A 274,445-nucleotide genomic window follows, 5' to 3' on the forward strand; every position below is an offset into this window, starting at 1 on the left:
TGAATTAATTTTATAATGTAATGATTTTATAATGTATTATTTTATTGTTGTTAGCCGCCCTGAGCCCGGCTTCGGCTGGGAAGGGCGGGATATAAATAAAATTTATTATTATTATTATGGGGCCTGACCCCAACCCGCAATATCCGCGCGAGGTTACCCTGCAAGGCTGTTGCAGGCGGCTCTCTTCCGCGCAGAGGACTCTCCGCTCTGCTGCAGCGATGGCCGGCGCAGTAAAATGAACGTATTTCTCGCAAAATAAAAACCTGCACGTGCCTGCGGCGTTTTGTGCGTGTGTTTCTTTTGCGGGGAGGGGGGGGGCGCTTGCCCTTCGCGGTCCGGGCTGCCCCTGTTTTCTACGTGCTGCTCTCACTTGAGGGAGGAAGATTCAAACATGGTTTCTCAATTGGATCCAGGGAGTGGCCCATCCCGGCAGCAAAATGGTCCCCTCTGTATATTTCATATCTCCGGGGGAGCGCGGCCCCGACGGAGTCCCTTCGAGAGCGGGCCGTGACGTCCCGCAGCTGCCTTCCGGGTCGGCTTCGGGCCCAGGAGCGCTGCAGGGCGGGCGGTGTGGCGGGGCCGTCGGAAGGCCGGCTAGGAGGAGGGTCGGAGGGGGAAAGGGCTTGTCCCAGAGCGCGACGCGGCAGGAAGCCCCACGGAGCGCAGCAGCGGAGCTTTCCTAGCCGCGTCTCAGGTCGCACGATAAATACAACCTCGATGTGTCCCTTTCGGGAGCGGAAGTGACCGGCCTCAAAGCTCATAAGAATGCAGGGAGCCTCGCCTTGTACTCGCTTTATATATAAATTAGGGCTGTCCCACTAGAAAAGGCCGGACACGCGAGTGCAAATGCGGAATAAGAGAGACCCAAGAACACGTGCAGAGCACCCCTTCTGCGGTAGGAAGGCACTAGGGGCTCCTGCCTTGCCTCCGGGAAACTGCAGGCTAGGAGACGCTTCTCCCGTCGCTCCTTCGGCTCCTGACGCCTTCCCAGCGTCTTCTGGGAGGGGATTCATTCACTCACTCCCCAAGTCCCACCCCCGGCTGTCACCAACTCTACTGAAATCATGGTCTCCACTGTAGCCTTCTAAGAGGACAACCAGGGAAGCCCACCCACTCCCTATCAGCCTCTCTCAACTTGTGGGTACCCAGATGTTGAACTACAACTCCCATCACCCCTAGCTAGCAAGGCCAGAGCTCAGGGGTGATGGGAGTTGTAGTCCAACATCATCTGGAGACCTACAGGTTGAGAACCGCTGCAAGCACTGCTGTGTCGTCCTTAGAGATTTCCCCCTGGTTACTGGAGTCCAGCTGCTCAGTAAGCACAACAGCTGTCACAGCTTCCCTACCTGCTTCCCTCCTCCAGTTAAAGAGAAGTCATTCACACTGGCTGACACCCCCCCTAAAAGATACCGGGGTGGGGGAGAGACAAAACAACCCCTTCCTTCCTTCCTTCCTTCCTTCCTTCCTTCCTTCCTTCCTTCCCTCCTTCCCTCCCACCCAAGAAAAAGCCAGACTGCAGGCCAATGCTCTGTCTATGATTTTATTAGATTTGTTTCCAATATGCCTGTATTGGAAGATTGGGAGACAAAAAAAGGCACAAACTCACATTAAAGAAACAATAAGATCATCTAATCAAGTCTACAAAGTGTTTGCCATAAAAAGGAGTTGCACTAGGAACCAACCAAAACAGATCAGGGAGTCCCTGCAGAGGCCAGCAGAGGATGAGCCCAGAAAGGCAAGAGCATGCTGGTGGGGTGGGGGGCTTCTCTCCCCCCACTGGGCTCCAAAGATGGAAGCCCAGGCAGGTGTTGGGAGAAAGCAGCTCAGCTCAGCAACCATACCCACCCTCCTCCAAGCCAACAGGTTGGGGTGGGGTCTGGGTGATGAAGCCAAATGCAACATGTTACGCGGTGCCTCCGCAGCACCCTCTCTGCTCCCATTGCTGGGCTCCCCCCTCCTCCCAAGAAGGAACAAAGAGGTCAGTCGTCACGGGGGGGGGGGGCAGGGGAGGCAGAGAGAAGGCTCAGAAGATGTGCCTCAGCTACAGTTCGGCAGGAGGCGAACTCTAAAAAAACGCAACACGCAAAGAGCAGAACAAAGGACACACAGTGGAAGTTTGCTGCATTTTTCTCGCTCTTACTGCTAAGCAGGAAAGCTTTGTGTTTTAATGAGAGCTTTCACCTTCATACCACAATCTTCCCTTGATTTTCTCCCCCACCCTTCAAAATGTCACCATCTGTTTCCATAGAGATGTGGTGTCACCAGCTACAAAGCCTCTCAGCTAAAAAACAAATCTTTAAGCAGCAGGAGTGATAAGAACAGCCATAGAAACAGTTAACACATTCAAGTATAAGAATCCTCTTACACTTCATTACCAAAAGAAAAAAAGGAAAAAAATGTTCAGTGTTTTAATTCCCAATTCTCAGTATTTTACAGTACAGGAAGATTAACCAGGGGGCCTCCTTGCCCTGGAGGGGAGGGAGGAGGGAGCACCCGACACATTCCTGGTCCCACAGACTTTGCCCCAACCCCTGGGCTTCTCTTTCTCAGGCAGGCAAGGCAGGCCCAGTGCTGAGCCATGCCTCCCGCTCCGCCTGGGGACCTTGCTAAAAGCCCCTTTCCCCCAAAGCCCCTCAAGTCACCTGTCAAGAGAGCGCGACCAGAACGGATCAAGCTTGCTTATTGCACTTGGACATTGATAAGGCAAAAAATGGACAAAACAAGAGGACAAGAGGGATAAACTGCCTCCTCTCAAGGCAAAGCTGCCCGTCATCACCCTGCTTGTCTCCCACCCTCTCTGTCTGGCAAGGGCCACTGCTTCAGGCGCAGAGCTTGCTCTGGAGGGAGAAAGGGAGGAGACCCGGCTACAGAGGTGCCACACCAAGGCATGGCCTCAGCTCTGCTTCCACCAGCTCCTGAGTGAAGCCGGCAGTGTTTGTTCAACCCGCTCTTTCTCCTGTGATTGTCTTAAGCAGCTGCCAGCCCACAGGCAAGTGGGCTTCAGAAGCCCCTCCTCAGCAGCAAAGAGCTCAGCCAGCTTTTGGCCATGACCCCTGCAGCTCCTGGCAACCGAGAGAGACAGATCACCCCCTCTGCAGTGCCACTGCTCCGTGCTACGGGCCTTATTGCTCAGGAGCATCACAAACGCCCAACACAAGCAGCGCCTGAGCAGGAAACAACCAAAGAACGGGATTCTGCTTGTGCAATTTGTTTGGTGGTCGGGTTAAGAGACCATTCCGCTCGTCTACTGTAGTAAAGGGGAAGGTGGAGGAGACCCAGGACTGTTTTCTTAGCAGGCCAACTAAGTCACCTGCTCCCACCACCCCAAAAGCGGCAATGTGGACCTTGAGGACCACACTGGAAGGGGCTCAGCAGGCAGAACCTGGGCAAGGAGCAGAGGCTGGCGCAGGTGCACTGCTAGTAGCAATCTTCCCTGCTCCTTGTTGCCAGGAGCCCTGCCCATCACCGTGATATTCAGGGAGCAAAAAGGTTGGCCTGACACCCTCTAATACTGAGTTCCCATCTCCACAAATGGACAAAGAAAGGTGAAGAAACCAAGGCAGCAGTTTATCCCAGTGTTTCAAAGGAAAAATATAGATATATACATACATATGAAATCTAAATCACCACATCACAAGACTATTTCAGCTAAAACGGTCACTTGGAAATCAAAGAGCCACGTGGGAATCGGGCTGAACACTCTTCTGGGGAAGGCGCCTGTGTCACAGGTGCAGCCATCCCCCAGGAAGCGCCTCCAGCCCAGGTGCCAAGGCCAGAGCGCTCAGGACCAGAGGACTGTCTATTTGCTCACGATAGTAAGGGCCACTAGAGTTAGCTAGGGGAGGTTGGAAGTCGCCTGCTGACTGGATAGAGGAGGGCTTGATCCAGAGATGGTCCGTTGGTCAAGAGGGTGGAGTTCCTGGGCCTTCCTGCTGGCTGTTTTGCAAACTTAAGGAAAGAAAGAGAGAAACTGGGTTACTTCAGTGGCTTGAAAGCGATCTTCCAAGTGGGGAAACTCTGCTGGGTAGCTGGATTTATTAAACACTCCTGAGTATATGGCAGTCATTTTTGAAGGAGGGGGAGTGCCTTTTCTGTCAGGGATGACACTGCACGGTTTCAACAGTGAGGGTACAGTCAACTGTGCAACCCTGGAGAGCCAGCAGCAGACTTATTCCATGTCCTGCTCAGACACCCCACACACACACCAAAAGCCTCCTGCAGCCGAGCCCACAAAGAACATTTGCACCAGGAATTTATTGCACTTGGCACAGATGTTTCTCTTGATATTTATGCTTGGAGCCAATGCAGGATCCTTAAGAAGGGACAACACAGCTCATGTCAGAAGCACCCTGTCCCCATATTTGTGGCACTGCCTCTTTTCTAACCTTTGAAGGCAGCCCCAAAGATGTGGACATACCGTGCAAAGAGAGGAATCCACGCTAGTCATCTGCAGCCGACGTTCCTTTCAAGGGGTCCTTCTGTCTCATCTGCAGCAGGAGAAAAGGAGATTTTTTTGGTCTTTTGCAAAGTTAGGCCAAGTGGGCAGATCTCCTGAAGTGAGAGTCCTCAGCAGAGCCTCGTGTCACGCACAAAGCATCCAACAGAGAAAAGGAGCAAGAACTCCAGGCACTCTGGGGGACATGAGGCCCAGCAGACTGTCCCTTCCCACTTGCCTCATCCAGCTGCCTCTTCGTCTCGTCCTCCATCCTGCGAATGTCCTCCATGGTCAGGTCAACCCATTTATCAAGCCAGCAGAACAGCTGCCGGTGGAAATTTGTGAAAAGCCGCCTCTCTTGCTACAAGAGAAGGAAGAAGAGCTCAGAGCTCCAGCGCAAGAGCCGTCCACAGCCAGCGTGCAGCAGGGCATGCTGAGCCTTGCAGCTGAGTCATGCCTCCCCACTCCCCTCAAGGGAGCAGCACCACATTGCTCCCTGCCAGAAGTCAGTTCCAATATTCTTGGCCTCATTCAGCGACGGACTGGTCTGAGCTCTGGCAGGCAAGCGCAAGAATGCAAGCGCTCCGATACACAAAGCAGAAGGAAGATGGGCTCTACAGTGCCTGTTCATCTTGCTGGGCGCAAAAGGCCATCTCAGCCCTTGGCTTGTAGCTATTCTGAGGCAGGCACAGGTTTTGCTGGCTGTAAAGGAAAGCTGTGTGCACTTGCCAAAGGAGTCAAGATTGCCTCACGACAAGGAGGGCAACGTGGCAGGGCTTCATTTGCCTGCCTGCAGTTGATGCGTGGCAGCTCCACTTCCAAGAGAATAATGTGGCCCACCTGGGAAAGCCACAGCACACCAACACCCAAGCGATGGAAGGGACGTTCCCCCACCCAGCCCTTTTGTGAAGGCTGAGGGCTGCACCGTCTCACCCGCCTTCCCCAATTACGTCCTGTTGGCCTTTTGGGATGACCTTTCACTCACCTTCTGTATAAAGTTTTCGACTTTGTTCTGCAGCCCCCACCACTTGAACTTGACCGTTACTAGCTTGTAAGCACACATGTATGGACAGTCAGTTTGCTTGCCCAGTTCCTTCTGCAGACGTAAGAGAGGAATCCTCAGAATGGAGCCCTTGGCCCCAAACCAGCCCTCCCCTCTTCCTCCTCTCCGCTCATTCAGCGTTTATACTTCCGGCAACCCAACCCACAATAGCAGGTCCAGTATGTCTAGATTATCGGCTGTGAGCCAGGAAGCCCCCCATTTAAGTCTCAAGGAAGACAGTCCTGAGCCACCTTCCATCAGCTATGAAGCAGCCTGAACACCTGGCAGCTACACAGCCCCTATTCTCCAAGGACCACTGCCATTTGGCACAGCACCCAGAATGACGCCAGTGCCCATACGTACCCTCCAGTTGGGCCCCAAAGGGCCACGCCCTGTTTTGGTGGATTTAAACTTTGATGGGTCTTCTTCCGGCTTGTAATCCTGAAGCAGATACAACAGGGAGCAGGTTACAGCAAAGGAAGGTAACACCTACCTCCCAAGAAGGGTGCAAAGCAGTCTCCTTTGCTTCCTGGAAAGCAAGGAGCTCAGGGGAGTTCCATTCCCCTCCTTCCGCTGTAGTATCGAGGGCCACAGCAGCTGCTCAGGGGCAAGATATCCCAGGCTGCCTTGTAGCTCCCTGCACTGGGGACCAGGAGGAAGAAGCCCCAACCCAAGCTGGGCATTTCCACCTTGGCCTGAGCTCCTAATCCCAAAGGCCCCCCAGGGAATGGAAGACGGACAGCACCCCCCTTTTCTCTCCACTCAATGCATGGCACAGCCGCCCTGCCAATTACAATCCTGAGCAAGGGAACAGAGCGATTTATGCTGGGATTTATGGTCCCTTCTCAGCGCTCGCAAATAAAAAGAAAAGAAAAAAGGAACCTCTTACTCTCCTAGAAGCCTACACAAAATGCCCACAGAAATTAGAAGTCTTAAGTGGTTTTTGTGGCTAAGCCAATTCTTTCATTTGTAAGCTATGCCGCTGCAGAGCTCTGAGGGAAAACTCAAGGTCACAGTCAGCCAGACAACTCTGAAGTGGCTATTTGTGGCTATGCCCAGGGCCCAGTTCGGCCGACTGGAAACAGCCCCCGACAGAGGCAGCTGCTTTTCTCCAGCCAAGCAAAGCGCGCCCCCCCCAAAGCCCCCCCCCGCCTGCAGCCCAAGAGGAGCCCTTCTCCTGAACACCCACCCCAGGCCAGCTCTCGCACTCGGCTGCCGTACCCTTGAAAGCACTTGGCTCCGGTCTGCAATGTCGATATAGACGGCTTCTACGTTCTTCCATTCATTCGGGTCCAGTTTGTGAACCTGCAGGCAGCAGAAAGGAGAAGCGTTTGCGTGATGTCTCAGTGCCCCCCTTCCAAGTTTCAGTGCTCTTCTTTAAATGGATTTCTTCCCCCCACCTTCAGCCATTGGAGCTTTCAGGGCAGCCAATGCAGAACAAGAACATAACAGCAAAGATCTTTAAACACACAGAAACTCATCGCCATGAAAACAGCTTTTATGAAAGAGCAGAATATTTATAGTAAGCTATATTCAACTAAGTTCTACTCAGAGTAAACCCACTGAAATTAATGGACCCAAGTTCACTATGCCCATTTGCTTTGGTGCTCCAAGTACGACTAATGTTGGATACTGCTCATTAGTTTTATACATTCTTACTGTTACATACCCCCATTGCACATCACTTCAGAATTAATAGTTTTCTAAGTAAGACAAATCAAATCAACACAGCAGCAGCAAGAAAAGACATGAGAGAAGCTGAGGGTTGGGCTCATGAAGAGCCAGGTCCTCCGGGGCCCAAAAAGCAACCTCTCCTCTGCCCCAGGTGGAAAGAGCTCCTGTCCAAAAGCAAGCTAGAAAGTGAAGAATCCCCCCATTGCCCGCAAGAGCAGCCTGAGGGGACACTTCACCCCACAGCCTGTGTGGTCCAGGGAGAGGCATTTTAAGATGGACACACACACTCCTGGGGGACCCCTGGCACACGCACTGGAGGCGCATCGTCTTGTGGCGCTCCTGAGCAGTGCATGGGGAGGCTTCACTTGGGAACAAGCCCTTCCGGCTTAGAATTGCTCCAAACCAGCAACATGCCGAACCTTCTTTGCCCCTGGCCACCTCCAGAAGGCAAGCTCTGCAGAGCCATCTCTTTGCCACCCGCTTCCGGGACGCAGAGCCAGCCACAGGGGCCGTCCCTGCCAAGGGCACTTACGTTCTCCTGCATGCCAAGGTCCGGTTTGTGCCAGGTCTCAATTTTGATCAAGAAGTCGTCTTTCATGTACTCATTCTGCCAAAGAGAGAAGATTCCGTTACCAGCTGTGAATTAGGAAAAGCAAGCGGGAGCATACACCTTTCCCAGACTCAACCCTTGGGGCAGCGGATCTGTCTGCTTGCTCTCCTTTCCCCATTGGCTTCTGAAGTTGGGTCAGGCAACTTTCTCTCACAGGCTGGGATCACATCACAGCCATGGAATTCCAGGCCCTTAGAAACATTTTGAGAAAACTTGCTCTTACATTATTTGGCAAATATCTCAGAACTCTGTGCCTGCTAACATTTAACCTGCACTGTTTTATCTATCACAAGATGAGAATGGAGTAGTTTTAAAGATGTTGCAATGCTCTTCCAGCTAAGAGACAAACAGTCCCTGTTGGGGGCAAAGTGTAGTTGACTAGAACCCTCAAAGAATGCCTGGAGCTGCCAGTCAGAGCCTTGGTCCTCTGCCCCAGGACAAAGGCTGGCAGAGGCTCTCCAGGGTTTTGGCTAGCAGGGCAGAGCCGGAGGAAGCCAGCCCACCCCCAACTTCTTTGCCCTGCCTGGAATCCATCGCCAGGGCAGCCACTTCCTAGAGGGGCTGATCAAGGGCCTGCCAGGACCGGCCGAGACACCGAGTCTATAAACCAAAGCACTCTGGGCACAGGATTCAGTGGCCAGGATGGGGGTCCAATGGCCTCTGCTGAGCAGCGAAGGAAGGGGCAAAGGCCACAGGACAGGGAGGGCCGGTTGGTACAAGTGGCCTGGGAGGATCTCAGCCGGCCCAGGATGAGAACAGGGCTGGGGGCAGGAGGCTGTGGAGGGGCATCAACTGTTGAATTCAAAGAAGCAAAGTTCACCCCTGAAGAGAGAAGGGTCTTCTGCCAGCTGGGACCTTCTGTGTGCAAAGCAGGGGCTCCACGTCACGAGGGTGCCGTCCCTCTGCAAACCCCACCTGGCTGTGGGGCATCCCAGTAGCCTCCCCAATCACTTACACAGCTCCGCTCTGAAAGAGGGAGGAAGCCATACTTACCGTAATAACTGCTCCAGAAATCGGCACATGGAAAGAGAAAGACAGCTTTCATGAGAGAGAGAAAAGTTTGGAGATGCAGCAGGAACTGTGCCACCCCCCCCATCCCCATGCATGTAGCCCCATGGTGCCTGGGCGGGGGGCAAATGGACTGCCAGAAGGAAGTGCTCTTGCTGCCCCAAACCCTCCCCCCAGCCCTGGATATGCTCCTGGGTCATTCTGCTCCTGCCTGCCTCTGAATCAACAGCACTGCCTGGGGCTCCTGCTCCAGCCCCCACTTTTCAGAGGGGGCACCAGCTCTATTGCTGTTTACAGGGGTGGAGGTGTCACATCTCAGAGCATGAGGGGCCTTGTGGGTTCACCTAGGAAGCTCCCATATAACAAGGTGGACCTCAGCCCTTCATGGTCTGCACTGACAGAGGCCCCGGCTTATGGAGGCACTCCTCAACTCAACCCTTACAATAACCAAACATGCTTCACAAAGCCATCCCTGGGGTGGGGATACTCAGCTCCCTCCTCCTCCTTTCCTCTGCTGGTTGGCTGCGGCTGCTGGACATTGGGAGTCCAGCAACATCTGGAGGACCACAGCCCCCCCCCCACTGTTGCAGGATGGGGAGGAAGAAGTGTTCTCCACAGGCAGAGGGATGTGGGAGACTTTGCTGCCCTGGGAACTGGCTCAATCCATCCCAGAGTTTCTGTGCCTAGAAAACAGGCGTAGTTGTTGAGGCCGGAAGAGGCTTCCTCTCGAGGGAGACAGCGCACCACCCCGGGGGAAATGTCCCAGCCGCCTGGTGAACCAGGCTAGAGGCTCTGCTGCCATTTGCTTCCAGCTGGATGAGAAGATGGAATAAGTTTGGTCAGGTGACTGCTGCCTGCCAGGCCTTCTCCACTTTGTGCATAAGGACATTCTCCTTCTCTCCTCGCTCCAATCCTGCACAGGGGGAAGGAGCCGCCTCCCAGGCCAGGCCAGCTCTTCACATTCCACCGTGTGGTAACCAAAACCAGCACACCAAGCCCAGCGCCGGCTGCCAGTAATCAGATGCTTCTGATAGCAGAGCTCCATTATTCATGAGCCAGGCCTCGGTGGATCTGGTGACAGGCCAGGCATCTGCACCAGCCATTGCCACTCTTTCCATTCTGAAGAGGAGGAGCTGAGGCTCACAGGGCAAATGCCAGGGTTTCAACGCCCCGCGTCAGACGGCTGCTCAAAGCACAGAGACTTCTGAGGAATTAACGCCAGGTTGCTTGGCCCTACAAGTTTTCACAAGGGAACACCCGGGAATGTACCGTGAAGGGAAGCCGCCATGGCAGTTCCCTTGGCGCACAGTCCCAGAGCATGCTGGGTGTGTCGTTCCCAACTTAAAGCAAGGAAGAGAGAGCGGAGGTTCACAGGGCAGGGCTCCTGAATCAGAGCACCGCTGCCCAACTCTCAAGGATGGGCCTCGCACAGTTTGCTAGTTTCTTCCGGGAAATGAAGAACCGCCGTGTCCCAAGATCCCCACTAAGCCATCCCTAGCCCTGCGCAGCTGCCACAAAGTGTGGCCTGCCCTGGATGCAGCACTGCTGCAAGTCCAGGTGGAGGTGCAGCTCCCCCTCCCAGCCAGGCTGCCTCCACAGACTCTGGTCCAGGGCAGGAGCAGCAATGGATGTTTCCCCCAGGGAGGCCTGAGCAATGCAAGGACCCACGGCCAGAAGAGGCCATGGCCTGGGGCCCCCACCCAGTGTGCCTTCTCTGCCCTTGGAAAACTCAGGCGAAGGCAGCAAGGCCCCCTGTGACCTACATGAGCAGTGGCTGCAGCTCCTGCACCAACCAAGCCTTGTGGCTACACCATCCTCCCACCCAAAACGCTAACATGGCAGGCCTGGAAAACAGAAGCGCTGAGCTATGTGCTGGCCTGCCAGAGGCACAGCTTGGCCGCTGCTGGAGAGGAACAAGGGTTGCTGTTTTCCCTACATGAGAAGCTCATTAGTCCATGGTTTGGGGGAAGCACCTGAGGCCAAGGGACCCTGCAAAGCTTTCAGGGGCAAGAACATTTGTAGCCTCACCCATGCCCAGAGGAAAGCCAGTCGGGCAGCCATGAAATGCTGGACAGGAAAGGAGCACCACTTAATGCCAGGACACACTGGCCATGCCCTGGCAGGAATCTCGATGTCTCAGGCAAAGTGCTAATGTGATAAGCCAGAGACAAATTGTGATCCTCGCCAGGACAGCTGGCCTAAGCTCTTCCCCCAGGGCTGCCAAGGCAGATGTTCCTCCTGGCCACGGCACCAGGGAGCCAGCAGCTGCCCTAGGGCTCCAGCCTCGCCCTCACCTGCCAAGGCACAAAGAGGACCCTCCACAAGCTCCTCCAAACTGGCTCACTCCACTCAGCCCTGCCTGATCTCCAGGAATCTTCCTCTCGAGGGCTGATTTGGAGCAGGGAGAGTCCTGCCTGGCTGATCAACCAGGCAGGATCAGCCCAGGTATCCATCAGACAAGCCCTGTTGTGGTTTATACAAGGAAGCAGAACGGATGCTTCTCTCCAGCACCAAAGCCCTGGAACTCCGGCTGGCCTCACAAGACAGCTGCCCATCCCAGGGAGGGAAAGTGATCTCAGTTGCAGCTTAGGAAGGTCTGTGCAAAAGGTCCCCAAAGCCTGGCCCTGCCTGCACTTTTCCAAATAGATGAGGGGGGTGTCCCACCCCACAGAGTGCAAGGCTACTCACCAGTCCGGCAGTAAGGGTAGGCATTCCAGGCTTTCTCGTGGATATTCAAGGCTCCCTCTGGGGCCAGCATCTTCACAAAGGGAGGGACTTTGCTGCAGGAAACGAGCAACAGAAGACAGCTGTCTTTGAACGGCATCTTGCACACACAGCCCAGCTCCAAAGACAGACAAGCCCAGGATGCTTTTGGGCCTCTGATCTTCTGACTGACTACTGCAACAGCCAGCGAACATGTGTCAAATGCCACAAACACAATGCCCTGCACCCAAAGGCTGAAACAGCACCCAGAAGGCCACACAAAGCTGAGAAGAGCCACTGGCACTGCAGAAAAAGGCAACTGACTTGAAACCACCCCCAAGCCAGCAGTCCTCAGGCCCAGGACCTCAGACTGACCCCCCCCCCTCCATTGCTCACCTGCTGCTCCACACAGTTGCAGGTAAAGCCCAAGGGCTCGCTGCACAGCAAGCTGCTTTGTAAAGGGGTCAAGAGGGAGCTCCTCTCTGTGGACTCCCCACGTCCTCCCCCCACCCAGCTGCGACTCCTCCTCCTCTCTGTCTCCCCAGTCTGCTCATCACCAGGCCAGAAAGGGTCGATGAGGAACCTCAGCTCACAAGTGCCTGGCTGTGGCCGTCTCCAACAGGAGGGTCACTCGAACAGGTCACAGCACCTGGGATCAAAGCAATACCCCCACCCAAAAAGGAGCTGCAGCAAGGAGTGCCACAAGAACAGCTGCCCAGAAGCTGAAGCAGGAAGGGGAGCCACTGCTTTTCTTGTGCACAAGCAGCAACAAGCCCGACATGCAGAAAAGCAGAACTACTAGGGCTGGACAAACACCCAGAAGAGCTTCCTTACTGCAAGGGGGAGGGATGAATCTGTGTGTCACTTGAGGGGCCAAGATCCAACCCCCCCCCACACCCAACAAGCACTTCCTCCAGCCACCCCTTAAGCTCACTTGGAAGGCTGCTCAGAACTCTGGCCAGAGGGCTCCTTCCTCTGACAGGGTCGGCCTTCCTAAGACAGAGCCTGGGGTCAACTATCCTCCTCTCCCCAAAGGCAAAGAGACTGCAAAGCAGTGGAGTTCACCCCTTCCCCAGGAAGACCAAGCAAGGCCTCAGCTGACCAACACCCACCCTGCCTACAGCATCTCTGCCACATACCTCTGCAAGTGGTAGATCTTGTGTGTGTACTGCCCACGTTCCCCGTCGCGCTCATAGGGCTCGTTCACCAGGACCTCCACCCCTTCACCACCGCCAGTTTCGTTCTTGCTGGCTTCTGCCACGGAGTACAGCTGCCCCACTTGGTACTGAAGGAGGAGGGACATCGCAGCATCACTGTAGATTCAGCAAGCAGGTAGGCAGGGACACAAGCAGCAGCCCTGGACTGGGGCAGAACACTGGTCCAGCCAGCTCAGCATCACCTACCCCACTGGGTCTCAACTGGTGGGGCAGGAATGATTGAAGGTGGCTTGCAACAGGAGCATGAGACCATGCAAAGATACGGCAAATGATCGCAGGCGCTGGAGAGATCATGCGTAGGGCAGTGCTCTTTAGCCGTGCGCCCCCAGATGCTGCTGGACTACAACTCCCATCATCCCTGACCACTGGCTGTGCTATAGGCATAGACCCAGCCCTACAGGCAACCCAAAACAGGACAGAGGAAGGTCTGAGCAGCCCTGTATTGGAAGGCTTTTAATGCTTGGTGTTTTATGTTTTTAGATATGCTGTAAACTGCCCAGAGTGGCTGGGGAAATCCAGCCAGATGGGTGGGGGTATAAATAATAACATTATTATTATTATTATTATTATTATTATTATTATTATTATTATTAAGCGTGTGTCAGGCAGCTTCCTATGTTCTTGGCTGCTTTACGCTGTGCAGATCATTAGCCTCTTTTTTACCTGGCAATGCTGCCAGGGACTGAGCCTGGGTCGGGTGCTGGGCGCCCAAGCTGTTTTTCTGCCTATGTGCTGCATTTGCTGCCAGGACTTTGCAGAGCCTGTGAGGGAGCCCTGGGTCATTCCACCGGCCGGAAGCAGGGCCTGCTCTGCAGAGTCCTTGGAGCAGGGGTTGACCCAGCCCTCCAAAGTGCCCAGCGCCCCCCATTTCACCCTAGAAAGGATTAGGCCGCTAAGAGGAAGCAGCACTAGGTGCTTAGGGGGATTTGAGCCTGGCTCTACCCAGTCCTAGTCCAACACTAAACCTCCAGGCTCTGCAGGCGTTTTAGGCCATCTGCCCCATAATTGTGAGCACAGTTGTGAAGCCCCTCCAGTGCAGGCCTGGCATTCACATACACACACCCAGAGAGAGCAGAGAGAGCAAATACTGGGGCAGACCAAGTGGCTTTGTCCCAGGGGGTGGGTGGGGTCTCCCAGACGGGGTCCCCTGGGGACAGAGAGCAGCGTGTCCCCAGCGCTGACGCACTCTCCGGTCACTCTCCCTCTCCTGCATCCTCTCGCTCCACAAGTTAGAGTTCAGGCACTAAGAGGATCAGGCTGCTGGACTGCCATCTTCACCCCTTAATCTTCCCTGTTATTTCTGATCCCCTAATCCCATTGGAACAAGGAAGCAGGCCCAGATAAATTGCTGTGTTAAATAAGAGCAGGCCCCGGGGGAATCCGCCAGAGAAAGTGTCCAAGAGGGCAAGAGGCCCCGTGCCCAGGAAGGAGGGTGGTGGGGTGGCTGGAAGGAGCCGCTCAGCTCAGGTGCTCAGTCCAGCAGGAACAGCTCAGCGCTCTGGGAGGCCTGGCGGTCAGTGGCCCTGTGCTCTGCTGGGGCTAAAACTTCAGACTCAGTGCCATGCTCAGGGAGACAAGATCCTGTACTGAAAGCACCCCTCTTCCTTTCCACCCCTCAGCCAGGCTCCTTGGGGGCCGTTCATCCTCCTGGAAGCAGCTTTGCATTCAGCTGGGAAAGGCAGATCCTCCAGCTCACAAGCAGGAAGGGGGGTGGTTTGGGGGGGGGCACACAGAGAGTGGGTACAAATGATGGCACCATGTTAGAAGTAACAGCTGAGAACACACCCACACATCCTGCCCAAAAACACCAAGCAACTGATATTCGGGGGAGGGGTTAGATCCAATCCTAAATCGCCTCTGGATATTAAAGATGGCCCACCTTGTTTATATTCTACAAAGGTCCCCCTCCCCCATTGGGGCTCTTGCAGATGCCCCTGCAGAATACAGAGAACGGACACCTACAAGCCCCACACGGAACCTTGGCCATTGGACTGTAGGACTGTGATGCATTGGATTTTTAATCTGCCTAAGCTGCCTCATTGGGAGGAAGGTTCCTGCTTTCCTCCCCTTTGCCGCCATTGCTTTCCGGGGGGGGGGGAATGCTGAGGGGTTCTGTAGGCTCAAGAGAGAGCACAGCTGGCACCCAGCCCGCTCAGAACAAATCTTGCTCTGCAGCTCCCCCTCTTGGCGTCCCTTTACACAGCTCCGGAGAACCCGCTGCTCCCCATCCCAGTAGCCTCAGGGCTTTGGCTCCTCCTCTCAGCTCACGCCTGCACCTCCTTCCTAGGTCCTCTGGCTTTCTGGTCTCTTTAATGGAAATGGCACCTGCCTGCATTGGTTGAGTTGTGCTTTGGGACCAGCCGGACCTTGCCAAAGCCACAAGCCAGGGATGGGAGTCTCCAAGAGAGCTTGACCCAGGGGGCTCCCTGTCAGGCCCTGTCCAGGGAGACAGGAAGCCAGGCTGCTCAAGGGGTGCAGCCTCAGAAGCGGCAAGAGGCCAAGCTGCACTTGCAAGGTGTCAGGAGCCTCCTCCTCTCTTCAAGGCACTCTGTAACCCGAACTCTGGGAAACATGAACCCAACTCTGCTTTGCCCCAATTCTGACAAGGCAGCACCGGACGGGACTCAGGACCCCAGCAGGTGCAGAGCCTGAGGCAGCCAAGGCAGCCCTTGCTCAGGAGGAGCCACCCGGGCGCCAGAGCAGGCTAGCGGGCAGCCGTGGGGATTTCAAGCAGGCATATTTACTTCGCACATATTGTCTCAGTTACCTCTGCAGCAACCGTACAGGGTTGGCCAGCATTACTCTCCAAATATTCCACATGGGGAACCCAAGCAGAGAGCGAGTCAGTGCCCCAGGAGTGTCATGCCAGAAGACCAGGATGAGCCCCGTCCAATCCAGGCTGGAGGAAGGGCAGCACCCAAAGACCTGGCCAGGAGCAAGGAGCACTTCCAGCAAGGCTCCCCAGCTGGGTCTCCTTCTGTGGGAGAAGCTGATACAGAAGACGCACGTGTGTGCTTCAGGCCACTTGGGCTGACCTACATTCTCCTAGCTCTGCCTCCATTGTCCTTTGTTACTGCCATCACCAGGGTTGGGGGAGCAGAAAAATGGACCTGGAAGGAAAGTCAACCAGAGCTCTCTGCTCAAGCTGGTAGCCCCCTCCACACTTGTGCTTCAAAACAAATAGTTGGGGGAAATGATGCACGCTTTTGTGCAATGCTCACATTTGCCACAGGCACCCAGGAATGCCCCCAGTGAGGGCCTGACACTTCCCTGGAGCACAAAGCGCTGAGAGAGAGCAAGGGGAATAACAAGCTATGCATCCTAGGGATGTCTCCACCTCCACGCAAAAGCCCCTGGCAGGCAGGCAGGCTGAAGTTTATGGCACGGTGGGAGTTAGGCCCTCACACAACACTCACTAATCTTGCTGCAAATGCAGGAACATTCTTTAGTCAGCAGCTTGTTCCTAATAATTCAAATAGTCTTAAGAAGGAGGGCAGGCAGGCAACAGAGCCAGGAGCCTGGATAAATCTTATAGACTCTTCCATCCATAACTGATGCCAAGAGTGGAGCAGGGAACTGGGTTGGTGGAAAGATCTGCCACACACTTGAGACTTGTGGGTGCTCTGACCATGAGTGTTTAAACAGTGAGAAGAACATTAGAAAGCCTGCAGGCAAATTCCAGGCCCTCACACCTTAAGGAGAGCCCCAGAAACTTGTTCAATGTCACTCAACCCCTTGCAGAACTGGTGACAAGTTCCTCTCCACAGCACTAAGCACCCACCTCCTCCCCACTTGCAGCAAAGTGGCCCCTACTAAAGCAGAAATGAGCTAATCTTTAAGTAGCCACAACACACTTCTCACTGGCCACAAATGGAACCAAGACTAGATTTAAGGCAGGTATTGAAAAAGAAGCAGCAGAGAAGTTGGCACTTACCTCCTCCACAGACACGGGCAAAAGAACACGACTGCAAGAGAAGAGACAAAAGGGAGTTCACTAAAGGTCCAGTAACCAGGATCATTTGCACAGTGCCAACAACAACAACTCACAGTCCCACTGGAGGATTACAGCCCAAGGGCTTCCAGTGGAGCTAGGACACCCCCCCGCCCCCACTATTGCCTGCCACCCCCATTGCCACTGCTGTCTCTGCTGGGGAGTTCATTTCTGCAGCATCGGGCAACTCAGGCAAGGACCTCCCAGAACAGCAATGAAGTTTCCCGTTTCACAAATGTTGTGTGGAGAAAGAGAAAAAGAATATATGTGCCTGTCACTTCCATAAACAGAAAAACTAGAACAGTAAATGGACTCTGTCCAAGCCCCACCAAGGAACTTTCAAGAAAGAAGACACATGTAAACCCCAACCCCAACCCCAACCCCACAATAATGTTTCTCTCTCTCTCTCTCTCTCTCTCTCTCTCACACACACACACACACACACACACACACAGTGGCTAGTTAAACATTAACGTAAGATGCAAAGATGTTTGCTTTATCTAATGCGTTATGATGATGGCATCACAATAGCAGCTGTCACCAAAGCCTACCTCTACTAAAACAAAGAGACAAGGGTTTCTTACAACTATGCCAGTAATCTCCATACTAGGGCAACTTAAATATTTGGCAAAGCTCTTGATGTTTGGCAAGGCCAACTGATGAACTCCAGAAAAGTCAAGACAGTGTGGACTGGAACGACTCCAAACTGGGGAAGGGCTCCAGGCACAAAATGTGGCAGTCTCTCTTCCCCAGCAATGCAGTGCACACCCAGTAGCAACCCTGAGAGCTGCCAGCCCTCTTCCTCTAAGGAAGGGGAACTTGCTGTGGCCCTTCAGGGACAGCTGGATTCCAGTTCCCAGCAGGCAACTTGGCAACAGACTGGGATGGTGGGCGTTGGGAGTCCAGGAATGTATGGAATTCTGCAAAGAGACCCCTCCGTCCTAGCCGGTTGGACAGCAGAGCTCACAGTGGTCCACAAACAGGCCGAGGGCAAGACACCCTACTGAGTGAGCTCCCTCACCAAACCAGTCTTGGGCAAAGGTACCCTAGAGGGAAACATGAAAGTCAAAGGGGAGGAGAGTCACCTGGAAGGGTCTGCGTGGAAGATGAGGAACGAGTAACTTCCTGCGCTTCTGGCAAGGAGGACAGCAAATAAAGAAGTGCCTTATTTTGTTCTCTGTCATTGGGAGCTGGGCATGTTTAGCCTGGAGAAGAGGAGGTTAAGGGGTGATATGATAGCCATGTTCAAATATATAAAAGGATGTCACATAGAGGAGGGAGAAAGGTTGTTTTCTGCTGCTCCAGAGAAGCGGACACGGAGCAATGGATCCAAACTACAAGAAAGAAGATTCCACCTAAACATTAGGAAGAACTTCCTGACAGTAAGAGCTGTTCGACAGTGGAATTTGCTGCCAAGGAGTGTGGTGGAGTCTCCTACTTTGGAGGTCTTTAAGCAGAGGCTTGACAACCATATGTCAGGAGTGCTCTGATGGTGTTTCCTGCTTGGCAGGGGGTTGGACTCGATGGCCCTTGTGGTCTCTTCCAACTCTATGATTCTATGATTGGTCAGAGCCAGAAATATATTTCTAAAATGGCTGTTAAAAGCAGGAGCCTGTACCAAAATATTTAGAGCTCAGCCGTAAACTTGGTCATAACAGACCAGAAGACGTGAACAAGGAGACAAAAACGTTGTCCCAATCTTCAAAAAAAGGGGGAAAGAAGGCCTAGGAAACTACCCACCAATCAGCTTGACATCAAAACCAGGAAAAAGTCCAGAACAGATAATTAAACAGCACTTAGGGAGGATATTTTGATTACTAAGACCCAGCATGGGTTTCTCAAAAACAAGGTGAATGTTGTGGACATAGTGTATCTTGATTTCCATAATACTTTTGACAAAGCTCCCCATGATACTCTTGCAGAGAAGCTAGTAAAATGTGGATTGGACGAAGTAACTGTAAAGTGGTTTTGTTGTAGGTGATTGGCTGAATCCAAGGAGTGCTCACTAAAGGTTCCTCATCATCCTGCAATAAAGTGACAAGTGGGGTGCCACAGGGTTCTGTCCTGGGCCTGTTGTTGTTCAACATTATTTATAAACAACTTGGATGAAGAAATGGAGGGGATGCTCATCAAGTTAGCAGAAGACAACAAACTGGGAGGGGTAGCTAATGCCAGAATACAAAATCGGAATTCAAGATGACCATAACAGATTGGAGACCTGGGCCCAAACTAATAAAATGAATTTCAAAAGGAACAAATGCCAGGTTATAAACTTAGGAAGGAAGAACCAGCTGCACAAATGGAAGATGGGGGACACCTGGCTTGCCAGAAGTACATGTGAAAAGGATCTAGGGGTCTTAGTAGACCTCAAGCTGAACATGAGTCAACAGTGTGATACAGCAGGGGGGAAAGCTAATGCTGTTCTAGGCTGCAGCAACAGAAGTCTAGTGTCCAGATCAAGGGAAGTAATAGTACCGCTCTATTGTGCCTTGGTCAGACCACACCTGGAGTCCTGCACCACAATTTAAGAAGACCATTGGCAAGCTGCAACGTGTGCAGAGGATGGCAACCAAGATCATCTGGGGTCTGGAAACCAAGCCTTATGAGGAAAAGTTGAAGGAGCTGCGTATGTTTAGCCTGGAAAAGAGGAAACTGAGAAATGACCCTTCAAACATCTAAAGGGTTGTCACATGGAAGATGGAGCAAGTTTGTTTTTTCCTGCTCCAGAGGAGAGGCTCCGAACCAATGGATTCAAATTGCAAGAAATTAAACATCAGGAAGAACTTTCTGACAGTGAGAGCCATTCAACAGTAGAACAGATTCCCTTGGAAGGTATTGGTCTCTCCTTCCTTGGAGGTTTCTAAGCAGAGGTTGGATGGTCTTCTTTCAGGGATTATTCAGCTAGGATTCCTGCATTGCAAGTGGGTTGGACTAGATGACCCTTGGGATACCTTTCCAACCCTCCAATTCTATGAGCATTTGGAATAAAGCAATGCATGAGATGAGCCAGCAGAGCATGACTCCTGAGGCTAGGATGTGTGTCTGTGTTTACAAAGAGACAGACAGGAGACAATTAGTAATTTCATCATCAAGCGACCTGTCAAAATGCATATAACTTGGGAAAACCAAAACTTGTCCAGAAGAAGCAGACTCTGCATAGCCAGCTGTCATTTTCCAGACATGTCAAGGAGTCAGCAAACAGGTAAAACCACCTTAATAACGAAAATACTTTCTTTCAAAGCTCTCTCAACTAGAAACCTATAAAGGAGCACAATAGAGTCATACTTTCATAACTGAGTAGACTTTGGACCAAGCATGGCTGATTAGCCGTGGCTCACTTTCCTTGGGGCCACAGCGGAGGATTGGTCCAGGCTTAAAAGAAGCTCTGCTGCAGGGTCTGCCTGCCTCTGAGGTGAGGCAAACTTTGAGCAATATATGAAACAAGCTCTAGTCTGAAAGCTCTTTCAGGAAGTTCCATGTGCTTTCAGAGAGGGGAAGAAAAGGGAACGCTGTGCTGTGGGGCCAAGACGTGACCAGGACCCTGGAGCAGGGAGGAGAGCAGCAGGGCATCCCAGACTCTATCCCACACTGCGGATACACAGTGCTGCAGAAGGACAGAAGTTTAACTCCAGGCAGGTCAAGGAAGAAGCAGCTGCTCTTTGCTGCCGGCATCTAGCTCTCCTCCACGGAAGCCCAGTCAGCATCTGATGGCTGTGGCCATGTTGGCAAGCCGGTTGCCAGGGAGAGCAAATGGTTTGTCCCATCTTCTGGGTCCCTGCTCTGGCGTTTGGCAAATCCCTGCACCTGGAAGGCACCAGCAAAAGTCCTCCCCCCCAGCACTCACTGGCAAGGCAGGACTTCCAGCAGCAGCAGCAGCAGGAGGAGGGGGAGGAGGAAGACCCTGTTGCCAGAGGCCCAGGGAAGGGCCATACCAAGGAGGTTTTGCAGGCTGACCTCAGGCAGGGTCAAGTGACCTTAGCCAAAAAAACAACTCAAAAACAAGCACCACCATGGTGCAAAAAAGAGGCACTCATCTCAAGTTAACCTTGCGGCAAGCCCGCACCTTGCTGTGCCCTGTCCGGACGAGCCGGTCCTCCAAGGCAGCCGCTTGGCCAGAGAGGGAAGGTGGCCCACCCAGGGGCCGGGGGGGGGGAGGTCGGCCCGCTTCTCCCTCGGGGCTCCCGGCGGCGGCCTTCCGCTCTTCCAAGGTCCTCCTGCGAAAGAGGATGCCGGGCGCCGGGGAGGGGGAGGAGGAGGGCAGCGCGGCTCCGCCATCCTCATCCCCATCCCGGCATCGGGCGGAGGGTGACCTTCATCGCCCTCGTCCATCCTCCTCTTCCTCGGACCCGCATCCCTCCCACGGGGGGGGGGGGAGAGAGAGAGACCCCCTCCCCCCGCTCGGGAGGGAGCGCAGCCCCCGTCCCTCCGGACAGTGGGTGGGGGGGGGGTCTCCGCCTGCGGAACTCCCTGCCACCTCCCTCAAGCCCTTCTGAGGAGAGACCCCCCTCGCCCCCCCACATGCCCCCGGGCGGCCACTCACTATTCCTTGACGAGCACCATGGCGGGCGGGCGGGCGGCGGCGGCTCCTGGCGGTCCGTCCTGCTCCTCCTCGTCCTGCGGGGCTGCGCTCCGTCTCTCCTCGCCCGCCGTCCGCCTCTTTCTGGGCTCCGCGCGCGGCCCGGACGGAGCGCCGAAGGGAGGGGGCGGGAGCGAGAGGGGAGGGGGCGGCGCACCGAGAGGGAAGGAACGAGCGTTCCCCGGCAACAGCCGCTGCGTCACTGCGACGCGTCCCCGGCGCGATGGCGTCACGCCGCGGAGGGAAAGCGGGAGGGTGGGGCGCGCGAGCGGCGCGTGCGCAGGAGGCGCGCGGGAAGGTTGAGGCGGGTCGGGAGGCGCTCTGCGTATGCTCAGAGGCATTCCTTGCTTCCAGTGATAAGGGCGCCAGCCGCCTCTTTCGCTCGCTCGGCAACGTGCCCCCACTTCACGTCCCTGTCCTGGTGCCTCGGTTTCTATCCAGGATAATTTTAGGTTATATGTTAGTGACTAAGTTTTAATTTTTATATTTTTTAACTGTTGCTATATCTGTATTGTCCCTGTTATACCTAATTGCAAATTCAAATGTATCCCTATCATGTTTTATGACTTCCTTGATATTCTATGTGGGCTGGAACTGGTCTGTGACCGAAATAATAAAATTCATTCATTCATCCAGAATGTGGCGGACGTCCAAAGGAGCCCCGTGGGGTTCATCCTGAAACAGAGCAGCGGCTGAGAGAGGGGGCTCCCCCCCATGTTGGTGAACTGCAACCCCACACAGCCCCACGGCTTCCCCCAAAGAATCCCAAGAAGGGTAGTTCTGGGATGGGGTAAACTATAGTTCCCAGCTGAAGCTGAGGCTCCAAGACTTTGGCCACCTCGTGACAAGAGAAGACTCCCTGGAACAGACCCTGATGCTGGGAAAGATGGAGCGCGCAAGGAGAAGGGGATGGCAGAGGACGAGATGGTTGGACAGTGTTCTGGAAGCTACCAGCATGAGTCTGACCAAACTGCGGCAGTGGAAGACAGGAGGGCCTGGCGTGCTCTGGTCCAGGGGGTCACAAAGAGTCGGACATGACTAAACGACTAAACAACAACATAGTTCCCAGGTTTCTTTGGGGGAAGTCATGTGTGGATGTACCAGCATAGTCAGGGATCGGGGCGGTGGGAGTTGTAGTCCAACAACACTTGCACTCCTTCCCCACACCTGCCTATTCAATTCATCAGTTAGTTGGTGGGAATTTTTCCATATTTTGGGGGGTGGGGTGGGGGAAGCACCCTTTTGAAAAGGGTTTGGCTGGAAGGAAGGTTCAGCTGCTGAAAGGTGGTTTGGAGGGCTGAGTCTGCCCCCCCCCCTTTGCAAAGCATGACTCAGCTGCTAAGGAGGAGGAGGAGGAGATCCTGCCCCACCCTGAGCCCTGGGACAGCCCTTTCTGCATGGCAGGGCAATCTGGTGCCTCCACCCTGCACGGAGAATGAAGTGAGCCTGGGATAGCCGCCTGCTGTCATCCTCATTTCAAGGGTTGCTAGGTTTCCGGGTTTATACCGGCTGAGCTGGTTACACTGGTTGTTCCTCAGCTGCCTCTGATAGTAGAAGTTTCTCATTGTCTTTGCAGGATGTCACCCTCTCCATGGCCCAGTACAGCCCTGGGAGGGAATTCCAGCAAAAGAGGAGCCCTGCAGGATCAGGCCATGGAGCCCAGCCTCCCACTTCCTGCAGGTGCTTCTGGGAAGCCCAGAAAGGGAATAAAAGCATGGGCTCTCCCTCCCTGCTGCCCTCCAGAATCTGTCATTCAGAGGTAGACTGCCCTTGAAAGTGGAGGTTCTACACAGCCATCGGAAGGCTGCTGCTTCTTCCTCCTTGGATTTCCCCCTTCTAAAGCAAGCTGAGCTAGTGGCCATCTCCACTTCATGTGGCAATGAGTTCGGTTACATGTTGTGTGAAGGACTTCCTTTTGTCTGTTTTGAATCTCTGGCTCAGGAACCTTTTACAGTCTAAGGGCTGCACATATGTGGGGAGCGGGGGCCAGAAGCAAAATGGGCATTTGCCTTGCTACACAGTTTCTGCACATATAGGCACCCCTCCTGTCCAGTGCCATCAAGAGACATGACCAGAGTTCATGGGCAGAGTCCAGTCAGGCAAAGCACTCAAGGAGGGCCCAAAGCAGGGCAGGGAGTTGTGGACTGGGAAGAGGGTGTGTGATCCGAGGGAAGTTTAGGGGGCCAGAGAGTGAGAGAGGCTTGGAGGGCACCAGTTGACCCCTGGGACTGAGGTTCCTGCCCACGGCTCTACCTGATCAATTTCACAAGGTGACCTTGAATTTTTTTAAAAAATGATTTTCTTGCCTTACAAAAATATGTGCATTGTCTCAGGTTGTAGAGTCTTTTCTACAGATGGGTTACATTTGATGTGAGACAGTGTATACAGGATAAGGTTGGGGAAGAAGAGGGGGAGAGGGGTGAGGTGGTAAAACTTATATTATTTACTAAGTGTATGTGGGGGGGTCTTTGGGTCAGCATCACTTGAGTAGCCTCTCTTTCTATTTGTTATATTCCCTTGGTAGTAAGAGGCACTGGGGCAGTGTGTGGTTGGTTGTCTTTAGTTGGCTGCAGTGAGATTTGTTTAGGTGAGGGGGGAGGGATTGTTGGGTCAAGTTAGCCATATTAATGTGTATGCTGTTGGTGGGTTCTTGTTGAGCTGTGTATGTCATAAAGGGGAGCCATTCCAGGGTGAAGGCCTCCTCGTTTATTTGTTCCCGTGTCAGTTTCAGTTTATTGGTTAACTTTTATGGTAAGGCTTTTCCCAATACGATTTTGTACCAGTGGTCCATGTTTATACTCCTGACAGGTCCATCTGGCTATGAGGTTTCTGGCTGCTGAGAGTAAGCTCTTTATAATGTGTATGGTCATTATGGTTTAGACCACATTCTAGTCCATTGGGTGTGGTTAATTTCGTAACCTATGTTTATGTCATCAGCATTATTGTTTTTTGATTATGTCACGGGGGGTTGTGGGGTTTTGGAGCAGTATTTTGTCATCTCCTTGCTGTGTCCTTCTGCTGTTAGGAGGAGGTTTTCAAAGGTGGCTGCTGGTTTTACTTTTGGTTTAAGGCGGCGTGCAGTTGTTGGTGTGTTAGCCCAGGGCATTTGGGTGTCACCTAGTTTGTATTTTATTTCTTGTGTCAATATGGGTTTGTTATTTTTGTAGAAATTTGCTAGGTGAGGTTACCTTGAATTTTAATATTCTGAAAGAAATTTCGGGAGATCCTTCAGGGATGCCCCTTTTTGCAGCCGCCTTCTGTGCAAAGAGGAGGCATTTATTCCTACTCTTGGTTTTCTTCTCTTTCAGCCAGTGACCAATCTGTTTAGAGGAATCCACCCTCTTAACCCAGGACGGCTAAGTTTACTTTCTGTTCCTGTGAACCCTCTGAGGAACTTACGCCCACAGAACAAAAGAGGCAAAGTCCAAGGCCCCTTATCTGAGGGCTTTTCTCCGCCCTTGGACTTGGTCCCTTGAAGTCAGTGGGGCTGAGGGCTGGCAGGACCCCTTGTGGATGAGAAACCTTCCCCACCCGCCTGCCTGCCTGGGTTGCTCCCTTGCTCCTGTTGACTGGCTTCAGCGGGGTCTGCCTTGACCACGCCTGCCCCCAGAGGGAGTGTGTTTAACTAAGAGAAGGACGTCATCTTTGGGGAAAGATGCTTTGCTTGCAAAGCTGTCCAAATGTGGAGTGAGCAGCAGCTGCAGCCTGCGTTGTGCTCAGAGCCCAGGCCTTCCCTGGAGCCACGGCAGCGAATGTTTGGCTCTGGGGACCAAGCGCAGGCACCTCCCTGGAGGAAGCCAGCATCCTTCATTTGCCCCAAGAGCAAGTGGGGCTTCTTCAAGCGCAGGCACCTCCCTGAAGGAAGCCAGCATCCTTCATTTGCCCCAGGAGCAAGTGGGGCTTCTTCAAGCGCAGGCACCTCCCTGGAGGAAGCCAGCATCCTTCATTTGCCCCAGGAGCAAGTGGGGCTTCTTCAAGCGCAGGCACCTCCCTGGAGGAAGCCAGCATCCTTCATTTGCCCCAGGAGCAAGTGGGGCTTCTTCAAGCGCAGGCACCTCCCTGAAGGAAGCCAGCATCCTTCATTTGCCCCAGGAGCAAGTGGGGCTTCTTCAAGCGCAGGCACCTCCCTGAAGGAAGCCAGCATCCTTCATTTGCCCCAGGAGCAAGTGGGGCTTCTTCAAGCGCAGGCACCTCCCTGGAGGAAGCATCCTTCATTTGCCCCAAGAGCAAGTGGGGCTTCTTCAAGCGCAGGCACCTCCCTGGAGGAAGCCAGCATCCTTCATTTTCCCCAAGAGCAAGTGGGGCTTCTTCACACCGCTTCCCAATGGGACATGGTCCCTTGTCACAAATGTGCATTTATTACCTTTTTATACCGCCCCCTCCTTCCCAGGACCTCAGGGCGGGTGGCCTAGGCCTCCTGTTAGGCAGATTAGGCTGAGAAGTAGCAGCCCCCTGTCAGTTTCATGGGCGAGCAGAGGTGTGATCCTGGCTCTCCACGGTCTTAATCTGATGCTCCAGCCCTGGGAGCCAATCCGGCCCTCCAGCCTCTCTCTCTCTGGCCCTTGGGACTCTGCTCAGACCACGCACCCTCCTGAGACCAGTCTCTCAGTCCCCGCCTCGAGCGAGCTCTTGAACTGGGATCCTGACTCTGGCTTGCCTGGGTGGAGGGTGGAGAGGCAGGTTCATGGGTGTGCACACAGAACCTCTTGAGGGAAGGTACCCTGCAGTACCAAGGTGGCAAGAGTCGCCGCTGTCCTTCTGGCATCCAGCCTCTGGAAGGATCCCCAAGAGGGGATGTGGCCGGTGGGTTCCATGCCCCCGTCTTCTCTAACCAGTAGACCACTGTCTTTTAGGGGCCTTAAGGAAAGTAAGGATCCTAACTATATGAAGGGGACACAGATCAAGACCCTAGCTTGGCTGTGAGTCCCAGAAGGCCTGCTCTCTTCCTTGCAAGTCTTTTTCCACCTGGCCTGGGAGGGTGGGGCCAGGACTGACTCCAGCTACAAAATTTAGAATGCTGAACAGACTCAAAGACTGGGGTGTTGTTTAAGGGGTTTTGTTGCAGGGCATTGCTGGTGGTGATGTGGGCTTTTTATATATTTATTTTAGATCTTTATGTGCAAAGCATTCAGTTTGGTTGCTTATTTTTTTAATGTTTTATCATTTATGACTACTTTTGTTATGTTGAAGTTATGTATTTTTTCATGTTGTAAGCTGCCTTGAACTGTGGAAAGGTGGCAAACAATAAAATTATGTACGTATCAAGAAAAGATCCAGTCTCCTGTTCTCAAATGGCCAGCCAGATGTCCCAAAGGGAATTCCAAAAGCAGGACCTGAGCAACTCTCCCCAATTGCAATTCCCAGACGCACTCCCTGCCTCCAGTAGCTGAGGGAGAACAGATGGGAAGGAGGCCTGGGGGCGCTGACAGGGTCCTAGAGTCCTGCCTCCCCACCTTTGGGAAAGAGGTAGGGGGTCTCTAGGACCCTGCCAGAACCCTCACATCTTCCCAAAGCAGCGGGAGGGACCAAATATTCTCCTAGCTCAGGGTGCCTTAGTATCAAAGTTTGCCCCATGGAGGACATTTGTAAATGGCTGTTGGGACTCTCTATTCAGGAGCATGTTGCCTCCGGGGGGGGGGGCAGCCAGTCAACCCCTCCCTGCAGGCTTCCCAGAAGCAGCATCTGACTGAGCGCTGTAGGAAATGGGATGCTGGACTAGATGGGGGAAAGTTTGGCCTTCCAGATGTTGATGGACCCCTCCTCCTATTGCCTCTGGCCATTGGCCATGCTGGCTGGGCTACTGGGAGACCATCACCTCTGCCGTGTACTCACAGCATAGTCTTGCCCCCTTTCAGCTTCAGAAGTTGTTGGGGGTCCGGGACCTGCAATCTGGAGGATAGTAATACTGACTTTACCTCCCAGGGATGTCGCCAGGATGCCAGTGAGATTACGCATGAGAGCAGCATGCAGATTCCGATTCTGGGCTTCCGGTTGATGGAGCTCCTTTTAAAAGCATGTACATTTTGGTGCCGGCGGCTCTCCTGTGAAGTTTGCGCACACACCTGGCATTAAAATATTTCCCTCGCTGTGTCATTTTCTGAAACCTCCCTCGGAGGGAGTCCCTGGGCTGTGCCAGTTTCATCTGTGTGGGGTGGCTGCTCTGGCATTTGCAGAGTCAAGTTTTCCACATCTCTGGCAAGCTTGAATCAGGGCCGCTTCCTGCCTGGCTGCCCTCTTGCAACACCCCAGGCAGGCTGTTGCTAGGAGATGGGGCCTGGGAGGGAGTAAACAGCCACCCGCCCAGTTCCCTACACTCCAGCCTCCATGTGCGCAAGGGCTCTGACACCACCTGGAGGTGATCCTGCCTCTGTCCTGTGAATTAAGGACAGCAGAGACAAATGCTTCTTTAATTGCCAGGAGGATTTTCTCACGCAGCTGTCAATGGCCGGGCAATGAAAATAATGTAGTTGACGGCAGCATGGCAGCCAAAGGCTGAGGAGTCTGCTTTTCTCCCAACTGTTGGGTTGTCAAAAGGCAGCAGCAGGGAGAAGAGTCAAGGAAATGGGCATATCCCTGGCGGAGGCAAGGAGGTAGGGCCTTCTCGGTGGTGGGGCCTCTGCTCTGCCCAAAGCAGGCTGGCTGGTTGTGTTGCACTTTCAGCTCAGCCCATCTCTTCCACCAGGTTCTGCCCCTCCAGGGGGGAGTGGGGGGGTGTATTTGCTGTGGTGCTGAAATGTTCCTGTTTTAGATGTTTAATCTTTGGGTGCTTAATTCCATCCATTCTTAGCAGCCTTTTCTAAGAAGGTAAGAGAAAAGGGAGAGGGAAGCAGAACGAAGTGGCACAGTGTCAGGGTATGAGAGTGCTGTTGCCCAGGGAGGGAACTGGCCAGCCAGTCCCTTCTCCAGGATACTCCATTCTGTTCCCCCTCAAACTGAGCATCCTTAGACATCATTTAGCTGTTTTACAGGGGGTGTGTTTTATGAATATTGGCTGCTCTGGGGCCAAGAAATGGGGTGGAGGAGCATCTCTCATCCCTTGACAGCTCTTTTAGCACAGCCCAGGTGATGGAAGACCCACCAGAGCTTTCCAGTGTTATGCCCAAGGACACATGCAATGCTGTGGCTATTGAGCATGTTCAGCCTTCACTGGGCTGAGCTTTCCTGGCACAGGTGACACACTTTGTTCTTGTCCTGCAAATGTCGGGGTGCCTGCTGGCACCTTGCATGTCCAAAGGGGCTCTCTTCCCATCAGCCCTTACCTCTCTCCCCCCCCCAAAGCTCACTGCTGGCAGAGGTGGGCCCTGCCTCTGCCGCTGGGCAGGCCTGGCAGAGGGTGCCAGCCTTTGCTTGCCAGGACAAGAGAGCAGGGAGGAGCTGGCAGGTGGAAGCCCTGAGGGTGACAGGGCAGGGAGAAGTGTGGGGGCGTGTGAGGCTCGGGGCATCAGAGCTGGAGGAAGAGGCCAGTTCTGCAGCTGACACCACTTCTAGAAGGCTCCAAGGTGCGGGGGGGGGGGGCAAGGCCCTTGTAGGAGGGTCTTCTCCCCTGCCTCAGCATCCTGGCCTGGGAGGTTAAGCTTACTGCCCATTTCCTTCCCCCCTCCCCAGATGGGGAGAGAAGAGCCCCTGGAGTGACCTGGAAGGTTTCGGCAAGAAGAGGTTGGGGCAGAAGCAGCCCAAGAGAAAACTGCAGCCACTGCTTTTAAAATGATACAACCTCTCACTGCATGTTTGTGCTTGTGCGCTTACACTGGTGGTAGCCCCTTGCTCTTCAGGTTCAGAATCTCCCCCTGGTTAGCTCCGGTTTAACTTCCCCCACACCCCAGTGATGAGTCCCACTGCTGACCCCAGAAATGCCCCACCTCAATAATGGACCACAGCAGGCTCCCTCTGCTGCCGCCAGAGCTGCTCTTGGTTAAAGGTTTGCCTCTTCTCATCCCCTTCCCTGTCTGCATTTCAGAAACAAAGAGGGAGGGAGGGAGGGAGCAGGGTATCACCCCCACCCATCCTAATAAACGGGAGTGGGGGTGTTTCAATCCCAGGGAATGCAAGATGTGGACGACCCACATCCCTGTCCTGCCCCCCCTGAGCAGCCAACCCTTCCCTGCCCTAGGAGGAAGGCTGTTTTGATGAGAGATTTGTGAAATCAGCACTCAAGCCATGTCTGGGTTTTTCTTTCTTTTTTTAAGAGACGAGACAGCAGGGGAGGAGGTTGTTCAGAACACACAAAACAGGCTGTGTCATCCTTGCCATTGTCACTACGTGTGAGTAAATGGCCCTCCCTGTGGAGTGACTGTCGGCCACCAGGGGGCGCAGCGGCTCCACCAGGCTGCCAGTAGAAGAGGATCAGGGTGAGCCCAAGTACCTTCCGGGGCAAAGACATCCGCCACCCTGACCCCCCTTGGCCTGAGAGATCCCCAAATAGCTACGGATGGAGAGGGGTGGGCAAGCTTGTGGCATCCCTTTCAGGAAAGGGATAGGGGAACATTCATCAAGCTTGCCTCCCTGGAGCTCAGTCTAGCCCCCCCCCCCCCGCCAGCCTATTTATTGCTTTGCAAAGCAGGAGCTGCTCCCTCCCCAGGCAGAGAGGAGAGCAAGCTCCGCACACAGGCACCCGGCTCCCAGCAACCCTGCAAAATTCAGTGCCAGCTTCACATCAGACCAGCCCTTTAGTGGGGAGCAAGGGGGAAGGCCCCAGCTCCTCCGCCTCTAGATCCAGGCCAGCTGGATGCGCCCCCCAATCTTCCTTGCCCCCTCAGTGGCCCAGAGGCAGCCCCTTGCCCTGCAGCAAGGAGCCATGAGGCCTGTCCGGAGCAGAACGAAGAGGTCCGTGGCTGTTGCCCAGGTCAGTCTGCAGAGTCCCATTGGGCTCCCCTCCTCTCCTCACCCCTTCAGGCTGGAGGACGGACTGGAGTCTGGAGGCAGGGGGAAGAGGCTTGCTTCTGGGCTCCAGGAATGGCAGAGGGCAGAGGAGGGCGGCAAGAGAGCACCTGTGTCCTGCACTGGCGCAAGCTGCAGTTGGGGGCAGTGAAGGGGCTCTGCTTTTGCAGACCAGTCAGCGCCCCTGCAGCACCAGAGTCCTGTGAACAAGCAGCGAGGGAGCAGAAGAGGCGTGACGCTGTGTGTGGCCGTTGAGGACTCAGGTGAGGCCCATGCTGGCCCAGCCGCTGCCTGTCTCTGGAGGCTGGGCAGAGGAGGACAAGGCAGGAGCTGCCAGGGGGGCACAAGCAGCACCACCAGGGAGTGGGAGGAGAGGCTGCTGCCTTTGCCCATGGAGGCTCCCAGCCCAGTCCGGCAAAGAGAAGCCACCTCCTAGACAAAGGCCTCCTGGCTGGGTGTGCCGTTGATCTTGAGGAAGAGCTTGGCATCTTCGCTCTTCTGCTGCTTCTCGCGCTCCAGCCGCCGGCGGAAGAAGATCAGGTAGAGCGGGAGGCAGAAGCCCAGCATGCTTGCCCCCAGGAGCCCCACGTTGACCTGCAGGAGGACAGAAGAGGCCAGCAGTGTCAGCAGGAGGAGGGCAGAGGAAAGGCTGAAGCTCAGCCCAAGATGAAGAGCCTGGTGGCCAGCAGAAGCCCTGTAGCAGGCATGGGGGGTGAGGGTAGGGGGTTCCAGCTGCCCAGCACCCCCCTTTGCCTCGAGATCCTTGAGGTGCCTTTGTACAGGGAGCAGGAGGAGGGTGTGGCAATGGCAGCAAAGGAGCTGCTCCAGGGCAGCAACAGAGTGTTCGTTCTTGCAGCTAAGCCTGCCTGGAGCCTGATCTGTTTGCACAGGGGCTTCGGAGGGGCTGTGGCTCAGTGGGAGAGCCCAGGGAGTGCTGGGAAAGGAATGGCCCCAAAGCCCTGCTGCCAGCCAGTGCTGGCAGTACTGAGCCAGAGGGCCAGCTTGGTTAGACTCTATAAGGCAGTAGCCCCCATAGTCGGATTCCCCAACACTCAGTGGTGAGGATGATGAGGGATGTCACCTTGAAGCACCTGCCTCCCCCAGCTTGAACTGGAGGGGAGAGCCTTCTGCAAGCCAAGCATACTCTCCAGCGTACTCTCCCTGCCCCCAGGATGGGGGGGGGAGCAGCTGAGGGATGTGAGGCCCCCTCCCTGGGTGTTAATAAAATTAATTAATTATTATTATTATTATTTATAATTTATACCCCGCCCATCTGGCTGGATTTCCCCAGCCACTCTAGGCGGCTTCCAACAGAACACTAAAATACAATAACCTATTAAACATTAAAAGCTTCCCTAAACAGGGCTGCCTTCAGATGTCTTCTAAAAGTTTGGTAGCTGTTGTTCTCTTTGACATCTGGTGGGAGGGCGTTCCACAGGGCGGGTACCACTACCGAAAAGGCCCTCTGCCTGGTTCCCTGTAACTTGGCTTCTCGCAGCGAGGGAACCGCCAGAAGGCCCTCGGAGCTGGACCTCAGTGTCTGGGCTGAACGATGGGGGTGGAGACGCTCCTTCAGGTATACTGGACCGAGGCCGTTTACCTGTGCAACCTGGGTATGTTTACACAACAAGGCCAGGTGTTGGTTGGAGGGCAGGATCTGACCTCCTGCTCAGATCTGGGCTGGGGGGAAAAGAGCTGCAGGAGATCCCATGTGGCCAGGATTTTGCCCCCACCCCACTTGGGATTATCTGCTTGGGTATCATTCGCTGGCCAACAAGCCAAGATCTTCTCGGGGGGCAGAGCACTGCCCCTGCAGCAGCCTAGGAGCGTGGGGGCTCTGCTCTCTTGAAAACCCTTTTTTGTGGGGATGGGGTTTTTAAGGCATTGTGTGGAAGTGGCTCCTCCCCAGGCTGGCTGGTTGCCACAAGAGCTCTGCAAACTCCTGCTACAGGCCAGCAGCACCCACTGGGGTCTCCCCACAGCAGCTCCAGTTGTAAGGGAAGGAGGGAAGGGGTCTGCGCCAGCCCCAAACCCAGGAAAAAACAGAAGCTGGAAATGCCAAGCAGTTACTGAACTGTTTCTTCCCCCAGGAAGACACAGCGCCCACAGGAAGGAGTCCTCTGCTCCTGCCAGCCTCCCTCCGGCAGCACTGCTCTGCTGCGCTCCGCAACCCATGTGCCCCCATCATGATTTGGAAACAGACCAGCGGCTGCCAGCCAGCCCTCAGCTGCTCCCAGGCAGGTGTCAGGTGCTCTGCTGTCTAAACAGAAAACAACGTGGCCTCTGGGAGCCCAGCCAGAGGATCCAAGCAGCCACGTCCACTTCCCAAACAGGCCCTGGAACACTTTCCAGAGCGGGAGCTGGGCGCCCTGGGGGAGCCTGCGTGGCAGAAGCAGCAGACTATGTCCCATAGCCTTCTGCTCCAAAGGAGGAAAGGCAGCCCCTGTCAAAGGCTCTGTCGTTCCTGCACTGCCAGAGGCAGTAAATGCTGGGTGCTGGCTGGGTGAATCCCAAGAGGGGAGAGTTGCTGCTGCCCTCCGAACCCTGCCTGCTTGGGGGCTTCCTCTCTTGCGGGTACCTGGGTGCTAAGAATTACTGTGGCCACGGGTTTCCTGCTTTTACAAGAGCCCTGCCAACCAGAGGGAGACAGAGGCAGCCAGAATGGGCTTCACCCACCCACACACACCCGGCGCGGTTTTCTCCCAAACCAAAGGCAGCTTCTTGCTTCAAGTCTGTGCAGAGGAATGGCCAAGAGAGGGTCTCCTTTGCCTCCCCTCCAACTGCGTGTGCCCACTTAAAGATCAGCCCCACCAGCCCTGGCGTGTTTTCCCCACAGGAGAGGGTTAGGAGTGCCTGTGGCTGAGAAAAGCACCTGGGTGGGGGCATCAGTGCTGAGCAGAGAAACAGCTGGAGGGGGGAGAGCTATCCCAGCCCTTTGCCTGCCCAGGAAAGCCCCCCAAGGCTGCTTTTGGAATTAAAGGGTTGTCTCCAACTCAGCTCTACTCCGACTAAACTCATTAAAAAGGATAGTGCCACAGAGGCCAGGTCTATTGATTTAAATGGGTCTCCTGAGTAAGATGCAGCCGACTGACTGTCCCTTGCCGTTTCCTCTGCACAAAAGCCAAGCGCTGGGAGCTCCACTGCGCCAGCCACCCAACCACTTACTTACCCAGAGAGGGTCTCCTTCCAAGGGCCCCATCATGGCCAGGAAGAGGGGCTGTTGCAGGAGGGCAAAGAGGGCGCTGACCAGAGACTGCAGCCCTGTCAAGCTGCCAAATTGCGTGGAGGGGTACCTGCAGGAGAGGGGGGGGAAGAAAGGGGGCAGTCATGTTTCTGCACTCACAGCCTGGCCACGTGGGGCTCCACCCCGAGCCCAGCCCCACAGCCCATTACTCTCTGGAAGCAAAGGCCTTGGAGACTTTTCTAACAGCCCCTCAGAATCTGAGCAGGAGGCCCCGTCCATATCTGCCTTCCAGTCCAGCGGCCAGCCAGGTGCTTCCAGCAAGCCCTGAAGGCAGAGTGTGAAGGCATAAGTCCCCTTCCTGCTTTGTCATCTTCCTCCTCTACTGGAGGCAGTAAATGCCCCTGGGTGCCAGTCACCAGGAGCCACATGCTGCCCTCAGGCCCTGCCAGTGGGACCTTCCCTCTGGAGCATCTAGCTACAAAACAGGGCGCTGGACTGGATGAGCCCCTGTGGCCGGATTCAGCGCCGGGGCTCTGCTTATGTTCTTCACCGCTGGCATTCAGGGGCATGGAGGCTCTGAGCAGAAAGGCCCCACGTGGCAGACACAGCAAGCAGCCATAAAGCAGGATTTCCCCAAAGCCCTGCCGCTCCCTGGCAACTCACGCTCCTGGCGTTCTTCATTCCAGCCTCTCCAGCAGCAGCTTGGGCAATTCTGCCCTGTGGGGAGCACAGCTGGAGCAGCCACAGGGCAGGATGCAGGAGGGGAACTCTGCCGTTTCCCTCCTCTACCTTCAAAGTCTTCAGCAGAACATGGGCAGAGATTATTTTCCCCCTTGCCCAAGCAAAAATGAGGACTAGATGTTTGTGTTTGGAAGCAGGGAAAGCCTACAATCCTCTGGTTTCCACGCCATCAAATCCCACAAAAAGGCTAAATGCACAAGCTTAACTGATCAAATTTAGCTGTCCCAAGGGGATGCTTCTGGGTAACGTGTTCCAAGCTTCTCTCAAGTGGGTGGGAAAGGAAGCTAAAATATTTATGGCATTTGTGCCCTGAGTCCAGACCTTGGGCCAGATCACTTGCACCCCAGACCAGAGTGCCCTTGGCCAGAAACGACTGCTTTGGACCACAGCCCCCTGGATTTCAAGTCTCCACACACCCTGAGCTGGAATTTGGGGCACCTCTGAGCAAACAGAGTCCAGGTTGGGCTACAAGCCTTGGCTGCCTTCCCACCGCCTGCCTGGGCACGAAGGAGCCCTAGAGGAGTGGCCCAGCCAAGCCAGGCAGATCAGCATCATTGATTGGAAAGTGTTGAAGGCTGGAGGTTGCCAGGAGAAAACAGGAGCCTGGGAAAGCAGGCCAGAGGGCTTCTCTTCCTCCTCCTCCTCCTCCAGTTGAGCAATGTTGAAAAGCCAAGAACTGGAGCTGGACCAACAACTCCCGCATTGATCATCACGTTTGTATACTTCTTTGATTAAAAAACAAACCCAAGGACAAAAACACCCAAGTCAGGTCTAGCTGAGCTGCAGCAGCTGAAACCAGATCTGGTTATGGGTTGAGCGTTGCATGCCTGATAGGCAAGAGGACAGCATCCTTGGGCTCCCCCAGAGACCCTGGCCTAGATGGGGCTCACCAAAGGAAGGGGGTGTTGTGGTGGAGAGAAGCGCCTGGGTGGCCTAAGCAGAGGGCGGGATCCCTGGGCTGGGCCTGCGATTAGGAAACTGTTTTGCTCCCACCAGGAATGCTGCAACCAGAGCAGAGGGTGACATCAAATGGGTATCAGGTGCAGAGGATGAAAGCATGTGGGTCATGTTCAGCACCCTCCCCTTGAGCAACACCCAGAGAAGCAGGCCCACAGCCAGCAGCCACAGCTGCTCATAAGCTAATCCAAGAAGGAGGAAAAACATGACCCAGAAACGGGCTGGAAGGTAGGGCAAGGTGGCCAGGGAAAAGGAGCGTCCCCAGCCGGGAACTGGGTGCCTGTAAACAAAGTGGGCGGCAGCAAAGCCCAGGCGGACGATTGGGCAAACAGACATGGCCAGAGGCCGGCTGAGGACTAGACTTACACGGCTGCGTAGAGGCCGCCCACGGCAGAATGGATGAACCCTCTCACGATGGTGTGCAAGATGAAGGAGAGGATCTGGAAAAGGGGGAAAGACACACAATCCTGAATTCTCACCCCAAGTCACCTTCTGAATGCCCAGCACACACATACTGCCCCCTGGGCAAGTGCCAACTACTTGCCCATCCCTCTTCCCTCTGGGGAGCTTGCAGGGCTGCCCCCTCCCCTCCACGGGGACCCCCTTCCATCCACAGAAGCATGAAGAAGGATCAGCACACTCGAACCCAGAGACGTCCCACAAAGCTGACTGTCAGAAGAGAAAGGACATTTGCACACAACGTGGGGCTCCCCCCCCCCTTGGGCCTGATCCAACAGGTCCTTCTGATGGTCTTATGACCAAGCATCTTTCAACTTAGCACATGTTATCTGCCTACTGGGAGCAGGTGGGGTTGGAGGGGCCCCTTGTTCAAACAGGCTGGGAAGTGGGGATCCTGCTCACAAGCCAGCAAACAGGTGAGGCCTGGGCTGGCCCCCACAGCACCTCCCGGCCCTCTATTGTGCTGAGCCTTTGACAACTGCTCTCCCTGCCAGCTACTCACTTGTAAAGGCAGGTTGGGAATGAGGCAGGTGATCCCAAAGCCCACCAGCAGCAGATTGGTGAAAGCGAAAGCACGGGTGGCGTTCTCCACCTTCTGGATCTGCCTGTCTCGGCGCTTCTTCTTGCTGCCCCTGCAGGGAGAGGGAGAGGAATGGAGGGGGTCAGAGGGGCTTGCAGGGGCCAGTGGGAGATCCGCAAGGGGGGAGGGAGGCCCAGGTCTCCAGCCTTCGCTGCACAACAAAAGATGGTGTGAGATTCCCAACACCTTGGGAGAGAAGGTGGTACAAAAAAGGGATCGAGTAGATCAGCAAATTAGAGGAAGAGCAGCTGCTTTGCATGCAGAAGGTCCCAGGCATCTGCAAGGAGGGGAATCCCTGGAGAGCCATTGCTGCCAAGTTAGTGTAGGCAGTACTGGGGTAATTGGACTGGGGGTCTGGCTGAGTCCAAGGCTGTGCTTCTATGTCACAGTCACAGCAGTCGGGGTCTGGGCAATGCCCCTCAATCCTGCTGCCTGGTGGGGGTCCCTGCTGTGGAGTCTCAACTGCTTGGCAAAGAGAGAGGGGCCACAGGAGCCTGCCCCTCTTTTCACCCACCATGCCACAAGTCCTCAGCCTTTTCAGGCCTGTGACCCACCTGAGCGTTTGGGGCAGTCGCATCTAGGTTGTTTTACCAGATACTTGCAGGGTGTTTTGTGCTGCTGTAGACCCACCTCAGACCCTTTGGAGGGGCCCAAAGGCCAGTGTTCCACACACACACACACACACACACACACACACACACACACACGAGCCCTGGGGTCATGCCAGCAGTGGGCAGCAGCTGAGCCCCTCCTCCCGTACTGCTGGGAGCCCAGTATCTGCTGGAGGAGCTCAGACGCTCCCCACTCCTGCCCTTTCCCCCAGGAGGGCAGCTGGTTGGGTGGCAAGCTGGGCAAAGGAGGCCTAGCCACAAGCCAACCACTGGCTCCTGGCAAAAATGAAGGCGGAGGCATCTCTCCACATCGGCCTCCAGGCTCTTGATCTTTCTAGGTCAGCCGAGGGCTGGGCAGACTGTGCTTCCAGGCTTGGCCTAGTGACCTCAGACTCCTCCTGTCTGGTTAGACTCCCCTGGGGAGGAAGGAGCTGGGGGTCACCCTCCCCAGACGGAGGATCCACAGGGCAGCGAGTGCCCTCGCAGCCTGCCTTTGTGCTACTCACTGGCCGGGGGCGCTCCCCTCGTCCGCCTCCTCCGCAGCGCCATCGTCACACTCCTTGAGCTTCCAGTCCATGATGTATCCGATGACGGGGGCCGTCATCAGGCAGAGGAGCTGCAGGACTCCGAAGATGGTGGTGTAAAGGTCCACTGGGAGGGAGAGAGGAAGGGCGGCGTCAGGGCAGGGCCAGGCGAAGGCCTGCGGGGTTTGGGTGGCTGGAAAGGGGAGACTGGGGGGAGGGCAGCTGGCCAACAAGCAAAGGAGGGGCACTGTGTGTGTGATGAGATGCATCCCTTTAAAAGAGGGGACACCTGTGGCCGTCCAGGGGCTGTGCTCCTCCAGCAGCCAGCACAGACAAGGAGATGATGGGAGTTGGAGTCCAGCAGCCTCTGCAGGGCCACAGACGGGCCCTTCTCTCCCAAGTCCTGAGCCTGGGCGCCTCCTTGGTGGAGGGGTGGTGAAGAGCAAGACCCAGCCCCCTGAGGAGATGCAGCCACAGCCCCCCAGGCTGGGGGCAAAGTGTTTGAGGACACCAGAGCAGAGTCAGGAGGGAAGTGGGGGGTCTGGAAGTCCAGAGTGAAGGCCGAAAGGCTGCCCCCCCCCCCACAGCAGAGCTTGCCAAGCAGCGAAGCCCCAAGAAGAGAGGAGGGGTGGGAGGGGGTCGGCTTGGCAGCCGCTCAGCTTCAACCCCCCCCGCCCGCCCGCCCGCCCGGCCACTTGCTCGCTCGGCTGCGCTTCCCTTCCCCTGAGCCTCCCTGTTGTTTTCATGAAAGCGCCTCTTGATTTATCTGCCTCGCAGATTCCAGATTTAACAAGCCCAAACTGGATCTCGGTGCGCAAGACACAAATGGTTTCGTCCTGTTGTGCAAAAGACAAACAACCAGCTCATGGAAATCGCTCCCTTTCCTGGCTGGCTCCCTTCCAGCCGCTATAAATACGGGCCTTGAGTCAGCGGCGCTGAAGCTCACAAGCACAAACCCCCCCTTCCCCCAGTGACACCCTGTCAGCTGCTGGGCTTCTCCCTTCGCTCTGGGGAGGGCGAGGAAGGGAAGCGAGAGCCAGGAAACTCCCCCCCCCCCAGCCAGCAGCAGCACCACAAGCAGCAGCTGACCGATTTTTTCTCTCCCGCAAACCAGAAAGAGTTGTCAGGGCATTCTGAGGAACTGAACTCAGGTACCCCTGAGCCACGAGACACCCAAGGGTGTCACAGAAACAGGGCCGAAATTAGCCTGGCATTCAGCGTCTGCCAGCCTATGCTTGGAGGCACAGCCAGGCCAGCTGGACCCGGCTGGCAGCAGCAGGTGCTGGCAACACCTGAAGACCCAGCACAAAGAGGGGTCTGCAAGGAGCACCGCACAGTGTGGCTTCCTGAGCCTCCCCCCCCCCCGCCACAAAAAGCCCCCATTTCACCCTGTGAAGGAACCACCCAGTGGCAAAGTCGTCCTGGGTGACCAAGATGCCAAGCGTATGTGAGCGCCACACTCCTCAGTGGAATGGGTGCGATTCCTGACACTGAACTGAGAGTGCTGTGCCTTTGAATGATGGGGCAGCCCCCAAAGAACCCTAGGTGGGCAGAGCATGAATAATAATTATATTATTATATAAAATCTGTAGTTTGTTGGCAGTGCTGGGAATCGCAGTTTTGTGAGTAGCAAACTACAGTTCCCATGACTCTTTGGGGGAAGCCATGACTGTTAATGTGGCATAAATGTACTTTAAACGTATAGAAGGGAGGTGAAACTAGGAACTGTTGGCTTCCAATGCTTCTAAAGGCCCAAGGACCTCTTGGGAGGCCACCGACGAGTCAGGCGGCTTTTTATTCGAGAAAGGCGCTTAGAGAATATTTCAAGGCACTGTTCCGCTGGCCTGAGGATGCCCGGCGGCTGACTCTGTGCAGGCAGGGCAAGCGCTGCTCTTCCCTTGCAAGCCGCGGGGGGGGGAGGGGGCCTGCACCCACCTGTCTGCAGATCCCCGCCCACCAGGAACTCCAGGATGTTGTTCATGGCGCCCATGTAGAAGATGAGCCTCAGCTGCGTGACGCACATGGTGACCAGGCTGAGCAGCAGGATGGGGCTGAAGACGCTGTGCATGAAGGACGGGGAGGCTGCGGGGGGAGGAAGGAGGGAGGAAATAAGGAAGGGGCTCCTTGGGAGACGCCAGTTGCCCCCCGGGCCATTTGGCCAGCACAGGGTCACTGAGGCAGCTCCTGCTCATCCCAAAGAACACTCTGCATTCATCCTGCAAATGCATAGCCCCAAATCATTCACTGGGGCTGGGAGGAAACAGTCTGTGCAGACATGGCTGGCCAAAGTGTGTGGCCCACACAAGTGGAGGAAGCAATTTCCCCCTGTGCTGTGCGTTTCGTGATACTGCTTTTCATGTTGCTATAAGCTTTAAATTTGGCACAGTTTTTACTAAGATTGTGCTTGTTTTATTTCTGGACACTCTGTTGGGGACCAAGTGGGGCTTGCTGAATATCTGCACAGACAAAGGAAGTGCTCCAACATCAGTAAAGGGGCAGACAACCCTCTCCGTGTCTTTCATGGTTTGGTCAACTCCTGCCAAACCTCTGGAAGAGAGAGAGAGGAATGGCCCTGGGGCTGGGCAGGGGGCCATTTGCTCCCTGGGGGAGGAGGAGGAAGAGTAGACCATGGCCCTTCCCAGGACGTCCCCAGTCCTTCCTCCGATGGAGAGCTGAGGGGGAAGCTCACACTGGACTCTGCATCACCAGAAACACACAGCAGTAAGACAAAGTTGCATTTCCACATGGGGGGGGGGGGTTGGCAGCCCTGACAGCGCTCTCTCTCTCTCTCTCTCTCTCTCTCTCTCTCTCTCTCTCACACACACACACACACACACACACACACGTGTGGGTCCAGGAAGAGACGACCATAGGACCATCTCGCTGGTTGCCCCACCTGCGCTGTCCGGCTCGCACTTGACTTCCAGGTCCACGGTGGAGAGGCAGAGGTTCTTGCTCTCCTGCAGGGCAGCCTGCTCCTTTGGGTTCTTCATGGAGCCGCCCACACTCAGGCGTCGGCCCACCGTCGTCACCTGCTTGTAGAACTGCTTCCCGGTGATCTTGTGGTCGAATCCCAGCCAGCTGAACTTGATCTTCACCCTGTCCAGTGGGAAGAAAGAGGGCAGAGGAGGGTTGGGACGTCTGCCTGACCTGCTGCCCTACTTGCAGCATCTGGGCTGGGCTGCTGACGGGCACCCGGTTCAAGGGAGCATCTGCCCCGGACTGCCTGCAGGGAGGCGAGGCATCAGCCACTCCGGGACCACCAACTTCTCATTTGCTGAATCCCACCCCAAAAGAGTGGGGGTTTGGAAATGCCCTGCCTGCGTCCCCAGACACCCACCCACCCCTGGCTGGCATGAAGCTCTGGAGAGGCCTTGCTCATGGGTGCAACATAATACCCTCAGCATGTTTGACTTGCCATGTATCATGGAAGTAATGTGGACATGGCAAGCTCCTGTGTTGCAGGGATGGGCTAGATGGGTCCCTTGCAATGCAACAATTCTGCGATTCAATGCACTGTGGCGGACGAGGTGAAAAATTCCCAGGAAGGGCCACCACCCATCCTAAGGAAAGCCTGAGGGGGGGTCTCAGAAGGGCAGCCAAGGGTCCCCCCAACACACACCAACAGGACTTACGTGTAGTCCATGTCTTCTGGGCCTGGGAAGGGCTCAAGGGGCCAGTTGAAGAAGCAGTTGAAGAAGACAAGGCCGGCACAGCAGGCCCAGACAACCAGGATGAGGATGAAGGAGACGCCAAAGTCATAGATCACCTGGAGGGGCAAAGGGAGGAAAAGGCAGCCATCACCAGCCAGGCCCTTGGGGGGTCACCAGAGGTAGCGGCAGCAGCAGGACCCCCTCCTTCCCCCCGGGCTAGGGGGGCATCTCAGGTCGAAGGCATTTGCCATGGAAGAGTCCGGATGTCAGAGCAGAAGCACAGAAGATGCTCCATTTATTTTTCTGTCATGTAACTCTGCATCTTCTTGCAATGAATTCCGTAAGTCATCACAGTCAACCTCAAAGGGGATGAGACAAATGTATGGGGGGGGGGCTATCAAGAGGTGTTTGCCATGATGGCGAAACAGAGCAGCCCCACCAGCCAAGGGGCCCTTTCCCCAATGCCAGAGGAACGAAAGGGGAGAGTGCTGGGCCTGTTCCCCTGACCTCCTGCTTGGGGGTTTCCTGTCCCATGTCAGGCCTTAAGGCCAATCGCACAGCTCGTCCGGCCAACAAAAAGCATCTTCCCACAGCTGGCATTGGGGAGTCTGGGGATTTGGAACTGGATTCTGCAGCCGCTGCCCCAAATGTCTTATTTCCGTCCTGCTTTTTCTGTCCATCAGTTTGCAATAAGAGGCCCCTGGTATAATGCCCTCTTTCCTGCAGATTCCTCCGTGGAAAGACAAGCTGGGCATGGCTGCCTATTCTGCCAGCCACAAGTGGGTTAAAAATATGAATTCTGCTTATTCACCTCCAGTTTATTTGCGTATTTTAAGCAACCCCTTGGTTAAGGGGACCTTCACATTCTCATCGTGGGGCCAGCAGAATTCTAGGAAAGCTCATCTCACTTCACGGTGGCATTGAGGTTTTGGGAGGTCAGTAGCAGGAAGCTGGCAGAATGACTGAAATGCCAAGGCCAGTTACTGAGAATTCCCCCATTGCTCTCTCAACAGACGGCATCCCTTTTTTTGGAGTGGGGGGGGGGCAGACAGTCACTGTAGAGAAGCTGGAGGAGTTTAAATACCTCCCCCAGAGAGCCCATCCCTGCATTTCATAGAATCATAGAATCAGAGTTGGAAGAGACCACAAGGGCCATCGAGTCCAACCCCCTGCCAAGCAGGAAACACCATCAGAGCACTCCTGACATATGGATGTCAAGCCTCTGCTTAAAGACCTCCAAAGAAGGAGACGCCACCACACTCCTGGGCAGCAAATTCCACGTTCGAACAGCTCTTACTGTCAGGAAGTTCTTCCTAATGTTTAGGTGGAATCTTCTTTCTTGTAGTTTGGATCCATTGCTCTGTGTCCGCTTCTCTGGAGCAGCAGAAAATAACCTTTCTCTCTCCTCTATGTGACATCCTTATATATATTTGAACATGGCTATCATATCACCCCTTAACCTCCTCTTCTCCAGGCTAAACATGCCCAGCTCCCTTAGCCATTCCTCATAAGGCATCGTTTCCAGGCCTTTGACCATTTTGGTTGCGCTCCTCTGGACACGTTCCAGTTTGTCAGTGTCCTTCTTGAACTGTGGTGCCCAGAACTGGACACAGTACTCCAGGTGAGGTCTGACCAGAGCAGAATACAGTGGCACTATTACTTCCCTTGATCTAGATGCTATACTCCTATTGATGCAGCCCAATAGGACAAGGGACCCCCGCTCCCCACAGCGCCACTCGCCTGCATCACTGGAAAAGGACCCCATCCGCCTCCGGCAGCAACAAGCTGGAGCTCCAGCCAACCTACCTTGACTCCTGGGAAGGTCACAGCCGACGAGGCGTAAGAGCCAATCATGAGGGCGATGAAGGTGGAGCGAAGGTCGCCAAACATGTTGGGCAGCTGAGAAGGAAGGAAGGAAGGAAGGCAGGAAGAAGGGGAGGGTTAGGGCAGGTGGGCTGTGTGGGGAGGAAAGGAGCCTGTTTACTCGGGAGCAGAAACCAGGGGGGCAGGAGGGCAGTGCAGTTGCTGCCAGTCTCATCAAGAGGCTTCCTAGGGTAGCTTTGGGAGGGAGGTCTCCATATCTTGTGGTATCCAGTGCAGGAGGCAGATTTGCTTTCCCCCCTTTAAAAAGTTAAAAGCTGTCTGAGAGCCCCGTAACCCCCTGGCGTCCCCACACAGTTTGCAGGCTTTCTGGTACCATTTCAAATGCCTGTAAGCCAAGTCCAACCAGCAAGATGAAGCCTCTCACAAGCCCTTTACAGCCCCCTCAGAGCTGGAAGAGGTTGCTTGCCAGGGAACAGGAAATTCGTTCGTTTATTTAATTTGTACCCCGCATTTCACCTGGAGATCACAGGACGCTTCACAATGTGAAAATACAAAACGAGAGCATAGTGTCCCCCAAAAGCAGCCAGCCCTGCCGGGTCTGTCAGAAGCCCCACCAGTTGCAGCCAGCAAGCCTGACTGCCATCTCCCACAACTGGGCCAGGAGGTGGCTCAGCCGACAAAGGGACCCTCCCTCTTCCGAGGCAAGGGACAAGGTGGGGCTGGGGCTTTGCAAGGCTTGCTCTCTGCACACACTCTGCTGCCCTCCACAACCCACCCTGGGGCTTCCTCGGGGGCCAGGGCTGTCCCTTAACACGCAAGCTCAGTATATCCACTCAGCACCCTGGCAACATGTGGGGCAAAGACTCTTCTGCGACATCAGGCTTTCTGTTTCAAAGCCTTTTCCCTCCAGGATCCAAATGAGAAAATGCCATGGCTTGTTTGCCTGCAGAAGGCTCTGGGTTCAAAAAAGGCAGCTGCCGTCAGTCGGAGGAGAGAGCCCAGAACGAGTGGTGCAAATGCGCTGACTCAGTGCAAGGCAGTTTCCCAAATGTCACAACAACTCTTGCCCTGGGCTCACCCTCGTGGGAAGAAGATTGCAAAGGCTGGGCAAGTCTGTGTGGAGGCAGCCGAGGGCAGTGCTGACGAAGTCACCCTTCCAGGCTGCCTTGCCTGCCAACAAAACAAGACCTGGATGCGCACGTACCTCTCAGGTCTTGTCCTTCCCCAGCTCTGGCTGAATGTGCTCTGCTGGGTTAGGCTGCGTGCAAGAGGCCCAGCGAGAAGCCAGGGGGGGGGGGTATTGTCCAGCCAGCTGCCCACACTAAGCCTCTGAGGAAATGGCTGGCCGGCCTGGCACTTGACCTCTGGAAGCACACACCAGCCTTGACTCAGAAACACAGTCCATCAGAATATTACGGTAAATGGGACAATTTCCTCCATGAACTCCGGTGCCCATTTTGTGCCTCTCTCAGCCCCACTCTTGGCCACCCTGCAGCTTCTGCACACCAAAGGCACCAGGCACACTCGCTCCCTCCAGCCCTGAGAGGCTGCAGTGGGACAAGCATCCCTACAAGGGGCCAACAGGAGAAGGAAGCACCACTTTGGAAACAGAAAAACAGCTCCCGCCCTTGCCCTGTCTGGGCAAGCAATGGCCAAGAGAGAAGATATCTTAGCCCTGCATGGAAAAGATAAAGCAAGTTGTGAAAGGAGCTGGCCCGGGGGGGGGGGGAGAGAGAGAAGTGGGAGACTCAGATCTTCCCCGTTCAGCCAGCCTTCCCCGGCTTCCAGGCGTGTTGCACCATGGCTGCCATCTGCCCCCACCAGCTGAAGAGACATTTCACTGGCCGCCCATCTGAAGGGGACACAGGGAGGTGCCAGGGAAGGGGGCAGAGACTATGACGTTCTCCACCCTCCCCCAGCTCAAGAGCCCCCCCCCTCAACATGCCCAGAGAGATCTGGCTGCTTTTTCCAAAGGCTGCCCGGGCTCCTGTTGCAGCTGCCTGTTTACAGGGCTGAGGATATTCCTGCTGTGAGGATCTCTCTAGCAGGAAAGGGGGGTTGGCAGTGATGTGGGGGGGGGGAGCTTCCACCTGGCTCTGTCCCCCCCCCGCCTCTCTAGCTGCAGCGCTTTGGATGCAATGCAGCAGCCGGGTCCTTAAATAACCCCAGAGCAGAGGAGGCGAGCAGCTTGCAGATTTGTTCTGCGTTCAGAGAGGGGAGGGGAAGAGGAAGCCGGCTGCAGCCGCATCCTGGACTGCACTGCAGTGCTGTACGCCACCCGCGGGGGGGGGGGGAGGCTGAGGCCCACCCCTGCAGGAGGAGAGGTGCTGGGGGGTTCAGGGCTGCCTGGAGGGAAAGCACCCCAGGTAAAACCTTCTTGAGCCCCTCCAGCTGCCAGAAGAGGGTCTCGGGGAGACCATCCTGGGAACCGGAAAGCAGGTTGCCTCCTGGGTTTAGGGACACCCCCCCCCCAGGTCCCTTCCGCTCAGAGGAAGCCCTGGCTTGGAGGGAGCACACAGCCTGGGTCCAGGCAAAGCCCATTCAGGATTGGAAAAACTGACAACTCCCCCCCTCAAAAAATACCCCAATATCTGCTCTCGAGACTCTTTCACAGCCAGAGTCAATGGGTGCAGTGGGGGACCAGGAGATTTGGGAACACAGAACCCCCCCGGCAGCCCGTTCCTGTTCTCAACCCAGTTTGGGGCAGGGGACCGCTTGGCGGTCTGTAACCACATCTTCATTTCCAAGAGACTTTGGTGCAACAAAACCACAGGTGGGAGGGGTGAAGGGAGCCTGAGAATGTGCAAGATTCGGGAGAAGGAAGTGAAGCCTTCAAGACAAGCGGAAAAAACAGCCCTGGGCACCAGAGGCCTCCACTTCCTCAATGAGGCCTCAGTCCTGGCAGATTCATTCGCTCTTCCCATTTTGAGGTCCCTGAAAGGGCTGGAGGGGTGAAGGGGAGGCCAGGCAGGGACTCTGGGGTGGGGGGCATCAGCTGCCAGGTACAGGGAGCCCCTCCCGTCCTCCCCGCGCACTCTCTCTCTGCACTCACCGTGAGCGAAGTAAAGGTCATGCACATCCCCCCAAAGCCGTTCAGTGCCAGGGACATGAAGATCAGCACCGACAGAGCTGAGGAGGGAAGGAGGGAGGGCAGAGGTCGTCAGTGGGGCAGCAGGCCCACCAGCAAAACCCCCAATGGCCTTCTAGCTCAACCCCAGCTTTGCGAAACAGGGAGAGGGCCAGATCTGCCAGCCCCCCAGCTCCATTCCATACAGAGTGCTGAGATTCCTTTTGCAACGGGACATTCTTCCAGGGACTGAGCGTGAGACCTTCTGCCCTGCCACTGAGCTGTGGTCCTTCCCCCAAAGGGAAGATTCTAGTAGTCCTTGTGGTTCTGAATGAGAACATGAGCAGAGCTGCTTTTTACTGCAGGTCCATGTAGCTGAGCATCTGCCCAGACCAGCCGCAGTTTCTCTGGGGTCTTCCTGATGCCAGCAGCTGCAGTGACCTGGTCCTCATGCAACCGCAGAGGTGGCTGCCAGGGCTTGAACCAGGGACATCGTCTGCTGCAAAGCCCCCCACTTTGGGGAGGGCTCTCCCCATGGACCTATAGCTCCCTCCCCACAAAGTAGCTTTCAGGCAGGGGCCTCTCCTGCCCCTTTCGCTGGAGATGCCCAGGACTGGACTGGGAAGTGCTGTACCCCTGGGTAGATGTGGCCTTTCTCACATAGCTGGAGAATAAAAACCCCTCAACTCTCATGGCTGCTGCCAATGCCCAGGGAAGATGGGAGCTGTCATTTGGAAGCATCAGGAGAACTGCAGGCTGCTCACCCTTGATTCAGGCTGTGCTTTTAACCAACTTGGCTTCTCAGGTGCCCGGCCACCCAAAGACAGCCAAGGCCACAGAAGGGGGAGTCCAGGTTGGAGGCAGGACTGGGCACAAACCCCACCCGACAGCCCCTGGCCCACAACAACCTCCCCTTCCCCTAGAGACAGGGGTCCTGTCCCCTGCCCCCCACAACCACTAGGCGACTTACAGTCCGGGTTGCTGGCTCCATAGGCGATCATGACGCAGGAAACAGAAAAACAGGCGCTGCAATGGAGGAAAAGGCAACTGGTCACAGGCTGGCAGAGCTTATGAGAAAGATTGATGAGGTGGGGGGGGAATGTCTGCCTTGCCATGTCTGTCGTCTGTCTTAGCACCTGAAGCCAGCAGACATGGTTTCTCTGCCTTCGTCACTTTTTCTGATTTCCTCCCAATTAATGGAGGCTGAAACAGGAAGACAGACTGATACAGGCTTCCCTCTTTGCCCCTCGTCTCCCCCTCCCCTTTTCCTCTCCGGTCTACTTTCCAAGACATCTGTGCTGGATCAGGGCAAATGCCAGACTTGCAGAGCAGGGGGAGCCCCACAGGCCAAACGCAAGACAAAGGGGGGGGGAGGGAGTGGTGGTGGTGCCAGCTGAGTCCAGCAACACCTGGAGGACACAGGGTTGGGGGCGGCTGGCCTGTTTGCAGGTCCACCCCCAGGAGAGAAGGACGCCCTCCCACTTCTGCTGCAGAGAAGGGCCAGCTTTTTACCACTGGTTTGCTCCTGTGCTTTTAAGAGCAGTCTGGCCTGCAGGCATCAGCAGGTGGAGCTTCCCAAGCTGCGATGGTGGTTCTCCCTCCCCACACCCACCCCAGGCTCTTTGCCTTTAATCCCACCCCAAAAAAATCTGGAGTCCCAGGTGCTGGGCCAGGCAGTCCTGTTTCCAAATACCAATTGCTGGAAATTACAGGAGGGGAGAAGACTCTGGTGCACAAACGCTGTTTGTGGGCCTCTCGCAGGCAGCGGGTTGGCCCCTGAGAGAGCAAGATGCTGGGCTGGATGGGGCATGGGCCTGATCCTGCAGGCTGCTCTTTATGAGTGATCCTTAGGCACTCATAAGAATGTCAGAAGCAGCTGGAATAGGCCAAAGGGGACCTGCCTGGTCACATCCTGTCCTCACAGGGACCATCCAGGCGCCCCCAAGGGAAGCCCCATAACAGGGCTTGAGCGCAACAGAGACTCCTAGCAACTGGCACTCAGAGGCAGACAGCCTCACCCAGCGAAAGGCAGTGCACAGCCACAGTGGCCACTGGCTAGAAGACATTCCTGCCCATATTTCCCTTATCCTCTTCTAAAGCCATCCCAGTTGCTGGCTGTCACTGCCTCCTGCAGCTGGGGGCAAAGCAAAGGCTCAGGCAAGGGAAAACACACACAAACACAAATACACAAACAAACACAAACAAACACACAAATCACAAACACCCACAAATACCCACAAACACCCACCATGCGCTAAAGACCAGTTCTGCTTCGATTCAGGAAACCTCCAGCTTGGACCCAGCAGGCCTGGTCTGATGCCTGGGGGGAAACCCTGGCAAGACCCCTGCTCAGGAACCCAATAGCCCCCAGCCTCACCTTCCCAGCAGCCGCAGCTTGCGGGGGCCATACTTGTCCATGACGATGCCCAGGGGCAGGGTGATGGCGCTGAGCAGGAAGGAGCCCACGGTGAAGGCGAGGTTCAGCATCTCATCCTGCTCCTTGCAGATCAGCCAGCCGTTCATGCGCACCTCGGGCTCTGGGGCCGCCAAGGCTGCTGCCACCGTCCGGTTGCCCATCGCCAGGGAGGAGTTGGCGGGACTGGTGTGCGCCGAGCTGGTGGAGTTCTCTGGAGGGAGATGAGGGAGGTCAGCCCAGGCAGCAGCAGCCGTCGCCAAAGGGAGCTCAGCCTCTCAGGGCCCTTTGGGACTAACAGGGCGGCTGTAGCAGAAAACCTCCAGCGGCCAGGAGCAGAAAGCCACCCAGTGATCCACCTGGCTCCATATAATCTGCACGGACTGGCAGCAAAGGCTCTCCAGGCATGTATAGAGGGGCCAGAGCTCAGTGGTAGAACATCTGCTTGGCACAGGAACACAGGGAGCCAGAGGCCTTATACAAAGTCAGGCCCTTGGTCAGTCTAGCTCAGTGCTGCCTACACTGGCTGCAGCAGCTCTCCAGGGTTTCAGGCAGGGAATCCTTCCCAGCCCTACCTGGGGACTATAGTGGGGATTGAACCCAGGACTGTCTGCTGCCCCTGAGCTACAGCCCTTCCCCAAGCAAGAGACCCTTCTCTGCCTGTAGCTGTGGGGAGCTGCTGCCAGCCAGTGTGGGAAATACTGAGCAATATGGACAGACTCTGTTCAATCACCCAATCTGGGAAGTGCTGCTGCTGCAGCTGTGAGCTCAGAGAAGCACAACACCCCCCCTTGCTCAGAAGCATTTCAAACCCAACAGCTGGCTAATGCCCACCCACCCCTTTCCCCCAACGAGGGAGGCCTCTGTTGCCAATGGCTCTGTGCAAATATTAACTAAACTCGCAGACACGCTCCCTCACCTGGGCACCCGCAGAGCAGCTCAAGCATGCAGGGCCTGGGGGGGGGGGTCCTCCTGACTGAGAGGGAGAAGCAGGAAACAGGTGGAGGGGGAAGGACAGACTCTGCCAAAGGGGGGGGGGTGTTTCAGAGAAAACCACAGCAGCCACTGTCAAGGGAGGGGGCTGCCAGTTGGAGGCTGCCAGCGACCTGAGTTCCCTCGGCTGCAGCTCAGTCACGCCAGTTGCCAGTTGAGAGCAGGACTGGCTTTGCAGGAGCAGCTGCCTCACCACAAACAGGGGACTGTTTGTAGTGGAAACACAGATTCCGGCAGGGGACACTTTGCCATGCCCTTGAGAAGCCCCGGCTCAGGTGACAGGCACTCCTACCTGGCATGGACCTGAGGGCATCGAGGGCACGGAGGATGGCCAGCCCAAGGACCTGCGGGCCAAGCTGGGCTGATGGGGACAGCTCTCTGAAGCCAAGGTGGGGGGGGGGGTCTGAACAGGAACACTCCCTCGCTGCAGGCCCCACTTGTGCAGGAGCTTGGCTGCCATTCTTCATCCCACCCAATCCAGTCTGGGACCTTTGGTGGTCTTTCACTGGTGGTGCCACCTCCGTGCTCAGCCCTGGCTTGTTATCCTTCATTCGTTAGCCCCAGGCCCAACCAGGAGTCTCCCTGGGGGTGCCTACTCCTCACTCCTCTTCCCCTGCAACCCACGTATTTCATACTGACTGCATAGAAGCAGAAGGAGAGCCCTGAGCAGCAGGAGGCCCACAGCGCCCAGCCAGGTACCCCAAACAGCCGCACTCAGGGTTCCCAGCAACAGGCATTAGTCGGGTGCATTTACTGCTTCCAAGAGGGGAGGGAGTGCACAGCCATTGTGGCTTAACTGGCTCCCTGTCCACCAGAGAGGGGTTCCCTCTGCCCCACGGCTGCCCCAGCTCTCCCGGGAGTCCTGGGTGGGTGTGACTCAGGCTACACGCAAGTACAAACCACCACAGACTTCTTTTACATAATGACAACAACAGGTGGAGCAGTCAGAGCCAAGTTCCAGCGGGTGACTTCAATGAAAAATACACTGGTTGGGGGGAGGACACACCAGAGTGCCCTCCCATGAACACTCTGCATTCTGAAGGCACCAACCAGGATGTTCACTCTCCATGATCCTGCAGCTAAGAGGATCTCAGGTAGCAGGTGATGGAGAGGGCTTAGCGCTGAGACTCTGGAAGCCGGAGAAGGCAATAAACCTGAGCTGGCTGGATCAACAAACAGCCTGCCGAGAGTTCGGAGGCAGCTTCCTCCTTGCAACTCAAGCTTGTGCCGTTTTCCTCCCCACCCCACAAACAGAATGTCCCCCAGCCGCAATCCAGGCAGGCCAGGCTGCAGCCTCCAGGCAGCCGTCTGCCTCTTTGACATTCATTAACCCAGGAAACTGAAGGAGAACAGGGTGATCTCAGCTGCCTGCCCAGGGAGGGAAGGGCGGAGCGAGAGCAGAAACAGGATTTGCACAGAGCAAGACCCTTCTCTCTCTCTCCCCCCCCCCCGCCCCCCAGCCTTCAGCTCCACTCTGGAAGGAAAACGCAGGCAGAAGCAGCAGCAGCAGCAGCAGCAGCAGCCCTAGACACCCAGATAAAAGCAGATAAGGGAAGCAGAGTCAGCAGGGAGAAGATGCTGGCTCAACAGGTTACTAGGGCAACGGGTTAGTGGGGCAACCGATTAAGACTGGGGCAGAGTAGGAGGAGCGGGTGGGCCAGGTTGGGGGGGAAGGGTCCCTTCTCTCTAGGTAGAAGCTCCCCTCTGGGAGAGAGGGTGAGAAGCCAGCACCCATTCTGGAGGGTCCAGAGTCCCTCCTGCCACAGAGGAGGCTGAGGATCTCACAAGGAGCCATGTGCCTTGCAGCACAGCCCCACACCAAAGTCCCAGCCAAGGAATGGGGCTCCCTTTGGCTGTGACCCCACACCTTGACCCTTGCCCTCTGGACTCCACCCCTCCTGCCCTGTGCCTTGGCTGCCTTGACTCAGCAATCTCAGCTTCTCTTTTCTGGCAAAGGGAGCCTGTTTCCTGCCTCCGGGAGCCGAAGCAGAAGCAGCCACAGAGGGCAGGAAACCAGCCCAGAGCACAGTCATCCCTTGAGGGACCGCCCTAGGCCTCTTGCTTTCCACCAAACCTCTGCCTGGCCCTGAATGGGGCATCTCTTCAGACCCAGTGAAAGGTTGACTTGGCGTCCAAAGGGCAGTCCTGACCAAGCCAGACGGAGCAACAAAGAGGACACACACACACACACAATGCTGGGCACGCGCAAGAGCCCCAGGAGGCTGCCAGCTTGCAACAGACTTCTTCGGATGCTGCCTCCTCTTACAACTGTTGCTCCCAAGGACAGCCCTGAGATAGCAAAGGCCAGTCTGTTTGCCTGCCCACCAACTCAACTCCTGGTCCAAAAGGCAGCAGGAATGCCCCACCAGCCCAGGACTGGCCTGCCAGATTCATCATCAGAGGCCACCTGCAGGAGTTGTGGCACCACCAAGGGCAGGAGAGAGGCCAGGGCCTGAGCCCAGAAGGGCTGGGGAGGGGAGCAGGCACGGCAAGGTTGTCTTAGGCCTGACGTTCCCTAGACAGGGAGGGGCACAAGACCACTAATTCCAGAGTCCAAAACTACTGAACTCCACCACCCTAAACCGGAAATGTCTCCTCGGTCATTACTGAGCAATAAATGGCAGCACCTTTTTCCAATTGCAACACAAGGCATTTTTTCTGCAGATTAGCAGAAGTCTTCTGATAAGCTTTAAGGCCGTCAGCAAATATGTAAGCGGCCAAGGTGGGGAGGGGGAAGGAGAAGATGCTGTTTTAAATAAATCTCTCCTGGCCAGTAAGGTCTGCTCCAGCCTTAGCAGGAGGGGAGCAGCAACAGAGTCCACCTAGTCGCTCCAGTGTTGGCTTCATTCCCCCCCCCCCCCGCAGCTGTTAATCTTTGGCAATCATCTAGATCCATTTACAAGCTAATCATTAGATGTTGCAAGGGAAGCGCCCAGAGCAGAGCCTGGGAAGCTAGGAAAGGCAGTGGAGAGAGAGGAGATAGGAAATCCTGCTATCAACACTGGGGGCCACTCAGTCCTGGGGGTGGGGGTGTACGGGGGGGGGCAATTTCCTGGCAGTGACTGGCCCAGTGGGCAAGGGGGCACCACAGCCTACGAGAAGCCCAGGCCCACGGCGCCAAATCCCTCAAGGGCTTGAGAGGTGGGCTGTGGGAAACGCTGGTGAGTTGCAGCTCTCCTGGCCATTGGCCACGTTTGCTGGGGCTGATGGGAGTTGTAGTTCAGCAGCCTCTGGAGAGCCACAGGCTTTCCCCGCTTCCGATACTGTAAATCCCTTCAGGAAGGGGGGAAATATGTGACATGTGGGGATGCTCAGGGGGCACTCCTACTACTCCTCTGAACCACCCACTCCTGCCTACCTGGCATGAAAGGAAATCCTTCCCAACTTAGTTTAGAGAGAGGGTCTGCTTCTCCCACCAGTCAGCCTGTGGCTCATTCCCCTGCCACATCCAGCACAGAGCACTGCACTTGGATACGCACAGACGCGCCCCTTTCCCAGGGCCTGCAAATGCCGTGTCCAGTTGAGCTGGTTCAGAAGCAGCTCAAGCTGGCCAGGAATGGAAGTTTGTTCCCAAGGCCTGCCTGGCAAATGTAGGGAGGAAGCAAGGTCAGCTCTGGCCAGGATCCCAACCGGGTGGCACAAGTGCCTCCCCCAGCAGCACTCCCAGGAGAGCTAGGAAGCCATTTTTCCCCTTACCTGGCGGGGGGCACAAGTAGGAGTAGAAGCCCTCGGACTTGAGCATGATGAGGAGGGAGCCCCAGCCCAGGAGGACGGCAGAGAAGAAGAGGTTTTCCACCACGGCCGTGCAGGCCATCCACCAGCGCCGCCGGTGGGCCGTGGCCAGAGTGGGAGCCATGACGACGGTGAGGAGGGCGAAGGCGAGGACGGCGGGAGGCAAGCGGGGCCTTCTTCACGTGGGGTCCTCCAAACTGCAAGAAACAGAAAGCGGTAAATGCTTTGGCCCTGGGAGAGCTCCCAAGGGGTCTGGAGCCACAGGAGCAGCCCCCTCCTGGAAGAGGCAGGTCCCAATCACACCTCTAAGTGGTGAGAGGAGGAAGACCAAGGAGACACAAGACCCTCAACACACACGCCTGCCCGGCCACCATGAATAGTACTAGTAGCCGCTTACATTGAGGGGGGGGACAGAGGATGAGGGAGAAGCACCACATTACAAAACATCACGGGGGGGGGGCACAGCATTAAATTCTAGGTCAGGGAATGCAAAGTTCTGTCAAGTTTTAATTGGGCTTTGAAAATTAAGCAGAATCCAGATTCAGCAGAAGGAAGCAACTTTTTGTGGGGTGCGAAATAAATTGAGTTATCCTCCAGCCCCAGTGGCAGAGAAGGGAAGCAAGACCCTGAAAAGTCCTGATCTACCCCCACTTGACTAAGCCATTTCTATGATGATAACTCCTGGAGTGGGAGAGGACTGACTGGGGAAGTGGATTGGGGTGGGGGTGGGGCTTCCAGGTAACCTCCCCCCCCCCCTTCTCATCTCCCAGGCATATCAGACAGGTGGTTTCCTATCCTTCCTTCCACTCTGTCTCCTCTGGTGCTATTTTCTGCTTCTTTAATATTTGTTTAACTGGGTTTATTTTCAATCTGTGTTTTGTTGTGTTGTTGTGAATTCCCCACCCACCCCCTCATAATTTGGAAGCATTTTAAAGGCAGGGTATACATAGCCAAAATAAAGATAATAATAATAATTCATTCTCTCTCTTACTGGACTCACCCCTCTTGTAAAACCAGCCAGAAATGCTGCAAGAAGCAGCCCCTTGAAGCTCCCTGTGGGGCCCCTGGGAGCAGCCCCCCAGCTCAATTAAGCTCTCCATCCCCGAAGCCTTTTGGTGGAGAGGAGGGGGCACTTGGTGGCAGACACAGGTCCCCCCCCCCTGCCCAGGACTGAGGACCAAGGATCTCCATGGGGCTCCATGTCAGGCGATCTGTGGGTGGCTCAGTCCAAGGCCATGATCCGTGTAAGTGACTCCTCACCCTGTACCTGTTGCCATTTCCCCTTCTCTTGGCTCAGAGGAAGAGGCAACAGCCAAGGCAAGACAGAGGGGACAGAAAATTCCAGTGGCAAGTTATGAATTAAGAAGCCAGACTGTGGGGTCAAAGGGCGTTCGCCCGGGACGGGTGAACTTTTAGCAAAGATATGCAGCGTATTGGAAAAGTGGAAGGGAGCCAAGGAAACTTTAAAAGAACCAGGAATTGCAGGCCTGGAGAGCATTGCTGAAGCCTAGGAGGAGCAAGCCTTACCTGGCAGCTCCTGCAAAAGAGAGGCCAGGCACTGGGTGTTCTCAAAGTGTCAACAAGCACATCGATAAGGGTCATCCAGCAAACATGATACCCCTGGACTTCCCAAAACATCTCCACAAAGTAAACTCAGCAGTGATAGGATTAAGCGGAAGGTTCCTCTTCCAGATAAACAACTGGAGGGAATAATAAATGGGGAGCTCTCACAATGGAAGGGGGAAGAAAGCTGGGGAGGGGGGGGGGTCCTCCAAGGATCATTCTTATTTAATTATAATTACAAAGTCAGTTGACTTTTACATGCATTTCAAGACAGTTTACAAACACATCACAGAAACAGGTAAAAATAGTTTTGAAAGCAGTGCTAAACCAACTTCTGAATACAGGGGTAAAAACAATGGAAAATGAGCCCCTGGAGGCAGGAGGAGATTTTCTTCCACCCAATATGGGGAGTTGTTCTTTTGAACATGCGACCAGGAGTTGGGGTGAACAGGGAGGTGGCCAAGTCTGCTGATGGTACCAAATTATCTAGGGTGGTTAAAAACGAAAGAGGAATTTCCAAAGATTTCCAGAAGGATCTCTCCAAAATGGACTTTCAAATACAAGTGTGGTTCTCTGTGGTGCACGTTTATTGGGTGGGGGGGTGAAATTCTGATGGGCCACTATCTGAACGATAATCTTGGTCATTTGAATGCCCTTTTTACCCATTGTTTTTTTTTAATTATATATATTGCTTGTTTTATGTTGCTATGGCCATTGGCTAATGCGAATAAAGTTTATCTATCTATCTTCTGATGGGGTCTGAACTGGCTGTGGTCATTTAAGAAATATCCAGAGCTTGCGGAGCAAAGGAGGTGGGTGGTTTAAAGTGTGGGAAGGCTTAATCAGTGGGGCACTGGGAACCCAAAGCCCAGTCAGCAGAATAGAGCCCCCATCCTAATTCTGAGTAAGTAATGCATGTTGCTTCCTAAATTGTGGGGGGCTCCCATAAGACCATGAAGTTAGGAGTCTAAAATTACGCAATTGCACAACTAGGGGTTAAACCCCACCACCACCACCACCCACACAGCAAAATGGCCCCAATCCAAATTGCACCCGGAGACAACTATTTAGAAGCAGGGGAAAAGAGCCCTCAGTGTGCAGCTGCAGTTAAAAATGGGAAATTATTAGGCAAGGCAGAGAGAACTGCCCTTGACTCACGATGCCTTTGCATAAATCTGTGGTGCAGCCGCACAGATCTGGAACCAAGAAAGAAAGAAAGAAAGAAAGAAAGAAAGAGAATTGCAGAGTTGGAAAAGGTTCATAAGAGTGCCGCCAAACTGATCCAGGGGATGGACAGACTCCCCTATGAGGCAAGGCTGCTTTTGGGTCTTTTTAGTTTAGAGAAAAGATAAGAAGAGAGATCACAGTGGTGTGCAAGATTATTCCTGGTGTGGAGAGATAAAAGTTTTCCCTCCCTCAGGGGCCACACAATGAAGGCAGAAGAGCAGGAGATTAGGACAATCCAAGAGAAGGGACTTCTTCGCACACAGCACCCAAAAACTCTGGATCTCACCATCACAAGATGCGGCAATAGCTGCCAAGATAAGATGAATTCGACAGAAACTAGATGTATCGAGCGCAATCAGCGAGGATAACGAAGTAAAGCCTCCATGTGCTAAGGCAGTGTACCTCTGAAGATCACATGCCTGATTAGGGGAAGGCTGCTGCCTTCGCGTCCTGCTTGGGGGGCGCCCGGAAAGGACCCCCCCCCCGCCCAAAGAGATGCTCGCTCGGCAAGGCTCCTCTCTCCTCCCCTTTAGCAAACAAGGGGGCACCCCCTTTCCACCAGGACACCCCCCAAGAGACGCTGCTTAGGACAGGGCTGCCCCCCCCAGCGCCCCCCCCCGGTCCCCAGCCTGGAAGTCGAGTCCGGGACGGGGGTCCCACCTCATCCCTAAGCGAGATGGGGAGAGCGCGGCGAGGGGGCTCCGGGGTCCCGAGGATCCCCCGGAGGAGAGCAACGGGGCGCCCGGCTCGGGGAGGGCCAGCCGGGCAGCGCCCCTCCGCGTCCCCGGGCGCAGCCGGCCTCCCGCGGCTCGCTCACCTGCCCGCCGCGGCTCCTGCTGCTCCGCCGCTGCTTTCCTGGGCCGGGCCGGCAGCGGCTCCGCGCCTTTTATGCGGCCGGAGGAGCAAAACAAGGCGGGGCGCTGATTGGCGGCGGCGCAGCTAGAAACAGGCCGGGGACCAATCAGGCCGCGCCCGCCCGGCGACGGGGAGCTCGCTCCGCTACTCGCCGCGGGACGAGGGTGCCTCTGGCCATGCGCAGAGTGGCTCTCCCGGCGCGCCGCCCAGGCCCCGGAGGGCCGGGGGAAGCGGGCCTCGCCGCGATGCCCCCGGCCCTCCGCCCGCCCGAGACTCACCTGGCTGCCGCGCGCGCCCGGCTTCTGCGCGCTGCCGGCGAGGGGGCGCAGGGGCGTCGAGTCGGGGGCGCGGGGTCCCCTCCCGCCTGCAGCAGGTGCCTGCCGGGGCCTCGGGGAGGAGGAGGCCGCCAGAGCCGCGCACTTGGCGGAGGAGGAAGAAACGGCGAAGCAGCGCAGCCGCGGCGGGCCAGGACTTGAGGTTCGTCGCGCCGCCCGCGGGCGCCCCGGAGGTCGTCGCCTTTGCCCGGCCTGAGGCGGCTCCCTCCGGCCCTCCCTCGGTCCGAAGGAAAGGGCGGCGGGGCTCCCGGGCAGCGTCTCCCTCTTGGCCGCCCTGCCTGGGGAGCAGTTGGGGGCAGCAGCCACGACTCTCACCCAGGGCGGGATTCTTTTCCTTGTGGTTGTTGTTGTTATTATTATTATTATTATTATTATTATTATTATGAATGTCATTGCATTTATTACCCACCCTCATCAAAAGAGTGAAGTCAGATTCCCACAACAGGAGTCGCAGGGGGCTGGACTGGATGACCCCTGGGGTCCCTTCCAAGTCTACACTTCTATGAATGCAGGGGGCTGAAAACGCACCGCAGAGGCCAGGGGAAAGAGGGACGTCTTCAGCTGTATGATGGGGTGGGGTCCACCACTTGGGGGCTGCCACAGAGAAGACCCCCTCCCCAACCTCTGAGCCAGCCCTGCCTGACGTCCAGCGTCGTGTGACTGGGTTGCTTTGCTCCCAGGATCAGCCGGCCTTTCTTACGGGAATGGAAGGCAAAGAATTCCTGTGTCTGGAGGCCAAGAAACGATGCTCTTTGGCTGTCCCCTGGAAAGGCTGCAGTCCCTCCTTGCCCCCCAACCATAGTTTGTGCTTATGCAAGGAGTGGGGGTGGGCCTCTGGGTTTGGTGTCCTCCCTGCCCACCTCCATGCCAAGCTCTGGTTGGCATGAGCCTGAAGGGGCTGTCCTCCAAGCTGCTGGGGTGGCCACTGGGGCTCACGAGGCAGAAAGAGCAGCTCAGCCCACAGCCAAGGGGTCCTGCCTGCTGCAGAACTCCTGGTAGTTTTAGCAGAGATGGGCAGGCTGTTCAGCAGCCAGGAGAAAAAGTGGGAGGAAGTCTTTCAGAGTGGCTGGCACAACCCAGTCAGATGGGTGGCATATAAATTATTGCTTTAATTTTTCCCTTTGCACAAATGGGAAGAGTTGGGGGCAAAGGCCTTGCTTGACACTCTGAAACATCCTTTGCAGTGACAGGTGAACCAACCTAATTGGCAGACTGTCCTCCACTCTGCATCTCTGCACAGCCAACTTGCAGGCTGGCTCCAGGCGCAAGGTCTTGCCTTCAAGGCTCATGTATGATGTTCAGTTCCGTCCTGACATGTTAGTACTGCCATCTTTACTGCACACTTGTGAAACATGGGCTACTTATAAACGCCATTTCCAACTCCTCAAAAGATTCCATCAACAGTGTCTCCAAAAAAATTTACACATCACCTGGGAAGACAGATGATCTAATGTCAGTGTGCTGGAAGAAGCAAAGATCACCCATGTCAAAGCAATGATTCTTCAACATCAACTTCACTGGACTGGTCATGTTGTTCGGATGCCTGATTATTGTCTTCCAAAGCAACTACTCTATTCCCAGCTTAAGAAAGGAAAGCGAAATACCAGTGGACAACAAAAGAGGTTTAAAGACTCTCTGGAGGCAAATCTTAAAAAATAGTATAAACACCAACAATTGGGAAACACTGGCCTGTGAGTGCGCCAATTGGAGAACAGCCTCTACCAAAGGTGTCACGAGATTTGAAAACTCAAACTCAGGACGCCAGAGAGATACGTGCTAAGAGGAAGGCACACTTGGCAAATCCACACCGTGATCAACTCCCGCCCGGAAACTACTGTCCCCACTGTGGAAGGACGTGTGGATCCAGAACTGGCCTCCACAGTCACTTACTGACTCACTGTTAAGACCGTGTTCATGGAAGTCAATTTTATTTGGCTACGAGGGATCGCCAAAGAAGGCACAGAAGCCAAGGCAGTGGTGCTGTGGGCAGGTGGTTCCTCTGGGATGGGAAGCGGTATCCAGCATGATCTGGGTGGTGTCACACTTCCCCAGATTAGCAGACTTTGTGGGCTATTGGGTGCCTAATCTGGAGCACCCTGTGCCAGGTGAGGCTGGTCTGTTGCCAGTGGCAGCAGCACCCCCTTGTGGCCACAGCTATCCTTGCTCTGTAAATATTTTGGGAGAGTGCTTTACAATCAGAGCAAAATGCAGCAGTGTTTTGTAACTGGGACTGGGCATGACGGCATCGCTTTTACACAATTGTGCTGACTCTTGGACCAGTCATGAGTGGAACTCAAAGTGCCGCTTTTGCATTTCAAAGCACCATCGGCATAGGTGGCCAGGATACTTGAACTGATATTATTGTGCCTGAGGCTCTTTTTGAGACCCCACTCCCCACCCCCCAGGTTTAAGGCAGGCGGTGACTTAAGAAAGGGTCTTCTTAGTCTTGCCCCCCCCTCCACTTTGCTTTTGCTCTTGGAACCAGCTGAAAAAATGTCTTGTCTGTTCACCTCAGTCTTTTAAAACTTGTTAGTTTTACATTTTTACGACTGAAATTTATCACTGCCCAGTTTTACAGTTGGGCTGTGTATTATACTATCCTGTTTTTACATTTGCTTTTGACTTCTTGTATGCTGCTGCCAGGGTTCCAGCTGCAGAGCAGCTAATAAATCTCTTTAAGTGGAAATAATATAATACTAATCAATAATAGTAATAATCTGGTTTTGATTCTAGGTACATCCCCTGCTCATCTTCCTCCCAGTGGTTCCATCCAGGCCTGCGGAACATCCACACCAAAACTGGCGTCATGACGCTCAGAATATTCTCTGTCAGGGAAGCGTAAACATTCCCCATCAGGGAGATCAGGAGAGATCCGGTATTCTCCGTGTATTAAGGACATGAAGAAACTTGGCTCAGCTTCATAGAGGTCAGTTCCGGGAGAATTCAGAGTTCAGGAGGATAAAGGATGTTTGTGCAGGGGCTCTTGGCAAAGGTAAGCATTTCCTGAGTGACTGAAGATACTGCAGGTGAGCCGGAGGGGCTTCCCAGCCACTTTAGGTGTGTGATAGTGGAGAGAAAGGTCCCAGGGGGAGTTTCTAGCAGTTGTTAGCCTGTGAAGAACTCAGGATAAAAACCAGGGATTGGCGCAAAGGGATGGAAAGGGTTTGTGCATGCACGTGCCACTCCTTTTATCTGTGTTATTTTAAATCGGCCTTTCACCAAATTGACTGCAAGGCTGCTTACCAAGAAAGAAAGTTCAATATTATAAAACCTCACGGCAACCCAATACAACAAAGCCACACAAGGCCTGCAAATTAAAACAGACAAGTAGATATGCAGAAGTTCATTCGCGAGCTGGTACTTGAGAATCAGCGCCTTGGACTCTCCTGGCCCCTTGTTCAAGTTGCCATATGGCAGATTTCTGCCGGATGCAGGAAAGGAGCGTCCGGTGGAGCCACGGGCCCCTTTCCCGGCCCCACCAATGGACATGGCCTTTTACATGGCTGGCTCTCCTCCAAGCGGCTTCCGCGAAGGTTCTTGGGGGTGGGGCAGGTTCTAGGTGCCTACGGAGAGCTAGACCACCCGGAGACATTCTCATACTTTGGCTCCTGCTCCTCCTTCTCCAGCAAGGTGCCTCCTCTCCCTCCTCCAGCCTGGCTGTGGCTGCTGGGTGACTCACTGCTGCCGCCGCCGCCACTCTCTCCACCAGCAGGAGTTCCTGGCCCCCTGGGAAAGCCCTGGGCTTCCGCTGCCTCCTCCGGGGTGCTGGCTTCAGCACAGAGCATGGTGGCAGCCTCCTGGCCAGTCCCACCTTGGGGCAGCAGCCTCCCGGCGTCCCCCTCGGAGTCCAGCAGCCCTCTCCTCCGTGGCGGCTTCTGGAGGAGGCCCTCCAGGCTCCTTCTCCTTGGCCGCTGCTGCGCCTCCTCCCTGGGCAGCTGCTTGGCCCTCTGCAGACTCCCCAGCCGCTGCAGGACAGCTTGCACCGGCCCCTCGCCCCCCGCCTTGCCCACGGTCACGTAGATGGTGGTGACGCTGGGGCCCTTGGTCTGTGCTTTGGAGGCAGCCTCCAGGGCTTCCACTCTTTGGGCCACATGCCGGGAGCTGTTCCCCCGCTTCCTGTGGCCCCCGGAGCTGCTCCTCTGCGTGGAGGAGGAGGAGGAGGAGCAGGGTCTGTGGCTCCCTTCCTCCCGACCACCGGCCTCCACGTTCTCGTAGCATCCCCCCGGCGAATCGCCCATCGCAGGGAGGCCCCCCTGCCCAGCAGGGTCCGCTGCGGGCTGCTGCAAAGAGATGGCTCGGGCTGAGCCCCAGGGGGCCTTGGCCTTCCAGGTGGGGTTGAGGGCCTCCGTGGAGCCTCTGGGGCTCTGAGAGATGAAGCGGGTACCTTCTGCGAAGGAGACGGAGGGGCGCTTGGCCTTGGCAATGCTGGAGGTGCGGGGGATGGTGAAGGGCTCCGAGTTCAAGGCTGGCTCCTCCGGGGGGAATCCTGGCTGGTGCTCAGCACCGGCCGCTGAAAGAAAGGGGTGTGCGCAGTTTATTTTTCTAGAAAAAGAGGTGCTGGAAATCACCGCGAGTGTCTCCCTTGTTCTCTTAGAATGCCCCCCACTTGAGAGGTGCTGGGACTGAGTTCCAGTGAGTTCCAGCTGGAAAAAACCCTGGGTGTGGGGCTCAGGCAGAGGAGGGGGAGAAGGGCTCAGCTCTTAATAATAATAAATAATAATAAAATTTTATTTATATCCCGCCCTCCTCAGCCGAAGCTGGGCTCAGAGCGGCTAACAACAGTAAAATAATACAACATTCTAAAATCAGTTCATTCTAAAATCAGTTCAAATCAAATTAATGGCAACCACTGGGCCAGAGTTCTGTGAGGATTACCAAAGGAGGGGGTCAGGCTGTGCCCTGGCCAAAGGCCTGGCGGAACAGCTCTGTCTTGCAGCCCAATATCCAGATCCCTTGTAAGATCAATGTTTACGTTTGTGTGTGTGCCTTTGCTTTCTGCGTGGGGGGGGCCTGACCTGGGGGTCAGGGAGGCGATTTAGAGGGGTGGCCCCCTCCCTCAAAAATCCAAATGTCCCCATCTGGGCCAACAAAGGTTTCCCACCCACTGCTGGAGACCATGTCACTGTGGCTGAGCGTGTGACTCAGTAGCCGAGGTCTTGGCAACTGAACTGTGCCACACTGTGCCCGCCCGCCTGCCCCCCACCTCACCAGCCTTCTAGGGAGGCCAATGGGAAGAAGGGAGCAAGACCCACAGCCCTACCTTCCTGGGCAGGGGAGGCTGGGTCCTCCTGGTCGTCTGTGTCGAAGGAAGAGGAGAAGGAGCTGTCCGAAGGCCAGGCGGCTGACGGGGGCTCAATGAAGCTGGGGTTGAAGGGGATCTCGGCATCATGGTGGGAGACTGCCCAAAGTGGGGGGGGGGGAGCGAGAGAGTTGTCAGCTTTGTGCATTGATAATTTTATTGTTTTAACCGCTTTGAGGGTTTTCCCTTCTTACAATCGAGTGGGGTATAAATTTTATGAAATAAATAATAAATTAACGAGAGTTTAGAGCAAGGCACAAACAGGAAGATTCCCAGATCCTGGATCTCTAAACCACAGGCCTTCGCTCAGCACCCATCCATTCTCCTTCCCAGGCTTTATTGCCCCACAGATCTTGGGGGGGGGGGTGCCATCGCTTTGCAGTAGCTCAGCTCAGGCGCACCTGCCCCAGCTCTTAGGACAAGTGTGGGGGAGTTCTCCACTGTCAAGTTGCGTGTAACCATAGATTGAAGCTGCCTTCTACTACGTATATACTTGGCTCAGTATTGCCTACACCAGTGCTGTTCACCTTTGGGACTACAACTCCCATCACCCACAGGTAGCTTAGCCAAGGATGATGGGTTTTGTAGTCCAGCAGCTTCTTGAGACTCCAGATTGAAGAATGCTGGCTGGCAGCTCCTCTCCAGAGTTTCAGGCAAGGGACGTTCCCATCATCCTCACCTGGCTACACTGACAGGGATTGAACCCAGGGCCTTCTGCATAAAAGCAGCTGTCCTGTCCCTGAGCCGCGTGACCTTTTCTTACTTCCAAGGGGCACCAGGAGGCCAAGAAGCCGGACGAAGTCGGCCACAAGGCAGCAGCAGCCCCTGGCTACATCTCACCTGTCACGCGTGGGAGCTTGTAGCCCCCCAAGGAGAAGCAGGGCAAGGCGGGGCTGAGGTTGGCCAACGTCCCCAGAACGTGGTGCTTCACGCGGGAGATGGGATCTCCCTCCGCAGCTGCCGACCTGGGGAGGGAGCAAAGAGATGCCAATTTCACACAAGGAGGGTGTTGGGCATTGTGCAAGTGACAAGCAGGGACAAAGGCCTTACACACAGACACACACACACACACACACACACACACACACACACACACACACACATTTCCTGTGCACAGGTGCCCCCCCTCTCCTGGTGCTGTGGGACACGGAGCACAGCTGGGGAAAAGACACTCAGCAGCTCCTTTTCCAGCTCCAGGTGTGGTATCTGACCCAGTTCTTAGTCTCTGAGGTGGTCAGCCTGTTCGTGGGCTCTGGCTCACAGGACCAGATGCTCCTCCAACAGTTTATGATGCGTGGAATACCACCAGCACTTCAGAAATCAGTATGGCAGATCTCGCTGGATCTCTAATGAGAGCAGCGGCTCTCCAGGGATCATACAAGGGCATCTCTCAGCCCTGCTTGGAGGGGCCATTGGAACTGAACCTTTTGCATGCACAGCAGGTGCTCTGCACCACTGAACTGTGGGCCTTGTCTTAAAGCACAGGCAGCTGCCTTGTACTCCTAGAAGACGAATATTGCCTGCTCTGACTGGCAGCTCTCCAGAATCCCTGGCAGAGAAGGGTCTTTCTGCCAGTCAGCTGGACCTTCTAAGCTGGAGGTGCCACTGGGACCCTTTGCATAAGTGCTCTAGGCCTTCCTTTGAAAACAAAGCGTGTTTCTAGTCCACATTATTCTAAGTCCAAGGCTGGCTTAACTGTTTCTCAAGACTGCCCCCCCACTCCATCCAGCACCACCCCGGCAATTTCCCTTTCCAAACAGTGTCAGCGCCCCAGGCAGAGGTTGTGTACAGCTGCTGGCACATGGCTGTTGCTAAACAGAGTCAAAATAAAAAAAATCCTTCCAGTAGCACCTTAAAGACCAACTAAGTTAGTTCTTGGTATGAGCTTTCGTGTGCATGCACACTTCTTCAACAGGCTCATCTCAGCTATCTGCCAATCTCCCATTCCCACCACCCTTCTGAGTAATACCCCTCCCCACCTTCTCACTATATAGAAGGATCTGGCAACTTCTGTTTCAGTGTATCTGAAGAAGTGTGCATGCACACGAAAGCTCATACCAAGAACTAACTTAGTTGGTCTTTAAGGTGCTACTGGAAGGAATTTTTTTATTTTGACTATGGCAGACCAACACGGCTACCTATCTGTAGCTAAACAGAGTGTCTGGGTTCTCCCCATGGCCTTGTATCAGTACCTGGCGTCCATCGGGGTGGACTCAGAGCAGCAGCAGCAGCAGCAACAACACATACAGAGGAGGACGAGGAGAATCAAAGGGGTCAGGATTCCTGCTAAGAGGGCTGCCTGGTTCTGTCCTTTTGGGGGAGACAGAGAAGTCAGAGAGAGCAAGGGAAGAAGCCCCCACCTCCTAGATGGTCACAGAAGCAAGGCCTGGCCGTGCTGGAAAGCAGGGGTGGCATATATTAAACACTCCCCCTTTCCTGCAGGGAGCTCAAAGTGCCACACCTGGTTCTCCTCCACCCTCCCCCTTTTATTTTCACAACAACCCTGTGAGGTTGGCTGAGAGGGGTGGCAACTAGATCAAGGCCACCTCAGTGAGCATCCTGATGGCCGGGTGGGGATTTGAACCCTGGTCTCTCACAGGTCCTCGTCCAACACTCCAAGCCACCCCCGCCCCCACCTCTGGCTGTCTTGCTCAGTGGGTGCAGCCGCAGTGCTGCTTTGCTCAGAGCAGGGACATCAGGGGCCAGATCCTGGTGCACCACTTGCCAATCCTCTGCATGCAAAATAAATAAGCTAAGCATGGTCCTGTATAGCTCAGTTGTTAAGAGTGTGGTGCTGAAAAGGCCAAGGTTACAGGTTGGATCCCTGTATGGGACGGCTTCATAGTCCTGCACTGCAAGGGGTTGGACAAGGCAATTCTCAGGCTCCCTTCCAACTACCGTTCTGTGATTCTGTGTTCTATCTCCCCTATCAGAGGCCAGTTGCTTGTAACTGCAGGTGGGGAGAGTGTCTCTGCCACACTCCGTCCTGCCTTGGGGGCCTCTGATCGGCCCCTTTTGGCCTGGCCCATCGAGATCCTGGCTCTCCCCATGTTCAGTGGCAGAGATATGTGACATTTGCATGCAAGGCAAAGCGTCAAATTGCCACCGAAAAAATCCAGAAGTCCCTTTATTATTAAGAGCAACGAAAACATCAGCAATTAGTGAGCAGGCTGTTGAACCCCCACCAGAACTCTTCCTCAAGCTGGATTATCAAGCGGGGTGAATTGGCACTGAAGCCGTAATGCCTGCATTGGTCTAAAGGTTGTTTTGGTTATACAGTCCTAGAAAGGGGGGGGGGGTTAGTAAGGAAGAACGTCCCCGTTTCTGCAAATTTAAACCATTTCCAGGCTTGAGGCATCAAGCTGGCCATATGTCCTTATGGAGCCTCCAGGTCCAGAGGTGGTCCACTTAGATTCCTGGGTTCTTCAGAGTATTTGGGGACCAAGAAAGCAGGATACTGGTCTTTGATGGCCTGACTCAGCTGCTGCTGCTTCTGTGCTCCCTTTGTGCCCTTACTGACTTACTCCACTGGCAGTCCCCGGTGACAGGGTGGCACAGGCGCCCCCCACACTGGCAGGGCTCCGAGCAGTTGGTGCCGTGAGACCCTTCAGGGCAGGTCCAGTTGCAGCTGCAAAGGGAGAGAGAGGAGCAGGAAGTCTCCAAGCTGCAGCAGCCGCCTGGTGGGCTGGGAGGGGGAAGCCCACATCTCTTGCTCCACAAGCCCCCCCCCCACTTTACCTGGTGCCCCAGAACCCAGCCTGGCACACGCAGGCCCCAGAGGCCAGGTCGCAGGTCCCGTTGAAGCAGTCCGGGCAGGCAAACCGGCATCCATCTCCAAATAAGCCCTCTGGGCAGGAGAGAGCACACCTGCAGGGGAGGAGGCAGGCAAGGGCAGCAGGACAGCTGAGGTGGTGTGCAGAAGGTCCCGGGTTCAGTTTCCAAGGGCATCTAAGGCACCTATCCACAAACTAGTGGCGGCTGATGCCTGTAGGGCAGGAGGCAGGGAGCCGAGCAGTAGGTGGCACCAGAGCCTGTGAAGAAGGAGGGGTGCCCCTCTGAGCAGCTTCCACTGCTCTGGCTTGCCCTCCCCCCATGTGGTTGAGCAGGGCCTGCACCAGCCCCATGGAGCCCCTCTCCTTCCGCAGCTGCCCTCCCCACACTCCAGGCAGGTCAGGGCCGCTTCCCACACCCGACCAGCCCCCACCTGCTCCCACCTGGCACCTGTGAGGCCTGCTTTGCAGCTCCGGCATTCCCCTGTCTCTGGGTGGCAGCTCTCTCCTTGCCGGCAGCCGGGAGGGCAAAGCAGGGCACAGTTCTCCCCATGGTGCCCCGGTGGGCATGGCTGCTTGCAGTGGGTCCCATTCCAGCCCGGGTCACAAGCTGGGCACGATCCGTCCACGGGAAAGCAGGCCTTGAGGTCCCGGCAGTGGCCGCAGCTGTGGGAAGAGGCAGGATGCGGAAGAGAGGAAGTGGGTGCCCAGGAGAAGGGCTTCCCCAATATAATAATAATAATAATAATAATAATAATAATAATAATAATAATAATAATAATAATAACAACAACAACAACAACAACAACAACAAATTTTTAAAAATCATTATTTTCTCCCCAGCCACCCTGGGCGGCTTCCAACAAAGTATTAAAATACAGTGGTCTGTTAAACATTAAAAGCTTCCCTAAACAGGGCTGCCTTCAGCTGTCTTCTAAAAGCCTGGTAGTTGTTGTTCTCTTTGACATCTGCTGGGAGGGCGTTCCACAGGGCGGGTGCCACCACCGAGAAGGCCCTCTGCCTGGTTCCCTGTAACTTGGCATCTCGCAGGGAGGGAACCGCCAGAAGGCCCTCGGCGCTGGACCTCAGTGTCCGGGCAGAACGATGGGGGTGGAGACGCTCCTTCAGGTATACTGGACCCTGCCCCCCCCCCCCCGCCATGGCTAGTGTCATGTGGGGCCAGTCTCAGCCCTAGCCAGAAACCCCAAGTTGCACGTATTCATAGAAATATTTATATACCGCCGTCTCCCAGAAATATATCATGGCAGCTTACCGCCAGCTTACCTTTGCATGCACTGAAGCCCGTATTTCCCAGCAGGGCAGGGGTCCTTGCAGCTGTCGCCCTGGTAGCCGGCGTGGCAGGTGCACCGCCCGTCCTGGGGGGCACAGGTCCCGTGCAGGCACTGGCAGCTGGCCTGGCAGGCCGCCCCCCAATGCCCTGCGCGGCATTCGCACCGGCCGGTCTCCTGGGCACAGGGGGAGCCGTTGCAGCTGCAGAGCGAAGAGCACCTCCTACCCCACCAGCCCCGGTGGCAGAGGCAGCGGCCCGTCACGGGGTCGCAGCGGGAGCCGGAGAGGTTGCAAGGGCACTGGCGCCTGCAGTCGGGCGCCCACCAGCCGGGCTCGCAATGGCAGACCCCGGTGAGGGGGTCGCAGCGGCCTCTGGGGCCGCACGGGCACACGGACTGGCAGAGGGGGCCCCACCACCCAGGGTGGCAGCGGCACTCTCCGTTGGCCGGGTCGCACTTCCCATTGGGGTGGCAAGCGCAGCTCTCTTTGCAGTCCGGACCCCAGTACTGGTCGGGGCAGCCTGGAAGGGAAGGGCAGGTGGTGAAGAAGCTGCCTCGCTCAGCATTCCCTGCACTGACTGGCAGCAGCAGCAGGGTTTCAGGCCAGGACTCTTCCCTCTGCCATAGAGCTGTGTCTCTCCCCATTAAAATAAAAGAGGGTTCTAGTCCTCATGCTTCTGAATCAAGGGTTGACATGGGAACTTGGAAGCTGCCATTGTTTTGTCTAGCTGTGGCTGGATGGTTTCGTGGGAGCCGGTTGAAACTAAATCCTTCAAAGACAGAGGTCCTCTGGCTGGGTCGGGATGGCATGGGGATGAGGGACCAACTCCCTTCTCTTGTGGGGGCCAATTAGTGCCATTGCCTTCCATTAAGAGTTTGGGTGTAATCCTTGACGCCTCCCTTTCCATGGAGGCACAAGTTACAGCTACAGCCAAGGCGACATTTTTCCACCTTCGCTGCATCAGGCAGTTGGTCCCTTACCTTTCCCGCCCTGACCTGGCCACAGTGATCCATGCGACGGGCACCTCCAGGCTTGACTACTGTAATTCGCTCTACGCGGGGCTGCCCTTGAAGCTGTCCCAGAAACTCCAGCGGGTACAGAATGCTGCAGCGAGGCTCCTCACGGGGTCTCTGCCATGGGAGCATATTCACCCAGTGCTTTTCCAGCTGCACTGGCTCCCGGTGGAGTACAGGGTCAGATTTAAGGTGCTGCTTTTGACCTTGAAAGCCCTTCACGGCCTAGGACCCTCGTACCTACAGGACCACCTCTCCCGGTATGCCCCACGGAGAGCCTCAAGGTCCATAAATAGCAACACCCTAGAGGTCCCAGGCCCTAAGGAAGTTAGATTGGCTACAACCAGAGCCAGGGCCTTTTCAACTCTGGCTCCAGTCTGGTGGAACGCTCTGCCTCATGAGACCAGGGCCCTGCAGGATCTGATTTCTTTCCGCAGGGCCTGTAAGACAGAGTTGTTCCGCCTGGCCTTTGGCTTGGAGCCAAATTGATTCTCTCCCCCTCCCCCTCTTTCTTTTTCCTTTTTCCTTTTCTCCTGTGATGAGGCTGCATTTTAATATTTTAATGTTTCAATACTTTAATGTTGTATTTTAATCTTCTTTTTAAGTTGTATTCATTCAACTTGTTTTTATTATTGCTTATTAGCCACCCTGTCTGGCCTTGGCTGGGGAGGGCTGGGTATACCGTAAATAAAAAGTATATTATTATTATTATTATTATTATAGTGTAGTACTGCCTGCACTTGTCCACTGTGTGGGAGCCCCAGTGGGCAGAAGGCAGGGAGCTTAGCAGTAGGTGGCGCCAGAGAGCCAATGAGAGGCAGAGCCCACCCCCTGGACTGGTTGCAAGTCAGAAGGCAGGCAGGCAGGGGGTTGGCTGAGGTGGTTGGGGCAGAGCCCCATTTGCCTTCGCGGACCAGATGGTCCGTCTGTCTGTCCCTTAAGAATCTCCCAGCCCCCTCCCACTCTGTCCGCCTGTGCCCCCCCCACCCTGAAGCCAGTACTCACGTGCAATGCAGTTGGCCCCAAAGAATCCAGGCCGGCAGCGGCAAACCCCTGGGCGGACACAGACTTCGCCCTCCCGGCAGGCGTCTGCTCCCGTGCAGAGTGCTGGTCGCGGCACGAAGGAGACAGAAGGAGGCGTTCAGACAAGCCCTCATTCTCGGGCAATGAGAACCGAAAGAGAAAGGGAAAGGTGGGCATGCTCACCAGCTGGGCACTCCTGGCCCTCCTGTTTCCATCCTGGGCAGCAGGTGAAGACTGGCGGGGGGCTGGTGGTGGGGACAGAAAGACAGACAAACGGCAAACAAAAAGGCTGGGCTGCAGTTTGGAGAGTCATAGCATCATAGAATTGTAGAGTTGGGAGGTGCCCAAAGGGGCATCTAGTCCAACCCCCTACAATGAAGGGGGCTCCCACTCTCTGGTCCCCCCCCCCCGCCCAGCAGCAGCACCCTCCGCTGGCAAAAGTACCCAGGAAGAGCTGCAGTTTGATGGCGCCATCTATTACGCGAAGGAGCGTCTCCACCCCCCTCGTTCAGCCTGGACACTGAGAGTCAGCTCCGAGGGCTTCTCGGTAGTGGCTCCCACCCTGTGGGACACCCTCCCTTCAGATGTCAAGGAGACTTTTGTAACCATTAGAAGGCAGCCCTGCTTAGGGAAGCTTTTTAAGGTGTGGTGTTTTATTATGTTTTCATATGAACGGGAAGCTGCCCAAAGTAGCTGGGGCAATCCAGGCAGATGGGCGGGGTACGAATATAATATTATTATTATTATTATTAACTTCCACAGCCAGTAAGAAGAGGCCTGCCTCTCCCCCCCCCACACCTTTTTTTTAGAGGGGGTTCACTTTTCAGCTTTCTCTGTTTCCAGACTGGTCACTTTGGCCTACTGAGCCCAGTAAGGAAACAGAGCCCGCCTTGAGCCCGTATTGCAGCGGGTGGGACTAGATGACCCTTGGGTGTACCTCCCATCTCTACAGTTCCATTATTCTTTATTACAGAACATGTCACCCAAGGGGGCTCCACTCCCTCCACTTTGAGTTTAGTTATCGATCGGCAGGGGAAACTTTGTTAGAAGTCCCTTGCTGGCTCTGTGGGTGACCCTAAATGCAGGGGGGGCGGCTGTTGTTGACTTCCAGCTCAGTCCCAGCAGGCCAGCAGGGTCAATGGTCAGGGATGAGGATGGGAGCAGAAGCCTCAGCATCATCTGGGGAAGGCTCACGGCCCCTGAATGAATGTGCCCATAGAGAAGTGGTTTTGTTTCTTCCTCCTTGCGCTTTGAACAGAGCAGTCCCGAACTTAAATAGACTTCAGTATGAATGGCAGGAAACTGAAAACACAATAGTGGAGGTGGGGGAGATACTCAGAAGTGGAAAATGCGCCTCAAGCAGAGGGCACGGCATGGGGCCCACACACTCTGCCCCCACCCCACAGCTCAGTGACACAGAGCATCTGTTCCGCATGCAGAACGCCCCAGGCTCAGTCCCTGGAAGCTTCACCAAGAAAGGATGGGAGACCCTGTCCGAAGCACCAGAGAGCAGCTGCCAGTCAGTGTAGGCAATAGCAAGCTGGGTCAGCCCAAGGCCGCACCCTGTGTTCCTTTTTAAATCCAGTCCCTTTACAAAGAACCACGAGGAACAGAATCTCATACACAAGGGAAGGGTTGGAGCTCAGCTGCAGAGCAGAAGGACGCAGGTCTGAACCCTTAAGGCAGGGGTTGTCCGCCTGGTCCCTACCGCCCACTAGTGGGCGTTTCAGGATTCCAGGTGGGCGGTGGGGGGTTCTACGGCACAAGCTGAATCCTCCTTCCATCAAGCACTGGGGGGGGGGGGCGGTAAGGAAATTTTACCATCAAGAAAGATGCATTAGTGGGCGGTAGGTATAAAAAGGTTGACTGCCCCTGCCTTAAGGCATCCTGCTTTTAAAAGGGGACCAGGGGGCCAGTGATGGGGGAAAGCCAGCGAGTAGCCTGAGACCCTGAGGAGCTGCTGCCAGTCAGAGCTGCCAGTACTAGGCTAGATGGAGCAAAGGTCCAACTTGGCAGATGGCAACTCCCTATACTATGGAGGCAAGGAAAGAACCCTTGCTTTGCATGCAGAAGGTCAGTCCCAGGTTCAGGCACCTCCAGTTCAAAAGGATCCCAGGTGGGCAGTGATGGGGGGGGGGAAGGCCCTTCTCTGCCTGCATCCTGGAGAGCCACAGCCACACAGAGAAAGCCATGCGACTGGAACTCGCCTGACTTCCCCAGCCTGGAAGCGAGGCACCCTCCTCCACCCTCCACTGGGGGGGGTCTCCTACCTGCTGGACCTGCAGACGTTTCTCCCACTGGGGTCCAGGTCAGGGCTGCTGCTCCCGACCCCCAAGCCCAGCGCCTGGAGGCAGAGGAATAGCGGCAGGGCCCAGCGCTCCATCACCCTCCTTAGGGAGTCCCACTAGACTGACTCTCTGCCCGGTTAGCTGCTGTGGCCACCACTCCTGGGCTGCCTCCTTCCTGCGCTGCTTCTCCCGCCCATTTCCTCCTTGGGTTTTCCTGAGGAAGCAAACTGGGAGGTGGGTGGAGGGGCGCAGAGGGCAAGACCAACAGAGGGACGGACACACATGTGCCCCTGGCTATCTTTAGCCGAATGCGAGAGGAAGAGCAGGGGAAGCTGTGGTTGCGGAGGGCGCCTCTTGGGGTCGAGGGAAGGGAGTCATCTCCTTCCCCCAGTGTGTCTGGTGGTCCAGAAACCTTCTCAGTGATGGCTGCGATTTTTCAGTGGTGACTCCAGAACGGTGCCTTTTTGATAAAGGCCTTCAGAAGGTGCCAGCCTTCCTCCCAGCCCTCAGGACAGGCTCCAGGAGGGAGGGAGCCCCATGGAGGCAGCTAAGGAACTGGCACAACCCAAAGTCCCACAGTGAAGAGGGGAGTCAAGGGCCTTGTAGGGTCTTTCCTGTTCGCTCCCTCGCCTTTAGCAGAGCTTCATGTCAGCAAGATTAACAGGAAACACCTTTTTCCTGCTCCGATGGATGCTTTGCACAGAGACAGTCCCCCTGCCGCCACCACCTTCGCTGCTTGAGGACTCGTGTCCGGCCAGAGTCCGTATCCCAGGCTTTTCTGCACTGCAGAGCTAAAACCAGCCAACCCATCATCAACACCTCTTTCCAGGAAAATCTGTGAATTGTAGGTGTTTGGGTTTCTTTTATTTCATGCATTTGTTTATTAAATTTCTATACCACTCTTCATCCGAAGATCACAGGGCAGTTTACAATAGAAAAACTCAAAAATGCACCCCTACACACAGTTTCATAGGTTGTTTAATTAGTCAAAGGCCTGGGAGAAGAGGAATGTTTTCACTGGGCACCTGAAGACCTCTAATGAAGGCACCAGGTGAACCTCCCTGGGGAGAGCACCCACAAGAATATTGATTGCAAAGTATTGGAAGACACAAGATCTACCCACCCTGGAAGAATGGCAGATGAAGATGATGGACTACATGGAATTGGCAGAAATGACTGGCAGAATCCGAGACCAGGGAGAAGAGTCGGTGAAAGAAGACTGGAAGAAATTCAAAGACTACTTACAGAAACATTGTAAAATTAATGAATGTTAGAAGGATGTTGGATAGAAACTAAGCGGTTTCCAGCTGTAATGCTTTAAGAGATATGAAAAAAAAAGAGGTTTCACAAATGGGTAAAAGTTTAATGGTAAGGATTTGCTGAACTAACAAATCGAACTGGAATACAAAGAAGGGAGGTATGAGGAGGTCCGAGGAAATAAGTGTATGGAAGTTATGTTATTGAAAATTAATGTGTGTTTTTAACTGTTTTTTTATTTTGTATGCTTATTTTTCTTTTTTCTTGTTTTATCATAAAACTTTTAATAAATATCTTTTTTTTAAAAAAAAAGGGAGAGCACCCACAAGTGGGGAGCCCCCCCCCCCGACCTCTCGCAGAGGTGGGCACATGGAGGGCCTCAGATGGTGATAGCAGCGTCTGGATTGCTTCATATGGGGAGAGGCGGTCCTTGAGGTATTGTGGTCCTGAGTTGTTTAAGGCTTTATAGGTCAAAAGCAGTGCTTTGAATTGGGCCTGGAAACTGGCTGGCAGCCAATGCAGTCAGGCCAGGTTTGGCACTGTATGCTCAAACCCTCTTGCAACCTAGCCGTTGAATTCTGCACCAGCCAAAGTCTCCAAGCCATTTTCAGAGGCAGCCGTATGTATAATGAGGTGCAGCATTCTAACCTAGAGGATCACAGAGCACAGAAGTTAGTCTGTCCCTGTCCAGGTGGGGGCACAGCTGGGCCACCAGTCGAAGCTGATGGAAGGCATTCCTCACCACCACGGCTACCTGAGCCTCAAGCAGCAGATATGAATCTAAAAGGACCCGCAGGGACTTAGGATGGCAGGGTTAAGTGTGCAAGAATGGCAGCAGGCTCCAAGACTCCGGATTCTGTGTGTTGTACTGCGGGGTTTGGAGCCCCACTGTAGAATTCAGCTTAGAAAATTGACTTTAATCTTGTTTTAAGATAAAGGATGTCTCTAGTCCTTGGGGAAGGTTCTCTTTGGAAGTCCTGAATCCTTCTGAAGGGAGTCAGAGGTGGGCTCCAGGAGAATGGTGTGATGCGCTTATTCTATGAATGGTTGAAGCTGCTCTCAAATCCCAGCCTTTCTTAGAAAAAGGGCAAACGGCCAGCTATAGCAATCCATGAATGCTGCTATGTTCTGCTCCCCGCTCATTGATTCAACTAGCAGCAGCTGTCAAACTAAATTGGTTTTATTGTATGCACAAAGCCAAAAACACATGCATTTCACAGCTGGTTTCATAATCACTCGGCAACCGTACCCTACTTTGGCTAAGGTGTGTTGTGCCACCATTGATAGGTAACATTAGATTGGTCAAGAGAAGGCATTGCAGCCACGCACACACTCCCTTGCAACGAGGGTTTCCCTCCAGACGGTCAGTATTTCAGTATTTCGTGAGGCAGATCAAAGCACAAAGGCAGGTTCACACAATTACCAGGTATGAAAGCACTCTGCTGCAGCTGACATTTTTGCTGTTGTTTAAATTGACTTCTTACAATTAGGAAATCAATAGAGAATCATGATGTGGGATGAACAAATGATTAACAGACGATACCCGCCAGGCAGATCAGGAGGGAGGCTCACTGTCGAATCACCGCCCCACAAACAAATCAGAATTAATTAATCAGAATTCAGCTGCAATTCCTGCACTGCAGGGAGCGGGAATTGAGGACCCTTTGGGTCCCTTCCAACTCTACAATGAAATGATTCTAATGGTTAAATAAAGAGTAGGCAGAATGCGTTCTCCATATAAGTTTGGGGCAAGGAAATCAGAAAGGACACACTATAAATAAATCATTTGGAGGGGCCCTAAATTTGGAGGGACTCCTGGAGACAGTGTGAGGACCCCCCCCCCCCAAAAAAAACCACACACACACTTTCTGCAATGCCCCCACCAGCCCTTCACTCATCTTCTGCATTTCACCAATGGTCTGAGCTAGATGTAGTCTAAGGCAGCTTCCTATATGATGCAATTAATTAATTAATTAATTAATTAATTAATTAATTGACCCGCCCATCATCCTAAGGTCCCAAGGCAGGCTGCAACAATTAAAACACAATATATATTTATATATTTAAAAATACAGTTTAAAACAACTTTTCATCACAGAAATAAGGTGGGTCCTAAAAATATACATTTCCAAAATGTCCAAAGAATCCAGGGGTGAAGAAATGAACCTGCAGCCCTGTCCAGTGAAGGTGCCAAGTGCACCTCTGCTGGGAGGGAGCCCCCACAGCTCAGGGGTCACTACCCCTGGCAGCCACCACCACCCCAAACCTCTGAGGACCCCCCCCCGCCAATCATTGCACCTGGAGGGAGGGCCCATTCCTAATGCATAGACCAGTTTCTTGACTAATTGAGAACCCAGGTCACCCCTTGTAAAAATATATGCATGGACGTCCGGCCTGCCTTCAGGTTATCACTCTCCGTACCTCCGTCCCCTTCATTCAGATTTGGGTCAGAGGGCAGGCTTTGGGTGGCAAATGGAGAGCAGGCCCTTTTTTCTGGGGGTGCAGGTGGCACCCCAGTTGGCCAAGAATAAATCCCCCCCTGTTGGGGCTGGCACAAATTTAATAGTTTCTCAGTGCTGGAACGACACCATGGGATTCTCCTGACCTTTAACGGGACGATGCGACCCCACTCCGCCTGCTGCACGTCTCAGTCTTTTACTGGCTCCTGCTTTATTCGCTTTCAAAGGCTGACATTTTAATTGCAATGTTTGTTAACTACCTTGGGGATCTTCTTGCGCAATATAAACACATCTCTCACAAAAACAAATCACATTCCCCAAACGTGTGCAAATTATACGGAGGAAAGTGCTTTAGGTTTCAAACTGTGCTTCACGGAGTCAGGGAGATTTTGAGGCATGGTTCTAAGGGCACTTTCCGACATGAGATTCCAGGTTCAGGTGTGTTCAAAGCAGCGCTTCCGCCTGCCGTTCATACATCAATGGCGGTGGGGGGGGGGGCAAAGGGGAAGACACACTGAAAAGTCCTTGAAGGAGCCCAGGCGAAATCAGCCCCCCAGCAAAGCTGACGGGAAAAGCAGGTTCGCATCCCCCAAGCTCTGCAAGTCAGCTATATCAGTGCACACATATCCCAAAACGGGGAGCTTGCTTCCCCTGCCAAGCAGAGCGCCCTATGCAGGAATAAAACCTCTGCGCCTCTCTCCTCAGCACCAGCAGACGACTGCCAGAGACACCTCCAAGCGGCTGTGCTGCAGGCCTGGGTTCAAGCAGGACTCTGCAGAGTCCCACAGGAGGAGCCTTCTGCAAGGCTGTCTCCCTCCCTCTCCAAGGCTGGAGCTGTTCCCGCAAGCCAGGCAGCGACCTCTGTGAGCCTGCCGTCTTTGTGGGGTCAGCCCGGACAGGGCGCTGTTGTGGGTTCAGCCAGCAGTATCTGGCTCAAGGGAAGGGCGAGGGTCCACTTGGGGGGCTGAAGCTGCAGGAGGCTTCCCTCCCTCCCTGCTCCTCCTCCTCCTCAGGACCCACATCTTGAGGATCAACTATCTCCCAGGCTCCAGGGCAGTCTTCTGGCGAGTTGCTTTTGCTCCTCCCACGGTACCAGAGGCCAAAACTGCAGGCAGAGAGAGAGAAGAATGAGAAAGAGAAAGAGAAGTGGAGTTTGGCAGAGGTCAAGAAATGCCCTACAGAAGAACCAGAACACTTGCTTTTGAGTGGAGTTTTTGCATCTTCGATTTGATTTCACTGCTACCATTTGCAGGATTATTAGAGTTTGTGATTGCTGGCTGAGATTTTGTGTTTTTTTGTGTTTCTTTTTTGTGTGCTTTGTTGTACATGTTAATTTCTATTTTGATGCTGTGAAACCACTCCAAGTTCTCATGCAGAAAAATAAACATGATATAAATAATAGACTGATTGGTTGGGTGAGAGTTTGGAGGCAGAAATGCCGGGTGTCCAGCCCATTCCCCCAGCTAAGAACCATTCCAGGAGCCCCACAGCAGCCGGGTGAGGCCAGAGGGCGCCCATCTAGTCCGGCCTCCTCTGCTTGCAAGCAGGACCTGAAGGCAACAGCTACTCTCCCCGCTTGCAATTCCCAGTCACCAGTATTCAGAGGCATTGACTGCTTGTGCTGCCCATTACGACCAGCAGCCACTGAGAGCCTCACACTCCAGGGTTACTGTGGGAATCAAAGGGGAGCGGAGAACCATGCATTCCTCACTGTGCTCCTGGGAGCATATATAGGAGGATAAATGTGGGATATAAAAATAATTGTTTTTTTTTAAAAAAGCAGGTATAAAACTGCTAAGGTTGTAGCATGATTAAGCCATCCCTGAGAACTCAGAACAGCTTTCCCTAACCAGATTCCCTCCAGATGTTTTGGGCTGCATCTACCAGGCAGCATAGCCCCACAGCTGGGGGGTCCAAAACATCTGGAAGGCACCAGGCTTGACAGGTTTGTAAATGCAAAACCACCCTTTGCAGGCTCCTGCCTCTTCTCCAGCCGCTGTGATCCTGCTCCACTCAGGCTGATTAAACTGGAGGCTGCCTTCAAATTAAACCTGTTTAATTCTGAATTTAAGATCGCCATCTGCCGCCCAGCGGCTCTCCTCCTCGTCCTTCTCTTGAAGGCTCTGCAGGCTTGGACTGGCTGGGGCCGGTTCGCTCTCTGTGTGCAAGCTGTCCTGCTGCCCGGCTGCTCTTCCGGAGACGGGTGCCCCTACCTCTCACTCCAGCCAAAGCAGCCACCCCTCTGCCAAGGGGGCTCCACTTACAAGCTCCGGATCTTGGACTCAGGGAGGCGGCCGTCCACGCAGTCCGAGCCCGTGGGGGACGCCAGCCACACGCCCTCCTCCTCTTCGTCACTGGGAAGAGAAAGGTCAGGCCGTCAGGTCTTTTGCCAGTGGGGTCCGAGCACAAACTGGAACTGGAGGTTTGCACAGCCAAAGCAGGTTGAAGAAGCGCTTTGTCGCCCGAGCACAACCGATTTCTGCACTGCAGGGGGTTGGGCTAGATGACCCCTTGGGTCCCCTCCCAACTCTGCAATTCAGTGAAACCAGCAGAAGGACCTCCAGAGGCGTGCACAGCATGACCCAGGCACCTGCTTTCAGCCAGGGCAATGGGGTTGTTTTTTAAAGAAGGGTGGGATATAAATTTAATTGACGACAATAATAATGTGTACCAATTTGATTCCCTTCCCATCTTTATTCTTTCCTTTCTCCTTCTGTGTTGGCACTCCTATTTGGGGACTTCAGAAATGGCTTTTTTCTGGCCCATGTAGGACCAGTCTGGATAGTTAGCCTTGGTGAAGACTTGACGTTTTTATCCCCAAAGAAGTTTTTGATTGAGTTTCCACTGAAATGAGGCTGCATTTTAATGTATTAAAGTTGTATTTTAATCTTGTTTTTTAAGCTGTATTTCAATCAATTGTTTTTATATTTGGTGTTAGCCTCCCTGAGCCCGGTCTTGGCTGGGGAGGGTGGGATATAAATAAATTGTTGTTGTTGTTGTTGTTGTTGTTGTTGTTGTTGTCACCACAGAGGCTGGGAGCTTGTGTTACTCTGGTTGACGCTGGACTACAACTCCCATCGTCCCTGACCATTGAGCTGCTGGGAGTTGGAGTTCAACAGAAACCGGAGGACCACAGGTGAGCCATCTGTGAGGAAGTGTAGGATAGACTGCCCTGCTCAGCAAGACATTCTCAGTCCGCCAAATTCAGTCCCAGCCAGGCCTGTCCCAGTGCATCCACAGCGACCCAGTGCCAGGAGCTTCCTCAGCCACCGGCTCTTCCTGCCAGAGTCCCAGGTTGGCCAGACAGACACTGGCCCTGCAGGTATTCCTCAGGCGGAGGCAGCGGGAGACTCACCTGCTCAGGGGCTCCTCTGCTGTGCCCAGCATCTTGGCCCGGATCTTCCTGCGCTGCTTCTTGATGGTGGATTTCACGGCGTCCAGGAGGAGGCTGGGAATCCGCTCATCATTCAGCAACTCCCTGCGGGGGTGAAGAGAGGCAGGAGAGTCTCAGGAGAGCCTTGGAAGGAAGGAAATGGACTCTTCCCACCAAAGGGAGGCAGAAGGGCCTGCGCCTCCCTCACACCCAGGGATCTCCGGGGCTCAGGAGCACAGGATTTGGGACAGGGAAAAGGAAGGACTGCTTTGCATGGCTCATTGTGAAACTGTGGAACTCCCTTCTGCAGGAGGCAGTGATGGCCACCAACCTAGATGACTTTAAAAGGGGATTAGACAAGTTCACAGAGTCTCAGGCCATCCATGGCTACTATCTGCAATGACTGACATTATTGATTGTATTGATTTAACATTCCTGTTTAATTTGAAAGTTGCTTTGAGTCATTTTTACGGCATCTAACAACGTTCCAAACACCTGTGACCTTTCAGATCAGCCTCTCTCAACCTGTGGGTCCCCAGATGTTGTTGAACTACAACTCCCATCACCCCTAGCTAGCAATGCCAGAGCTTGGGGATGATGGGAGTTGTAGTCCAACAACATCTGAGGACCCACAGGTTGAGAACAGCTGTTCCAGATGATCCTGAGCTCCCACAGTCAGCGGTCAGGGTTGGTGGGAGTCAAGAAGAGCCCACAGCTGGATCGGGCCAAAGAGAGTCCATCTAGCCCAGCCTCCTCTCCTCACAGTGGCCAGCCAGATGCCCCCAGGGGGAGCCCAGCAGCCAGCAGGACCCGAGGGCAGCAACACTCTCCCCACTTTGGGTTCCCAGCCACTGGCACCCCAGAGACATTTACTGCCTCTGCCCCTGGAGGGAGAACAGAGCCCTGGTGTTTAGAAGCCTTCGATAGCCCTCTCCTGCTCCTCCTCTTTTAAAGGCACCCAAGTCAGAGGCCATCCTTACATCTTTTAAGCCACTTAACTCGGGAGGAAGTTGTGGTTGCACAAGACCTGGTCGGCCACAGCTTCCCCACTTCTTAATTTAAGGTAAAGGTAAAGGGACCCCTGACCATTAGGTCCAGTCGTGACCGACTCTGGGGTTGCGGTGCTCATCTCGCTTTATTGGCCGAGGGAGCCGGCGTACAGCTTCCAGGTCATGTGGCCAGCATGACGAAGCCGCTTCTGGCGAACCAGAGCAGCGCACAGAAATGCCATTTACCTTCCCGCCTGAGCAGTACCTATTTATTTACTTGCACTTTGACGTGCTTTCGAACTGCTAGGTTGGCAGGAGCAGGGACTGAGCAACGAGAGCTCAGCCCATCGTGGAGATTCGAACCGCTGACCTTCTGATCGGCAAGTCCTAGGCTCTGTGGTTTAACCCACAGCGCCACCTGCGTCCCTTACTTCTTAACTTACAGGAACCCAACTCTTGGATAAAACTGCACATCCCTCTGCTTAGGGATTTGGTCCTCTAAGAGCAACTGGCCAGTAGGAGCACCTGGCTTCCCCCTCCCTACACCCAACATAGGATCATAGACATGGAGAGTTGGGAGGGACCCAAGGGGTCATCCAGTCCAACCCCCTGCAAAGGCAGGAATAAACTGACCGCTGGTAATAGGCCAACTCCTCTTGCACCAGGAACAGGCTGGTCTTGAGCTCGTTGCGCTCCTGCAGGATCTGCTGCAGCTCTTCCTTCGAGTAGGACCTCCTGCCCTGGCCGCTGCCAGGAAGCTCCTGGCCAGGCACCACCTCCTGGTCCTGCGAGAAGGTGGGGAGAGGTCAGGACCCCCATCCCACTAGCCTGGCCTCCCGCAGACCACCCTCTCTGGAGCCCATCGAGGGGGGTCTGCAGAGGGCAGCAATCACCAACTTCGTGCCACCCAGATATTTTGGACATCTGGGCTGATGGAGAGCACCAGGTTGCCACAGACTGGCACAATACAAGACTATTACTGTAAACTGAGGTCTGCCAGTATTTTCACAAGTCGATACGTAGTTCTGGGTTACATCCTCTCACCGTGGCGCTAGTCCTCAAGGCCTCTTGTGCTGCCCCCGCAGCCTTGCTCAGCCTCTCCACCTCTTGGCGGGCCTCCAGCAGGGCGCTCTCCAGCTCCTCCTTCCTCTGCAGGGCGCTCTGCAGCTGGGCCTGGACGATGGCCAGCTTGCGGCGAATCTCCTCGTTGACCGTCATGAAGCGGTTCAGCTGCTCCTGCAGCTGAGGACACAGGCACTGCGTTGCCGGGGGTTGGGCTGGATGACCCCAGGGTACCTTCCAACTCCGGGGTGCCATGGCCCACAGTGCCAGCCCCACACTGGGGAGGGGGAAAGGGGCCCTTGCACGCAGGACACAGCGCTGCTCTCACGTGCCGCGGGAATGGCGCTGTGCGCCTGCCAGTCCCCTCCAGGCCGGCCCCTGTGCCTGCCCACCCTCACGCCCCCTTACCGCCTCGGTGTCCCGGGCCTTGCAGAGGATCTCGTGGGCCTGGGCACGGATCTCATCCCGCTGCTTGTCCACCACCTCCTTGAGGCGCAGCATCACCTCCTTCTCTCTGCGCTGGGTGCTCTCTGGACAAGGACGAGAGAGCTGAGTGGCGCCCCTGGGCGGACAGTCACAGCACCCACCACCCCCAGCTCTGACAGGGTCTTTGGTTGCCTTCATAGCCCCAGACACTCTTCCTGACCTGGCATTTGCCCATGGTATTATTACTATTTATTATTATTATTATTATTATTATTATTATTATTATTATTATTATTATTATTATTATTATTCATGTGTATCCCACCTCTTCCCCAGACTCAAGGTGGCTTCCACAAATGGAAACAACTACACAGATAAAATCCAAAAAGCTAAAATCACATAAAAGAAATGCAATCAGGCCTTTTGTAAAATTAATATCAGGGAGAATTTTGGCCGGTGCAAGTTCTCCCTGCGCTCAGATAACTTGCGTAGATCTCCAAGAGCAGCCACCACCAAGAAGGTCCCCTCGCACGTCCCCACCAAGCACCCCTGTGAAGGTGGTGGGACTGAGACAAGGGCCTCCCCCAAAGATCTCAGAACCCAGGTAGGTTCATATGAGGAAACAGAGGCTTTCAGGTGTCCCTGCCGTCATCCTAGGAAGCAGTCAGGCCTTCAAGGGAGGCAGCTCCATCAACCTCAGCTGGCCCGTCCATCCACCCCCCACCCAGCTACTGAACAACCAGCCCAGGGCGTGGTCTTGCCTGTCAGCTCCCTCCCCTCCATCCTCAGTCTCCGTGTCCGGAAGGACTCAACAAGGAGGATGGGGACAAAACTGGAAGGACTTGGCTCGGCCTCTCTTTGGGCTTGATAAGAACACCAGAAAACCCTCCTGCATCAGGCCAGCTTCCTGTGCTCACAGTGGCTGACCAGGTGCTTCTAATGGGGAACCTGCAATCAGGATTGGATCACAAGAGCCCTTTTCTGTGGCTTCCAGCAACTCTCTCTGACTGCAGAGGCAGAGTAGAGCCATAGTAGCTGTCAATAGCCCTTTCCTCCTCCTCCATGGATTTTTCTAATCCTCTTTCAAACCATTCAGGTTGGTAGTTGGTCCTCACTGCCTCCTGTGGGAAGGAGTTCCACAGTGTAACTCTGCGCTGTCCTTTCATCCTGTCCTGAATGTTCCCTGAATCTCCCTTCTCCTCGGTCTCGGGGGGGGGGGGCAGGGACAAAACTGGAATGAGTTGCTTGATAAGAACATTGTGGGGTGGAGTGTGCCTGCCTCTCCCCAGAGATGCAATGCAGGGCAGTGGATTTGGCCGCAGGCCGGAGTGTGGAGACTGTGCCTCCGTCACTACAAAACCTGCCCTGTTTCTAGATCCATCCAGCTGTTACAAAACACCCTAAGCCTCCATTGACCTCCTTCCAGAGGAAGCTGGGTGTGGGGAAACGCTGCTCCTGTTGAACTCCGCACTGCTTGGGGGACTGGGGGTGACCGTGGACGGTAAGCGGTTGAACAAGTGCACAAGCCTCCCTGCTGTGCTGACACACAGCCCAAGTTGCTGCTCAAAGCACCCAGTCCAGCAGCAGCCAAGCCAACGCCTTTTCATGGACCAGCTGAATGTCAAGGGTTTTCTCTTTTTCAAAAACAAGGCAAGGAGAGAGGGAGGGAGGGAGGGAGAAAGTGCAGGCTGCAAAGGAGAAGACAGAAGCGCCACTGTGTGAAGAGGGGCAGCCCTCTTCCTCTCCTCTGCACCCACCCACTCATCTGGGCCTTGGCTTCAAGTTCCCTGCAGAGACTTCCAGGCTCATTTACCCGGAGGGGAGAGAGCGCCCAGCCTCTGAGTCTAAAGGAAGCTTTTTCAGCCTGGGGGCCACATTCCTTCACAGACAACCTTCCAGGGTCCACAGGCCAGTGGTAGGCGGAGCCAGGAGCAAAAGTGGGCGGAGCAACACAGATGCAACTCCCACTTCTTTGTACAGGGCTGCATTCCAGCCACACACAGGGCAAAGACATCAACACATCTTCTCCAACCAGTCAAGCAAGAGAGATGTCACAGCTCAAGGAGGACAGTGGGGATGAGGCCAGGTGAGGCCCATGGCCTGAGGGCCAGAGGCAAAGGCCTGGACAGCTGCATTTGGCACTTGGGCCTAAAAGTCCCTTCCCTTGTTCTAAACCCAAAGCAACAATTTAAAAACTCAGAAGAGTGGTGAGGTACAAGAGTCAGAAGTCCTGCTCCTCCTTAGCAACAGGCACTAGCCAATAGCCACCCACACCCAGAGATGTAGAGGTCCAGGGTTGCAAATTATAAGATTATTGCATTATCTTAGAATGTTGCATAATCATAGAACCGGGCATGGCTATGATTATAATGACAGGACCCTGCACTTCTGAATTTACCACTACACTACTGCCCACAACTGCCCGGCTAAAGCAGGTGAGGGCAGCCAGTGGGTCTCAAACCTCCATTGTGTCTCAAGACAGACAGATGCCAGCCAGACTGCCCACAACATTCAGACAACTGCATTTCACACATTAAGTAAAGCAGGCCAGATTAAGGGAGGGAGGGAGGGAGGAAATGTAAGAAATGCAACTGAATGCTGAAGAAACGCCTCCCTTTGTCACAGAAAAGTGTGGCATTCCTAGAATCACAGAATCATAAAGGTGGAAAGCACCCCAGGGGTCATCTAGTCCAACCTCCTGCAGTGCAGGAGAGGAAAAACCAGATTTCTCCATTGTCTGCAACCTGTGAATGCGACCTGCCCAGTTATTTGCACTATAGTTGCTTGCTCTTGCTCTGGGAGGCCCCTCCAGCCTGTCTCCTCGCTCTGGTTTCCTCCACGCCCTGGCAAGCCAAAGGAGGAGAAAGCAAAAGAGAAACAAGTTGCACACGAGGAAGCCCTTAAAGAGGACAAGGTCTTGGGCAGTCCCAGGCAGGCAGCACGCAGCAAGTCATTAACCAGCTGGCAGCACGTCTCCCACAGCCACGTGGGTTGCATTTACACCAGTCACGAGGCAGGCGAGTTTCTGCCCCACCCTGGGAGATTCCCCCAGGCCAGGCACAACAACCCCACATGTCAGTCCAAGTGCCTCTTAAGGCACCTGAGCGTGGCTGGTGCAGTCCGTCCCCCCAATCCCGCCTCCCTTGCATCTCACCTTCCTGGGACTGGGTGCCGGCCAGCTGGGCCAAGAGGCGCTGGTTCTCTGCTTCAGCTTGGGCCAGATGGCTCTGCAGGAGACACGCTCTCTCCTGGGCCTCAGCCAGCCGCAGCTCCAGAGCCTGAGGAAGAGGAGGGAGAGGAAGCTGGACCAGGGAAGGCTCAGGGGCATGTGTGGAGAGATGGAGGCAAAGCGCTCTGCGGGCAGCTCGCCCTGGGGGCTGTTTGAGGGCAGCCCTCTAGACATTGTGAACTGCAGCTCCCATCAGGCACTGCCAGCCGGCAGGTTGGCAAAGGTTGTCCTATTAGGAAACCTCTTGGCAACTGGACTCAGGCAGAGCCACTTCAGGAAGAGGACAATGAGGCAGCTGGGACCTAGCAATCGCCCCCCTCCCCTCTTCCCAGGGGCACAAAACCAGCCTTGGCCTCCTGGGGGCCAAAACTGGGGGCACACAGAGAGGCCCACGTGGAAAGTCCTGCACACAGCTGCTGAACCGACCTGGGAAGGGAGCAGGGCCCCCCAAGGAACACCCAAAGGTGCCTTTTTAGACGGAGTCTGCCCGCTGATGCATCCAGCGCAGTAGGGTCTAGGGAAGGTTTGCTATTCCCAGCCGGCGCCCCCCGGCCTCCCCAAGGTGCGCTTTGGCGCCCAGCTGCGTTCTCTCCCTCCCTCCCGTTTCCACTCGGACAGTGCCAGGATTCAGCCCTCGAGCGCGCCCGTCAGCTGGGTCTCTGAGCGCGTGCAGAGAGCCACCCTCCCACCGCCGAGCTCGGCCTCGCCGCCCACCTGCGCCAAGTCCCGCGTCGGGCCCGGCGAGGGCTCGCCGGCCTCCTGCAGCTGCCGGGCCCGGCCCGGCCCCTCGTCCCGCTCCGGCCCGCGGCAGGCCAGCGCTTCGAGGAGCTCCAGCAGACGCACCACCTGCGGCACCAGCCCGGCCACGGCGCCCGGCCCGAAGAGGCCCGACAGCCGCTGCAGCTCCGAGCCCAGCGCCCCCGCCAGCCGGTACACGGGCTCGGCGGCCGCCGGCCCAGGCGCCCTCCGCTCCGGCGGAGACTCCATGGAGCCAGCCAGCAGCGCGGGGCGCCGTCCCCGGAGTCCCAGCCGCCGCTCGCCTCGCCTCCTCTCCGGGGCAGCCGCGGCCAACGGGGAGGCGCCGCGCCGCTCCGCCTCCTGCCCGCCTCTCCGCCGGGGCGACTCGGGAGCGCAGAGAGCGGCGGGCCAAGGCGGCCTGGCTGCCCCGGGACCTGCCAGCGGACTTTGGGCTCCTGTGACGGCGGCAGTGACGCAGCTCGGCCCCCGGGACTCCCTGATGAGCCGAGGGAGGGAGGAGCACCCAGGGGGGCTGCTTCGGGGGGGGGTTTCCTTCGAGGGAAAAGCAGCGCGGGGAGGATTTTTCAGGTGGTGCCAAAATAACGCCGTCCGTTTGTGCCCCTTGAAAGGGAGGCGCAGGCGGCAGAAATGCCACGGGCTGCCTCCCTAGTTGATGGTTCTTGCGTCAGTCCGCACTTTCCCTCCGAGGAGTTGAAGGGGGATTCCCTTTATCCTCACGACAAGCGAAGGAGCCTGAGAGAAGCGGCGACCTGCTCAAGGTTACCCCGTGAACTTGACGACTCAGCAGGGGTTTCCAATGCCCTCGCCTGCCGCTCTAACCATTGCACTGCACTGCTGGGGATTTCCTGGCAAGCTTGTCCTAGCCCAATTGGTGGCAGTTAAGGGTAGGCGGCCAGTGTTTCTTTCAGAAGGCAAAAAGCCTGGATGAGGCCCACCTCCCTCACCCAGTGTCCTGTTTCCCACAGCTGCCAGACTCCCCAAAGGGAAGCTGGCAAGCAGGACTCAGCGCAACAGCCACATTATTCCTGATTGCAGCTTCCAGAAACTTGTGGCGGCAGCTGCCTTGGCTTGCGGCCAGTTTCATTGCCCAGGGGAGGGTCCAGGCAGCAGGTGGCTTATTGGCAGCCCTGAGCACCTGCAAGAAGCATCTGTGTGGCAGCAGCACTCTTCGACCATCTAACCCTGTTCAACATGCTCCGACTGGCAGCAGCTCTCTAGAGGAGTCTTTCGTATCAGCAGGAGGCTTTTAAGTGGAGTTGCTGTTGGGGATTGAACCTCCTGCCTACCAGAGCCCCAATGCTGAGCCTGGCCACTCCGTATCTGAGCCTAGGAAGCTGCCTTATAAGGAACCAGTCATGGAGCGACTTAGCTCAGTACTGCCAGCACTGGCTGGCAGTGGCTCTTGAGGGTTTCAGGTGGGCCAGAGGGACGGTCTCTCAAAGCACTACCGGGAGATGCCACTGGGAGACTGACTTTGGGGCCTCCTGCATGTAACACCATCACAGAAATTAGGGCTTCCCCGGCTTGGAGGGCAAAATTTAACCTCCTTGAAAACCTTTCTGGCAATGGGATGTGACTTACATTTCTGCCAACCCCCTTGTGGAAGCAGGGAGGCTATTGAGCGGTCTTTATTATGTATTTGTGTTTTTATATTGTAATTTGTATGTTGTGAACTGTTCTGAGGTCTATGTGTATAGGGCAGAATACAAATGTAATTAACAACATCCTCTGCTGTTCTCCACCTGCTGAGAGAGACCACACAAAGCTCCCATTTATACAAATTTTTTATTAAACAAACGTGGAACTACACTCAGAAGCAGGCACTATACACACACACATACCAACCAATACACACACTTTACACAAGTGTTGTAAAGTGCCTTGACTCGGAAACCTTAAAAAGGGCGGGGGAGGGAGATGCTGAACATTAACTGGGCAGGTGAGAAAGGGGAAAAGGTAAAACATGGCAGGCACTGTTGAATGTCAACAGTTCTGTCTTGGCCAGCGAGCATCTGGTCCCCTCAGCCACCCTGGGCCTAGGAGTAGAGGTCCTCTCGGTCGGCAGAGTACACCTCCCCTTCCTGCAGGAGGGCGAAGTTGAGGAAGTGAGAGGGGCGGTGGACCTCGTGGTAGAACTCTTTGGGGTTCGCCAACTGCAGCTCGTACTTCATGTTGGGATCATGACGGACACCTGCAAGGGGGGGGGACACAAACACCGCCATCAGTCCCATCTGGTCCAGCCTCCTCTTCTCGTAGGGGACACCCAGATGCCCCTGTTGGAAGCCAGCAAGCAGGATTCGAACACAAGAGCAACTCTCCCCCCCTCCTGGGGTTTCTAGCAACTGGTGTCTGGAGGCAGAGAACAGCCACTGTGGCTTCGTGGCCATCGATAGCCCCTGCCCCCCACTTCCTCGATTGCCCTCTAATCCTCTTTTAAAGCCATCCAAGTGGGTGGCGATCCCTGCCTCCTGTGGGGGAGAGTTCCACAGTCTGCGCTGCATGAAGAAGTCCTTCCTTTTACCAGCTTCAATGGCTCCTGCTTTGGTGCCAGGAATGGATGGTGAGAAAACATCAAGGCGGGGCTGAGGCTAGGCTGACATGGGGAGTTCTGTAGCGTCTCCAGGTGCTTTATGGACTCCCAGCAGCCAGGGCTGGTGGGAGCGGGGAGTCCAACAACATATCAAGTGCCACAGATCTCTTGCCCCCAATCCCTGGCCTAGGCTGATTCTGCTGCTCAGCAGGAAGGGCAGAAGTAAGGCTGCCCTCCTCCCCTCCGTTTCCTTTCTGAGCAGAACGGCTACATCCTGCCTGGCAGGAAGCGAAGGCGCAGGTGGGGTGGTGGGCACAGCTGGCTGGTTTGCTCAGCAGCCTCATCTCTGCCACCGGACACAAAAGCTCAGAGCTTAAGGGGACTGGATCAGTCAGGGGGGAAAGATCCTGGGGAGGGAAGGAGGCGGGTCTTGACCAGAGAGAAGGCTAACCAGGAAGAGCTGCTTCTAGGTCACAGGCCCATCAGCCTGGAGAGAAGAGGAAGAGGCTCATTATGGGATGGGCCATCGCAGCAGAACCCCCTCCGCCTCAACTCACCCATGAAGTTGTAGTTCCAAGAGCCTTGCGCTGGCACCATGAAGAAGCCCAAGAAGCGGTCAGAGAGCAGCATCTGCACCCTCTCGTAGTGAGAGGGCAGGTAGCCCTTGGGGTTGTTCCCTTTGTCGGTGTTCTGCCTGCCCCACTCGTAGCCGCTGGGGGTCAGCTTGTAGGCCGTCAAGGTGCAGGAGCCGGGGGTGAAGCTGGGCAGGGGAGAAACCCGGGGTGAAGACAAGGAACAGGGCAAGTTCTGTTCCGCCCTCCTCCTCAGCAGAGCCCAGTTCCCACCTGTGCCCTCCAAGGGGATCCAAGACGCCCAGCGCCCAAGCACACTGCCCAGGCGCAATAGTGATTGCTCCAGCCTCCAAGCAGGGCCCACAGCCTCTCCTGCCTCTGGGACTCACCTGCAGGTGATGATGATGGTCTTTTCGCCATCCCAAGAGGGGTTCTCGGCCATGACTTTGGCATGGGTTGTGACGTCCTGTGGGGAGAGCTGGGGCGACTCATTTGGCTGCGTGTGGATCCACCCCAGGGGCTCCATCTCCTGGAAAATTGAGAGAAAGTCATCGCTGACTCCTTCCAGGGCTGACGGCAGGGGGAGGCTTCCCAAAGGGGGTGGGGTGGGGCGCCGTTGGCTAACGGACAGAGTGAGGCACACATCTCCACAAGGAACGCAGGCAGGCCCAAGCCGCTGTGCCCTGCCATGGGGCTCTGTTGTTCCTCTGCCCCCTCCAGCCCACTGGTGGGTGACCAGAAGCAGCACAAAGATGGTGGCAAGAAGGAGCAGCAAATCCCTGCTGGGATGCAACTAACACCCAAGGTCTGTGTTTTCTAAAAAAAGACCACAGACCTTATTATTTAGTCATGTTCCTAAATCACCTTGGAATGATTCCAAAATTCAAGGATAGAACTGTGTTGCTGCTGCTGCATTAACCACTCATGACTTCCTCCCCCAGAGGCACAAGATAAAGGCCCATCATCAAGACACCCAGAGCCGCCTCCCCTGCCACGTTTGGGGTGCCCAGGCCAGACGCACCTTGAGATACTCGTGTTGGGGCAGCTGGCCAGGAAGGTGGACAGTCTGGTGAGTGCCCCACTGAGGCACCATCACGATGCACCGGATCTCCTTCACCTGGGGGTTGTCTGGGGGGCTCACCCCATACAGGTATCCTGCAATCTGGGAGGGGGGAAAAAGAAAAGGCACACCAGCCTCAGTGAGAGGCTTTGGCAAAGCAGCCCCCAGGAGGCAAAAGGCCCAGGAAGCCCCACAGAACCAAGTCGGATGAAATAGGTCAGTGGACAGGAAGGGAATGAGGGTTCAAGGCACACACAGGAAAAAAATCAGATCCAGTGAAACAGGTGGGGGAATGACTGGCTCTCTAGTGGTTGCTGACCTGCAACTCCCATCATCATCATCACCCCTGGTCCCTGGCCCTGCTGGCTGCTGAGAGTTGGGAGTCCAGCATCATCCGGAGGCCTGCAGATGACCCCCACAATGACAGCAAGAAGACCCAAGGGGTAGAGAAGGTTGAGCTGGAATTCGGGGGGCAGCAAAGCTTCACAGTATATGACAAAAACATCAGAGCCGTGCCGTCTACGTTGCACTGACATTGTACACAAAACACCCCGGGAAGAACAGTTGTGATGTTCTGGAGTGTTAGTTTTCATGAGGAAAAGAGAACTGAAAGTTGTGTCAATTTTATGACCAACTTCTGGCCTAGTTATAAAGCCTCCCTCCCTCTCTAATTAACTATTTGTCTTTGTCATAAACAGTTTTACTGGCTGACACTGTATTATTCTGGACTCCTCCCTATCCCCAAAGAGAAAATTCCCAGCATTTAAAACATTTTTGCTGAGGAATAATACTGGCAGCGGGTATCAGTGAGATCAGGAGGGGAACAGAAAGTGGGCAAGAACGCAGCCAGCCAGTTAGTTGGGAGGAGGGGAAAAGAGCCATGGGGCACAGAGAGAGAGAGAGAGAGAGAGCAAAGACCCCCCCCCCGGGCCCAAGTCCGTTACTCCCTCAACCGCCACCAGCCCCGCCTTCACCACCACCGGCCAGGGCACCTGGGCACGCAGGTCCGATATGCAGATGAACTTTTTCAGGACATTCTTGGGAAGGATGTAAGTGTAGCCTGTCTCCTTGATGTCATCCGACGAGACGTAGATGTGGTTTGTCCGCAGGTGGAGGTTGGCAGCGGAGATGGCCCTGTTTGGAGGAAGACGAGGAGGAAGAGAAAGGGGGTTACTGGAGGACCCAGACACGCCCCCGCCTCACCCAAGGCCACAGCTGCTGCTGCCACCGCCAGCCCCTCGGCTGCCCACCTGACGCGCCACTCTGTCTTGGAGGAGAAGGTCTGGGTCTCATAGTTGCTGGTGGTGGAGGTGATGATCTCATCGCCGTGCTTGTTCACGGTCCGTGTCTGGGTGGCCGTCAGCTGCGACTGCTCCTTGGTCTGCTTCTCGATCTCGGCGATCTGCTGGCGCTGCTGCGAAGGGGCAGAGATCTCCATGCCCAGGATGATGTCCCGGATCTCAGACTGCGTCAGGGAGGCCACGTTCACACTGGCGAGAGAGGAGCCAGGAAAGGTGAGATCGGGCAGGCAGAGGCAGGGAGACACTCTCCTACCACGGCACCTGCTAAGGCAGCAGGACAAACCTCCCTCCCTCCCTCTGCTTCTTAAAAACTGTGGCTGGTGCTAAGATGGGGGAGAAGGGGGTCAAGCTCAGGGAAGTCCAAAGAGTGCAATGCCTCAAGGACTGCCTCTCTCCACAAGAACCGACATGGACCCTGCGCACATCCTCTGCATCCATTCCTCGTATGCCCCTGCCCCTCCACGAGAGGCACGTGCTTGTCCCCGCCCCAAAGAAGGAATGTGTCCCTCTGGCTGAAAAGGCTAGGGAGCCTCTTACTTGTTCTTTTTCCCATAGTCGGCCAAGATCAAGTCCTTCAGCTGCACCTCCACTTTGATCCACTCCTCGTCCGTCAGGGTAGGCCAGATGTGGTGAGGCTCCGTGATGGTGGTCTTGTCTGGCTTCAGGATGACCTTGGCCCGGTCGTTATTTACGTGCAGAGCCCGGAGGATGAGGATCAGGCGGGAGAAGGCCTGCAGGCAGAGAGAGAGGGAGGCAGGTGAACAGGGATGCAAGTGCGTCCCAAAGGGTGGGCATCTGTGTCTGGATCTTGCTGAGGAGGGACTCCTTCTCTGGGAAGCCTCCAGAGCTCGGCCAGAGGAGGTGCCACCATGCTCCAAGCCCCTGGCAGACGCCAGTTTCTGCTGGAGCGGCTCTCCCACTCCAGCCTCACCGTGTAGGAGGAAATGGTCTTCAGCCAGTCGTCGTAGAGGTTGAAGAGCACCATCTGGGGCTCTGTAGCCTTCAGGATGAGGTCCCCGAACTTCTCCACTTTCAGGCAGGCCTGGAAGGGCAACTGGAGCTCCGAGCCTTTGATGACGATGTTGGGGAAATCCAGCAAGTGCACCTGGGAGGAGGGAGAGAGAGAAGAGAGGCGGGTCAGGAGAGCAGGGTGAGGCCGGAGGTCTCCAGCGCCACCTGGAGGAGAGCAGACCCTGCAGGTGCCAAGGGAGTCACCCCCATCCCAAGACAAAGACCCCAGCCCACCTCCAGAGGGTCCAACATGCCCTTCCGAGTGACGATGATCTGCTTCGGCTGCTCCTCAACGGGCAGGGAGCGGATCAGGGCCGCCACTTCCTCAGCCGTCTTCCACTTGGCTAGCTGGAAAAGGGATGGGGAGGGAGAAAAGGAAGAGAAGGCGCTGAGTAAAGAACCAGCCCTGCCATTGGCCCAATGGCTCCTTTTAAAACTCTGGCGCATGCACAGGTGGCCGCGGAGCTGGCCCAGGCCCCGCCTCCTCACCTGGCCCAACCGCTTCTGCCCCGCCCACACGGAGGTGTGGATGATCTTCAGGAAGAGCTGCCCCGTCCGGGGGTTGAAGATGAAGATGGCCCCGTTGATGGGCTTGGTCGTCAGGTTCCCTTCAAAGGTCTGGAAGGGGAAAGAAGAAGCCCTTGAGTTTCTAGACCCTCCGTTCAAAGCAGGTTACAGCAGCACTGGGAGATCTCTCAGGCCGCGGACAGGCCGCCTCCTCCCCAGCCCGCAGGGTCAGTGGTGGCTCTCACTTTGTGGATGGTGACCCTGTAGACGTTGGTGTCGTCGACAAACCAGATGATCTGGTTGGAGAAGAGCTCCCCGTAGTTCTGGGAGGACAGGTAGGGCTCGGTGGGCTCGGAGGAGTAGAGCTGCAGCCCCTTCCGGATCCGCTCCCGCAGGACGTACAGAGCCGGGTTCGCCTTCATGATCTTAGCCATGGCCTGCTGGATCAGGGGCTTGCTCCCGGGGAACCAGTTCCCGTAGGCGCTGGGGAAGCCAAGCAGGGGGAAGGTCAGGGTCACAGGTCAGAGGCAGCCCCTCCCCTCCCTTCCACACAGCTGGCTGCACAGACACTCCCATTCCTCCAGGGTGGTTGCAGTCACCTATATGGGGACCCATTCTGTGGACCAAAGAAAGCTTGGGGTCTGGTATGGTTGGCTTGCTTATATACTTTTTGGTAGTCACAGGAGAAGCTTATGGGTGGGGTACAGGTAACTCTAGCTATGCTCGACCTCTGAGTAACAGAAGCTGAAGGGAATCGCAGGAAGGGAGCATGCTGTTACCCCTGGTCCTGCTCATGGGCTTCCAATGATAGCATCTGGCTGGCTATTGTGCAAAGATGGGGGAGATGGGCCCCTTTGGGCTCTTCTTCTAAAGGATTGCTCAAATTCACGGAAGGGGACAAGGCTACCACTGACTGCTGGAGGCAGCAGACTCCCTCTGCTGCTGAATCCCGGTCGCTGGAGGACAAGGTGCAGACTGCGCGGAGATGCTCAGACCTTGTTTGTGAGCTTCTCACTGGGCATCAAGGTGCTGGGCTGTTTATTTTTGCTTTATCTAAACTTCTATCCTGCCCTTTCTCTCAAAGGGGCATATATGAAGCCGACTGTCAGTTTAGTTTTGCCATCTTTAGCGAAAACGAATCCGCCTCCTTTGTCTTTTAGCACTGTTGTGGCTTTTAGTGTTTGATATTTTACTATGTTTTATATCTGCTGTAAGCCACCTAGAGTGTCTGGGGAAACCCAGCCAGATGGGTGGGGTATAAATAAAAGAATAATTAAAAATTCAAGTCCCTGAGTACTATGGCTACTCCATGAGCTTTTCCTGATCCGAGTGCTGCCCACTGTTGACTGAAGCAGGGTTCGCTCAGGAGTTTGATTCATTTGGGTGAGCTGTGAACTTCTTGTAAGAAGGCCGTGTGGGGTTTCATGGTGTTTATGTACGAGGTGATGCGTTTTCTTTTGACAGGGTTTCCCAGCCCCCTCCCCTTTAGCATAATTGCTCTTAAGCCAGGCATGCTGCATGTCTACTTTACAGGGCGATTCCCTGCCAACCCACCTGGGCTACCCTGTGTTTCTCCCTTTCTCCCAAAGGAGATTAGACGGGACCAGTCTGATCCAGCAGACGGGCTCTTCTTAGCTCCCTATTAAGAGGCGACCCCCCAAACCCTGCTGGGACCCCAACCTACTTTGCATCCCCTGGAAAACACCCTCCCACCCCCTCACCTGTGCAGGTTGTAGGCCAGGTCGATGGCGATGAGGACGCCAGTGGGAGATGGGTAGATGCTCATGTTGTCCGTGGTGTAGTCCAGGAACTTTGCCCGGGCGTAACGCTCAATGTCGTGGGAGTCGTAGTCGCCCCAGCGCAATTGGATGTCGATCCAGTACTTCTGGGTGGTGGTGCTGTCCATCACGTCCCTGCACAGGAAGCAGGCAGCCGTTGGCATGGCACTCCGCAAGCCCAGGAGCCTTGCCGCCACCTGAAGGGGGTGCCCCTCCCCTCCTCCCCCCTCCATCCCTGCTTGCCCTCAGTGGGAAGAAGCAGACGGACTCACTTGGAGTCTGCCAACAGAGAGGGACGGGAGACGTTCCACTTGTAGGAAGCGAAGAGGAGGATGTCTGCGCAGGAGGAGTTCATCTTGTAGGACTTCCTGGGGTGGATCGTCTCCTTCTGCACTGTCTCAATCTCCAGGGCGTCCAGCTCTTGGTCAAACACCTGGGGAGAAGTGGACCACTCAGAACAGCCCCGTGGGCCCAGAAGTCACCACCACTCCCCCAAGAAGGCAGCAGCAACAGAGGGATCCCCCTGAGTCCTGTCTCACCCAGAGGTTTAAGAGGTTTCTGCAAAGCCTAGAGACTCATGCACTGTGCCGGAAGGTTCGCTAAACAAACCCTCTTACAGCCTCTGCCCCCCCCCCCCACAATTTGGTGCTTTCCCGTTTTCCTTTTGGGGGGCAGAACAGAAGCCAGAGAACCCCCTTAAGAGCAGCTTGGAACTGGCTGGAGCAGAGGAGGTGGTTTCCCCTCCACTTGGGGCTCAGAATGTCCCAGCTTCACCCCGACAGCATCTCCAAGGAGGGCAGTGGTGGGGGAGAAAATCCACTAGCCTGCAACCCCGGAGAGACGCTGCTGCCAGTCAGAGGGGGCAGCCTGAGCTAGACTGCCCAAGGCCAGAGACCAGGCATAGGGCTGCTGCTCCTGCCCCGCTTGGCCGCCTCCTCACCTGGCACAAGTCCATGACAATGCTCTCATGGATCTTCTGCCACAAATGGGCCCGGAAGATCTGGATGAGGGAGATCTTCAGCGTGGGGATCTTGCCGTGCATGAAGATGCCTGTCAGGTCCAGCTGCACCTGGAAGCCCACGTATACCTGCAAGGAGAAGGGCAGACGCTCAGGAAAAGGGGGGGGGGGAGCGCCATAAAACCTTAGAAGTGGAAAGCTGGGAGGTGCGGAGGAGAGACAGAGTTGATGTCCCCACCAGCTGCCCCTCAAGAGATGACTCAGGAGTAGCCCCCCCCCAAGCCAGTAGGAGACTCACGTTGGCCCTGTTGATGGTGGGAGACCACCAGAGGGTGAACCTTCTGTTGGGGATCTGGTTGAGACCTGAGCGCTGGGCGTTGGTCAGCTTCTTCCACTTCATGGACTCCTCAAACCCGGAAGCCTTTTCCCTAGAAGCAGAACACAGGCATGGTGAGGCCTGAGCTCAGGCCTGGAGTCGCGCAAGGGTCTTCTGACCTCTCTCTTCCACACTCCCGATCCTCCTTACCAAAAGAGACCCTCCCAGGTTGGGAAGTAGGTGCCCTTGAAGAGGGTGTGCTCCAGGATGCCCTCCACCCCGCCCAGCGCCTGGATCATGTCCGTGCGGTAGTTGTTCAGGTTCCAGAGCTTCCCGTCATGGCGCTGGTGGGTCCACCAGAACGGGTTCTGCTTCAGGACCTGGAAGGGGCAGGGGGAGAACGTTAGAGAAGGAGAAGCGTCAGGCGGAGAGGAACAGGAGCAGAGGACTCAGCACCCCTGGGCAGTTTGGGGAGGGGAGGTTTTGTCGCTTGCCAAGCCACCAGCCCTTGTAAGAGAAAGAGGGAAGGGCAGGTCATGGGCCCCCAGTCCCCCCCTACCCCAGTGGGGCAGGGGAGTTCCCTACTGGAGGTGAAAATAACTGCCAGACGTGGAAAAGCTGGGCTCACCAGATGACATTTATCAGTTTTGTTGAATTAATTAAGCTTAATAATTTCAATTTCGTTTTGAACAAATGTTCACTTAATTGTTACTGAATTCTGATGTGTTACCACCGTCCTTGGCCGGGTTGTGCAGACCGCTCTTCTGAACGATGCTTCTTGCAGGGCAGGGTGAGAGGGGACTGGGGACAGGCTTGCGGAAGCCAGGGACCCCTCCTACCTGGTACTGCTTGAAATCCGTCCTGACCCTCCAGCCCTTGTCGTAGGCCAGGGTGTGGCGGTCCTTCTGGAAGAGGGTGTTGATGCGAGGGATGCCCCTGTCCCACGAGTCCTCCAAATCCTCCAGAGTCAGGCGCCTGGGAAGGAGAGGGGGAGAGACAAGGCTGCAGCTGGCTCCTCACTCTTCTTCTCCTGCCCCACCAGGGAGGGAGGAGGGAGGGAGGGAGGAGGAGGAGGCGCTCTCCTGCCTCTCAAGCGCACCTGTTCTGAGCGATGGCCTCCTGCCTCTTGAGGGCATACTCGGCCCACACCCGCTGGGAGTCAATGAACTCGCTCTCCCATGGCTGGATGTAGCGGTACAAGTTGGGGATCAGCTGGTCCTCCTCGTGGCTCATCCCTGAGCGGAAGTGGGTGATGCCCACGTCCGTCTGCTTGGACCACCTGCGGGGAAGAGGGGAGAAGGTGTGGGTGGAGAGAAGTCCCTGCCGGAAGGTCTTTCCGCTCCCTCCCTCCCTCCCCACCCCACCCGGCCTCCCTCCTCCCAGCTCACCTGAGGTCAGACTGGGGGATGAGGACGTGCCCCATGGACAGCATCCCCAGGCCCCCCAGCTCCTTGGGGGTGTAGAAGACGACCGGCGGAAAGCGGCTGGGCATTTTGGAGTTCAGGCCAATCTTGATCCGAGTCTGGATCTTGTTCTCGCACTTCACCAGCAGGTCCAGCAGCTCCTGGGTGTTTACCACGGCCTCCCGGAAGTAGGTCATCAGCCCAATCAGGGCCGTGTTCCACTTGTTCACGATCTGGTAAGCAGAGAGGGGAGAGCCAGGCCTCAGAGGCTCTGCACTGAGACCACACAGACGCACCCCAGGCCCAAAGACATGCCCCTCTCCTGACCTTGGTGAAGGTGGTGGAGCCGGAGGCCATCAGGATCTGCCTGACCCGGTTGTGGAACCTCTGCATGGATTCATCGTCCACCCGCAGGAAGCACTGAGCCGTCCGCTCCTTGGTCACCTGAAAGAGTAGCCAGAGCAAGGACTTCAGGAGGGCCCTGCAGTGCTGGATCAGGCCAAAGGACTAAACCTCAGGAAGAACTTTCTGACAGTGGACTTTCCTTCTTTGGAAGTTTGGGGCCACCAGCCAGGGATTCTTTAGCCGTGCTGGCATCACAGGGGTCAGATTAGGGGGTCCTTTCCAACTCTATAATTCTTTTATGAGAAGAGCCAGTGTGGTGTAGTGGTTAAGGGTGGTAGACTCGTAATCTAGTGAACCGGGTTCGCTTCCCTGCTCCTCCACATGCGGCTGCTGGGTGACCTTTGGCTAGTCACACTTCTCTGAAGTCTCTCAGGCCCACTCACCTCACAGAGGGTTTGTTGTGGGGGAGGAATGGGAAGGAGATTGTTAGCTGCTTTGAGACTCCTTTGGGCAGTGATAAAGCGGGATATCAAATCCAAACTCTTCTTCTTTGATTCTACCTGGCACAGCATCCTGTTCTCACCCTGACCAACTAGGCTCCCTCAAAGGAAAGCCCACAAGCAGCATTCCCTGCACTGGTGATTCACTCCCTGCACTTCTGTCTCCAACAGTGGAGAAAGAACACAGCCCTGTCTGTGAACTTGTCTAATTCTCTTCGAAAGTCATCAGAAGAGGCCCGCAGCAGGCGGATTGGGCCAAGGGGCCCCCATCATTGCCCAAACGTCCACAGTGGTGAATCAGATGCCTCAAAGTGAAGCCCCAAAGGGGAACAGAAGCACAACGGCAGCAACTTTCCCCTGCTGTGATTTCCATCGACCAGCATGCAAAAGTAAGCACCACCTCCCATGGACTGACTTGGCCGTGGCCTCTCTGAACCCAAAGGGGACTGTCCCCTGTCCCCAAACACAGTCCGCCGTCTCTCCCCACCTCATTCTGCAGATTCCAGACGCCGTCCTTGTGTGTGAACTCCTCGTAGCTCGTGCGGCACTTGGGCAGGATGCGGCACTCGAAGCCGCACATGTTGAAGAGCAGGTTGGGGTTGTCCTTGCTGTAGACGGAGACGAAGCTGTTCTCCCACTGCACTGTGGTGACCGAGCGCGGCAGGCGGTTCTTGATGTCCCAGAAGACGGCCCGGCCCCTGGCAGGAGGGAAGAGGTGTCAATCCCCTGGCCCAGGCAGGCCCCACAACCCACCCCCTTTCTGGCCACAGAGCCAGGAGGGCAACCGGCCCCTCCACTTGACCCCGGAGCCAGCCACTCACAGGTTGACGTCATGCTTCATCAGCCGCATCCGGGCATCTCGGGGCCAACACTTCTTGTTGTTGTAGCCGACGATGTTCTCATTGTTGGGGTCCGGGTGCTCTGTCAGGTAGCGCTGGATCAGGTCCCTTGCCTCGTCGGCAGTGAACCTGAGGAAGCAGCAGAGGGCAAAGTCAGGAGGGTCAGAACTCCACACCACCGGGACACATTACCCTTTGGGGCAAAGCTGGACATGGGCAGGCTGTGTGTGGAGGGGGGTCTTTCCAGTTCAGCAATGGGATCGTAGGAAGCTGCCTTACGCCGCCCCATCAGTCCATCCAGATCAGTGTTGCCAACACTGGCTGGTAGCATCTCTACAGGATTTTAGGCAGGGAGGTTTTCCCAGCCCTTCCTGGAGGCGCCACAGGTGCCTCTCAGCTACGAGGCCCCCTCCTCATCTCGTTGGCGTTCCTCCTGGAGCCACCTATCTGCAGGAGCACCCCCCCCTTCTCCTGCTCCCTCCACGGCCCCCAGTACCTGAAGAAGATGTGAATGCGGTCAATGTATCTGCAGAAGAGGCGGATGGGGTGGGCCACCTCGGTGGCAATGTCCTGGAAGCTGAGGAAGTCATTGGGCATCTGCGGGGGGCCGGCCATCTCACTGGCGCGATGCAGGCCAAGCACCAGCAGGTCCATCACCAGGCCGTAGTACTGGACGATGAAGGAGGCAAACTGCAGGCCGCGGATGATGCCGTAGGAGTTGGTGTGGTTCATGTCCTGGGGGAGGAAAGAGATAGGTCAGCCAGAGGGCTCAGCCGGGGGGCACAAGCCCCAACCAGCTGCGTGAAGGAGGCCCTGGGCCCTCAGAGGAAAACACCCCCAGGCCCCACCTTGTAGTTGATGACCACGTTGTTCTTGGCTGTCATGTAGTCAGCAATGTTGTGGTCAACAATGAGGCGCAGGAGCCTGTTGAGGAGCGTCAGGTCAATCTTTTCGTACATCTTCTCAAAGCGAGACTCCAGCATGACGTTGCACTCGCCCTCGCTGGTCTCCCACACGTCCTGCAGGTTGTTGATGCCTGGAAGGGAAGGGAGGGCGGGAAGAGAAGGAGCCCAGCTCAATCCAGTTCCATCCTGCTAAGGAAGGAAGGGAGGGGGAAAAGGAACCCCTGAGGCCAGCTGTGCCCTGCTCAAAACCCCCCTGGAGGAACTGGAGTCAAGGAATAGGCTCAGGGGCTGACAGTTCAACAGCCAAGGCCTTCCTCAGCCCTCTTCCCAATCAGGAAACACCCAACCCGCTTTCAAAGCAGACACTGGATCCATGGATGCTTCCCACGGACAAGAGCACCTGTGAGGGCATCTACAGGTATGACTGGGAAAGGCAAACACCCCCCCTTGAACACCTGGTGTGCCTCTGCCAGTAACTGCAGACAAAGCTGAGCTAGATGGACCCATAGCCTGATTTAGTACAGTGCTGCCCCGCAAGACGAACGCCTCGCAAGATGGAAAACTCGCTAGACGAAAGAGTTTTCCGTTTTGGAGGTGCTTCGCAAAACGAATCTCCTATGGGCTTGCTTCACAAGACGAAAATGTCTTGCGAGTTCCTGTGGGTTTTTTCCCTCCCCCCCTTTTTCTAAGCCGCTAAGCCGCTTATCAGCTGATCCGATAAGCCGCTAAAAGCGCTAATAGCGCTAATCCTTCAATGGGCTTGCTTCGCAAGACGAAAAAACCGCTAGACGAAGAGAATTACAGAACGGATTCTTTTCGTCTTGCGAGGCACCACTGTACCAGGCAACTTCCTACACAGCACAACCAAGAAGCCCCCCGCCCCAGGCCCCCTCTCCCCACAGGGCTCACCCTGGCACCACTTGTAGACGAGCAGCGGAGGGGGCTCCGTGTCTGCCGGCTTGATCCAGGGTGGGAAGAGGCGCCTCTTGTCGGCCTCGTACCACAGGTACTGGTCCAGGTAGGCGTCTGTGATCTTCTCCAGAGGCTCCACGTCATAGACCGGGACGAGGTGGCTGTAGAGGTCCATGAACTCAATGCCCACCTGGCCAAAGAGGATGAAGAGGAGTCAGCCAGCAGGGGGCGAGGGAAGGGCGCCCCAAGGACGCCACAGCTGGGAACGCGTCACTCTGGGGGTGCTGAGGCCCTGTAGGCGCTCCCCCCTCCAACAGCCTCACCTCCTTGAAGGCTCGCTGGGTCAGCAAGTGTCGCTTGATGCGGGACAAGGCCTCGTGGGGGTTGTCGTAAGCCTGCTCAATGAGGCCCAGCTCCTCCCGCTGGGACTGGTTCAGCCGAGACTTCACACTGCAGGGGAGGGAGGAAAGGAAGTCACATTTCATGGAATGGGAGGCATTCCTCCACGGCCACAATTCCTCAGAAAGCAGGGTCCCCCAAGGCCACCATAAGAACCTGAGAAGAGCCTGGCTGCTGGATCAGGCTCAACATCCCATTCTCACAGGAGCCCCAAAGGGAAGCCCCCAAGTAAGAGCTCCCCTCTGCCCTCCTGCAGCTTCCACCAGCAGCTATTCAGCAGCGATGCATAGCCGTTGTGGCTGGTAACCACCAGCATTGGATCAGAGCGCTGTTCGGGCCCCGCAATGTGGCCTGTGGCCTCCCGCCTTCCTGTGGCTCACCTGTAGGCCTCCTTGAGCCTCTCCAGGGCCAGGATGAGCAGCTTGGTGTCGTGCTTGTAGGAGAGCGGGGGAAAGGGGATGGGCGAGAAGCGCCGGCTCTCCAGCCAGTGGACGGTGGTGGTGTAGACGGCCACGGCCTCCTCTGCCGTGATGTAGGGGCCATCCTGTGGGGGAGGCACAGCAGGCACACAGTCAGGCAGGGGTCTCTCCGCCGCCCCGCCCCACAGCCCCCCACCCCACTCCACCCGGCCCCACCTTCAGGTAGTTGTGCTGCCGCTCCTGCTCTGCCTTCAGGTACAGCCGCGTCAGGCGGCCCAGGTTCTTCTTGCAGACTGTCTTGTCCACGGTGGCTCCGCGCCGGATGCGCTCGCGGTTGTAGTGTGCCGTGTTGGTCCACCAGTCGGCCTTGGCCTTCACGTAGCGCAGGATCATGTTCTCAATGGGGGTCGGCAGCCCTGGCACCTGGCAGGGGGAGGGAGGGAGAGGTCACCGGGTGGGACAGGACCTTTCCTATGCTGCATAGGGTCAAAGATACATAGAGTACACAAGTTCTGGTTTTGTCTATGCTTTTTATTATTCTGTGAAGTTCAATAAAATACAGATTTCTAAGACAGGAAGGACAGAGGGCAGGCTGCCTGGAGGAGTTGGCATCAGGTGGAAGGAGGGCAGGATCATTGATCCTGGGTTCAATCCCCAGCATGTCCTGATACAACCTGGGGAGTTGGGGATGTTTAGCCTGGAGAAGGGGCGACTGAGAGCCCAAATATCTCAAGGGCCGTCGCAGGGAAGGAGGAGCAAGCTGGTTCTCTGCTGCTCTGGAGGGCAGGACTCAAACCAATGGATTCAAGTTCTGAGAAAGGCACATACTCCCTGGAAAGGTGGAGGACTCTCCTTTCTTGGAAGTTTTTAAAGAGAGGTTAGATGGCCACCTGCTGAGGGATTCGTTAGCTGAGATTTCTGCATTGTAGGGTGTGGGGTCCCTTCCAACTCTTTCATTCTCTAACTGGGAGAGAGAGGCCTGCCTGAAACCCTGGGGAGCCTCTGCCAGTCAGTGTGGCCCACAGTGGGCCAGGTAGACCAAGGGTCAGACTCCCAATGTCCTATATGGGTATTTGGTTGGGGGGCAGCAGCCAGGGGCCCCGAGGGACTTGCCTTCCAGGGGATGTTGGCTTTCCAGCACCGCCAGGCTTCGCTCAGGTGCTGCAGGATGGTCCTGGCCTTGTTCTGCTTGATCCCCTCGGGCATCATGTCCAGGATGTCGTGCATGACGGCTGCGCGCAGCTCCAGGTCAAAGTGGGACTCCACACGCTGCTTGGTGACAGTCTTGGCCACCCCCTTGGAGTGACGGCCTAAGGAGGGAGGGAGGAAAGGTTGGTCAGGGAAGGAAAGACTAGGCCAGCCAAACAGCTATGCAGCAAGGGGGGGGGGACTGGAAACGGACCCAGAGACTCCCACCCAGGTAGCTCAGGAAACCCCAGACAAACCAAGAACCTTATAAGGCAGAGATGCTACTCAGGTGTCCTCTTTGTCTCTTAACATTTTTGCAGGGAAGGCTCTTTGTCTAGCACAAACACAGGTGTGCTTGGATTTCAATACTGTTGGTATGCTTTGAATTTCTGTCATTTGTAATTGCTTTATTTGGCACCTTCTTAATCTTGGGAGCCTCCTTGGCTGAAAGGCGGCACAAAATGGACAGCAACATAAACCCCCCCCCTTCCCTCCCCATCTGCTCACCTTCGAACTGCCTGGCCAGGAGGTTGCCCAGCCAGCGCTCCAGCAGGGGAGTGATGCCTCGCATGAAGAAGAGCCAGACGCGCCAGCCGGGCGCCCAGAAGCCGCAGCCAGGACCCTTCCCCACCGGCCCCTAGGAGAAGGGGGCAGGAAAAGCATGTTAAAAAACTGGGGTGGGGGAACCCAGCAGATCAGCATTCCTCCCCCCGCTTCCACTTTCCACTCCCAGCTCAGCTGCAACCCCCCATCTGGGCTCCCTGCTGGACTCACCGTGTTGAAGCGGTAATAGATGAGGTGCTTCAGGTCTTTGCACATCCGGATCTGCCTCATCAGCTTGTATTTGTACCTGTACATCCCCGTCAGCTGCCCCACGTGGGCAAAGATGTACTGGAGGCCGTCTGAAAGCTGCGGGCAGAGGGGGGCGGTTGGGGATTAGAGAGAGAGAGAGAAGGCCAATATGTTACAGTGGGGGGGGGCACTTGCACAGCCTCTGCAAGTGACATGCATCTCCTTTCAGAACTGAAGAGTCACACGGGGGGGGGGGGCATATCTAGTTGAGCGTCCTCTTATACCCCAAAGGGGAGGGCCCCTGAGGGCAACCCTGAACCCAGCTGTGATGGCCGCTAACCTAGATAGGCTGTCAAAGACGACCGGAAAAATTCATGGGGGATAATGGCAATCAATGGCTCCTAGCCAGCATGGCCATGCTCTGCCCACTCCCCCCGTCAGAGGCAGCAATGCTTCCGAATGCCAGCTGCTGGAAAAGGCAGAAGGGGAGGGGACTCTGGTGCTAGGATCCTGCTTGTGGATTAAGGGGCAGTTGGCTGGCTGCTAGAAAGACAGGAAGCTGGACTATTACGGGCCCCCTTTGAACTGATCTCAAAGGCTCTCCTTGCGTTCTTCTGCTACATTCCTTCTTGGCAGCAGAAAAGGGGCTGGGCTGGCAATGACCTACCTGGAAGGCGTCCACATTGCCCAGCCTGTACTGGACGTGGCTGTCCACCACCAGCTTGGTCAGGCGCAGCACCTCCCGGCAAAGGTGGAAAGCATTGCCAAAGCGGGACTTTTTCCTCTCCTGCAGACAAAGAGGAGAGGAGTGTTGTGCGGACCCCCCAACACCAACTGCACCGAAGAAGCTGCCCAAGGCTCCAGCAGCAAATGCCAAGCCCCCCTCCCCAAATCAGGCTAGGAGCAGGAGCTGGCTGACAGGGAAGGCCTGCTCCATCTTCCCACGACTCTGACTGGCAGCAGCTACCCACAATCCCTTTCACGGATGAAGTGTGACCAGAATGGGGCTCGGGAAGGGGCTGTGTTGTGGCCCCTCACTGACTGGAGAAGGTTGTCAGCCCCTGTTGGGGAACAGAGCCGGCACCTTGGTGGTGAGGGTCTTGACGGGCTTCAGGTTGAAGTTGTAGTCCAGGTGGAGATAATTGAGGTTCTTGCGGTGGATCAAGAGGTTGAGCATGTTGTAGCCCTGGCGGCAGACCTGCAGCCCCACCTCCACCCAGTCCAGCTTGGTCGACTGGAAGAACTTGGTGGCCTTGAAGGAGCGGAAGAGGTACCTGGAGGGGAGAGAGGGGAAGGCAGGCTGTGTGTCACATGAAGGGGCAGGAAGCTGCCTGGTCCACTAGGCCCAGTTCCCATCACCTCCTGCCTGACACCCTTCCCTCCTCCCCAAGATGCCAGTGGGGCTTGAACAAGGACCCCTATGCCTGCAAAGCAGATCCTCTGTCACTGAGCTACGGACTCCCCTCCAGGGAGGGCCGCTCACCTCTTCTTCTGGGCCTTGGGGGGTCGGTGCTTGAGAGCATTCAGGACGTAGTACTTGAGCAGCTTCTGGTAAGAGACGCGGACTTTGACGGGCTGCCCAGCGGGGCAATGCTCTCGGTACCTGGGAGTCAAAGGCAAAAAGTTTTGGAACTCCCTGCCTATTGATATCAGGCTGGCACCTGCTAAAAACATTTCTATTTAAAGAAGTCTACCCAGATATTTAGAAGGATGTTCTCCTCACTTTTCGAATGTCTATTGCTGTTAATTTTTCTTAATGATTATTTCATTGTTTACCTTTTCTGTAAATCACTTTTGAGTGTGTATTTAAAATCAAGCAGTGTATAAATCTTACAAAGTAAAATAAGATACAGTAACATGTTTTACTTCTCCAGCGAGAGCTCCAGGAAGTTTACCACCACTAAGTTAGCACTTCAAGCATTTACAACGGAACAACTGAAAAAACACCCTCAGTTGTATCTCACCAAGTCCTGCTCAGAGGCATGTTGAATTTAAGGGACCCAAGTTAGTCATGTCCACTCTGGGTAGGACTAAAAGAAACACAGGAAGCTGCATTATATTGAGTCAGACCCTTGGTCCACCTAGCTCAGTGCTGTCTACACTGACTGGTAGCAGCTCCGCTGGATTTCAGGTTGGAGTCTCTCCCAGCTCCACCTAAAAATGCCATTGGGAAATGTGTTTCTAAGCGCCCCCTTACCAGTTCTTGACGAGGGGGATGTCGAGGGCCCTGCGGGTCCTGCCAGAGCGCAGGTTGAAGGGCCGAGGGGCCCAGAGGAGGGCGATGCCATTGGCTGTGTTGTCGGTGTAGAGGGGTGTCTCCTTCAGGAAGGGCTCCACAAACTCCGGGAGCTCAAACTCCTCATCGTCATCAGGGAGCGGCTCCTGGCTCTGGAAGGAGAAACCAGCACACACAATAACCCTCCAGAAACTGCCAGCAAACATTTAGGGAGTTGTTTAAGTGAGCCTCCCTGCCTGCCTGCCTTCCTTTGTAAGTGCGGTGGCGAAGCTCAGGCCCTTCTGATGCCTCTTCCTTGCTGGACGGAGGATAGATGGGGGGACAAGTGTGTAGGAAATTTCCATTCTTTGCTCTACCCACTTTCAAGGCAGAAAGGCAGGGTGGCCTCACCCCAACCCCCCCGCTAATGAATAAGTGTCCCCCTCCTCACCAGATCCATGAGCCCACCTTAACAGAGTGCCTGTGCGAAATGGGGTTGATGAGGGGGTCGAAGTAGAAAGCTGGCAGGTCCGGATCCTCCGTCTTGATGAAGACGACGTTCGGGGTGTGATACCTGCGTGGAATAGGTGACATCAGGCAGAGCTGTGCCCTCCACCACTTCCTCCTTCCCTCCCTCTCTCCCCCACCCCGCAACTGGCCCAGCCCCACCCACCCTCAAAATCTCACCAGGTGAGGTGGACGTGGTGGGGAAGGTTGTTGTACAGGTAGGGGAAGGCGATCTTGTACTCTGTCCGGATGGGCTGCCGGATGATGATCTTGTTGATGTCGTTGAACTCGTTCCAGTCCTCATCCCTGTTTGGACCAGAAGGGAGGCGGGTGGTCAGGTCCAGGGCTTTATGGGGCAGGGGAACAAGCCTGGCAGCCCCCTCCTTCCCTGCCTCAAGCTGGCCTCGGAGAGATCTCCCTGGAAACAGCAGCCTGCTACAGTTGCCCCACTCAAAGCCTGCTTTCACTGCCACACAGGTCAAGCAACTGTCCCCCAGTGGTTCTCAGCACCCCACCTCTGGGTCCCGTCAAAATACACCTGAAACGGTCCAAGGGCAGTGAGCCCCAGATCAGCTTCCTCCAAAAGCAGCCTGGGTCCTAAAACACCAAATCTCCCTCCCACCCCCAGGGAAAAAGGCTCCCACTTACTGCAGGTTAATGTCTCGGACCAGGGGCTCAAACTTGGGGCCCCCTGGGATGGCCATGTTGAGGGCCTTGGAGGTGAAAAAGGCCTTCAGGTCAAACAGGTAGAAGTAGTTGTCGTCCACAAGGTCCGTGAGGAGCTGGTTGGCCAGGCGGTAGAGGGTGGACATCATGGGGAGGGTGAACTGCCAGCGCTGGTAGGTGGAACCATTGACGTATCTGCAGGCCCAGAGCAGAAAGCCAACTTTCAAACCCATTCTCCTTCCTATCCCCACAGCAGAAACCAGGCCTTGCACATAGAACCTGGCGTGGTATTTTTGCAGGTCAAACTGGCAGTGCTTAGCAATAGAGGCAAGGAACGCTTCAGTCACCAAAAGCAGGATATTCTCAGGGGTCCCAGCTGAAACTGGTGGGGAGCCTACATCTGGGGAAGGCACAGATCTAGTCCTGAGTTCCACACAGCTTCCCAAAGGAGGGCTTTGAAGGTACCTACTGGGCCCAGCTGAAAGCCAACCCATGTGTACCTTCAGAGCTCTCCCTTCTCCAGCCGAAGACACAAAGGAACAGCCTTGGAGAAAGGGACTGTTGAGAGTGCAGGCTGTTCTCCCAAGCCAAAAAAGCAAGTGCATCACCTCTCAGCCACCCTGACTCACACTTTCCAAAGCTCTCCAGCAGCACCTTTTTCAAGCCCTAGTGAAGCTCCCCCCCCCCAAGTAATTTCATTTTTAACAAACACGATGGAACAAAAAGCATAATTCAACAAACACAATCCTGGTACGTTTCTGCAGAAAAATCAAAGAAGGGATTAAAAAACGGATGTACCGTGCTATATTAGAAGCAAAAAAACTTGTTTTGATGAATTGGAAGAGCTGCAAAAAGATTCCATTGAGCACATGGATTGATAATATGGACAGATTAGCTACATATGAACGAATTGCATGACGACGCAAAATAAGAATGGATAAATATGAAGAATCTGGAACGAATATTTAAGCGATAAGGCAGATGGTGGTGGGAAGTAGAGGGAGGAGAGAGAGGTGGGAAAATATTGTTTAAAAAGGTGTAGTCATAGGTATATCAGTGTATCCAAATCTGAATTGTCAAATTGTGTTATTACTGTTATTATGGTTTTTGTTGTATGTGTGTTTTGCGGTTGATGTTTGTATCGAAAAATTGATTAAATAATTTTTTTTAAAGGGATTAGGATCCAGAATCCAGGGTAGGGAGGAGAGTGGAGAGTTACCAGAAGGAGATAGTACATGATGACACATTCAGTCTTTAGGTAGATTTTTAGGATCCATGTTATTTGGAAAACTCACGCTGAGGGCTCAAAGTGTTTGCAAATAATGGACGACCACAAAGAATTACGAGAATCGGGAGAGGTTCCTTGCTGCCATGATGCAAATTCCATAAATGGAAACTGATACAGAAATTAGCAACTTGCCTTTAAGCCCCCTAATTTGTATTCTGCCTATTCTGCAGGTTTCTCAATCACTGCCAGTCGCCATGCCTTGTTTGGGGTAGCAGAATTCGATGCCCATAAAGACCCCCTTCTGGTTGACTCCCTCTCTACCTGGTCCCACTCTCTCCATCCCTGCCTTCTGTACAGAGCCTGACATACGAGGATTTTCTGCTTTAGCCATGAGCCCAGGCAAGACGGTACCCACTTGCGGTTGTCCTTCAGAGGCTGGTGGTCGTAGAACCAGTCCAGGACTGGGGCGTCCTCCTCGGGATCCAGCTCCAGCTGGATGGCCTCCAGGGGCTCCACGTCCAGGATGTTGTCAGCATAGTCAAGGGGCGGCTCCTCATCATCGAAGGGCGGGAAGCGCATGCGCTTGAAATGCCGCCGGTCCCTCTTCTCCCGCCTCATCATGATCCACATGGACCTGGAGCAGATCGGGAGGGTCAGGGGCTGAGACGCACATTGCAAGACCAAGCCCCTGGAGCCGGATGGGAGACCTCACTTACCCCCACTGGGCAATGTAGACGGGTTCGATCACCCACGGGATCTCGTTGACAAAGGAGATGGCCCCCGTGATGTGGTACAGGACAGGGACGTCGCGAATCTGCTCCCAGGGCATCGGCATGTTCTCCAGAAGCTTCAGGACTGCATGGGGCATGTATTTGAGGGCACTGGGAGGGAGGAAAAGCAAAGCTAAAACAGGCTCTAAAGGTTGGGCCAGTCCTTAGAAATGTCATACAAACCTCAGAAAAGGCCTGCCATGCTGGATCAGGGGGCCTGTCTAGTCCAGCATCCTGTCCTCACAGTGCTCAACCAGACGCCCCCAAGGGAAGAAGACCACAAGCAGCCCAGAGTGGCTGGGGAAGCCCAGCCAGATGGGGGGGGGGATACAAATAATAAGTTGTTATTATTATTATTAAGCAGGAAGTGAGCACAATAGCAAATCTCCCTTCCTGCCATTTCCAGCAACTGGTAGTCAGAAGCTTTATCATCATCAGGGTCAACTGACTTGCAGTTAGCAGTCAACACACAACCACAAAACTCTGCAGGTACATTTTCCAGGAAAAAAATTGTAGTACTTTTCATTTTCTGTGGGCTGTTTCATGAATGGGTAACAGTGAATGGATGTCAATTGCATGTACTGCATCTGGCCACCTTGACGGTTTCAATGCCTTAAGCTTTGCTTGCTAAATATATGCAAAATATAAGTCTTTGGGGAGGGGGAATTGGATCAAGTTAAGAGGGCCAGATCCAGGAGTGGCCAACCCTCTGCTGGCCACTTCTGACAGATGGATGGGGCTGCCCACCTGTCAATCAGCTGACCTCAGGTCACTGAAAGTTCAAGGCAGAGCTGTAAAGCACTTGCAGTGAACAGGCAGCCACTGAATAGGGTGAAATAAGTAAAGCTATCAATGGCTGCTAGTCCTAATGGCTAAATTAAATCTCCACATTCAGAGGCAGTCTGCCTCTTAGGACCAGTTGTTGAGAAGCCAAAGGAGCTCAGTGCCTCCACATGTGGGAAACCAGGTTGCTGGGCCTTCTGTCCAATTCAGTTCAGGGCTTCTTTGAAGTTCTTAACTTGGAGATCCTCCCAGTAGAAAGCATAAAGGATTCTGCCAAAAGCTCCCAGAATCAACTCAGCCTCCCACCCCTTGAAAGGTCTGGCTGTTCCCCAACATAAGCAACGCCAGAAACACCCCACACCCCCAAACTGCCCGAGGTCACCATCTCCCCTTCTCACCCCAAATAGACCCGCTTGTCATGCCGGAACTTCCTGTTGGTCATGTCCCCGTGGTCCCGGATGATCTTCCGCACGTGCTCTGGCGGCATGTCCTCCTTCTGCGCATCCACAAAGCCAAACTTCCGCTTCTCGGCATAGCGCTTGGCCTGCAGCTGCTGCCACTTGCGAGCTGGAAGGGGAGCAGGCGAGGTCTCAGCATCAATCCTTGCCCTCTCCAGGGAGAGTTGGGGAAGGTGCTCTTACTGAAACCCCGGAGAGCTATTTGCAACGAATGCCTTTCCGTCCAAGAGGGCAACACCCCCAGGGTCTAAGCGGAAGAAAGACAGGCCTCCCTCCCTCTCAAATAGGCACACAGATCCTGCCACAGCCATACCTTTTTCCTGCAGCTTTTCTTCAGACATGTAGTCAGGCAGTGGGGTCAAAGGAGCAGGCATTGGGGGGCAGGGCCCCCGGAAAGGGAACACGCCTGCCATGTTGAGGAGTTAGGGCTGCGAAGAGAAAGCAAATCAGGGAGAGAGAAGTGGGTGCTCCTCCTTCCAAGGGGTGTGAATTCTACTGCACTGCACTTTCCACAGTCCAACCTCCACTCCCCAAACACACCACCTCTGCAGAGAGACAGAAAAGCATTAAAAAATCCCAGAAATCCGTCATGAGAATATCCCACAAAGCTGTGGAATATGTTCTGCGGGAAGATTTACACTACAAGAAAATCAGTGTTTCCCATGTTTTACTTTTCATCTGAGGAGGCCTGGCAAAACCTCAGGCTAAGAGGCCAAGGCAGTATCACACCCCTGGTCCGTCCATCTGATGAGGTTGATCAGCGGGAGCCATCTGGGTGCCCTCCAGAGGCTGCAGGGCTACAGCTCCCTCACCAGTTCATTTAAATATAAATATCAAAGCACATCCAAAACACGCCCACAATAATGGCACATGCAAACAAATGAGGGCACATTTCAACATTTATTAATGTATATGTGTGTGTGTGTGTGAGAGAGAGAGTTGCGCCAAGGTCAGCCCTACTCAGAGGAGACCCCCTGAAAGACCCAAAGGGCGTGACTCACTGGGGGGGGGGGGTCTCCTCCAAGTAAAGCTTAGTTGCATGCAGACTCGTGTGCTGGAGTGTGGGTGCCTTACAAATAGAATTACATCAGCTGTACGAATACGTATATGTCTGTGTGTATGTACACAAAGGTGACGTGTGTGTGTGTATATATATGTGTGTGTGTGTACATACACAGACACACAGACACACACACATATATATATATATACACACATGCACATATATGTAGTTATATACACACATACATATACACACTGCACATATATACAAACATATACAGTGGTACCTCGGGTTACATACGCTTCAGGTTATATACGCTTTAGGTTACACACTCCGCTAACCCAGAAATAGTGCTTCAAGTTAAGAACTTTGCTTTAGGATAAGAACAGTTTCAGGTTAAGAACGGACTTCCGGAACGAATTAAGTACTTAACCCGAGGTACCACTGTACACAAACGCATATACATACATACACACACGCTCCACGCATAAATTGGTCGTGCCGTGTTTTGCACGCACATTTAAAACGTCCCTTAGGGCGCTTCTCCCGGGGAGGTGCGGCCCTTAATCCGGATTGGCGCATGTGGAGCCGTTAATCCGAATCGGCCACTCCGGTTTCCCCCCAAGGCCCGACTCTCTTTGCATACCTGTCCCCTCCGCGAGGGGGGCTGCCCGGCTCTTCCTCTCCCCTCGCCTCCGCTCCGGGTCCCGCTTTCTCTCTCGCTGCCGCCGCTTCTCTCCGAGCGCCTCGGGAAACTCTAATGGCCGCCAGCAACGCCACTCTCGGGACGCAGATCGCAGCCACTGCGCAGGCGCGGCGGCGCGGAACCGGATGCGGCGGAGCGCGGTGTGCGCAAACCAATCAACCGTCGGCAGAGGGAGACGGACGCGGAATGGGTCCAATCGGCGGCGCCGAGTGGAAATGTCTTCTCCGCCGTCGCTCCGGAAGGCACGAGCAGAACTTCCGGTTAGTGAGAGCGGGAGGGAGAAAGGGCGCGCGCGAGCGTGTCGGTTACGCGCCCCAGTTATTATTATTATTATTTCATTTACGTAGAAACCCCCCCTCTCCCCCCCCCGAAAATAGGTGAGGGGGGCGGGGAGAACTAAGCGCGTCCAGCAGGGCCGGGGGGGGGGAGGCGAATATAGGCGCCCCCAGGAAAGTCCTGAGAGGAATCTTCCCTCCTCGCAAAGGAGCAACTGATTCGCTCCCGTGACAAGAAACATTCGCGTTGCCTGGAGGTTCTCAGTGGCTGCCGGCCTGTGTTCATGTAACATACACAGCCATTCAGAACCTTAATAGTAAGAATTCACCCGTGTAATAATAATAAGATTAAGTTGAAATAGGCAGTAACATTTTTGTATATTTATATATCTCAGCCATTATTAACCTTAACAGTAGTAATGACTCATCCCTTGAAACGTTTAAAGTTAAAAATTATAAAAACAATAAAAAAGGTAAAGGGACCCCTGACCGTTAGGTGCAGTCATGTCCGACTCTGGGGTTGCGGCACTCATCTCGCTTTACTGGCCGAGGGAGCCGGCATACAGCTTACTAACCTAAACAGTACAGTAATAATTATAACAGCAGTTCGAAAGCACGTCAAAGTGCAAGTAGATAAATAGGTACCACTCCGGCGGGAAGGTAAACGGCGTTTCCATGTGCTGCTCTGGTTCGCCAGAAGCGGCTTCGTCATGCTGGCCACATGACCTGGATGCTGTACTCCGGCTCCGTCGGCCAGTAAAGCGAGATGAGCGCCTCAACCCCAGAGTCGTCCGTGACTGGACCTAACAGTCAGGGGTCCCTTAACCTTTACTTTTAAAAAATACGGCAGCCACTATTAGCCTTACCAGTACTATAGTAATGATTCTCCCTCATAATAACAATTTCAATTTAAGATATTTCAAATGTATCTATGTATGGGGAGCCACTATGGCTTCTCTACCCTGTGAGCCCTGGGTGTCTCCTACAATTGCTGAGGCTGGTCTGCCCAAGGCTGCCACCCTGTTTCCCTGGGGCTACAGGAACGTGTGTGTTGGTGGTGGCCTTCCAGGTGCTGCAGGGCCCCTCCTGCTTTCACCCCCCCCCCGTCTGGCTACTGGCCATACTTGAGGGGGAGGGGTGCCCATTTTAAGCCCATTTCTCCCTCCCCCAAGAATCCTAGGAACTGTAGTTCAAGAGTGCTGGGAATTGTAGCTGTGAGAGGTAAATGGTTTCCAGGATTCTTGAAAGGGTCAAATAATGTGCCTTACATGTTTGGCGTGTAAGTGGCTGATGTATTAAGTATGTCCTGCCTGTCCAAAATCTACTGCCCTTCAGTTTTACTGGATATCCTCTAGCAGAAGAACGAGGGGCCTGTGGCCCTTCAGATGCAGCTGGACTCCAGTCCCTATACAGTGGTGCCCCGCAAGACGAATGCCTCGCAAGACGAAAAACTCGCTAGACGAAAGGGTTTTTCGGTTTTGCGTTGCTTCGCTAGACGAATTTCCCTATGGGCTTGCTTCACAAGACGAAAACGTCTTGCGCTTTTTAAAAAAATCCGCTTGAAGAGGTGCAGTTGCGACAGACCGTGCTTCGCAAGACGAAAAACATCGCAAGACGAAAAGACTCGCGGAACGAATTATTTTCGTCTTGCGAGGCACCACTGTAATCCCTAGCCATGGTTCTTACTGGGTGATGCTGATGGGATGTGGGAGTCCTGCACCACTTGGAAGGCCACCAGTTCCCTAGCCCTGTTGTAGACACACTTGCCTGGGGCTAAGCTCCATCGAAACCTGTTCAGGAGACGCACACAAGGTTGTCTCCAGAGGAAAGGCCCCAACACTTAGTGCAGAGGACCAGCTTTACCTGCAGAAGGTGCCTCCTGTGTTCCATTTCAATAATTGTTACAAATTTCTGGGGCAACTTCATTATGCTCTACTTTTGGGGAACAGAGGGGCCTTTCTGAATCCTCCATCCCAGCCCAATGAAGGGTTCAGAAACACTCAAAAGCTTTCTCTTCTGTGACATTTCATGGGTCTTCCTACAGCTCTTGCCGTGTTGGAAGGCCTCTGAATTCAGAAAGCTATCTTTCGGAGTGTGACTACTTCGTGGGGTCTGCCATCTTGTCCATCTGTAAACCTGATCAAACTGAGGACAGTGGCATATCCATCCTGTAAGGTCAGTGTTACAGGACAACCATGACGCTGGCCTGAGCAGCAACACAGCTTTGGGTTCCCCCAGCCCCACCTTCAGGGCCACTTGGAGCCTCCTTCCCCACTGGATGCCAATGAACCTCCCTCCTGCCAGGTAAGACCGAGTACCAGCATTCACTTTATCCTTTTATTTCTGTTACTTTTGTGCAAACATATCCATACACCTTGTTAGAATAAGATTCTTGTAAGTGCTTTCTCCCTTATTGTCTACACCAGTGATGGCGATCTTTTTAGACACCGAGTGCCCAAACTGCAATCCAAAACCCACTTATTTATCGCAAAGTGCCAACACGGCAATTTAACCTGAATACTGAGGTTTTAGTTTAGAAAAAACAACTCATACATTAACATCTTTTGTCTTAAAAAAACCCCACAATAACAGTGCTTTCAATGATACAAACAACTTTTTTTTTTGAAAGGTAAAAGTTTGCATTTGGCATGCTTTTGAACAATTAATGTGATTTTTGCTGTTGTACACATGCTGATAATTTGCCTAACCTTGCTGAACTCAAGGTGGCTTACTCCCGAGTAGGAACAACAATCTGGCGGGAGGCCCTGACGCACCAAAAGTCGAGGCCTGGACAGACCGGCAGTTTCCCAGCATGAGCCCTCCTCTCCTCCTCCCCTCAGCGCGGCCCCGAGGGTGAAAATGGTGCCCTAGCAGTGCTGGGACCATGCTGGAAGCGGCCAGGCGCCCTTCAGAGCTGGAGCACCAGTTTCACCCCCTAGCTACGGCCCTGCTGGGACAATGGCGCACATGCCCACAGAGAGGGCCCTGAGTGCGCGCTCTGGCACACATGCCATAGGTTCGCCACCACTGGTCTACACAATATTGAGGCCTCAGAGGAAGCCATTTGGCTCTTAGCAGGGTTAAAAGATCCTGGCCCTTAGCATCCATCACAACCAGGTGGTGCTGTCCCCTGACACAGGGATGCCTGGGATTAATCTAGGTGGCCAGCAGGGGCAGAACGTGGCCATGGCAGCATCCCTGGCTTAGCCTGGAGAGAGGTGAGGAGAGTGGGATTTGCTTGCAACTCTTCAAAAGAGAGAATAGTAAGAGGACAATTGCCACCTGACACTCCCCCACGCCTGCATGCAGAGAATGCACCTACAGACTGTTAGTTACTGAGAGGCTCAGCTGAGCATGGCATGGAAGGGCAGGTCACATACAGGCTCTTCAAGGAGAGAGAAAGAGAGGCCAGGGCAATCTTGCTTTCATGTGCAGGCAGAGAAGGGCCAGGAGGCAACAAGACAGAGGGGTGAGGGAGAAGGGAGGGATCCTGGCATCCTGCCACTTGCTCTGGCCTGGATCTCAGGTGTTGGTGTTCGGAAAGGGGTCTTGCCTTCTGGAGCTCTGATGCAGTGAAACTCCCACCCTGCAAGGGGGGGGGGCAGGCAGAGCACAGACAGTTGTGAGGGCCAAGTCATTTCAACCAGCTCCCTCCCTGCAGGGAGACATTACATCCTTGGCTATTTCTCCCGCTAGCCCACATTCCTTGACTGCTGCCAAGACCCCTCCCCAGCTAACCAGAGGGCCCCCAAACACTGTCCCAAGAGACTCTCCAGGAGCAGCTTCCTCCTGCCATGTGGTTGCAGCTGTGGCTGTGGTGGCCTTTCCATGATCCAGCTGGAGGGGCAGTTGCAACCTGGAAAGCGGATGTTGAAGACCACCCTCTGGCTCTCCTCTCCTGTCCTGCTGACTTGCTCTCCCCCTCCCTGTGGCCTGTACAGCCAGCTGTTAGGGAGGGAGGAGCCAGGGGTGATCACTTCTCCTTCTCACGCCGGCTGGAGGTGAGGAAGTCGTTGCGGAGCAGGCGGTAGAAAAGGATGATGTTCATGGGAGTCATGACAGCCATGCCCACCGTGCTGAGGGTGTAGGTGTTGGGCGGTATGTTCTCCCGGTTGAGCACCAGCCAGCGGGTCATCCAAGCCAGGGTGGTGATGCGGAAGACCACGTAAGTGCCCAGGTTGAGCAGGCTGGTCAAGCGGTAGGAGGTGGTGTGGGCCAAGCCAGCCATCAACAGGATCGTCCGCAGGTGCAGGAAGATGGAGTTGATCTCCACCAGCAGGGCCACCATGGCGAAGCCCACAAAGCGGTGGACCAGGAAGGCGAAGCCGAAGCAGAGGATCACCTGGGAGAGAGGCAGGAAGGGAGCAACGGCCGTTAGGAAGCCAGCACCATCTCTGAAGGGTCTCTGGCTGAGGAAAAGGTCTCTCCCACGCCAGCTGTTAACTGGAGAGACTGCCATTGGAGATTGCATCCTCCATGCAAAGCAGACAGTCTACGCCCTTTCCTTCACACTCTCTGTCCACCTAGCCCAGGATTGCCTGCTCAGACTGGTAGCGGGTCACCAGACTCTCAGGCAGAGAGCCTGTTCGCCAGCTTCCTGACCCTTGTAAACTGGAGAGGCTGCCATTGGGGATTGAACCTGGGGCCTTCTGCATGTAAGACAGGTGTCCACGCAGTTATGCCCCTTCCTCTCCAGCTGCAGCAACTGAAGACGGCCAGCCTGGAGAGCCTGAGAGCGGATCAGCCCCAGCCAATTTCATGTCACATCGTTTTCCTACAACGAAGACTTTGGGGAGCAGCTTCGAGGTTGAGGCTGAATCCACTGGGTGAGGAAGGAAGGCAGGGCGCTTCTGGCTGGGGGAGAGGGTGAGTGCCTGTGACTGGGTCAATGCCAGTCAAGGGTGCTGCGGTGGATTTATTTAATTTACGGGATTTGTATCAGGCAAAAGGGCACCCACAGCAGCTTACCTACAGTCAATTAAAGTAAGACAGTCTCTGCCCATAGGCTTCCAATGTGAAAAGTACGACACATGAGGCCAAAGGGACAGGGAGTGGGAAGAGCAAAGCCAGGCACCAACTAAAACAGTTTGAATCTTCAGGTTTTTTATAAGGAGGTTTTAACAGCTGCAAGCAAAGCAAAGCAAAAACATGGCTTTCCCCTTGCATGGAGATGTGGCAGTGGTGCCTACATCACCTGTTGAATTTCTACCTGCCTTGCAGCTGTTAAAAGCAGTGGGGCCTTGTCCAAAAAAATTCTAGTGGCCAGCAAGAGGAGAAGCAGCCAGACAGCTCAGCACCTGAGGGAGGCAGGGAGAGGGAGGAGGATATTGGGATCACACAGCAGACAGACTCCTCCTTCTCTGTAAACCTCAGTGGATTGGGTAGGACTGCAGAGGAAGGAAGGGGGAGCTGCCAAGGTCCCCCTCTCTTAATGGGGGGGGTAAGAGATCCATTCTTTGGGGGGGGGGTCTTCTAGCTCTTCCCAGCAATGCTGTCCTCAGCACAGGCCCTAATGGGATTAGCTGCCCCCTGGGGATTAAGCTTTGTCTCTGCCTGAATTAGATGTATTATTTAAATGGCCTTTTGACCCATCTGGCAGCAGCTTCTAATGGGCTGGAAAGCCACCAGAAGGATGGAAGCCCAGTGAGGAGAGGTGCCTGCCTGGGGGGTGTGCGCACTGCCCCCCAACATACTCCAGACAGGCAGCTTAATCAGCGTGGGTCGAAAGGTTGTCTGCATGTGCAGAGACACTCCTGCCTTCACCACCACCTTACCTGCTGTGAGGCTGAACTGCCTTGGGACTGAAAACGGGGGCAAAGCCTTACGCAGGCTCCTTTCCTTGCCTTCTCTACCCCCTGCCCCCCCAGCTGCTCCTAGATTACTTACCATGCGCTCATCCCACCCCCCACTTCAAACTTCGCCCACTTGCAAAGGGACCGGGAGGAGCAGGAAGCACGTTTTCCTAGTAACAGGGTCTGAATGGGGAATGAGACCACCCAGCACATGCCGTCAAGCCCTGCACGTATCAGCTTGCCTGACCCCGCAGCCCCTGGCCTGAGCCAAGGGCTGCGCCAAGAAGCTGAGCTGCCAGAGACCATTGTTGGAGAGCCGCCAAGCATGGCACGCCCTGCCCTGCCCAGCTCCAAGGAGGCACAGGTCAGCTTCTCTTTATGTAACCTGCACAGCCCTCATTATAAAACACGCTCAGGGACAGGGCGGTTGCTGACAATCCTCGCCTAGCATCGGAACCCAAGTGCCTGCCGGATCAGGTGCCCCACGAGGATGCCTGCTAGCAGCACTCAAGCACAGGAGCAACTCGCCCTTCCTGTGGTTTCCAGCAACTGGCATTCAGGAATGCTCTGAATGTGGAAGGCAGAGCACAGCCATTGACAGCCCTCTCCCCTTCCATGAATTTCTCTAATCTTCTTTTAAAGCCATCCAAGTTGGCCATCCCTGCCTGCTGTAGGAGTGAGTGTGGTTCGTGAGGAAGGCTTTTCTTTATCCTTTCGGAATCTTTCAACATTCAGCTTCACGGGATGGCCAGGAGTTCTGGTGTTATGAGACGGAGAAGGGAGGAAACTTCTCCTATCTACTTTTCTACAGGCCATGCATAATTTTATAAACTTCTGCCATCTGGGGATTTGCCTGCCTGAAATCCCGGAGAGCCCTATCCCTGAACTAATTTGAGGCACCTTTGTTTCTCCTAGCCAGTTGGCTGGTGCCTGGGAAGTGTGGTGCAGGGGTGAGAGAGTTGCCCTGGGACCCAGGAGAGACCACTGGTGTGGGGGAGAGGTCCTCCCAGAACTCACCACAGAGTGGTGGAAGAGCAGTTCCCAGCACTGCTGGATCTTCTGGTGAAACATCATGTCGAAGAAGTCCTGCACGAAATAGCCTGAGGGAGGAACAGAAAAGAAAGCGTTGGCAGCCAGGCCCCTTCACACACACACACACACACACACACGACCCAATTTCCGAAATAATGGGAAATTTTGGAACAAGAGGGAGATAGACTGAAATTGCAGAGTTTTGAGAAATTAAAAAACAAAGTGCGAGACTGGCTTCATTATTATCAGATAATGGAGGCGTACAATTTGGACAAGAAAATTGGCTTCCAGGTGGAAAAATCAAAATTAGAAACAGAACTGCTAGAACCCAAAACTAAGATTTTGTCAAAGATGTATAACTTGCTGTTGAAATGGAATACACAGGATGAAATGGTGAAATCTGCTATGATTAAATGGGCACAAGATGTCAGACACAACATAATGATGGCTGACTGGGAACAGTTATGGACCACAGGTATGAAGTTTACGGCATGTAATGCCTTAAGAGAGAATATTATTAAAATGATATACAGGTGGTACATGACACCAGTCAAGCTTGCAAAAATCTATCATTTGCCCGATAATAAATGCTGGAAAAGTAAAGAAACTGAAGGTACATTCTTTCACCTTTGGTGGACGTGCCTAAGGATTAAGGCTTTCTGGGAGATGATTTATAATGAAATGAAAAGAATATACCTTTGTGAAGAAACCAGAGGCCTTTCTCCTGGGCATGGTCGGCCAAATGGTGTCAAAGAAGGACAGAACTTTCTTTATGTATGCCACAACAGCAGCAAGAATACTTATTGCAAAGTATTGGAAGACACAAGATCTACCCACTCTGGAAGAATGGCAGATGAAGGTGATGGAGTACATGGAATTGGCGGAAATGACTGGCAGAATCCGAGACCAGGGAGAAGAGTCGGTGGAAGAAGATTGGAAGAAATTTAAAGACTATTTACAGAAATATTGCAAAATTAATGAATGTTAGAATGATGTCAGAATGAAGTTAAGTGGTTTAAGCAGCAATGTTATAAAGGTGTATGTAAAAATGGATTGTTAACAGGTGAGAATCCAAAGTTATAATATATTATGTTATAGGACTAAGATAAAAACAAAGAGGGAAAGAAATTGCTGAATTAACTAACTGAATTGGAATACAAAAAAGGGAGGCGTGAGGAGGTCAGGGAAACAAGGAAATGAATGTAAGGTATGGAAAGACTGATTTTTTTAAAGTGTTTTTTTATCTTTTTTGTATTTTGTATTTTTTCTTTTATTTTTACTTTTGTCTTTCTTTTTCTTCTTTTGTTTAATTCATGTAATTCTTTTCTTTGAAACCTTAATAAATATCTTTTTTTAAAAAAAAAAAGGAGGGGAGTGTGCAGAGCTTGGCCTCATGCTCCTCCGAGGACTGGCGTGTGTTAAACTTTCCACAGATTAAATTATGAAGATGCTGAAGAGGCTGGAAAAAAGTCTCCAAATTCCTGGCTCCAGACTCCTTCCACCCTACCCCACCTCTGACTGCTTAGTTTGCAGCGGTCAGATTCAGCCCATGCTAAGAACATGCATACAGGGAGGGGAAGATGGCCCTGCCTGTCTCTTCAGCTCCCCAGGCAAGCAGATGCCTGGGCGTTTCCCCCTCACACCCGATAGATAAAGATCCCCCCTCCTAGTTCTAACGTCTCCATTCAGGGCCAGAGGCAGGGAACACGGCTGGCAAGGGCTGTTTGCCCATGTTTCCCTGACTGCCGTTTCCTCAAAAGCTCCCAGCCTTGCCCTTTGCCCCCCTTGTAAAAAACAACAACAGGGCCTCTTCGGGACAAGTCTAGAGAAGGCCTCTCGCTCCCCCTTCTCCTCTCCAAGGTGACAGCCTCTGATCCCAGCAGCCTGTCCCGGGGGCTGGCAGCTCAAAGCCACTTTCCTCAAGCAGACTTCACCAACCTGGTGCCCTCTAGATGTCTTAACATTCGCCAGGCTGGCAAACGCTGCCCTGATGAGCATGGTTGCACCATGCCACCTGAATACTGCCTCAGCACCTGCACAGGTTCAGAGGCGCTCTTGCCTGTATTCTGTGACTGAGTCCTGGGATTTAAGCTCATGATCCAGGTTGAAGCCATAGCTGCCCCAGCCCTCTCACAGCTCAAGGACAAACCCCACCAGCAGAGCCTGCAGGATCACTCGCACAAGGGATCCATTCCGATAGATTGGACCTGCCTGCTCTTACGGCCTTTAGTTATAATTTGCGAAAACTGAGTTTCTGGTTGCGGCATAATTTTAACTGCCGGATGCTGTGCTTATATGTTGCTTTAAAGGTGATCTTCCTAAGCTGCTTTGGGCATGTTTTAAGACAGAATCCCATGCATCAAATAAATGATCTATGGAAACACAGGATTCTCCACCCACTTCTGTCAAATGCTAAGAAGATGAAACCCCTCCAGGCCCCCAGATTGTTCACTGGGACGTCCTTCTCCCCGTCGACATGGGCACGAGTGCGAAGAGGCCAGTCCTGAGTGCCACCAGAGGGATCAAGGCAGGTGAAGACACACAGCCAAAAAATAAAAAGAGGGTTTTTTTGCCAATAGGGGAAGGCAGCAGTCTCAGCAAGGCTGGCAACCGCAAGGCATTTCCATGTCCCTTTGGCTAGGACTCTGGGACTTGGAATAACAACACCCCACCCCCGCCGACTATTTTAAAAGTCACATGAGAAGTGTTCCTGTTCCTCCTCGTGGCATCCCCTGCCTCAAGAGTATCTGGCAAAGAAATCTCATAGTGCTGGGTGGGGCATCTCCACATCCAGGAATCTAATTCCCCCAGGCGGGTGCCCTGCTCTCTCCTGATCCAGAAGAATGTCTGTTGGAGCAAAAGACCGGAGTGTGGGGAGAGAAAGAGGCCATGTGGCCCAGCTCTGGAAGGCCTCCCCCCTCCCAAGCCCCTTGGGCCACTCGCATCTCTCCCAGGCCCCATCCTCAGGGACCTGCGGTCAGGTGTGATGCTGGAGCCTGACTTGAAGAGGAGGAGTGAGAAGTCACTCACTGGCTATGCGCTCAAGAGTGTTGCGTGGAACCTCCAGGGTCAGAGGCAGTCTACCACTGAACCGCTGGGGAGAAACAGCAGGCGAGGCTTGCCACCTCTGTGCCTTGCTTTGCAGGCTTCTGTCGTGGAAAGTAAACCAAAGCAAATGTCCCAGTGACTTTCCCCGTTTCCCTGCTATCTAGAGGAAGCTTAGCATGCTATATCCTGTCAGTGGTGGGGAGGCATAGCCAGACATAGCCCTGAAACGGGTCTGCTGCATGGGCTGAGGCTGGGGCGTGGCCCAAGGGGGGCTTTGCATGCGCTTCAATGACTCTCTGTCTCTTGGGGGTGGGCAGCGAGGCTGAACTCTGCGGAGAGGAATTTGCTGTGGCGGCAGCAGCAAGGGATGAGAATGGGCTCGTTTGTTTGCCCCCAGGTCACGTGGCTGCCAGAGGGAAGTGGCGAGAGGCGCACCCAGGAGATAGCCTGGCACCAGCCGCTTCCCGCCCCCTGGGTCAGCTGCTGAGGCCGCAGCCCCAGGGGACAAAGGCAGGCAAGCAGAGCAGCCATTGAAAGGGAAGGCTCTGGGGGCACCGAGGCAATCTTTCCCACACACGTCCTTCTGTGGCTTCCTTGGGTCCAGAGCGCTGTGTTCAGCTTCCAGGGCCCATTTTCAATCCCACTTCAGCTCTGGGACCGGGGAATCGTGGGCAAAGTGCCTCTGGGTGCGCACAGAGTGCCAACCACTGTGCTCACCGGGTGCGGCTTCACACACTCCCTCCCGCCCGTCTTTTATGGTCAGCGTCTAGGAGGAGCGGAGGTCGGCTGCAGGCGGGGACCCCTCCTCCTGCGCTTGCTCCTTCTGGCGGCCACTCACCCACGGAGATCCCGAGCAGGTGGTGCGCGGCGGGCAAGTGGGTGTCGATGAGGTCCTCCGCCATCTGCGGGTGGAAGTAGAAGCTGGAAAAGGAGAGAGAGAGCCGTGAGACGCCTGAGCGGGCGCTGTCCGGTTTTCCCCCAACTCCGCCCAGTCTCTCGGCCCCCCGACTCACCCGAGCAGCGCCCACGAGCCACTAAGCAGACTGTGCGCCAGCGAGGTCCAAATGTTCCGCCACTTCCAGCGGTTGCGCTGCGCCGAGGGCGGCGGCGGCACGAGGCGCTCCAGGCCGCCGTTGAGCAGCCGGAAGGCGACCACCGACCCCCCCAGGACCAGCAGATCCATCGAGGGGCTGCCCGCGGGCCGCGAGCCCCGCCGATCCCGCCCGCAGCGCCCCAGAGAACTGCCCCCGACGGCGGCGCCTCCAGCTCCCTTTGCGCCCGGGCGCAGCAGCCGGAGCAGGAGCCGCCGGACGAAGCGGGCCCCCGGGCGCGCCTCCCATTGGCTCCTCGGCCAGCCCGTCTCCATGGCGACGGGCACGCCCCGACGGGACGGGAGGGGGCGCTGCGGGCGGGATCAGCGGCGGCAGAAGTGACGCGGCCGGAGCGACTTGGTCCTGTAGGGTCCGGTTCCCGGCAGAGAGCAACGGGAGGGCTGCGCGGAACTCGCCGCCCACAAGCAGCAAAGCGCAGCTGGGCAGCGGCAGGACTACACGGGGATCGCTTTCCAGCGGGGAAACTGGGGCAGGGAGGCACGCCCTGGAGCAGCAGCGTCAGCCGCGTTGGATGCCGTGGTGGGGTCCTCCGACGTCCCATTCCTCGCCAGCAAGGACCCAACCGGTCAGGAATGGGCACGGTCAGCGAGGCGCTCCTCCGGCGCGCGCACAGAGCACCACCGCTAGGGTGGCTCGGGTGGGCCTCGCAGAGAGCCCCCCGGGAGCGGGGCGAGGGGCCTCCGGAAAAGTGGACCCGGGGAGGGGAGGGGTCTGCCCACCTAGTCATTTTGAAAATGCTTAACAACCTACCAACATAATTATATTCATGTCTAATTTGTAGATATGGCTCGTTCTCTCCATCTAAGAGTGTTGTTGTTTAGTTGTTTAGTCATGTCCGACTCTTCGTGACTCCTTGGACCAGAGCACACCAGGCACTCCTGTATTCCACTGCCTCCCGCAGTTTGGTCAAACTCAAGCTGGTAGCTTTGAGAACACTGTCCCACCATCTCGTCCTCTGCCGTCCCCTTCTCCTTGTGCCTTCCATCTTTCCCAACAACAGGGTCTTTTCCAGGGAGTCTTCTCTTCTCATGAGGTGGCCAAAGTCTTGGAGCCTCAGCTTCAGGATCTGTCCTTCCCTTGAGCACTCAGGGCTGATTTCCTTCAGAATGGAGAGGTTGGATCTTCTTTTTCCATGCATAATTTTTATTGGTTTGCAGAAATCAAAGCACAAAATAAGCTGTATCAATATTCATATCATTCACCAAAAAAAAGATAAAAGACTTCCTTCAGTCATTCCACGAACCGTCCAAAATAACAGTAAACAATATATCCGCGTTTCCATGTTTGTAATGCCTTAAGTCATTCTCATTCTTCCATTTTCTTTTGGCATTACCCTTTACCTCTTACAGAGCACCTCTGAAACCAACAAGTGTTATCTGTTCATCGATTAGGCTTTCCAGATATTTCGTAAAACTTTCCCAATTTTTAACAAACCTCTGATCTTTTGTGTATCTAATTTTACCTGTCATCCTGTCCATCTCCACATAGTCTAATAGTTTGGATCTCCATTCCTCCATTGTCGGTACACTCTCTTGTTTCCAATTTTTAGCTATTAGGACCCTTGCTGCCGTTGTTGCATATTGGAACAGTTTGTAGTCTTTCTTCTTTATCTCCTTTCCTACCAAACCTAGCAGAAACGCCTCTGGTCTTTTGGCAAAGGTGTATCTTAGCATTTTCTTCAATTCATTATATATACTCTCCCAAAACTCCATGACCTTTCGGCATTCCCACCACATATGGTAGAAGGTCCCCTCCCTTTCCTTGCATTTCCAACACTTGTTACAGGATCCGTACATTTTAGCTAGTTTAACCGGAGTCAAGTACCAGCGGTAAAACATTTTCATTAAGTTCTCTTTGAGTGACACACAAGCTGTAAATTTAAGATGTTGTTTCCAGAGTTTTTCCCACTCTTCTAAATAGATGTTACGACCAAAATCTCTGGCCCAGTGTGTCATTACCGCCTTGACCTCCTCGTCAGCTAAGTTCCAGTCCAGTAAGTATTTGTACAATTTCGATAATATTTTTGTGTTATTCCCCAAGATCTCAGTTTGAAATCTGGATTTTTTGTCGGCGTAGCCTTTATCTTTAATGTCTTTCCTAAACATATCGTTTATCTGGTGGTGGTGTAGCCAGTCATATACTAGAGATTTAATCTGCTCATACGGCCTTATTTTCCACTTTCCTTCCTCCTTCATTAACAGTTGTTCATAGGTTGCCCAGTTGGCTCCCATATTAATCTTTTTGATAGCCATAGCCTCTAATGGAGATAACCATTGGGGTGTTCTGGGTTCAAGCATATCTTTATACCTTTCCCAAACCTCCAACAGAGGGCCCCTAAATATATGATTTCCAAATCCTTTGTGGCCCTTCTTCCGCCCATACCACAGATAGGCGTGCCACCCATATCGGTTATCGTGGCCCTCTAGGTCTAACGCTTCCCTGTCTTCTAGTTTTATCCATGTCTTCACCCAACATAAACAAGATGCCTCGTAGTATATTTTCAGATCCGGTAGGGCGAAGCCTCCCCTTTCTTTAGTATCCGTCAAAATTTTAAACTTTACTCTCGGCTTCTTCCCCTGCCAGATGAATCTAGAAATCTCTCTATGCCAAGCTTTGAATAACTTTGTATCTTTGATAATCGGGATATTTTGAAAAAGGAATAAAATTCTTGGTAGTACCGACATTTTAATTGTGGCTATTCTGCCATAACTCCTTTCCATACCATTTCGTAATTGTTTTTAAATAAGTCTATATTTTTTGGCGTTACCCATATCCCTAGGTATTTCACCTTCTTTGTTACATCTATTTCTATTTCTCTTTGTAATTTCTCAATTTCATCTGCCTGCATATTTTTAACTAATATTTTTGTCTTCCTTTTATTTAGTTTAAAGCCTGCCACTTCCCCGAACTGGTCGAATTCTCTGAGTACCTCTTTCGTTGAATCTAATGGATCTTCCATTGTTACGACCAGGTCGTCTGCAAAAGCTTTAGTTTTGTGTTCATGTTGGCCGACCCTGATACCTTTAATTCCTTTGTTATCTCTGATGGAGTTCAGTAAAACCTCTAATATCATTATGAATAACAGTGGGGACAGTGGGCATCCCTGTCTTGTTCCTTTAGTTACTGTTAATTCTTCCGTCTCTACATTATTTATTATCAGTCTTGCTCTTTGTTCCGTGTATATTGCTTTTATCCCATTGAAGAATTCAGTACCTACTTCCATATGGTCCAATTGCTTCAACAGGAATTCCCAGTTCACGTTATCAAACGCTTTCTCAGCGTCTACAAATAGCAGTAAACCTTGTTTGTCACACCTTTCTGTTAGGTATTCTATAATGTTTATGATGTTTCTTAAGTTGTCTTTCATTTGCCTTCCCGGCAAAAAACCGGCCTGGTCTCTATGGATACTTTTTACCAAAATAACTTTAAATCTTCTAGCTAAGACTCCCGCAAAAATCTTATAATCTATGTTTAGTAAGGAAATCGGCCTGTAATTTTTAATTTGCTCTAAGTCTGTATCTTGCTTTGGAATTAAAGTGATCAATGCCTCCTTCCACGTCTCCGGTATTTCTCTTTCCTTTAAGATGTTGTTCATTACTTCTTGTAGTGGATTCAGCAGAACCGATTCCATCTCTTTATAGTATCTACTAGTAAACCCATCTGGGCCTGGGGCTTTCCCATTTTTTAAATCTGTTATTATTGCTTTTATTTCCTCCGCCTCGATTGGGGCGTTTAATTTCTCTTTGTCTACTGCGGTAATCTTATTAATGTTCTTGGCTTTAAGATATCTCTCTATTTCCTTCGTCTGATTCCTTTCTATATTTCTAAAAAGTCTTTCATAGAAGTCCATAAAGGCTCTCCTTATTTCTTTAGGTTTGTTTACCTCTACTCCTTCCACCACTATCTTGTTTATTGTATTTTGTTCCTTTCTTTTTTTCAGCTGCCAGGCTAATAACTTCCCTGTTTTGTTAGCGTGTTCGAAGTTCCTCTGTCGCAATCTTTTAATTTTCCATTCTATCTCTCTATTTATCAGCATTGTATATTGGGATTGTAAGACTTTAATGTTCTCTTTTATTTTCTTATTTTTTGGGTTTTTAATCAATTTCTGCTCGTTCTCTGCTAATTGTTGTATAATTTCTTTTTTCCCTTTTTCCCTTTTTTTATTCTTAATTGCACTCTGTTGAATGAAAAAACCCCGCATCACCGCCTTTCCTGCATCCCATACCACCTTTGGCTTTATATTATTACCTAAGTTATCTTCGAAATATTCTTTTAGTCTGTTTTGGGCCTTTTCTACTACCTCTTGGTCATCCAGCAGATAATCCTTCAGTTTCCATCTGATTAATCTGCTTTCTTGCCCTTTCAATACCATTTTTATTGGGTTATGGTCCGAGATTGTTCTGGCCTGGATCTCCACCCGTACAGATCTTGGGACTAGCTCTTTCGAAATCCATATCTGGTCTAATCTTGATGATGAATCGTTAGGTTCTGAGTGGAAGGTATATTGCTTTTCTAGGGGGTATTTGAACCTCCAAATGTCTAATAAGTTGCAGTTTTGGGCCAGAGAGAAGAAAGTTCTGGGTAATTTCCCTTCTTTACTCTTTGTATCCCTCAATCTGTCCAGTTCTAACGACACCACGCCGTTCATATCTCCTAGTAGTATAATTTTCTGATCGGTGTAGTCAGATAGCCTTTCTTCCAACTTCCCATAGAATTCTGACTTATTTACATTGGGCGCATATATTCCAACTATTATTATCTTTTCTCCCTGCCAAATTATTTGTACTGCTGATATCCTTCCTTCTTCATCTTTGAATAAATGTTTCGCTTCAATTTTTTTATTTGTATAGATAACCACTCCCCTCTTTTTACTCTGGTCTGAGGATATAAATTCATTCCCCAATCTTTGATTGATCAGAGTTCTTTTATGTTTCCTCGCTATGTGTGTCTCTTGGAGACAGATGACATCCAAACCTTCCTTCTTCAAAATATGCTCGATTCGATTCCTTTTTCCTTTATCATTCATCCCATTAACATTCCAACTAAACACCTTTAGCGCCATTACGGTTTAATTATGAGGAAGGAAAAAAAATAAAAAGAAAAACAGCTATTAATTCCTTTTATGCTTCCTCTTCAGTCCCTCCTCCCCCTCCTCCCCCGAGCCCCCCGCCCCCCCCAAATCCCCCCCCAATCCCGACCCCCCCCTCTACCCTCCTCTCTTTGCGGTTTTAGCTCTTTGTATTTCCTTAAAAATTTGTCTGTTTCTCCTGGATTTGTCAATTTTTGTCTCTTACTCCTATATGTAAAGGAGACGCCTTCAGGAAACTCCCATTTAAACTCAATATTATTCCTTTTGAGTATCTGTACCAATTCTTTATAGGAGTCTCTACGCTTTAAAAGCCTGACAGGAATATCTTTGAAAATTATTATGTTGTTTCCTCCAATATTAAATCTTTTCTCTCTATTCTTGTGTAGAATCTTATTTTTTATTTCCTTATCTTTGAATATAATTAGGCAGTCTCCTACAAATTTTTTATTTTTTGGGTTCTTGGCTTTCAACCTGAAGGCCGATTGTATTGCCTTTTCTACCTCTTCTAATGGTATCTCCAGCCAGAGGGCTAGTTCTGTTGATAGTTTTTCCTTTATATTTTCTCCCTGAGCTTCAGGTATACCTCTCATCCTAAGATTAGCCTCCCTCTGTCTTAGTTCGTTCATTGCAATCCAATCTTTCAAGTCTTCTTGACTTTTATTCAGATCCAGTATCTCAGTTTTGATTCTTTCTTCCTCACGTCTTACTTCTTTCAATTCTACTTTTGTCTTTTTCAGACCTTCCTCTACTGCCTGTGTCCTCCTAAATACCTCTTTCATTTGACTTTTCAGTTCTTTAACTGTTTCGTCTAGCTTTTTGTCCACTTCCCCAATTCTGTGTTCTACTTGTTCTAATTTACGCTCAACACTTTTCTCGCTCTCTTTTATCTCCGCAAACATTCTTAGTATCTCTGCTCTAAAGTCCCCTTCTTGCTTTGACCCCTTCCTGTCCACTGGCGTTCCCCCTTCGGGTCTTTTCCCAGTATTTGACATTCTTAAATTAAGAAGATAACCAGAACTTAAAACACAATATGGTTACAGCACTCCAGAGTAGTTACCAGTTCGCCTATTTGGCCCCGGCCCTCAGTTTTTAACAGTCTTTATATTACACAGAAATCGGCTTGATTAACAGTCATTTGAGAGTCTTTAGGTTGCGTGGAGGTTGGCTTATTTCTTTCGCCTCGTTGCGTCCTTGGGGAAATCCGAAAGAGTCTTAGAGTCTTAAAGTTCCAAAAAGTTGGAGGATCTTGTGTACGCTATATGGGGTGTAATTTCAGTCAACACATTCGACACAATGAGTTCTTAAAATTTTTCCAGGAATTAGTTTTGCAATTTATGAATAAGGGATTTCTCCGTCAAAGATCCCCAGTCCGTTCTGTTTGCAAAAAACCATAGGTAGGAGAAGTGAGAGAAAGGGGGGGAGGGAGGGGAGAGGGGGAAAGGGAGATCCGGGGGGACGGGTGCAAGACTGCAGGGGTGGTAGAGAGCACAGGAGGGAAGATAGGGTCAAAGAGAAAAGTTTCAATCGCAGTAAGCGCTCTGACCGCTAGGTGGCTCTCTCACTCTCTGCTAGTTTTGGAGGTAGGCACACCTCATAAATAAACTGAGTAATCCGACAGCACTGAGTAAAGGATTATTTCTAAATCATACCCCGTCGTTGAGCAATCGCCAGGAGTTGGGAGACACAAACACACCCAACTCTTCACTGTTGTATCAGGAGACGGATGGAAACACACCCACAGAGTTTTATAGATCAGGTACGTCTATGTTGCTGATTTGCGGCTATGTGCGTTTTCCTCTCGCTAATGGCGCCGCTGGCGCTTCACTTCCGCTTTCCCACTGGGCTTTACGCAATGGGGATGGCGTTCCAGCGTCCCTTTTAGTTTTTACAACTGGTTTTGCGTTAATAACTTCATCTTCTGTTCCCTGTTTAAACACCTCTTTTTTGGAGAGGGTCCGCTGTTTTTATATAAAAGTCTTTCAGGGAAACAAAATACACACTAGTGGCGGCTCAATACGCTTGTCTCCGCTCTGCAGTTTCTCTGCGTTTCCGCCGATTCCTGGTAACGGCTGAACCCTGTAGCTTTGGTTTTTCTCTCCCCGGGATTTTAGTTTTAAAAGTTTTGAATTGTTTAGCCTTCGCTTTAAGCCCGTTCCCGGGTTCCTTGCTCTTGGAAGCGGAGCGCTAATCTCCGGCGAGGACTGGGCTGTCCGCTGTTTGGGGGGGAGGAAATGGCTGCCTAGGACCGGTTGTTCAATGCTCAACGCCGCTGTTCTCCTCACCTTGCAAGGCTGCCTGACAGCGGTGCGAGCCGGTCTCAGCTGGCTCCCTGTGCCTCCGGACACCCTCCGGACGTGTTTCTGGGGTGCTCTCGCCCTCTAGCACCCCCTTTTCCCCCCGTTTGTCGGACTGGGTTCGCGCTCCTGGCCGAATCCCTTCTCGCACCGGAGACGCGCGCCACCGGAAGTCCGAGGTTGGATCTTCTTGCAGTCCATGGGACTCTCAAGAGTCTCCTCCAGCACCAGAATTCAAAAGCATCCATTCTTCGGCGATCAGCCTTCTTTATGGTCCAGCTCTCACTTCCATACATCACTACTGGGAAAACCATAGCTTTAACTATACGGTCCTTTGTTGGCAAGGTGATGTCTCTGGTTTTTAAGATGCTGTCTAGGTTTGTCATTGCTTTCCTCCCAAGAAGCAGGCGTCTTTTAATTTCGTGACTGCTGGCACCATCTGCAGTGATCATGGAGCCCAAGAAAGTAAAATCTCTCACTCCCATCTAAGAGTAGATACCTTGAAATTAACAGACCTCAGGATATAATGCCCATTCATTACTTTGACACTGAGTACAGCCTGTAACAGATTGAGAAAAATCTGTGTTGTTTTGACTGAGCAAAGGCGCATGTAAATTCCCTCAGGCACCAAACTGCGTGGGAAGCGTTGCTAAAGCGGACACCATGCCAGCCTGTGCCAATCTGGTGCCAATCCCCCACATGCTTTGGACCACAACCCCCATCACTCCCAGCCAGCGCAAAACGCTCTGTTTGGGGGCAAAAGGGAGGGGGAAACAGGCAGTTTTGTCTGCCCTCTCCCAGACTTGGACAATGTTGGTGGCAGAAGAAAAGGTGAAAAAGAAGAAATAAAATCAGCACAAAGCTTGGGGTGAGGGAGCCCAGTGCTCTTAAGGGGATTCAGACCTACCTCTCTCCAGTCATCCAATACCGGGGATGCCACCAGCCGGTGTGTGCATATGAGAAAGTGGGAGGGCACACTTTGAGTATGCGCTCTTCCCCACAGGCTTGGCCAAGGGCCAGAGGGCCAGAGCTTAGTGACAGAGCACCTGCTTTGCATGCAGAAGTTCCCCAGATCACTCTCAGAGAGCATCTCCAGGAAGGGCTGGGGGAAGGAATCCCTGTTTGAGGCCCTGGAGAGCCACTGCTGCCTGTGAGTGTGTAGACAGTACAGAGCTAGATGCATCAATGTTCTGAGGTAGAAAGCAACTTCCTACGTTCCTAAGGCTAACAGCCCTCCAGAGAATGCCTGCCTAATCTTTGTCCACTGACACAGCAAACTCATTCCGTAGTCTTGGGCGCCATCCTTTGCCCCATGGCCATGCTTTCCCTTGGGTTCCCCCCTCCCCATCACTTACTCTGCAACTTGTAGGGGAGGCCGGGCCAGAAATTTTCTGCCAATGTTTATTAAGCTATGCCTTTCTTTCTAAATTGACACCTAACCTCTGGCAACGCTAATTTTATGCACTCTTCGTGCTTCTCCAAGCGATACCAGAGCCAGTCAAGTCACTCTCGGGTCCCTGTTGCAACATCAGACTTGCAGACTTTGCTCTGCACTCTTTCCGAGTCCTAATAAAGGACTCATCATTCATTAGAGAACCAACCTGTTGCATCTTTGGTCCTCTGCCCAGGACTTGCCTCTCCCTTTTTCTTGCTGACTCAGAGGCTGTTCTCACCAGAGAGCAGGATCTTGCCCATCTCCCTATCTGCCTGCTGGGTCCCCTCCGCATCCTCCATCAGACAGGCCTGTACACCTTCTTCACATCTGCTGGTCTATACAAATGAAAGTTTTGCTGGTTGTTTCATAAAATTTATCTGCCACTTGATTATTAAAAAAACACCTCAAAGCTGGTTTACAGAAGAGATAAAACAATGAAATTATTACTAAGAAAATATAGCAGCAATAAGTTAAGAAATTTGAAAAGCTAAAATAACAAGGGATTAAAAACGGATCAAAACTCACATCAACGTTCCAAACATCTGGGTAGGCTTGTCGAAGCAAAAACATTTCTAGCAGGTGCCGAAAAGAGTGCAGCGAAGGCACCTGCCCGGTTTCAATAGGCAGGGAGTTCCAAAGCTTGTAGGGGCAGCGGAGAGATGGTTTGCAGTTAGGCCCCAACAGCCTGGACTCGAGTATTACTGTTTGCCTCCCCCAACTTGGAAAGGAAGAAGATTGAGACTGCAAGTCCAAGAAGAAGTGTCCTTGGCTGGGCTGGCTTTGGGAAGGGTCCTCGTAGCTCAGGGGCAGAGCACCTGCTTGGCATGCAGAAGGCCTGGGCTCAGTCCCCAGTGGCATCTCCTGGGAGGACTAGGAATGGCTCTCTTTCTGTCAGCGTAGACAGTCCTGAAATGGATGGAGCAACTCCTGCCTCATTGCATGTGATGTAGGAGTTGCCAAGCCTCTGCCACACCCAGGCCAAGCTGCTCATTACCCCATGGGCAGTCTGCACACTCCCTTTCTGACACCTTGATTAAGGAGCTCCAGAAGCTCCTCTCCAGGTCTCAGCCCTCCGGAGCAACAGGGGTGCCTCTGGGGCCCCCAGTTTCCAGCAGAGCAACAACCGTGGAGGAGCTGTGCATTGGCGGCAGGAGGTGAGAGGAGGAACTGGTTGAAGAAGGCGGCTGCCTCTCTTCACACCCACCTTCTCTCCCAGGAGAAGCCGGGAGGGAGGGAGCCACAGGCGGATCAGCTGAGCTCCAGGGAAACCGAATCCAAGGCCGTGAGTACTTGCTTTTGCCTCGCTGGCACTACCACAGGCCACCTCCCTGGCAGTACAGGCTGAAGGAGGTACAAGGGATGGGGCTTCCCTCCAAGTTTGAAGGGTGGCTGGCCAACATCTGATTCCCCCCCCCCCTGGGGACAGAGAACCTGTCTTGCCTTTGGGAGGCTGCTGCTTCCTCCCTGGCCTTGCCTGCTGGGCTCTCCGCAGCCAGCCTGGGCTCATAGCTAGGGGCGAGGAGGATGCTGAGGGGATCTGGAGGGCAGCCACCGATGTTTCCCTGTGCTCTGTTGGAAGGGTCTCTGGCAATGAGGAAGACCTTTCCCTGCCTGCCACAATCCTAGCTTAGGTGATCAGGCCGGTTGTTAGAAGGCAGCATCTCAAGTACTCAGGGGTGGAATGTCGCCTTGCAAACAGAAGGTCCCAGGTTCAATCCCCAATGGCATTTCCAGGTGGGGCTGGGAGAGACCCCCTGCCTGAAGCCCTGGAGAGCAGCTGCCAGTCATTGGAGACACTATTGAGCAAGATGGGCCAATGGTCTGACTTGGTATAAGGCAGCTTCCTATGTTCCTATGCACTGTCTCTGGCTTGTAACAGCAGCCATTGAACCCTCACAACGCTCCTTTGAGGTAGGCTGAGAGAGAGAGAGAGAGAGGCTGGCTGGCTGAAGGTTCTCCAGTCAACAGATAGACATTTGAACCCAGATCCATCCAATCCAAGCCCAATTGTTAGCCTATCCAATGGTGCTGACCTAGGGGCTGATGGGAGTGTTGAATGGTTTCTTTAAATGTAAAGGTTCATCATTGTTCCACTCCATGTGTATGTCTTTAAGGGGCCGGAGCAAGGGCCAGAGAAAACTAACGAGACCCAGCTTTACAGCTGTGAAACGTAGCAGGTGCTGCTGAGTTGTATTTGATTAAGGCGTGTCAGCATCTGGGTGTAGTATATAAGGAGCAGCACCTAGCTCTCCCATTACCCTGGGGGATGGGTTGGTGGTTGGGTCTGGTTTGTTGATGTATTTATAGTGTAAATGGAGTTTTTGTTTTTCTTATTAAAACCTTCTTTAAGTTATTTTTGAGTCCTTCCTTTTTAATGCATGATCTCCCCAGCAAGCTCTCTGCAGCGCTACTATACTGCAAAAAGCCAACATCTTTGGTTATGGGCCCAGCTGCTGAGTGGATGACTGCATATTTTTGGACTCTGAGAAAGGTTTGAAAACTCCTTCTCCTGTTAGCGTAGTTTTTGTGGGTCTGGAAGAGTTCCAGAATGGTTGACCGGGTTCCTGAAGCTGAGAAGGCTCTGGTCTTCCCACAGCTAACAGATGAGAACTATAGTTTATGGTCTTTTCGGGTGGAGGCGCTTTTGACCTCTAGAGAAGTATGGACCTATGTAACTGATGACCCTCCTGACCCTGTAACTAATGCTTGGTCGAAAGGTGATGCAAAAGCCAGGGCGATAATTAATTTGGCAGTCAGCGACCAGCAAGTAGTCTATATAAGAAATAAGAAAACTGCCAAAGAAATGTGGGACAGTCTTGCAGCAGTGCATGTTAGAAAAGAGTCAGCATCTGCATTGACGTTTTTCAAGCAGTTGTACCAGACGAAGTTGCAACCTGGTGGTGATTTGGCAGCACACTTGAGACGTCTGGAGGCAATACGCGGCGAGTTAATTCGAAGGGACATGGAGATACCTGATATTCAGTATGTTTTTATCATCCTTTGTTCCCTTAATGAGGACTTTGATGGTATAGCTAGCCAGATATCTGCCGTTCCACCAGCACAATTAACTGTGGAAGGGGTAACGGCAAGATTAATGGGCGAGTTGGATAGAAGGGAGGCTTGTACCATAAGCACTCCTGTTTCCAGAAAGAATGAGGAACGCCATATGCAAACCTGTGGTGATACAACTGCATTTAAAGCTGCAAAGCGTTGTTGGTTCTGCAATAAGCAAGGACATTTTGCAAGGGACTGCAAATCCAAAAGAAAGCAAAGTACTCCCAAGCCTGTTTCTGTTCGTAAATCACGGTCATCAGCCCAGCAGCCGGCATCGTATAGTAGAGACAGAAACGAGCCGCGAGCTTTTCACGCTCGGACTAAAGATCGTAAAAGAATTAAAGGTGCCAAGTGGAATTCTTTTATTGTCGACTCAGGTGCATCTCAGCACGTCTGCAATGATCGAAGCTTGTTTATTTCTTTCGAAGAGGAAATTGGTAATGTACATTTAGCCAATTCACAGGTCCTGCAGTCGCTTGGCAGAGGTACCGTTAAACTTGACTCTTTAAACATTACAATAGCGAACTGCATTTACTGCCCGTCAGTGGACAATTTATTGTCAGTAAGGTGCTTTGCCCATCAAGGCATAACTGTACGTTTCTTAAAGTCTATGTGTGAGTTTTTCGAGGGGAACAAACGTCTATTGTATGCCCGGGAATCTGATGGTTTATATAGACTGTATTTTCGCACCTACTCCCAATCGCCTATAAATTGCAGAGCAGCACAGTCAAGCCAGGGGTTGAGGAATGTAAGGCCACATTCTGGATGTGTCCACATGGCGCACAGAATTCTGGGACACCTGAATTTTGCTGATGTAATTAAGACACAGAATATTGTCAATGGCCTCAACTTAAAACCATGTAAATTCTTTATGCAGTGTCTATCCTGTTGCAAGAATAAGATTAAGGTTGCACGCAAGGGTAGGTGCTCAGATAGGAAAGTAAGTGAGCCATTTGAGCGTGTACATTGTGATTTGGTTGGGCCACTCCCACAGTCATTAGGAGGTTCTAAGTACTGGCTAACCCTGATAGACCAGTATAGTAGATATTGTTGGACTTATGCAATAGCTGAGAAGTCCCAAGCATTTGAGAAGTACAAGGTTTTTTGCAACTGGGTAAAAACACACTTTAACAAACCTATTAAGAACCTGTTTTCTGACCGGGGTGGGGAATTTGTTTCTGAAGATTTTGAGAAATTCCTGGAAGCGCAGGGGACTACTCATGAGTTATCTTGCCCCCGAAGTCCCTGGCAAAATGGGCTTGTTGAAGTTGTGCAGCGTGACCTGCAGGCAGGGGTTAAAACTTATCTGCACGATGCTAATTTACATACCAGCAACTGGCAAATTTCATATTACCAGAAGCATGATACAAACTGTAAATTGGAATGGGGTTGCTGTTTTCCAAGATACTGATGGTATAAATGATACTGAGGAAGAAGAGGGAGAAGCAGCAGCAGCAGGAGAAAATGGTGCTTCTGAATTAATGGGGAAAGACAAAAAGCCTGTTGAATCTGATAATTTGTTTGAGGATTTAAAGTCACAGGCACCTGAGGGGAGGTTAGATTCTCTTGGGTTTTCTGACTGTGAGCTTAGCCTACAGGCACCTCTTCAAACTGACAATGATGATTTACAACCTGAAACTAGTGGTTCACTTAGTCCCATTAAGTCTGAGGAGTCTGACTCTCCTTCCGGACTGAGACGTTCAGATAGAAAGAGGCAGAAGCCACAACGTTTCGCAGATGAACACTTTAATACCGTGTATGCCAATAAGGCGGTTTTTGAGCCCAAAAGCTACAATGATGTTCAGAATTTACCTAAGCACCAAGCTGTAAATTGGTATAAAGCTATGAACTCCGAGATAGCTTCTTTAAAAGAGCATAACACTTGGTCTCTCGTACCACAAACCCCAGATATGAGACTTATTGATTCAAAATGGGTTTATAGAGTTAAAATGAATGACAAAAATGAAGTTGTAAGGTACAAGGCAAGACTAGTTGCTAAGGGTTTTCAACAAATTCCAGGCGAAGATTATGATTTGTGCTATTCACCAAGTGTAAAATATGAAACAGTTAAGCTTTTGTTAAAAGATGCATCACAACGTGGACATTCTGTTTATCACCTAGATATAAAAACTGCATATTTGTTTGCAGATTTAAAAGAACAAATTTTTATGCGTGTTCCTGAAGGCATAGACGCTGCTGAAGGTTTGGTATGCAAATTAAGTAAATCCCTTTATGGTCTGCACCAAAGCGGAAGGAATTGGCACCAAACTTTAGCAAAAGAATTGCTAGATATTGGTTTTTCACAAGGAAAGGCAGACAATTGTGTGTTTATAAAGGAAAGGGCAAACTCTGTAACAAAAATATGTGTGTATGTAGATGACGTGTTAATTTCTACAAAAACCAAACAGGAATATGAACAGGTAGTTTCACAGTTACAGAAGAAATTTGATGTGGTGGAATTAGGCATAGCTAAAAATTACTTGTCCATGCAAATTGAGAAAGGCAATAATGGATCTTTTCTAGTTTATCAAACTGCAAAAATTGATGATCTTGTGGAAATGCTATGTTTAGAAAATGCAAATGGGAAGGAAACGCCTATGGTGTGTGGTTTCACCTTTACAGGTGAAGATAAGCCATTTCCTAACAAAACTTTGTATCGTTCTGCTATAGGCAAGCTAAATTTCATTCAAAGAATCTCAAGACCAGATATAACTTATGCTTTTCACTTTCTGGCAAAATTTGTGGAAAAGCCCACTACGCAATGTTTCTCTGCTCTTAAGAGAGTGGTAATGTACCTTAAACATACCAAACATTATAGGTTGCAGTTTACACCCAGTATTGATAAAGGTTTTGAAATTTTCTGCGATGCATCTCATGCAGTGGAACAAAATAATTGCAGGGGTGTGTCTGGTATGGTGTTTTGTTATAACGGTTGTCCATTTGAATGGAAGTCCCAGACACAAACCATTATTTGTCTCTCCACAACAGAGAGTGAATTATGTGCATGCGTTCAGGCCACTCGTGATGTAGAATGGTATCTGCAAATATTCGCAGACCTACAGATGCAAGTAACACTACCAGTAAAAGTTTACCTTGATTCCCAGAGTGGACTTGCTATCCTGTGTTCAGAGACCAATACGCAGCGCACTAGAGTCTTAAGATTACGTTTAGAATTTGTAAAGAAACTAATTGCTGATGAAATGGTTGTATTTAAATATGTTCCAGGTGACAATCAAATTGCGGACATTTTTACTAAAGCTCTTCCAAAGGTTACACATGAAAAACATGTACAAAGTATGCTTTATGTTTTTGTTCCACAATGATGAACCGCAGGGGAAATGTTGAATGGTTTCTTTAAATGTAAAGGTTCATCATTGTTCCACTCCATGTGTATGTCTTTAAGGGGCCGGAGCAAGGGCCAGAGAAAACTAACGAGACCCAGCTTTACAGCTGTGAAACATAGCAGGTGCTGCTGAGTTGTATTTGATTAAGGCGTGTCAGCATCTGGGTGTAGTATATAAGGAGCAGCACCTAGCTCTCCCATTACCCTGGGGGATGGGTTGGTGGTTTGTTGATGTATTTAGTGTAAATGGAGTTTTTGTTTTTCTTATTAAAACCTTCTTTAAGTTATTTTTGAGTCCTTCCTTTTTAATGCATGATCTCCCCAGCAAGCTCTCTGCAGCGCTACTATACTGCAAAAAGCCAACAGGGAGTTGTAGTCCAAAACATGCATTGGGTGCCAGGCTGGCAAACTCTGTCATGGTGCCTTTTGTTTCTGTGTCAGGGAAAGGGTCCCTTGATGAAAAGTTGTATTTGATGAGCTGCCATTGAAGGCCCAGGAATAATTTCGCAAAAAATAAATAGATGGCACTCGAAGCACCTGGTTCTGCCTCTTCCGGCCCAGCCGGCTTCCCTCCCCCAGGCATGTTCTCTTGCCTTCCCACACGCAAGCAGCACACCAGAAGGTGCCTGAGATGTAGAAGGACACTGGCCGCTCCAGCTGCGGCTGGGTGAGAGCAGTGAGGGAGGTGACACTGGGAAAGCGGCACCCCAGGAGCCGGGCGGTGAGGCGCTCCCACCTGCCCTGCAGTAAAATGAAACAGGGGAACAGCACTGGGTGTGCTAAGTTAGGCTCCTGAATTGGGAGGGGGAGAGATGCTGATCAGGAGTGGGGCTTTGTTCCTATGCCATGCTTATTTCATGAAAAGTATGCTCCTTGATTGTAAGAAGAAGCCAACCTCAAAGCGGATTTATGGGAGAGGGCTGTGAGGTCACATCCTATTCCGTTTGTTAACTGTTCTGAGGTTTGTTTGTTTTTTACAAAGTCGTGTATACATTTTATAAAATTAAATTAAACGGTTCTGCCACTGAGAAGAAAGGCCCTTAGCTGAGAAGGTGCTTAGAGGCTCCCCTGCCCTCTCTGTCTCTCTCATGCCCTAGCTGCCTGTCTCTTGCACCTGACTCTGATTGGTAGAGCTTGGGGGTCCTAGTCAGAGGGCACAAAGTAGGTCCCACAAGAGTGAGGTCTGCCCAGCCCTCATCTCAGCTTGGCCTGCCTCCCTCTGCCAGGCAGCCTGCCTCTCTGTCTCTGGTCCCAGGCAAAGGAGGACTGGGTCTGCCTCGCCATCACCAGCTGCTGGGTCATTTCTCAGCAGGAGACCATTCCAGGGGCTGGCCTGGGGTCTTCTGCATGCAGAACAGTGAGCTCTGCCACGGAGCTGAGCCCCCCCCCCTCAACTCAGGGCTGTCAGCTGGGTGTTATCAGAAACTGCTGAGGGCTGAGCCACCACAAGGTGCTTGGCAGCTGAAAGGATAGTGTGTGCTAATAAAGAAGAGAGTGCCCCTGAGAGTGTGCGGAGTGCTTTCTCTGCATTGCCAGCCGACTACTAGCAAGGAATTAGGTGTTGATTTGCGCTGAGCTCTCTTCTTTTACAAACACAACATGAGGAAATCTGGTGTCATCATTGTCAGAGATAATGTTTCACGTAATGTCTTTGATGTCAGAAAAAAGCAAGCTTTGCTCCCTTTCCTTCTGACTGAGTCCTGCCTTGTGGAACTCACTGCCTGGTCTGCCTGGAGTGTGCAGCTGGGCAATGTTAATGCAGACTTAATGAACTGGGGTGTGGCCCGGGTGGATTTGGGTGCTTCCGCCCACTCACCTCGCTGCTCATTCTGCTGAGAGAGGTCCCAGGGTGGGGGGCAGACAAGAGAGGCGCCTGAGGGAGGGAGAGTCTGCCCTTGTGTTCTCTGCCTGACCTTATTCCTTCTGGGCCTCCCGCAGGAGCCATGGAAGGGGGAGACACGGTGGTCACACAGCAGGTCTGCCAGGAGGACGACATGTATGACGGAGAGTGAGTACAGATGGCAGGGAAGCGGTAAAAACATTGCTGGGCTTGTTTTGGCTGTATGAACAGAAGCAGTGCCACCATGGAAGACCACCAAGCAAGACACGGAGGGAACAGCCCTTTCCTGCCGCTTCTCCCCAGCTGCTGAGGGATAGACTGCCTCTGTCCCTGGAGGTTCCACATGAAGTTATTGAGGCTAATAACCAATGATTGACTTCTCTTTCCTGCATGGATCTGTCTAGTCTTTGAAAGCTGTGGGCTGATCCAGATATATATAGATCCAGATATAGATACACACACAGGGAAGCGTTCTCTCTCTCTCCCCCCCTCCCTCTCCCAAAGGAAGACTTCCTTCCTTCCTTCCCCGCTCCCCCCACCCAGCCCTCCTGCTACTAACTTCTGCCTCCTCTTCCTCCGGTTTCTGCTTGGCTACCCAGCCCCTCCCAGTTCTGCCCTTTTATAGACCTGCAGAGTATCTGGATGGGGGGGGGGGTAGGACACATTTTTAAGGCTGCCAAGTTCCCCTCCTCCCTCCCCACTTTCACAATATATGTAGCCTGGCCTTGTGCATGGGCTGCTTTCTTTTCCATTACGGTTTCTTAAGCCATCGGGCTGCCCAGAGCAGGAGCTGAGCCAGGCGGCATGTTATGAGCCTGCATGTTATGCAAAGGCCTTTGCATAATTCCTGCTCAGTTCTTATACAAGCCTCCCCACCCATCTGCACATGTCTCCAAGGCCTTGCAGAGTTGTCTGGCAGCTCAGGTTCAGCAAAGGCTTCTTTTCCTGCTTTCACATTAGCTTGTTTCACAGCAAGCTAAACATGCTGGCATTTGCAAACGGTGCAGAATCCTCCACCCTGCAGACCTGGTGCATTTGGAGCTCCGAGTCAACAAAGAGATTGGAGCATCTGTCCTGGTCCTCTGGCCTTCGCTGTTGTGGAGGCAGGAGATTGGACGGGGGGGGGGGAGGGCAACTGGCAGCAGGACAATCCCTGCCTTCCTGCAGGACTCCTTTGGACCCTAAACCCTGGAGTCCCTGGTTCCCTTGGGTGTGTGGGCTGGGGGAGTCCAGTTCCTAGGAAACTCCTCTGGAGAGCATCACCGAACTCTCCCAAAAATAGGCTTCTGGAGGGAGAAGGAGCCTCTGCTTCTCAAGGGCCACCCGTCTCCCTTCCACTTGCAGGATGCGAGAGGTGGAGGTGGCTGGGCACCCGGTGTTGCTTGTGAGGGACCACATGCAGTTCAGCGCTCTGGGGAGCAGGTGCACCCATGCCGGAGCCCCCCTCAGCAAAGGTAAGGGAGTGCCTCTCTCCCATCTCTCTTCCTCCCTGCCTGTTTCTCTCTCTCCTGCTCAGCTGGTCTCTCCTTCTGAATTCCAGGCTACTTGGGACAGGGACGGATCCGCTGCCCCTGGCACGGGGCTTGCTTCAGCCTCAAGACGGGGGACATTGAGGAATACCCCACCCTGGACTGCCTCACATCCTTCAAGGTGCGCTCTGATTCTGACTGCCCCATCTGCTGGGGCTTCCTTGCACAGAGAGCCAAGGGAGGGGGAGGCCTCCGCTGTGGTCCTCCTGCGCAGCTTCCCTGCCTGGGTGGAAGGGGCTGCTAAGGATGCCTGTGCTTCACTGCATGCCCAATTGAGGGCCAGGATCTTGGAAGGACAGCCTCCCCGCCCAGGCCTTGCTCCTTATCTTGTTGCCCCTTCGGACAGATGGCGGGCCTTTTCGCCTGTGGCACCTGAGCTTGTGGTGCTCCCTTTCGAGAGCGGCTGGCTTGCCTTCTTCTCTCAAGGCCCTTAGGCAGGCTGTGGAAGGGATGACTTCTTCAGGCCCGTTCAACCCCAGGAGAGGTTTGGATTCCTTGCCAGAAATCCCAGAGAGCCATTGCTGCATGTCAGAGTAGAGGATACTAAGCTCAATAGACCAAGGCTCTGACTCAGTTGTGCCATGTGAATTATTACGGCTATAAGCTGCCTTTGGTGGCCACAACCAACGTCAGCCTCAACTGAGTCAGCTGTGAAGGCCCCAAAATGAGCATATTAATCAGTGTGTGTTTTAATGCCTGTGGCAGCCGGAATCCTGGCCTTTGGTCAGCCTCAGTAGAGGGAGGCCAGTCCACAAATGCTGCAGTGGGAAAGAGGATGGCTCCACGTGGCCCCACTTACTTCCCTTGGGGGTGAGAAGTCCCACAAACGCAGAACTCCCCTGGGCTTTGATTTCCTCTGGAAGGAAAAGTCACAGGAGACTTACGAGCATTTTGTGGCAGTTGCATTCACTTACCAGTATACAGGCTGAGCACAGGTGGAGTCAGCAGGCACAGCTTCACACACCCAAAATGCACTGCTCCCCATCAGATCCACGGAGGGAGGTGGCTCCCCAGAGACCCAGAATCCTCATCTCTCTCTGGGTCTCCCTTGAAAAGTTCCTGCTCTCCCCCTGGCTTCCTGCCCCAGAGACACCCCACGCCCTCAGTTACCTCCTATTTTCCTTGGTGCAGGGTGGGGGGGGGGTTAGAGAGCCACCAAAAGATGTCTGTGCCCACTTCCTACAGAGCATCAAGGGATATTTGCAGCCCCATTAACCCTCTGCTGTCCAAGCTCCAGTCAGTATCCTTTGGGTCTCTGCAGGTGACTGTGGACGGTGGGCATGTGTACGTCACGGCCAAGATTAAGGTAAGGAACTCTGACTCCCCTCCCCTTCTCAAGGCTGGATGTCAGGGGTGCCATGGTGTTGGCAACCTGTTCTTCCTCCTGCCCAGCCACAGCCCAGGCTCACACCCTTCTTCTGCCCCCCACTTTCTGGCAGGACCTGGAGAGCAGCCACAGGGTGAAGCCCATGAGCAAACGGAACCCGCTCAACAGCCAGACGGCGCTGCTCCTGGGGGCAGGTGAGTCCAGGAGGGCCAAGGCTGGGGGGGCATCACCCAGAGTGCCAAAGAGTCATCACTGCTCACCAGGCTGCCCTCTCCTTCCTAGGCCCCGCAGCCCTGACTTGTGCTGAGATCCTTCGCCAGGAGGGCTTTACTGGCAGAATCGTCATGGTGACCCGGGAGAACCACCTGCCCTATGACAAGACGAAGCTGAGCAAGGTCTCTGGGGGGCCTGGGGCATGAGCAGTGGGGCTCATCATACCTGAAAACGCTGAGGGTGGGAAGTCTCTTTGCCCCTCATTCATTACACCAGGGATCACCCAAGGTTTTCAGGGGGCCCAGACTTTCAGCTTTTGTTTTTTACAATGAGGATGTCTCTAGCTTCCGTAGAAGGAAAGTTACGGGGCAAGAGGTGGAGGCACTTTGGAAGTGATTTCTGAGAGCTGAGAGGGTGGTGTGGCTGCCTTGCCCATTTTTCCTTGCACAGAGGATCAGTATGGTGGGATCTGTCCACCCAGGACCAGCAGGAAGCACTGGCCTTCTCTGGGCAGGCATAAGGTTGCCCGGGTGCAGGGTAGGCATGACAGTCGTTTAACTGTGTACGATGCCACATTCTGCATGGCAGACATTTTGTGGCTGGTGCCCAAGGCACTACCTGTGCCCACTTGCCCAAAAGGATGGGCACCCCCTGTGCCACATGATGGCATTTTTATACTGCCCTTTAGCAGGAAGCCCACCACTTTTTCAATCCCCTGCCTTAGAAGACTGCTGGGCTGGGGAGAGATGAGCTGGGTGCTCCCAGTCTTCCATGGTGTCTTCTCCCAGGCAGCTTTGGAACTCCCCGCCGATTGAAGCCAGACAGACTCCCTCTTCGCAGTCTTTCCACCAGCAGGTGAAGTCCTTTGGTTGCTTTTCAGTGAAAGGCCTGGCGCTGTGAAGTTTTTATTGCAGGAATTTGTATCTTTTAATAGGTTATATAGATCCATCGATAGGTATAGTTTTAATTCTATAGTTTAGAATTAATTAAATGGAAAAAACTAAAATTAAGTGTTTTTAAATTATTGTTTCCCCCCAGTGTTTTTAGCTGTAAGCTGCCTTGACTCCATGTCAGGGGGGAAAGGCAGAGTATAAATAAATATAAAACAACAAAAATAACACTGGTATAAAGCAGGTCTCCTTCCTTTGCTGTTCATAGCCATTGGGTGCCAAAGCAACAGACATCTACCTGCGGTCTCAGAGCTTCCTGGATGCTCACAGCATCGAAGTCTGGATGGAGAAAGAGGTGAGTGGTGTTGCCACCTGTGAGGGGAGGGGGGAGATTAGGACACTGAAAGGAGGACCCCCCCTAACATGGATGATGCCACACAAACCCCTGCACCTTTGCGTAAGGAGGGGGTCTCATGCCATGCAAAATGGGGTGCCCCCATTTCAGAACAATGGAAAGGACAGAAAGGCAGGATGAGGAGGAGCTAGCAGTGTTGACCCTTGTCCTGCAGGATGAGGCTTTTCTTAAAGCCCAGGCCATTTAAGGACTGTGGTCAAAGGGTCAACGAAGGATGATGTTAATGGCAGATTTAGTTCATGGGGTGGACTAGATGACTCTTGGGGTCCCTTCCAACTCTACTATCCCCCACCCCTCCATCACAGTCCCACTTTGGGTCCTCTCTTTGGCCTGGCTGCAGGTGGCGTCTCTGGACCTGGATGGCAAAAGGGCAGAGTTCAGTGACGGGACCTGGCAGACCTACGACCACCTGCTGATTGCCACGGGCAGCAGGTAGGCACTGCCTCCTCCCAGGCACAAGGGTACAGTATTTACGCCCAGAGCTCAGAAACTGCTCACGCTACTGAAATTCCCCATCGCAAAACGTGCCTAGAACAATGGGAGTTTTGAACGCTGCCCCGATCCTAAGCCAAGCCATCCTGCTCAGCCCCATCTCCTCTTGCCCCCCGTTTCAGTCCCAGACGTCTCCAGTGCCCAGGCGCCAACCTCCAGAACGTCTGCGTCCTCCTCACCCCTGAAGATTCCAGCCGGATCCTGCGCTTGGCAACGGGCAAGAGGGTGGCGATTGTGGGAGCGTCCTTCATCGGTATGGAAACCAGGCACGCTCAGTTTGGGTGGGCCCGGCAAGCAGCAGGGGGGAGGGCAGGGACAGAGCAGCTGCAGGAGCCTGGCTCTAAGGAACCTTCTGTGAAGCAGGTCCCTAGGAGCAAAGAGACGCAGCTGGCCTCTCCCCCCTGCACCCCCTCCCCCAAAAGACCCCTGAGTGAGGACCTCCTCTCCTCCTTGCAGGCATGGAAGTGGCCGCCAGCCTCGTGGGCAAAGCCGCTTGCATCGAGGTGATTGAGAGGGCAGAGTGCCCATACCAAGTAGCCCTGGGCTGCCAGGTGGGCCACGTGGCCATGAAGGTGAGCAGCCCAGGCATGGAGCCAGAGGGGTTTCTAGAGAGGGAAGAGGGGGGAGCTCAGGGCCAGAGAGCCTGCTTGGCATGCTCTGATGGTGGATTGGACTTTCCACCCCCCACACCCCCGAGGCTTGGTTAGGAGGTGGCCTTGGAACAGCTCCAGGCTGGGTTATGGGGCGACCTCTTGGAAAGAGAAGTAGAAGGTGGAGGGTAATTTCTTGTGGGCATTTTCTGGCACCTGTGACGCCCTCCCAGAGCACCCCAGTGTAGTACCTGCAACCCAGGAGAAGGTGCAGGCTGCCTGCCCTCCCTGGGTGCTCCAAGGCCAACACCTGTCTCTCCTTCCACCTCTGCAGATGCTTCAGGTGCAGGGAGTGAAGTTCCACCTGCAGGCAGAGGTGAAAGAGCTGCAAGGCGAAGGAGGAAAGGTCTGTGAGGGGGGGGCAGGGGCTGAGCTCAGCGACCACAAAAGCGGGAGGCTGAGGGCTTGGCAGGTCCTCAAATCACAGCTGCCTTCCTCCTCTTCCTTCCCCACCCCCAGGTCACGCAGGTCCTTCTGAGCAGCGGGCAGGTGATCCCCGCAGATGTGGTGGTGGTGGGAATAGGTGAGTTGAAGGGTTGGGCTGTATGGAGAGAGCGCTGTCCCCCATGAGCAGCAGGGCAGGCAGCCCAGGCTCTGTACCCCACATACGGGGATGCTGGTGTTTTCTCCTCCCCCCACACCCAAAAAAGCTGGAAGCCCTTTGCACTCTCTGGCAACAAGGTACAGTGCTCTTGCCACCCACCCATTGCAGAACTGGAATGATTTATTTCTTTCTCTGTATGTTTCTATTCATTTTTCAACAATATTATCTAGGCACAGAATAATAAAAATATCTTCAGCGGTACAGCAGATGTCAAGGCAATAAGCAACTATTTTACTTTTAAAAGACAACTGAAGGTGGCTCTGTTTAGGGAAGTTTTTAATGTTTGATGCTGTGTTGTTTTTAATATTTGGTTGGAAGCCGCCCTGAGTGGCTGGGGTATAAATAATAAGTTATTATTATTATTACATATCCTTTGCTATTTTAGCTACAATGATTTCTAGCATGTCATGCCAGTTGTTCAGAGCCCAGCAGGGTCACAATCTTGGTCTGAAAGGGGGAGCTTAGTGTTCCCCTCAAACAAGCAAATCAGTAAGGACACACACAGAGAAAGAGAGAGAAAATAATTTGTAAGTCACATGGCTTGGCAAGGAGGGATCAGGCCAGGGCTTCAGCAATGCCAGGCTAGAGGCCAGGGCAAAGCACTTTGGTGCCAGCTGGGCAAGGCCACCACCTCACTCCCCCCTCTCACCCCCCAGGAGTGACCCCCAATTCCAGCTTCCTTCAGGACAGCTCCATTGTGCTGGACCGCAGAGGTGCCGTCGTCGTGGATTTGGTAGGTGGAAGATGCAGAGGACCCCCCCGCCCTCTGCCCCCTCCCCATCTCACCATCTCCTTTGCCTCCTCAGTTCATGCAAACCAGCGCCCCCTCTGTCTTCGCTGCTGGGGACGTGGCCTCCTTCCCCGTGGCTCTGCTCGGAGGGAAAAACATCGACATCTGCCACTGGCAAATCGCCCAAGCCCACGGTAGGCACTGCAGGAGTGGGGAAGGAATGTGCACACCCCTCAGGGCAGTCCCCCTCGGCCCAAGTACAGCGTTTGCAGAATTAATTGCCCAGAGCCTAGAGCTTGCATGTGTTTCTTCTTAAAGAAACATCAGGTTTCTAGTCCTTACTGACCGCAGAGAATAGAGATTGCTTTCTTGAAGAAGGGGCGGGCAGGAAAAGAAAAAGCCAGAAAGGGGTGGGGGCAGCTATCCCTGCTCAGTCGCTGTGTCCTCAGAGTGATCCCTAGAGGACTGACCACAGCCCCCCCATCCTTCCTCTGAGGGCTGTTCCCCCCTTCTCCTTCTCCCCCCCCCAGGCCGTGTGGCTGCCCTCAACATGCTGCAGAGGCAGGAGAAGCTGCACACGGTGCCTTTCTTCTGGACCAAGCTGCAGGCCAAGAGCATCCGTTACGCAGGTAGGCGAGGGGGGCACACACCAGCCTCCTGCCCCAAAGCCGCCAGGAGGCAGAGGAGCCAACCAACTGGCGGTGCCCCATAATCCCAGCCCTTCATCTGTAAGAACCCAGTCATTTAGTGTGGCAGCGCCTACACTTTGGAACTCCCTGCCCATTGATATCAAGCGGGAGCCTTCGCTGTACTCATTTTGGCACCTGCTAAAAGCATTCTTGTTTAGAAAAGCTTGTCCAGGTGCTTAGAGAGTTGAGGTGATTTTTAACCTGTTTGAACATTTTAACTTTTGTATGTTTTAAAGTACTGCCACATTTTTTTCTTCATTTCCTCATTTTTATCTTTTAGTAAATCCACTTGGCTGTCTGGGTTTTTTTTAGCCTAGCGCTGTATGAATTTTATGAAATATAATAGTAGTTTTCTTATTTATACCCCACCCATCTGGCTGGGTTTCCCCAGCCACTCTGGGCGGATTCCAGCAAAATATAAAAACATATTATCTGCATAAACCACCTAGAGAATGCCATCCTAGAGCTGTGAGCTTCGTGTCCAGGAGGGGTCTCAGTCCTCTGCCAGCTCCCTGCCAACTATCCTGTCGGATCCCAAAACTTTGCTCCCTCTTGCCTGACAGGCTGTGGGATCGGCTACACCGAGACGGTGCTCAAGGGAGATCCGAGCCAGGAGAAGTTCCTCATCTTCTACATCAGGTGAGTCAAGAGCTCCGCTTGGTCATGGGGGGAGCAGAACAGGGGCCCCAGTTGCCAGTGCAGAAGCCCCCATGCCCAGCCCTGCAGAGAAGCAACTGCCGTGCTTTGGATTGGATTGGTTGCCTTTCTGGGCTGCTTTCCATTCAGATGAAACCCAAAGCGGCTCACAAAACAATGAACAACAATAACAGAACAAGTACAGCACAAACCATTTAATTAATAATCAGTAAAACAACAGCAATTTATGAAATTCGGTCAGCAAAACGGAACCTAAAAAATAAGCTGAACATCAGAATTACAGCATAAGGCATATCGTATGATTTCTAAATCGACAATATAGCATTTTCTGATCGATAAAACAGTATTTTCTTTGGGTGGCGGTTAAGGATGGAGCGTTAATGCTGGTGACGCTTCAAAGTGTCTTAAGGCAGGGGCAGATAGATCCCTTTTCTCCCCCCCCCACCCCTCAGGCTGATGTGCTTTCTAACTCCTACTGCATGGAAGGGGAGACAGCAAGGAGGGGCCCCCTAAATGCTATTGGTCAGTGGTCAGGGATGATGGGAGTCCATTGCCACCTTGTGGGGGAGGGGTGGCAATCCTGCCCTCTTACGTTGGGCCTGACAGGTTCAGAAAGAGCACCTCTGCCGAAAGAAACAGAACTGTAGAACTGGAAAGATCCCAAGAGTCATCCTGGCTGACCCCCTGTGATGAAGGAATCATGCAGGGCTCATTCCGCTCTGGGCGGGGCGGGGCAGAGGCTTGTCAGAGTGGCACCCGTCATTGGGGGCGGGGGACATTGCTGCTGGCAAGTCCCAGGTTCATTCCTCAGAATCTCTCCTTAAAGGCAGGTCAGGCAGCAGGGGCTGATGGGAAAGATCCTGGGGGGGGGGCCATCCTGACCCAGCTCTCTCTCTCCCTTGCGCAGGGATGGCATTGTGACTGCAGTGGCCAGCCTGAACTTTGACCCCATGGTGGCCATGGTGGCTGAGATCCTTTACTCGGGAAAGATCATCACCAAGGATGAGGCAGAGTAAGTTGCGTCAGGGGTCCCCCCCATAAAAACACAGGTGCTGACCCTCACCAGGGCCACGCTTCCTCTGTTTGGGTGACCCCAGCCATCTTGTTTCCTTTCAGGGCGATGAATGAAGAAGCCCCACCAAAGAAGGCCTAACCTCTCTCCCCACCCCTTGTCAGGATCGGGGCCAGGGAGAGGCCATGAGGCTCCTAGCCCTGCTGAGAAAAAAGAGGCTGGATTTGATCCTATCAGGCACTGAAGCTTCTAATTTTTGCCTAGGTTTCTCACAAACGTTTGAAATTCCGATCTAAGCTGTCCTCTCTGCTAGTGTTGAAGGCTAAGAAAAAGTGCCTGAGCCGAGCTGCCTCCAGATGTCCCACCCTCCTTCCAAGCAGGGCCCCCATACCATGTTTTTTTTGGGGGGGAGAGAAGGGGCTGCAGCAGCTTACGGGTGGAGCATCAGCATCATCTCCAGGGAGGGGCTCTGCTCAGACCCCTGAAGAACATCTGCCGGACTGTGCAGACAACACTAGATTCTGTGGAGAGGAGGCAGCTGCCTAGTTGGTCTTGCAAAATGTAATATTTGTTCTGATATGATTAAGGCCTTTGCCACTTTTGTTCTGAATTAACTGTAGCAGCGTTCATAAACAGTTTGTCCAAAAGAACTCCAGGTGAGAGCCTTTAATGTAATAGGATTTTTGCAGGTGGATCCCCCTTAAGGAGATTTGACAGACAGACACCCCCACTAAGCCCACACCTCCTCAGATGGTGAGAGGCAGGGAGTTCCACTCTTGGCCAGCAGAGGGTGCCCTTGCCCCAGCTCTGGCTGCACTCTGGCCAGCTCACTTCCTCATTGACTGGAGGTTCCCTGGGACCAGGGCAGAGGGGAAAGCGGCCCAAGGCAGGCCCTGCCCTCCCCCTTGGCTCCCCAATTTCTCAGCTGCAAGTGTCAGGCAGGGCTGGGCCATCCCAGGCAGAAAGACTTGAGGGAAGGTGAGATTTTGTTGCATTGCAGGGGATTGGACTCGATGACCCTCAGGGATCCCTTCCAACTCTATGATTCTACGACCAGTTTGGGGGTGGGGAAGCCTCTGCTACAGAACCATCTTAAGGAGGGAGGAGAGGAAGGACACCTCGCAAAGGCATCAGTATTGCACAGGAGGGGTGACACCATGTGCCCTGGAAGGAGCTGGGGGGGCAAAGGCTGAATCCCTGCCAGGCAGCTTCCAAGGAGAGAACCTTGAGCTCAGAGGCAGAACAGCTGCTTTGCATGCAATAAAGGTCCCAGGTATAAACTCCAGGGAGTTCTTCCTAGGACAGACCTTTCAGGGCCAGGCAGGAGGAAGGGAGGGGTGTTCCCCTGCTTCTGCAGCAAGAGAGAGAGTCTCTCTTTTAGATGTAGGAAGGACCCTGCCCCCCCCCCACAATAACCATTTCTAAAAACACAGACCAAGTTCATTTAGCTAAAGCAGACAAGAGGTCCCCTTAAAAGAGGCTCCCAGCAGGAAAGCAGAACTGGATCAAATAAGCTGACACAGGATCCTTGCTGAGAAGAGGGCGGGGGGAGGCTAGCTTGTCCTGTCACCTGTTCCCCTGCCAGAGACACCCCTCACGCCAAATATTCTCCCTCTTATGTCTCAGCTGCTAAGGGTAGCCATGGGAGACACACTGGGCCCCTTCACTAGACAGCGAGAAGGCCAGGCCCCCTACCCCCCCAAGCTGTGGTGGTGGGGCTCCCATTCTGCATTCCGCTACTGCTGGGCCCCCACCCCACACAACTGCACTTGCGGATGAAAGTATCTGTGAGGGTCTCAGGTGGAGATGGCTGGATGCCCACCTGTCCTCGCTTGCCAAGCCTCTGTGGCCCTCTGCTCCACAGAGGAATTCCCCCAACAGACTAGAGGCCCCAACGAGGGTCTCCTTTCCTGGGGAGGGAGAGGAGTGGAGCTCCTCCCTTAACCCTCCTGGAGCTGCCATTTTTCTCTCTCGCAAGCCCACACCCTTTCATCCTGTGGCTGTCTGTCTCTACGGTGGTGGGAGCACCAGCAGGGCTGGAACCAGAGTGAGTGGGGGAAACGGCTAAGCGGAGCTGCTGAGAAAGTCCCCTGTCTGGCTGCCCCCCAACACCAGCTCCCAGCTGGGGCTGCCACGTTGCCCGCGGACCCCCATCCAAGGCCAGAGCCCGCGACGTCCGACTTACCCGGAGGCCGCAGCGAGGCGCGTCCACACCCATCCGGAGGCGCCGTCGGGGCAGGAGAGGAGCAGCCACGGCCAACAGTTCTTCAACTGGCAGCTTTAGTTGCGAGAGGGGAGACGTAAAGCATGCCACTGAAGAACTGCTGCGCGGTAGCCAGGCGGGCCCACCAGGCGCAGAGCCTGCGGAGCGAGCGGGGACACGTTAGACGGCGCGCACGGACCCCGGGCGGGCAGACACGGGCGCGCAGCCGCCGCCTCCCTCCCAGTCGCCGCCGCTCTGGCCCGGCGAAGGAAAGCCCTGCGCAGCCTCCCCGCCTGCCTTCTCCCCAGGCGGCGGCGGCGGCGCCCTCTGGCCTCCGGCTGGATGCCGAAGGAACCAGCAGCTTCCGCCAGAGCAGCTCTGACTCATCCCCGCTGGAGCGCCGCTCGGCCAAAGGGCTCCGCTCGCCCCCCCCCTCGGGGCCCCGGCGCGGCACGCCCACTCGGCCCGGCCAAAGGCAGCACCTCCACCGCGGGGACCCTCGCCGGGCAGCGGCAAGCCCGGCTCCGGGGCCGCCACTTACCCCGCCGAGGGGCGCGACGCGCATTCCACGCGCGTTTGCTCCGGATGCTCCGCATTCCAGCCCGTCTGCCGCGCTGAACTTCGGCCCGAGGGCGGCCCGGCCGGACTCCACCCCCTCCTGCCGGGGGCTCCGAGGCATGAATCAGCAGCCGGCCCGGGCGCGCTCCGACGGCGCGGCGGAGGAAGGGACCCCGTGCCGTCCATGGGGTGCTGTCCGGACGCCTCCCCGGCAGGGCGCGCCAAACTTTCGCGGAGTGGGAAGAGGAGTTGGCCGCCCGGGGAAGAAGGCGGCTGGTCTCGGGACTCCCCCTCGGGGTCGGGGGACAGCCACACGAGACACCCCCAGCCGGGTCTCCGCACAGGTCGGGCGCGGGGCAGCGAGACGCCCCTCCCCGGCCGGGCACAAGGGAAGGTGACCTCCGGCGGGGGCGGCGGCGGGGCGGGTGCCACCCACTGGAAACCCTATAACCGGCCTCTGGTTGCATAAGCGGCGCCGGCCGCAGCCCCGTCGCGGCAGCCCCAACGAGTAACCCTTTCGCCCCCACCCCGAAGGAGGGCAGGGACCCCGCTCGGCCCGGGAGGGGGGGAGCAGCAGGGGGGCGAGGGGGAGTCAGCGGGACCCCTGGGCGGCCACCTCCGTCGAGGGAGGAACCCCCCGCCACCTCTGTCATTCCGGGGTAGGAACCCCGCAGCTGGCCGAAGGGACCCCGGCTCAAGGGGCGGGGCGGGGCCGGGCTCGCGACTCGGCGCCCCTTCCCCTCTCCCTCTCCGCCCGCCGGCCGCCTGCCCGCCCGCCCCGCCGCACTCACCGGCTCCCGCTGCCTCTGATCAGCTGGCGGCCTCGCCTGCCGCCCAGTCGCCGCCGCCCCCCGATTGGCAAGCGGGACCAGCCAATCAGCGCCGCCGCCGGCTTCCCTCGGCCCCGAGCCCCGCCCCGTCCCGCTGCAACGTGCGAGCCAAGCCGGCCGTGATTGACAGGGGCCGAGCCGGGGAAGGGAAGGGAGAGGGGGCCCGGGCTGGGTGGCCCAGGGAGACCCCGCGGCCGCGCCAGGGGTTGCCGGGAAATGTAGTTTGGGGAGCACCGGCTCCGGCACCCTCCCGGCATGCCCGCCGCCGCCGCTGTGAGTTGGCATTTTCGAGGGGAGTAAAAGCTGCGGCGGCGGGGCGAGCCCGTTTGGCGAGGTCGGGAAAGAGCCTCGAGACTCGGAGGGGGCCCTCTAGTGAAGGCAATAGGGGAAAGCGGCGGCGGGGGGGGGGCGGGTCATCCACGGCAATTGATGCCATTCATGCCGATTGCAAGACTTTCTGTCTGGCTCGCTTTGCAAGCCAACTCCCCCCCCCGCTCGCCCGCCCCCGTTTCTTTGCTCCCGGGGTCGCGCGCACTGCAGCTTTAACGAGAGTTCCAGCTCAATGACGCAGGCAAAGATTCCGAGATGTTGCAAACTGCGGGAGCCAATCGGAAGCGCCTCTCTCGTCCTTCGCCGCCGCCCGCCAATCGGAGCCCGCCGAGGGGGCGTGGCCCAGGGAACTCAGTTGAACCCGGTGACTTGGCAATCCGGGCAGGGCGGACGATGACTGCGCAAATTGTTTAAAGGGACAGACGCCCGATCTGCCCCGCTGCGCCTCCCGCCGTGGGAAGGTGGGGGTGGGGGTGGGGAGCTCCGCGGGAGAACTCGGGAGAGAAGTGCCGGGAATCGGGGCGGGGGGAAAAGGGCGAAGCAAGAGCGCCCCGGAGCATGTGCAGAGGACTCCTCTCGGAGCCTATTTTAAAGCCCTGATGGTAGCGCAGGCCCCGTTTCCTCGCATCCACGTCTCGGGCTTGGGCGAGAGTGGGGCGCCTCTGGGGGTCGAGGGGATGCGTCACTGGCGGGAGGACGAAGGGGCTTCTGGACAGAGGCGTCGTGCGAACGCATCACGTTGGACGGCTCTTGCCTTTAAGGGCTCCCGAGCGCTGCCAATGTGAGGATGAGTCAGGGGGATTCACCGGCTCCCCACCTGGGTCGCCGCCGCCCACCTGCCCAGATGTGCTCGCCTTACACGTGCGAACCAATTCCCCCTGGCAAAACAGTGCTAGCTACTCAGCTGGTGGGGGCGGGGGAATTGTGATTCGCGCTAAACGGGAGGCAGTCTCTGAGCACATGCAGAGTGCTCACCCATTCCCTATAGCCGCAGAGGCCCGTCTCTGCCCTCCGGAGGAGAGTTTTCAGAACGAAGGCGGAGCTCTCGCGAGAGCCCTGACCTCCAGGACCTATTCCACCTGCCGCCCCACTTCCTGGCCAGAAGCCCCCTTTTGAAGCCTAGGAACCAATGCATTGCATTCACACGAACACCCTCAGCGAAGCTTCTGCCGCTTTAAGAAAGTTTGGCCGCCCTTCGCCCCAGTAACAGCTGATGGATGCAAAGCAGCAACCGGGACCTCAGGGGGCCAATCAGCTGTTTCCACATCCCGCCCACGTGATTACCACGCGCCTGAGGAGCCGCAGCGGCGGCCGTGGACTCAACGGGGGGGGGGCAGCCCACGTGCGCCACTTCCCCGAAACTGGATCTTAAAGGGGCCGCCGCCTGCATACTTCCGCCCCCCACTCCGAGGGAAGCCCCCTTGCTCTCAGCGGTGGAAAAGCGCGAAGCACCGAGTTGCGAGTTACGATTTTTTGCACGTGTAGACAGCATTGGCGAAGTTTCCTCCTTTGGAGCAAGGGTTCATCATAAGGACAAGGCGAGCCCTGCTGGCTCAGGTCACAGCTAGCCCACAATAGTCCAGGGAGTGCCCTGTTCTCCCAGTGGCTGAACAGCGAGAACGCAGCAAGCAGGATCCAGGATAGAAATCAAAGCACTGCTGCCTGTCGGTGTGGAAGCAGAGCGTGGCCACAGTGGATGGGAGCCATCAAGAACCCTCCCCTCCATGACCAAAGAGCCACATGCAGAAGGTCCAGGCAGAGCTGGGAGGAGAGACTTTGCCCCAAACCTGGAGAACTGTTGCTGCCAGTCTGTGCTGAGCCCCCTGGCTAGCTGCTTGTGTTGGGAGTGGGGCACTGAGGCCGCCCTGGTGCAGCCTAGGCCTTCCCCTCCTGCTCTTTTGTTCCTCTGACTCTGGCCAAGCGCAAATGGGCACATCCTGCCCAAAGAGGACTGCAGCCTAACTGAGAGGCTGGGGAGGGAGAGGGAAGAGGCCCCTTGCCAAATCCTGGCCACGGAATGGGCCATGAGGCTGAGCAGAAGCCCAGCATGGAGGAAGCAGGCTAATGTTGGAGGGTGGGAGGATGGCGGGGGAGGCAAATGAGAGCTCTAGATATGATAGATGCATATTGCGAAGGCTTCTGAGAGGGAGGAGGAGGCGGCCGATTGGCTGGAGGGAGACTTTGCTAAGCCCTAATTAGCATAAGCGGCTTTTGGAGGTGGCTTCCTAGTCGTCAGCCTCTGGCAAGGAGCCCAAAAGGGCCCAGAGGGAGGCAGAGGTTTTTTAAGCAGGGCCACCTGTCGGGGATTCTCTAGCAGCAGGTTGGACTAGATGACGCTTGGGGGTCCCTTCCACCACTACAAGTCTATGATTTTATTGTTCTATCTGTCGTTCTGCCTCTTTGGTCAGGTTCAAAGGGGGCACTTTGGGAGGGCTGTGGGGGCTGCTTCCTGTGAGGGTGAGGATCTAAGGCCCAGGAGGCTTGGGAGGGTCTCAGGAGGCGAAGAGGACAAGTGCATGGGCACAGAGGCCCTGCTTGGCATGCAGATGGCTCTGTCCCCACTGGTGGCATCTCCAGGTAGGCTTGGAGCCCTGGGAGAGCCACTGCTGCTGGTCCGTGTGGAGCATAAGAGTCTTCTGATGGAAGTGGCCACTTAACTACAATGACTCTCCTCTGCAGAGTTGGGAGGCAGTAAATGCTTCTGAAGGGACGCGGGGTGGCGCTGTGGGTTAAACCACAGAGCCTAGGACTTGCCGATCAGAAGGTCGGTGGTTCAAATCCCCGCAACGGGGTGAGCTCCCGTTGCTCAGTCCCTGCTCCTGCCAACCTAGCAGTTTGAAAGCACGTCACAGTGCAAGTAGATAAATAGGTACCGCTCTGGCAGGAAGGTAAACGGTGTTTCCGTGCGCTGCTCTGGTTCGCCAGAAGTGGCTTAGTCATGCTGGCCACATGACCCGGAAGCTGTACGCCGACTCCCTCGGCCTATAGAGCGAGATGAGCACGCAACCCCAGAGTCATTCGCGACTGGATCTATTTTTCCCTTATGGGGTATCCAAGAGCCCATATAGAGCCCTTACGTAGGTTCCCTATTGGTAGGAGAAAATAACAGAGGCCAACCAGAGAATATTGAGAAGCAAAGCAGCTAGTGAGCCTGATCTTTATTGATCTGTTGCAACAGGGTCCTCACTCACCACACGAAGGGTCAGGAGGAACCCAGAAAAATGGAGCGCAAGGCCTTATAAAGACTTTTGAAATTGCCACCCTGTAGATCAAGACCACCCCCAGAAACATCATACATACATCACAGAAGGGGTGTAACCTAAGACCACCCCTCAGATACATCCCACCTACATCACAGAAATTTAAATGTTGTTTTTCTCTTGTCCTTGTTTATCTCCTGTCTGGCAGGTTGCTTGATTGGATTTCCTGGGGAGCCTGGCCATTCTTTTGTAGTGGTAAAATACTTATTTCCTGGGCCAGGTCACAGGCTCACACCTTATTCATATCTTTGAGACAGGATTTGTGAGGAAAGAGACAATGGGGAGGCTTTTCCAGTTTAACCTTGCAGAGAAAGGATTTGGTCAGTTTAGGAATCAAAATGGTTCCAGGTTGATCTTCCTGTGTTGATCTATGTATGTGCAGTTATGAACATTACCATATATCTAAAACCATAAAATTCCTATCACAATCTAATGGTCAGGGGTCCCTTTAAATGCTTCTGAATCCTGGTTGATGGGAACTGCAGGAGGGGAGAGGGCTCTTGCACTCAGGTCCTGCTTGCGGGTTCCCCATTTAGGCACCTGGTTGGTGACAGGGTGCTGGAGCAGATGGACCACTGGCCTGATCCAGCCTGCGCTTCGCATGTTCTTATGACTCAGCAGAAGGCGGCTTCTCTTGTCCCTGTGAGGAAGCAGGCCAGGAAGCCTCCGGAGGGCTGTTGAGAGAGAACTGAGGCCATATGTTTATTCCTCACAAGCTTGACACAGCAGCTTCTGTTTCACCCAAACACACTCACCTCTTCCTCTGGCCTGCCTTGGCAACGTAGTCCCTGGAGGTGACCTGTTACAGAGTGACCAGATGCCCCAGGAGAGACAGGAGCGGGATGGGGTGGGCACTTTCAAAAGGGACCACCAACTCACTCCTGGCAGATGCAACTCCTTTCCCTCCCTCTGGAGTCTGCCAAACCCTCACCCAGAAAGTTGCTTCCCCTTGCTTGCCCCCTCCCCCTCTGGGGCAGTCCCTGCGCTCCCCTCCCCAGTCCTGGCTTGCCTCTCCTGTCCTTGCAGGACTCCTGGCCTGCCAAGGCCCCTCCAGACCCTGCCAGAAGCTGCAGAGCGAATCAGGCTTCTGCACATGAGCCAATGCCCCAGCAATGTCAGCTATGTGCCTCCGCCCTTCCTGCGGCGTGGGGCCTGACGGAGCCCTGGAGGCAGCTCAGGGTGGCAGGGGCTCCCTTTCCAGCCGGAGAGACAGAGGTGCCCAGGAGTGGTGCCACATGGTGGGTGGCAGGAGAGGCAGAGGGCACCACATCCTGGCTCAGGAGTCTGGCAGGCAGCCCCCCTGGAAGGGGGAAGGTACCCAGGGAGGGTTTTTCTAACCAGGAAATGCCACCCCTTCCCTTTGGTGCTGGAGGGGCAGGGCAAACCCACGTGGGCAGCAGAGGACCCCACAAGCAGCTCCAGGGTCTCCCGCCAGACTTTGCCTGCATGTGTGAACACAGGTGTAAAGGGCACCATCCTGAGGGATGCCACGTGGGAGGGGGAAAGGCAGCCTCTGCCGGGGCCCCTCCGCCCTCAGCAGCCCTGGGGTGTAGAGGGAGGGAGCCTTGCTTGTCTCACTCTCCAGACATTCCTGGATGAGTCATGGGAGGAGGCGGCAGAGGAATGCTCTGTGGCCACAGGGGCAGCAGCAGAAATCCAGCAGTCGTGGCGGCCTTCGCTCTTCCCATGTCACCTGAAACAGCCCCCCCCATTGGCCTGGAGGGTGTGGGGAGGCCAGAGAGCAGCTGACCCAAGGCTGGAGGCCTGGAGCAAGGGAATTGGCAGCAGAGAGGGGTGAGGAAGGTGGACCTAGGCCCAGGCAGCTGCTTTTGCTGCTGGGGATCCAGGCCCAACCAGGAGGGCTGTGACAGAATCATAGAATTATACATCTTGAAGGGGGTCCTCCAGGGTCATCTAGTCCAACCCCCTGCGATTCAGGAATGGCAGCTAGAGAGGAATAATAATAATAATTTATTTATACCCCGCCCATTTGGTTGGGCTTCCCCAGCCACTCTGGGCAGCTTCCAACAAAATATTAAAATAGGCAACCCGTGTTTGGAAATCTCCAGTGAAGAAGGCAGGAGGCTTTCCTTGGGGCAAATGGTTTCTGAGCCATCTCAGCCAGAAACCTGGCTCTTCCCGTGGGGATTTCTAAAAGGAAAAAAGAACCAACTCCTCTCCTAGGGAAGGCGGCTGCAGCCGCGCCCCCCTCCGCTTCTGCGTTAGACGGAGGACACGAGGAAGAGGCTCCCACTCCCAGGCTCTCCCCTCGGCCCTGCCCGACGTCACCCATCGCCAGCCCCGTTAGGCGCCCTGCGGCCGCTTCGGGTGCCGGAGCCTTTACGAGCCGCCGCCGCCTCGCCAGCGCCACTTTCCCGACTGCGGCCTCGGGGCGCCTTTGCGCCGTCCTGACCTCCGCAGAACCTCCTCCTGGCCGCCCGGGACTGAAATAGCCGCCGCCGCCGCCGCCGGGCTATGTATAGGCCGCTGCCTCGGGCACCCAGCGGGGACTTACGTAACTCCCCTTGGCCGCCCCTGGCGAGGGCAGCGCAGCATCTCCGGCGCACCTGTGCCAAGGTGAGGGGCGCCCATCCCCGGGGCCGCGCGCGCGCACCCGTCCGGGCGCCGACCCGTTTCTCTCGAGTCCACATTGGACAGGGGAGAACTCGGGCAAGGCTGCCCTGTTCACCCCTCCGCGAAGGAGGTTTCTTTTATTCCCATTTCCCGGAGGGGAGACTGAGGCCGAGAGGCGCGCAGCGAATCCCAGGAAGGCGACAGCCAGCCACACCTCCCCCCTGGTGCTTGGCCGTCCCCTCGCAGCCCTCTCCCCCTCGGGCGCCCCTTGCTCAGACCCCTGGCCCGTCTCCGGAGGAGGGAGGGTCATCACCCGGGCGGACACAGCTAAGAACCCTCTCCTCTCCCTCCATTGACCATTTTTACTCTCCCCCCCCCGCCTGCTGTGAGAGGAGAAGCTCCTCGGGGGTGGGCAGGAGGGGGCGAGAATGCCGGGCTGGGACCCCTGAGAGACCCCGACTGCGGTTCCTGCTCAGCGTGACCCTGGGCCACGCACGGCCTCTTTCTTAGCCTAACTCCCCCCCCGCACAGGGCTGGTTGGGAGGATAAAATCGGAAGGTGGGCTAGAAATAGGAAGAGGGTGACCCGATGGTGGGTCAAAAGTGACCCCTTTCCTGAACCAATCAAAGGTATTTTTCAGTTTTTAAAAAGCAAGCAACTTTCACAAGCGGCGAAAATACATTTTATCCACTGCGCTGTCGGTGGGGAGGCAGGAGAGACTAGAAGAAGAATAAAGGGAGCATAAGAGACCCCCGACTTGCTCCTTCAGGGCTCCCCCAAAAGTTCCCCGAAGGAAAACCCCTTTCTCTAAAACCTGGCTGGGGCGCCATCTGCTGACCACAGGGAGATGGTTTTACTTATTTATCTTTCAGGCATTCCTTCCCAGCACATAGGGTTGTATTGCTTATCTCTTGCGTTGGTTTTGACCTTTCAAAGCCTCAAACTGCATGGGATAAGAATTTCTCAACAGTTGCTCATCCCACAAAATTATGCTCCTTCCCTGCCCCCACCCACCAATTATTGGATGGTGGTTGATGAGTTATGGAAACAGAGTCTTTCCAGTTGTGGTACCCAAAGTCTGGAATAGCTTTGCAAGAGATATCCTCCTGTCCTTGTCTCTGTGGATGCTATTCTTTTTTTTTTTAATTCAAAATTATAACAAGACATATTATCCAAAAACATATCATCCTTGTCTCATACATGAAGATGTTTTTCAACTTTTTTGGCAGGTCTTTCCCTACAATCCCCAACAAAAATGCCTCGGGTTTTTTGACAAATGTTAAAATGCTATGAACCAGCCGCTGAATGCCTATAGCAGGGGTCTGCAACCCGCAGCTCCGGAGCCGCATGTGGCTCTTTTACACCTTTGCCGCGGCTCCGGGGCGGATACTAGCAAGGGGAGGAGGCGCATTGTGTGCCCCGACACTCCCCACTGTGGCGGGCGCTGTACTGGCTGTGACGTCGCATGGGGGCGGTGCGTGCGTTAGTCACACACTGTCCCGATGTCACCTTCCCGCCCGCTGTCAGATCGGAGGGCAGTGGCACGCATGCTTTAAATGTCACAATGGTTTTGTGGCTCCCAGTTTTTTTCCCTTCGGAAACGGGTCCAAGTGGCTCTTTTTGTCTTAAAGGTTGCAGACTCCTGGCCTATAGCCACTGCCAGAGGCCTCTGCGTGCCGATTGCTGGGAAACTAAATTGGGGGGAGCTTGAGTGCTTCCCTTTGGGGGCACCTGGTTGGCCAACGTGAAAGCAGGAGGCTAGGCTAGATGGGTCTCCTTTGGCCTGGTCCAGCAGCCAGGCTCTTGTTATGGTCCTATGGAACCTCCAGGTCCACAGGCAGTCTACCTTGACTCCAAGGGATATTTGGCCACTGTGAGGATGGGATGCCAGACTAGATAGCCCTGCTTTGGCCTGATCCAGCTGCCGCTGTTATGAAGGATGAGCTATGTGAACCGAGGAGAGTAAGGCTTAGTGTGTCTCCTCGTCACAATGGCAATGTTCTTCCTCCCCTGTGAGAGCCAGCTGGCCTCTGAATACCAGTTGCTGGGAATAGCAAACTGGGAGAGCAGCAGCTATGGGGGTCCTGCTGGGGGGCTTCCCAGGAGAGGCATCTGCTTGGTCACCCCAAAATGGTGGAGTGGAAAGTTACCAGGAGGAAGAAGCTGGTGTGGTGCAGGGGTGAGAGCAGCAATGGGGTGGGAGTCCACCCACTTCTTCAGTCTCTCAGGGTTGGCGTCTCAGACTAGGCCTGAAGAGACCCGAGATCAGGTGTGATGGGTTCTGCCCAACACAATGGGAGGAGGCCCAATGGGGCTCAGCTGGCTGAGGAATATTGACCTGTCAGTGAAAATTGTTGGGGGGGGGGCTTGGCCCCTACGGTCCTCCAATAGATAGCGCAGCTGCCCAAGATAATAAAACTCAGCAACCAGCCCAACTTGGGCCCATTGCAACTTGGGCCCATTGGTCTGGAGTTCCCGGGCGGGTCAATGATGTTCCTTCCAACCCGCCCACGCACCAAACCCTCGCAAATTCAAAAGAAGGGCGGGGGGGGGGGATGCCAGCACGGCAGGGAGGGTTTGTGGCTTTTTCAATTTTATAAGGCACAGTGTGGATTGTGACCCGCGCCCATCATTCGGGGGGAAATCGTCAGCACATTTCCTTAACTAGACATCTGATGCGCAGGTGTCGTGATCGCAAAAAGAAAACCTCAAAGCGGTTTACAAAAAGATGAAGCAATAAAATCGAGAATTTTTTACAGCGTTGCTTTAAAACAGATGAAAAGTTAAAATATTAGATTAAATCCCACGGCAATTTCCATCTGGGCGGACTTGAGTAAACATTACTCTTCTCAGCAGCTGCCCAGCGGGATAGTGATATCAAGAGGCAGGAAGTTCCAAATTTACGTAAATGGGACGTAGATTTAGGTCAACTCGCTCCCCGCGCCCGCCTCCCTCTCGCGCGCCCCCGTTCCTCCTTGGCTGCGCGTGCACGCCGCTCCCCCCCCCGGGCCACGTGGAGTTTGTGTCTTTCCCCGGGAAGCGGCGCCACGTGACCGGCGCGTCAGCTGACCCAACATGGCTGGGAGCGGAGCGAGATCGGCCGCCGCCGAGGAAGGCGCCCCCTCGCGCGTCGCCTGAGCCCCGCGCCCCAGGTGAGGCTGCCCCGCCGCCCCTGCTCGGCCCCGAGCCTCGCCCTGCAGCCCTCGCCGCCAGGAAGCGGGGCAGGCGGGCCTCTGAACATGTGCAGAGTGCCTTGCTCGCTGCTGTAGGTAGGGCGGACGCGCCCGGCGGGGAAGGGCCGGGGAGGGAAGGACCCGGGAGGGTCCGCCGCTGCCGCGACCCCGGAGCTGAGGGAGGTTGGAGGAGGGGGCCGCCCCACGCCCGGAGTCCGGGCTCGGACCCGCAGCTCGTTTCCCGCGTGGTCCTGGCAGCCCGGTCGCCCGAGCATGTGCAGAGTGGGTTTCCCCTTTCCGCGGGGCAGCGCCGGCGAAGCGCTCCGTCAGCTGACAGTTTGCAGCGCGCGAGGCGCGTGACGCGAGGCAGCCTCGGGCTGGGCGCTTCCTCACTTCTTGGAAATTAATCGTCAAAGAGCTGGTGACTTTCTCCGGGGCGGGTGGGATCCCTTGGCCTCGTGGGAAGCGGGGTGCTGGGGAGCGAGGTGGGCCTCTGGTTTGATCCTGTCTCTGAGCTCTGCTTGGGCTCAGCTGCCCCTTCTTTGCAAGCAGAAGCTCCCAGGCTCAGTCCCTGGCAGCAAGTCCAGGAAGGGCAGGGAATGGCCCTGGCCTGAAACCCTGCAGGGCTGCTGCCAGTCAGAGCAGGCAGTGCTGAGCTAGATGGATGGAGAGACCCATTTATTTGTAGGTCTCTCATGAGACTGGGCAGCCGCTGTTTGGTGAATGGACCAACATGGTCGGAGCTGGTATCTGGCCGCTCTCTTCCATAGAACCACAGAACTTTTAGAGTTCGGAGGGACCCAAGGGGTCATCCAGCCCAACACTTTGTTCAAATGGGGCTTGGGTTCAACCGGCGGCCCACAGGCATTCCAACTTTGCCACAGGCCTCTGGCTGTGAGCTGGGATAGCTCAGAGGGCAGAGCATGAGACTCTCAATCTCAGTCCGGGTTGTGGGTTTGAGCATTGCAGGGGGTTGGACTAGATGCCCCTTGTGGTCCCTCCCAATTCTCTGATTCTAGCCATCCACCCCTTCCACAGACGTTCTGTGTTCTGCCCCAGTGATCTGTGGCTCTTTGTGTCTCCCCCTCCCCAGGGAATGCTGCTGTGCTGCCCCCAGAATGGACACCCTCCTCGGGCAGGTGGAGAAGGACTTGGGCATTGACCGCAGCCAGCTGGCAGCTGCCACGGGGAGCTCCCACGTCATTGCTCTGGTGCCCACCAAGTGGCTGGCTGGCCTGAAGGAGCGGGGGGTGCTGCCCAGCCTGTGCCCGCACCCCGAAGGGCTCAGCGATGTGGAGGTGCGCACCTGCCTCCAGCACTCGGTGCAGAAGCTGCCGTCCGGCTGGACCAGGGTGGAGATCCACGGCCTGAGGAAGGACCGGCTGCGCTACGGGCTGGCTGTGGTGCCTGGCGACCCAAAGGAGCCCCCGGAAACCCTCCATGGCTTCATGCGCCATGTGGCTTCTCAGAACTACCGGAACCTGTGGAGCCAGGCTCACCGCCTTTACGTCCGCCCGTACTGCCACGCGCCCACCCCGCCCACGGCCCCTGCCCTGGAGGTGCTCTGTGGGGCCCTCCAGAGGCTCTACGGCTGCCCCATCGTCCCCGTGGGCAGGGGCGCCCCCTCCTGCACCTCCCCGGCCAAAGAGGGCGGTTGCTCGCCCGGCAGGTGCCCTCCTCTGCGCTGCCCCAGCATCCTCCCGGCGGAGGCACTGCTGGAGTCCCCGGAGATGTTGTACGTGGTCTTCCCCTACGTCCAGTTCTGCCTCCACGACATCGTGACCTTCAGCCCGGCCAAGCTGACCAACAGCCATGCCAAGCTCCTCTTCATCCTCTTCCAGGTCCTGCAGGCCATGGAGGCCTGCCACCGGGCAGGGCTGGCGTGCGGGGCCTTCTCCTTGCACGACGTGGCCGTGGACGAGAAGCTGTGCGCCCGGCTCAGGGTCCAGCTCCGGGACTACGAGCGGGACGAGGAGGAGGCAGAGGCGGGTATTGCAGGGAGGGACCCGCTGGCGGACGGAGGCGGCATCCCTGCAGCGCCTGGGAAGGGCCTTGGGCAGCTGGTGCTGGACTGGGTACACGGGCGCCTCAGCAACTTTGACTACCTCCTGCACCTGAACCGCTTGGCCGGCCGCCGGGCAGGTGACCCCAACTACCACCCGGTCCTGCCCTGGGTGGTGGACTTCAGCACCCGCAACGGCCGCTTCCGGGACCTTCGGAAGTCGAAGTTCCGCCTCAACAAGGGCGACAAGCAGCTGGACTTCACCTACGAGATGACCAAGCAGGCCTTTGTGGCCGGGGGCGGCTTGGGCGGGGAGCAGCCCCACGTGCCCCACCACATCTCCGACGTCCTCTCTGACATCACCTACTACGTCTACACCGCCCGGCGGACGCCCCGGGCCGTGCTGTGCTCCCACGTGCGCTCCCAGTGGGAGCCCAACGAGTACCCGGCCAGCATGGAGCGCATGCAGGGCTGGACGCCGGACGAGTGCATCCCCGAGTTCTACTCGGACCCCGCTATCTTCCGCTCCATCCACCCGGACATGCCGGACCTGGAGGTGCCGGCCTGGTGCGCCTCCCGCGAGGAGTTTGTGGCGGCCCACCGGGCGCTGCTGGAGAGCTGGGAGGTCTCCCAGGACCTCCACCACTGGATCGACCTCACCTTCGGCTACAAGCTGCTGGGCAAGGAGGCCGTCAAGGAGAAGAACGTCTGCCTGCACCTGGTGGACGGCCACACCCACCTGGCCAGCTACGGGGTGGTGCCTCTCTTTGACCAGCCCCACCCCCGGCGCCTGGCGGGGAGCTGTGCCCTCCTCTCCGCTGAAGCCCTGCCCGTCACCAGGCCCCTCATCCCACCTGTGCAGGAGACGAGAGTCCTGGAAGGGGGTGCCCCCAAGGGCCAGGCCAGCAATGGGGCCGGCAGGCCGGTCGTGGAAGTGGCGCCATGCGAAGGCGTGTGGGCCGGAGGTCGGTTCACGGCGGAGGAGGAGGTGGAGCAGGGGGCGGAGGCGCTGGAGGCCCTCCCTGCGGGGGCAGGCCGGGCCACGGAGCTGCCCGGTCCCCCCGCCCCGCCCCCGGGGATCCCCGCAGAGGGCAAGCACCTCGGCCGCAGCAGGACCAAGGCGGGGGCTCCTCCTGCGGAAGGGCTAGAGGCCAAGATCGTCGTTCCGGAGGGCTGCAACTTCCTGCAGGCCTTGGACGAGTTGGAGAAGCTGGACGCCTTCCTCCTGAAGGGGCTGCACGCCCAGGTGGGCCGGCCGGAGCAGCGCCAGCCTCGCTTGCCCCCGGGGCCCTCGGACCTCTTCCAGAGAGACATGCAGGCCCTGGGGGTTGTGGTGGCCGAGATCGTCTTTGCCCCGAAGCTGCGGGCGCTGGAGCCCGGGGCGGCCCTGGCGGAGCGCTTCCAGGCGGCTCGGAGGCTGTGCCGCCAGCACCCCAAGGACATCCCAGCTCCTCTGCAGCACCTGCTGGATACGCTGCTGCGGCTGAGGGTGGCGGATGGGCAGCTCGCCAGGGCGGGGTGGGGGCCGCTCCTCTTTGACTACCCCCCTGTCTGGCAGGGCCTCCCTCCGCCCTGCCCCTGGCAGCTGCGGAGCTCCTTCAGCGCGGTGCTGCCCTTCCCCGCCTACTTCCCGGCTCTGCACCGCTTCATCTCCACCTACCTGTCTCGCCAGGCAGAGGCCGAGGGCCGGGAGCTGGTGTTCCAGCTGTGGCGGCAGCTGGAGGGCGTCCTGAGCAGCATCACCCCCGAGGGCCTGGAGATCCTGCTGCCCTTTGTCCTGGCGCTGCTGTCCGGGGAGCGCACGGCTGTCCACGCCGCCTGGTACCTCTTTGAGCCCATCGCCAGGGCCCTGGGCCCCCGCAACGCCCACAAGTACCTGCTGAAGCTGCTGGTGGGGGCCTACGAAAACCCCCGCTGCCTCCACGGGCGATTCTACCTGTACACCGACTGCTTCGTGGCGCAGCTGATGGCGCGGCTGGGCCTGCAGCTCTTCCTCTCCGCCCTCCTGCCCCACATCCTGCAGGTCCTGGTGGGGTCCGAGGGGGCTGCCCCGGAGGAGAACAAGGCCCTGCTGGGGGTGACGGAGGAGGAGGAGGAGGACGACGAGAGCGGCGGGGGCAGTCCCGGGCCCTGCTCCTTTGGGGAGGAGGCCAAGGCGGAGGCGGAGAGGGGCTCGGCCCTGCAGCTGCTGGGCTACATGTCTGGGGTCAGCCTGCACGACCAGGCTGACCTGCCCGAGAGTGAGGACTTCCAGAACGGGCTCTACGTGGCCGAGGCTCTGCGGGGCAGGGAGGAGGAGGAGGAGGAGGAGGAAGAGGCTGCGGCAGCCGAGGAATCCCTCAGCCTGGGCCGCCTGAGCGACAAGAGCAGCGCCAGCGAGGTCTCCCTGGGGGAGGACCGGTCGGCCGCCGACGGGGAGTCCCAGAAGGAGAAAGGGAGCCTCAAGTCCCTTGACAGCAGCCAGGACCTGAAGCACAGCGAGGAGGAAGAGGAGGAAGAGCAGGAAGAGGAGCAGCCACCGCAGGAGGAGGAGGAGGAAGACGAGGGCCAGCAGGATGGGGAGGAAGAGCGCGATGACGCCACCACCGTGGTCGCGGAGGAGCTGACACTCTCCTTGGGACTCAGCGCCTCGGTGGAAGCCAGCCTGGCAGAGGGCGAGGAGGAGGAGGAGGAGGAGGAGGAGGAAGACCGGGTCCGACGGGGCTTGTTGGACCAGGAGGGGGACAAGGAGAGGAGCATTCTGCTGGGTGAGCCAAGGCTCCTTCCGGGGGTGGGCGGGGAGGGGGGCCTAGTCATTCATTCATTGATTTAAAAAACTGTACACCGCTGTATCATAGTGGTTTAGAGTAATATAAGTTATAAGCAAAAGAAGAATTCAAAACAAACACCAGCAGGGACAGGGGAGGTGCTGGGAGGCCAGGCTGCGCCCGCAAAGGGAGCTCCCTTGGGTGTGGGCAGGGTGCCGCCTAACCGCCTGCTCCCGCCCTCTCTTGTCTCCCAGACACAGCCTGCAAGATGGTGAGGTGGCTCTCGCCCAAGCTGGGCCCCACCACCACCTCCCGCTACGTGGCCAGGAACCTCCTCCGACTCCTGACGTCCTGCTACATCGGTAATTCTCGCCTGTGGGGTTATGGGGCGGGGGGGGCGGGAAAGGAGGAGGGTGCTTTTCATGGGTCTGGGGGAAGCCTTCTGTTGGAACAACCTTTGCCAACCTGGTGCCCAAATGGGGTGGGTGGGGTCTAGAGGGAGTTTAGCCTGCAGAAGAGGAGATAGGAGAGCCTTCTTCCACTGTCTCGAGGGCTGTCACATGGAAGAAGGCGCAAGGTTGCTTTCTCCTCCCCTGGAGGGCAGGACCTCAACAAACAGACTCATATTGCAAGAAAGGAGAGTCCAACTAAACCTTAGGAAACACTTTCTGAGGTTAAGAACTGTTCAAAGTGGAACAGATTCCCTCTGAAAGTGGTGGACTTGTCTTCACTGGGCTCCAGTTTTCCATCGGCTGCAGCAGCTGGCATGGGCAGCCTGGACAGGGACAGGTGTTAGAGCCCAACAGCCCCACAGGCATTCCCCAGACGGTAGGACTTGAACCAGGAGCATTGAGGGTCTGAGCTGCCCTGGGGTGTGTGTGTGTGTGTGTGTGTGTGTGTGTGTGTGGACTCTCCTTCACCAGGGGCGTGTAAGCAGTGGCTGAACTGCTTTCAGGGCTGCTGTCGCAATGGGATTTCCTGCCTTGGGAGCGGGTTGGGCTGGATGACCTTTGAGGGTGCCCCCCCCATTCTCTCTCTGCTCTTTCTCCTTCTGCAGGTCCTGGCAGGCAGCAGTTTGTGGCCGGGGCTGAAGAGAGCAGCCCTCTGAGCTCCGGGAACATCTACCAGAAGCGGCTGCTGGTGGGGGACGTGGTGTCCGAGCCGGTGCTGACCTGCCTGGTCCACCTAGCACACCTGTATGGGGAGCCTGTCCTCACCTACCTGTACCTGCCCTATATCAGCTACCTGGTCAGTCTCTCTAACTGAGGGTGACTGTCAGGGCTCCAGGCGTGTCTGTGGGGCCCCTCCACTTTTCCTCTCTCTTCATCTTCCTTGGAGCAAAGTTCCGATGGCCATCTGCCAGGGATTCTTTAACTGAGATTCCTGCATCGCGGGGGGTTGGCCTAGATGACCTTGGGGGTTCCCTTCCAGCTCTAGGTTGCTCTGATTCCCTCTTGCCTTCTCCTACACCATTGCCATATGCTGCGTCAGACCCCGGGCCCACCTGGCACAGTCTTGTCCAGGCTGACTGGCAGCAATGGCTCTCCAGGGTTTTGGGCAGGGAGTGTCCCTGGGGCTGCCACTGGGGATTGGAGCTGGGACCTTCTGCATGCCAAGCAGGTGTTCTGCGCTACTGGGCCCTTACCCGGGGCTCTCTCTCATATCCTTCCACTCCAGCACCATTCTTGGGCAGCCTGAGCAGCTTGCTGCAGGGAACACAGGATTCTGTTGAAGATTTCAGCAGCCGGAGAAGCTTAGCTTTAAAAACAAAGCAGCCCAAGCAGACTCGCCTTCCCAAGTTTCTAGCCCTCATGGCTTTAGGGAGAAGCTGAAATGTGCCTGAGCAGTGCCTGGCGAACTCCCAGAGGGCGGGGGGGGGGCTGAGCAGAGGAGGGGCCAGCAGGACGGAAGATTGGGCAAATATATGCCAACTAAAATCCTAGGTGTTGCCCCCCACCCAAGGAGGGAGTTTGCCTTGCTTTGTGTCCGGAGGTGGGGGTGGTGTGGCAGCTCAGGGAGGAATTTCTTTTTTTATTATTATTATTTCAAAACCAAAGAAAAATTTGCAAACATCAAATTCAAAATCTATATTCATTTTCTAATATAAGCCTATTACATAGATTACCTAAATTAAAATATATCTAATTGCTCTATGCTTCCCTTTGCTATATGTAAATACAAAGCAATTAACAAATTATATTATAGGTTCCCATATACCTTCCACTCCCCTTCACCCATGTGTGATCTCAATATTTTACTTCTTCCATCTTGTTGTGTTGTTATAATTTAATAATTATTCAATTGATTCTGTTATTATTTTCTTGCTTACTCCTGCACGTTTTACACGTTCTCTATTAATATTTCAATTCCGGAACCATATTTCTTCAGGGGGGAGTTTCGTTTCCTCCCCGGCAGCTGCTCTGAAAGGAGAAGCTGACTCATGTTCAGCCTCAGGGGCTCTGACTGCCTTCTGCACACTCACTTGTTCTCTCTCTGTGTGTGGAGGTCACACTTTGTATTGGGGGACACTTCCCCATTTTAAATCTTTCCCAACAAGGAGGGTTGTATTCAGCAAAGTCAGGGGAGGGAGCAGCCCCTTCGCTGGGTGGGGGGAGGAGGAGGAGGAGGCGGCCTCTGGGAAGAGCTGTGCTGAGCCTCACAGCAGTGATGTCCAATTGGCCAGGCTGGCACCGAGGGTGAACCACGAAATGGCACCCCCTTCCACCAGGGGCAAAGGGGTGGGTGAAGAGCTACATTAGGAACAAGAGGGGAATCAACCGGATGGTTGAAGTGGGAATCCAAAGGCACTGAATCATGCCAGGAGACCCCTGGAGGTGGCAGATCCAGCCTCCAAGCAGCGCACCACAGCCATTGCGGCCACAGAGGCAGCAGCAGCAGCAGCAGGTGATGCATTCCCTCATTGGAGACTGGATCTGCTTCCCCTGTGGATCCTGCCATCTGAGGCAGCCACCTCAGCTTGCTCATGAGTGGGCAAGGCAGGGGTGCAAATGAGGCCTTGGTCTGTTTCATGGAGGAGAAGGCTATCCATGGTTGCTTGAGTACCAGGTGCTGGAAAACACAGGAGGCAAGAGGGCTCCTGTGCACGGATCCTGCTTGCAGGCTTCCCCCAGGGGTTGTACTAGATGACCCTGGAGTCCTTTCCAATTCTACCACTCTATGGTTTTTCTCAAGTTCCATAGGAAAGGCAAGGATTTTAAGGTGGGGGTTGTCCCCAGCCCTACCTAAAGATGCCTCCTGGGGATTGACCTGAGGACCTTCTGCATGCCAAGCAGGCGTTCTGCCGCTGACCCACGTGGGACCTCCTTTCCCTCTTCCAGGTGGCTCCTGGGGGCGGAGCAGGCGTCGTCCGGCTGAACAGCCGCAAGGAGGCCGGGCTCCTGGCTGCCATGACGCTCACCCGCAAGATCGTCGTCTACCTCTCGGACACCACCCTCATGGATATCCTGCCCAAAATCAGCCAGGAGGTCCTTCTGCCTGTCCTGGGCTTCCTCACCTCGGCCACCATCAGGTGAGAGGCTGGGGCGAGAGACCCCCTCTGGCATGGAGCAGGAGGGACCTGTCCCAGGCATCCCTCTCTGGCCACGAGGGCCTCTGCTCTGGAGGCGCTGGCTGGGGGAATCTTGCAGCCCCTTGTGGGGGAGACTGGGCGGTGTGTGCTGGGATGTCTCTCTTGGGCACCCTTCTTAGCTGACGCCCCACCCTCCCCCTGCAGCTTCCCCAGCGGGGCCCAGGCCCGCGTCGGCTTGTGCCTCAAGACCATCGGCCTCGTGGCGCTGGTTTGCTTGCGGATCGGGTCGGAGATGGTGCAGCAGCACCTCAGCCAGACGCTCCGGACGTTCTTCGAGACGTTTTCGCTGCTGGAGCAGGTGAGTCGGGAAGGGAGGGCAGAAGGGCGGGGAGCTTTTTCGGCCTCTGATGGGGGGGGGGAGAGAGAGAAGGACCCCTGGCTCTGGCAAGACTTGAACTCGTGGCACGTGGAAGTGGGGTGGAAGGGGTTCCGAAAGTGATCTTTCCTCTGCAGAGCCAAAATGGTCTTATTTGCTGTACGGATCATATCTAGAGAGCCTTGGTGGCAGAGGTTGGGGAGAAACAAACACGGGGTTCCAGTTTCTACAATGCTTTCATGGGGTCCCTTCCAACTCTACAGTTCTATGAAAAGTGCAGGCAGGGGGGAAATGGCCTCTTCCAAAATGCAGTGCTGTTCTCAGGGCGGCTGTTGGCGCTGGGTGGGAATCCTCTCCCAGAGGTGGGTGCCAGCAAGGCGGAGGTTTGTCTGACTGGTTCCCTCCTCCTCCCCCCCCCCGCCCAGGGTGTGACACAGGAGCCACCTGTCCTGCCGACGAGGCTGCTGCCCCCGGACCCGTCTGCTGTGTTGGAGCTGCAGAAGGTTTTCAGCCTGGAGATGGCTTACATCACCTTTGTCCCCTTCTCCTGCCTGCTAGGTATGGCGTGTGGCTTGTCTCTTCTCCCCTGCTCTCTCCCGATCCGTGTCTCTCTTTTGTGCTCCTGCAGACACATGCATGCGCACACGCTCTGCACCTTCTCAAATGGCTCTGGGTGTGAGTCTCGGGCAGCAGACACAACAGCGAGTCTTGAGGCACCTTGAAGATCAGCCCAGCCTGTGCCCACCTGTTGCCCTCCAGCTTTATTGGGCTGCAGGGACTGGGGTGGCCAAGTTGCCCAAAACATTGGGAGGGTGGCAGGCTGGCAAAGCAGAAAGGTATAAGTGTGTGTGTTTTCCCATCTCCTTGTGATGACCTGAAGGCCCCTAAGGAACATCCGTTCTTCCTTTTGGACCCTGGACATCTTGAGGCACTGAGTTCCACAGGTTAATTTACAGCAGTTTGAATAAACTTTTTTATTCTAGAACTGCATAGGAGAGGGAGAAAAACATCTCCCTGCTTCCTGTCTCCAACCTGTGCACAATTTTTATAAATCCCTCCGACTGTTTCTCTCCCTCCTTTTTTAAAACCTGACAAGCCACAGACTCTCTTGCCTTCGCGGCTCCTTGACCCCGTTGCGCTTGGTGAGGAGAGGCCTTGGAGCTCCCTGGCCCTGCGCGGGGCCTGGATCCATAGCCAGAGCTCCCCCCCTTCCTCCCTTCTCTGCAGGCGACGTCATCCACACCCTCGTCCCCAACCACGCGCTGGTCGGCCGGCTGGCCGGACTCTACCTGGAGAGCATCAGCCCCCGAGGCCTGGCTTCCCAGAGCAAGGATGCGGCCGCACCAGGCCCGGGGTCCTTGGAGCAAAGCGCCCTGGGCGCGGACCCCTCCTCCGGCCCCTGCGAGGACACCCACTCTGGGACTTTTGGGAGCGTCCTGGTGGGCAACCGGATCCAGGTCCCCACGGAGGCCCAGCAGGAGGCCTCGGGGAGCCCCGGCGGCTTCTGCCCCACGGTGGGGCGCCGGGAGGAGGGGGAAGCCCTGAAGCAGGAGCTGCACCGCAGCGCCCACCACCTCTGCGGCAACTGGCTGGCCTACTGGCAGTACGAGATCGGGGTGAGCCAGCACGACGCCCGCTTCCACTTCCACCAGATCAAGCTGCAGAGCTTCGTGGGCCACGCGGGGGCCATCAAGTGCCTGGCCCCCCTGGGCGGGGAAGACTTCTTCCTCAGCGGCAGCAAGGACAAGACGGTGCGCCTCTGGCCCCTCTACAACCGGGGGGACGGCACCCGCGAGGAGGAGCCCCGCCTGACCTACGGGCAGCACAAGAAGTCCGTCTTCTACGTCGGCGCCCTGGAAGCCCCCCAGCACGTGGTCAGCTGTGACGGCACCGTCCACATCTGGGACCCCTTCACTGGTGAGGCGGGGGGGGGGCCTGGCCGGGCCACAGGAGTGTGGCCCCCTGTGGCTGGGTGATGTAATAATAATAATAATAATAATAATAAATTTTATTTACTGTATTTTTTTCTCTATAAGATGCACCTAATTTTTGGAGGAGGAAAACAAGAAAAAAAATATTCTGAAACCCAGAAGCCAGAACAGCAAGAGGGATCTGGCTTCTGGGATAGCCTCTTGCTGTTCTGGCTTAGCTGCGCGAAGCCTCTTCAGGGCAGCGGGATGAAGGCTCTCCGAAGAGCTGCGCTCCCTTTAAAGAGCCGCGTGGAGCATGTGTGCGGCTCTTGGGGGCTTTTCCCCAAGAAGGGCAGCCCTTCTCCCTCCTCAGGGAAAAGCCCCCAAGAGCCACACACACACTCCGCACAGCTCCTTAAAGGGAGCGCTGAACAGAGCCTCCCGCCTGCATTACCTCCATAAGACACACACACACACATTTCCCTTACTTTTTAGGAGGGAAGAAGTGCGTCTTATAGAGCAAAAAATACGGTATACCCCGCCCCCCCGCCAGAGCTGGACTGAGGGTGGCTAACACCAGTAAAATTACAGTAAATATATAATAGGGGGGGGGGGGGAGAACAAAACAAAAAAAAACCCAATTTAAAATGAAGCCCCGTTTTAAAAGAAGCCGATAGATCAAAACCATAAGGAGAGGGAAACATAAGGGTCAGACTGAGTCCAAACCAAAGGCCAGGCGGAACAGCTCTGTCTTGCAGGCCCTGTGAAAAGATGTCAAGTCCTGTAGGACCCTGGTCTCTTGTGACAGAGCGTTGCACCAAGTTGGGGCCAGTACAGTGGTACCTCTGGTTATGAACTTAATTTGTCCTGGAGGTCCGTCCGTTCTTAACCTGAAACTGTTCTTAACCTGAGGTACCTTAGCTAATGGGGCCTCCCGCTGCCGCCACACAATTTCTGTTCTCATCCTGAAGCAAAGTACTTAACCTGAGGTACTATTTCTGGGTTAGTGAAGTCTGTAACCTGAAGCGTCTGTAACCCGAGGTACCACTGTACTGAAAAGGCCCTGGCCCTGGTTGAGGGAAAGCGGGGCTTGGAGCCTCTTGGGAATACCTCATCTGGTGACGCACATGTGCCTGGAGGAAAACACGCCAGAGGTGGATTTGGGGCAGCACAACCGGCTCTGAAGCCAGCTGCCCCTTTCGCCCCCTCTGAACAGTCTTGTCTCTCTCGTGCAGGCAAAGTCATCCGCACATTTGAGGCACCTGACTGCAAAGTGCCCATCACGGCGGTGAGTGCCATGCCGCCTCCCTACACCAGCATCAGCATGGCCAGCGCCGACTCGGTCCTGCGCTTCATCGACCACCGGAAGCCGGGACTCCAGGTACTCTGCGGTTTCGTTGCTCCCGGGGCTGCTTTAGTCAGCGGAGGTGGGGGACATTTCCCACTCCCCATTGGGCGTGACTGTGAAGAGGAGGCCGCAGCCTCGGGACAGAGCAGCTGCCCTGGTCCAGCTTCCCACTGGAAAAGGGTCTGAGAGCAGGCGATGGTTTTCTCTTCCACAGACACCAGGGAGCCAATACAGGCAACTCCCAATTTATGCAGCAGTTACGTTCCAAGGAATCGCATGTTCATGTGAAATTGCATACCGTATTTTTCGCCCCATAGGGCGCACCGGCCCATAGGGCGCACCTAGTTTTTTGGGGGGGAAATAAAGGGGGGAAAATTTATTTTTCCCCCAGGCGCGGGGGTGGGGCAAGCCTGAGCTTCCCCTGACCCCAGCCCCCAAGAACAGGCAGCTCTCTGCAAGCCGTGGGAGCCCGGCGCGAAGTCACGCCAGGCTCCCACAGTTTGCGGAGAGCTGCGTGAAGCCCGGGGCATGCTCCGCTTTGCGCCCCGGATTTCGGGATGCCGGCTGCTATCCACAAGCCTAGGGAGCCCAGCTGCGGGCTCCCCAGGCTTGCGGATAGCTTCCTGAAGCCTGGAGAGCGAGAGGGGTCGGTGCGCACTGACCCCTCTCGCTTTCCAAGCTTCATTGAAAGCCTGCATTCGCCCCATAGGACGCACACACATTTCCCCTTCATTTTTGGAGGGGGGAAAGTGCGTCCTATGGGGTGAAAAATACGGTATGTTTGAAGCACCATTGGCAAAGCCTGCCAGCACCCTGTTCCACCCCTTTTGATGATTAATGAATTTTATTATTACGGTCACAGACCAGTTCCGGGTCACTTACAATATCAGGAAAATCATAAAACACAACAGGAATACATTGAATTGGGTATAACAGAGACAATTCAGATATAGCGGCAGTTAAAAAATATATTAAATATTGATCACTAAAATATAACCTAAAATTATCATTTAAAACCTTAAGCATTTTTGTACTACAGCTTTTCCCCTAAGTTTTATGGCAGGCCCCCTTTTGATGATGTTTTTGGGTCGTTCCGAGCTTGGCGCGTTGCATGGACACATGTAAATGTTGTGTCGCTGCCTCTACTGCCAGGACTGAGCTGGAGAGAGAAAGGCAGAAGGCAGCTCAGAACAACAGCCTTGTCAAGTCCAGTCCAGCTCCCTGTAATGTCAGAATCACAACAGCAGCATCTCTGGCCGATGGCCAGCCAACTTGACGGGACTTTCGGAAGAACGCCTTGGTGGTCAGAGCTGCTCAAAAACCTCCCGTGAAGGAGGGGGCACCACCTTCCAAGGGACTCTGTCCCGCTGCCAAACAGCTCTTAGGAAGTTCTTTCTAATGTTCTGCCAGAATCTTTCTTGCCATTTGGTATCTGTTGGTTCGGCTCCCGCCCTCCAGAACAGCAGAAAGCAAGCTTGCGCCACCTTCCATGGGGCAGCCCTTCGGAGATTGGAAAATGGCTCTCATGTCACCTCTGAGTCTCTTTTCCGGGATCCCTCAGCCACTTCCCTATGGGATCTGTCACTTGGAGACAAAACATCTGCTTTGCATGTAGGTCTCTGGTTCACTCCCAGCCTGCAGGAAAAGTGTCAGGTGATGGGAAAGACCCTCCCTTGCCTGAGGCCCTGGAGAGATGCTTCTAGTCAGAGCAAGCAGCACTGGACCAGATGGACAGAGAGTCTGGCCTGCAGCCAGGCAGCCCTGTGACTGTGGGCCTGGGGGCTGGAGGGGGCCTCACATTTCTCTGGGAGTCATGAATTCTGACCCCAAGCGACAACTTTGGGAGTTGGGAGGCCCCCAGCTTGCAGGCAGGAGGTCCCCAATCCAGCCCCACACCAGTCCCCTCACTTACAAAGGGGGCCACGTGGCAGGTGCTGGGAGGGTCTCCCTTTCCTTGGAGGGCCAAAGGGAGAGAGCGCCTGACGTGGTTTTGAAGCATCTTCCCCTGGTCCTCTGAGGCAGAGCAGTGGCCTTGCAGGCAGAAGGTCTCAGGTCCAATCCCTGATGGCAACATTGGAGAAATGCGGGGGGGGGGGGGACCCTGGAGAGCTGCTGCTGCTGCCAGTCAGAGCAGGTGACGCCGAGGGAGAATTGCTGCAGGTTCTGACGGGGAGTGAGGCTGCTTCTGACGCCCCTCTGCCTCCCCTCCTTCTGTGCCCCCAGCATGAATTCCGCCTGGCCTGTGGGGCCAACGCTGGCCTGGTCCGCTGCCTGGCCGTCAGCCCCAGTGGCCGGAGCGTGGTAGCCGGCTTCTCCTCCGGCTTCATGGCCCTGCTGGACACCCGGACGGGCCTCATCCTGAAGGTGTGGCCAGCGCACGAGGGAGACATCTTGCAGATCAAGGTAAGGGGCTGGGCTGGAGGGGCTCATTTGGATGCATCCCCCCCCCCCGCCTCGTTCGTCTCGAAGGCAAATTCGTTTACGATTGACCTTTCAAATGCTGGCTAAAACTAGGGACCATCCTGTCGTAAGAACCCAAGAAGAGCCTTCTGGGTCAGGCCCATCTAAGCAACCTCCTGTGGTCAACCAAGTTTTTGAAATAAAAGCCAGGAATTAGGAGGTGTGGGAGGGCATTCCAGGCCCATGGGCACCACCCTGGGGGCCCCAGATTGCCTCTTCTGGTCTGACCTAGATGCCTTTTCACTCTCGCTCAGAGACCGGCTGCCCCCCTTTCCCCACTGCTGCACCTCGGACAGCTGAAGATTCCTTTCTGTGGGTCCAAAGCATCGCCTGGTGCTCTTGGGCGCTGGGCCGAGGGGCTCAGGTTAAGGGAGCGCAAGTAGCCAGGCTGAGGCCTGCTCTCTGTACAGGGAAATGCTCTGCATGGGGGGGGGGTCTCAGGCCCCCTGCCCCAAGGCCCTTGCAGCTTCAGATCCAACACAGGGGCATCATTCGCCGTAGCCTTGTCTGCTTACGTGTCTCCAGTGCATTCCCAGATTGCACACTGGAGAAACCGGGGGATCTGGTATTGCAGTGTTGCCCACAGACAAACAAAAGCCCTGCCTCCAGCCTTCCTGATTCCAGAGCGGAGGGCGGTCGCATGTGAGCAATACCTTGTTGAAGGCGTCCGGTTGTGGAGCGGCTTGTACTGCGTGGGTGTGGGAGTGGGGTTAGGGCGTTGGGGGTTTGGCCGGTTGTCCCCTCTGTTGATCCTTCTCTGGGGGCCATTTCTGAGCTGGTGGGAGGAGGACAAAGGTCTTGTGTGCCAGAGGCGGGGAAGGCAAGAATGTGTGTGTGCTGGCGGTCCCTGCTTTTCCCCCTTAGCACTGGCCGGCTGCCCCCATCTGAATGGCTAACCCTTCTCCCTATTTGCCTGCTCCCTGGGCTGCCCTCCATGTCCTTCACCCAGAGCCAAACAACCCAGCTGCTTGTGTTCCTCCGCTGACGGGAGGCCCTGGGCCACAAAGCCCCACTGGCAGCTCCCAGGAACTGCTGCTGTCAGGACTGGGCTGCCAGTGCCGAAAGAGGCTGGCTGGGACCCATGCACACACCCTTCTTCCTTGGCTAGGTGGGGCATCTGCACCCTGTGTGGCAGCAGGGCCAGCCCACCCACTCTCGCTTGGACTACTGCAATGCGCTCTACGTGGGGCTACCTTTGAAGGTGACCCGGAAACTGCAACTAATCCAGAATGCGGCAGCTAGACTGGTGACTGGGAGCGGCCGCCAAGACCATATAACACCGGTCTTGAAAGACCTACACAGGCTCCCAGGACGTTTCCGAGCACAATTCAAAGTGTTGGTGCTGACCTTTAAAGCCCTAAACGGCCTCAGCCCAGTATACCTGAAGGAGCGTCTCCACCCCCGTCGTTCTGCCCAGACACTGAGGTCCAGCGTCAAGGGCCTTCTGGCGGTTCCCTCGCTGCGAGAAGCGAAGTTACAGGGTACCAGGCAGAGGGCCTTCTTGGTGGTGGCACCCGCCCTGTGGAACGCCCTCCCACCCGATGTCAAAGAGAAAAATAACTACCAAACTTTTAGAAGACATCTGAAGGCAGCCCTGTTTAGGGAAGCTTTTAATGTTTAATAGGTTATTGTATTTTAGTGCTTTGTTGGAAGCCGCCCAGAGTGGCTGGGGAAACCCAGCCAGATGGGCTGGGTATAAATAATAGATTATTATTATTATTATTATTATTATTATTATTATTATTTATTAGGCAGGCTGCCTTGGGTGGCAGATGCTGAAGGCGGTATCCCACAGGCACCCTGCTGCCTCTGCTCCCATCGGCACTGGATTCCGGCAGAATGTTGCCCAAATCTTGCCGGAGACGGCTGCTGCTGCTGCTGCAGGCAAGGGAGGCTTGGGCGGCCGCATGTTCTGGCTTTGCCTCAGGCGGCAAAATGTGATGTGCAACCCCTGTGAGGCAGCCCCCTGGTCCTTGGCAACCGATTCTGCATTGGGAGGGGTGGCCTTTGGCAAGTTCTGTGGAGGCAGTGAGATGCCCGTGGCGGGCTCTGGTTTTGCCACACTTGCTGGAGAGCACGCTGAGAAGGGTGGAGAAGCTGGCACCCCTGGAGTCCTCCACGGGTGGGTGGTGGGTGAGCCCCCCAGTTAGTGCTGGGGCTGAATACTAGCCAGGGCTCCTGCCTGGGGCACAGGAAGTGAAATTATTTATGTCATAAAATTCTTTCACCGCTTGATTGTTAAAAAAGAAAGAAAAGCAAATCATGAAAAATCTGCAAGTTCTTTAAAACATACAGAAACCTAAAATACTAAAACGGATTAAAATTACCACAACTTTCTGGGCCATCTTGTCTGAACGTGATTGTTTCGTGCTGGAAAGAGGAGAGTGCAGGTGTCTGCCTCATATCCATAGGCAGGGAGTTACAAAGGTTAGGTCCCACCACACTCAAAGGTTGAGTTCTGAGCAAATGTGGGACGGCTGTTCTATGTGGCCAGTTGTGGCAATGGAAGAAGTTGAGTGGGCATATGGAGGGTAAGGTGATCTTGCTGGGTAAGGAAGAGTGCCTTGAGGCATGTGCAAAGTGCCTTTCCCATGCCACTTTGTAAAGCAGGATTCAGTGGTGGGCTGCATCTCCCCTTCGCATCAAAGGACTGCTGCCCTCCACGTCCTGGGTGGGATTCCTGGGTGTGGGCCGAGATGCCCCTGAGCTGACGGGTGATGTTTCCCCCACAGGCCACGGAGGGCAATGTACTGATCAGCTCCTCCTCCGACCACTCCCTGGCCATCTGGAAGGAGCTGGAGCCGAAGCCCCTGCACACCTACAAGCCGGCCTCCTCGGAGCCCATCCACACCTTCGACCTCTACGGCAACGAGGTGGTGGCCGGGACCGTGGCCAACAGGATCAGCGTCTACGCCCTGCAGGAGGCGCTGCCCCCCAGCGTCACCAAGCTCAGCTCCGAGAACTTCCGGGGCACCCTCACCAGCCTGGCTGTCCTGCCCACCAAGTGCCAGCTCCTGCTGGGCTCCGATAACGGCACCGTCCGGCTCCTGGCGTAGCCCCGGCTCTCTCCTCCCTTCTGGGGACGGGGGCAGAGCCCCTTTGTGGGGGGACTGGGGGTGGGTGAGAGAGGGGGCAGGGATCTTCGAGGAGACCTCTGTTCCCGCTTTGACTCTCTGCAAGCAGGCTGCTGGGCAGCCAGAGGCCCCAATCCTCTCATCACCGTATGTGCCTGACTCTCTTTGGGAAGTGGGGTGGGCATTCCCTGAGGAACCCACGGAAGGCGGAAGCTTTGGTGCCCTCTTCCACCGCCCCTCTCCAACGCAGCATTCCCGTTCTTGAACTTTTTCAATTGAGGGAGAGCACTTCCTCTGCTGTGTTGTGTGTGTGTGTTGCACAAGACATCTTCTGTCCTCCTGGCTCCCCCCATCCATCCCATATGTGTCTCCTCTCCCCACCCTGCAAGAGCTGGCCTCCGTTCAAAGAGAGAAGGCTTTGCACCTGGACGGCGGCATCACCTGGGCACCGAGGGCTCCTCCAGTTGGACTACGGAGAGTGCCTTCTCTCCACCCTGTGGAGAATGGTCCTCATGTGGTGCTTGGAGAACTGGAACCCTCAGAACCTCCTCCTCCTCCTCCTCTGGGAGGGGGGCAGCCTCTTTCCTGGCTGACAGCCCTTGCAGATGCCCTTGGGACCCAGTTCTCCCGTCTCCCTGTCTTTGCTCAAACCCAGTGGGGATGCAAACACACACACACACAGATTGAGTGGTCCAACTGCCCTGGCACCTTGAACACTTGGTGCCACGTTCTGTCTCGCTCTGCCTGTCCTTCTGGAATGATATTTCCCCCCTGGGGTGGGAGTGGCAGGGAGGCAGCTTGTGGGAAAACCCCCCACCCAGGCAAGGGCCAGCACACCTGTGCAAGTGCTTGCCCCCTTTTCCTGGGGGGAGGGGAGCAGACCCCCCCTTTGCTGATTAACTGATTGCAATAGATTATATATATACATATTCCAATAAACACCCTGGAGCTCGCAGTTGCCTTCTCTCTCTCTTTGTGTGGCATGAATTTGGTGTGCTGCTGCTGCTTCCTTCTCTCCCCCCCCCCAGACCTCCTCCTCCTCCATAAGGGACAACAGGGCGACACAAAAGGGCCAAGATGTTCCAAAACTTTCTGTGGTGACTCAAAAGTTAATCTGTGCCAGATAGTGAGACAGCCTGGCTATTTATTTATTTAGTAAGCGTATGTCCGGTCCCTGGCAAGAAACAAACACACCAGATAGTCAAGGTGATGAGTGCCCTCTAGGCAAGGCAAAGCTGCAATTCCTGACTTCAGGGGGTTGGACTAGATGACCCTTGGGGCCTCTTCCAGCTCCACAATTCCATGATGCTGATTTCAAAGGAGGCCTCGAAAGGCCAAGCAGCTTCCAGCCAAGCAGGGAGGAATTATTAGGGTAGCATTCAGCTAAGTTTTGCAGGGAGTAGACCTGCTAGGAATCATTGGACTTCACTTGGGCATGTTAACTCAATTTCTCCCAAGGCAGGCTGCTTGTTCAGCTGCTGCCGCCTGGCCCAGCTCTTGTTTTCAGGGGGGGGGGGAGTGCATGTCCCTTTTGCATGCAGAGTTTCAAGAGTCGTCTTTCCCTTCCTTGCTGCGCCCTCCCCAGATGCCTGTGCTTTGGCCAGGATCCAGCGGGCGGCTGCTTGAGGGCTGGGTAGTCCCAGCTGGGCCGGCTGAGGGGGCCGCGTTGCTCGCCTCTGCACGGATGCTGCAGCTGGGCTCGGGGTGCAAAGGGACCCCGTTCTTGCCCTCTAGGAGGCTCCCCAGCCCACCCCAAACACACGTCGGGCAGGAGGCGGGGAGGCGGTTCGGTCCTGTCGCTCAGGTCCCTTCCTACGCCGCCACACAGTTCCCGGAGAAATGTTTAACCAGATGCAGAAAAAGTCAATATTTGCCCACGGAGGGTGGTGAAGTAGTGAGGAAGGGGGAGAGATTCCACGAGTAGGCGTTGCTCCTGCAGCAGCTGGTCCCTGGCGAAACTTGGGGGCCACTTCTGCAAAATCGCCCCCCCCCTCCACGAAGCTGGCAGTGGTGGCGGCGGCGGCAGGAGACAGGCGCAAGGAAGAGCCCCGTGCAGGAGCAACGTGAGATGGGGGGCTTGTGCTGGGTGGGGGGAGGAGAGAGGGGAGCCGGAGCTTGGAGTCCTTGCGCAATGGGCAGTTTGGGTTCCTCTGAGCGAAGAGAGAGGCGGCTGTGGGGGAATGTCCTGGCTCTGCTTTCCTGGTTTTTATTAATTTAATTTAATTGCATTTCATATCCCACCAAGGAGCTCAAGGCGGCATGTCCAATTATCCCCCTCCTCATTTAATCCCCACGACAACCCCGCGAGGTAGGCTAGGCCGAGAAGCAGGAGCGACTGGCCCCCAGGCTCACACCCGTGGGAGCTTCAGGGCTGAGCTGCGGGATCTGAACCCGGGTCGCTCCCGAGGTCCGACACTGACTCACTGCGCCACCCCTGGCTTCTGTGGCCGTGGAAGGGGAAGAGCCCACGCCCTCACGCACCAGCTGGAGCTTGCAGCACCCACTCCTGCCCTTTCTCTCGGCCTGCAGCTGGCGGGGGGGGGGGGGACTCAGCCTCCTTCCCTCCTCTCCCAAACTTGCGCCCAGGAAGCGCTAAGGAGCCGAGCGAGTCCCTGAAGAGCTTGGTTTCAAAAAGCAACGACAGCCACCCACCAAAGTCCTAACTCCAAGGGACGCGGGGTGGAATTTAAATATATACAACCCTCAGTCTCGAAGAGGATGGTGACTGGAAGGGGGGCTTGCCGTGGGGACCTCCTTTTGGGGGGCAGGCAGGGGGTGAGCTGAAGGGAAAGCGGCCGGGGAGGCTGAGAGTCCCTCTCCGTCTCTCGGGTCTGTCTTGAAGGGGGGACAGGACCCCGAAGCCACCCTAGGCATCACTTATCCGCCCATCTCCGGCAGATTTCCACCCCTCGGTCAAAAGATGGCTGCCCCGCCCTGGCCTCTGCTGCTGCTCCTGCTGGCCGGCCTGCCTGCTCTGCGCGCGACGCACCACGGGGTAAGTCCCGCCACGGTCCGGCCAGCTCCTCCTCTCCGACCGGGGCAGAAGAGCCCAGCCGAGGGAGACTCGCGGGGAGACAGGCAGGGGCAGGAGAGGGCGTGGGGACCATGGGGTGGGCGGACTGGCCCCTGGACTGTGCTGCTGGTCTTCCAAGTAGGGGGAGCGTCCTGTGGAACAAACCCTCTCGCCTTGGGAAGATGGTGGAGGTCTTTAATCAGGAGGTTGGATGGCCAGATGTCAGGGGTTTTTTTTAGCTGTGGCTCTTGCATTGCAGGGAGTTGGCTACAAGACCCTTGGGGGGTTCCCTTCCAACTCTAAGATTCTATTATTTTAGGTCTCGATCGCCCATGCCTTTGAAGATGACGGGCAGAGGAACATTCTCCAGGTAAGGGAGATGAATCTCACAGCTTCTCTTTTTTTAAAGATTTGTTTATTTTTAATGAAAAGGCAAATACTGTGTCGAGTTCGGGACTTGGGAATGGAAAGCAAGGCAGGTAACACTGCTGCGTGATGGTTCTGGTCCTGGGTCGTCTCCACATTTTAATCACATATGGAGGCCAACGCCAATGGCGTGGGCAAACGTAGCCAGTCCCGGAAGCAGAATTTAGGTTGGCAAGTAGAAAGTTCAAAGACAGGAACTGTTGAGGCAGCTTTCTCTAAAAGGTTCCCCACAGAAGAACTTGGGCACGTGGCTGTCAGGAAGAAGGGCTTGGTTTTGTTGGGTGCTGGGGGGCATCTTCTGGAAGTTGGGCCTCTGGACAACCAGGGAGCCAAAGCTGTGCAAAAGGAGATGGTCGAGAGGATGAATCGCTGCGGGAGATGTAGCGCAGATCTCTCAGCCTGGAATGACATTTTTGAGAAAGGGAGTTTTGGGAGCAGAGGCAATCAAGAGAGGAGATGGCAGGCCGCGCTGGATAATCTGGATGGTATTGCCTAAGAGCTCTTAAGGAACTCAAATGTGAAACTGATCTTCCAACAAAAATATGTACCGTTCCTAAGAGTGTCCTTGGTCCCAGAGGACTGGAAAGCAGCCAGCGCAACACCAATATTTACAAAGGGATTCAGGAAGTTACAGGCTTGGCGTCTCTTCCAGGTAAATTGCTGAGAAGTACTATTAAAGGCAAAATAATCAAGCGCATGCAGGATTTTCTCAGCGGAGACCCCACACTGTCATGAGAACTCCCTGCCAGAAGAAGCTTTTAAAAAGGGCCTGCAAACCCACTCAATTCAGGCGGCTTTCTCCCAAAGCAGCTGTGGAGAACCAATCGCTGGCCCTTCAGACGCTGCTGAACTAGAACTCCCATGATGATAGGAGTTGCAGTTCAGAGACACCTAGAAGGGCACAAGCTCTGTCTGAAGGGACCTGACATTGACCCTGGTGCTGAAACTTCTTTCAGGTTTTTTCTCCAGGCATTTGCTGCTTTTAAGTGATTGGTTTTTGCTGAGATGTGATGTTGTGTGTTGCTTTTATTTTTCTGTATGCTGCCTTATGAGGGTTTAAGGAATGCTTAGGCTAGCTCTGATTCATTTATGTGTTCTGTCTCTGAATACCAGCTGCTGGGAATCACAAGGGGGAGAGTCCTGCCCTTGCACCTCAGGTCCTGCTTGTGAGCTTCCCTTGGGGTCATTCAGATGCCACTGTGAGGACAGGAGGCTGGACCAGATGAGGCCCCTTTAGTTTGATCCAGCAAGGCCTTTCTTATGCTTAGGAAAACTACCATCTATCAGGCCAGTCTCTGTGTCCATGCAGTCCAGCCTGCTCTGACTGGCAGCAGCTCCCTGGTCTCCTGACGAGCAGAGAACTTGCCAGCTTTTACCCAGTGTGGAAACAAGGTGCTTCTTTCTTTAGAGAGTGAGCCTGGGCCCTCTTGCCTGCCCAGCCCATCCTCTGTCCCTCAGCTACCCAGATGTCTCCTTCCACCCCAGACTTAGCTGCCCATTCTTTCCTCCCCACCTTCAGCTCCTAGGGCCCATTTCTTCACAGGCCGATGAAGCAGATGGATTGGTGGAAGAAGCATTGCTGCCGGAGGTTGCTTTGCCTGAGGCGGAGGTGCTCCCACCTGCACCCGAGACCCCGGAGAGCCTCCTTGGCACCATGCTGCCACCCTCTGATCCAAGCCTGGCAGAGGAGGTTTCAGCCACAGAGCTGGGAGAGCCCCAGACCTCTTCTGAGGCAGAGGAGGACGACCGTGGAAGAAGCTGCGACAGGGACATCCCTCTGGAGAAGACGCACGTGGTGGCCGAGGCTGTGATGAAACTGGGTGCTAACCTCCTGCGGCAGGTGGAACTGGAGAACAGCAAAGGCAACCTCTTCTTCTCTCCCCTCAGCATCAGCCTGGCGCTGGCTCACTTGGCTCTAGGTCAGTATCCCCAAATCCCTCAAAGACAGCCTCTTTGTTGACTTCTTCTGAACTCAAAAGCAAAGGGGCTTTTCGTGGTTAACAGCAATTTGCTTTTAGGATGTGGAAAAGGTGAGATTCTGCTCTCCCTCCAAGTAATGATGGCTCCTATGTGCATGGGGCAGCCTCTTCCGAGGAGAGGCAATCCTGTCATCTCTCTGCATGAATGGCAGGAGAAATGCCCAGCAGGGGTGAAAGCAAAGCAGCCTGCCAGCCACTGAGTGCTCTGGACTCCAGTTAACGGAATTTCTTCCAGCACATGAGCAGCCTTGTTGGCTGCACAGTCTGAGAATTTCTACAATGGAGACGGGAAGAGTAGGAGCAGAAGACACTGTCTTGTACAGGGTCTGACAAGCAGTCCATCTAGTTTGGTGTTTTCCACACTGTCAGCTGTGGCTCTCCAGGGTCTCAGGCAGGAAGTCTTTCCCAGCCGCTGGGGCCTGAACCAGAGACCTTCTGCCTGCAACTGTTGGTGCTCTGTTACTGAAGGATAACAGAGTGCTAAGCATGGAAGCCTCCCTCTTCCTGCTTGTGTGATGAAAGGTCTTCAGCCCTCTTCTGCTTTAACATGGGGGCTACAGTGGCAGCTGTCTCACTCCTGGCTGATGTGACAAGCGCTTTGGAGCACAGAGGCCCAATGCAAGCAAGAGGGCTTCCATGCCTGACTGCCATGCTCACACGCTCGGTGCTGCTGGTTACCACGTTCCCAGGTTAGCTGAGCGTTAACTGTGTTGCTGTTAATCTGGTTTCCCTTTCAGGCGCAGCCAACCGGACTGAGGAGCAGCTGCTGAAGGCTCTGCACGTGGAGTCTGTGCCCTGCCCACACCAGGCTCTGCGCACCGTCTCCCAGCACCTCAGCCAGACGCTCAGCATCGCGGCCCGGCTTTACCTACAGAAAGGTGAGAGGTGTGGGCAGGCAGGTATGGAATAGGAGAAGTCGAGTGAGCCTGCCCTTTGGGCGTGAGAGGGAAGAGCAAGCGTTTCCACATGGTGTGGCTTGAATTTCTCTCCTTATTTTATTTATAAAAAAATATTTGTATACCGCTGTATCATTAAAAAAAATGTATCACAACGGTTCCTACCAATATGAAAACAGAAAGCAAAATCATAAAAAGTTAAAAACAGGTTACAAGCCAAAGAATTAAAAACAAACATCAGTAGACCATTGTGGGAGATGTATTCTTAACTGCCTGTGTAGGCTTGTCAGGAAAAAGGCAAGGTATAACAAAATAACAACAACAATAATAATATAGCTGGCAGAACATAAAGGTTTTTAGCAGGCATTTAAAAGTTGGCATAGATGGTGCCGTCTATGGAATCTCCAGTGGTAGAGAGTTCCACAGGACATGGCTAGTGACACTAAAAGCTTGGTCTCTTGTTATCAAACGAGCCTCACCAGCTCAGGGAACAACCAGCGACACTCCTGTGCGTGAGCTCAGTGACTGAGCTGAGGATATAAGGGTTCAGGCGAACCTCTACTAAACCTTTAATGGATAGCAGATATTGAGGGATGGGGCAGGGGGAGAATCTGTATTGGGACTGGAGAGGAATAGTGTTTTTTCTTAACCCTTTTGCCCATGTAATTTCCCCAGCTAATGTCACCACCATCCATCTCCATGCACCAGTAGCAAAGCATCATAATGTGGATGGTGCAAATAGTATTGGTTGGATGGGTGGTAGCAGTTTTCATGAGGATGACAGCACTGGGAGGGGTCAGCACCCCTCTCTGTCCCAATCTGGATCAAGAGTCCCCACCCTGGCAGCTGATATTCACAAATAAGTTTGAATCCCGAGGACCTGAAGTGCAGGGGAGGAGGGAAATCCACGCAGCAGCAGCAGCAGTCCCCTGGCCCAAAAATGGGTTGGGGAGGATCCTAGCAGGCTTACCCCAGTCTTAGGGGGAGGGCTGAAACTCCTGACTGCCTCACATCAAGGGCTTTTGCAGGATTCCCAGTGAAAGAGCAGTTCCTGGAGGACTCAGAGAAGTTCTATGGGGCCAAGCCAGCCACCCTGTCTGGGAACAGCGAGGCGGACCTGGAGGCCATCAACACCTGGGTGAAAGACGCGACCCATGGGCAGATCCCCACCATGCTGACTGAGCTGCCGGCCAGTGTCGTGATGCTGCTGCTCAATGCCGTGCACTTCCGAGGTGAGCTGGGCTGCTCTTCCCCACCCCCCTGACTTGCTGGGGCAGCCAACAGATCAGTCAACCTTTAAGTTATTGCAGCAGCCCAAGAAGTAACTGTGTGAATGAGGCCTCTCTTTCTCCCATTTTAATCCATCCTAATAACTTAATATTGTTGTGATTTTATGGGCCGTAGTTTTTACCACCTACAAGAAAAGCAAGATTGTCATAGAATCACAGTTGGGAGGGGGCCCGAGTGTCACCTAGCCCAACCCCCTGTAGTAGTAGTAGCTGTAATAATAATTTTATTATTTATACCCTTCCCGTCTGGCTGGGTTTCCCCAGCCACTCTGGATGGCTTCCAACAAAATATTAAAATACAATACTCTGTTAAACATTAAAACTTCCCTAAACAGTGCTGCAGTAGAGACATCACCTTGCCAACAAAGGTCCATATAGTAAAAGCTCTGGTTTTCCCAGTAGTGGTGTATGGAAGTGAAAGCTGGACCATAAAGAAGGCTGATCACCAAAGAATGGATGCTTTTGAATTCTGGTGCTGGAGGAGACTCTTGAGAGTCCCATGGACTGCAAGAAGATCAGACCTCTCCATTCTGAAGGAAATCAGCCCTGAGTGCTCACTGGAAGGACAGACCCTGAAGCTGAGGCTCCAAGACTTTGGCCACCTCATGAGATGAGAAGACTCCCTGGAAAAGACCCTGATGTTGGGAAAGATGGAGGGCACAAGGAGAAGGGGACGACAGAGGACGAGATGGTGGGACAGTGTTCTCGAAGCTACCAACATGAGTTTGACCAAACTGCGGGAGGCAGTGGAAGACAGGAGTGCCTGGCGTGCTCTGGTCCAGGGGATCACGAAGAGGCGGACACGACTAAACAACAACAACAACAACAACAACAACAACAACAACAACACAGCACTGCCTTCAGATGTCTTCTAAAATTCTGGCAGTTGTTTTTCTCTTTGACATCAGGTGGGAGGGCGTTCCACAGGGCGGGTGCCACTACCGAGAAGGCCCTCTGCCTGGTTCCCTGTAACTTGGCTTCTTGCAGCGAGGGAACTGCCAGAAGGCCCTCAGCGCTGGACCTCAAGTGTCCGGGCAGAATGATGGGAATAGAGACGCTCCTTCAGGGGCCGAGGCTTTAAAGCTCAGCACCAACACTTTGAATTGTGCTCAGAAATAATGCAGCAATCACAATTAAGGCATCCCTTACAAATGGCCATCCAACCTCTGCTGAGAAACCTCCAGGGAAGAAGAGTCCGCCACCTCCCACTCCACTGTCAAGCCATCAGAAAGTTCTTCCTAATCATTAGTTTCTTGCAATTTGATCCATTGGCTCAGGTCCTACCCTCTGGAGCAGCAGAAAAGAAGCTCTTTCTCTGTCTTCCCTTTGACAACCCTTCAGTTATTTGAATATGACTATCATGGCACCTTTTCGTCTCCTATCACACAGGCTAAACATACCCAGCTCTCTCAACCGTTCCTCAGAAGGGTTGTTTTCCAGAACCCTCATTATTTCGTGGAAGACACAAAATCTACCCACCCTGGAAGAATGGCAGATGAAGGTGATCGACTACATGGAATTGGCAGAAATGACTGGCAGAATCCGAGACGAGGGAGAAGAGTTGGTGAAAGAAGACTGGAAGAAATTTAAAGACTATTTACAGAAATATTGTAAAATTAATGAATGTTAGAAGGATGTTGGATAGAAACTAAGGGGTTTCCAGCTGTAATGCTTTAGGAGATACGAAAAAAAGGTTTACAAATGGGTAAAAGCTTAATGGTAAGGATTTGCTGAACTAACAAATTGAAGTGGAATACAAAAAAGGGAGGTATGAGGAGGTCTGGGGAAATAAGTGTAAGGAAGATATGTTATGGAAAATTATTTGTTTTTTAATTGTTTTTATGTTGTATTTTGTTTCTTTTTATTTTTCATTTTCATTGTTATATTTTAAAAACTTTAATAAATATCTTGGGGGGGGGGGAAACAGAACCCTCATTATTTCAGTCGTCCTCCTCTGCACACCTTCCAGCTTGCCAATATCCTCCTTAAACTGCAGTGCCCAGGACTGGAGACAGGACTCCAGGGGGCTTGGTTTCCAGGTGCTGCCTTTCCTCAACCAATTTTTTATTCCCTCTTTTGGGCAGGGTTTTGGAAGACCAAGTTTGATCCCCTTCTGACTGAGCCTGACACATTCTACCTGGATGATGAATTCACTGTCTCCGTGGAGATGATGCGGGCTCGCGTCTACCCTCTCAGCTGGTTCAACCTGGAGGCCCAGGATGTCCAGGTGGGGTACCAGGGGGGGTGGGAGCTTTTGTTGTTGACGCTGCCAAAGGGTCTGGCCTCAGGTCAAAGTGCCTGGGAGAGCGTTGGCCTCCTTGCCTTCCCACGTGGGGTGGGCTGGGGCCTTTCTCCTATCCCTGGAGCACACGAGAGGAGGACTCAAGGCAAAAGCCGTACCATTGATTCTCCTCTCCTCTGTTCTTCGCAGTTGCCCTTTCATATCCACAAATAATGTTCTGTTGGGCTGCCCCTGCTGACTCTTCCCTGTGCTTCTCTCCCAGGTGGCCAGGTTCCCCTTCAAGGGCAACACGAGCTTTGTGGCCATCCTTCCAAGCCACCCTGAGCAGAACTTCTCTCGGCTGCTCTCCGATCTCAGCCAGGCCAACTTCCAAAGCCTCTTCCCCAAGGAGAGGCCCACCATGGTGAAGATGCCCAAACTGCACCTGCAGCACCACCTGAACCTCGAGCAAGCCCTCCGCCAGCTGGGTAAGAGGAGGGAGGGAGGGAGGGAGGGGGCCAGCCTGCTTCACTCTTCGCCTTTACAGGACGGTTTTGGATACCCTCAGCCACCTTGCTGCCTTATTTCAAACAGCTTGATGGGGCACGCTTTATAATTCCTGCTTTGAATGCAGGAGGTCCCAGGTTCTGTCCCCTGCCCCAAGCCCTGGAGAGGCCACGGCTGCCAGTTGGCACAGACCAGAGTGGGGGGGCTTCACCTCCCGGCAGCCCCAGCAGCCAGCAAGGCCAGCTGTCAAGGATGGTGGAATCTGCAGTCCAAGGAGAGCCAGAGATCTACAGGTTCCGCACTCCTGACATGCTCAGTGCGAGGATAGCTGGGCAAGCAAGGCAGATCCCTGTGTTCAATACAGTCCCTGCCTTGTGCTCCTGTGACCTCAGACATGCAGGCAGCTTCTGATATGTTCTGGAGTCCTCACCAGACGGAGGTTGCAAAGAGCTTTCAGACCCTTAGCAGGGCATGCTGGCGAGTGGATGTTTGTGTCCTCATTTCCCTCTGCTTCCTTCACAGTGGCTCTTCAGATGCTTCCAGATGGAGGCTTAATGTTGCGAAATGGGCTGCTCTGGTATTGCAAGCAAGTCACTGGCAGCAGTTTTCTTTTTCACTCACGGATTAAACGTGTGTGACTTTTTCCTAACTCTTCCGCCATCTCCGCTCCAGAAGTCCAGGTTCTGTTTCAAGCTCGTCTTGGAAGCAGCAGAAATTCTGCCTCCTTAGTAAAACATACAGGCACTCCATTTGAACGATTTTAATGCAGCGGCAGAATTCAGGCTGTGGGTGGGTGGAAATTCTCCTCGTCCCCCAAATATACACAGCCCTGAGAACAGTCTTGGGTCACAAACGCTGCTGATGTTCTGCACCAGCACCATCCTGACTGACGACTGTTTTCTCTCTAGGGAAGCCTGCAGCTTCCCCCTTGGCACTGCCTTCACTCCCCTCTCTTTCTTTGCAGGCCTTGGTGAGCTGTTCTCTGCCCCAAATTTCCACCCCATAACAGAGGGTCCCCTCGTGGTCTCCAGTGTCCAGCACAGAGCCGCCCTGGAGCTTTCTGAGGATGGGGTAGAGGCATCGGCCGCCACCAGTGTCTCCATGTTCCGCTCCCTCTCTGTTTTCAACCTCAACCAGCCCTTCCTCTTCATCATCCAAGAGGACACCACTGGCATCCCTCTCTTCCTGGGCGCCATCCGGAACCCCAACCCCAGCGCCCCTCTGGAGAGGAAGACGAGTGACTGTGCTGTGGGAGATGATGGAAAGCTCTTTCCGTGCTCCACGGACCATGAGAAGCCCTGAACGCCTCAGAGGCCTCCAGGTTGCACGACACCGAGGAGGGCAAGTGTGTTGTGGCCAGTCAGGGTTTTTTTCAGCAGCCTCTCCCCAAATGTCCAGAAAACAAAACAAAAAGCCACCCCTTCCCCTAACTGGCTGCTGATGTGGGTTGCCATCCTGTACCCAGTCTTGCAAGCTATAAAATATGGCCCTATTGACTCATCTTCTTCTCAATGGCCCTTGCGGATGGGATCCTGCACCCTGACCTGCAGGCCTTTGGCCCTAGAATTAAAGCTGAGCAAAAGGTCACAAGGTTGCACCTCCTCCTCTGGTTCTACGTTCTGCAGGGACACTGGCTGAGGAATCTGAAGCGCCACAGATATGAATGAGCTGTGAGAATACAAGAACCAGCAGCAGCAGCCCAGGCCCTGGGGAGTTTATGGGCTCACTTCCCATCTTGGCGCCAGCTTCTCTTCACTATTGCAGCCCCACAATATATCCAGGCCACAACTTTTCCTTTCAGGTGGCCACAAAAATGCAACAGAATAGACTGTGTAGCGCTGCACAACTCAAGAAAAAATAAGAGTGTTGGGAATTGCTAGGAAAATAAACCTGCTGGTATCCTAATGCATGTTGCCACTAATGTGTGTGCCTGACCGCACTTCGAATCCTGCAAACAGTTCTCAAGAAGGGCATTGCAGAGCACTGTGGAGTCTTTGTTCTCTTTGCTTGTTGGGTTTGTGTAAAGTGCCCCTGCCCTTTCTGCGCAAAATCCCACTTGGGCTGTTTTACACTTACATTGCTGTAGCAACAGAGCATGTGTGAGAGAGAATATGAATGTGAATGCCAATTGCCTTGATAGACAAGGAGGCTGTTGGGTGTGGGGAGAGAATTGCTTGGGGATCTCCAGTGACTCATGGGGGGGATGAGGCTGAGGTTGGTTAAGACTTCCCAGTTCTGTATTCCCAGCTCCTTATTTAAAGCAGCTGCACAAGCAGCCACAATGCGGAACTGAAAGTTGGTATGTGCTTCTGGCTGCACTCCAGAATCAATTAGACTGACTCCCCACATTGCACACCTGGCAAACTGCTCCCCTCCAGATGCTCAAACCTTCTTTCCATAGAACTGTAGAGTTGGAAGGGAACCCCAGGGGTCATCTAGTCCAACCCCCTGCAATGCAGGAATCATGGCTGAAGAATCCCTGACAAATGGCCATCCAACCTCAGCGTAAAAACCTCCAATGAAGCAGAGTCCACCACCTCCTGAGGGAGACTGTTCTAATGTCAAACAGCTCTTACTGTCTGAAAGGTCTTCCTAATGTTGAGCCAGAATCTCATTTCTTGTCATTTGAATCCATTCACTTGGGTCCTAACCTCCGCAACAGGAGAAAACAAGCTTGCTCACATCTTCCATTTGACAGTCCTTCAGATATCTGGAGATGGCTCTCATATCTCCTCTCAGTCTCCTCTTTTCCAGGCTAAACATACCCAACTCCCTCAACCAGTCCTCATAAGGATTGGTTTCCAGACCCTTGACCATCTTTGTTGCCCTCCTCTGCACACATTGCAGCTTACCAATGGCATTTTAAAACTGTGGCACCCAGAACTGGACACAGTATTCCAGGTGTGGTCCAATCCAGGCAGACTAGAGCGGTGCTATTACTTACCTTGATCTGGACACTAGACTTGTGTTGCTGTAGCCTAGAATAGCATTTGCTTTTTTTTGCTGTTGCATCACACTGTTGACTCATGTTCAGCTTGAGGTCTACTAAGACCCCTAGATCCTTTTCACATGTACTACTGGCAAGCCAGGTGTCCCCCATCTTCCATTTATGCAGCTGGTTCTTCTTTCCTAAGTTTATAACCTGGCATTTGTCCCTTTTGAAATTCATTTTATTAGTTTGGGCCCAGGTCTCCAATCTGTTAAGGTCATCTTGAATTCCGATTCTGTATTCTGTGGCACTAGCTACCCCCTCCCAGTTTGTTGTCTTCTGCTAACTTGATGAGCATCCCCTCAATTTCTTCATCCAAGTTGTTTATAAATAATGTTGAACAACAACAGGCCCAGGACATAACCCTGTGGCACCCCACTTGTCACTTTATTGCAGGATGATGAGGAACCCTTAGTGAGCACTCCTTGGATTCAGCCAATCACCTACAACAAAACCACTTAACGGTTACTTCGTCTGATCCACATTTTACTAGCTTCTCTGTAAGAGAACTTTGGGGAACTTTGTCAAAAGTCTTTCGGAAATCAAGATACACTATGTCCACAACATTCCCCTGATCCACTAAGCTTATAACTATCAAAAAAAGAAATGAGATTCGTCTGGCATGAGAAACCCATGCTGGGTCTTAGTAGTCACAGCATCCTTTTCTACGTGCTCATAGACTTAGTTATCTGATGTAGGACATTTCCTGGTATCCACATCAAGCTGACTGGTCGGTAGTTACATGGGCCTTCCATATTTCACCTTTAAGAAACTCCCATCCATCTTCTCTTTGAGTATTTCTGTTCATGGGATCTCACCCAGTAGTTCCTTCAGCTTTTTGAAATTGGCTGCCTTAAAGTCCAGAGTGCATGTCTGTCTACACTCCGCTTTCCCTTGCCTCTGTATCATGAAACCCAAGAGGACATGATCACTTCCTCCCAAGGTTGATCAGTTCCTCTGTTGGTGAGGGTCAGGTCCAAGACAGATGATCCCATTGTTGCTTCTTTCACCTTCAGGGTGATGGTGTCACTGTCAAGAGAGACAACTGAGGAATTTGTTGGATCTTATGTTCTTGACCGGGGATGCGGGTGGCGCTGTGGGTAAAACCTCAGTGCCTAGGACTTGCTGATCGTAAGGTCGGCGGTTTGAATCCCCACGGCGGGGTGAGCTCCCGTCGTTCGGTCCCAGCTCCTGCCTACCTAGCAGTTCGAAAGCACCCCTAAGTGCAAGTAGATAAATAGGGACCGCTTTATAGCGGGAAGGTAATGGCGTTTCCATGTGCGGCGCTGGTGCTGGCTCGCCAGCTGCAGCTTTGTTACGCTGGCCACGTGACCCGGAAGTGTCTTCGGACGGCGACGGCTCCCAGCCTCTTAAGTGAGATGAGCACGCAACCCTAGAGTCGGACACGACTGGCCCGTACGGGCAGGGGTACCTTTATGTTCTTGACAGAGTTTGTGTTCCTACAGATATTGGGGTAGTTGAAATCTTCCATGACTACGATATGTCTCCTTTTTGAATGTGTGGCAGTCTACTCTAGGAAGGCATCATCCAAGTCTTCAGACTGGCTTGGCAGTTTCTGGCATAAGATGCTCTTTCCTCATTTTAGAATCCCACTGCTGAACAAGCAAAACACTGCACTATGCTAGCCAGGGACTGTGGCACCCAGAGGACGAATTCTCAAGGTTAGGTTATTGCCACAAAGGTAAAGGTAAAGGGGATGCGGGTGACGCTGTGGTCTAAACCAGTGTTTCCCAACCTTTTTTGGGCAAAGGCACACTTGTTTCATGAAAAAAATCTCGAGGCACACCACCATGCCAGATGGGGAAAGGTCACTTTTTACTTATGTAAAAAAAAATAAAAAAATAGTAACAGCATAGAAGGTAATGGTTAGGCTAGCATCCCTCTTCCAAATATGCTAGGTTTTTATTTGCAGGGACTGTTCTACATGGGAAAGCATTCAGCACTGTCATTCTCCCATCTGCCATCTGAATTGGTACTATTCTGGGTCAACTTACTCTGCTGCATGTGTAGATGAAAATGGCACCAAGTGTGGGGGAGGGGGCAGAACAGGTTTCAGATACAGGATATTAAGCATACACGTACTTCAGACTGAACTGGTTGCTTGCTTTGCAAGTTTTCATTTCCCAAATGACTGCCTTGGCAAGCGCAATACCTACCAGGCTCAACGCCGGTCTCGCGCTGCCGCTTCCCGCGCTCTCAAGGACCCGGGAGGAGGAAGGCGTGAAGGGAATCCCGAAGGTGCGAAAACCTTGCGCATGCGCAGGCCTTCCGCCTGCGACAGCCCAGTAGGCCGGCCGAAGCGAGCGGCGATGGGATGTGGGAGGGAGCTCGCTCGCCGCCCCGCGTGTGCCTATGTGGGGCACGTTACAGCCCCGTGACGTCAGCACCACGCAGGCAGCCAGGCAGGCAGACGGCGAGAGCCCCGCGCTGGGCGGCCTCTCCTTGCCGCCGCCGCCCCGCCTCTCGCCGCCCGACTCGCCCGCCTCCCTCCCACGGCACACCAGGCAACGTCTCGCGGCACACTAGTGTGCCGCGGAACACCGGTTGGGAAACACTGGTCTAAACCACTGAGCCCCTTGGGCTTGCTGATCAGAAGGTTGGCGGTTCGAATCTGCACGACGGTGTGAACTCCCATTGCTCTGTCACAGCTCCTGCCAACCTAGCAGTTCAAAAGCATGCCAGTGCAAGTAGATAAATAGGTACCAATGTGGTGGGAAGGTAAACAGTGTTTCCGTGCGCTCTGGCTTCTGTCACGGGGTTCTGTTGTGCCAGAAGTGGTTTAGTCATGCTGGCCACATGACTCGGAAAGCTGTCTGTGGACAAACGCCGGCTCCCTCGGCCTGAAAAGCAAGATGAGCACCACACCCCATAGTCGCCTTTGACTGGACTTAATTGTCCAGGGGTCCTTTACCTATTGCCACAACAGAATTTCCTTGGGCAGAAGCAAATAACTGAGCAAAGCCCTGACCATCGAGAACCAGGACTCCTGCTGAGCCCTTTTGTCTCTCTGCCATCATCAGGTTTTGCCCACACTTTCAAGCCAATCTTTGCAGGGTTAAGGATGAGAAACTTTGCCAAAGTAGCAGAATGCAAGAAAAGTGTTTAGCAGTCTAGCATCTGGGTTATGAAGAAATTAAACTTGGTTGGTTAATTATTAATCTGTCCCAGCATTTGAATAAATACAAGAGTGTGCACCCACAAAGCATGTTATGTGCCTGCACGTGTGTGCAGGGTGGGTAATTAAGACTCCACCCCATCTCATACTAGCAGCACACCTCCAACCCCAGGACTCGTACTGATCTTGGCTCTGCTAGGCTCCACTTTTCCAGCCTGGGCCAAGCTTCATGGAGCAGGGGTGTCGTCAATGGCTACTGGCCAATGGTGATTATGCTCTGACCCCATAGAAGGGGAAAGTGCTCTTGTACTTGGGTCCTGGAAAGGATGCTGGACTAGATGGGTCTCACACTCCTCCCTGATCCAGCAGCCAGGCTCTTATGCTCTGCCTTGCAGCACAGCTGTCCATGCAGTGTGGAAAACAAAAGGAGGCTGCTTTAAGAGGGGAGCTGTAACTTGAAGCCTGCTGATGGCTGGGCTGGGATAGCCTGTGGGCTGGCAGCTACAGCAGCAGCAGCCCAGGCAGATGTGAAGCTCCACACACACTCACACACACAGCCTGGTCAAGAAGGACTGCAGTGGAGGACAGGAGCCTGAGGTAAGGAGCTTATTCCAGCTGCCCAGGGGTGTGGGTGGGTGTAAGGCTACTTTCCTTTGGGGCGTAGAGCGCAGCGCAGCGCAGCAGGAAGGCAAAACTCAAAAGGGAAAAAAGGTCATATTGGGGTGGGGTGGAGGACATGGGAGCAATGTACATTTTTTTCACCCTCTTCCGTCAACATGTGCCCTACTTTAGAAGTATTGTCTCTGCAACAGAAACCAAATGAGAGTTTAAGAGAAAGCACCATCAGCTCCACTGGTTCTGCCCAGGAGGCAGCATCAGTTAAGAGCCAGGCAACACCTCCATTTTTTCACTTGGAGAAAGAAGGTCCCAGTGTGAGATTTTGTAAAAATAGGACTGTTTTTGTAAATCCTACCCAGGGCACCAGGGTGCTAATGACAGATCCTCTGACAGCTGAAAAAATTCCACCCTGAGAGAACAAAGCCTCAGTCCACCATTCAGAAAGAAACCTGCCTTTTTATTTCAGACTTGCAGATGGCAGAGATCACCCACCACCTCATCTGACAGCTCCTTTTCTCTTGCCTCAGGTGCCTCTGGTGTGTGTGGGGGGGGGGAGAGAGAGAGAGGTTCAGAGTCTAGATTCTTCTCCTTCATAGAAGCAACTTACAAAGGGGGGTGGGGGGTGGACCACCCTGTCCCAGGAACCACCCAATGTTGGCTAAAGTAGCAGCTCTTATTTTTCTCATTTTGGCTGTGTGCTTAAGTTTTGTGCTAATGGGATCCAGATGTCTAGGCCCACTCAAGCAAGCAGAGTTTCAGCATAGGTTTTTGGCAAATGTGGAAATTCTCAGCCTGGCAATGGGGATCAAGCTGGAGCATGATAATCTCCTTTCTGAGGCTCTCTTCCCCAGTGTGGAATGGGGTTACGACCAACATGCCAATAGCCATTTGCATCTAAATAAGGCATAACACACACACACACACACACACACACACACACACACACACCTCTCTTTCTCTCTCTCTCTCTCTAGTTCTTCTCTGGTTTCCTCGCACAGTTAGGGAAGGGATTGAAAATAAAACTGCCAATGACATAATGCCATTATAAAAATCTATGGTGTGGCTGCATTTGGAATAAGTGTCCAGTTCTGGTCGCTTCATAACAACAACAACAACAACTTATTTATTTATACCCCTCCCATAAAGCTGCGTTTCCCCAGCCACTCTGGGCGGCTTCCAACAAAATATTAAAATACAGTAGTCCATCAAACAAACTAGAAAGGGATATTGGAGAGCTGGAAAAGGCTCAGGAAAGTGCAACGTTTGGGAAAGGCAGCTAAGAAGAGACCGGATAGAGGTGTCTAAAACCAAGCATGGTGTGGAGAAAATGGATAGAGAGAAGTTTCTCTCTCTCCTAAGACTAGAACTTGAGGCTTAGGCTGAATGTTGGAAGATTCAGAGCAGAGGAAAGAAAACCCTTCTCTGTGGAACTCGCTCTTGCAGGAGGCAGGGATGGCCATGAAGCTGGATGGCTTTGAAAGAGGATTAGAGAAACGCACAGAGGAGGAGAGGGCTATGGATGGCTGCTGGCCACAATGGCTGTGTTCTGCCTCCACTATTGGAAATAGTAAATGCCTCTCCATACCGGTGGCTGGGAATCACAAGTGGGGAGAAGAGTGTGCTTGAGACATGACCACTCTAGATCTGCAGTAATTTGAAACTTTTGTGCCATCCTGGTGATTTGGCTGCCTTCCCTTTAATTGTAGCCTTTTAAAGACCTAACTACTATTTCCACATAGCCCTTGTGGCGCCAGCTTTCAGGGACATGGCTTTGGTGTCTGCTGGGGTTACAGGCTACCCTTTGGACTGGATGCGGCATTATCTAAGTCTATCCCCTGCAAACACAAGTGATGAATTCATGCCAGAATTCTGCAAAACAAGAGGTCTGCTTCCCCTGCCCCAGTCCATTTCTAGGACTGAATGATTCACGATGGGGGAAAGAGGTGCCTGTGGCAGTCCAAGGAATTGCTGGTCTGGAGTTATTGCACAAATTGGGAAGTCTTTACTGAGGAATACTCAGCTTTGCTACTGGGGCAAAGTTAAAAGCTCAAGGTTTTGATTCATGTTTAGGACCGTGACAAGCATTGGACTTGAGCTGTGATTCTTTCATTGTTTCTTGCTTGGAATATTCACAAGGGGGGTGGAAATAGTAAATATTACTTGTAGTTTTATTGCTTCTGCTGGCTCATGGGAGCAGGGCAGTTAGTAAGACATCAGCAAGTACCAAAGCCATGCCCACCGCAGTCTTCTCTTTAATGAAACAGGAAGTGAGATTTTGTTGGTTTGTTTTAAATGAAAGTCCTGGGAAATGAGTTCCTGCCTCAGTGCTCTGTCCTGTATTTGCAGCTCCAGCTACAGAGAGAAGGCTCAGGGGGACAGCAGTTAACTTTGTTCGTTCTTTCCTCTCCAGGCCCCGCCATGCGACATCTGGTGGTTCTTCTGTGGCTGGGACTCCTAGCCATCTCCTGCAGAAGCCAGGACTCTGGTACCAGGAGCAGCCCACAGGTCTGTCTGAGGCTTCAGGGCCCCTCCCAAAATACTGAACACGACCCCTGAGGCATTCTGCATGTCCCCTTTTGTTTAAAAACTAGCAAAAGGGGGCAGGGACTGGCTGCATAACCTAGCCCATGGCAAGCTGGGGATGAAAAACCATATGCTGCCTTCTCGCTTTTGTAGAGAAGTCCCTAGGATGTTTCTACAGCAGTCTCTGTTAACCTGATGCTCTCCAGATGTTTTAGACTACAGCTCCCATCAACCCGTGTCCAAAACATCTGGAGGGCATGGTGGCAGCGAAGGCTCTCCTTAAGGCATTCAGACAAATGGAAGGAGTCTTAGGGACGGGACAATTCTGAGCAAGCAAATTTTGCCTTTCACAGGATCCTGAACCCGACAACACAGAGGGAGCTGAGGAGGAGGAGGACCCCTTCTTCAAGAGCCCTCTCAACAAGCTAGCAGCTGCCGTCTCCAACTTTGGCTATGACCTGTACCGTCAGCAATCCAGCCAGGCTCCCAGCGCCAACGTCCTGCTGTCCCCCTTCAGCATTGCCACTGCTCTCTCTGGCATTTCCCTTGGTGAGCTCATTTCTGTTCCATCCTTTCCTAACATCACCCATCCCGGGGAGGCGAATTTCACAGGCCTTTTTCTTTGTGGTTCGTAGGGGCAGGAGAACGGACCGAAGGTATAATCTCTCGTGCTCTGTTCTACGACATGCTTGACAAGGCCGGTATCCACAGCACGTACAAGGAGCTCCTGACCACCATGGCGGCTCCCTCCAAAGGCCTGAAGAGTGTCTTCCGCCTCATCATGGAGAGAAGTAAACCTTGTGACCCTGGTCCCCTAGTCACAGGGGATGGCAAAGAGGCAGAGTGGACGGCCACTGGGAACATGGTCCAGCAAGCAGCAATTCCTGGTCCCCAAATCAAATCATCCATACTTGCAGGATGTACCCATTTGCCTTGGTAGGATTGGATATTTGGGCAGCAGGCGCCGCCTAACCTAGCCACTCTATTAAAAAGTCTGTCAGTCTCATGAGCAATTTGGCCCAGGCTGTTTGGAGCCAGTGAGCACCAGCCCAGCCTCAAAGTCCAAGGCAGAATTAACGCCTGCCTTCTGCATGATTCTCACTGTTTTCTACGAAACAGTTCCTGTTGAGAACTGCTAAAGTTACTTCTGATTTAGTGCCTGGAAGGGTTTTTTCATTGGCTGCCTCTGGGCAAGTGGCTCTAGACAAGTAGGCTGGACCAGGTCACCTTTGGCTGCCTCCACATCTGTGGCTGCATGAGTACAGGCTGTTAAGACCTCCAAGTACTGAGCAGGATGGGAGCTTTCTGGTCTCACCCCTTCCCACTCCCCTAGGGCTGAAAATGAAAATTGGGTTTGTGAATGAGCTGGACAAGGCCTACGGAGTCCGCCCCAGAGTGCTGAGTGGAAACGCCCGGGCAGACCTGCAAGAGATCAACAACTGGGTGCAGCAGCGGACCGGCGGGAAGGTCACGAGGTTCTTTGGCGAGATCCCTGCTGGAATTAGCATCCTGCTCCTTGGGGCAGCCTATTTCAAAGGTAAGGGGAGACCTGCTGAGAGAGGTGCTCAAGGAAAGGAGAAGGTAAGGTCCAGTGGCGGGCACCTTGGAGTGGCAAGAGGTGTCTCCAATTCCTTGAGGTTAGGATCACAGAAGAGGGTGAAGGCTGGGCTGTGTCTTCTGCTTCTCCCCAGGGGGAGTCACTGTTCCAGCTGAAGCTTTTCGAAGGAAGAGGGAATTAGGAACTCGATAACGTTTCTTCACCTTCTCTAACAACAGGGCAGTGGGTCACCAGGTTTGACACCAGGCTGACTAAGCTGCAGGACTTCCACCTGGATGAGGGCCGGACGGTGAAAGTGCCCATGATGTCAGATCCCAAAGCCATCCTCAAGTACGGCTTTGACTCTGAGCTCAACTGCAAGGTCAGTACAGGGAGCAGACTGCAGAAAGGGTCTCCCTGCCTGCTTCACAGTATAAGGGCAGGCAGGCTTTCCTTCACCAGTTGCTCCCTCTCATCACTAAATTTGTGACAAGAAGGGAACGGCTTCATTTGGCCGACTAAACTAGGTGAGGGTAGCCAAAGCGTCTCAAACCCTCAGTGAGTTAGGGACTTCCCCTGCATGTGAAGACAGGCTCTGGCGGATAAGAGGAGGTGAGAGCAATAGTGGGTCCAATGGTCAAGAGGGCAGTTTCAGCACGTGCCGTAGAGAGGTGAGGAGCGAGTGGGGTTTGTCAACTTGGGAAGGCAGTCTATCTAGAAGGAAAATCCTGGTCCTAAACCTCCACTGCCTTGTGGGATATCTTCAGGAGAAGAAAATACTCGGGAGTAAACCCTACACAAGTCCAGAGAGGAGTCCTTAAGATAGTTGGATGGCGCTTTGTATGCCTCCTTCCAGGAACTCCTGCCGCCAAACATATTGCTCTGCTTTCCTTTGGACCACATAAGTGAGGCTGAGAGAGGCATCTTGTCTTCTGGGCAGCCCAGGACCTCCATATACTGCCCAGACTTGCTCCCCAGGGAAGTCACTTCAGTGCTGCTAGTGGTTTGACTTCGCCTCTGAAGTCGCATTCCTTTGTCTCTCAAGACAGACGGATACAAACAACAACATTAATTGTTGCACTTTCAGTGGCCCAGATTTGTTATTTGCCCTTGTCCCCTTCTTCTTCCCAAGAAGCCATTCCTGTTTAGCAACACTGCCACTGAGAAGCGGCCAGATATAGCCACCTGCCCAAGATCCCACATGGAACCCTGAGGACGGATTTGAACCTCTGCATGGATATGCTATTGAAATATAAATGTGTGCCAATGATGTGCCTCCATGGGTGGCTCTGCCCTGCTATAAGCTAAAACTGGCCAGCAAAGATTCCCCCGTTCCTTGCAGGTTGGCAACTCATTCACACATCTGGAGCAGTCCCTCCCACCCTGTGGCTTCTCTCAGAGGTCCAAGTCAGAGAGCAGCACAATCCATTGCTTATTTGGGCTGAAGGCCAGGAGAACTAGGCAACATAAGATGGGGTTGTTTTGGTTCATGAAGAATTGCAAATTTTGCAAGTACAGTGGTACCTCAGGTTACATACGCTTCAGGTTACAGACTCCGCTAACCCAGAAATAGTGCTTCAGGTTGAGAACAGAAATCATGCTCCGGCAGCCCGGCGGCCCCATTAGCTAAAGTGGTACCTCAGGTTAAGAACAGTTTCAGGTTAAGTACGGACCTCCGTAACGAATTAAGTACTTAACCCGAGGTACCACTGTATGTCAATTTCTGCAACACATTTGCAAGCTAAACTTGGAAGCTGGGGATGAAAAAGAAGGGATTGTAAACTGCAGCTTATGCACTGAGAACAACTTTGATTGGGTCATCTTTCATTTTCAAAAGTGCCTCTCTTCAAGTGGTAGGACCCTAGCCAGCTGCTGCAATAGAGAATGAAGGGTGTTCTTAAGTGTTGCAGGTACAAATGCCCCATGGATATATGTGTGCGTGTGCAAGATTCAAGCCTTCTAAACATCCCAAGACCCCAGTTTCCACCTGCCTACGACTGTTGCCCCGGCTCAGTCAACAACTTCCCCTTTTGCTTCCCAAAGAGCTGCACCCGTAGTCCCAGTGACAAACACATCCAAAAATCCTCCTCTGGAGCATAAGCTTCTTCCCACAGGCTGGGAACAAACAGGATCCCCTGGGCCGTGGCAACATTTCTCAAGCCATCTATGATGGCTAAGACATGCATGAACAGAGGGAAAGTACCTTTGTAAGAGTGGGGCACACAGCTCACTCTGCAACGTTCCTTTTTTTTGGGGGGGGTGTCCTGGGCTGAGCGAGTGGGTCAAAGCCCTGCAAGGAGCACAGATGGAGGAACTCCTTTGAAATGTCAGCACCTAAGACCTTTCACTTTCTCCGACTCCCATTTCTAGATTGCTCAGCTGCCCCTGGCAGGAAGTGTCAGCATCATGTTCTTCCTGCCCCAGAGTGTGACCCAAAACATGACGCTGATTGAAGAGAGCCTCACCTCAGAGTTCATTCATGACATAGACAGGCAGCTGAAGACTGTCCAGGCGGTGCTGAGCATACCCCAGCTCAAGATGACCTCTGAGACGAACCTTGCCAGCACACTGCAGGAAATGCGTATGTACCCAGCCCAGTTCTGCAGCTGAGGTGGGGAGAGAGCGTGAGTGCAGTGCTGCACTTGGCAAAATAGATACACCCAGCAGGGTGGATGAAGCACTGAAGGTTACAAGCCCCTTCCCTTCCCTTACTTTTGGACTGGCTGCCTTTGAACATGGAAGGCCATTCCTAGTTGCCAAAGCTAATGGACACAAAGAGACTCTGTCCACGTTGGGGATGGGCACATGCTTTGCCTGAAGAAGGGCCTCAGGTTCAATTTGCGGAGTCTCCAGGTGGGCTGTTTCCCTTCCAGTCAGTGCAGACACTGCTGAGCTAGATGGCTTGGTCTAAGGCTGCTTCCTCTACTCTTCCAGTGAACCCGTCTAATCTTCTGAACAAGTAAACTGCACTTGTGGCAGCCATAGGGCAACTGCAAGAAGCAGTGTGACCCTTGGTGCCAGTTTTTAGTTTACTGGATGGCGAGAGGTCTAGTATCACTCATGTAACTTCCATCCAACTGGACTGTGTGTGCACTGAGGGCCACAGCTCTATGGTGGAGCCCCTGTCCTGCATATTGAAGGTCTCAGGTTCAGATACCCTGCCTGAAACCCTGGAGCGTTAGTGCCAGTCCTGCCCAGACCAGGCTGAGCTCAGTGGACTTATGGTCTCAGGATAAAGCAGCCTCCTCTTTTCCCATGCACTGCCTTGGTCCAGCCATGTCAGCACCGATCTTCCTTGCGGGCCAACTCTCCTTAGTTTGTCAGTGTTGTCCTCTTCTTTTTGGCTAGGAGCCCAGGAGACGCAGCTTGGCTGCACCCCCGGCCAGTTCTCCCCCCAGCTAATGAGACACCCTCCTTCCTCACAGGGCTCCAGGCACTCTTCTCGACTCCCGACTTCAGCAAGATCGCTGTGAAGCCTGTCAAGCTCACCCACGCACAGCACAAAGTAGTCCTTGAGCTCAGAGAAGATGGCGCACGCCCTGTGTCTGCTCCAGAGATGACCGGACCCCTGAACTTCGCCATAGACTACCACCTGGACAGACCCTTCCTGTTTGTGCTTCGGGACAATGACACAGGCACTCTCCTTTTTATTGGGAAAATTCTGGACCCTCGGAGTGCTTAGACCCACCCCCCAAAACCCCATCAGAACAGCCTGTGGTCATCGGGGCGGAAAAGGGTTGGGGGTAGGTAGGTGGGGCCCGACTGCCCTGTTGCACTCTTGCTGTGCCCCATAACTGTTTATGCTTACGTGCTGCAATAAACATGCCCCAAGAACAACTGTCTGGGTCTCAGTAGTTCATTATCTTGTTGGTGACAGAGAAAGCATACCAGGGGAGACAGAATTATTGAGAAGGATGGAAGAGATAGCAGAGAAGTTACCTCTGTTCCCTGTTTTTCCTTCCCAGTGTCCAACACAATGTTCTCACCACTAGGCAATACCCTACTCCCCAGGGATCCAGAGAAGCCTACGTGTGCTTTGGGGGAGGGGGTTGCCTTCCCACAGTCCCCCCTGTACCTCTGGGGGGGGGGCCCTCTGACCTGTGTGTGCTTCGGGACAATGACACAGGCACTCTCCTTTTTATTGGGAAAATTCTGGACCCTCGGAGTGCTGAGACCCCCCCCAAAACCTGTATGAACCAACAGGTACCTCCCAATCCTGTGACTTGAGGACCCCCCCCGAGACACAGATGCATCTCCCCCTCCCAAAGCATGTACTTGATGGCAGCCACCACCTTCAATGCACTGAGGAAAATTTCATGGCAAAGGATTGCTGCTTCAGTGGTGAAGAAAGCATGTTTTGCATGGGAAAGGTCCAGGCTCCAGCCCAACCATCTCCCACTCCCAGTGGGAAAAGCCCTTCTCTACCGGGGATCCTGCCTATGAGAGGAGACCATCCTGGGTTTGTTGGCCCAAAAGTCTGACTTGGCACAAAGCAACTTTCTGTGTCCTCCTTGGAACAAGTGGGCAGAGGCAGGAACGGTTTTTCAAGCCTTTGGGGAAGTTTAATGAAGTTTGCCAATATCACATGATTTGCTCCCTGCCTCTGGCTGCCCAGAGTACAAAGGGTGTGTCCTTCCCATCATTCAGGTGTCTTCATCCCCGCCAAGGGTACCAAACAGCAGCCTAACTGGGCGGCCTGCATGTTTCTCACTTACGACATCTTGGCTCTCGCACTGGCAACAGAGGCTCCGCCTCCTCTGAGCAACTCCTCCAGGCAGGCTTTCATCTCTTGCAGCTCTTGCAGCTGGGTACTCTGGGGGCCGAAGTGCCTAGACAAAACATTCTCAGCCTCCTGGATGGTGTGCAGGGCTTCTGGTACAGCACGCCTGGCCACAGAGGAAAAGGAGGCATTCTTGAAAGGGCTGCAGCAATGGCTCCCTCCCCTCAACAGAACCCCAAGCTGAGCGCTGGACCTAATCTCAGCCACCCAAGATGAAGAGGAGTCCAGAAGGAGGAGAGGCTGAAGGGAGGGAGAGCAGGAGGCCTCAGGAAGGATGAGGAGGCAGCGAAAATTAGGGATGGAGGTTCTGGGGAGTGAATTATTAGGAAGAACTTTGTGTTATGTAACAGCAATTTGTCCACAATCTGGACAAAAATCTCTCTGAAAAGCAATTCATCCTGACCGTGGCAGGGAGGGGGAGAGAGGGGGGGAACCTCCCCCTCCACATGGCTTCCAGGCTTAGCAGCTGCTATTTACATTAAAAATATACACATGTTCTTAACATGCAATTAACTTCCCATGTGATTCAGCCCTTGAGTAACACAGCAAAGTGCTCAGGCTCTTCTTGGAGGGTTCCAGTGAAAAGGTGGCTCTTGCGGACACTTCCAGAACAGGACTTTCCGCCTTGAATAGATGCAGGGGTCAGATGAGGCGACCCCAAGACATGCCTCCCAGTCCTATGACACAGGTAAGTCCATTTTCTCCACAGCCCCTAAGGGGATGCAGGGTGGGCCACAAAACCCCTCTGGGCGAACCCTGCAGCTGCTTTCACTAGGCCAGCGCTGAAAAGCCCCTTCTGAAAAGCACGCTGCTCCTGTCCACTGCTATGTGGAAGCATGTGCCTCGTGAGCCACCACAGGGGGCGGGGGAGGGGCACTTACCCATTGAAGAGGACTTGTGCCAGTTTGAAGAGCTCCTGGCCTGCTTCTATGCTGGAGGGGCCGTAATGGGCTTCCACAGTCTGGATGCTGCTGCGTAGGTGCCCTGCTGCTTCCTGCCATTTCCCTGGGAAAGATTGGGAGCGAGGTAGGAGAAATAATGTGGGGATCATTTCACTGGGCGCCAGAGTGATTCCTTAGCCTCCTCACAGCTACTGCTTCATGCTCTCATTATCTTAAATGCTATCTATTTACGGATTACAGAGGGCTCTAGCTCTAAGCAATGGTGGTTGCCTGTATGCCTGTATGTATTATCTCATGGGCTGTTATCATCACAGCCCTGCTGCCAAGCTCCCATTTTAAGATTATATGAACCTTGCAAAATCAATCAATCATGCAAACTTACTACTCAAATGCAAACTGCCAAATATCAGTGCAAAGTGATGCATATTGGAGAAAACAATCAGGCAGACAAACAAACCCACCCCTAATTCCATATATGCAGACTTAGGGGATCTTAGCTGGCAGGGCTTGGGGTCACCGTGGTTACCTCAAAGACAATGATAATTCAGAGTCTGATTGTGTCAAAAAAAGGCAGATTCCATGCTGGAGGATGTTGGGGAAGCGGCTGAAAATAAAACTGCACTTATCGTAATGCCTTATGCAATTATTTGTTGCAAGCAAACTTGGAATAAATATAGCATACACAGTTCCGGTCACCCTGATTCAAGAAAGGATATCAGAGAGCTGGCAAAAGGTGTTGAAAGAGGACAAAATGATGAAAAAGCTGGCACACCATTTTTACAAGGAAAGGTTGGTGCATTGGGGCCTTTTCGGTTTAGAAAGACAGTGAATGCTGTGGGGGATGTGCTAGGGATATATGCAGTTATGATCAGCTAATGGGCAGGAGAGCTGAAGCAGGCTGTATTGCCTGCACAGGGATTGCAAAGCGCATTGCTTGGGATTCCCAAGGGCCTGACAGCCAGCGGAGCGCTTGGGATTTTGACAGTTGGGCCGGACAGGTTACCTGTCACTCATCTGTTATCATGTGATTAGCAGGTGGGTTTCTCCATGCAAGAACACCCCCCGCATCAAAGTTGATCTGCAGGGGTGGGGCCAGATAAGGCTCTGGCTGGCAGAGCCAAAAAGGGTTTCCCCCCTTAGTTTAAAATAGCACCTTACCCAGGGTGACGTAGGCCTGCGCCAGGTGATCCTCAATCTCTCCCACCATCAAGTGCGCTGGAGAGAGGAATCTCTTGGCATCCAACCTGCATTTCAGAAGCAGCTCCATCGACTGATCTGGAAATTCAAGATTGGGCCCAGGCCCAATTCAATTGTGAGATGGACACATGACAGCCTTGGCCATATTCACAAGAGGCCTGTGGGGCAGATTTCTGCTAAGATCTCTGTATTGTTTTGCATATGGAGGTTTGCTGTCGAGACAGATAAAAGTGTCACCTTTTGTTTTTATTGTTATTAAGGGCTGACTTTCTGTGAGATGCCTTGAGTGGCTCTTAAGGCTGCAGAAAGGTATGGCAGAAACGTTTAAGTAGCTAAACCCAGGGCTTCCTGGTTCCTACCCGACTCTTCTAGCTACACAAGCTACCCAGGGAGAGGCCCTGCCTGAGTTTCTTGGGTGTTTTTAAGCCTCACACTTTATCTGGCCTCTCCCCTTCAGTATTTCCCAAAAGGCAGCTCCTTAAGAGGGAACAGCCTGAATACAACAATGCTGCCCCCATGTGGTCATCAGGAACATGACATCCTAGGGAAGGTCATTTCTACTTGTGCCAACCAGTCAGTGAGGAAGCAGCAGCACAGGCACTTGTTGCAGAAGATGCTCACCTGGGTGGCCACACTGCAGAAGCTCCAAGGCCGCCTCGGACTGCAGTCGAAGGTCACAGAGCTGATGCTGGAAGTGATCCTCATGAACTCGTACTTTGCAGGCCCCACTGGAGCAATGGAGCAAACCCTCTGCGCCCTGGAAAAACCCACCGGACAGCTCCCTGTTTCTATCACATTACAGAGCCTCATCCATCACACCCCTGAGCCACGTGGTGCTGGGGGGGAAAGGGCACCCCATAAACCGACTCAGGCAAAGATCCAGCCCAATTTATGCAAAAATCGGTTTGAGTGTCTTTGCAGCAAATGACATGAGCGTTACTCTCGCAGTGAAAAACGTTAAGAAGGGCACCGTAACTGGATCAGGCCAAAGGGGTCCCAACTAGTACACCCTCCTGTTCTCACAACAGCCAACTCAGCAAGAAGCCTGCTATCAGGACCTGAGTGCAACAGCAACTCCCTCCACTTGTGTTTCCCAGGAGGGCAGTATAAAAATGTAATGAATTTAAAAAACCCACCAACCCACCAACTGCAATTGTTCAGAGGCCTTTACTGCTTCCAGCAGCAGCAGCAGAACACAGCCATTCTGGCTAGCAGCCATCAATAGCCATCTCCTTCTCCATGAATGTGTCTGTTCCTGTTTTAAAGCCATCCAAGTTGGCAGCAATCACTGCCTCTTCTGGGAGTGAGTTCCACAACTATGTGTGGAGAAATTCCTTTTCAAATATTCCTTTAGTTATATCATGAAAGGGGAAAGCAAAAGGATGCGAGGAAGGCTAAAACCACCAGGCAAGCACACCACAGTGTGGACTGGTGTCCAGAAGCTGCAATGGCCATACCATGCCTCTTCCATGTCTAGGTGCCAATTGGTGGGGAACGACAGTGGGAAAGGCCTGTTTGCCTTCATGCTGGCTCATGGGAACAGAATGCCTGCCTGGAGAGGCCTGTGACTTGATGCAGAAGGGCTGCTCTTACGTTCTTAACTATCATAAGCAGAGAACGTCCTCTGCTTGTAAACTGGAGGGCTGTGCCCCCCCCCCAGTCAAAGATGCAGCTACCCCGTTCAAAACCGCAGAAGCAACCCTGTCAGAGCATTACCTGCTGCATGGGCTTGTGGCAGGCAGGGCAACGGAAGAGACCGCCTTGGGAGGATGCTCTCTTTCCTGAGTTGGGCTGCAGCTCCTCCAAGCAGGGCGGACAGCAACATTCAAAGAAATACTGAGAAAGGAGCCGCTTACGCCTTTCGGCAGCCCGCATCCTGCACCTGTGAGGCCCTGTTGAGAGAGGACACAAAGAATAGCCACAGGAGCCACAGCCACAAGGGGAAACTGATCTGGAGTGTAGGGTGCTTGCAAAAGCAGATCAAAGCCACTGCTCCCACACCACGCTTTTCTGTGGTTCTGAGACCAGCTTCCTCCTGCTGCCTTTGCTTTGCCAGAAACAAGCAGACTTGCCAGCAATCCCAATGTTGTTTGAGCTCTCAGGTCTTGCCCCTCCAGTAACGTGGGCAGGTTGATGGCCATTAAAAAACGTATAAAAGAGTTAGAATGCTGCCTTCATTCAATTTAATGTTTAATGGATGGCTTTTAAAGGAAATAAGCATGGTCAGTTTTTTAAAGGTTGTAAAACAGATTTGGAGAGGTGAGGCTGACCAACAGCATGCCATCTCCCACTGCAAAACCAGAAAGCTTATTTCCCCTGAGTTTGGCCCTGAACAGGCACAAACACTTTCCCCCTTCTCTGTCCCACGGGGTCCTCATCCACTATCAACTCGCCTACGGGGAGGATTCCAGGAGAGAGCAGGAGGCAGTCAACGGCCACCTCAGGGGGGACCTTAAGGCTTTTTGTTGTTTGGTATGATTTGTATCATGAAAAGGTGGGATATAAATAACTGAAATGAATAATTGGACACTTTCAAGAGCGTGGCTCTTTTGGTGCCTTCCTGTGTGCACCTTTCACTCTGGCCTGAGCTTTCTTGAGCTGGAAAAATTCCATGCACTCAGGTCACCCAGAAATGCGATATTGTGCTAACTACTTAAAAATTTATATCTCGCTCATCAGTTGGCTGGGTTCTCAAATTCACTTTCAATCCCAGATACAGTAATTGAAATAAAAATGATAAAATCATAGAACTCAGCTGTAATCGTTTTGACAAAAAGCATGTTGAAATGTTGGAAAGAAGCAGAGAAATTGTTTTCCAAATTCCAGCATCCTGAGGAATTTGAGAGCAGCTCCCCAGAACTTCTTCAGCATCACCAAGAAACTAATGAGGCTGATCTGCAGGCATGAGGCCCGTTTTCAGTCAAGGAGGGAGAAAAGGGAAAGGGAGGACGTACAAGCAAGGTAAGATCCCAAGACCTACGCCACTGGTACATTTTGGCTTCTCTTGAGAGAAGCGTGACAGGGTTTCCAGGCATCAGTTCACCTGGCCCCCTCCTCAGCCAAATGATAGCAGTTACTCACCATAGCAGTGGAGAATCTCCTGCCCTCTTGGGATTGACTGCAAAGCTCTGACCTCTGCGGTTCTGCTGCTGAAAGTCACGCTGGTGTTTGGCTCACAGGAGTGGTTCAGGAGGCTGACCACGGGGTAGAGAGCTGTGGCCACACGCACCTGTTTGCTGCACGCCACTGGCCCATTTTCAGCCCCTGAGTGAAAGTGACAATGAGGCCTTTAGGGACAAGAGGAATCCATAAGAATATCAGAAGAGGCTGGCTGGACATCCGACAAGGCAAGATGGTGAGAGCACCATGGCTGAGTGGAGCACCTGAGGATCGCCCGCACCGACCGGGGCTGGGCGGGTTGGCAGGTCCTGGACCTGGCTGGTCCCCGTGCCAACACTGCCACCACCACTGGTGGGCGGACGACAACCAGGGAGGCCACACAGAGCCCCCAGCCCCACCAGTGGTCTCAACCCCACCAGGACTGGGAGCAGCCCACCAACGGCCCAGCGGACAACATTCTTTATAAATTTCACACCCAACACAAGTGCCACAAAGGCGCTTGGCACCATCTCACTGACCCACCCCTATTGCAAGTGAAAGGGGGGACGGCCTGTTCTCAAATAAGGCCATTCATGCCAGATGAGACACAGGACCAACTGGCTGGGAGCCAAATGGTCTAAGCTACCCCAAACAAACACCTATATAATTACATAAAGATTACTCTCTATAACCTACCCCCCCCAATCTTCAGCCCATTCCTAACACTAACCCCTGCTCTTCCCCCACCCACCACACTACATATCAGCACATTAGGTTCAATAGCCAATATAAGGTGAGAAACACAGAGAAGGGAATTATCCCGTAAAACAGACAAACAAAATGGCTAGCTTAAAAGCAATTACACTAAATGTGAGGGGACTGGGAAACCTGATCAAAAGAAAACGCACCAACTTGTAAGTAAACACCATGAAACCACACATTGCCTTCCTACAAGAAATACACAACCCACCCAAAGGAAGCCAACTCCTGAGCGAACCCCGCTTCAGTCAACAATGCGTGGCACCTGGCTCAGGATAGGCCCTTCCTAGAAAAGCTAACCAATAAACTGAAACTGACAAGGGGATGAATAGAAGAGGATGCGTTCACCCTGGTATGGCTCCCCTTAATCACCTTCATAGCCCAACAAGACAAAAAGAATCCATCAACAGCATACAAACCAATCTGGCTTCCTGACCCAACAAGCCCTCCCCTCCTCACCAATGCAAACAAACCCCATTGCAGCCAACCAACCACACCCTGCCCTCCAATACCTCTCACTACCAATGAAATATATAATGTGAGTGGTAACTGGTATTCAGAGGCATTTACTGCCTTCAGCAGTGAAGGAGAGAACCCAGCCAGAAGAATCTGGAGGCCTTTGCAGCTTCCAGTTCTTAAAAGTGCTTCCTCATGTATAACACTCTGCTCATCTCCTCTAGGGAGTCCAAGCATGAGAAAGAGCAATCCCATGTGTACTCACCTGACACGTGGAGTGCAGACACTGCCTGCGCATTGCACTGCAGCTGCAGCATGTGCCTCAGCATGGCCTCCCCTGGGACTTCCCACTCAGGACATGCTTTGCCAGCTTCTGGTCCTCCCTGGTCTTCAGGTGTGCTCTTCCCTGAAATGAAAGCCTCCAGACCAGCTTCTCCAAGCCTCTTGCACAAGGCAGCAACGCTCAGGCTGCAGAGGAGCCTGAGCTCAAGGCTGTGCTTTTCAGTGTGTGGCAAAAGGCAGAAGATGGCTTGGTAGGAACTGCTGTACCGCCCATCAGCATCACAGCCAGGAATGGAGGAGGCTGAGTTCTCTTCTACAACCACACTGGGAGCTGGTGCTTCAGCAACAGGTTCTGTCACCACTTCCTCTGTGTGTGACTGCTTTATTAAAGTGCTGACCTCTGCAAAGCCTGCCACCAGAACCGATCTTAAGGCCACATGGCAGAACACTCCCAATGTCAGAAGCAGTCCCCCGAAGGAGCACTCTCTGCTGTGGTAGGTCCTCCATGCCAGCTGGGCACAGGCATGGCTGCAGTACTTGGCATAGCTGCACCCCTGGCAGGGAACAGGCGACAGCAGCTGCTTCAAGCAATGGTGGCAGTGAAGATCTTCGTTAGCCGGCTGCCCATTCAACATGGCCTCTGCACTGCCTTGAAGCAAGAGGCTTTCCCCGGGGCATAGCACGCTTACAAAGGCTTCTTCCCTCACTAAGATTTCGCCAGGAAGGATATCCTTGGCTGCAACTAAATGGCGCCCTTTGCACGCAGAGAAGTTTAAGCTTACTGATGCAGAGGCACATGAAATCCTACTGCTCTCCTCCCAGGGCTCCAAATCCTTCTGGATCCTGTCAGACACAGCAGGCTGACAGACTGAACCACTCTTCCCTTTGCAGGCTTTGAGTTTCAGCTGGTTGAATTTACTAAGCAGCACATGATGGCTGGCAGCTTCCAGACTCTGGACTGCAGACATTTTCTCCTCCATGCTGTCTAGGGCTTCTGTCGCCTCCTGAAATCGACCTAGAGAAAGGAGGCAGTTGGCCTTCCGCAGCAACAGCTTGGGGAGCAGTTCTTCTGGGTAGCCCCCTCCCTGTGCCCTCTTAATGTCCTCCAAACAAACCTGCGGAGAAAAGAAAGGTTTTCTGAAAGCTTGAAAAGGGGGTTGTGGATACTACAATGTCCTAAGCTCTGCTTATTCTGTTGCTCAACTTTCTTATTACATTTACAGCTACAACTAGGTCCTCATCTGCCCCACCACTTGCCAGCTTGCTAGTTACAAGTGCCATGTATACCATGCAAGGTTCTCTTTGTGTTGTAAATGGCTTCCCCCAGAAGTGCTTACACGTTAATGATACTTCCCACACCCCTGCTCCCCCAAGCTTTCACCTTTCTACTTACAGGAAATCACTATCTTGCAGTTAACCTCAGTCAGGCACAACAAGCAGTGAGAGCTATTTTACAATCTTTAGAATCAGAGAGTGCATTACCATGTTAGAAACACAGGAAGCTGCATTATGCTGAGTGAGAATATTGGGCCATCTAGCTCAGTAAAATCTACACTGACTGACAGAGGCTCAGGCAGAAGAAGCCCTTCTTGGAAAAGCCAGGGGTTGAACCTGGGACTGTCAGAATGCAAGAACAATGCTCTAACTCTAAGCGATAACCCGGATTCCCCAAAGGTGGGGGAGCCCTACATATTGCAGTGCTTGCACTATACACACAGACACACAAATGCTTCTGGGGGCATGTGACTTTCTGACTGCCAGGCCTCCAACTGGAAACAATGGCTTTGGACAATGTGATGCTTGGTTGGCCCCAACTCACCTCAAACTGACCCAGGTGGAAAAGAGCTGCCGAGTGGTTGGCATAACACACTGCCATTTCTGGGCTGCCGGCTTCTGCGTGGGACAGTGCCTGGAAAGATCAGAGAAAGAGGAGGCCAAAATAAGTAGAGTGGCTAAAGGGCAAGAGCTGGGAAGTTTCTGGTTGGAACCTCAGTTCAGCCGCAGGACACAGCTAACTGCAGAGGCAAAATGCACTGGTGTGCCTTCAAAAGAGAAGGAGAAGAGTTTGGATTTGATATCCCGCTTTATCACTACCCAAAGGAGTCTCAAAGTGGCTAACATTCTCCTTTCCCTTCCTCCCCCACAACAAACACTCTGTGAGGTGAGTGGGGCTGAGAGACTTCAAAGAAGTGTGACTAGCCCAAGGTCACCCAGCAGCCGCATGTGGAGGAGCGGAGACTCGAACCCAGTTCACTGCTCTTAACCACTACACACACCCCCCCTTCACACCCATCTCTCTTATGAGTGGAAAAGACTTTGATGGGGGCCTTCTCTGTGGCAGTGCCCAAAATGCTGAACTCCCTGCCCTATGTTGGGATTTGCCTGGCCCATCCTTTTTATGGCTTCTCACTCCCAGGCTTTCTCTCTCACACACCCCTTTGATGGCTTTTAGTCTCCCAGCTATAGCTTTTGCTCTGCTGTGGTTTAGCTTTGTTAACATACTAGCAGTCTCATACGTGGCACTGCTCAGGATTTCTAAGAAAACAAAAAAAGCAAAGCAGTTTTGAAATCAGTAGTTAAAATCAGTGAAGTGCTGAAAGCTTCAGTCTGCTATCCAAACACCATCCAATTGATTCCAAACACAGATGAAAACCTGCTCCTTGATCTCAGAAACGACCATGTAAGAAGACTGAGCTAAATTCCATTTTGAAAGGTTCAGTCCGGCATCTTGATTCAAAAGGGCATCCAGTTCTACCCAAACGCAAGACAAAAACATGCTCCTTGATCTCAGGAACAGCCATGCAAAATTGGCGCTGTGGGTCAAACCACTGAGCCTAGGACTTGCCGATAAAAAGGTCGGCGGTTCGAATACCTGCGACGGGGTGAGCTCCCGTTGCTCGGTCCCTGCTCCTGCCCACCTAGCAGTTCGAAAGCAAGCAAAGCGCAAGTAGATAAATAGGTACCGCTCCGGCGGGAAGGCAAACGGCGTTTCCGTGTGCTGCTCTGGTTTGCCAGAAGTGGCTTAGTCATGCTGGCCACATGACCTGGAAGCTGTACGCCAGCTCCCTTGGCCAATAAAGCGAGATGAGCGCTGCAACCCCAGTCAGCCATGACTGGACCTAATGGTCAGGGGTCCCTTTAACTTTACCTATCTTAAAGAGGTGTCCAAATGCTGACAACTTTGCAAAATATATATTAGATTACCGTTTTTTCTGTATATAAGATGATGTTTTGTGAAAGAAAAAAAGAGTTAAAAATTGGGGGTCATCTTATACAGGGACGGTGAATGCACAGGGGTTAAAAAAAAAACACCATTCAACTTCCTGCAGCTGCTGTGAAGAAGCTGCCGGAACCGCCAAAGCGGTTTGGGCTGGTGCCTGTGTGTGCACCCACCCCCAGTGCTTTGAATATTTAATGAAATATCAAAGTTGTTCTCTGGTGTTTAAAATATTGATTTCTTAATTCGGGGTTCAAAAAAATAGGGGTCGTCTCATAGATGGGGGTGTCATACATGGAAAAATATGGTAGATGGATTTCAGTGTATTTTTGCATTAAAGGTAAAGGGACCCTGACCATTGGGTCCAGTCGTGGCTGACTCTGGGGTTGCAGCGCTCATCTCGCTTTATTGGCCGAGGGAGCCAGCGTACAGCTTCCGGGTCATGTGGCCAGCAGGACTAAGCCGCTTCTGGTGAACTAGAGCAGCACACGGAAACGCCGTTTACCTTCCCGCCGGAGCGGTACCTATTTATCTACTTGCACTTTGACGTGCTTTCGAACTGCTAGGTTGGCAGGAGCAGGGACCGAGCAACGGGAGCTCACCCCGTCGCGGGGATTCAAACCGCCGACCTTCTGATCGGCAAGTCCTAGGCTCTGTGGTTTAACCCAGCCACCTGTGTCCCATTTTTGCATTATTCGTGTTATATTGCAAACTTCGCTGAGAGTGCTCTGAGTGAAAAGGGGGGGGGGGGGATAAAAATCAACAAAATAAATAAATAGGTGTTGAGTGCCCTCATCCACTCTCAGGTCTTTACCCTGGAATAGAGTACTGCTGCTGTTCTATACTCCTTTTTTCGAAACCATTTGTTCCCCTCCTCCTTGCAGGACAGAGTCATCTTAGGATCTTTCTTCACACAATAGTACCTGGACAGCCTGAGCAAATACTCTTCATCTTCAGGACTACAAGAGGGAGAAAAGAGCAAGAGACAGGGGGAGAGATTTGAGACAGGTGTGCAGAGAGTCAGCACTAGAGATGTCACAGAATTCTGTCAAAACAGCAAATGAGAGCAGGAATGGCATTAGTTTGTGTGCCCATCTGCAAACAGGAATACATATCAGGCAGCAAATACAATTGGTATTGGCTGTTATAATCTAATGCAAGAACATAAGAACCAAAGGGGGCCCATTTAGTCCAGCATCCTGGTCTCACACTGGCTTGTGGGAAAGCTGCAAGCAGGAATTGAGCACAAGAGCAACTCTTCCCTGCTTTGATTTGAGCAGCTGGTATTCAGAAGTATTGTTACCCCCAGCTGTGAAAGCAGAGCATAGCCATCATAGCTACTAGCCACTGATAGAGCTCTCCATGCATCTGTCTAATCTTCTTTAGAGCCATCTAGGTTGGTGGCCATTGCTGCCTTTTCTGTCCACGATTCGCTGTCATTATTTGCAACATGCTCCCCTCCGAGAAATGAATGGCGTGGCACTGCATAACAATCACAAATTAACGATGTTATTAAATTTCACCATAGTCAAGCAGCTAGCTCAACGTTTTTGGTTTTTTTCAGAAGCCGAACTGCAGAGGAACAGCATGCAGGCTTCTCAGCAAAATATTCACACACATCACTCAAAGTTACTTACTGAAAAAGAGTCAAGGAAAGAAGAAAGCTGTCCCTGAGCGACATGGAGTGACAAAGTTGTTCCTTCAATAATGGCTGCAGTGAAGTCAGTTTCTGGCTAATGTAAAGCTTCCATTTTTCCACAGGTAAGTCCATGATAAGCTAGAAACAAATCCATCCAAATTTTGATTAACCATTCAGAGGCTATACAATCTACAGCTATTTGATAATGCACTGGTGTTCAGCTGGTGGGTTGGGACTCACTTGTGGGTCATAGAATCACATAACTGTAGAGTTGGAAGGGACCCCAAGGCATAGCTGTCAACTTTTCCCTTTTCTTGCGAGGAATCCTATACGGAATAAGGGAATTTCCCTTAAAAAAGGGGAAACATTGACAGCTATGCCCCAAGGGTCATCTAGTGCAAGCCTCTGCAATGGTAGGTTAAAACAATAGCACTACTACAATGCAAATATATGGTAAAAGATTAGGAAAAGTGCCCCAAATGCACATTTGAGTTAAAAGTGGGTCCTGGGCTTGAAAAGGTTGAAGATACCTGATTTAACAGAGGGTGAATTTAGACCAGAGCAGGTGGAAAATTAGTAGTAGTAGTACTTTATTAAAGTTATCCTTCATCCAAGGATCACAGGGCGGTTTACAATACAGTATAAAAACACAAAAATACATGCTCTAAGAATGACAAAAATATATAATAAATTGGGCATTTTAAAAAAAATCTCTTGCATCAAAGACATATGAGGGTGTGCTTCTGGGTGCTAACCAGGGATGAGGAATCTGCTGTGGCTCTCCCTTCAAATGCCTTTGGGCTCCCAATTCTTCTTGGCTCCAGCAGTCAGCATGGCTTGCGACCAGGGGCTGTGATGACATCTACGGACATCCCTCCCCCCCCAAGATATCCCCCACACCTACCATGCAGCCTATTTCACAGGGTTGTTGTGAAGGTAAAGCTGGGGCAGGTGAGTATGGTGCTTGTCACCCTGGAAGGAAGAAGAAGCAGGACAAGGACGATGACAGCAATAATTGTAATGTTCCAAAAAGCACTACAAATTCCACCCCCAGAGCTTTCATCCTATGCTGAAACCACACCTCTTCCCCCTGGCATTTGGCACTTGAGATAGAACCATAGGACTGTAGAGTTGGAAAGATCCCCGAGGGTCATCTAGTCCAACCCCCTGCAATGCAGAAATCTCAACCAACACATCTATGACAGAAGGCCTTCCGACCTCTGCTTAAAAACCTCCAATGAAAGAGAGTCCACCACCTTCTGAGGGGGACTGTTCCACTTTGAACATCCCTTCCTGATGTTGAGTCGGAATCTCCTTTCTTGCAACTTGAAGCCATGCGTTCGAGTCCTACCCTCTGGAGCAGAAGCAAGCAAGCATGTTCCTTTTCCATGCGACAGCCCTTGAGATATTTGAAGATGGCTCCCATATCTCCTCTTTTCCAGGCTAAACACCCCCAGCTCCTTCAACTGTTCCTCATCAGGCTTGGTCTCAAGACCCTTTGCCATCTTGGTCACCTTCGTTCCTGCTTCTCAATATCCTTCTTAAATGGGGGTAGCCAGAACTGAACATTGGTCTCTTTCTCTCTACCCACCCTCACAAATATTCATACACTTAATACCCAGCCTAGCATTGTGATTGCAGTGGTTTTCCCCCCCATTCTTTTTAATTCAGAATTTTAAACTGGGGTGACTCACCCTGGAACCTGCAGGTGAAGGTTGAGTACTAAGTTGTAAGTATACTGGTAATAGGACTATAATAGCAGTGCTGCAAAAGGAGGGGAGGAGAAGAACAACAATGGTTGTACCCAGTTCCCTAACCCCTCGCTCTTGCTTCTCGTACCCGCCTTTCCCCGAGAGAGGCTCAAGGCGGCTTACAGCTGCGGCAGAGAAATCTCTTGGCCCCTCTTGGCCTGGCAGAGAAGGGGTCTAGTCCGACTAAAACTGAGACACAACCCCGTCATGCTACTTGAGCGAGGATAATAATAATAATAATAATAATAATAATAATAATAATAATAATAATAATAATAGCAATGGCGGCAATAACACCGCACCAAGAAAGAGCGGAGGGAGGCTGTTCGGTGCCCCCGACCCTCAGTCTTCTCGCCCCCGCCGCCCCGACCACCAAAGGCGCCTCAGAAGAAGCGCCCGCGCGGGAACCTGCGCGCCTTTCCCCCTCCCGTTGTTTCCCCCCTCAGCGCGAAAAGGCGCGAAAGCGAGAGGAGGGCCCGGCGCGGCTGCGGCGCTGCCGGCGGTGAACCGGGGAGGCGGCTCCGGGGCCCGCCTTCCGCCCTCACCAGGCTCCCCTCGGCCAATGGCGCCTCCGCGGCAGAGGCACGTGACGGAGGGAAAGGAGGCGGCGGCGGCGGCTGCCTCGCGCGCGCGGGACGAGGAGGCCGGCCCCGCCCCCGCCCCCCCCGCCCCGCTCTCCTCAGAAGCGCCGTCGGCGAGGAAGAAGAGGAAGGCGGGATGGCGGCGCGGCTCAGCGAGGGGGCCATCGCGGTGAGAGGGGAGGCGGGGAGGGGGCCGCACTCTGCACATGCTCGCGCGCACGCGCCCCCGCTTTCTCTGCCGTGGCTTTTTTTAGTGAGGCTGAGGCGAGCGGGAGCCGCCAACCCCGGATTAATGACTCCTAGCGCTTTCCTGGCGACTTTGCAAGTAATATTCATGTATTTGCACGTGGTTAGAAATCCAGTTCGGGAATACACGAAAGTACACGTGTATGTGTGTGTACGTGTGTATGCAAGAACGTGCATAACTTACAATTGGTTGCATAAGTTTGCTTATACGTGTATGTTTTCCATTTTATATACTTGCATATACAGTGGTACCTCGGGTTACATACGCTTCAGGTTACAGACTCTGCTAACCCAGAAATATTGCCTCGGGTTAAGAACTTTGCTTCAGGATGAGAACAGAAATTGCGCGGCAGCAGGAGGCCCCATTAGCTAAAGTAGTACCTCGGGTTAAGAACAGTTTCAGGTTAAGAACGGACCTCTGGAACGAATTAAGATCTTAACCCGAGATACCACTGTAATCCCTAAATCGTAGGCACTTTATGTGTGCATGTGCCTATTGTATGTTACCCTGCCCCCTAGGGTGGTCTGCAGCCACAATAAAACATCAGAAACCATTTTTTAAAGTACAGAACAGTCATGGGAATGTCTGGCTACTGAAGAATGCCTGTGTATCCACACACTTAACTTGCATCAATATGAATTGCAAGGGGGGAGAGACTTTCCATCTGGCAATGGCTCTTTCCACCTGCCTTGCCCCCTCCAACCCTGGCAGCCTTCATGGGAGAGCTGCTCCAGAGGAAGAACTGCAAGGAGAGAGAGACTTATTTTTATTTATTTGTTCATATCCCACCTTTTCGCCAAAACAGGGACTCAGGGTGACACAGGGTAGAGTTGTATCGAGCATTAGCCCTGCTCAAAGTTAACCTTTTTTCATTAACGTGTGATGAATAGCATGGTCTTTTAACCCTGGGCCCGGTTTCGGCCGGGGAGGGTGGGATACAAATAAAAGTTGATTATTATTATTATTATTATTATTATTATTATTTCAATGAGTCTACTTTGAGTGATGTAGTCCAGAAAAATACTATAATTTATCACCTGCCTTTCACCATAAGGTTCCTGGGCAGGTTACAACAATTAAAACACAATGTTTAAAACAGTTTAAAACAACTTAAAATCGCAGATAAAAGGTCGGCTCTCATTGTGTGCCAAAAACTGGAGGGCTGCAGGTTCCCCACTCCCTGTCTCCTAGATATGCTCCTTTTGCAGGCTGGGGAAGCTGGAATTGCCTCCCTGGGGAACCACCTGTAAATGTGCTGATCCTTGCTCCAGGAGAATGAAAAACTTCATTTAGTCCAAGGAAACCTTTTCCTGAGATCAGGCCATTCACCCTCTCTTGCTCAAAGGAGTCAGCTGTCTATTTCTTTTTTCAGGCCATGATGCAAGGAGAGAATGTTAATAATCCTGTCTTGCAGCTCATTGTGAGTATTCCCTGCTCCCTGTCCAATAAGCTTCAAGATAAATGTATAGGAGGCCAGGTACTGGCCTTCGGGGGGGGGGGCTTTACCATCTTGACCCAGGGGGCAAAGCGTTGGGGTGTTAAGGAAAAATCTAGATGTGAGGCTGCTCAGTCACCCAGCTCGTCGGGCAGAGGCCACGGGTCCCTGCGGAATAAAGGAAGGAGTCCAGCCAAATGGAGCAAATAGCTGTAGACCAAAGTTTATTGCGCAATAGGTTCAAAGAGCAAATTTGAACCCTGAGGATGGGGTGACAAAGACTTTTAAAACTTTCCCACCATATCCCAGAATACAGTTCATACAGCATCATTGGTTCATCACTGACATGTCGCAAAAGGGGAGGGGTTAACCTTGGCAAACATGTCCAGACAAGTCCTTGGTACAAGATTAGCATAAGCAGACATGTCAGGGCAAGACTCAGGTATAAGATTAGCATAGACAAATACCGTATTTTTCGCCCTATAGGACGCACTGTCCCATAAGGCTCACCTAGTTTTTTTGGGGGGAAATAAAGGAAAAAAATTATTTCCCCCCCAGGCACGGGGCTGGGGTGGGGGAAGCCCGAGCTTCCCCAGCCCCCAGAACAGGCAACTCTCCGCAAGCTGAGGGAGCCCGGCGCCGGGCTCCCGCGCCTTGCGGAGAGCTGCGAGAAGTCTGGGCGTGCTGAGCTCAGCGCGCCCAGCCTTCGGCATGCAGGCAACTCTCCGCAAGCCGCGGGAGCCCGGCGTGGGCTCCCACGGCTTGCGGAGATCTGCGCGAAGCCTGGAGAGCGAGAGGGGTCAGTGCACACCGCCCCCTCTCACTCTCCAGGCTTCAGCGAAAGCCTGCATTCACCCCATAGGACACACAGATTTCCCCTTCATTTTTGGAGGGGGGAAATGTGCGTCCCATGGGGCGAAAAATACGGTATGTCTTAAAGTACCCACCACCCAAAAGTACAATAGAAGTTCCTTTGCATGTCTGGAGCCTGAGGCGAGTCAGGTGATGAGATTTGACTTCCTTTGGCTAACAATGAGCCCAGCAATTGTCACCTCTGGGAACTTCCTGGAGTCCTTTTTCAAGGGGAAAATAGCTTTGGAATGGAGGAAACTGGGAAAGGAGATGATTTTATATTATTTTTAAAGCTAGGTAACTTCCCTGAGCTGTCAAGTTGAAAGCATACATTCAGGCATAATATTTGTAATATTTAACTTTAAAGATGTGCTGCTCCCCCCCCCCCGGTAATTTCTGTAACAGGGACACTGTATGTGTCCTTCACATTACTGTTCTTGCCTTGATTAGCTCTCCTTGTTGGACCTAACCGTGCCTCTTGTGCTTTTCTGTGCAGACCATCCGAGCTATCTCCACTGGAACCGGCCCACAGCGTTACCGGATGCTGATGAGTGATGGCGTGCAAACCCTTTCCTGTAAGCATCACGTGCACAGAGACGTTTGGGGGGACATTGCTGCAAGATGCTCCTGGACATCAGCACTGGCGATTTGGAGGGGTGTTGGTGTAGCTCAGTTGTAGAGCCACAGGCTTACACCCAGAAGATCCCAGGCTCAGCCCTTGGCACACCCTTCTTAAAAAAGGACCCTGAGTTAGACAGGCTAGGAGAACCCTCTGCCTGAGACCTTGGGGGGCCACCGTCAGCCAAACATGGTACTACTAGGCTAAATAGACCATATGCCGTTGTGACTAGAGGCCCGCTGCCAATGTGCATTTACAAGAGGGTGTGAAGTGCAATCACAAGGTCTTAAGAGTTTACCCTACACTGGTGAAATTACCTACAGTAACTTTCCCAATTCCTGCTCCAGTGAAGTTTGACTTACTCTCTCTCCACCTTGCTGCTTGGCCACTGGTTAGATAAAGACTAAAGAATTGGTGGTTTTGGTTTTACTTCCTTCCAAAGAATCCTGGGGACTGTAGTTTACCCTTCTCAGAGCTACAGTTCTCAGCACCCTTAACAAACTGCATTTCCCAGCATTCCTTAGTGGTGGTGGAACATGCTTTTAAATGTATGGTGTATTCACAGCCCTTTTTCCCCTCCAGAAAAATAGGAACTTGCTTTGGTAGGGTTTGGTGGAAGCTTTCTTGTGCTAGGGGCCTCAGCATGTTCTTGAGCCTTTGGGTTTGAGAGCTTTTTATGTTCCTTTATTAAAAACATAAAAGGAAAAAGAAAAGGGGGGAAAAGAAAACTTAAAGGATTGTTATTATACATATCCTGAACTTTTATCTAATGCAGTGTTTATACAGTGGTACCTCGGGTTACATACGCTTCAGGTTATGGACTCCGCTAACCCAGAAATAGTACCTCGGGTTAAGAACTTTGCTTCAGGATGAGAACAGAAATCGCGCAGTGGCAGCAGCGGGAGGCCCCATTACCTAAAGTGGTGTTTCAAGTTAAGAACAGTTTCAGGTTAAGAACGGACCTCCGGAACGAATTAAGTACGTAACCAGAGGTACCACTGTACAACTCATTTCCATATATTGACTTTGTCCATAGCAAGTCTACGTTTATATGTAATTTGCTCATGCGTTGTGAGTTTATACATATTTTTTATCCATTCGCTGAAGGGAGACGCATTTTTGTTCTTCCGGTTCATTAAAACCAGTCTTTTTGCTGTATTAAGGGCATGTAGAATCCATTCATACTGTCTCTTAGTTAGATTGCATGTATTGGGAATAGAATTCAAAGGGATATTTTCCTCTGCAAATTCAAGATTTTTCTGTATAGTCATGTTAATCATTTCTATTACCCCCTCCCAAAAATTTACCAATGTGGGACACTGTATGAACTTAGGTTTTTTAAAGAGTTTGAGAGCTGTTGTGTCACATGGCTTAACATGGCTTCAATTTCTTGGCTTAATGTAGAGGCTATTCCATCTCAAATTGTCTTTTTGGAAATGGAATGTTGGTTTGCATTTCAACTATATCCGTAGAATCATAATTGGTGCAAGATGCAGTTGTAGGCCTCCTTGGCGTGTGGCTGTCCTCCAGGTTTTATTCAGGCACCTCTATCAAAGCAGAGTCGGTCTTTGGTGGTGGTTGATGAGATGAGTGTTGATTTAAGTCAAGCAGTTCTTAGATCTCTGAGCAGTAACCTGAAGTCTTATCACAGCCAGGCCACAATCACGTGGTGCCTCCTTTCACCTCATAAAATACTTTCCCCCTCCTTTCTTCTTTTTCTTCTACAGCTTTCATGCTGGCAACACAGCTGAACGACCTGGTTAACGACCAGGGCTTGAGTGCGAATGCCATCTGCAAGATTAACAGGTTCATCATTAACGTCCTGAAGGATGGAAGGTAACGGCTCAATCTGTGATAAAAGTGAGGGCCTATGATTCTGCTTTACAATCCAATCCCCTCTAGTGTGTGTTTTATTCCTCTTGGTATGGTTTTGCGGTGTTTCATCTTAGCCCTCAGGTCTGCCATGGCAACCTGGGGAGGAAGTTTGCAACAGCAATATTTACTTAGATTTTCGAATTGCCTTATTTACCCACACATAGCCATATTAGTCACTTTTGTGGCACATTGAGGGCCTAAAAAAACAAAAAGGACCAGCTCTCGGAAGATTCGGACTACAACTCCCATCAGCCCCAGCATCATAATGGCTGTACAATGCTGGTCTGATGGGAGTTGTAGTCCAAAACATCTAGAGTGAGCGCTGGCTTCTGGGGAGCCTGATCTAGGGTTCAAGACTCTGATACAACATTGTGTCCCCTCCTTGTGGAGAGCAGGCAAGCAGGCAGCAATTTCTTACACATTTTGTGTTTTTATTCTGTTTCAGATTTTGGGTGATTTTTAATGCTTTTTAATCTCTGTTGTAAACCCCTCACAGAACTTCACTTATTGGGTAAAGGTAAAGGTACCCCTGCCCGTACGGGCCAGTCTTGCCAGACTCTAGGGTTGTGCGCCCATCTCACTCAAGAGGCCGGGGGCCAGCGCTGTCCGAAGACACTTCCGGGTCACATGGCCAGCGTGACATCGCTGCTCTGGCGAACCAGAGCCGCACACGGAAACGCCGTTTACCTTCCCGCTTGTAAGCGGTCCCTATTTATCTACTTGCACCCGGGGGTGCTTTCGAACTGCTAGGTTGGCAGGCGCTGGGACCGAACGACGGGAGCGCACCCCGCAGCAGGGATTCGAACCGCCGACCTTTCAATCGGCAAGCCCTAGGCGCTGAGGCTTTTACCCACAGCGCCACCTGCGTCCCTCACTTATTGGGTAGTGTTGAGCAAATAAATCACAAAATCACATGTGACAAAAGTGGTTTCTTTTATGGGCCATAAAATGTGAAACCACCATCTGATCCAATGGCAGTTAAAATGCATTCAAAATAAGAAAACAATAGGCAGACAGAATGTATTATTTCCAGTTCGCCTTTCTCTGCTTCCTCAAGATTTCCAAATCTTGGACTGTAACCCCACCCCCAATACTCCAGTACAGTGGTACCTCAGGTTACATATGCTTCATGTTACAGACTCCGCTAACCCAGAAATAGTGCTTCAGGTTAAGAACTTTGCTTCAGGATGAGAACAGAAATCGTGCTCCGGCGGCGCGGCAGCAGCAGGAGGCCCCATTAGCTAAAGTGGTGCTTCAGGTTAAGAACAGTTTCAGGTTAAGAACGGACCTCTGGAACGAATTAAGTACTTAACCCGAGGTACCACTGTACTAATACAGGGGTGGGTAAACTCAGACCCGAGCCCTTTCTGACTCTCCAACATGATTCTCCAGCCCTCTCTGTCTGGCCTGCAAAACTTGGCCCAGCTTTGCACCTCGAGTATTTTAGCAGGGCTGGGAAAGTAACCTTTAACCTTGGTGATGCTCTTTGGTTTCCTGAATGGAAGATAGAGAGGGGTTTGTGAGTAGAAACTAGCTGACTGTACAAAGGTAAAAACTGACGTGTGTTGCTCCGCCTACTTTTCCCTCTGGTCCTGCTTACTGCTGCCATGGGACCCTTGGAAAATTGCTGTGAAGGAAATGCGGCTCTTGCATGCAGCCTCCCCACCCCTATTCTAACATATGAGGACCTTCGGGTATAGGGTGGTATATAAATTCAATAATTAAAATTACAGTGCAGCTTGGATTGTAGGTGCTGTAGCACTTAAGTCCCCAGTTTGGGTTACCTCTGCCTCTCAGCTATTGCCCTGTGGCAAAAGATCCTGGCTCCTGTTTACCTTTCCAGCTCACAGTCTCTTAACAAGCAAAGCAGGCACCAGGCGGGTAAAACTTCAGCTTTTTCTTTGCAGGAAGGTAGTTATTGTGATGGATTTAGAAGTCCTCCAGACGGCCGACATGGTGGCGGGGAAGATAGGCAATCCAGTGCAGTACACTGAAGGTAAGAAGCTTTCCTGAGCAATGGGTCTGCAGGGGCCTTGTTCTGGCATCTTAACTGCTGCGATGCCCTTTTCAATGATGTGCTTTCCCCGTCCTAATGAGAAACAGGGATTTTGTGTTTTGGCTTGAAATGACTTTGTGTCTGGATTAGTGATTTCTTCTCTGCTGACGTCCCCTGTTACTCCGGGATCACTTTTCTCATTCATAACTCCTTCCGCTTTGGTGAGCGGTCGCCACCATCTGAATGTGTTCGGCCCTTCGGAACAGAGTCGGATGACGCTAAAATTGAGTTTTCGGCAGGGCACATCTCAGACGAAGGATTAAATCCATCAGCCCAAGAGAAGGTGGCAAGTGTTCTAGGGAGAACCCATATTTAAGAACGCTAGGAGTTATTTGCAACACACTGGTGAACCACAAAATTTCCTTGTCCTCACAGAGAGGAGCCGCGGGAGTTAGTTGATTCATAAGTTGAGTCAAATCAGCCTGACTTAATGCAGATGATTTGAACTTCACAAATTTGTGGAGCGTAAATCTAAAGCATAAATTCAGGTCCAGAAGAAAAATATTCTGGGAGTACAAAAACAGTTTTCGTTGTCCATTTGCTGAAGTGTGGAAGTAAACAACCCTACAGCCTGGATATCCACAGCCCTTAAAGCTTAGTGTGTGCCTGTTTTAAATGCAGCATAGATGAAAATGAGATTTTATAATGAGACTTCACTATACAGCTGCTAGGGTTATTATTGTTTTATTGAAATATTTTAATCGCCCGAGGCTCACAGACTTGAAGAGGCCGGCCGGGGGGGGGGGGAGAGAGAGAGAGACAGTCCCTGCCCTCATGAGACATGGCAGCAAATGAATATGGGTTGGGAGAAAGTTAGAAACAAGCAATCTGAGGTTCAAGTTCTTGAGTTTACAAATAGTTCCAGGAGTTTCCTCCATCTGCATTTTATTTTATTTGAAGAAGTGTATGCGGCTTCAATTTAGGTAAAAGTTTTGAGCAGTTTACAAAGAATGTACAAGGTTCTGGCCAGTGCTACTCCTCAGAGTAGACCCATTGAAATTGATGGACATGAGCAGCCAAAATGCAACTGATAAACTGTACAGTTTATCAGCATTCGCCAATGTGGTGCCCCCCATGGTGCCTGGGACTGGCCTGAGCTGGGAGCCCAACAGCCCCCTGCTCTGTACACTGCTTTGACTGGTTGAGCAGTTGCACGAAAGACCGCAAGGGAGCAGGTTAGACTTTCCTTGCCAACTCATTCCATTGAAATGGCTTTCCCCCCTTTGCTTCCCAGGCACTTTGCAAGCAGGGCAGCAACAGAGCTCTGGGAGCCTGGCAACCAACCAAGCCCCTAGCAGGCCAGCACATCCGAATGAGAGCACAGCCACAGCAGCCACAGCAGCAGGTAAATGGTCCAGGATGTGTGAAGCAGAGAGAGAGGGAGGTTTGATGAGCAGCAAGAGAAGGTGGTGTCTTGCTGCTCCCATGCGGCTTGGCTTCTCTTGTCTGTGTGAGGTCAGGGTTGCATTAAAAACCACTGGTCAAAATGTTACTTGCTGCAATTTGAAGGGAGGGGGGAAGTGGTGGTGGTTGGTTGGCTTATGGCTGAAGGCCCTTCCCAGTCTTGAGATCTGTGTAGGTTTTAGTTAGGGGTAGCCAATGTGGTGCCCTGCAGATACTGCCAGGCTCCAGCTCCCAAGAGCACCTCTGACCATTGGCCAAGGTGGCTGCTGGGAGTTGGAGGCCAACTGTGTCTGGTGGGGATCAATCCCTGTGCTAAGATCATTCTGGCCTCACAAGAACTGGAGAGATTTGGGCTGCCCTGTGCTAAGTCAGGGCTGCCACTGTTCTTAAATACCCAGAGCAAACCCATGGGAATTGATGTATGTGGCTCACATAGGCCCATTACTTCCAGCAGATCTACTTTGTCGTATGCAGCTATAGGATCTTTTGAGTGAAAGGGCAAAGAGGTTTTGCTCAGTGGGCGCCCACTTCATAGGGATGTAGGAAGCTGCCTTATACAATGCCCCTCTAGCGCAGTATTGTCTGCACTGGTTGGCAGAAGCTCTTGAGCAAATTTTTTCAGCAGGGGGCCGGTCCACTGTCCCTCAGACCTTGTGGGGGGCCGGACTATATTTTTTTTGGGGGGGATGAACGAATTCCTATGCCCCACAAATAACCCAGAGATGCATGTTAAATAAAAGGACACATTCTACTCATGTAAAAACATGCTAATTCCTGGACCGTCCGTGGGCCGGATTGAGAAGGCGATTGGGCCGGATCTGGCCCCCGTGCCTTAGTTTGCCTACCCATGCTCTTGGGGGTTTCAGGCAGGGAGCCTTTCCCAACCCTAGGTGGAGCTGCAGACAGGGATGGAACCTGCATGCAAGGCAAGTACTCTGTCACCAGGCGCTGCTGTCGTTCGCTCTGCTGGCCTCTGCACGGAGCCGGCCTTGAGCTAGGGATGGGGGAGCACCTCTGGCCCTCCAGCTGTTGCTGGACTTCAACTCCCATCATCCCCAGCATGTCCAGTGGTCAGGGTTGGTGGGGATTGTAGCCCAGCAGCATCCGGGGGGGGGGCACAGATGTTTCCTTCCCCCTGCTTTAAATGGAAAGCCAGAAGGTGGGGAAAAGTAACATCACATCATACTGGACTTGATTTGCCAAAGGTTTCTCTTGGTGCTTCGCTTGACTCTGAGCTCTGAGTTTGGCTCCTGGCTCATTGGCAACAAATGTTTATAATTAAAAGTGCCTTTTTGTTTCCAAGGGGAGAGTGGTGCTAACAGGGAGGATGGTGACACGGAGTTGAAAGGCAAATTGAAAAAGAGAAGCGGACGCTGAAATTGAAACAGAAAAATAATTTTTAGCCCCTGTCAGGTTACAGCGGAGCTTCATTAATAATGATAGAGCCAGTCATTTTCGTAGCTTGCAGAAAATTATCAGAGGCGCACACTGTAATTGTTATCTAAATGAGGAAACGCAGCTTTGTGCTGGCATTTGATAGGCAGCTTAATTCTTTTTCTCCCCCCCCCTTTTTTTTACTTTTTATTAAGGCATTATTTCACAACAGTGAAACAAACTGTGGTGCAGCGTAAATTATTCAGCATAAGAGAAAAGGAAATACATGTCTTGCAAAAGGAGTTTACATATTGGAACAGCTTGTGTATATATTGCTAACATTATAAAACTTCCGGAGGCAGACTAGTCGGTTGCAACAGAAACCCCTGCAAAAGTGTCTTGTTGCCACCTTAGAAAAGACAATGCACATTTATTAAGGTGCGATCCCTCGTAGGCGGCAGCCCATTTCACTAGAGGTGCAAAGCGTAGGCCAGAATAAGTATTTTTTAAGTCTTCAAGATGCTGAAAGGATCTGTGTTGATTTTAATATTGTAAACACCCTCCCTCACCCCCCACTGGTGCTGCAGTTTGTCCTCTTTTTCATGGAATGTGCAATTCAAGTGATAACAGAGAATGTTAGCAAACTGCATAATGAGGCTTCCCCCCCTTGCAATACTCAGTGTGGCTGGTGGGGGGCAGCGTTTGCACACAGAATTGCTATAGAGAGGGTACAAGGCACTAGACTGTGAACTGTCACAGGGTGCCAGCTGAGTGTTGCGGTGATTGTTCCCTTTGGGCAGAGCAGGATGCTCTCGGCCATAAAAGCTAAATGCAAAACAACAACAAAAAGTTGTGGTAATAGCTTGTACCAGCGCTTGCCTTTGCTTGAGATGTTGAAGGGGTGGGGGAAGTGGCCGAGTGGCGCCAGAACCAGTCTGTCCTGGGTTTTGGTCAATACATGGAAGGAGCTCAGGTGCCAGGCTATCTTGATGTCGCTGCTGCGCCACAGAGCTGAATCCCTGATCGTAGGATTGTAGAGTTGGAAGGGACAGTGAGAGGCATCTAGTCCATCCCCCTGCACTGCAGGAGTCACTGCTAAATAATCCCCAATTTATGGCCATCCAAGCTCTGTTTAAACAAACTCCAGCAAACGAGAGTCTGCCACCTTCTGAGGAAGTCTATTCCCCCATCGAGCAGCCTTTGCCGCCAGAAAGTTCTTCCTACTGTTTAGCCCGATGCATCTCTTGTCTTTAGGGTCTGCGTCAAAATACGTCACCCCTTCAAAGGTGCCTGGGAAGGCAGGCGGCTCCAGCTTCCTGACCACCCCTGGGGGCTCCCAGACCAAAGTGGTGCCCATTGCCAGTCTGAACCCGTACCAGTCCAGGTAAGTTGTCCAGCGTGAGGGCCTGCCACCACCATGGCCTGAACGCCCTGGGCGCCCAGAGCTGCGTTAGCTTCACGTCAGGGCTTGCTGCCCCATCGCCCTGTGCTTGGGTCTCTGGTCTTAATTGCTTAGTCCCAACTACCGTGGGATTAACCTCTCCCGGTTGGGTGACAGATTAATTTTTAGGAAGTTGATTTTGAAGCCTGCAGGTGCCTCTCTTTTTTGGGGGGGGAGGGGCTTTGCTCCTGTGGCACAAAGTCTGCAGAATCCGATGCAAGCTGCGCTCTTGAGTGCACGTGCATGCGTCTTTGCCTTGTTTTTCTTCCCAGTGAAAACAGAGTGTCCTTCCCGACTGCGTTCCTAGCAGGTGGCTTGGGCATGGCAGGCTTCCATTGTGCCTGTTTACCGTCCTTGTTCCTTTGCGTTTCGGGTTTCCAATGCTGCCGTGCTTCATTCAGCAAGTCACTGGCTGTAGTCATTGGTGTAAATTGTGGGGGAAGGCAAAGAATAGGGAGGCTTACTCCTACTGCGGCAGAACAAAGGGGCTTTTGTGCTGCGAGATGTACGAGAGCTATGAGCTGAATGCCACTTATTCCATATGCACATCTGATGAAGTAGGCTGTTGCCTACAGAAGTGCCTGCTAGGCGTGTTCCTTTGTCTCTGCCCCGTAGGTGCTCTGCTGGGTGAGCGGGAGGCAGTCCCTGGATCAGCCATTGGCTGTCATGAGGCTCGTAAGGCAGGGTTGGAGGCCCTTTCAGCCTCATTCTCTTGTGGGGGGCAACCTTCTGGAGAGCCCACATGCCACATGCCAATGCTGGGCGTGGCTGGAGGCAGAATTGGGTGGAACACCAGATTTGATCAGAGAACTGTATTCTAGTGGGATTGGTGCCAGTGGTTTCTGTAGGACCACATCTCTTACCCTGGCAAAAGCACTCTAGGAGAGAGGGGTGCAGGGAAGGGGTGGAGTGGGAAGGGGAGGGGGAGTCTAGAGGGCTGGACAGGCAGGGCTAGAGGGCTTCATTCTCCCCCCTACACACACACACACACACACACACACACACACACACACACGGTAAGAGACTGCAGCACTTCCTGTGTGGTTCTTCCCTAATCTTAAAATGGATTTCAAGGCTGTCCATCTGTAAAGGCTCTCGAAGAGATGCTGGCGGGAGCTGGTCCAAGTGGGCTGGCAAGGTTCCTAATTCTTCCCTGTGGTTCTAGGTGGACAATTTGCGCCCGGGTGACTCAGAAGGGCCAGGTCCGTGCATGGAGCAACTCACGCGGGGAAGGGAAGCTTTTCTCCATCGAATTGGTTGATGAAAGTGTAAGTGTTTGTGGCGAGGAGTGAATTGAAGGCTGGATTGGGGTTGATGGGAGTTGTAGTCCAAACCCTCCAGAGGGCACCCAGCTGGCAAAGGCTGTTGCAGAAGAAAGCTACAGAGAGATCAGCCAAAAGCTCTGAACTTACTACATGCTCCCGTCTCTGCTGCCGCTGGATTCAACAGCCCACCTTTCCTTGAACGCTCCGAGTTCAAATCAACCATCCCCCCCCCCATTCCCAGTCTTGAAATGGAATATTTACTCCGCTGCATATTCCCTGAGAGATAGAGACTGGCCCAAGGTCACTCAGTGAGTAGGACCATGTCTCCTCCAGACCTTCTCTAGCCTTCTACCCCACAGGTTCTCTGTCCACCAAAAACCTTGTGTCAGTAAGGAGGAACTTTTAGAGAGAATAGAGCAGCCTGCTGGTTTCTGTTGCTGCTCTGCTGCTGCTGCAGTGTGGATTGCAGGTTCTCCCCCCCCCCAGCCACCCTGTGGAATCAGGGAGGTATGGTATGCAAATGATTAGCATCTCCAAACAGAACATCTTTTTAATTAGAAAATAAATATGTAACTGGAGGAAAACTCCTGCCTCCAGTTTGTTTGCGAGGAGGGAAGCTTGATTAGCCAAGCCCTGTACTTAAGCTCTGTAATTCCAAGCTTTTGATCAAATTACAGCTCTCTTCGCTGCGCAGAGGCTTGTTGCCTGTTTGTCTGCGTGTGTGGAAACATTTTTTGGGGGGGAGGTGTGGCTCTGAACTCCTGGCACATCCTCGTCAGCTGTTCCTTTTGCTTCCTCTCTATCTCCGTGCTGTCAGGTTCCTGACTGACGGTTTTTATTACAATTTTAATACTCCTCCTGCATCAACATCTTAGCTGGTGGTGCTCTAGCTCCGCTTTTAATTATCACTTTGGGATGGGCCTGTCACAACACTCTGGGTGCCTCTGCTCCTGCTGCTATGTGGGTGATGTCATCCGCTAATTTGTGGAGCGAGAAGCAGGTATCAGGGAGCTTGTGAGACAACGACACTGTCGTGGAGCCGGAAGAGGGCTCTCAGCTGGGTGGCAGCACAAGGGGCTCATTGCTGCTCTGTATGGGCCAGGTGTGGGGGACCTTTGCTGGACTACAATTCCCATCAGCCCCAGCAAGCATCGTCAGTGGCAGGGGAGGATGGGAGTTGTATTTCAGCAGCACCCGGGGGGGGGGCAAAGATTCCCTATGCCTGGCATAGGCCCTGTTCTTCTGGAGTTTATTTTCAGGGGACTATAGGGAAGCATGCAACCCAGAGAGTCTTCTTGGAGTCCAGGTGGGGAGAGGAATCTGTTCATAGGTATTATTTTTATACTTATCTATTCATTTGCAAAAAATACTACATCACTGACATTAAGGACGGGGAAACAACATGGCAGCGAACAGCATAAAATCAACAGTAAAATTACATTCATAAAGCAAATACAAAATACCTCGCACCATTAGGATTGTCAGCTGATTTGGCAACTAGAAATCATCTGCCCTTTTAACAGATTGATTGATTTTAAATTCATGTGAAATTTACATGCTACCCAAGCCTGCCTCTCTGGGATAATGGTGGAACTGTGAGAATTTGCAAAAGCTTTCCTCTCCTGTTGCTGAAAGGGAAGGCCATCTTTTCACCTTTTCCATCTTCTGTGGTAACAGATCAACACTGGTCCCTGGTGGGAACAGACCCGTGCCACTTCTGCTGTGGCCCTGGGGTACATTCAGGTGGTTTGTGGCACGCCTGCAGATTTATGGTTGAAGATAGGAGACTGCATATCCATCACACTAGACTTTTTTTAAAACAACAACAACAAATCCTGTTAGTCACTTTTTTGCTACAGGCAACTCAAAGCAACTTAACAAAATAAAAAAAAAATCATGCGTTAAAGAAAACATTGAAACACCCCACCCACTCTAAAAAGCCCCAGATCTTTAAAAGCCAAAGGCCTGATTACAAAGGAATGTTCTTGCCTGGCGCCTGAAGATATATAACATTCGTATTGACTGCTAATTGTAATTTAATTGCTTCTTTTATTTCTTACCTGTTGTATCTTATTGAATTGCAATTTGAATTCTGTGGAATGGTAATACAATATGTAAGCAGTGAAAGAAGCAGTAAAGATACTGCTGCTTTCATGTACAGCATCTAGCACAGCACATTGCTTCAACAGGCAAAAGAACCGTTAAGGGGTCTGCAAAGACCCCCCAGCAATTTTCATGGGGTCTGGGGGTAGGGTTGGAATCCCCTTTTTGTGCTGATTGCCCTTCCTGCTTCCTTATTTCAGGGTGAGATCAGAGCAACGGCCTTCAATGAACAAGTGGACAAGTTTTTCCCCCTCATTGAGTTGAACAAGGTACTGTGCCCTTGGCCGGATCAGCGGGGGTGGGGATGTATTTTAAACGTGTTAAAGCAGAATGTGCACAGCCTGCCTTCATTCTTGCCTAGAGGAATAAACCTTGTGTGGGTCTGTCTGATCTGTGGGCCTGATAACTGGAATCTCTTAAGGCTAGGGGGGAGAGTGTTGCAGTTACTCTTGGCTAAGGGGTGAAGGGTTGCAGTACAGCTTGATTTGCCCATAGCCAAACCTCCCCCCTCCCCTGCAGGGTCTCTGGGTTAGCTCACAGGTTAGGAGGCGTGGCTGCCCTGTCCACATGCCTGAAAACAAGAGCAGAGCTCTCGTATAGTAATAATCACGGTTATTTAATTTATCAGCGGCGTTATACAAAAGAAAAAGCCTCAGAGCAGCTTGGCAAGTTAAAATGCAACAAACTAAAAGGAGAAACATTCAAAGCAGGGAACAATTCAAAAGCACAAGGTGCTCTGCTAACATAAAAGGCCACAAGACCTCCCTGCCCCACTGAAAGACGAGCACCACCGTGGGAGGCAGCTTAGTTGTCAAAGGCCAGCAGAGTATTCTGCAGCTGGAGCCCGTTTTGTGTGGTCACCCTCCACCCCTCCCTTGGGTGGGGCATCTGGAGAAGGGCCTTTGATAAAGACAGCAGGGTTTGGGCTAGCCCAGGGGTCTGCAACCTTTAAGACAAAAAGAGCCACTTGGACCTGTTTCCGAAGAAAAAACAAACTGGGAGCCGCAAAACTCGTCATTATAAAAATAAGTTTTTTGTCACTTTTTTATTATTTCTTTGTTCGATCCCTCAGAATTATTCCTCCTCATAGAAATAAACGTTAAATTAACAAGTTACCTTTTTGTGTGTGTGTGTTCTTCACTCCCCTTCAAAACAGTGACCAGCGTACATGCCCCTTACCATTGTTTCCTGCTTGGCAGGGGGTTGGACTCGATGGCCCTTGTGGTCTCTTTCAACTCTATGATTCTATGTAGCGGGCGGGCGGGCAGGTGACGGGACGGTGCGTGACTAACGCACGCACCGCCCCCATGCGACATCACAGCCAGTATAGCGCCCGCCACAGTGGGGAGTGTTGGGGCGCACAATGCGCCTCCTCCCCTCACTAGTATGCGCCCGGAGCCGCGGCAAAGGTGTAAAAGAGCCACATGCGGCTCCGGAGCCGCGGGTTGCAGACCCCTGGGCTAGCCCATATAAATTTGAGGTTCCCCTTTCAGGAGACAGCAAGTGGACTTGTCTGAAAGCGCAGGTTCCTCTGCGTTTCTGGACGCGACCCTGATCTCCCACCCCCTTGGAATTTCCTTAGTTGGGGTTGAGAGGGGAGCAGCGGAGCACTTGAATCGGGGTGTGTGCAGTTGCTTCACTCTTTTTTCTCTGCCTCAGGTCTATTACTTCTCAAAGGGCCACCTGAAGACGGCCAACAAGCAGTACACGACTGTGAAGAACGACTACGAGATCACGTTCTCAAACGAGACGTCCGTCGTCGCCTGCGATGAAGCGCAGCACCTCCCCTCTGTGAAGTTTGACTTCATCCCCATTGGCGACCTGGAGAGCGCAGACAGAGACGCCCTTGTGGGTGAGGCAGGCAGCGGGGGCATTGCTTGCGTGTTTAGCAAAATGTTTCTAGGCAGCACTACTGTCATAACAATCCAGCCATGTGAGGATATTAACAGCAACAACAGCAACACCACAGCAAAGTGGCTTACAAAATTACAATCAAATCATCAATACTGCCTGGTAAAGAAAAAGATGGCCATTGCAAAGACCTTGTCTGAATAACAGTTTTTAGGAGATGTCTGAAAGAAGGCAGGAATGATTCCTGCTGAACCTTCATCGGCAGGGAGTTCCAGAGGGCCTGCCGCCCTAAAGGCTCAGTCCTTAGTGAAGGCAGCCCAAGCCTCAGGGGCTATGAGGGGAACCGCATGATAGGCCACATCAGAGCATCTTTAAAGGTCCCAAAGACCTTGGGCAGCCACCCCCAACCTGGCGCCTTCCAGGGTGTTTTTGACTACAATTCCCATCAGCCCAAGTCAGTACTGTGCTGCTGCCTTAGGTACCGAGATATGAGTCTCTCATGCTCACTCATTGGAAAGCTCCCCTGGCACAATCCCAGTGCTGCTCCTTGTTGCCAAGAGACCAGCAGCCTTCCTCCTTCACGCAGAGACCCAGCCACCAGCTAGGGTACATGGTAATTTGTGTTTTCACAAGAAGAGGACCATTGAATTGCTCTCTCGACCTTCCTCCTCTTGGGCTGTTGTGTGCTGCATTAGCCCTCCTGGCTTGCTTTCTAGACTGGCTCTGCCAGACTTCCCCTCCCCTCAGTGATCTCAGCTCTTGTAGTAGCTCAGGTGAACGGTTCCAGACTGCCTTAGTGCACGAAGGCACAGCTTTCCAGGGCCTTACTAATTCGAAAGGTGCATAAGCAAACTGGGCTGTGGGTCAGGGCCTTGCTGCTGCGGTACTTCAGGGTGATATTATCATTATCATTATTATTATTAATTATTTCTATGCTGCTTATCTGACTGCGTTGGCCCAACCACTCTGGGCAGCTTCCAACAAATTAAAGCACCAAACAGTGAAACGTCAAACATTAAAAACTTCCTTATCCACATTTAACAACTCAGAATGATACTTTTGAAGGCAGCCGCCACCAAGCTCCTCTGTGGCCATGCTTCTGTGCTGCACGTCAGCCAAGGGTTTGTTCCCTCCCCACAGGAAAACCCCCCGTTCATGAAATGGACCCAAAGCCCTACCCCTGGTGATGCATGGAGTGGCAAATGATAAGTGTACGCTGCTAATTAGGATCAGAATGTCAGAAGAGGCTGGCGGCTGGCCAAAGGAGGCCCTTCTAGTCCCACGTCCTGTTCCCCACAGCGGCCAATCAGATGCTCTTCCTCCCCACTTGTGTTTCCCAGCAACTGGTATTTGGAGGCATACCACCGCCAACACTGGAGGGAGACCATAGCCACTGTAGCCAATAGCCACTGACAAGCCTTGTTCTAAGCAGTTTACAGGTATAAAATCAATTATAAAATCTATACATAATTAACAATATACAGTGAAACTATTCCATCAAAGCATTAAAAGCATCCATAATTTAATATGCAGTAAAACAAGCCAGTTAAAAAGCATAGCAATTAAAGGAGTTATTTTTAAAAAGCTATCAGATCAGGAAGTTCGGGTTCAGGTGTGTCTTCATGAGCCGGCGGAATGCCAATACGGATGGACCGTCTCCTATTTCGGCAGGGCTGATCTGGGCTACTCCACTAACATGGGCTGTGCCATAAACGTATGGAGAACGCTCCTAACAACCCTCTGCTTGCCTTTCAGATGTAATTGGGATCTGCAAGAGCTGTGAGGACCTCACGAAAATCACCATAAAGTCTTCCAATCGAGAGGTGTTGAAGAGAGTTGTGCACTTGATGGACATGACTGGGAAAGGAGTGAACGTCACTCTGTGGGGAAACGACGTAAGTTGTCAGAGGAGTAGGGAGCCCATTCAGGGCAGAACGTTGCTCTTAGAACCTTAAGATCATAGAAATCATGCAATTGTAGAGTTGGAAGGGACCCCAAGGGTCATCCAGTCCAACCCTCTGCAATACAGGGTTAAGGCATCCAAGAGAGAGGGCCACCCAACCTCTTCATTTCTGTTGCTGCTCTGTTGACCAGCTTGCCACACCTGTGGACCCAGGAGAATGGCACCCTTTGACAGGTGCCTCTTGGCCCTGGATCTGGGAGGAGCCATAGTAGAGCCCGTGGTTTTGTATGTAGAAGGTCCGAGGTTCCGTCTCTGGCATTTCCTGTTCAAAAGGATCAGAGGGGAGGCAGTGAGGAAGGCACAGTCCTGACAGTCCTAGCAGACCAGCCTCCTCCCGCCTGGCACTGTCCTATCAGGCTCAGCCAGCACCACTGGAGAAAGCTGAGGCTGCTGGGACTTGCAGTGTCTGAAACATCTGGAGGGTGCCAGGTCGGGGAAGGCCAGGCAGGGCACTGATCTCACGAGAGGGCAGCTCCCTGAGCTGTAGTTTATTCTCAGCTCCTTGCTTTAAAAGCCAGGGACATATTTTTTATTTCCTAAGGTTTTTGTTCCCTGCAATTCCCCTCCCCCGCCCCCAAATAGGGTTGATGGAGTCGTGATGGCCTTGGGTTTAATGCTGTCGTGCTCAGAAAGCACTGAGGGAGTCATTTCCATACTTTGCACCGTGGCTTCCTAGGTCGATATTGCAAACTCCTCTTGCTTTTGAAACATTGGGGAGTTATGCAGGGGGGTGAGCAGAGCCCACGCGAGCACCACTTTTCCTGCCACCTTTTGTGGAGACCCGAGAACCAAGGGCTGGTTGAGAAAGTGCTGTTGTGGACTCCTCATGGGCTTGCTGCACTTGCGCCCAGGGAGACTCAGGGCCACCCAGACCCCATAGGCATGCTGCTTCTCGTGCCATACATAGGGATGAACAAGGAGTGCCTGCTGCATCGGGGCGGTGGCTCACCAGTCCCATGCCTAGTCCATTTAGTGACCAGATCCCGGCAGGGCTCTCTCTCCTCTTGGGATCCCCCTGCCACCGCCATTCAGGTGCATTTACTGTCCCTGACAGTGGAAGCAGAACATAAGCATGAGTGTTAGTAACTATGGTTACTACCTACTTTCTTCTTTGTGGATTTGTCTAATTGTCTTTTAAAGCCATCCAGGTTGGTGGCCATCACTGCCTACTGTGGGAGGGAGTTCCAGAGTTCCTGTGCTATGATGTGAAGGAAATGCTTTCTTTTCAGCCTAGTTCTAGTGCTTTCCCCCCACCATGTGTAATTTTCTCAAGCTCTATCATGCTTCTTCTTACTCACCTTTCCCCTAAACTCAAATGCCCTCTTGTGGAATGAGTGTGCCCCTTCCTCTTTATCTTCGCAGGCAGAGAACTTTGACGGCTCTAAGCAGCCTGTGGTGGCCATCAAGGGAGTCAAAGTCTCGGATTTTGGTGGCCGGACTCTGTCTGTTGTTTCATCGAGCAGCATCCTCATCAACCCTGACATCCCAGAGTCCTTCAAGCTGCGTGGATGGTACGCTTGCTCGCTTCTGTGAGCGCTGCATGGCACATGTTGGATTTAACATCTTGGCTAGAGTGGGGTGGGGGGAAGGTAAACCCCACGCCATTCCTGGCCACATGCTTGCATGCAAAATCTAGGCACTAGGAATTTGAGGTGCTGTTCCTCTTGAGAGAGGCAAGACACACACACCCATAATCCTGTGACCAAACCTTGAAGGATTGGGTGTTGAAACAGATGTAGGGTGTGGGGAGAGGGTCAGGCAGGAAGCAGTTCCCTGATCTGTGCAAGGCAGCATGAAATGGGACTCTGCTCTGGGAGCCAAGAGGGCAAGGTGTTTGCTTCACAGGGCAGGTTCTGGGCACCATGGAGGACAGTGGAGGGCGAGGCGGATCCGACCCATCCGCTGGGGGCTTTTTGCAGGCAGCTGCTTTTGCAGCACAGCTCCTTGGAACATAAGCAGAACCCGCTGGATCAGGCCAGTGACCCATCTAGCCCATCATCCTGTTCACACAGTGGCCAACCAGGTTTTGTATTTTTATGTTGTGAGAACCGCCCTGTGATCTTCGGATGAAGGGCGGCATACAAATTTAATAAATAAATAAACCTGATGCCTGTGAGAAACCAGCAAGCAGGATTGAAGCGCAAGAGCCTCTCTTCTCAGCTGGTATTCAGAAGCATCACTGCCTCCGACTGCAGAGGCAGGGCAGAGCCATCCTTGATAGCAGCCACCCATAGCCCTCTCCTCCTCCATGAATGTGGCCAATCCCCATTTAAAGCCGCTCAAGTTGGGGACCATCTCTGCCATCTGCCGGAGGGAGTTCCGTGGTTGGACTCTGTGCTGATCGTTTCAGCGAGGTCCCCCGGTGATTCCTGACCATTTCAGTTAGACCTGCCCACTAGGCCAGCCTGCTACCCTCCAGGTGATTCTGATTGGCTGCACTGGCTGGGGTGGGGGAGAGAGTTATGGTCCACATCACACCAGGCTGCCCCACAAGACTTCCCTGCTGTGTTGCACCCCATGTTTGAATCAGTCAGGAGGGGGCTTGTCCTTTGGATTTCCCACCTCACCCACCAGATGCCCATTAGACCAGCCCTTCTTCGGGGGGACACCCCCCCCCCCGTTTGTGTTTCCTTCCACTTGCTCTCATTTGTAGAATACTCCTGCTTCCTTTGAGCCTCTTCAGGGGGAGGCGATGCTGCATTCTTGTTCTGCGAGGGGCTTGCCATTTATTTTCACTCTGGCTTCTGTGTTGATTACAGCATTTGACATGATGCCAAAAGGGCATTTAGTTGCTGGCAATTGCGCAGAGGCTGTAGCCGCTCCACACTTGCCTGCTGGAGCACCAGGTTCTGGGGCCAGGGTAGGGGAAGAGTTTTTCCTTCCCCACCAGTTGACGTGTGAGGAATCCGGACGTGGCCAAAACATGCTCAGGGAAGCTTGCGTGCATTCCTGAATCAGCCGTAACAAGTTTTGAGAAAGTTGCTTGGTTAACCTTCAGTGCGGCCCCCCCCCCCCCCGTTTATAAACGGGGCGCAGACAACCCCTCTCTGCTGCCTCGTGTGTGTTGCTGAGGAAAGGAATCCATTAGCGACGGAGGCACTTCAATAATGCACTCCGTTTCATTTGGCGCATTGTTCCTCTCTAAGTGCTCTTGGCACACTCAAGGCTGTGCCAGAGACAGAAGAGGAGGCAGCCGTGCTCGCCTCCTCCCCCTGCCAAGCGCTTCTCTTCTGAATTGCTGGCCAGTCTGAGAAGCCACCAGGAGAGGCACTGGGGGGAGGGCGTCTCTTGTCTCTGGGCACCTCCTGCATGCTTGGAGTGCCGGTGCGTGGGCTGCCATTCATGGACGGCTCTGCAAGCGTGATGGAGAGGGGCTTGGAAAGGAGGCCGAGCCTGCCTTCTTGGTAACCACGTTGGGGGAGGAAGTGAGCACCGGAGGGAGTGGGGCAGGCAGCTGTGGGGCAGAAGCAGCCGTGGTGCAGAGCGTGGTCAAGGAGGACCAAGCAGGTGGTTGCGAGGGAGCGCCTCAAAAGTGCCAAGGACCTTGGCCACCCTGCCTGACTTGGTCCCTCTGGGACAGGGGTCAGCAACCTTTTCAGCCGTGGGCCAGTCCACCGTCCCTCAGACCATGTGGTGGGCCGGACTCTATTTTGGAAAAAAATATATGAACGAATTCCTATGCCCCAGAAATAACCCAGAGCTGCACTTTAAATAAAAGCACACATTCTATTCATGTAAAAACATGCTGACTCCCAGACCATCCTTGGGCCGGATTGAGAAGGCGATTGGGCCTCATCCGGCCCCCGGGCCTTAGTTTGCCTACCCCTGCTCTGGGAACAGTTTTGGAAGGGAAGAGCCACAGCTCCGTGGAATACATGCCGTTTTGAATGCAGAAGGTTCCAGGTTCAATCCCGGCAGCATCCCCAGGTAGGGCTGGGAACGACTCCCTGCCTTGACCCCTGGAGAGCCTCTGTCAGTTAGTGTGGACAGTACTGGGCTAGGTGGAGCCAGTGGTCTGACTCTGTATAAGGCAGCTTCTGTTGTTCCTCTTAAACACAACTGCGGCTTCCACTTCAGTTCAGACTCAGGGCCTGTTTACCTCTTGGGTGTCAGAGCTGAGCTGCTTAAGATGTGCAAGCGATGGGCTCATGGGCATATGAAACTCAAGTGCCAAGGGCTTGGCTTGGCTCCACTCCTTTCCCTTCTGCCTTTTAGTTGTCCGCAGGCAAGGAATGCTGTTGTTTTGTATGGAGGAGCACTGGTCCGTGTGAGCCCCGCATGTTGCCACCTTGATTATTGGTGGGTCCTTCTCAAGCACAGTCACCATTTTTCCAGAGGGGGATGTGGCTGCATCCCTCCAGAACAGGGTCAGTAGCTCAGTCTGGCTCTGTTCCCCGAGGTGCCTGCTTCCACTGCAGGCTTGAGAGGGGAATCCTTGAACAGGAACTCAGGCAGCGCCCTAGACTGCTGCTCACCCCTTCAGGGAGGTTTTGCAAAGGTGGCCCTGGGAAGAAAGACAGGACTCTGCCTGGGCTCTTTCCTCAGCCGCCTTCCTGGCTCTTTTCCTAGCAGGCCCTGTGTCCTGTCTCCATTGAGGGAGGGCTTGGCCTTTGCTCTGGCCCTTGCACACTCCCACCTGGCATTCTGCCTCAGGCTCCTTCAGAAGCCAGTAGTGTTCACAAGCGGAAAATGCTGCGTTCAGCCCTTTTCCTCTCCCTTCCTTGGTGAAATTTTGTGGAGGGGAACAAAAATCTCCTGAAGCAAAGCGCCCTCCCCTCCCTGCCCTGACGGCTCCTTGCTGCTGTTGGTGTGGGCTGCTGCTTCTCTCCTCTTTCCTCTCTTCTCTGTTCCTCTTTCCGCCTGCGGTACCCGAGAGGTTGTCACTGAGCCCCTCTCCTCCGCCCGACGTGAGCTGCTCTCTCGCTTCCTTCCTTGTTAGCCGTGCCTGATGGGTCTGATGAAACAAAGGCCAGCGCTTCGTGCTAAAAAACAAATTAAACTGCGGCGCTGCTTGTTGGTGCAGGGGTGGTAGCACCAGCTTATCTGGTTGGCAGAGGGGCCGGCTGGTTTTTACTTCAGGCATGGGATCTATTAAGCTCTCCCTGCATTTCTCTCCCAAGCTTCTGCAAAGATAATGTGAGCATGTAATTTAGCTCTCACCGTGCAAATGTCCCGGTGCCCTCAGCTCTCCTCTGAAGCGGCTGCAGTGCTGAGCCATGGCCTCTAGTTGGCGCACGAGCGAAACGGAGCGTGTCCCCGTTTTCCAAGATTATAAAATATTGCACTAATTAAAATGGAGTATTAGCGTATCCTGAAATGCTATTTTAGTGAGTAATATACACAAGTTACTGTAATTGTTTCCTGTGCAAGCCATTGATAAAAATCCCTCTTGCATTGAGCGCAGGAGGGTAAAAATAAAAACCCTGGTATGTTTCTGTTTCTTCTTGGAACCGAGAGAAATATCCCACCCCCCACCCCCCAGCTTTATTTTGTTTTACTTCCAGGTTTGACTCTGAAGGGCAGCTCCTGGAGTCCACCTCCATCTCAGGCACAAGGACTGGGCCCATGGGAGGTGCAGACACCAACTGGAAGAGTCTGCATGAGGCCAAATCCGAGAACCTGGGGCAAGGAGATAAGGTACAATGGGGACTCAGCGTTTTGGGCTGTTCCCTGGGGCTCCTGTGGTGGAGGTGGCAGAGGCAGGCAGCCAGCAGAGCCCTGCAACTAGAAGGTTCCCCCTTGCTGCCTGCAAAGTCATGCGCAGAGCCTTAGACAAGTTCCCCCTTCAGCATCCCTTCCCTTTCTCCGAAATGAAAGTAGCAGCCACGTTCAGGGGACGGGCCGTAGCGCCTGCCTGACAAGCAGAAGGTCCTCAACAGCATCTCCAGGTGGGGCTGGGAAGGAGGCTCCTGCCTGAGACCCCGGAGGATGCAGGAGACGCTCCTGAGCTAGCTGGGCACAACGGTCTCGCTCAGTCTAAGGCAGCTTCCTGTCTTCCTACCTTCCTTGCAGAGTCACTAAGGACAAAAATCAAAATAATTGAAAAATTGCATATTGGAATTCATTAAGTGTTTCCTACTGAAGTGGCTGTCTTTTATTCTTAAGAATGCATCAGACGTTCCTAAACCTTACAGTAAATAACCAGTTAAAAACAACGCAGTTAAACCACATTAAATCATACCGTGTCTGGAGGCAATTCAATTCCAGTGGAGCAGAAACGTGAAGGAAACACTTTGGTAGCCTAAATGTCAGTCTTGATAACAGCTCATTATCTTTTAAAATAAGAATTAAGAGCAATAACCCCGGTGTCTTGAGGTGTTGGGATGTTAATAAGGCAAGACAAAGGGCCTCACATTTGCAATGGAGGGAAATGTCGGCCGCACAGCCAGTCAGTCTCCTCAGCCAGCTCAATTAGTTCACTCTCTAAACGGTTCGTCCATTAATCAGTCAATTAAAACACACATGCGCAGGTTACAATATCTCAATTCAGGTAATGTGTTGGAGGATATTTAATGAACACAGTTCTTTATCTTGACTCCTAACTAGCACAGGCGCATTGTTCAACTCGCTGTTGGGAGTTTGCCTGATTATGCGAAGGAATGATTAGGCAGTGGACCCTTCTGGTTTTGAGCAGGAGGTGTGGCATGCTGGGGTCCCTTTAACATGGGGGGTGGCTGGGGGTGTTGATTCCAGCAGGGCTAGAGCTGCAGCGGCCTGCCTGTCTCCCTGAGGCGCTGCTCTGGTGGTGGCTTGTCAGGTTTGAAAAACAAAATCCCATCTGCAGCCTTTCCTGTCCCCCCGTAGGCAGACTACTTCAGCTGCTTGGCCACAGTGGTGTACCTGCGCAAGGAGAACTGCATGTACCAGGCCTGCCCATCCCCGGACTGCAACAAGAAGCTGGTCGACCTGCAGAACGGGCTCTACCGCTGCGAGAAATGTGACCGGGAGTTCTCCAACTTCAAGTACCGCATGATCCTCTCGGTGAGTCTGTTTTCCAGCAGGCCCTGTGCCCTTCGCAGGCAGGCTCCTTTTCGGCTTGGGAGGAGCAGAGAGCGCCGTGTGTGCATGCCAGCCTGCTCTTGCTAAGGGGAAAGATGAGCACCAAAGAGCTTCTGTCTCCTGCTCCAGCAGACGAGAGAAGATTATGCTGAGCCAATCGGCATTTGCAGTGGTCTTTCCCACACCACGTGAGTGTGCACAGAGACCACCTTCTGTTTCTCCCTCTCTGGAGCTGCGGGGGAAGGCTCACTGTCAGAACCCCTGCAGGGAGGGAGGAAGGGAGAGAGAGAGAGAGAGAGTCCCCTCCAAAAGCCTGGAGAGCTGCTGCCAGTCAACGCAGGCAATGCTGAGCCAGATGTCCTGACTTGGCATCAGGCAAGGCTCCTCTGTTCCTAAGCCCTGCATTCCCATGGAAAGGTGCGCTGTTCATATGCCATGCAGAGGGGCCAAGCAACCCTTCTTCCCGCTCCTCACTGCAGCCTCTTCAAGGAGTGCAGCAACGGCTGCTCTCCTGCCCACCCAGGCCAGATGGGCCCCTTTCGGCCATGACCGTCCATTCCTTTTTCATGATATTTTATTAGTAGAATTTCCTTTATAAAGAAATAAAGTGATAAAAGGAAAAAAGGGTGGGGAAAAGAAAAGTGCAGAAAGTTCAGTGTGATACAGTTAGTAAAATCAACTACATTTTCATACATTTTACACACACACATACATACATACATATACATATGTATGTATATATATAAATAAAACCGTAGAGTTGGAAGGGACACAAAGAGTCATTTAGTCCAACCCCCTGCAAGGCAGGAATCTCAGCTAAAGCATCCATGACAGTAATATTATTACCTTAAGTGCTATTTTAATACATGTATGGTCATTAATAATCTACTACATTCTGTATAAGTTCATTCCAAATGTCAGTATATTTGTCCAAACCAAGTCTATAAGCAATATGACCATCTATTTATTTGTGCTAAACCGTCCAGGCTATTGCTCTGTGAGGGCCTTGCAGCCTCTTGAACTGCGCGCTCTGTTTGTTGACTGAAGTTCAGAACATGCCCCCTTTTAATGGCTAAGCTTTTAAAGTTGGCCTTGCCTGTTCATTGTACGCCTTTCCGGCTGCTCTGCTACCATTGTGGCGCTGCTGCTGCTGCACAGCCTAGATGGTGCTGTGCTGTTAAACGTCCCTTATCCCTGCCGCTCTTTTCCTACTGAACTGGGAACTGGTGCATTAGGATCCCTGCCGCTGAGAACTGTGTGGCCACAACACCTTTCTGCGCTTCGCTTAGTGGCTGGTTTTGGAGAGCGTTTTCAGGTGTCTGACTGCGGCAGGGGAGGACGTAGAACGAAGAGATCCTTTTTGCCCCCACTCCAGGGGGTACTGTTCAACTGGCTCCTGCGGTCCTTGTGCCCTCCTGAGCCCTTTGCTCTCCCTCCCTCCCCACCCCAAGCGCCTCTCGCCCAGCAGAGCCCCTTTGCGAGCGTCGCAGCCTTCAGCGCAGGAGCATCGCTGGCCCACGTTTCTTTGTTAGGAAGATAAGCTAATGTGGAATGACATTTCTGGAGAGCTGTAATTGCACTCATTCAGCTGCTCCCTATATTTAGTTCTCTCTTTTGTGGCTAATGTTCTGTGTCTCGTGCATTAACGGGAACCGGCTTTGGAGCAGAGCATCTGAGGGCTGCCATTGTGACGCCTGCTTGCACCTCCAGAGCAACGCCGCTGCTTTCCTCCATCCTTCGGTTCATGAAAGTGCCCCCAAATTAGGGCCCCTGCGACTCGCCTTTAGAAACTCCCATGCAGGGAGCCTGCAAAGGGGAGGTTGGCGGCTGCTGGAGGCTTCACTTCAGCTAATAGAGCGGCTAAATGAACAGCCTCTCCAAATCGACGGCCTCACCTTATTAGAATGTTTGAGGACGTGGCGGTGGGGGGGGGAGCAGTCCCCCGGGGGAAGGATTTATTGTACGGAGTGGAGGTGGGAGGGCAAGAGGGAGAGGGAAGCCGGAGAAGTGCTTCTGAATTACGGGCCACTCGAGTTCTCCTTCCGCATTTGTTCTGCTAGGCTCTGCGGTGGGCAAGAGATTTTGCCTGGTGTTTGACAGGAGCTCCTTTTGAAATCCCTTCTTCCTGCCCCCGCACCCCAAATGGTGAAGATAGTGAGCGTGAGGAGGGGGAGAGAAAGAGGGGGGAATATAATTGCAGGATGGGAAAGGACCCCGAGGGTCATCTAGTGCAACTCCCTGCAATGCAGGAATCTCGGCTAAAGTGTCCGTGACAGGTGACCAGCCAACCTCTGCTTCTAAACCTCCAAGGAAGGAGAGCCCCACACCTTCCGAGGGAGTGTGTTTGGTTGTGAGGCCCAAGCAGGCAGCGGGTGGCTGGGCCAGAAATAGAGAGAGATGCTGGTGGTCCCAGGAAGGAGCTGCAGAGAAGAAGAGGCGGGCACTGTGCACTCCTAGGGATGTGTTTGGGTGGCTTCTCCAGAGGTCTTGCACGCCCAGTTCCTGTTGAAAGTGTGTCTGTGTTTGAGTGACATTGTTGAGTGAAGTGGGAGCTGTCTCAAATCCCCAAAGTGTGGAAGGCTCTGCCCTGGACTATAAACCCTTTCCTTGCTTCTGAAGTTGGTTCTGGCCCCTGGAAATACACAAAAGTGTCTTGGCTTTTTCAGAAGGCATCTAAATGTCCATCAGGCATTATCAATCTGCTTTCTCTGGCTGCCCTGGTTCCTTCCTCCACCATGGTGGGCGCCAGTTCCTGCCAGAATCAAAGCCTCTTTGCCTTTCAGGTGATAATTGAGGGCCAGGTTTGCCCTTGACCAGGCTCTTCTGACTCTCCTGTCCCGCCTCTTCCCTCCTCGTTATTGGCCCCACCACTAAGGAGGCTTTTTCTCCACGGCTGGGGATGGCCACAGAACCGTCCAGGTTGCGCCCCCAGCCACGGACAAATTAGCTCTTCTTTCCGCCTCTCCTCCAACCCCCCACCTTCCACACATTTATTTAAAACGATTTCTTATGAGGCAATAATCAATATTTATATTTATGGACAAATTTTTGCCAATTTTGTGCCCCCCCCATTGCCTGTGCCCCTGGCAGGGGCCCACCTCACCACCCCCTGTCTACAGCCCTGATTGTCCCACATGGTCCCAGCAGGATGTGGCCGGTTAAAGTGAAGCCTCTTGGCCAGACTCCTACTCCCCATCCCTTCCTCATCTCTCTCTCTCTCTCTCTCTCTCTCTCTCTCTCTCTCTCTCTGTGTGTGTGTGTGTGTTTTTAAAAACAAAACAAACTTGCCCAAGAACCCCTGAGCTGCTTTCACAGCACAGAAACACTGCTTTGAATAATGGATGTGGGCACTGATGGGGATAAAATGGAAGGACTTTGAAAGACAGAGTTTTTGGGAAGGGCTGTGCAGAGGGAGCCCTGTGATCTGCCCTGACTTGTGGCTGCTCTGTGCTGCCTGGTTGTGCGAGAGGAGCTCCTTTCCGCCGACACCCCCCTGACATGTCGTTTTCTTTGGGGGGTGGCCGCTGCCCCCTGGCATGTGTGCCTCCGCTTGTGGTGGCTGCCTGCAGGCAGTGGAAACAGGAGGGGTCAAGGCTTGGGGTGTGTGTGTTGGAGGGGCTGAGCTGGGGGCTCCAGGCTGCCCTTGGTGGTGGGCTGAGGCTGTGCTGCTTTATCATTGATCTTCTTATCTCCCCCCCCCCCCCCGCCTCAGGTCAACATTGCTGATTTCCAGGACAATTTGTGGTTGACTTGTTTCCAGGAGTCGGCAGAGACCATCCTTGGGCAGAACACAGCCTTCCTGGGAGAACTGAAGGAAAAGGTCAGGCCACTTGTGTCACTTGCCTTGGGGGTTTCTCTTCCCTTAGTCACCTGGATGCTTTAACACTCATTACTAGGTCTGCAGAGGCCTCTCAGGCTCCTTGACAACGATGAGCTCTCGGGGGGGGGGGCTGGGGGGCTTGCCCTGAGGGGTCTGCCTACTGCTGGCAGTTTTTTGGGGGGCTGTGTCTGAAGGCTGCTTGGCAGCCAGTGGCAGGAGGACTGCAGGCAAGGCAGCGGGTAACAATTTTGTCTGAAAATGGGAGACACTCAGGGCACAGCCCTGCTTCTCTCTTGAGGACACCCCCCACCCCAGTGAGAAAATACCTGAAATCCTGAGTAGCTGCGCAGGGCAGCCTGGACTGTTTGGCTTTTTGTCTTTCCGGCGGGGGGGGGGGGCGTTAGGAGTCCTTAGCAAGTGCTGTGCACTGCCTTCCCTGGGATCCATTTACTTTGGGAGGCTTGTGCCCTGCCTTTCAATCAGAATACTTTGTTTATTTGTTTATTTTGCTTGATTTCTTAATGCGCTTTTCACCACAAGGTCCCTGGGCAGTTCGCAGCATACGCAAAATACATTCTTATGAAACAAATGAAGCAGTTACAACGAGAATGAAAATCGGTTCCACTTCAGTTCTGTATAAGAGAATAATACAGGCTTTAAGAAATAATGTAAATACAAACATTTAAAAAGTTACACCTATAATGACGGTTTAAGATAATAATAACAGATTGTAACAATGCACACAAAACAACACACACACCCCAGTGGACCCACAGCAGATGAATTTCCCTGAAGTCTTCTTCCCTTCTGCTCTGCAGTCTAAGTGTTCTCTTTTGCAGGGAGAGCAGCTTTCTCCAGCCCATAAATGGACCCAGGCTTGTCTTTCCCTCCTGGTGATGCTCTTTCTGGGAGGTGGTGGGGCTGAGCAGAACCTCCCTGTGGTCTCTTGGCAGAGGCCCATGTGCTTTCCTGCTGCTGTGCTGTCCCAGATTAACTGGCACACTCTTTCCCAGCAGCTGACATTCGGGGCGTATGGCCTCATTGAGGTGGTCTCTGCCCTTCTTGCCTGGTGTTGCCTCGCCAGGGATAACCTGTGAATTCCTCTAACCCCTTGTTGTCACATGGAAGGATGCTCTTGCTCGCTTTGAAAAGATACCTATCCATATTCTGAAAATAAATAAATTATTTTGATACTATACTGTACTACACTGAATTTTTAAAAAAATGTTTCCTGGATTGTCTTTCCATCTTCCTGCCACCCTTTCCATCCTCTCTTGCCATGTCCTTTGAAAACCTCTGGGTTGTTCCTTAAATTGCTTTTCATATACGTAGGAGTAGCTGGATGTTTTATGAGAAACCAGAGTTGGTTGGGGGCACATCTCTGTTGCTGCCCTTTCCAGAAAGGCCTGGCCAGGAGTTGTGCTGGCTCTGTGCTTCCTCCAGGGCCAGAGGCCTTGCGCCTGTCATTACCAGGCGCTCTCATGTGCTGCTTGCAGGCTTCTTCCCATTGGGACAACTGCTTGGCCACTGGGAGAACAGGATGCTGGCCTAGATGAGCCCCAGCCTGATCTGGCTGCAGCTTTTCTTACTAAATCTTTCCAGATTGCAGCCGAAATGCTGTGCTTTTGGAAGAGCGAGTCCTTCGTGCCCTGAAGAACCTGTGTTCCTTTAATGTGACAACCCTCCCCCCCCCCATCCATTTCCTTCCTGTGGCGCAGAGTCTGCCTTTGCGTTAGCAGCTCACCTGCTTTCCTGAACTAGAAAAAGGGCTTCCAACTGACACAGTTAAAGTTCCTGGCATGCGGTTTCGCTTCTGCGACGCAATCTGCCCTCTTGTCGGGTAGACTCCGGCAAGAACGAAAGGTTTTGCTGTGTCTTAATTTTTGGGGAACAGAGATGTTGTGGCTGGCAAAAGAGCCCGTGCTCCGTAGGGGTAGATGGGCAGCGGTGCTCTCTAGCAAGGCGTCTTGCCTCGCTGCTTTCAAAGCAGCCATTTTGCCAAGGAGGACGCAAGCTGTGCGTTTAGCACAACAAGATAATAGCATTTCCTTGTTTCTCTGCAGGCCCCTTTCCTGGGCAGCTAGTGCCTGATCATTAACCTAAAGCTCTGAGGGTTGGGCTCGCCTTGCTTAGATCGGCACAGATGATGAGCACATCTTAAAAGACTGTGGAGAGAGGGAAGATGCAGATGGAGGGAAGGCAAAGGGTCATGCAGTGGCCGGCTAATGGAGAGCTCTTTCGGAGCCAGAGAGTTTGGCTGGTTTGGGGTGGAATGAAGGGAAGCAGCTCCTGTGAGGTGTGTCCTGGGCGCAAGTGCTTGGCATCCGAGCTGCTAGACCATTGCTTTTCTCTCCTACGCGCTGAAGCCAGTGGCTCTATAGCGCTGGTGCTATGGATGACCAGAGAGCATTCAGCACCTGCCCATCCCCTACCCCCCCCCCAGCTGGAACAACTGCAGCTTCAGGATGTGGCTTGCAAGATAAGCAGGGACAGCTGACTGCCTCTGATAAGGCTCCTGGCAACAAGGAAAGGGCCATCCACGCTTGTGTTTTAAGCACCCGCCTTTAATCGCAGCGGAGAAGCCTCCCACACCTTCTGCCGATAGCGTCTCCTGGTGAACCTGCGTGTCTGTCTGGCTTGGGAAGGAACTTCTGAGCTGGCTTAGGACTGGGCCTGAAGGTGCCACAATGCCTTTTCTGCTGTGCTCCCATGCTCACTTCCAGCTTAGGGTTGGCCTCAACGCGTCTGTTCTGCTCTTCTTCCACAGAATGAGAACGCCTTTGATGAGGTGCTCCAGAAAGCCAGCTTCACCACCCATGTATTCCGGGTCAGAGTCAAGCAAGAGACTTTCAACGTAAGACGGACACACGGAGATGTGCACACAGAAACAAGCAGACCTGTATCTTGTGGGGTTGGGGTGTTTGTTTGTTTGTTTGTTTGTTAAGCAATTTGGGCTCTTCTTTGGCAGAGGTGGAAGAATGAAAAAGTAGGAGAGAGGGGGCCCTGCCAGAATAGAACTGGAGGATGTCCAGTGGAACATCACACACAGAGCTTAGACAAAATTAAAGAGGGGTTGAAAACCAGCAGCAGGAAATGCTGCCTGATGATCAGTAGCCGCAAGGAGTTAAAACTATATCTGGGGGAATTCCATGCAGGTGTTTTTTGCTTGGGATTGAGGGGAGTGTCTGCACTAGAAACTGAGATGGGTTTGAAACAGGTCCCACCTCTGTGGCTCTTCCAAAAGAATCTCTCTGTGTGTGTTTTATATATATATAAAGGCACTTTCCCCCTTCTCCCTCTTTCCCTTTAAGTAGAGATGTTCCTTTGCTGGAGGCTCCTGCAGGGGCCTGAGAGGCTTTTGCCTGTGGCCACTTTCTGAACTTGAGCCAGCTCAAAAGGCAGGCTGTTAACCACTACGCTGCTCCCTCAATCCGCACGCTGTGTAGGATTCTGCCTTTGCCAGAGAATTAGCCTTTGAGAATTGGGCCTCTCCCAATCAATTCCGGGTTTTGCTTGCAATGCCGGGAACTGTGCAGCCGCGCCAGGTGGTTTGCTAGCAGCGCAGCCGAGCCTGGAGACGGTACGGTGTCCTCACCTGAAGCCTTTTCTCTTTCCCAAGGACGAATCGCGCCTGAAGGCGACAGCATTGGACGTCAAGCCTGTCAACCACCAGGAGTACAGCAGGAGGCTGATTGGGACCATCAGGAAGAATGCTGCCCAGCTGGGATGCTGACGAGGGCGACGAGCAGCCTGGCACTGGTGCCCCCCTGCCCCTTGGCAGAGCCGGGGTCCCCTCTGTAGAATAACTAGAGACAAATGTTTGAATTGGTTTCTCCACACTCTTGCACAGACCCAAGTTCCAGAATGCTTTGCATCCTCTTCTTTGCCTCTGTTGATTCTGTGTTCCTGTGCCGTGGCTGAGTGCCATCGTTGACTGGGGTGGGGGGTGGAGAAGACCTGCTGGCATGAAGGGAATACCTGCAGGCTGAGCTGGGAAGGGGAGACCCCCCCTTACCCCCCACAAACTTGGGAAATGCTCAAAGACCTGGGTGGGAGGGGCCAGGACTTCTGTGAGGGGGTGGTGTTGTGTGGAAGGGGTCCCTTAGCTCAACAGAAGCTCCCCTCCCCCCCCTTAACGTTCAAAGGCTTCATTCCTTCCACAGGTGCCAGGCGACTGTTAATGCTTGGAATGGCAATATGGCAGAATTATTAATCAAAGACGTATCTCTTATATCTGAAGAATATCCTTCCTTCAGGGTTTAATAGACTGAGTCAGATGGGCCCGATATTAATCAAAATTGTCTCTTCTGAGAGAGGCTGATAAGCGTTGACTCTTCATCCCCCTGGGAAATCTAGGCAACTACAAAGCAGTGCTTTAGTTTTGCACTTCAATTAATACTGCATTTTTGGGGCTGCCGACTGCGGTGGCTTTGCTACCTGTCCATAATTTTTGTGTGTGAACGAAATGCCTTCTCTGTTTGTATCATTGAGGACATAGAAGCCTCCAACGGAGGGTGCGCCTGTGCCCCTTCTTCCTCCTGTCTCTTTCTATAAACAGCATTTAGTTCTATATTGTGGTCTCTGCTTTCTGCAAATGCCAGCGGATTCTCATTACTGGAAAGCAATTAATTAGTTTTCATAATACGCTTTCACTTGGGGGAAAGGTGCTGGGGCTGAAGTTGGCGAGATGGAAGAGTGGCGATTTTTCTCAGCCTTGTGTCAGCGAGAGCCGATAATGTGATCTTGTTTTGGCTGGTGAAGGTGGCCTCTCTGGCATTTTGGATTATTATTTTTTTATTAATGTTTACCCAGCAGTCTAAGAACTAACCACGCTTTACATACACGTGCTCTGCGTGAACTGGTCCCGGGAACAGAGGTGCTGCTGCTGGGCTTTCTAGTTAGCAGAGCCAGAGAGCTGCGCCTGCCTCTGGTTGCATGAATTATGCATTTGCCAGCTGCAGCAAAGCGCTGGCTGCATAGCCGGGCAGTGTTGCAGCTTCCCCGTGGGGTGTGAATTGGAAGGTGGCTCTGGAGCCAACCATGCTTTTGCCCACACAGGCGTGTGTCCTCTCTAGCGATGAGCGTGAAAATAGGGCTTCCCTCGACCCCTGACCTCTTGGCCCTCCTCGCTCTCTCCGTGGAGCAGAGCATCCCTCTGGCTCTCCCAAGCGGGCTCTGGGGCCTTGGCACTTCTTCCTTCTGACCTTGCTTATGAAACGTTGGCTGGGAAATTATGGTCTTCCACCCGCTTCGCGATTGACAAATTGCAGGTTTGGTGTGATCGTCTTTCTTTCTGCTCTGCTAACCAGTCTCTATTCCTTCCTGGCTCCCATTCACTACCACACCCACCCACCCCCGAATTCAGGAAGGAGAAGGGGACACAGGCTGAAATGGTGGAGTTTTCAGTGTGTGCAGATGGCTCTCTGGCCTGACGGTTGAATGTGGGGTGAGGGGTGAGAAGCAGCCTCCCCCGCAAAGAAAACACCAATAAGTTTGTTTGCAGACAACCATAGTGGGAGTGCTGTGACCAAAGTCTTCTATGCAGCCATATGTCCTAATTAGGTTCAAGCACGGAGTCATTAGCTTCCTCGTAAAGGCTGTAATAAAAGGCCAATGATGGCGCTCTGCAATCGAGCCGCTTTTTCACTTAACTCTTTGGGAGTGGTGGGTGGAGAATCGCGTTCCTTCTTTCCCCCTTCTCTCTGTGGGAGGGAGGGAGAAGTGTACCGAATCATTTCACTTCCAGTTCTTAAATGTTCCTTGAATTCCCCCGTGCCTCGTTGTTCAAGGGACTGAAAAACAGATAGTGATAATCTGGCTCCTGTCTCTTTCCAGTGCTTTATGCTTTCCATTAAAAGGCCCCGGCTGGTCCCTGGTGGGTTCCCCTGGCATTTCGAATCCTCCAGGTCCAAAACGTCCCCCATTTCTCTCTCCCCCCTTCCCTGCCCCCCTACTTAAGGCTGTCTCTGTGAACAGTATAAATATTATTGATCCGGGTATTTAATACACTAATGAAACAGACAGATATCGACTACGTAATTAATACACTCCCTTAAAGTGAAGTTTGGCAGCACAGACGGAGAAAGCCGTATTGACTGGGCTGCTCTGGCAGGGAGCCTGCCTTGGCCATCTTATTTATAGAAAGGGAAGCCGGTTCCCCTCCTCTGTGGGGCGAGTCTGGCCCCCACTCCAAACACAAGAGAGGAAGAGAACTGCTTTTTACCTGCTCAAAGGCTTCCATTTATCTGCGGGGGTGCTAAAATTCCCAGGCATTTAGCTTTTTCACCTGTTATGCTATCTCTTAGCGCAGCAACGCAGGCGTGTGAGTTTGCGCTAATGGCTGTGTTATTCGCAGCCTCCCTTGATACGGCTGCTGTGCATTAGCAGCACATTGAGCTGGTGGCGGGGGTGGGGGACGCTCTTCCAGAGAAAGGTGGTGCCATCTGCTCCTCATGGGAGCTTCCTACGCTACCCTGTTCATAGAATTGTAGAGTTGTAAGGGACCCTCAAGGGGACGCAGGTGGTGCTGTGGGCTTAACCACAGAGCCTAGGACTTGCTGATCAGAAGGTCGGCGGTTCGAATCCACGCGACGGGGTGAGCTGCCGTTGCTCGGTCCCTGCTCCTGCCAACCTAGCAGTTCGAAAGCATGTCAAAGTGCAACTAGATAAATAGGTTGCTCTGGTTCGCCAGAAGCGGCTTAGTCATGCTGGCCACATGACCCGGAAGCTGTACGCCAGCTCCCTCGGCCAATAAAGCGAGATGAGCGCCGCAACCCCAGAGTCGGTCATGACTGGACCTAATGGTCAGGGGTCCCTTTACCTTTAAGGGACCCTCAAGGGTCATCTTGTCCAGCCCCTGGCAGTAAAGGAATCTCAGCTAAAGCATCCCTGACAGATGGCCATGGAAGAGAATCCAGCACCTTCCAAGGGAGTCTGCTCCAATGTTGAGTGGATCTTGCCACCAGGAAGTTCTACCTGTTGTTTAGTTGGAATCTCATTTCTCAGCATTTGAATCCGTTGGCTTGGATCCTCTGTAGCAGCAGATAGCTTCCTCCATCTTCCACATGACCTTCAGAGATAGCAGGATGGCTGTTTGGTGTCTCTGCCTAGCCCAGCTGTTAAATGCCCCACTCCACACCAGAGTGAGCCTGCAGTTTCAGGAATCCATGTGGCCTTTGGGTTTTGAGGCTGGCTGGCTTGTTTTCCCATTGTGACAACAGAGAGGGCCAACACTGGAAGCTGCTTTTATAGCCAGGAAGGCCACTGGCTCACTTCACCCAGAATTGAATCCTGGCTGCCCTTCTCCAGGTTCTCCCAGCCCTGAACCTGGAATCCTGCAAGCAAAGCAAAGCCTCCCAGCCTCCCTAGGTGGGAACTGCAAATGCTGTTTGGCCCATAGCAGGAAAAGCCTTTTATTATGTACCACTGTAGGATAAGGTTACCAGATATTTTTTTCAATGAATCCGGGGACACTTTTCAACTTCAATTCATTTTGTATGGGGGCTGATTTGTAAATCCGGGGACTGTCTGGTAAACTTACTGTAGGAGCAATAAAGGGTGTCCTTTTTTAAAAGCCTCTTGTATTCCAGGGAAACTTTCAAAATGATCCCAGCCTGCTGCTTCAAGTGCCTGTTGGAGGCCAAGGGATGTGTCCACACGCCCTGTCCCCTCCTTCTATGCAAAGTCTCCCTGCTCAGTGTCTGTCCTGGGGGAAAGCGCTCACTTTCCTCGCCAGTGGATCGGGAAGCAAGCAACCCTTCTGCTGTGTGCTGGCCAAGCAGAAACAACTGGTGGTTAGGACACTGGCTGGGCAGGTGTCTTAATCGGAGGGAGTTTCATGCTGAGCCAGACTATTTGGTCTATCTAGCATGGTGCTGTCTACACTGACTGGCAGCAGCTCAGCAGGTTTTCAGAAAACGCTGGGTGTTTCCCTGTCCAACCCAGATTGAACCTGGGGTCTTGGACATGCGAAACAGATGCTCTCCCACTGAGCTGCTGGGAAGGGGAGAGGGCTCTCTATTTTAGTGTGCTTTTGGTTTCTATGCAAGCCGCCCAGAGTGGCTGGGGAAACCCAGCCAGATGGGCGGGGTACAAATAATAAATTATTATAATTATTATTCCCACTGGGGCATCTGGTTGTGAGAACAGGATACTGGACCAGGTGGGGCACTGGCTTGATGCAGCAGGCTCTTATGTTCCCTAGTGGTTAAAGATAATATCTCCCTTCTCCCCACCCTCCCCTATGAGTCCCACAGACAAGGAGCTGAGCCACGATGGATGCGCCAGGCCATGTCCCAGTTGCCCAAGTGGAGGAATCGGCCAGATGTTGCTTATGGTGTAGTGGTTAAGAGCAGTGGACTCGTAATCTGGTGAACTGGGTTCGCTTCCCCACTCCTCCACATGCGGCTGCTGGGTGACCTTGGGCCAGTCACATTTCTCTGAAGTCTCAGCCCCACTCACCTCACAGAGTGTTTGTTGTGGGGGAGGAAGGGAAAGGAGAATGCTAGCCGCTTTGAGACTCCTTCGGGTAGTGATAAAGCGGGATATCAAATCCAAACTCCTCTTCTTATTACCCATTGGCTTCTCCCTCCATCAAAGTAACTCAATGGCATGTTAAAAGTGCCTTTTTTTTTTTTTGCTGCCCACTATTCCCTGGGCTTCAGCCCTCGCTCTAAGATGTGGTTCTGCCATGGCCTATCCTTCTCACGGCAGCTGCCAGCTTGCCTGCCCACCACTTCATATTGAAAGCACCACATCCCTCCCTCGTCTCTAGAGAACTTCCTTCCCAATTTAGTGGTGGGGCCCTGGAGCAGCTGTGGGGGGGGAGCCAGGTGCTCTTCTGCTTCAGGTACGGAGGATGAAGGTGGCGAGGAGCAGACCTGCCTGTTGTGGGATTGCACAGGTGGAGTCAGGCCCATGTGGGCAAATGGCTCTCTTCCTCACCAGCCTCAGCCAGCCCCCTCCCAACCCGCCTGCCTTCCTCTCAGGGGGTGGGACTGGCTGCTTTCCCCTTCCTCCCTTAGTCTCAAGTTTGCCTTAATAGAACTCAGGCAGAATTCCTTAGCAGAATATAAATGATCATCATCATCATCATCAATTCTTCCTACTGTCATTGACTCTGGATCTGCCTGCTGTCAAGCCTACCAGCCACCCAACCCCATGGGTGCCAGCCTCCATAGTCTGCACCGTAAAGATTCAGGGCAGATAAAGTCCATGCAGCACAGAGTTAAACTGAGGATTGGACCAGGTCATGGAAGAGAGGGCTCTTGATGACTCTTCTCTGCCTCCACAGTCAGAGGCAGCAATGCTTCTGAATCCTGAATAAACAGCCTCGGTCCAGTATACCTGAAGGAGTTCTCCACCCTCATCATTCCGCCCGGACACTGAGGTCCAGCGCTGAGGGCCTTCTGGTGGTTCCCTCACTGTGAGAAGCAAAGCTACAGGGAACCAGGCAGAGGGCCTTCTCAGTGATGGCGCCCGCCCTGTAGAACCCCCATCCCACCAGATGTCAAGGAAATAAACAACTCTCTGACTTTTAGCAGACATCTGAAGGCAGCTCTGTTTAGGGAAGCTTTTAATGTTTGATGCATTACTGTATTTTAATATTGTGTTGGAAGCCACCCAGAGTGGCTGGGGAAACCCAGTCAGATGGGTGGGGTATAAATAATAAATTATTATTATTAATCCCAGTTGCTGGAAACCACGGGAGGGGAGAGTGTGGCTCTCGTGCATGGATCCTGCTTGGGGCCTTTGCCTTGGGGCATCTCGTTGGCCACTTGTGGGGACAGGAGGCTGGACTTGATTGTCCTGACCCAGCAACTCTTAGGGTGTCCCTATGGAACCTCCAGAAAGAGTCTTATCTAGATTCCCAGGGATATTTGGCCACTGTGAGAACAGGAAACCATAAAAGGAGCCCTTCCCTCAATGCATGGGGAAGTTGTCTGAACACACTTATCTCAGCAACGCTTCAAAAGCCTCTTCAAGTGGGCCAGGATTATCAACTCTCTAGAGGGGAAGTCCTTGTGAGCGAGAGGGAGGGAGGGGCTCACCTTCGCCTAGTTCGTATTTGAATTGCCCCCCCCAGCTGATTCTCATCAAGAGCTGCGACTATCTACAATCATAGAATCGTGCAGTTGGAAGGCACCCCTGGGTTCATCTAGCCCAACACCTAGCTCTGCCAAAATCTGCGTCTGGTTCCAGAAGCTGTTAGCCATGATGGTCTGGACTCTGGAGGCTGCAGTGCTCACAAACACGGTTGCTGAAAACCAGCCACGGAGGAGGAAGTGGTGGGAGAAAAGTCTGTCTCAGGCGATGTGAGGAGCTCCCGGACCAGTCCCAGAAAAGCACTTGCAAGACAGAGGATGAAGAGCCAAGGGGGAGAGAGCATCTTAAAGGTGTAGGAAGAGCCCAAGGGGGCCCATCTAGCTCTGCCTCCGTGGTTTCAAATGGGATGAGGGACCGGGGGTTGAGATTGCAGGGGGTTGGGCTAGATGACCCTCAAGGTCCCTTCCAACTCCATTCTATGATTTCCATCCTCATGGAGACCACCTGGAGGCCCCAGAGGGAAGCCTGCAAGCAAGTGGGATTGGAGTGCCACATCCCCACTCAGGGCTGTCTTTAGCAGATTTGGCGCTGGGGTGCAAATATCTGTCCAGCACCCCCAAATTACCACGGATAGGGGGTGCACGAGGCTGCGCACTGCCAGCCATGGGGGGAGGCACAACTCTCCCCCGTGCTGCTGTGGGAGAGCAATCCCCACAGAGGCATGGGAGGGAAGCTGTGCCCCGCCAACCATATGGCTGGCAGGTACGCAGCTTCCCTCCCAAGTCTCCTTGGGAGGAGAGTGATCCCTGCAGAGGCTTGGAAGGGAAGCTGCGCACCCGCCGTACATATGGCTGGCAGGCGTGCAGGGAAAGGGGAGGCCGCTGGCAAAGCTGCACATCTCCCCCGCTCGCTGGGGCGCCCCTGAGAGGCCAACGCCCTGGCGCAACGCACCACTAAGCCCTATGGGAAAGACGGCTCTGCCCCACTGTGATGCCAAGCATGTCCTCGCAGTGGGGCCCCAGGTGACCCCAAGGGAAGCCCCAAAGCAAGCAGTGCCTGAGGGCAACAGTGAGCAAGGACCTTTGCACAGAGGATCAAGGCCTTGGCTGCTTGCTCGGGGCCAGCTGCAATGGCCTAGGGGCCGTGTGTCCACAGCAAACAGTTCTTCTTCTGGCCCTCTCAGCCCGGGTTGCTCCCTGCAGGGTGGGGTCAGCCTCTGAGCCTTGCTTCCCCACCCCCACCCCGCCTCCAGCCAGAAGCCCTTTTCCCAACGGGCTTTGTGAGGAGGTCGGGGTGTTCTTCGCATAAATGAGCCTCAACTCTTGGAAGCACTTTGCGAAACGGTTGGGCGTCTTAAGGCCAGGCGTAGCTATTTACATCTGGCTGTGACGCTGGGATCATGAATCTCATTCTTTTTCCTTCCCCAATTTTGAGCAATTTGGTGGGGTTGGGGGCTGGGTGAATAAAACCCTTCAGCTCCCAAGTGTATTGGCTTTCTGGTAATTGGAGCTTGTGCTGTCATTAAAAATGACAGCTTTCTCTGGATAATATCCCTGCCTCACACTTGTAAAAATACAAGGAACACAGCCTATATTTAACTTGCAGTACCTAGAGTTCTCTCTCTTTCCCTCCGTCGCTGCTGCCTCCAGAATCCCAGGTGGAGGAATGTAAGAAGTTGCCTTTGGCCCGAGTTGGAAACGTTGGTCCGTTTTTCTGTGCGGAAAGGTTTTTGGTTTTGGTGAGGAAAGGTTTTCAGCATTTGTATCCTGATCTATCGGCTAAAAAGGCTCCCCAAGCAGTTTACAGACAATCAAGACAAGAAAGTCCCTTTTTAATAAAGGCACAGCACACAAGGAAAAAGAGATAGGGAGGGAAGAGGAAAACCAAAACTCAGGCACCGGTTTCTAAACAGGTGTTCCTGTAATGCCCAGCTGGCCCAGCTGAGAGGCAGGAGGTGCCTGATGGAGCCAGCCCTGCCATGAACCCCGTTCCCCATCTCTCTCCAACTGAGGCAGTCTGACGGCCGCCCCCAGATAGCACTTGGGGGAGAGGAGGCCTGATGGGGCTGGCCTGCCAGACAGGGAGAAGAGCTCTCTTTCCTAACTTCAGAGCCCAGCAGGGTCATCCAACGAGGCTGAATGGTGGGAGATTCAGGACAGACCAAATAAAGTCCACATAGTGCCCAGTGAAACTGCGGAACTCGCTCCTGCAGGAGGCAGCAATGGCCACCAACTTGGATGGCTTTGAAAGAGAATTAGGCAAATTCCTGAAAGAGGAGAAGGCTAGCAAGAGTTGTCAGCTGTGATCACTGCGTCCTCCCCTCCACAGGTGGAGCCAGCAAGTGCTTTTGGATATGTGCTGCAGGGACCTTTCTGAGCTCTGTCTGGAGAGGCTGTTGAGGATTGGGATCGGGGCCTTCTGCACCCAGAGTTGCAGTTCTTCCTTGATTCATTTCATCATGGAGCTGCTCCTTCCACACAGGCAAAGTCTACCAGCGCCTTCCCTGAACCTCCTCTTGTCTTGCCCACCAGACTGTCCTGGTCCCCCCCTCCGCACAGTTGAATGTCCCTTTAGATCTCTGCCCCACTTAGGCCTCGCTTCTCCCTTCGAAATCCCCCTACAAGTGCCCCATTTCCCTCGGACTTTCTAGGTCCTTTCTCATCTTCATAGCCCTCCTCGGAGTATTTCCTTTTGCTGCCCACCGACAACATTATCCAGAAAAGCTGTGCCGCTCAGAGCCGAACAACGATCTGGGCATCTGTTTGCAAATCCCAAGCAGAAAATTATGCCAACTTTGGAAGCCTCGAAAACGATTCTCCTGTTGATACAAATGGCAGATTGAGAGCGTTTGTGTACTCTGAGCTCTGGCGATTGCACAAAGGTCTCTCGCGTGTGTGTATGGGTTGTTGTTTTTTGGGGGAGCGTGGGATGCAAACTTTGCTCACCTCTCTTGAAAGGCAACCCCCCCCCCCCGCACTCTCAGCGGCCCTTTTGCCAGCCCAGCAAATGTGCGCTTCATGCCAAAGGGCTGAGGGGCTGCCCCACAACTGAGTCACTGCTCTGTTGCAATCTGCTTCCCCTCCTCTGCCTGGAAGAGCGCCGCACATCGCCTGCTAATTAAGCAGGAAAATGGCTTGCGGAGTGCAGAGGTCTCCTTGGCAAACTTCTTTCCGGAGCTGAAGCCCTTTTGAGCCTCTCTCAGAGGGGCAAGAAGCAGCTCCCGCCTCCCCAGGGCACAAGCGGCTGAGTTGGCTTCCTGCCCTCGAAGCGATGCTCCCATCCTGCAAAGGGCAAATTCTCATGAGGGTGGCTGTTGAAAATGGTCAGTGCTCAGGCAACCAGAGCAGGCCTCTCTGCTGTTCCTAGGGGTGTGTGAGATGGGGTAGGGAGGTTGTGGCTCTCCCTCCAGACAGCATTAGACTCTCACCAGCCCCGTCCAGCATGGCTGGAGAGCCTGATGGATCAGCCAATAGGACCATCTATTGGAAAAATGCCTGGGAAGGCCACCACCTTCCCAAGAGACCAGGGCCTCTCTCCGGTGGTCACTCTCTGGCTGTAATTTGTCCTCAGTCCAGAGAGACGTGTGATAAGAGACCCCTCCCTCCTGAGAGGAGCACCTTCGTCTTCTGGCATCTCATAGCAGAAGAAAGAGACAATCAGTAGCTCTAAACTACTTTATTTACAGTCTATGTACAAAGAATCCATCAGCATGTCTGTGCTCTCTCAGCAGCAGTACAGAAAAACATCACACACAGAAGTGAAACTAAACTCTCCAGCGATAGTCCAACAGTCCTGAGACTTCCTGTCTCCGGCTCTCAGACACTCACATGATATAAACAACATAGTGCTACTTGCTGAGCAGCACGGGTGGATAAAAATCCTAACACCACCTAGGCTGGCATCCTCCTCTCACAGTGGCCGACCAGATTCCCATGATGGGGAGCTGACAAACGGGACCCAAGCAGCAGAGCAAAGCTCCCTGTGGCTTCCATCAACAGGTTTTCAGAAGCACTGTTGCCTCTGACCAAGAGGCAGAGCCGAGCCATCATAATCACCACCATTCTTTATTAAATTTGTGTACCACCCTTCAGCTGCTGATCCCACAACACAAAAACACATGATAAAAAAGCACATAATAAAAGCAAGAACAAAAACAAAGCAATAGCTACCCACAACACATTTAAAAGGGTATTGGATGTTAATCAGCCAAAGGCCTGGTTGGAGAGGAATGTTTTCTCCTGGAGCCTAAAGGTGTATAATGAAGGTGCCAGCTGAACCTCCCTGGGGAGAGCATTCCCTAAATGGGGAGCCACTGCAAAAAAGGCCCCGTTCTCGGGTTGCCACGCTCCAGACATCTTGTGGAGGAGTCGCATGAAGAAGGGCTTCAGAGAACAATCTCATAGCCCTCTCCTCTATGAATTTGTAAATGGGAGTTGTAGCCTAACAACACCTGGAGTGAAAGTCAGTGGAGGCTGATACATTAGGGTGATGGGAAGGCCCTGCCCTACCAACTTCTGCCTGCCAACCTCCACCTTCTCTCCTTGCTGCCTGCCAGTCTCTGGGGCTGCCAGCTTTCTCCTCTTCCTTAGTCTCAGTGTTGCTTCTTGTGCAACACAAGGGAGGAGAAAATGAGACTCAGTTGGCTCTGCCTATCATTCTCTCTGACTCTGCCTACAGTCTGGGCTGCCTGCCTTGCTACCTACCAGGCTGGTAGGTAGCCTGTTGACAAGGCCTGTTGACCTCGCTTGAGTTGCCCAGGGCTTGGTGCTGCTCCCCACTTCCTGCAGGAAGACAAAGCAGCAGCTCCCCCACCTGCGCTCTGCCCTGCCCACCTTGCCCATCTCTTCCCAGGGAAAGCCATTAGCTCCTCTCTCTTAATGGAGAGAGGAAAACTCAGTCCATGGTGCCTGCAGGCCTGGTCCGGATGGAATAGCGATAGCGGCGCTGATTACCAGGTGAAATTGGCTTTTCCCCTCTCTCCCCATCCTTCTTGCCCAGCTCCCTGCCAAACTCCAGCTCATAAGCCGGTGCTTGGAGAAAGATTCTCTCCGCCTAAGAGGCCTCTTGCTACCAGTTAGGCCCTGTGCTATGTCTGGCTCGCCGAAGCCTTAATTTAGTGCCTTCATTACCCCCAAAGCCCTTCCGGCGTTGGAATTAGCAGCTTTGTGGGTCTGTGGTTTTTTTCAGGGCAGGGAGGAGAGGTCTTGGTGCTTCCTTCTCCTCCCCCCACAAAGAGAACTGCAGATGGGCAGAGTGTGCAGGGGCGTTGGTTCATCGCAAGGGTCCTTGTGGGCTCCCAGCTTGGGCAGCGACCATCTCCTTCCTCTCCCGCCATATGGCTCTCGCAGGACAGCTTCCGTGGGAGGGAGATGACAAATGTCTTCTTTGCTCTCCAATATCTAACCAGAAGTGGGGGGGGGGGGAGGCTGCAGGTCTGCTGCTCAGCTTTAAATGCTGCAGCCCCCCCATCTTCGGCTCCAGAGTTAATGGGAGGCTGAGCTGACTCCCGTCACTGCCTTGGAGTGTATTTATAACTCGGATGCTAATTGATCCTCCCATTGACTCATAAAGGAGAAATCTCCGGCTGTTGCATTCCGGATCCTCGTAGCTAAGATTAATCCGTTCGGATCAGTTGGGGAAGTTCGCAATTATAATTGGGAGAGGTAATGCCAGTTTGCTGCTCTCTTCGGCTGTTTCATTTCGCAGGGATGAAGCCTCATCAGCGAGGAGATGGGAGAGCAACTCCTTAGGCGTTGGCAGAAGGCGTCCTATTTATATAGAAGGGTGGGAGGTGGAACAAGGAGGCTGCTGTGGTCACACATCTCAGAAAGAGAGTAATCTACACTCACCTGGTTCGCCTCCATCCACTTAACGCTTTTCAAAATGTCTCATTAGTTGCTTTCTTAACAATAATTTGAAGAAGTTTCAAGAGTGAGCCACAGGGCTGACAACCTCCTCCACAAGTTTGCCTAATCCGCTTTCAAACCATTCAAGCTGTTGGCCATCACTACATCTTGTGGCAGCCACTTTCCTTGTTTATCTATCAACCGTGTGAAGAATTCCTTTGGTCTGTCCTAAATCTCCCTCCATTCAGCTTCTTTCGATGACCTACGGTGGTTCTGGTATTGTGGGAGAGGGACAGGAAGCTCAGTGACTCTGTGTGACAACTGTCCCACTTGGGTCTTCCCAAGAAGTCCTGTGAGGTTGGCTAGGCAGAGAGAGAGAGAAAGAGAGAGAGCCTGGCTCAAGATGAGCGTCCTATCTGAGCAGGCGTCTGAGCCCTGGTCTCTCTAGGCCCAGGTCAAGGAACTTGCTCTCTGCTGGGTTCTGGTGAAGATGCTGAAATTCTGGATGCTGAGTGAATGAAGATCTGATGAACCTCCCTTGCCAGTGGACTGCTGGAACAGCCACGTGGAATCCACGGTGAACAACCCTGGATCCAGGATTTGGCTTTGCAGTGCAGCATCTGAGGTTGTGCCCGCAAACTTCCCCAGACAGATGTATGAAGCATCTTGCCACTTTTTGAGATTCCTTCCCCCCCACTTCCCAATTGCTCTCAACCAGCTAGTCACTCTCACACACCGTTTGTGTTCTCTTAGCGCCGTTTTGGGTTATAACTTCTGCCATGAAAAGTGTGCCAGTTGAACAGCTCAAGAGGCAAGGCAAAAGCCCTGCATCTTCAAGTGGGGTGTGTGTGTGTGTGTGTGTGTGTGTGTGTGTGTGTGTGTGTGTGACGGCTGCTCTGCAGAGAACCTGATTGAAATGTGCGCTGCCTTGACTCCTCGGAAAGTGGATTGGGAGGGTGGGGGGAGAGGAGAGAGCAAGGACCAGCGTCTTCCCAGCAGCCCAGCAGCTCTTCTGGGGAGGCTGCGCTTGTCAGATCCAGCCTGGAAGCTAAATGCACCGGAGCAGTTTATAGACACACTCGAGAGTAAGCAGGAAGGTGCAGCCAATAGGCAGGTTCCAGCAATGAGGGCATAAATGCTCCAAATGTGCTCAGGATAATTAGTTCTGAATTACCATGTGCATATTTTAAATATCTCACGATCAACCAAGGACTCTATAAACAGCTTTCGTGCAGCTTTGCGTGAGAGTGGGCTTGGGGGACGCCCCCCTTTCTGCCAAGCGCTTCGTGCTTCAGTCTGGCCTGGAGAGTGCAGATAATTTTGGCTGGGAGATCAGAGCCTGGAGACTGGCTGTCCTGCTAATTCCGTTCACCATGCCGTGGGCATGCGCTGAACATGAGAAGAGCCTGCTGGATCCACCCAGCATCCTATTTTCACGGTGGCCACCCAGATACCCCAATGGGAAACCCACAAACAGGACCTGAGCCCCAGAGCCCTCTCCCCTCCTGGGGCTTCCGGGGAGCCATTGTGGCTAGGAGCCATTGGTAGCCTCCCTCACTGCCTCCTGCAGAATGGAGTTCCACAGTTCCTCCACTGTGCGAAGATGTACTTTCATCCGTCCTGTTGCTTTGGAGCCTTGGCCTGGGCAGAGGGAGGCACACAGAGACACAGAAGGGGAAGAGCTTGTGTTCCTCCAGCTGCCGTCGGACTCCAACTCCCATCATTGCTGACTCTTGGCCTGCTGGAGGCTGCGGCTGTTGGGACCCACCTGCCTGGACAGACTGGGGATTGAGCCTGGGACTTTCTGCAGGCAAACCGTGTGCTCTGCTACTGACCTGCAGTAAGAACGTAAAAAGAGCCTGGCTGTTGGATCAGACAAAGGGCCCTGAGGGTGCTCTAGTTCAACCCCCTGCAATGCAGGAATCTCTCTCTTTTTAAAAAATAATTTTATTAGTTTTTTAAACATATCATTTCCAACATTCATATAACATACCAGTAATTTCTTATACAATATTTTTTACTTCCGTCAACTCCTCTGGTGATTTTCCATTTTTATCCCTTATTCTGCATTTCCTAATTTTTCTATTACTCTTAATTGTCATTAACTAATAATTTTATTCATAGTCTTTTTTGCAATATTTAAAATAATCCTCCTTACAAATCTTCTTGCGACCCTACTAGCGTGATCTGTTCATTACAATTACTTTTCAAATAGTTCGTATATTTACTCCGGTCTCTGGTCCCGCAGGTTTGGAATCCTTCCTGTTAGGTTATCTAGCTCTGCATAGTCTATCAGTTTCATCCTCCATTCTTCTTTCGTCCGTCATTCTTCTTGTTTCCATATTTGTGCCAGCAATGCAGGAATCTCAGCTAAAGCTTCCCCGACAGATGGCCACCCAACCTCTGCTTGAAAACCTCCCAGGAAGGAGAGCCCACCACCTTCAGAGGGAGACTGCTCCACTTCCAAACAGCTCTTACTGTCAGAAAGTTCTCCCGGATGTTTAACTGGAGTCTCTTGTAACCTGAACATAGCCATAAGAACATCAGAGTGAGCCCTGCTGGATGAGGCCAGTGGGCCATCTAGCCCAGCCTCCTCCTCTCACTGTGGCCAACCAGGTGTCCAAATGGGGAACCAGAGAGCAGGACCAGAGAGCACAAGAGCATATCTCATCGCTGCCTCTGACCACAGAGGCAGAGCAGAGCCATGGTGGCTGGTAGCCATGGATACCCTCACCCTCCTTTTAAAGCCACCCAGTTTGTTTGCTCTCAGGAGGGGACTCCATGGTTTAACTGTGTAGTGTTTGTAGAAAAGGTCCTTCCTTGCGTCTCCAAGGGATTCGCACCTGATGCCTTGATCATGTCAGTGTCTCAGGAAAAAGTTCTTCATTGAAGGGTTCTGAAGACTCTTCAGGATAAATATATTACTCTGCATTTATTAAAAGACCCCCCCTTTTTTTTGGTCTACATGCAGAAGTCCTATTTCTGTCCTGCACAACAGATACAGGACTTTCTCCGAACCATGACCTCTGTCTCCTCTACCAGCCGTTCTCCGTCTGCAGCTGGACTTAATCGCTTCTAAAACTAAATTGGCTGGATTTCCAGGTCTGGTCTCTTGCCTGCTTTGGAAGCCGGGCCTTCTCTGGATTTACGCGTGTTCACATGTTCGGCTCAGAGCGTGGAGAATCGCAAGCAGCTGTCACAAAGCGCCTTGCTGTTTAATTGCGGGGGGTTTTTGGGAACAGTCTTTGCTGGCTGGTTTCCTGAAGGGAGTTTTATAAAGTGTCATCTCCAGGGGGAAAAGGTCACTGTGTTATCCGGCAAAGGTAGCTGGAAATGCTAGTCCTTGGGGCAAGGAAAGCAGGGGACCGTGCACCAGTGGTGTAGCGTGAGGGGTGCAGGGGGGCCCGGCCGCACCAGGCGCAACATCTGGGGGTTAGGGGGCGCAAATTCACAGGTTTGGGGGCGCAAATTACTTGCCTTGCCCCGGGTGCTGACAACCCACGCTACGCCACTGCCGTGCACCCCCCTTTTCTCACTGCAGTGCTTGGGTGGCCCTTCTCTTGCGTCAACACGGCCTCCCTGGGCTACTGGGGAGCAGGCGTCAGCAAAGCATTGCTGGAAAGGGGCAGTGGGGGCTTGATGCCTCTTACAAAGGTGCTCCAGGATAGAACATGGCAGTAAGAATGTAAGAGAGCCTGCTGAATCAAGTCAGTGGCCCACCCAGCCTCCTGCCCCCACAGTGGCCAGCCAGTTGCCCCAAAGGGAAGCAGGATCCGGGCACAAGAGCCCTCTCCCCTCCTAGTGGTCTCCAGGAGCGTTGCTGCCTCCAGCTGGCGAGGCAGAGGAGAGCCATACCCTGGCCAGGAATCATTGACAGTCTTGTAAAACACGCAGTTCTATAATCTTTTAAGGTTGTTGCTTTTCTTCGTCTTTTGTGTATTGTGTAAAACTGTCATGGTGGTGGGGAGTGACTTATCGTCCTTGCCCCAGATGAAACAAGCATGGACTAGGCCCGGTCTTCCTGCCTTCAGTGCCAGAAGTCTGCTTTCAGCCATTGCTTAATAAAGGAATATGTTCCTTTTTTAAAATAACAGAGAGAGAACACACACTTCTAAACACCCAGCCCACAGACTGATATTAACTCCTGTCTAACTTCTAACCTTTTAAGGGAGGGGAAAACTTTTTTAAAAATTGCTTTGAATGCTGGAAGACACCTGTGTCCCTTCCAGCTGCATCCGTTTCCAGACAGAGGTTGGGCAGCCATCTGTCAGGGACTCTTAAGTCGCTTTGCAGCGGGTTGAGCTGGATGTCCCTTGGGGGTCCCTTCCAACTCCAAGAGTCTATGATTCTCCCCTTGCTTTTTTTGTGATCCAATCGGCCGCCCCCCAGCTTGGTCTTCCCCCCGGTGTCCAGCAGGTGGCGTTGCGAGGACAAGAAACCACTCCCCAAAGATGCGCCCCTCCCTCCCTCCCTTATTTCATATATAGAGAAAGAAAGACCACTGAGAGGGAGCCTTATCTCGCAGCGCGATCCAGATCGCATGGAAATGGCTCATTATGCAAACTCTCTCTGCTTTGGCGCACAGAGGGAGCCCCGGAGGCACGAGGACCCCGAGTCGAGAACAGCTCTTGCCTCCGCTCCGATTAAAACGAACGAGCTGCTTTTGATGTAATCGCGCAACAAAAGTTTAATGGGGATTTTATTTCTTCTGAAGTCAGCTGTCTCCTCCACGCATCGCCCCTCGCGCCGCAGCCCCTTAATGCGGGGCGACGCCGGAGGGGCCCAGCCCGAAGGACAAAAGGGCTTTTTAAAATTTAAAAACAAAAATCTAAATCTTCCCGTCGTTACGTCACGGATCACAATGCATTTAATCTCACGGCCTCGTTTGGAGTTTTTGCCCCCCTTCTCCCCCCGCCCCTCGGAGGCTGTTTGTCATTTTAATAGGGATGCCGCAAAATATATATATCGCAGAACGCAACATGTAAGCAAATGGGCTGGGATGTTTTGGCGGAGGAAAAGAGGTTTTGCAGGAGGGAGATTTTCCCATTAGCGGGCGAAAGGGTTTGCGCAATAAGGAGGCGCAGCGCCCGCGGGCTAGCCCTGTCCGTGTCCCCCGGGAGTCCCTTGGAGAGCCAGTGCCGTGGCCCAGCGGCGAGAATGTCGGGCTATGACCTGTGTTCGAATCCCGCTCTCACCGTCTTTCTCAGCCTAGAGTCTACATCGCAGGGTTGTTGTGTGGATTAAATGAAGAGGAGGGGAGAACTATCTACCTAACCCTGAGCGCCCTGGAGGAAAAATTGTGGGCGGTCATCAATGCAATAAATCAAGAATTAAACAACCAGCCTGGTCATTCCTAGTGGCGGGAAGGAGGGCAAGAGAGGGAGCATTCTTCTCCCAGTGTGGGGGCGGGGGTCCAGGGCGAGAAAAGAACGGGCGGAGACAAGAGAGAATATAAGACTTATTCCAGGCTTCCCTGGGCGCGGAGCAGCCCCTGTCCCGCTTGCAAGCTCCAAGGATGTAGGCCGGGCCGGACGGGGGCACCTGCGGGCCTCTCGGTCTTGCTAGACGAGCATTTCTCACCTGGGAGGCTTATACCCGCCCGAGACTCTCCTATCGCAAAGCGCCCTTTCTTTGCAGGAAGATGGGCTCTGCTTTAATGGGGGGCGACGGCGGAGGAAAGCGCACCCCCGCCCTTTCATTGCGCTGCATTTCCCCTTTTTGAGCCAGGCGCCTTCTTTTCAGAGCCCACCCGGGGCCACAACTGGAGACGCCGCGAAACACCTGCCTCGCCGGATGCGCAAAGGAGTCTCCTGCTCCTGGCCGCGCCTCGAAGGGCCAGGCTGGGCAAAGGCGAGCCTCGCAGCCGCCTTCCCATCGCTCCGGCGCCGGTCGCGGCGACCTTGTTCCCGGACTTGAGTTATTTATACGGACGTCAAGGGCGAGTGACTCCGCGACGCGGAGAGCCGGCGGGGACGAAGCGAGGCCGACGCTTTGCGGGAGCGCAGCCGGCCTGGCGTGGAGGGGCGAAGGGGTGGTGGGTCTCCTCTCGCCCTGCTAAGCCTTTCGGCCTTGCGCGGGCCACCTGCCTGGGAGACGGCCGGCCTTGGGCGTTCTTGGCCCTTCTGGCGGCAAGGCTACGGTTCCCAGCAGCACCCGAGACGAACTACAGTTCCCAATATTATTTGGAGAGGGCGTTGCGCGCTGTAAGTGCGCGCGCTTAGCCATCCAAGTACCTGGGTACTGGAGAGTAAAGGGAGCGGCGCCTTCGTCGACTCGCCTGGCGCGCCCAGCCTTGGCCACGTGCGTCTGCTTGAAGCGCAGAGCTCTCCAGCAGCATCTACAGCTGACCGCCCAGCTCGGCTCAAGCACCCTCGGGCCGGCTCCCTGCAGGGTCGAGGGAAGGAGAGGCAACGCCCGGCTATTTATATTCATCCATGGGGCGGGGGGTGTGCGCGCGCCTGCGGGGCTGCAGCCCCCCAAAGTTGCTGTATTGACTTTTGAAACTGCCCTGATGGCGGCCGAATCACCAAGGCCCTCTTGGTCTTTGCGCAGTTTCTTATTTCTTGCGGGGGGGGGGGGGGCTAGTTTGCCACGCCGTGCCTTGATAGACCTGCCTAGTTGCGCAGCGGGACTTACCCCCCCCCCTTTTAAAAAATGCTTCATTATGCCGCTCCCGGCAAGAGGCTCCGCCATCCCCTGTTCCGGCGGCTAAATGTCAGAAGGAGCGCGGAGGGGGCCGATCCTGGCCGGGCCGCTTCTCCACCTGGCGGGCGAGGGCTGTTGCTCTGCCGGCTGGCAGCGCTCGGCCTCCCTCGGAGCTCGGGCGGGTTGCCAAGGAGCGCCGCGCGAGGCAACTGCCGGGGACAGAGCCGGCGCGTCTCCGGGCGACGGCGCCTCGGGAGCGCGCCCCACCCCCCGCCGGGTCCCTGCCCCGCCCGCCAGGGGGCGAGCAGAAGCTCCTCCGCGGGCCGGCGGCGGGTGTGTCCGCGCGCGCGCGCTGTGTGCCGTCGGACACGTAGTGCTGCCTGCGGAGGAATGTGGAGGAGAGGCTGAATGGAGGGGGGGGGGGTCATCAGGAAAGACCCGCCTAGGTCTGTGTAAAGTGAGGGGGGCGGGTGTCCGAAGGAAGCGCCTTGGCTAGTCCGGCGCCAGGTAACCTTCGAGGGCAAAGGCCGGTGCGCTCCGCCCAAGGGGGCTCCTTGCCCTTCCCGGCTGCTGCTGCTGCTGCTCCTTCTCTCTCGGCTGCCGGAATGAATCCTGCCCTGCCCAGCAGCCGGGAAAGTAGGTCACTCGCTCACTCCCCGCCTTGGCGGCAGCGCGTGTGTGTACCGAATCGCGGCGAGCACTGCGCTCCCAAGGGGGCGTTTGCGGGCCAAGGAGCGCTCTTGGGACGGCGCGGGGGCGCTTGCCTGGCCAGCCTCCCCTTCCGGCCACTCCTGCGGCGCGAGTCCCTCTCCAAGCGCCCTTGTGGGGCGGGTGGGGGGTCCGGCCTCTCTCTCTTTGGCAGCATCATATCTGGGCGGCGGGGTGGGGTAGGGGACGCGATAAGATGCTCTTTTGGCTGGGCCAGCCGCAGCCCGCAAGTCCCCAAGAGACAGGCGACCGTCACACTGTCCCAAGCATATTCTACGAAACCGGAGATCATAGAATTGCAGAGCTGGAAGGGACCCTGAGGGTCATCTAGTCCAACCCCCTGCATTGCAGGAATATGGAGCTGTCCTTTACGGGGCACGAACCTGCGACCTCGGTGTTCTTAGCACTAGGCACCAACCGACGGAACTATCCAGAACAAGACGGAGGCCGTCCGGCTCCCGTCAGTCGCCCAGCGGGGCCGGTGGCTCCGGGGGGCGGGAGGCCGAGGCCGGCCACACCGGGAGGAAGCCCCTCTTGAAGGATGGCCTTGGGACGGGCCCACCTCGCGGAGTGGTCGTGAGGAGGAGACGCAACACGGGTCTCCCCGTTCCCACGAGGCACAGCCGTCAACGAGGAGCCTAGATGGGCAGATGGGGGGGGGGGGCTCCCGGGTCCTCCCCGTCTCTGCTGCCATGCAAACCCTCGTGATTTGGACGGAGGGGGTTTCCTAAGGGTTCTTGGGCGTTGGGAGGGTGTTAGAAATGTGCTGGGGCGTCGGCGCAGCCGGGAGAGCCTCGCTCGGCTTGGCTCTGCAATCAGAGCCGCTTCCCACCGCGGGGCCGGGCGGGAAGAGCCGCCGGCGTGCCTCTCCCTCTCTCCCCCCCAGGAGGGGCCCGGCAGCCTGCGCCCCCTCCTCACGATCCTCTCCCGCAGCCGCGATCCGCGCCCCTCCGCGTGGCCCCTCCAGGGCAGCCCGCCTCGCCGGCTGCAGAGCCTTTGGGGAAAGACGTGTCCACAGGACGGGCGGCGCCTCCTCCCGGCCCCGGGGGTCACCCTCGCTCGGCTGGGCGCTGCTTTGGGGGCTTCCCAGGGAGGGGCCCGGCCTGCGCGAGGCTTCCTCTCCGCAGCTAAGGCGGCTTCGCGAGCAACCCCCCCCCCCACGGCCTGGCCTAGAAAGCGACTCCCGACTCCCCTTTCTGTAGAGGTGAAGCTGCCGAGGGTTCGCCTGGAAGTCAGGCGGAGGGGAGCCTCCGAGACGCCGGGAAAGAGGGCAGGGGGCGGCTCGGGGACGCACCTCGGTGCACCCACAGAAGACCCCCCTGCAAACTGGGGTGGGGAGAGGGGCGGCATCGGCAGGGAATCAAAGGCTTTTAGGGAAACGGGTTGAAAACCGAGGGCGGGGAGCATGGAAGAGTGGCCGGGCCGGTAGATGCGGAAGGGCAGTCTCTTCGGACGCCTCCCTTAGCTATGGAGACTGGGCAGCGCAGTATTCGCCCTCAGATTCAGGTCACCTGAAAGGAAGGGCTTCCTCAAGCTGCGCGGAGTTAATCTATGGAACTCCCTCCCACAGGAGGTAGCGATGGTCACTAACCTAGAAGGCTGTAAAAGAGTATTAGCCAAATTCGTGGAGCAGAGGGCTATCCATGGCTCCTCGCCGCAGTGGCTGTGCGCTTTCCTCCACTGCCGGACGCAGCCATGCTTCTGAAGGCCAGTTGCTGGAGACCACAGTGAGGGAAATGGCTCCTGGGCTCGAATCCTGCTTGCTAGTTTTCCACGGGGATCTGGTTGGCCGCTGTGAGAACAGGATGCTGGACTAATGGGCCACTGGCCTGATCCAGCAGGCTCTCCTTACCTTATGATGTTTTGGACCCTCGTGTGAAGAGGAGAATCCCCTTATTTCTCTTGCTATTGCCTCTCAATCCCTTAAGGAGCCGCAAAACTCTCCCTTCTTCACACCGGAGGCAACAGGTGATGCTCCACAGAAGGCAGAGCCAATGGTGTTGGGGAGGGGGCTGGAGGTTGCAGGTGGAGAAGGGCCTCAGCAGGGCTGACCCCAAAGGGGTTTACTCTGTTAGAGGGCAAATGCCCCCCCTCCACAGTTCCCAGTTAGGCCACAATAATGTTAGAACTGGATCTGAGGTCCACGAAGGCCCACCTGGTCCAAAAGGGGGGCATTTAAGGCACTGTGGCCGCATGTGGCCCTCCAGCACTCTCTTAGTTGGCCCTCGTGACTCTCCCCAGGCCACACCCCCTCACTCGCCCTGCTGCACACCCTCCTCGAGCGTTTGCCTGGCTGGGAGGAGAGGACCCCCAGACTCGGACCCTGCCTTTTGCTTGCCAGCGTGGAGGGTGGGGTTTGAATCTACTGCACTGCCCACTTTCCTTCTGGCTCCTCCTACCCGTGGCATGTCACCCCCCCCCCCAGGTCCAGTGGGGGCTGTGAAACCCACCGTCCCATTCTGCTCTCAACAGCGGGCAGAGGCCCTTGCCCGCCCCTTGTCCTCAATACCTGGCCGATCGGCCTTGCATATAGGGGCTCCGGTTAACTGACACCATTCATAGCCCCTGACATGGGTGTGTTCTCTCTCCAGTCCTAAATTGTCTAAGGTGAATGCCCCATGGTTGAACACAGAAGTTCCCAAGCACAATCCTCTAGGGAGACACGTGTTCTCTGAGACTTTGGGGAGGGGCTGCCAGTCAGTCCTGAACTAGCTGGACCAATGGTTTCGCTCGTCCAAGGCCTAGCTTGGGCCTGGGCTCAGCGGCAGAGTTGGGACTGTTGCATGGAGACAGCCCCATCTCTTGACCTCCCAGGCGGGGCTGGCAGACTCCCTGCCTGAAACAGCCCCAGAGAGCAGTTGCCAGTCAGTGCAGGCAGCACTGGCCTAAGTGGATCAACGGCCTGTGCCTGTGGCAGCTTCCCGTGTCCAAATGTATCTTTCCATACATGGGAGCCCTGGTCAGTGGGGGGGGGTCCTTCTGTGGGGAGGGGGAGGCTTTTGGGTGCCTTCCAGCTTAAATTAACAGCAAACCTCCCTCGCCCCCA

At 53.7% G+C, this 274,445-nt stretch overlaps 12 protein-coding genes and 1 long non-coding RNA gene across 24 annotated transcripts; 6 read left to right on the forward strand and 7 right to left on the reverse strand.

Moving 5' to 3' along the window:
- Positions 1-1,526: 1,526 nt before the first annotated feature.
- Positions 1,527-21,359, reverse strand: PITPNA (phosphatidylinositol transfer protein alpha). Its single transcript, XM_081172247.1, is given in 13 exon segments — positions 1,527-3,948; positions 4,418-4,487; positions 4,674-4,796; positions 5,421-5,531; positions 5,841-5,918; positions 6,699-6,782; positions 7,684-7,758; positions 8,755-8,769; positions 8,771-8,799; positions 11,458-11,549; positions 12,612-12,757; positions 16,624-16,654; positions 21,221-21,359. Coding segments are annotated over 12 exon segments (852 nt in total). The 5' UTR covers positions 21,241-21,359; the 3' UTR covers positions 1,527-3,948; positions 4,418-4,439.
- Positions 21,360-29,418: 8,059 nt separating this feature from the next.
- Positions 29,419-56,552, reverse strand: SLC43A2 (solute carrier family 43 member 2). Its single transcript, XM_081172074.1, has 14 exons — positions 56,479-56,552; positions 52,836-53,068; positions 48,111-48,360; positions 46,704-46,759; positions 45,719-45,795; positions 42,649-42,741; positions 40,825-40,958; positions 40,086-40,288; positions 39,125-39,271; positions 37,172-37,316; positions 35,977-36,106; positions 35,382-35,455; positions 33,303-33,426; positions 29,419-30,727 (listed from the first exon to the last, which is right to left on the reverse strand). The coding sequence occupies exons 2-14, from the start codon at positions 52,993-52,995 to the stop codon at positions 30,566-30,568; spliced, it is 1,755 nt and encodes a 584-aa protein (XP_081028200.1). The 5' UTR covers positions 52,996-53,068; positions 56,479-56,552; the 3' UTR covers positions 29,419-30,565.
- A 2,750-nt stretch (positions 56,553-59,302) lies between these two features.
- On the reverse strand, positions 59,303-72,609 carry SCARF1 (scavenger receptor class F member 1). Its single transcript, XM_081172022.1, has 11 exons — positions 71,517-72,609; positions 69,430-69,491; positions 69,229-69,330; positions 67,205-67,730; positions 66,365-66,586; positions 65,889-66,017; positions 65,675-65,778; positions 64,343-64,460; positions 62,991-63,115; positions 62,112-62,249; positions 59,303-61,361 (listed from the first exon to the last, which is right to left on the reverse strand). The coding sequence occupies exons 1-11, from the start codon at positions 71,627-71,629 to the stop codon at positions 60,415-60,417; spliced, it is 2,586 nt and encodes an 861-aa protein (XP_081028148.1). The 5' UTR covers positions 71,630-72,609; the 3' UTR covers positions 59,303-60,414.
- A 1,346-nt stretch (positions 72,610-73,955) lies between these two features.
- Positions 73,956-85,350, reverse strand: RILP (Rab interacting lysosomal protein). Of its 2 annotated transcripts, none has more exons than XM_081172169.1 (8): positions 85,044-85,350; positions 84,255-84,378; positions 81,083-81,204; positions 80,657-80,848; positions 80,246-80,397; positions 78,606-78,728; positions 77,515-77,604; positions 73,956-76,355 (listed from the first exon to the last, which is right to left on the reverse strand). In XM_081172169.1, exons 1-8 carry the CDS (start codon positions 85,314-85,316, stop codon positions 76,184-76,186), a joined length of 1,248 nt encoding a protein of 415 aa, XP_081028295.1. In that variant the 5' UTR covers positions 85,317-85,350; the 3' UTR covers positions 73,956-76,183. The 2 variants fall into 2 exon arrangements, with proteins under 2 accessions (XP_081028295.1, XP_081028294.1); XM_081172168.1 differs by having other exon boundaries at positions 80,657-80,854; positions 85,044-85,338.
- Positions 85,351-86,854: 1,504 nt separating this feature from the next.
- PRPF8 (pre-mRNA processing factor 8) lies at positions 86,855-111,264 on the reverse strand. Its single transcript, XM_081171941.1, has 43 exons — positions 111,100-111,264; positions 109,764-109,878; positions 109,391-109,559; positions 108,156-108,320; positions 107,855-108,073; positions 106,194-106,406; positions 105,726-105,851; positions 105,507-105,612; positions 105,021-105,211; positions 104,307-104,426; positions 103,908-104,097; positions 103,491-103,610; positions 102,806-102,940; positions 102,539-102,668; positions 101,957-102,153; positions 101,060-101,266; positions 100,805-100,968; positions 100,349-100,475; positions 100,023-100,215; positions 99,057-99,244; positions 98,705-98,943; positions 98,191-98,337; positions 97,857-98,067; positions 96,852-96,968; positions 96,510-96,757; positions 96,221-96,400; positions 95,961-96,096; positions 95,332-95,501; positions 95,104-95,233; positions 94,788-94,934; positions 94,120-94,280; positions 93,791-93,982; positions 92,315-92,552; positions 92,052-92,180; positions 91,797-91,910; positions 91,483-91,656; positions 91,089-91,282; positions 90,501-90,740; positions 90,243-90,384; positions 89,212-89,352; positions 88,580-88,719; positions 88,176-88,378; positions 86,855-87,279 (listed from the first exon to the last, which is right to left on the reverse strand). Exons 2-43 carry the CDS (start codon positions 109,861-109,863, stop codon positions 87,125-87,127), a joined length of 7,008 nt encoding a protein of 2,335 aa, XP_081028067.1. The 5' UTR covers positions 109,864-109,878; positions 111,100-111,264; the 3' UTR covers positions 86,855-87,124.
- A 78-nt stretch (positions 111,265-111,342) lies between these two features.
- Positions 111,343-149,331, forward strand: LOC308574496 (apoptosis-inducing factor 3-like). Of its 8 annotated transcripts, none has more exons than XM_081172381.1 (20): positions 111,343-111,419; positions 113,479-113,738; positions 139,572-139,641; positions 140,818-140,927; positions 141,014-141,123; positions 142,264-142,308; positions 142,442-142,523; positions 142,612-142,724; positions 143,701-143,787; positions 144,188-144,279; positions 144,462-144,592; positions 144,796-144,911; positions 145,264-145,335; positions 145,449-145,512; positions 146,250-146,326; positions 146,400-146,517; positions 146,854-146,952; positions 147,576-147,651; positions 148,577-148,681; positions 148,786-149,331. In XM_081172381.1, the coding sequence occupies exons 3-20, from the start codon at positions 139,577-139,579 to the stop codon at positions 148,820-148,822; spliced, it is 1,599 nt and encodes a 532-aa protein (XP_081028507.1). In that variant the 5' UTR covers positions 111,343-111,419; positions 113,479-113,738; positions 139,572-139,576; the 3' UTR covers positions 148,823-149,331. The 8 variants fall into 8 exon arrangements, with proteins under 8 accessions (XP_081028507.1, XP_081028506.1, XP_081028508.1 ...); XM_081172380.1 differs by lacking the exon at positions 111,343-111,419 and adding an exon at positions 111,428-111,536; XM_081172382.1 differs by lacking the exon at positions 111,343-111,419 and adding an exon at positions 111,453-111,476.
- TLCD2 (TLC domain containing 2) lies at positions 113,758-122,687 on the reverse strand. Its single transcript, XM_081172398.1, has 4 exons — positions 122,320-122,687; positions 122,145-122,227; positions 118,244-118,326; positions 113,758-115,776 (listed from the first exon to the last, which is right to left on the reverse strand). Exons 1-4 carry the CDS (start codon positions 122,670-122,672, stop codon positions 115,408-115,410), a joined length of 888 nt encoding a protein of 295 aa, XP_081028524.1. The 5' UTR covers positions 122,673-122,687; the 3' UTR covers positions 113,758-115,407.
- Positions 149,332-161,462: 12,131 nt separating the features above from the next.
- On the forward strand, positions 161,463-180,010 carry WDR81 (WD repeat domain 81). Of its 2 annotated transcripts, none has more exons than XM_081172341.1 (11): positions 161,463-161,588; positions 162,669-166,358; positions 166,613-166,720; positions 167,416-167,606; positions 169,697-169,887; positions 170,092-170,245; positions 170,689-170,821; positions 171,491-172,180; positions 173,409-173,554; positions 175,745-175,924; positions 178,714-180,010. In XM_081172341.1, exons 2-11 carry the CDS (start codon positions 162,728-162,730, stop codon positions 179,035-179,037), a joined length of 5,748 nt encoding a protein of 1,915 aa, XP_081028467.1. In that variant the 5' UTR covers positions 161,463-161,588; positions 162,669-162,727; the 3' UTR covers positions 179,038-180,010. The 2 variants fall into 2 exon arrangements, with proteins under 2 accessions (XP_081028467.1, XP_081028466.1); XM_081172340.1 differs by having other exon boundaries at positions 161,480-161,588; positions 162,703-166,358.
- Positions 180,011-180,959: 949 nt separating this feature from the next.
- Positions 180,960-191,056, forward strand: SERPINF2 (serpin family F member 2). The gene is made up of 9 exons (XM_081172397.1): positions 180,960-181,118; positions 181,954-182,050; positions 182,388-182,438; positions 184,014-184,413; positions 185,211-185,351; positions 186,398-186,601; positions 188,743-188,885; positions 189,163-189,367; positions 190,351-191,056. The coding sequence occupies exons 2-9, from the start codon at positions 181,976-181,978 to the stop codon at positions 190,686-190,688; spliced, it is 1,557 nt and encodes a 518-aa protein (XP_081028523.1). The 5' UTR covers positions 180,960-181,118; positions 181,954-181,975; the 3' UTR covers positions 190,689-191,056.
- Positions 191,057-195,744: 4,688 nt separating this feature from the next.
- Positions 195,745-204,026, forward strand: SERPINF1 (serpin family F member 1). The gene is made up of 8 exons (XM_081172394.1): positions 195,745-196,108; positions 198,540-198,634; positions 199,006-199,201; positions 199,288-199,443; positions 199,986-200,189; positions 200,429-200,571; positions 202,560-202,770; positions 203,615-204,026. Exons 2-8 carry the CDS (start codon positions 198,548-198,550, stop codon positions 203,869-203,871), a joined length of 1,254 nt encoding a protein of 417 aa, XP_081028520.1. The 5' UTR covers positions 195,745-196,108; positions 198,540-198,547; the 3' UTR covers positions 203,872-204,026.
- A 701-nt stretch (positions 204,027-204,727) lies between these two features.
- SMYD4 (SET and MYND domain containing 4) lies at positions 204,728-218,755 on the reverse strand. 3 transcript variants are annotated; one of them, XM_081172347.1, is made up of 12 exons: positions 218,574-218,754; positions 217,425-217,492; positions 216,519-216,658; positions 215,696-215,840; positions 213,484-213,573; positions 211,648-212,779; positions 210,150-210,332; positions 208,785-208,960; positions 207,690-207,825; positions 207,030-207,146; positions 205,851-205,974; positions 204,728-205,075 (listed from the first exon to the last, which is right to left on the reverse strand). In XM_081172347.1, the coding sequence occupies exons 2-12, from the start codon at positions 217,425-217,427 to the stop codon at positions 204,901-204,903; spliced, it is 2,421 nt and encodes an 806-aa protein (XP_081028473.1). In that variant the 5' UTR covers positions 217,428-217,492; positions 218,574-218,754; the 3' UTR covers positions 204,728-204,900. The 3 variants fall into 3 exon arrangements, with proteins under 3 accessions (XP_081028473.1, XP_081028472.1, XP_081028474.1); XM_081172346.1 differs by having other exon boundaries at positions 218,215-218,754; XM_081172348.1 differs by lacking the exon at positions 217,425-217,492 and having other exon boundaries at positions 218,215-218,755.
- On the forward strand, positions 205,082-218,250 carry LOC308574520. The gene is made up of 3 exons (XR_014002518.1): positions 205,082-205,657; positions 216,446-216,642; positions 218,192-218,250. It is a non-coding gene; the product is annotated as an uncharacterized lncRNA (long non-coding RNA).
- A 125-nt stretch (positions 218,756-218,880) lies between the features above and the next one.
- On the forward strand, positions 218,881-252,728 carry RPA1 (replication protein A1). Its single transcript, XM_081172377.1, has 17 exons — positions 218,881-219,021; positions 220,472-220,519; positions 221,883-221,961; positions 223,733-223,841; positions 225,788-225,876; positions 227,171-227,281; positions 229,969-230,098; positions 231,321-231,423; positions 233,724-233,792; positions 235,183-235,375; positions 237,130-237,269; positions 238,700-238,848; positions 242,842-242,974; positions 244,142-244,318; positions 248,049-248,156; positions 250,924-251,010; positions 251,776-252,728. The coding sequence occupies exons 1-17, from the start codon at positions 218,989-218,991 to the stop codon at positions 251,887-251,889; spliced, it is 1,872 nt and encodes a 623-aa protein (XP_081028503.1). The 5' UTR covers positions 218,881-218,988; the 3' UTR covers positions 251,890-252,728.
- The last annotated feature ends 21,717 nt before the right edge of the window (positions 252,729-274,445 follow it).

This window comes from Podarcis bocagei, assembly GCF_964188305.1.
Source record: "Podarcis bocagei genome assembly, chromosome: 15".
Lineage (NCBI taxonomy): Eukaryota > Metazoa > Chordata > Lepidosauria > Squamata > Lacertidae > Podarcis > Podarcis bocagei.

Coding starts and splice junctions, on each gene's coding strand:
- RILP (XM_081172168.1), bottom strand. CDS start 85,316: ATGGAGTCTCCGCCGGAGCGGAGGGCGCCTGGGCCGGCGGCCGCCGAG. Junction 80,398..80,656: donor CCTTGAGGACTAGCGCCACG/GTGAGAGGATGT, acceptor ACCTTCTCGCAG/GACCAGGAGGTGGTGCCTGG. Junction 77,605..78,605: donor GCAGAGGAGCCCCTGAGCAG/GTGAGTCTCCCG, acceptor TTCTCTTCCCAG/TGACGAAGAGGAGGAGGGCG.
- TLCD2 (XM_081172398.1), bottom strand. CDS start 122,672: ATGGAGACGGGCTGGCCGAGGAGCCAATGGGAGGCGCGCCCGGGGGCC. Junction 122,228..122,319: donor GGCTCGTGGGCGCTGCTCGG/GTGAGTCGGGGG, acceptor CTCCTTTTCCAG/CTTCTACTTCCACCCGCAGA. Junction 115,777..118,243: donor TGCTCTTCCACCACTCTGTG/GTGAGTTCTGGG, acceptor CCTCTCTCCCAG/GTGATCCTCTGCTTCGGCTT.
- LOC308574496 (XM_081172378.1), top strand. CDS start 116,113: ATGCCCCTTCCTCTCCAGCTGCAGCAACTGAAGACGGCCAGCCTGGAG. Junction 139,642..140,817: donor GACGACATGTATGACGGAGA/GTGAGTACAGAT, acceptor TTCCACTTGCAG/GATGCGAGAGGTGGAGGTGG. Junction 142,725..143,700: donor ACAAGACGAAGCTGAGCAAG/GTCTCTGGGGGG, acceptor TGCTGTTCATAG/CCATTGGGTGCCAAAGCAAC.
- SERPINF1 (XM_081172394.1), top strand. CDS start 198,548: ATGCGACATCTGGTGGTTCTTCTGTGGCTGGGACTCCTAGCCATCTCC. Junction 198,635..199,005: donor GTACCAGGAGCAGCCCACAG/GTCTGTCTGAGG, acceptor TGCCTTTCACAG/GATCCTGAACCCGACAACAC. Junction 199,444..199,985: donor CCGCCTCATCATGGAGAGAA/GTAAACCTTGTG, acceptor CCACTCCCCTAG/GGCTGAAAATGAAAATTGGG.
- PRPF8 (XM_081171941.1), bottom strand. CDS start 109,863: ATGGCAGGCGTGTTCCCTTTCCGGGGGCCCTGCCCCCCAATGCCTGCT. Junction 105,852..106,193: donor GTCCGAGACATTAACCTGCA/GTAAGTGGGAGC, acceptor TGGTCCAAACAG/GGATGAGGACTGGAACGAGT. Junction 100,216..100,348: donor CCCAGCGAGCCTTCAAGGAG/GTGAGGCTGTTG, acceptor CTCTTTGGCCAG/GTGGGCATTGAGTTCATGGA.
- SMYD4 (XM_081172347.1), bottom strand. Junction 215,841..216,518: donor CTTTCCTTGACTCTTTTTCA/GTAAGTAACTTT, acceptor TCCCTCTTGTAG/TCCTGAAGATGAAGAGTATT. Junction 207,147..207,689: donor TCTGCAGTGTGGCCACCCAG/GTGAGCATCTTC, acceptor TTGAATTTCCAG/ATCAGTCGATGGAGCTGCTT.
- SLC43A2 (XM_081172074.1), bottom strand. CDS start 52,995: ATGGCTCCCACTCTGGCCACGGCCCACCGGCGGCGCTGGTGGATGGCC. Junction 46,760..48,110: donor AAGCTGCGGCTGCTGGGAAG/GTGAGGCTGGGG, acceptor CCTCCATTGCAG/CGCCTGTTTTTCTGTTTCCT. Junction 35,456..35,976: donor TTCCCAACCTGCCTTTACAA/GTGAGTAGCTGG, acceptor CCCCTTTTCCAG/ATCCTCTCCTTCATCTTGCA.
- SERPINF2 (XM_081172397.1), top strand. CDS start 181,976: ATGGCTGCCCCGCCCTGGCCTCTGCTGCTGCTCCTGCTGGCCGGCCTG. Junction 184,414..185,210: donor GCTGGCTCACTTGGCTCTAG/GTCAGTATCCCC, acceptor TTTCCCTTTCAG/GCGCAGCCAACCGGACTGAG. Junction 185,352..186,397: donor CCGGCTTTACCTACAGAAAG/GTGAGAGGTGTG, acceptor GGGCTTTTGCAG/GATTCCCAGTGAAAGAGCAG.
- WDR81 (XM_081172341.1), top strand. CDS start 162,728: ATGGACACCCTCCTCGGGCAGGTGGAGAAGGACTTGGGCATTGACCGC. Junction 169,888..170,091: donor CTCACCTCGGCCACCATCAG/GTGAGAGGCTGG, acceptor CTCCCCCTGCAG/CTTCCCCAGCGGGGCCCAGG. Junction 170,822..171,490: donor CCCCTTCTCCTGCCTGCTAG/GTATGGCGTGTG, acceptor CCTTCTCTGCAG/GCGACGTCATCCACACCCTC.
- RPA1 (XM_081172377.1), top strand. CDS start 218,989: ATGGCGGCGCGGCTCAGCGAGGGGGCCATCGCG. Junction 231,424..233,723: donor TCGAATTGGTTGATGAAAGT/GTAAGTGTTTGT, acceptor TCCTTATTTCAG/GGTGAGATCAGAGCAACGGC. Junction 235,376..237,129: donor AGACAGAGACGCCCTTGTGG/GTGAGGCAGGCA, acceptor CTTGCCTTTCAG/ATGTAATTGGGATCTGCAAG.
- SCARF1 (XM_081172022.1), bottom strand. CDS start 71,629: ATGGAGCGCTGGGCCCTGCCGCTATTCCTCTGCCTCCAGGCGCTGGGC. Junction 65,779..65,888: donor GCTGGGTTCTGGGGCACCAG/GTAAAGTGGGGG, acceptor CTCCCTTTGCAG/CTGCAACTGGACCTGCCCTG. Junction 63,116..64,342: donor TCCACCCCGATGGACGCCAG/GTACTGATACAA, acceptor CTCCCTCCCCAG/GTCGGCAGCTGCGGAGGGAG.